Source organism: Macaca thibetana, chromosome 4 (genome assembly GCF_024542745.1).
Source record: "Macaca thibetana thibetana isolate TM-01 chromosome 4, ASM2454274v1, whole genome shotgun sequence".
Classification (NCBI taxonomy): Eukaryota; Metazoa; Chordata; class Mammalia; order Primates; family Cercopithecidae; genus Macaca; species Macaca thibetana.
In genome coordinates, this window is record NC_065581.1 from 165,950,535 (window position 1) to 166,238,892 (window position 288,358).

Here is a 288,358-nt window from a genome sequence, read left to right on the forward strand (position 1 = left end):
CAGTGCCCAAGTCACAGTTTGAATGCTTTGCTGCTTAGAAATTTCTTCCACCTGATACCCTAAATCATCTCTCTCAAGTTCAAAGTTCCATAAATCTCTAGGGCAGAGGCAAAATGCTGCCAGTCTCTTTGCTAAAACATAACAAGAGTCACCTTGACTCCAGTCCCCAACAAGTTCCTCATCTCCATCTGAGACCACCTCAGCCTGGACCTTGTCCGTATTGCTATCAGGCTTTTGGTCAAAGCCATTCAACAAGTCTCTAGGAAGTTCCAAACTTTCCCACACTTTCCTTTCTTCCTCGGAGTGCTCCAAACTGTTCCAACATCTGCCTGTTACCCAGTTCCAAAATTACTTCCACATTTTGGTGTATCTTTTCAGCAGCACCCCACTCTACCAGTACCAATTTACTGCATTAGTCTGTATTCACACTGCTGATAAAGACATACCTGAGACTGGGAAGAAAAAGAGGTTTAACGGGACTTACAGTTCCACATGGCTGGGGAGGCCTCTGAATCATGGGGGGAGGCAAAAGGCACTTCTTACATGGCGGCAGCAAAAGAGAATGAGGAAGAAGCAAAAGCGGATAAAACTATCATATCTCGTGAGACTTATTCACTATCATGAGAATAGCATGGAAAAGACCAGCCCCATGATTCAGTGACATCCCCCTGGGTCCCTCCCACAACACATGGGAATTCTGGGAGATACAACTGAAGTTGAGATTTGAATGGAGACACCGCCAAGCCATATCAGTAGTGTCCCCTGTCTCTTAAAAAAAGAATTAATCAACCAAAGGAGAATCCTGAGTGGCTGTGGCTAGTGCTTTGGGCTGGGCATCAACAGTAGTCCCAAGGAAGCCTCCCTGTCACGAATTATGGTGGCCAATTAACCATGCCAGCCTCAGTTTCATCATAACCAGAGTTTCAAAGAGAGAATGAATCATAAAACTTTAAGGCTTAGAAAAGATCTCAGAAATTAAGACCTGTATCTTAGAGTGGAGTTTCTCAAATGTCATCATGCACACGATCTCCTGGGCATCTCTTTAGGGAGGGTTCTGAGCTGGGGGACAGGGGCAGGGCAGGGATCAGCATCTCTAACCAGCTCCTGGGGAGGCCGCTGCGGGGCCACGCTGGGATGGTGAGGCCTCAGCAGACCCAGGGCTTCCAGTGTAGACTCAGCTTCACACTGCAGAGTAAGAGGAAACATGTTAGAACTCATTTTTCTGTATTTTCAGATATAGAGACCCTTGGGGAGGGTCCAGCCCTGCTGCATTTAGCGTAGCTTGTCACGGAGAGGTTCTAATGTGGTTACACCTTTAAACCATCACAACGCCAGGCGTGAACTCCTCAAACTTATGTGTTCATAGCTCCAAATGTTGAAATTTTAAAAATGACTTTAGGGCTTTTTATTTATTTTTAACTTTTTCTACAACTTTAAAGCAAAACTCAAGTATAAGCTCAGAAGTATTTTTCTCTTTGAAAATGTTAAAAAAAAAAAAAAATGAGGACCCCAGTGCCTGTCCACTCTTCCTGCTTTGAGCCCTGTTGGGATGCTAAGGGGTATCATTAGACGGTCATCAGTCTTAGCACCGGCCACCTTCAGATGAGCCCTCAAGGTCCCCCACTGCCCAGCAGACAAGGGCTGTGTCAGCCTGGGGTGATAACACCCACATACCCTGGCTCAGCCTGCACATAGTAAGTTCCCCCAGTAAGAGCTTCTGAGTGCAAAAGAGATCCGTCAAGTTGATTGAACATGGATCAAGTCAAATGTCTCATTAATTATTCTTGTTAATTTTCATTAGCTGAACTTTTTTTAATTGATGAAATTCTTCATCTATTTAGCATTGTGTAACACGTGTGTCAATTAGAAACGTGCAATGCAGTAAATGTCATTGATTTTGTATTGGACAGCAGAATTTTCGATCCCCTGAGACAGGGATGGGACTTAACTAGTAAAGTGAGTCCCCCTCTCCCCTCCATCCACAGTTCCCCCAGGACCAGCAGAATGTGGGTCTGGAGGAGGCCTGAGGATGTCCATGGCCAGTCCAGAGACTGTGATTTGCTCCCAGAGATCCTCGGGCACCCCAGTTCATCCTAGAGAGAGTCCCAGTCCCTAACAAAGTTCCAGAACCACCTAATGAAGATGGAACCTTCTTAGGAGTCTCTAAACTACTCATTCATTCAACAAATACCTGTGGAGTCACTCACCCTGTGCAAAGTGCTGTAATGAGCATTATGAGAACCTTCCCTCCACGAAAGGCATAATTTAGGGGAGACAGGCAGGTTAATTACTGACTATCACGCCAAGCTGAATGCCATGGATGCTATAATAAGTGTACAAACTGTGTGGTGGGGACGCTGGGGCAGGGATTCAATCTGATGGGAAGCTTCAGGATGAGCTGGGCTTCAAAAGATGCGGCAGGCAGAGCAGAGAGAGGTAGAACCTGAGTCACGAACTGTTGTTACTTAATCTCTAACTTTCGGTTTAGCCCAATCATACTTTCCATGGCTCAAATATTTAAATGATATTTAAAGATGTGTTCAGCAGGTCTCACTCCCACTCCACCCCCATCCATGCAGGTCCCTCGTCACAACTTCTGCTGTGCCACGTGCAATGGGTCTGGCGTACCTGTCTATGTCTACGAAGATGCAAGCAGTGCTAATTTGTATTCTTATTCCCCTCCATGTGCACAGCACAGCATATGGCTTTTTTTGCTGAACGTCATATTCTGATGATCGTTCCTTATCCATACCCAGAGCTCTTTCTCATTCTTTTCCTAGAGCTGCATATAATTTAAGCAGCCCTGGGTGGATTGACGTCTGCTCCTCTCCCAGCCTTGTGCTGTTACATACACAGCACCATGAGTAGTGCACGGATGTCATTTTGCACGTGGGCTGATATGGACAATACCAGATTCCCTTCCCTAGCTGGAATGCCATTTTGCATATCTCCCGACAACACACGAGTGCCTGCTTTCCACAGCACCTCCAATAGAATGCATTCTCACCCCTTTCAGTTCTTCGCTTATCTCATCCCTGAGAAATAGAATACCAATTTAGTTTCAGTAGTGTTTCTCTTACTGGGAATGACAAAGAGCCCCTGAAATGTGTATTCTTAAGAGAAGGATCATCAGGTATTGCATCCAACACCCAACTAAACTTTCCACATCGATTTTAGAGAGCCAGTAGGGAAGCCAGACACCAGGCGGAATATGGCTCATTATCTGACTTCAGGTCATTCTCCTTCTGATAAAATTAAACCTGTAAGTATGGGAAGACCCACTGTGAGTGTGCAGGGCTTTGCCCGTCACATAGTGATGTTTAGCACGGTGGAGGAGGGAAGGCTTTGCTGGTGCTGGTCCTACAGTCAGGCTGTCTGGAAAAGAGCATCTTTTGGGAGACACAAGTCAAGCACCCAGAGGCAGCAGTGACGTGTGCGCAGGTGGCCCCAGCTCCTCCCTACAGGGCCTGGACGGTACCTGTCCCCTCTGCAGACGGGGCTCCTGTGGACGTCGAAGCCCCCAGGCAGTCCCAGTGCCCTGAGGAAGAGGCTCCAGGAGGTTCCTTTCCTCAGCATCTGTGGAGCCTAAAACTGGTTTTGCCATGGTTTCAGGTGGGCTGTGGATCTCCTGCTCACTGATCCCATGTCATCCTGCAGGGGCTGGGAAGGGGAACTGAGGCTGCAACTAACCGTGACAGTGGCAGAGAGTAGGAAGTAAATACACGTGCTTAGTGCGCTTGAAATAGTGCAAATGGGCTCAGCAGTGAAGATTTGGCTGTGGCACAGCAGGCCCAGAGGATGCCCTCTATGCCACACCAGCCAGCAGCTCCTTCAGACCCCCGGGTCAGCCTGTCACCATTTACCATGGTCTGAGGCAACCTGGCAGAGAGGAGGGCATAACTGACGTTGTGGGCTCCGTCCCGGGCAGCCGCAGGCTCCACTGGGCTCCATGTCCAGAGCCTGTCGCTGCAGACGGAGCCCTCCGAGTGCAGGCCTTCATTGTTGACCACCAGGAACACCTCAAGATGGCAGAGCCCACAGTGGGGCCCACTAAGGCCTACGAAATCCCTTTGTCACCCACCCAGCCCATTATCCGAGCCAGGAGAGGGCCCCAGAAGCCTGGCACCCCTTCTCAAGGCTTCACTGGGATGGCCTCTCCTAGCCTGGGACACCTGCTCAGAATCTCTCCAGGAGAACAAGGATAAACTGGGGGACTGGTGTCCAAACAGCTGCCCACTCCTCTCTCAACCATGCAGTCCTAGGAGGGGAGAGCCAGGCGTGCAGGCAGAGGATAGAGGGGTTCTGCCTCAAGTCCTCTGGGTGCCCCCACCCCACTTGCACAGAGCCTGCTTCTGTGGCCCCAGCTTGGAGCACTCCATCTTGACCTTGCCCTCCTCCCTCCACCCCTATCTGAGCTGGATGAGGAAAGCAGGTGGGAGCCGGAAGGGCACAATTCTGCCCCCTTCCAGGGCCCGCTGCCCTGACAGCCCCGGGGCACTGGAGGTCACCAGAACCCTCACCCGTGACAGGAAAATGTCTTAACAACTTTGTTAGGATTTGGCACAAAAGGTCTGCAAGAGATTCTGTCCTGGATATATTTGGAAGTTAGAGTCAACCTCATTCACTGCTGGGGTGGATGTGGTGGTTAAGAGAGGGAGTTCCCCAGGGTGGCACCTAGGGGAGGCCAGCACACCTGGAACATGGAGTTTACCAGGAAGGGAATGGAAAGCCAGGAGCAGGTTCTGTGGGAAGGGATTTCAACATGGGACATGCCATTGCTGAGATGTCCATTGGGGAGCTAAGTGGAGGCTCCCAGGAGCCCCTTGTGAGTCTGAAGTTCAGGAGAAGGGATGGAGCTGGAGTCCAGATGGAGACCCATCAGCTCAGACATGAGGCTTGAGGCCCAGAGTCTGGAGGTTGAGTGGAGAGAACAAGATCCTGGATGGACCTCTGGGTGCTCAGGTCTCAGGAGGTCAGGGAAGGACCCAGGAAAGGGGGCTGAGAAGCTGTAGCCTGACGAGGCGGGAGATGGCCAACGGAGGGGTGTCCCTGATGCTGGTGGAAGGGAGGCTCTGGGGAGGCCATGAAGGCTGGGCCGGATGACTGAGAGTTCAGGGAGAGGATGGAGAATTCCGAGCAGCTGTGGAGGAGGAGACCAGTCTCAAGGGAAGGTATAGCACAGGAAGATTCCTGGTCATCAGATTTAGGCGACCTGTCAAGAAGTCTGCTGCAAGAGGGTGTGGAAAAATGGAATGGAGCCGGAAGAGAAAAAATGAGCCAAAAGGAATGTTTGGGTTTCCTTTTCCCAAGATAGGAGAAACAGTAGCACGTCTGGGCACTGGTGAGAAAGATCCAGGATAGAAAGAGAATACGAAGATGTGGGCGGGAGAAGGAGGCGCCACAGGGCGTCCCAGGTGGGTGCATGGGGAGGGGTCTGGCCTTTGACAGGAGTGAGGCTGACTCGTCCCCTCTTGAAAGTGATTGGTGGCAATTCCCAAATGCAGAAGGAGTCAGCACTCTGGCAGGGTCGGCTGGGGTGGGCTGGATGACATGTTCAAAACCTGCAGGCAGACACGTGCATTTTAAAAAGCTGCCCAAGAGATGTTTCAAGGCCATCCCACCTCCCAGCCCTGCCTTGCCTCGGGTTTTAGGGATGCCAAGACGCAGGTAGAGCTGGGCTTCTGACAGAGGGGCCTGTTCGGTGTGGGGGACGGCAGCGACCTGGGGCTCGGGTGCCGTTTCAGGCGTCGGGGGCAAAGGTGATGAACAGTGCTTGGCATGGAGCCGGCGGCGAAGACGGTTGCCACCATTCACTCCAGGAAGGATTTCTTGACCTAGCTCTGCTCTGCTTCACTGATTGTGATATTATAGTCCGTTTTCTATTTCAATGTGCAGTTTCACTTTCATTATTTCCAAATCTGCAGAACTATTTCCCTGCAGACCCCACAGACACATGAGAGTGGGCTCCTCCCCATCCTCCACACTGCTCATCCGCTTTGGGAACAGAAATCACGTCAAGGCCCAGCCCAACAAAGACCCTGAAGTCAGGAAAGCCTTCCCTGCAGAGACTGCCTGTCTCTCTGCTTCAGATCAGCTTGCCCCAGGTCCAGACAGGGTCATTCTGGTACTAAGGGACACGGAACGACCCAGATGGTCCCACTCCATTCCTGGCACCCACCCACCCCACCCACACACAGATAAAGTTGTAGAACAACTGCACACCCTCATGATAGCCATTCTGCTCAGTTGAGGACTCAGTGGGATGTTCGAGTTTTCCTTCCAGAACCTTCTATTGTCCCATATCACTCCTTATACACTCCTCAGGAAAATTCACCCAGATCTGGAGTTAAGGAACCCTAGGTTAAGGGTGAGAAAATGAGGTTAGGTGTGAGGAGGGGAGAGAATCAAGAGCCATGTTGTAATCACTCGTTGTTACCTCCCACACGGTTCTGGAAGGTTCCAGGATCATGCCTGCCAAATCCAACCCTGATTCCCTGGCAAGCGTCAAGACCACACAGTGTAGAACAGAAAGATAAACATTTCATAGGAAAAGACCTGACTCAGAATGAAGGTAGAGGTGGCAGACTCTGAACCACACACATGCATACAGTAGGTGCTTAACAAATACTTGCGGAACAGATGGATGCACAGAGGGGGACTCATGAGAAGACCCTGGCACTGAAGGCCTTGAACCTTAGGATGTGTGCTGAGCCACGGTCGCCCTAGGGCAAGGCGGCTGGAGTGCTCCTTGAAGACTCCATTCACTCCCTGCCAAGAGCCCCGTCCACAGGGCTTCCTTGGAGTGCCGAGGTCAGAGGTGAGGAAGTGTTTTGAAACTATGAAAACTTTGAGCTGACTCTCTGGTTCCCAGTGCTCTGTCCAGTGCCCATGTGATGTGTGCTCTGAATGGGAGTCTGCACGATCGTTCTCCAGCCCAGCTCTGCTGCAGCTCAAGCAGCCAGGAGGCCAGCCACTGAGTGAGGAGTGATTGGGGAGATAGTCATGGTTGCACCGCAGACGCTGAGCCAGGCTCTGCTCCTGGATTAACTCACTCAATCCTCACCATGGCCCGTTATTATTGACATTTTACAGTTGGAAAGACTGAGGCGGGGGGCCATATGGGGAGGATGCTGGGCATGGGGATTTAAACCCAGGCTGTATGCAGCCCCGCAGGGCTGGCTCTTAGTCACCATGCCATCCAGCCTCTCTCAACCCAGAACACTGGGTTACGGCTCTCCACTCTACACCCATCCATGCCTCCCTCCCTTTTTCCCTCTCTCCATCCCCCCATCCACTCATCTATCTATTACTAACAAGCCCACTGGGGTCCTGGTTTGGCAGCAGACCGAGCTAGGTGGTAGCAAAGAGGAGAAGAGATGTGGACACGTACCGTGCACCTGCTACCACATGCATTACGCTGTGTACACAGAGAGGGCTGGCACAGAAGGCCGATGCCAGATGGGCATCTTTCTGCTGACCAAGAGAAAACATCCCTAGGTGCCTCGCTGTTCACCCCCACTTCTGGGCCCCATTCTTGTACTCCTTCTACCTTTCATCTCTACCCCTCACCCCCCAGGGAAGTTTTCCTTCCCATTGTTTGTCCTTCCTAAATGTCACCTTAGTTCTGAACAATGCTGCATTTTACAATACTGAAGCATAAACTTCACTCATAGAAGGAAAGTAATTGGAATGTCCGTGATAAATTACCCGGACCAGAGTGGCATAAGGGGTTGGTTGTATTGATTAGTGAAATTATCACCAGATAGATCCAGTTTTCCATAAGCCCGGCAACAGACTCTATGACAGGTGAAACTCACAATCCTGGGACAGGCTCCATTGCAAATGGCATGAAAAACTATGAGCTGTTTCTCAATCATGTTATCAGTGGCACAGAATCTGGTGTCAGCACACAGCCACTGCCAGGAGACAGTGTGAGCACCAACACACAATGGATTCTTTGTGTTTCCATCTGGTGCGAAAGAAAGGAAAACAGCTTTGGTCAATAAATAACACGCATGGCTGTTGGGGTTTCTCAGTACAGCCAATAAGCACAATCTTAAAATTGAGTTATATAATGCTACATTCATCCTTCATTTCTTTTTATTGGACTTGATCTACCTAGAGCTTCTGTAAAGTGGCTACCCACAAGAACATAGTTGAAGGCCAAAAAAATAGAGTGAAATAAATCAAAATTAATCTCGACTTTCCTTCAGATTTTAAAACAAAGACCCTGTGTATAGCATCCGTGTTATATGACACACCCAATGATCCTCTGTCCCCTTCTGAGTAAATGTTTAGTCACGGCTAATAGTCTTTTTCTTTTTCTTTTTTTTTTTTTTTTTTTTGAGACGGAGTTTTGCTCTTGTTGCAATGGCAACAATGGCGCCATCTTGGCTCACTGCAACCTCCACCTCCTGGGTTCAAGTAATTCTCCTGCCTCAGCCTCCCGAGTAGCTGGAATTACAGGCATGTGCCACCACGCCCAGCTAATTTTGTATTTTTAGTAGAGATGGGGTTTCTCCAGGCTAATAGTTATTAAGTGCTGCATTAGTAAGCAGTGCTGCTCACCAATATCCAATCTCTTCTCTCCAGCGCCTGGAGGATTGGCCTTCCTGTAGCCCCACAGTGGGCATGGCCTCGTGGTGTGGCCTGGACAGTGGGTGTGTGTGCGACATCTGCACAGAGCCTCCACAGCCTTCTCCTTCCCTCTCCTCTGGTCGTTGGCTGATATGGTTTGGCTGTGTCCCCACCCAAATCTCATCTTGAATTGCAGTTCCCATAATCCCCAGGTGTCGTGGGAGGGACCTGGTGGGAGGTAATTGAATCATGGGGCAGTCACCTCCAGGCTCTTCTCATGATAACGAGTGAGTTTTCATGAGATCTGATGGTTCTATAAGGGGCTTCCCCCCCTTCACTCTGCATTTCTCTTTGCCGCTGCCATGTGAAAAAGGACATGTTTGCTTATCCTTCCACCATGATTGTAAGTTTCCTGAAGCCTCCCCAGCCATGCATAACTGTGAGTCAATGAAACCTCTTTCCTTATAAATTACCCAGTCTCGGGGATGTCTTTATTAGCAGTGTGAGGATGGACTCAAACACTGGCTTTGCCAGGCCTGGTCCCAGATGAGGACAGTGCAGCCCCAGAGGACTCACAGGGGCTGGAGCATCCACCCGGACAGTGAGGCCTGTCCTATAAACTGGTGAGCACAGACTCTCCTATGGTCTGTTCTGCAAACGTGCACACTGTGTGCCGGATGCTGTTCTGCAACCTGCAGCTGTGGTCACTGCTGCTGTCCTCAGAACAACCGCAGAGGCTCACCCCACTTCCCCCCATTTGACAAATGCAGAGACTGAGGCCAGAATGGAAAGTAACAAGAAATGAAACTGAAGTTGATGCTACTTTATTAAGGCATTTTTAAAAGCCAGATTCTATTTGTATGGCCTTAAACATTCTATTTTGTGTACACAATTGTGGCTGACAACAGCAAGATTGTTTTCCCTACTTCTTGCTAGAGGAGGAACAGAAAGATTGGAAAAAGACAGCAGAGCAACCCCATACCATCAAGAGGGACTGCGTACATTACACTCATACCAGAATCATTATACAACAGTATTGGAATCCTGAGGAGTTACTATGTCATGGACATCGGTTGCCAGGACCTTGCTGGGCCAGGTGCGCCATCAGTGGCCAAGCACAGAGACAGTGCACTTCCCTGCCACCCTGCAGCTCTCCACTCGGTGCAGTGAGGTACGTGTGACTCCAGTTGTCTCCGGAAACCCAAGGAGGAAAAGTGAGGGCAGCCCAGACCTGGCCGGCACACCCAGCCCCAATTCCTAGACATGCAGACTGGATTTCCATTTTCAATCTCATTTGACAAAACAGTTCCCCGACTTTAATAAATGTTGAAACCGGTTGGTGTTGTAAAATAAACCTGAGCTGGGGAACCAGAGTGGGCTTGGATTCCAGCCTCCCGTTCCAGGTCACACAACCTTGGGCGAGTAGTTTAACCTCCCTATTACTTTCGTGTCCTCATTTTAGAAATGAAAGATATTAGGATGATTATGCCTACTTGATACTGTTGGGAACAACTCCAGCCCTCCGTGAACTGCCAGGGGTGGGAGAGATGTCACAGGCCTCCTTGAGACAGGACTGGGGACAGCAGCCGTCCTGGAAGAGGTGACATCTGGTCTAAGGGAGCAAATGGAAGTCAAAGTCTATTCCCCTTCCCGAGTTGAAAAGATCCTGCCTGCTCAAATGCTTGTGTTTTTCGTACTCCGCTTCAGAGAGTAGAGAGGAGTGTGTCACTGGAAAACCAGAGTTCTAATCAAAGGTGCTTTGAATTCTGGCTGAACCCCTGGTTGGTTTTTTGCTCGGTCCCAGTGGACTTCGACTCCTATATTAGTTACTGCGAATGTCATCTTCAAAGAAATTCGCTGGCCCAGGATACTTAAATTAATCATAAAATCAGTCTCTTAGAGAAAAATCTCACACTCCGGGCTGTCCCCTCCAGACTTTAAAGCACTGCAACAGCCCTCAGGACCGAAAAGCAAGATTTTAAAATATACCTTGGCCTCAATTAAGAAGAATAATTTGCACATGAAAACAGAGCCAAGCTGAATCAGAATTTTCTATCAATCTTTTCATTAGGGTTTGATCTTTGCCATTAGGAATGTGGAATCTTTGGGGATGAATCTAAATTCCAAGAGTTAAAGCAATCCCTGAGTTGGGTACAGAGGATCTTTATTTCTGGACTTCAACCCTGGTTTTCTTCCCTCTGACATGGGCGGACTGGCGTGAGTTCATTCGCAGCTCCACACATCACAGGTGAGCCACAGTGTGACATAAATCATCAAACTCCTGAGGATTGCTCTGCTTTGCTTGTCATCCTGTGTTTTCTTCACAACAGGAGCTACAGGACTGTGTGCCTGTGGTCTCTGACTGAGAGTCTCTGGGCTCAAAGATGGATTCAGGCAGACGTGGGGCAGGGCACTAGGCATAGAGGAGGCCCCCTATCTGCAGGATCTGGAGATCCCTCCCAGATCTGACTCTTAACCAGTAATAAATACTTCACCTTCATGCACTGTATTAGTCCGTTTGCATTGCTATAAAGGAATCCCCGAGGCTGGGTGATTTATAAAGAAAAGAGGTTTGTTTGGCTCACAGCTCTGCAGGCTGTGCAAGAAGCATGGAACCAGCATCTGCATCTGGTGAGGCCTCAGGAAGCTTCCACTCATAGCAGAAGGTGAAGGAGAGCCGGCATCACGTGGTGTGAGAGGGAATAAGAGAGATAGGAGAGGAAGTGCCACTCTATAGTTAAAAACCAGGTCTCATGTGAACTGATAGAGAGGTCACTCATTACTGCAAGGACAACACCCACCCATGCATGAGAGATCCACCCCCATGACCCAACCCCTCCCACGAGGTCCCACCCCCAACACTGGGGAGCAAATCTCAACATGAGACTTGGAGGAGACAAGCATCTGAACTACCTCAGGCACTAAGTGAACGATTCGTCCTCCAGTTTTTCTCCCCAAGGGCCCTGAGTGGGCTCACTTGGCGACGTGTGGGTATGGGCTGGCCTGGGGTCAACTGATCTGAGACTACGTTTTACAGATTGAACTTAATCATTTTGGTAATTTGATCTATTTTCCCAATAGAGGATCAACCTCACATGCCACAAACCATGATTTGTAGGTCTTTTTAAGTAAGCTCGTTGCACTTACCCTGCTGTGCACTTACCCTGGCTTTTGTTCAGCAGCTATGAACTGTATATTTGGACCCACATCGGCTCCTGGAGTGCTTTCCCGTGGAGGCTGATAGTGTTCTTCCGTCATACGCTTGCCCATGCCCTAACTAGAAACGAGCAGAAACAACATCTTTCAGTGTGTTGGTGCAGGTTCTCTGAAGTCAGACCAATCTGCCTGTACAAGATGCTTAAAGCCCCAGGACCTCAAGTCTTCCCCTATAAACTGGAAGCAGGAGCTCCTGCCCCATAGTGCTGCTATGAGGTTTGGAGGTCAAGTGGCGCGTGGCATCCAGTGGGCATTGTATTTATGATGACAATCTGCTGACTCGCCGGCCGACATGCTTTTCCACTTGCATTTTTGATAACCCTGTACTAGTGGACTCTTAAAATTGCAAGGATGTGACATTCCTAGATTTCTGGGTTTCTTTAAAATGAAACATCTGTTTAACGAACCAGAAAAGCAAGGGGAGTCGCTTTCATTGTTAAAGGTGAGATTTAGCAAAGGAAGGATGTGAAGCCTTTTCTTACAGTTTGCAAAACGCCGCTCAGAGTGAGGGGGCCACCTTCAGTAGCTGAGGAAATGTCTTTTTCATGAGATGGCCACAGTTCCTTGAACTGGCTCAGAAAGGCCACACACTGTCCTGGGACAGTTCCTCTAAGGGAGCGCAAGAAAGACCCAGTCTTCTATTTCTTCACGCGTAGCCTAGTCCAGGGGCCTCTCCAGTAGAGGCACCAACAGATGACAGGAATGCTCCAGCTGCAATCGGTCCCCAGCTTCATCTGTCCTTTAAAGCAGCAGGCACTATTTCTTTGGCATGAGTTCATGCAGGCGAGCCTGGCTCTGGACTCAATCACTGAGGTGGCAGGAGATCCCACCCCAACCACACCGAGGTTCTGCTCCAGCAGCTGGTCCAAAGGCACCAATTTCGGCAGCCCGCAGAGCGCCAGAAAATCCTTGTTGCCACAGGTGAGGAAGCGCATCTCTCCCAGGCTCTTCCGAAATGCGGGTGTTTTCCGCTAACCGCTGCGCACGCTCTTTACCCGGGCTGCGCCATCCCGCTCCATGACACACTCCACCGAGGGATCGCAGCACTGCAGGTGGTGACGGCGGGGTGGCGTGCGTGGCACTGACAGGAGTCCACGGAGAGCCCGTCCGCTCCTCCTTGCCTTCAATGCATCCTCCTGAAGCACCAGAGCTCTTCGCGGATGCTCCCATCGTAACATCCGCAGCCTCGGGATCCAGGCTGAGCTATTCCACAGCAGCTCGGCTGCAGGGCCCGGGCCCCCATGCCGTGAGCCTCGGCCAGATGCAAGGATGCCTCGTGTTTCTTCTTGAGGGCAACCACTTCAGGAAGGTCAACAATAGACTCCTCATGCCGCGTTTTCCTTCCACAAGGATTAGAGTCTTCTTCTGGGGCCTTTGCATCCGAGACTGACCGTAAACAACGACAACTTTCAACAGCTCGCCCAGGTCCTGCCTGCCGTTCACTGAGTTTGCTGCAGATCCCATGCCATGTGCCACAGAGCCCAGAACTGCGCTGCAAGCCTCTCTAGTTCTTGGTGTTGCCCAGGCCTCCAAAGTTCTGCCGAGGGCTGCACACTCCAACTCCGTCCTCCCTGGAGCTTTGCCGGCTGCTTGTTGCATGATCCAGTGTTCCGTGCAGGTCCAAGATCGCTGTAGGGACCCACATCTCTGGCACCTTTAATCCTGTTCCCTGTGTGCCCGGAGGACACAGAGGACAGTTATAGACGGGAGACCGTCCCCGCAGCATGTCCACCCTGGCTCACTCCAGACTGGTCCATTGTAGTTGTCTCTGAGCCTCACATAGAGGTTCTGTGTATACAAGTTTTCAGATCCTGATACAATGGCACAAAGCCCTTTTGTTCTTCTCTTTCCGTTGCACGGTGACGTCTTTCAATTCTCCAATGCCTCAAGAAATCAAAGATTTTCAAAGAGAGCAAGTACACCAGACCCCTTGCATGTATGTGAGCACGGCACCCAGCACGGGTGTTTCTCCTACAGCTTCATGAAATGCTCTTTTATACCATTTACTCGTTCTGTATAACATGACATATGCTCTGCTTGAGTCTCCAGGCACTCTCAGCCAGGTTCCCTATCCCTCCTTGAGATGCAGAGACGGCTCCTCAGGGGTGCTAAGGGAAGCCCTGGCCCAGAGCTGGGAGTAGTGGCAGCTGGACTGGTAGCCCCTCTGCACCTGCCCCTGTGGCCACCCCAGGTTTCTTTTGATCCTGGGAGGTTTTCATCAGGGGAGGTGGGAACCAGAGGTGGCTCAGGAACTCCCCTCCCTGTCGGGCCTCCCTTCCAAGATAGGGGTGCACCACGGGCCCCATGGAGAGAGGAGCACCTCGGGGGTCAGCCGAAGAAAGAAGGGTCACCCTCTCTAGAGAACAGCCATCCCCTGCCCTGGGAAAAAACTGCCTGGGGTGGTTTGTTGCCAGGCACCTGAGTTTCACAGCAGTCCCCCCAGGAAAATGCCCTCACCCACCAACAGGCCACACTTCTGACCTGGACACTCACCCCTGCACCATGTGTCAGAGTGCAGAGAAGTCCGAGCAGAGCCCCTTTCTTAGCCCCTCACTGCTCCCCAGACTTCCCTCCAAAGAGTGACTGAGGGCCCCGTTTGAAAGGCCCTGGAAATATTCACTAAGCCACGCAGGGCTGGGAGGGCTGATTGGAGTCATCTGTGGGGAGAACTTATCCTTGCCCCATGCATGATGCATTCGCAAAATCGACATTCGCTTCTCGGGATGCTCCTGGACTCAGAGCCCAGCCTCCCGGCCTCCCTCTCTGTTTTATCAAAATGATCTAAAAACGCACATATTATTTTTCAAGTTTCCTTTCCTTTTTCCTCAGGTTAAATTTTGACTGTAATTACTGTGTGGCTGTTTTTGAAGAGAGATGTTGCTGCTACCAATGTTGTTACCATTTCTGTAAAATGGTCTTATTTTTCAAGAGATAGTGTCTCTCAGTCCTCGGTCCTCCTCTGTGATAGGCAGCACACTATGCCAAGATTTTATTTAGCTTTGTTCAGGGACCAAGTTTTAGCTGAATAAATAGAAGGAATGACCAAAGGTGGACTACAGAAATGTGAACTGGGCTCATTTTTACCACGCGGGGGGTGGTGTAAGAACCCTGCCTGCTCCTAAGCGGGCTTGAGGCTGAAGTCCCTCCATTGCAGTGGAACATTTTACCCTGGAACAGTCTCAGATTTTTCACCTGATACATGTACCAGAGATCCCTGCACACCTAGAGGGTTTGCTGTCGCCCTTCACCACGAGGCTGTGAAATGCTGGGGCAACAAAGGCGGACAGAGAGGAAGAGAAGAGAGGTGAGGCTTCTTCACAAACACAGTCAGTGAGGCAGGCCTGAAGTATCATTACCCTGTTAGTGGACAGGACTTCCAGCCCACCTGCTGAAAGCCGCCCAGAGCTCAGTGTTCCCGTAGGGAGTGCGTTGCACAGGCAGGATTGTCCAAAGGAGGCCCCTGGTGTGAATGAGGCCACCAAGCTTCCATCCCACTGGCTAGGAACCCTGACTCCGGGCGCCTTCCCCCAAAGATGGAGACTGTCACAGCAAGCGAGACAGTGGAGGGAGAGGGTGGGCAGCTCCCGCTCCTCATGCCTGGACTCCCATCCTGGAGGTGAGACGTGAGCTTCATGGTGGGATTGCCGCAAAGGTCTGTCACCTAAGGGTCCATCACCTGCTGTCACTCCCCCACCTGCAGGGCCCTGACCAATGGATGGATGGCCTTTCTCACCCTATGTGTCCCCTTCACGATTGGCCAGACCTTGGCCAGCAGTTTTATGTTCCCTGATGGCAAAAGTGTGACTTCTAATAGAATCTCCCTCTGTTTCGTTTTCCAAACTTCAGCTCTCTCCTCCAGGCTGACTCCGTCCACACCCGTCTCTGTATTTCCCAGTGGCCGGGGACCCAGCCCAGCTCCTCTGTCCTCACCCAGGTGCCTGCATGGGTGCTGTGGCTCCTTCCCCCCTCCTTTCTCCTTGGCCTTTTGGTGTCTATTCCTTGCAGCACCGTGGGCGCCTCCTCACACTGCCCCATTCCTGCACCTTTGGGGAGCCTCAGGATTCACTGCCTCTCTCCTGTGCCCACGGCACCTCCCGTTCCTGCCCAGCTCGACACACCTAGGCCTGATGATTCCCAGCAGGAATTCCCAAGCCTCCCACCCCACCACCCAAAGTCCCGAGCTGGTGCTCAAAGCTTTCCAAGCATTAGCTCTTTTTGGCCTCTCCAACCTCATGATTTGAGTTGCAGCTTCAGAGCAGCCACCCCCTAGCCTGGGAGTGCTTCCTCCCCCGGCTCCAGCATTGCTCAGGCTTAGGGTTAGGGTTAGGGTTAGGGTTAGAGTTAGGTCATCATCCGGGCCCCACTTCCCTCCAACCGCACAGGCCCGGCTCCTCCCTCTAATTCCCAAGTCCGGAGACCTTGCTGGCGCTCGTGTATCACCTGCGTGTCTGGGCCTTGAACATCCCAGACCAGGATGGAGTCTCCCTCCACACAACTCGGGTGCCATGTGGGGCTTCGTCATTAATGCTGCACACCTCTCTGGCTGGACTTAGTCCGTGAAGATGCGAACACTTTGGGAATGGTAAAGGCCTGCTCTCCACATCTTTATAAACAGGATAGCCTGGTCCCCGCCAATGTCAGCACTCAGTGCCATGAGCAAGAGTCAAAATAGTTAACAACAGCACAGTAAAACAAATATACCAATCAATCCATCCTTAAAAAATTGTAAAATATATCCCCTTTTTTAAAACTCTATTATTATTACATAAACATGCATGCCTAGATAGCCATTTACCAGGGTATAGGAATTGCAGCACAAATTTTTTATCAGATCATTCTAAGAACTTCCAAATCATCAATAAACACCCCAAAATTATTGGCATATGATTTGTTTGGCATGGCTCTTCCTGAAGATGGCTCCGAGTTAGCCATGATTAGACATGGAGAGTCCTCGAAAATTCTCTCAAAAACTTCCTTATCCATTACATGGTCCTTAGGTGACTGTGATGTATTCTAACACTTTAGAATAGTGTCTATTAAAGCAAATCTCCAAATGTTTAACCACTCCCATGACACAATTTTAAAGTCTCTATAAAGCCACCTAACCTAAGTCTCCATAAAGAACTTCTTTTAACATTATTGCCATTACTCATGGTGCAAAGACCTGTGTCAGCCTTGGCTGCACTAACAGGAATGACATGTAAGTATCCAGCCTCCTAACACTGTCTGACATTTACCTATATGCAATTTATCTACTACTAGACTGTTATGAAAATTGGTTATTAGCTCACTATATTTCATTAGTTGGCTGAATTTTCTTTATCCACAGAGATTCACGAACGTCCTCTGACCTAGTTTCAGCATGCAAACTACTTAAAAATCTTAACATTTCATTGTTTAACTTTTCTTATCAAACCACAAGTGCATTTTCCAATAACTTATTACACTAACTGATAGTTTTTTCTCTTAGAATAGCTACTTTATGTTTTTGTTTCAACTTTTATTTCTTTACTTGAATACTTTCTACTTTTCCTTCACTACTTTATTTATTTTATATATTCATTCATTCAAGAAACGTTTCTATATTGACCATCTACCAGGTAGAAGGCACCAGGCTAGGCACATCAGTGACCAAAATCAACAACAACAACAAAAATCTCTGCCCTTCATGGGCTTACAGTGTAGAGAAAAGGAAACAAATAATAAACATAACCAAACAATTACAACGTATGATTTAAAGCTGATAAATGCTTTTGCAAAAGAACTAGACCAGGGAAGGGAATCCGGAGTTCTGTGGGACAGTGAGAGTTTCGTTCCTTGGAATCTTTAATAGTCAGGGTAGGACTCACCTAGAGGAATATGTATGTGAAAACCTTTTTCATCTTTGCTTTAATAACTGAAATATGTTTTTCTTGTCATGCTAACAAAGCATTAATGGTATTTATTAAAGCCAGTCTTCAAATGTTTAACCACTTCCATGACGCAGTTTTCATCAGAGGGACTATACGAATCTTGATATACTTTTTAAAACACTCTAGGCCGGGCGCAGTGGCTCATGCCCGTAATCCCAACACTTTGGGAGGTCGAGATGGGTGGATCACGAGGTCAGGAGATCGAGACCATCCTGGCTAACACAGTGAAACCCCATCTCTACCAAAAATACAAAAAATTAGCCAGGCATGGTGGCGGCCGCCTGTAGTCCCAGCTACTCAGGAGGCTGAGGCAGGAGAATGGTGTGAACCCGGGAGGTGGAGCTTGTAGTGAGCCGAGATCGCGCCACTGTACTCCAGCCTGGGCGACAGAGCTAGACTCCGTCTCAAAAAAAAAAAAAATACTTTAACAAGCTCTAGCCTGCACAGGGTACCCATTACAATCTCAGCTATCTTCCAGTTTTCATTTCTATTCTATCTCTTCAGACATAGTATTTAATTCTCTCTACTGTTTACTTGATGTATAATACAAATATAAAGCATATTGGGAAAAAATACAGTGATTGATTTACATATTTTATTGTGTCATTCAGATATAATTGAATTCAGTTATTTCAGACTATAAATTATTCTAAATTGACTAGACAATCAAAGTTAGACAACTTAAAACATGCTGAAACTTTATAAAAATTTGGCAGAAATGAGCTATTTTCTTCACACAATTACACTGACACTGTTTATACATACCTAATGTGTTTTACGTAAGAAGTTTCTCATGGAAATTGTTTTTCTCCGACACTAAAAAGAATGATTGACATTTAATTTTATGACATTCACAAAATCAACAAAACCATTAAACTATTTTCAAAGTTCTGATTTTGTATTTCAGATAAATTATTACAATAGTCTTATGTGAAAGAGATGAAGTTTGACTGATAATGATTGAAATGTACTGCCCTGACTTGTAAGTTTCTTTTAAAATCGTTTTCATATTTCAATGGATGTATGTTTTCAAGTGGAAGAGTCAAAATTCTAGATTATGGCCAGGTGCAGTGGCTCATGCCTGTAATCCCAGCTCTTTGGGAGGCTCAAACAGTAGGATCACTTGAGGATAGGAGTTCAAGATCGGCCTGGGCAACATGGGGAGACCTCATCTCTACAAAAAAAGGCATAGTGGTGCACGCCTGTAGTTCTAGCTATTCAAGAGGCTGAGGCAGGAGGAACACTTGAGCTCAGGAGTTTGAAGATACAGTGAGCTATAATTGTGCCACTGCACTCCAGCCTGGGCAACAGAGCAAGGACCCCAACTATAAATAAATAAATACATCTAGATTACAATAATCCATCTATATTAACGTTATTCTGTTTTTGAAGCTCTACTGACTATTTCTGGGCTGGGTGTGGTGGCTCACACCTGTAATCCCAGCACTTTGGGAGGCTGAGGCAGGCAGATCACCTAAGGTGAGGAGTTCGAGACCAGCCTGGCCAACATGGTGAAACACCATCTCTAGTAAAAAAAAAAAAAAATACAGAATTATCCGGGTGTGGTGGCACATGCCTGTAGTCCCAGCTACTCAGGAGGCTGAGGCAGGAGAATCGCTTCACACTGGGAGGCAGAGGTTGCACTGAGCTGAGATCACGCCATTGCACTTCAGCCTGGGTGACAAGAGTGAAACTCTGTCTCAAAAACAAAAAACAAACAGAAAAAAAACCATTTGTGTCTGAAATGCCTGATTATTTTTAGCCACAGAGCAGGTGGTATAAAATATTATAAAAGCAACACTTCTAAGCATCTTTTCAGTTTATTAATACTCTTTACTAAATTTTAAAATAATTTTTTATGATTTGAAATGTTTATATGTGAAATTGAATTAAGAATTAAGAAAATTATTCTTCTAATTTTTTCATTAATTTTACACATTTCCATATGGAAACCGTGCGTCTTTTGCACAACACGGCTATCCCTGCACTAAGTGTGGAGATGGTTGGCAACTTCAATTTTTGACATTACACAGTTGGCACCACTTGCATCTGGCATTTATGTCAGTATCAATCATAAGTCATTCATATTTTGTTGAAATAATCAAGTTGTTTTTAATTCCAGCAATGCAGCTTTTTCTAAAAAAAACAACTAATTCTTGCCAATCAAACCCTGTTCCAGGCCAGTTTGGTATTTCCAACACCAGAAGATGCTCCAGACATTAGATCTTGTCCACATTGTCTCAGAAGATGCATGTTTATGAAATTTAAAGCAAGCATTCCTACACGTATCCAGAGTGATTTTTTTTACAATATTTTATTTTAGATTCTATAGCTACTACTTACATAAAAAGTGCAGTGCACCATAACAATAAAACTAAAGGTTTCTCAGAAGACAGTACCACAGAAAGCCCATGTATCTATAGTAGTCGCAATGGTCAGTATCAATCAGTGTGACTCAGTGAGCTTACCCTAGAATTTATATTATAATAAAAGATTACCAGTTATCACAGCTACTATTATACTTTTACTATGTACCAAGCACTATGGAAATATTTCAGTGTTTTCACCAACAGTCCGGGCTTACGGCGTGTCAATGCAAGGCCATCGGTGGGAATGGTCGCCTGGCACGAGGATTCTGGATTGTGTTGGATGGAGTTCAATTATCATTCTTAAGGGCTATTCTTTTCAAAACACACATGACTTTTTTAACCAACTTTTTGTGATATAATTGACATATCCTAAATTTACCCATTTAAAGTGTATAATTCAGTGGTACTAGTACATTCGCAAGATTGTGCAACCATCACCTCTCCCTGACCCCAGAACATTTCCAGTCCCCCCGGAGAAACCACATTCTCCTTAGCAGTCCCTTTCCATCCTCCAGCCCCTGGCAGCCACTGCCTGACTTTCTCTCCCTCTGGATTTGCCTGTTCTGGACTTTCATGCGCGTGAAAGCAGACAGTGTGTGGCCTTTTGTGCCTGGTTCGTCCCCTAGGCACGTTTTCAAAGTCCATTGTGTTGGAGAATGTGTCTGTACTTCTTCTCTTTAATAGACTTTGTTTTTCAGAGTAGTTTCAGGTTCACAGCAAAACTGAGCAGAAGGTCCAGAGATTTCCCATCTACCCTCTGCCCCTCAACACACACACAGCTTCCCTCACAACCCACGTCCCCACCACAGTGTGCACGTGTTACAGTTGATGAACCCACAGTGACACATCATTGTCACCCAAAGTCGACAGTTTACAGGAGAGCCCCCCGCCTTAGTAGTGTGCATTCTATGGGTGTGGACAAATAATGATGACACGCATCCCCATTGTCATATCTGCCTACTGCAGGTGATGTCTTCACCTATCAGAAGGTCAAGGAGCTGCTTCCAGCCATTGTCCCTCCGCCACCATCTCCAAGCCTTAGCCGTGAGCCCTGCCTACACCAGGTGTTCTGAGGCATTGCTGTGTCCTGGTAGACTTTATCTCTGTGATGCCCGTTCCGGCCCAGTAACCAGACTGCATCGTTTATTCTATATATGAGGCTATGCTGAGGCTATGTCATAACTTTCCGCGTGTCTGGGGGCTTAGTCATTGTAGCATTAGATTAACATGTTTAGGGCCGGGCGCGGTGGCTCATGCCTGTAATCCCAGCATTTGGGAGGCCAAGGCGGGCAGGTCATCTGAGGTCAGGAGTTCGAGACCAGCATGACCAACATGGTGAAACCCCATCTCTACTAAAAATACAGAAATTAGCTGGGTGTAGTGGTGTGTGCCTGTCATTCCAGCTATTTGGGAGACTGAAGTGGGAGGATGGCTTGAGCTTGGGAGGTCAAAGCCGCAGTGAGCCATGATCAAGCCAATGCACTCCAGCCTGGACAACAGAGCGAGATCCTGTCTCAAACAAACACATTAATTAAATATTCTGATTCTCTTCTTTCTTATGATGTTTCCACATAGACAATTTTCCAGCATCCAAATAGAAGGCGGCTGGAAGGAGAATACATAGTAAAGCTGTTCTCATTAACTGTATCATTTGCTGACTAATATTGCCATAGGATTGATGAGCATGACAATTATTACAGAGAAGAGGGATTTCTTACCATCCCTCTCAACTGTCTAAATATTTAGACGTGTGTATCTGAGCCATACATATTTCTCTTCCTAGTTATTGAGTTCCCAGCTGGGCCCACAAACAGCATGAGGGTTTTGTTGACAGTGGAGAAGAAAGGCCTTTTTAGAGAGCTACAGAGAGTGGAGCTTCCTACACTGGCTGGGATTCTTTCTGCAGGTGGGAGAGCTGCTGGAAGTGGAGGGATTTCTGAAGTCGGGTGGGGAGCAGGGAGCTTTTATCAGCCCAAGTGGGTATTTCAAGGCTGAGACTGGTGCTCAGTCTCCACATCAGACCTGCACTCACTGCTCTGGGACTTCCAGAGCAATGTTGCCCCAACTGTCAGGACTCTGCAGACCATGAGGATGGCAGTCCTGACTCCTACAAGTGACCACATTTAGAGCAGACCCCTGAGCCCCACTTCTTCTCCAGCAAAAGCACCAGCTCTGAGGCTCCCCCAGCCCTGAGTTCCGAGGCCCCTTGCCCAAGGAGAACGAGGAGAAAAGAACAAATGAGCTGAGTATAGACGTGGCTGCTGTTCACCCCTAAGGCTGGAGAGCAAAGGGCAGTCTGGCGGCTCACCCCGGAGCACGGAAAGTGCAGGGAAAGGGCAACGGAAGCTTGGGGAAAATGCAGCTCAGACTCAAGGACTTAAAAGTGTCTACCCCAAAATCAATGCGACTTAACGATGCCACCAGCTATGACACTAACCGTCTCCTGCCTACCCGCTACAGTTGCCTACATTTTGATTTTGGTTTCATAGATCTGGAAGAAATCTGCTTGCAGTCAGAAATGTTAGTGAGATAATCCCAGAGAGATAAATATCTGCCGCAGTCGTTTAAACATCTGATGCCGCCTCCACCCATGACCCCATCCACAGCTCGCCTGGCCTCGCCTCATCTCTGCCAACCTAAATTCCTCCTGCTTCAAGTGAAGCTCTTTCCCTATAATTTTCCTTCATCTCCTGATCAATAAAACCTAGATTTACAGGCCAAGAGCAAGCAAACAAAAAGTACCCGTGAGCTTGTCTAAACTAGCTTTCATCGAGAAATGCGGCACAAATAAAATGAGTGATTTGTGAGGTGTAAGCTTTGTTTAACTGGGTTTATTTTGGTTGAGAAGCAAGCTCACATTAACTTGGCCATGCAGGAGTGATGTGACTGTCCCCCGTTCTGTCAAAAACAACAGCAGACTAACCTCCCTGGCCTCATAGCTGGCCACTTCTGAGGATGGGGCAGGGCTTACCATGCACTCAGGACTACGAGCCTTTTCCAAATGTTCTCTTGTCTACAACCCTCCGAGCATGGTGCAGATATTAATTAGTGTTTCTAACGCCTTGCACTGTCATTATCTGTTGATGAAGAGACAGACGTGTCTCCGACAACATCCAGGCCAGCCAAGGTGACATTGCTTTCCTTTGCTCCAAAGCTGTACTCTGTGCCCTAGTTGCAGTCATCCACACAGAGTCATTACCATCTTACTTTTGGAAACATTCCCACTCCACTCTGTTGCTGTCCCCAGCACTGTCACTGCAATAAGATAAGAGCCCCAGGCTGGGTCTAGTGGCTCACGCCTGTAATCCCAGGACTTTGGGAGACCAAGGCGAACCTGAGTCAGGAGTTCGAGACCACCCTCTCAGCACCATTACCCTGGCCAACATGGTAAAACCCGGCCTCTATTAGAAGAACAAAAATTAGCCGGGCATGGTGGCATGCCCCTGTAATCCCAGCTACTCGGGAGGCTGAGGCAGGAGAATCGATTGAACGCAGGAGGTGGAGGTTGCAGTGAGCTGAGATCGCACCACTGCACTCCAGCCTGGGTGACAGAGCGAGACTCCGTCTCAAAAAACAAACAAAAAGAGCCCCAGTGCACCTCCAGTGTCCTGGGATCCTGCAGCTCCCGCCCTCCTGGGTGCAGGTCCCTAACTTCCTCCACCTACCCACCCACCTTCACCCCCACCTGCCTGCTCCACCCTCTTCTGCTTCCCAAAGCCACGGCCAGACGCACCTCCCCCGACGCGGCCTGGCTGGCCCTCCTCTGCTCAGGAATGCACTCGGGCTGGTAATTACTGGCCACGTCAGGTCACCAGCTTGTTTGTCTTGTTCTGGAGACTTCCGTGTTTTCTTGGCTCCCGTGTGAGCTTGGTCACCTCTGAGCCTCTTGCATGCCTCTCTCCTTTCCCCCAGCCGTGGCTCCGGCCACCAAAGCCAAGCCATAGCAATGTCCACTGTGTGTGGTGAGAACACTGCACCCAGAGCTCTGCAGTGCCTCTTACCTCACCCAATCACCACACTCAGCCACACACAACAGGCAAGCTCAGTTCCCACTTCGCACACTGGAAAACAGCCTCAGAACAGTCCAGCAGTTTGCACAGGATTACATAGCTACAGCCTGGCCCACCCTTTGGTTCCTCACTGCCATGGTGTGCAACCTCCTCTGAAGCCCGGAGGCCTCACTCTCTTCTAGTTCCTGGAGCAGTGACTAAAAGACCCCGATGTGCAGGATGTAGACTAGATATGAGTTGGGGTCCCTGGCTTAAAAGAGCTTGTAATTAATTAAATCAGCAGAAAAGACAAAAGTAATAAAAAGAATTGTCATTAATATAAGGTAGCAAATGATTAATACCAAAGAAGTGGCAAAGACAGTCGTCGCTGTGGAAGACGGAAAATGTGTTTGAGGCTGGCGTGGTGCAGGGAGCACTTCTTGGAGAAGGGGGCCTCTGAGCGAGGCTGGCAAGGTGGGCATGCCTCCGTGTCTTCGCGACCCTGGGGGACAGGCCTCCGCTGGGAGGACCACAGCATCCTCTGGAGCCCTGGGCTCTGGCGCTGTGTTTCTCTGTGTTGCTGCTTAATGGTTTCCTAAGATTCAGTCTGTCTCCCTGACAACGCTGAAGGTGTTATCTTACAAATAGAAAAAGGCCCAAATTTTTAAAATATACACTTTGATTTCCTTCACAGCCAGGTTGCAGTGTGATTGTGAGGCCTGGCATGGGACTTGGCAGCTCCTGGTGCCCAGGGAACTTGGAACTGCGCTGGGGCCTGTAGCAAGGGGCCCACGGAGAACTGAGGGTTGACCTGGGCCTCCCTCCAAACTCTGGGTGAATGGAAATATTAATAGCTGTCTGGCAGATGCACTGATTTAACTCAGGGCAGTGATTAATAGGTCTTAGCCTGTTCGTGTGATTATAACAAAATACCCGAGGCTGGGTCATTTGTGAAGAACAGACGTTGAATCTCACACTCTGAGGCGGGGTCCGAGATCAAGGTACCAGCAGGTTCAGTGTCTGGTCAGGGCGGCTCCTCTCAGACAGCGCCTTCTCCATATCCTCACATGGCAAGCGGTGAGGAAGGGACAGACTCGCCCCTCGATCCCCTTTCTAATAAGGAGCTAATCCTCCTGCACACCCTCCTCTCAACACCATCACACTGGTGACCACATCTCCACATATGAATCTTGGTGGACACATTCAGGCCACAGCAGACGTGATGGAAAGGATAGTTCAAAACATAAAAATGGCCACAATTGTAGTAGCAAAAGGCCAGCCTCCTGTCTGGACTGACACTGGGCCTTCTGCTGTGGCTTTCCTGAGAGCCTCACGCCCCTCCTCATACGCAGGCCTCCTTCATTCTCTCTGGGGTCCTGGGCTAGGAACCTCCACGCCCACCACGCACTGTTCATCTTCTGCTGCCCCCACAGCTTAGACGGCCCGCTCACCCAGCATTTCCCATCTGCCTCCTACACCAGCTCTTCACATCTCAGCTTAGCCACGACTGTCTCTCGGAGCACTCCTGACCTTCAGACTGGTCTAGGGGCTTTCCTATGCACCTCCAAGGCAGCCTTGAAGCCCCAGTGGTCTTTCTCCCCACCAGGCTGTTTTCCTAAGGCAGGAAGTCTGTATTTGGTGCCATTACACACTGGGTGCTGACCAGGCTGACCAGGCCTACCCTCAGGGACTGTTTGTGAATAGCTGAGTAGCAGGGGCGGTGGGGAGACCTCAGCTCTGCGTTATCCATCCACTAGCAGCCATCCCCTTGTCTGCCATGGTAGAACGTGAATCTTAGCAGAAACGAACAAACCACCCCCATCATAAAACTGTATGCATTCCTACTCAACTCATTATCCATCAAGATGTGAATTTATAATCCTGGTAATTACTAATCAATAAAATTAGACCAGATAAGTCCCTGAATTGTCATATGTAAAAATGAGAATGTAAAAAGAGCTAGTTGAGAGGTCACAACACAGAGGAGGTACTGGCATGGTAGTCACACGTGGAACCCCAGCACTTCGGGGGGCTGAAGCCAGCCCGGAAGCTCTAGCCTGGGCTACACAGTGAGGCCCCATCTCTCAAAAAAAAATTAAAAATTAGCCGGGTGTGGTGGTGCATGCCTGTTGTCCCAGCTACTCGGGAGGCTGAGGTGGGAGGATCATGAGAGTCCAGGAGTTTCAGGCTGCAGTGAGCCATGATCGTGCCACTGCACTCCAGCCTGGGCTATAGAGCGAGACCCTGTCTCAAAAATAAATTAATAATTTTAAAAGCACACGTACAGAGGAAGAAGGCCTGAATGATTCTGAAAGCCCATCCTGCACCTGCTCTCCCCACAGAATGACTCCAGCTTTGCCTGGGCACTCACAAGGAGAGCCAGGCCCAGGCCGTTCCCACAGTGATGCGCCATCAGGTGAAAGAGCCACGTCCGCTCCCACACTCACCGTCGCTGCATCACACGTGGGCAAAGGAAGAATCGGAAACTAAAGGTTGCCAGTTACCTTTTCAGGGAACTACATGTCCCTATTTGTTTTCTAGATTGAAATGAATGGCTTCAAGGTGTTTAGAGGCTCCTGTCAACGCCCCCTCATGCTTGGAAATGAATGCAAGCTGCAGATTCAGGTTGCCTTCTCCACCTGCTGCAAATGCACCTTTAATGGCTGGCACACATCACGTTTTCCCGGGGAGCTGATGAGTCACCTGCCTTTCCACTCATAGGCTCCCGCCCACCTCAATCCATCCTTCTTTGTGTCTCTACAGGTAGAGAAAATTGCCTGCATTAGCTGCCCCGACAGCACCCACTACTCCCAAGGGTGAACATTCAGAAGCGAGAAGGCGCACCTCTCAGAGCTGGTCTGGACCGCTACAACAGGAAAGGTTAGAATAATTTCTAAAGCTAGACCTTCTACCAGGCACTGACTTAAGAACTTTTGAAGTTATTCTAATTGGCATTTTTAACGTTTCATCTTTGAATGTTTAAAAATATTCATTTAATGTAATTGTCAAGTAGGTAATGTGATCAGGCACCACCAGCTCATGTCCCAGCTTCTGGGCAGGTGCCTGTGGCTTCACAGCTTCCAGTCTCCAGCAGAGACTGCCACTCATCGTTCCCAGCAAAGCTCCGGAGTTCATCTGGAACCTGAAGGGCAAGCAATCCAAGTAAGTTAAGCTGAGAGAGAGAGAGAGAGAGAGAGAGAGAGAGATACAGAGAGAGACAGAACTGTCCTCCTTAATAACAAGAGATAATTTGTAGTGTCACCTTCAGCAGTAACTTTAACCATTTTGGAATATCATTGACATCTGTTCCAATGGAAGTCTCTGATAAAGAAGTCTTTATCAATATCTAAGTAAGTTTTGACCTTCTATTGCATGCCATTTTGTAAGAGCAGAGATATTTCATATTGCTTCTTACCTCCAAGAGTTTCAGTCAACAGCTAAAATGACTCTTCTTGAAATAATGTATGCTGCTTTGAATCTACTCCTCAAAATTTACACCCCACTTAAAATGCTTTCCCAATTTTCCCACTTATCTAAGGCCTTGCTCATAACCGAATCCTTTGAAAAATATTACCATTTTCAAAATGTTTCCATATGCTTAACTTTCAATATACCTGCACCAGGCACTCAGCATGAACGAAGTCAAAGCAAGTCCTGTGCTGCATTTCCCCAAAAAAGCCTATTCTGTCCAGTGTCACAACTTGAAGCACATCAATCTGAGAACATCCCAGAAAGAACATCATTTCATCAGTAACTATGAGGAGATGATATATGTTTAGCCTACAAGGAAGCAGATGCAAAACAATGTCAGTGAATGCTTACATGATCTTTTGATGAAGAAGGTCTTTTTTTTTTTTTTTTTTTTTTTTTTTTTACCAATAATACAAAAGCAAAGACAGAAACAATAAGGGAAACAGTCATTACTTTTATAGCTAAAAGTGTAAAATCTCTAGATGCCAAACTTCAATTAACAAAATTGCAAACAAATGAAAAATCCAAATGAAATACTTGCACTATGCATGAGAAACAAAACATTTATTTTCTAGCATATTTGATTATTTTAACAATCAGTAAGTAAAAAAGATAACTCCCATAGAAAAAAAGTGAAGCCAGGGCGTAATTGCCAACTCATTAAAAATATGTAAATGTATAACATTTATATTAAAATGAGAGATATAACAGCAAACATATTCATAATATTCAATCTTTCTAGAGTTCAAAGAGGCATGTATCAAAAAAATGAGAAACCAGTTTTGTCATTGGAAAAGTTGTATTTATTTTTTATTACGTTTTGATAAAAGCCTATTTTTGGTGACAGTCTGACAAATCAGATGCTCTGAAATATGGGTGGAGGAAATGTAAATGTAAATTCATGCAACTTTTCTAAATATTGACAAAACTCAGTATTTACCAGGATGCTTAAAGATTTCAAACACTTTGGCCGGGCATGGTGGCTCATGCCTGTAATCTCAGCATTTTGGGAGGCCGAGGCAGAAGGATCGCCTGAGGTCAGGAGTTTGAGACCCGCCTGACCAACATGGTGAAACCCTGTCTCTACTAAAAATACAAAAATTAGCAAGGTGTGGTGGTGCACACCTGTAACCCCAGCTATTCGGGAGGCTGAGGCAGGAGAATTGCTTGAACCAGGAAGCAGAGGTTGCAGAGAGTGAGCTGAGATCATGCCAGTGCACTCCAGCCTGGGCAACAGAGGGAGGCTACATCTCAAAAACAAAACAAACAAACAAAAAAAGATTTCAAACACTTTAACCAAATTGTTCCATACCTGGAAATCTAAGGAAATAATCAGGAATGAGCAAATTTTGGAATTCAAGAATATTTGTTGTAACATGATTAGTAACCACAAACCAATGATCTTAAATGTTCAAGAACAAAAGGGAGAAATCAACTGAGTTTATTCCACATTTGATAGAAAACTACAGAGCCACTAGTACAAATGGGATTTTCAAAAGCATTTATTAACCTGGAAAAATGTTTATGCCATTGTTAAGAGAAAAAGCAGAATAAACACATTGCAAATAATAATGATTTCATCAGGAATATGTGTTAAAATTACCTATGTATCTATATTTATTAAAAGTTCCGCTCACCGACATTTTAGATATACTGAGAACCACCAATATGCCGTGTGATCCCAATTCTACTGCATACAAAATATTGAAACAAAATCCACAAAACACTCATTGCGTTTTTGCCCTACTTTATACATTCATCATTTTAAAAAAGAGGACATTTTTTTTTTTTTTTTTTTTTGAAACAGAGTCTCCCTCTGTCGCCCAGGCTGGAGTGCGGTAGCGTGATCTCAGCTCACTGCAAGCTCTGCCTCCCGGGTTCACGCCATTCTCCTGCCTCAGCCTCCCGAGTAGCTGGGACCACAGGCGCCGCCACCACGCCCGGCTAATTTTTTGTATTTTTAGTAGAGATGGGGTTTCACTGTGTTAGCCAGGATGGTCTTGATCTCCTGACCTCGTAATCTGCCCGCCTCGGCCTCCCAAAGTGCTGGGATTACAAGCGTGAGCCACTGGGCCTGGCCAGCAATTTTTAAAAGTACAAAATGAGACCTTTAATCTGGCATAAGATATGCCACTAATATTGTTTTTCTTTATTTTAGATTCCATTTCTTTGTTTCCTTTTTATTTTTATAGAGATGAGGTCTTGCTATGTTGCCTAGGCCAGTCTCAAACTTATGGCTTAAAATAATCCTCCTACCTCAACCTCCCCAAATGCTGGAATTACAGGCCTGAACCATCGCTCCTGGCCTAGATTTCATTTCTTAAATCAAATTTTCCTTTGATAGCTTACCTCATACCCAAGCCGAGAGCCACTTTGGTAGCACATTGAGATACACAATTGCTTGCATCTTTTATTGATGCTTTTCATCACTTTTCAGATTGACAAAAATTTCCCAAGAGACAACCGAAAGTTAAACTCAATGTTCACATAATGTTCACTCAATGTTTAAGAAAATGTCATGTTTTCTTTCCTAATTTAAACATATCTGTCAGATAATAAACACTGACTTTTTTAACTTAAGGACTATGTTTTGCTGAAAAAGCTTTTTTTTGAACAGGAAAAGGCAGTTAATGAATTCAAACTTTCTCCTCTTCCTACTTCTAACTCATGAAGCTAAAAACAGTTCATTGTATCATAGATCACTTTCTACTCTGACAACATGGACAGAGCTCACTTCCTAGAGTGGCAGAAATCAAACACACTTGCTAACAACATAAGAGTCATATCTATTAAGAGCTCCTAATAGCTTATAATCAATCAAGTTAAAATCAGTTAAAAATAACATGTGTTCCCTTTCTGCTAGGATCCAACTCATCATTTAGGACGTGGTTGGAATAGGAATTGCTCAGTGGAGACTAACGCTAACTCTTTGTGCTCCTTCTTTCCCTCTTCGTATTTTCTGCTTTCTCTCTCCCATCTACATTGATACAGCATTGCCTGTTTTGCCTCTTAACTGAGCCCGAGATCTCAGGGTGCAAGGTCACAGATTTCTTGCAAAGCACAGTCCACAGCTGGTGCCAAGACATGTGATCGGGATGCCTAACCTTAACTGACACTATGAGCTACAAAACTGACAAACCCCAAAGTTACTGAGATTTTAAAGGTGCTCAGCTCTCATGGCATATGTTTAATGCACGAAAGAGCACGTTCTTGAGATTGTTCAAATTAACATCGGCCAGCCTGCTAAATACTTACCCGTGCACTTCTGGATCAAGCTCTGTGGGCATAGCGGGTCATCTGAACTCGGGTAGAAATGTGTTTTGTCATCGATAACTTTCCCGCTGTGGCTAACCAGTGCCTGCTGTCCCCATGAATCTCCTCCTCTGCGCAATGTGCATGAAGCCCGTGCTCTTCCTCATAGCCCTCTACCTGTAATCCCAGCACCGAGGCCAGCTTCGCGGGCAGGCGACCTCCTCCGCACACCGCTCCCTGTTCCCTGTTGGGTTTAATTAGGAATGCAGCCTTCCCAGTGTTAAAATAAACCTATGTCTGCAAAATAGGACGATTCAACTAGACAGTTGTCATGATTGCAAAAATGTCTTGATTTAGAGATACCTATTTTTCCCTTATTATCTACTTTCACACATGACTAAAGCAAATTATAACCAAACCTCATTAACTTAGAATTATACAAGTAAGCCTCATCTAATTCATTAAAATCTGAATTACAAAATATGTTAAGAGAAATACAACATTACTTTTTAAAAAAGAAAACAAAAACAAGACAGAATTCATTTGTAATTTGGTATTTGTCTGACTTTCCTATGAACTATTAGGATGTTTTTCTTATATTTCTCTGCAAACCTGTTCCGTTTTCCACCCATGATTACAAGCTGCATAGATGATCTACTTCCCTTTCTAGATTGTGACATCTTTGAATGTAGAATCTGTCCCCATTTATCTGGTAATCCCTGCTGGCGTACTTGCTGCACTGTGGCCATCAACGGGTGTTTCTTCAACATTTAATAATGGTGCGATTTAACAAAATTCTATTAAATTTGTTTCTCTCTACATGGAAATGTAATTTTATCTTATTAGAACTATTTCACTTTTAAACAGCCTAAAATAGCACTCTTGGAGTGAGGAAATGAACATAAACTAAGAAGACACCTGTGGGGACCTTTGTCCCAATCCCCATCGTTACTCTTACCAGCCACCTGGCGAGGATACAGGCTCAAAGGCAGGTGTTAGGCTGAGGTCACCCGGTCACCAGGTCCAGGGCTCTCAGATGCCCCGCTCTCACCACTGCCACATGCGAGAGCAGAGAGAGAGCTCCTTAATGCCCGTTTATTTAGCATTTTGATCTTTTTCTGATTTCTTATAATTTATAAATTTGAAGAATGCCTTCTTCCGAACTGGCGGGGGGTGTAACCAAAGCCTGGAGGCTACTGTTCCGACGTCTTTGCGGCCAGAGCTTCTTTTACTATCCTGAGTCAGAGCCTCCCGAAGCCGCAGAGGAACGCCCACAGGGGGTGGGGTGGGGACACCGCGCATTCAGGTCTCACCATCTGGGGACCCAGTGTGCTGTGGTGCCCTTGCTGAAGGAAGGCTAATTGTCCTAATGTGACCAAGAGAGCCTTCTCACGGCCACGCACAACGACAGAGACCATGTCAACGAGCATCCCAAGGTAGGACAGAGGCAGAGTGTTTCGTATTCTCTTTTACAATTTGGTGGCAACTGCTGGAGAGGCCGGTCTAATTTGTAAGAAGTTAAACAAAGAGCCTTAGGAAGACAAACAGGAGAAAGAACCTTGGATTTATTATAGAATCCGAGGCCTGGCTTTTTGAGCCAGGCTTAGTTTAATTAGCATACACCATAATGCTTGGCACCGAGGAGATGCTTAATAAATATTTATGCACAAATGAATGAATTTTGAGCACATCACTTAACCCTTTGTACACTCAGTCTCCACGTCTACAAAATAGGACGATTCAACTAGACAGTTGTCATGATTGTAAAAATGTCTTGATTTAGAGATACCTATTTTTCCCTTATTATCTACTTTCACACGTGACTAAAGCAAATTATAACCAAACCTCATTAATTTAGAATTATACGAGTAAGCTTCATCTAATTCATTAAAATCTGAATTACAAAATATATTAAGAGAAATACAACATTACTTTTTAAAAATTTAATAAATAGGATGAAGACATAAGTAAGATTAATTAGATAAAATGATTTGTACATTTATGTTCCAGATTGATAAATCCAAACTTTAAAATGTCCTAACAATAAAATATAGTTCTGAGTTTGGATGCTAAAGACTTTCAGGGTAGCTCCTTTGTGCTTCTTTCTTTCTCCTTCCTTCCTTCCTTCCTTCCTTCCTTCCTTCCTTCCTTCCTTCCTTCCTTCCTTCCTTCCTTCCTTCCTTCCTTTTCTTTCTTTTTATTTTTGATGTTTACTTTTGTTTTTCCAACTAGAAACTAAGCCTCTGAAGTCAGGGAGGATGCAGTATAGAGCTTGTGAGATTTTGAAAATGTGCAGAAGTATTGCAGAAGCTTCTACTCAACAGTTGCTATGGACTGAACTGTGCACTCCCACCCTGCAAATTCCCAGGGGAAGCGCCACCCCTCAGCATGACTACTTTGGAGCAAGGGCCTATACGGAGGTCTTTAAGGTTAGATGGGGTCATAAGGGTGGGACCCGGAGCCAACAGGATTGCTGCCCGCGTAAGAGGAGCTGCCAGAGAGCTCGCTGTCTCGGCGCACATGCGCAGAGGGACGGGGGCAGCTGGGCAAGTCCGGAAGCCTCAAAATGCAATCGGCCTGCTGCCCCCTGGATCTCGGACTTCTGGCCTCCAGAACTGTGAGGAATCAATGTAGGTGGTTTAAGCTGAAACTACCCAGTCCACGGACAGCAACCCAGGCAGAATAATACAATAGTAATTTCAACACCACACAAATATCTCCTGTCTCCTTGTAGACGAAGCAGCTCCGACCCACAGACTCTGGTCTCACTCAAGGCTCACTAGAGATCCAAGCCCCACCCTCCCCATCCGCCTCTGCATGCCACCGTCCACCCCTATGCTGCCATCCACCCCTGCACACTATCCACTATCCACCCCTGCACTAAACCAGTCACCCCTACACCCCCACTATCCACCCCTACCCCTATCATCCATCCCCACAACACACCATCCATTCCTGCCATTCACCCCTCATGCCACCATCACCACTGTACTCAATCATCCACACCTCACTCAACCATCCACCCTTACCCCTCATCATCCACCCCATACCCCATCGTCCCCCCTGCACTCAACCATCCACCTCTGCTCCCCACCATCCACCCCTACCCTTCACCATCCACACCTCACTCAACCATCCACCCTTACCCCTCATCATCCACCCCATACCCCATCGTCCCCCCTGCACTCAACCATCCACCTCTGCTCCCCACCATCCACCCCTACCCTTCACCATCCACCCCATCCTCAACCACCCAATACTACCCCTCACTATCCTCCCCAACCCCACCATCCAATCCTACCCCTATCATCCATCTCCCCACCATCCACCCCTACCCCTCACCATCCACCCCTACCCCCCACCACCCACCCTACCCTCTCTTACTCAGGACATGCACCCCACTTCAGGCACCTGCCCAAAGCCCATGCATCCACCAACCTGCCTGAGAGAGCAAAAGACCCTTCACCTAAATTCTTATCTACTCTTCAAGGGTTTCCATCCATTCCACTCACCCTCTGAGTTATTGCCATTGCAGTGGGGGAGACATTTCACTTGAGGGAATAAAGGGTTTTTTCGGTCCCCTCTCCCTTAAAAAAATTTGAAGGAGTTGAGCAATGAAAAGCTGCCCTTCCCTTAAGACACAAATACATTGACCCAGCATAGTGTACTAGGCAGTACCCTAGCATGCAGCAGGCAAATACAGAGCACCTGCGTCCACCTGAACTTCAATCAACCACAAAAAATTTCTTAACTTATACTAGATCTAGATGACACTATATACAACCCTACTCTACTACCATGTATTAGATTATGCCAAAAAATAATCCATGGTCCTTGTAAATGCACACTTACCTGGCACACTATATTTTGCTTGCTCTATCTGGCAACTCCTTCCATAAGGGAAGTCTGAAGTGAACAGTCGAGCTGGGAGAGCAGAGTCATGTGGGCTGGGGGAATGATGGGGTCTCACAGTCGTGCCCATCAGCCCATTGACCACACCTGCATGGCACAGGGAGAGAGAGGGGAGGGCAGGTGGGTCCCGGCACAGTCACCCCTTCATCAGCCCTTCAACCACAGCCTGCACGGCACTCATCCCATGAGCTGTCACCCAGCACCCACCAGGAACTAAGCAAGAAGGACATGGCTGTGTCCTCAGGGAACTTAGGGAGGACAGTATCTCCCCCACAACACAGTTCAATCGAACGTGCCAAGGGGCAGGTGTTAGTCTAATATTAACCAGTGCTGGGAACACTGCATGATCTTAGTTCCTTCTTGAAACGTTTGTTTTCAAAGGGCTGAAGGAAAATACATCACAGTGAAACAGAATTTGAACCAGCCTCTGGCCCTGAGCACCAGTGCACCAAGCAGATGCTGGAGCAGCCCCAGTTCAGGCAGCAGCACATGGGGTCTGGGGGCAGCCGGGGATCCAAGCTGAGCCTGGGACACATGTGAGGTGAGCGGCCAGCAGCACACCCCACTGTCACCTGGTGCCTTGGTAAACGAGGCTGCCAGAAAAAGCAGGGATTAAGCAAGCGTTTATTTTGCCTGGGGTCATCATTTTTGCAATATAAACTTGCGTCATTAATTTGCACAGGCATCTGACCACTTTGTGAAATGTGGAGTTTCTGAGGGTGGCAAGGCACTTAGAATCCAGCACCTTCCTGTGCTGCCCACTCTGGCAGAAGCCCCAGGCAGAGAAGGAGGCTGCAGAGAGGTAGACTAGATGATGAAATTTCTGATTTTGTAACTCGAGCCTTCTTTCTCATTAATTTTTTTCACTTTTCCCTTTTTATGGAAATAGAGCACACATACAGAAAGTACATTTTAAGTATCAGCTTGATGAATTTTCACAGCCCGTGCTCACCCTCGTCATCAGAGCCAGGTGAACAATCTGAACACACAGCAGCCCTGAAGCCACTCCCAGGCACCAAGCTCTGCCACGCCCACTTCTGAAGGCAGAGAGTCATGTGCCTGTGTTTTTGCACTTTATACAAATATATTTTGTCTTACATCTTAATTGCATGTGTTATTTATCCCCAAGTTCCCTGAGGACAGAGCCATGTCCTTGTTCCCATCTGATCAGTTCCTGGTGGGTGCTGGTGACAGCTCTTGGGATGAGTACACACTTGCTAATGAAGGGGTGGCCGTGCCCGGACCCACCCGCTCCCTCTCTCAACCTCCCTGTGGTTGACAGGTTGCTGGGCATGGCTGTGGGACACCATCAATGATTACTCTCCCTTTAACCCTTTCAGAATCAGCAACACAAGCAGTGCTTTCAACCCAAAAAGTACCTTAGCACCAGGCCATAGAGATTTTGCAAAAGCCATGGGAAACGGAGCTGGTGCAAGCGGAATCTCTGTATTCGAAATGCCTGGTACCAGAAGTGTTCTCAATGTTTTATTTTTTCATATTTTGGAATATTTGCGTATACATAATGAGACATCTCGGAGATGCTACCCGAGTGGAAACACCAGATAAATTCATTCTTTATATACACATAGCCTGAGGTAATTTTACACAATTTTTTAATAGTTTATAAATGTAACGAAATTTTGGTTACATTGTGACTGCAACCTGTCACATGAGGTGATATGGTCTGGCTGTGTCCCCACCCAAATCTCAACTTGAATTGTATCTCCCAGAATTCCCACGTGTTGTGGGAGGGACCGAGGGGGAGGTAATTGAATCATGGGGGCTGGTCCTTCCTGCGCTATTCTCCTAATAGTGAATAAGTCGCATGAGATCTGATGGTTTATCAGGGGTTTCTGCTTTTGCTTCTTCCTCATTTTCCTCTTGCTGCCGCCATGTAAGAAGTGCCTTTCGCCTCCCACTGTGATTCTGAGGCCTCCCCAGTCATGTGGAACTGTAAGTCCAATTAAACCTCTGTTTCTTCCCAGTTTCAGGTATTTTTTTAATCAGTGACATGAAAACGGACTAACACATGAGGTCAGGTGTGGAATTTTTCACTTGTGGCCTCAGGTTAGTGCTCTAAATGCTGTAGCTGTCAGGGCATTTGGGATTCCAGGTTTTTAAATTAGGGATGGTCAGCCTGTATGGCAAAAAGCTAGGTGCGGCATCCTCCAGTCCGCAGGCCTGAACATTGGGCTGCTAATGCAGGAGAAGGCAAGATTGATCTGATGTCAAATATTGAAACTGAAACGTGTCAGTGCCCGTGTGGATCAATGTTTCATGTGAGGACAATGCTGACATTTTTCTAACCAGCTGGACGATTTTAAAGCATTGTGCTGAAAGAAAGACAGAGAATTATTATTTTTTTAAAAATCTCCCTAGCTTATAAAGTTTAACACTGAAATACAGTCCTTAAGAATATCTTCTTCTAAGTGTGGTGTACAAATTCCATTTCTGCGGTGGTTTGAGGCTGATGTGCTTCTACAAGATGGTTTTGTGGTCTGGTCTAGCTAGGCAGACCCTTTTGTTTCTGTTTCCAGAAATATGTCAGGCATGTTGTCCTGTTGGCAACACTTTAATTCATCCTAAACTGTTGCCCTACAACACTTTAATTCATCCTTGGTCACAGTTTTCCGGGGCCTCTAGGCATAGGCGTTGATAATCTACACCTGGTAATACCAACGTCTGGCAGTCCAGCCTGACAATGATTCTACCACCTGTCAATGGAGCAGGTTTCAATGTAAACAAGTGTGTGAATAACTGCTGAAATATGGATGCTTTATTGCCTCAATGGAGGCCACAGCTTCCTTTCTTTCATGATAGTACCTGAAATAGTGTTTGATAAGAGCCTATCCAAAGTCCTCCTCACATTCAGCATCTTAGAGTCCAAAAGAAACGTGTTGTTGGGGTTTCTGTTCCAATTCCAGAAGATCCAAGCAGATCCTGGGAGTCATCATCATTTTCTCCTGCTCACATCACAGAGTGTGGTTCTGAGACCCTCTAGCTGTCCCAGTCCCCTATGCCCAAATTAATTCATTCACTTCAGTGCTTCAAAAACTGTCTTTAATTCTCACAAGCCCCAGGTTGATGCATTCTTCTGAAATCCTTGCTTGATGACACTAAGTAGCCATTCCCTGCCTTTCTCGGTCACCGCACACTTTCTATTTTCTCATTGCACATAGTAAAATATGTAATTTTATATTTGCTTTTCATTTTACTTTCCATCTCCTTCACCAATATGGAAGCTCCAGGAAGGGAGAGGCGATGGACTTTCTTCCCCTGTTGTTTTGCTACCGTCACGCACACAACGCCTGAATTACAGTCGCTGCTCAATAAACATCTGTTAATGATGGTAGTGGCGCAGGGGCTCGGTGCGGGTGAAAATTTCCCTGTATTCCTCTTTAGCTCAGCACTCAGGGCATATTCCTTCCTGTGCACAGTGGAAAGTGACTCTGCTGAGCCCTCAGTCACCGCAGCCTCTGCAGAGGTCCGGGCACACGGCCACCTCAGAGCCCTCCTGCAAGCAAGCAGCCTCGCACGCAACCTGGAGAATGTGCACATGCGTGGGACTGGCCCTGGTTCCCGCCACACTGGGAGGTGGCCTGTGCAGAGTTGTCATATAACAGCCCTGCCCAGGGGAGGGTGGGATGTCCCGGTTTCACATGGGTAAGATTCTTTAGGGCAGGCTCCCTACAACACTTAGCAAATAAATAGTGTTTATTCATGTGCTCATCCAAACATTTGTTGCCCAGTGCAAATTCACTAGAATCATAGTGTCAAACAGCTGGACGATCACTCATCATCACACATAGGCTTGAGGAGTCCCAGAGCTAATGTCAGCACGATGATGGATGGACGAGTGAGAGATAATTAGATAATAGATTAATAGAGACAGATAGATGGTAGATAATGATGATAATGAACTTAGGTATAGATAGACAGTAGATGTGGATAGGTAGGTAGGTAGGTAGATAACAGATTAATAGAGATAGATAATAGATAGAAAGATAATCAATTAATAGATAGATAGAGATAGATGAGAGAGATGACACTGGCTTTATCATTTATTATTATCATTTCGACAAGGCAGAGACCCCAGCCCATGGAGAAGCTGTTGGTGGTGCGGCTGGGGTGTGCAAATGTTTATACACATGTGTGTTTTTGAGGGGGAAGAGAGGAAGGAAATGGGGGAGAGGAAGGAAGAAAAACAATGGGTCAAAGCACCCAGGGCTGCCATTCACGGGTCCACGTGTTACATAGGTGGTTATTTGGATAGATGCTGCTGAAAGCTTCTGCTACCTTCCCCAGGTCAGGAATGAAACACACAGGCCCTGGTGGGGGCTCTGGTTTTTTCTGGAATTGTTCTGCTGGAACCTGCTCTCTGTGAATTGACGGCTAATGAGACAAGCAGCTGGAGTAAATGAAGGGCAGTGCTCTCCTCCCATGTCCATCCTGTGGGCTCCTCCTAGGCCGAGGAAGCTCGCTGCCCAGGCTGGGACAGACCCCCAAACAAGGGGAGCTGACAGCTCCACAACCCTCAGCCCGTGGGGACTGAAGCAGGTGAGTATCCACACAGCCTCTCTCCTTTGGACCAGCATGAACTCTGGAGGCGTCTGGGTGCAGCTGCCTCAGACCCTACTGTCTTCAACAGGGACTGAGGTTGCAGTTTAGCTGGCTTTCCTGTTCCTACTTCCTCGGGTCCCCCTCAAAGGAGCCCCCTGCACCCCTGTGCCACCTCACTCTGGCTTGGCCCTGCTCCTCCAAACCACCAGGCCTGCCCTCCCTTGTCCTCACAGATCTGACAATCTCCACAGTGCTGTGCAGACTTCAGCTCCAAGAAGCTGCAAATGATCGAGATAAAATCCTTTCCTGAGAGCGTCATGAACCGTGGCCTATTTGAGGGCAAAAGAGGAAATGAGAACCAAGACAAGCCAAGACTTCCAAGTGAGCCCTGAGACACCTCTCAGCTGGCTGGGTGGCCAGAGATCCACCCTGCAGGAGCCGCACCGAGGCAGGTGGGCCACATCTCCCAGCAAGTGGCACACAAGAAGGCTCCTCCCAAGAGGAGACATCTGTGGTCTTCCCAGAGCTAAGGCAGCAGGTCCAGGAGCCCAGCCAGTCACTGGCCACCTGCAGGCCTCTACACTGCAGACCTGGCCAAGCAGGCGGTGCCCATGGCCCCTTGCGAGTGGGCCCAATGTGGTGGAACAGGCGGAACCTGGGCAATTGTCCTGCACTCTTGGCCAGCCAGTCCGTGGATGCTCCTGCCAGGCAGGAGGACCGAGCCACTCCCAGTCTGGCCAGCGCCAGACTTTTCTCAGATCCAGCCACGCCCTCTCTGGACACGGTCTGGACACTGACAGACCGAGCAGGCAGTCGCCTCCCCTGGCTGGCTCTGACCTCCTGCAGCACAAGGAGAGGATGCATTGCACTTCCAGGCGTCCAGGCACTGAGGGTCACTGCTCCATTTCTTTCTGCTAACACTAATTCAAAACAGGGCAGGGAGCAGCTAGGCAGCAGCTGGGAGAGCTGCGGACCCCTTCACCCAGTTGCTGGTGGGCTCCATCCAGCCATACCGCCCACACATGCCCACCTCTAGCTGCCTCAGCCCAGCTGCACGGATGGACTCAACGGCAACTACTGCAGCAGCTCCCAGGGGACTCCTCACGGTCAGCTGAGCTTTGCTTTGAGTCAGCGTGCACGGTTCCCAAATGTCGGTGGTGATCTTTGTAAGTGAGGTGGGAGGTCACCACAGGAAGAGTGGGGAGGCATCCTCCCTTCCCGCTGTTTCCCGCCTCTTCCTCCTGGCCGTTGCCTTTCCGTGCTGTCCTCCCTGCTGCCTGCCCCAGCCCACACTGAGCAGGGTGTGGGCGGGGAGGGGAGCGGAATGGATGGAAGCGGAAAGGGTGGTGCCATCGTCTCTGGCCTAGCTTCTATTTGATCATTAGTTTCAATTCAAGAAAACATTCTTTAGAGGGAATTTTAAAAATAAATCACATGCACCTCTTGAGTTAAGAAAACCAAGTGTCACAATCGGTGTTAGAGGTAAGAGGAGGAGAGGGGACGGGAAAGTGAAGGGGCATGAGAAAGGTGGATGGGACCGAGCGTCTATATATAGCCGCACACATGCTGGCCCTCCCAGTCCACAGCACCAGCGGCATCTCCCCCACCCTACAACGTGGAGGTGGACATTGCCCCAAGGTGAGGAGCACATCAGGGTGGCTTCCAGGTTCAGCTTCTGGCTCAGGCCCCAGCCTTCATATGCGCATTCTGCTCTAGAACATTCCTGTTCATGCGTGGTCGTCATTCACTGGTGGCCGCTTAGGTGCACTTCTCAATGGCAGCGCTCAGCACGGAGTGATGCTTCTGAGTTGCAGTTTCTTCAGTGTGGTTCCCACAGCCCCTCCCAAGGCGGAGGATGCTGCCAAGGAAACCGAGTCACCACGTTTGCTGGTGAGCTATAGAGTTATCAGTGAGGTGTGGATTTCTGAGGCCTCCGGCGGGAGCCCGAGTCAAGGCCCTGAGTGTCTAGACCAGCCAGAGTGTCTGAGTGTAGGTCAGCAAACACGGGCAAACGTCTAGGAGGTGGTGTCCTACAGGGAGCCGAAGGCCCGTGGAACGTGACCAACTCAGCATTCCACTGGAGGCTATAAAATCAAACAGCAAACTGTTTATCATGAATGCAGGATGTGGGCAAACTCACACTGCCCTGCCACCAATAGGTGTGCTAACAGACATCACTCCCTAGCTCCGGGCTCCTTAAAGTTATCTGCTTAAACAATCTAGCCCCTATTGTCCAAAAAATGCAAGCCTACTGTGAAGCAAACGGCAGACTGACAATTACCCAGCAATCACCCCCTCTTTCTCACTATCTCTTTTGCCTAATAAATATGGAGGGTTGTGTAAAGCTCAGGGCCCTTGTCCACTAAAGGCAAGGTGCCCCCGACCCCTTCTTCTAAATATACTCTTTTGTCTCTTGTCTTTTATTCCTGCTTTCGCCCCCGTTTTCTCAGTCCAATAGGTCTGCAACAGTGTCCCGAGGATATGAATCCTGAAAGGCAACTCTCCACGAAGCAGGTATTTACCAAGTTAGTGCATGTTCCCTGGGTATTAAGGGAAAATTGTAAAATGTTCTTTACGGGGGTCCCTGTGCTGTGTTGCATGAGAAGAGAGGGTGTCTTTTTACTTTTTAAATGTGGCTCAATAAAATTTTAACTCACACATGTGACTCTCATTGTATTTCTATTACACAATGTGCTTTTTACCATGTCAAAATATCCGGTGGTTTCAGTCAAATTGGTTAGTTAGCACCATGTTCAAGAAAAACTCTACTTTTAGGAAGGTACTAAATGGTTGGTTGGTTCTTTTAATGGAATTATATAACTCGTTATCACTAATTTGGCTGCAGAATAGGAGTCTGGGGGTTGGCTATAATGGCCTCTGAGGTCTTCTAAGCCTTATAGCTCCGTGATATTAAACTTAGTAAAAAGATGCTAAGAGATTCCTAGATGACAAGCCAGAAAGTATTCGCAGCCTCATAAAGTAGAGACAACTCAGCCGCTGTGAAGTGATAAACGTCTCCTCCGCCAGGTTCGTAGTCTCCTCCGCGAAGCCTCAGTTTTGGGTCCAGGGGTCTGGCTCCAGTTCCCCACTCTGGGTGGGAGCTTTGCAGGCATGGGTTAGTTATTCAAGTTCCGGGTGCCTGGGTGACCCATTTGTAACATGGAAATAGCAAAAGTCCCTCACCAATGATATCAAAGGGTAGTGATACGAGACTAGAGAAATGTGAAGATGCTTTGTAAAATTCAGAGTCCTAGATATTGGGGCTTTCCCCCTCTAGGTAGAAAGTTATAAAAGAAGGTGGCATTGACTAAGAAACAAAATAATCATATTAATGAATAAGGCGGGAAAGATTTCTGAGATTAAATAAAATTTTCACAGATTGATTTTTTCAATTCCATATTTATCATCAGAGTCAAGCAGAACTCGGAACGGATCCTTATGGTTCCGAAAGTGGCCTTCCGTGGCCTGGAGTTGCTGAGTGGAGATCTAGTTCTGCGTGGGTATCCTGCTGGGTTACACCTGTTTAATCTTTGCCTTTCTTTTGCCCAAAGAGTCAGCGTGTGAATTTGTCTATGAGGAGAACGACTCAAATTAATAACGAGGTGTTTTTTTTGTTTGTTTGTTTGTTTAATCTTTGGAATGTGCCACATCAAGTTCTGCTCCATTTCCTGGTGATTCAGATTCTAATGATGACCTTCACTCTCCCAGAACGCCCGCCTGTGACTGGCAGCAGGCCCTCTTCGCCATCCACAGGAGCGGGCACTGCTCCAGGCACACAGCCAAGGGGGATCAGCCCTGGGGAGGGGGCCGCAGTGCACCGCCGCCTGGCATCTTTCTCCCCCTCCCCGTGGGTCCACACCCCCTGACACCATCTGGCTTCCCTCGCGACAGCCCAATGCAGCAGACAGATGGCAGCGTTTAGTTTCCACAGTGATGAGCAAGCCAGGGGCCTCCAGCCAGTGCAGGGTGACCCAGGCGAGCCCTCAGAGCCTGGCGTGGCCCGACTCTGGCTGCGCGGTTGCCCCTGGGTTGTCCTGACTGACATCGCTGGGTCCCTGCCTCTGCTTCATTTGGGAATCCTTTGTTGTTCAGTGACCAGTGAAATTGAGAAAATAAGCAGTGTGCTGATGTCATGGAAACAGTATATAGCAGCTAAAATACACCAGCTTTTCTGTTTTTCCGGGCCCATATTCTACCAGATCGAGGAATCCATGGCTTTGAGTATCAGCTGCCCACAGCTGGCTTAGCACCCTGCCAGAGGCCATGAGGAGGGAGGGAGGCAGGTGTGGTCACCATCCTTTAAAAATGTAGATGTGAGACCAGGAAACACACCTAGCAGAAACAACAGGAGTAAAACTGAAGAAAGGAAAACAATGCCAGGATGAAGTTTTTGAGAAAAGACTCCTTAGAGGAGAGAGGACTCCCATCTTACCCCCCTCACTGGGAGTGCCTAATGCCTAGTGTCAGGGCGGCGCTCTGAGCTGTAATTATCTTTCCTTACACCTACTAGTCCACAGAGGAAAATTAAAAGGTAAAACTGTTCAGATCAACCAGGCGCGGTGGCTCATGCCTGTAATCCCAGCACTTTGGGAGGCCGAGAAGGGTGGATCACTTGAGGTCAGGAGTTCAAGACCAACCTGGCCAACAGGGTAAAACCCATCTCTACTAAAAATACAAAAGTTAGCCGAGTGTGATGGTGCGTGCCTATAATCCCAGCTACTCAGGAGGCTGAGGCATGAGAATTGCTTGAGCCTGGGAGGTGGAGGTTGCAGTGAGCCAAGATCGTACCACTGCACTCCAGCCTGGGTGACAGAGAGAGACTCTGTCTCAAAAAACAAAAACAAAAACAAAAAACCCTGTTAATATTGGGTCCATTTGCCCCAAGAACAGTTAAATTATTTAGTAACAAACCAAACCAACTTTAAAGTTATTTCAGTTGGCAAGAATTCTAGCAACCTGGGTTGCCAGAATTTGTTCACCTGGGTTCACAGGTGAAAACTATGAGCCATTCTAGTTCATTTCCTTAAAAAAAAGAAAAACTTTAAAAAAGGGCACAGGATAGCTTAGGAAATCACAGGGTTCCAGCCGCGAAGCTGGACAGAAGCTCCTGGGCACCAAGGCTGCAGCCACACAGAACACGCCAGCTTGGCTCTGATGCCACCAGCTCCAGCCACACGCACACGGCCAGTTGCATCCTACAAGTGTGCACTGCCACACCTCCAGCAAATATTTCATTATCCTAACCATATCCTTATACTTTATTTGGTTGGCAATATTGGAGACTAAACTGCTTCATATAATTTATCTTTCTAAATAATGGAAATTGACTCCTTTAAAAATTTTAAACTATTTTAGATGGCCTGTAATATATGAAACTTTTTTTTACATTCTTCAACAAATAGCAGTTTAATGTGTGTGTGCGATTCAGTGTGAGTGTTAAGAAAGTAAATTTTAGAGCAATTATATCATTGGGTCCATTGAATTATAGAAGGATTTTTGAACCCATATTAAATGTTCCCAGGCTGTAATTACTTTAACTTCTATATTTCTTCTTACAGTTTTTCTTCTTCTTCTCCTCCTCCTTCTTCCTCTTCTTCTTCACACTTCTTGCTGTATTTTTCATCAAATCTTAGGATAAGAAATGGGTTGGCTAAGTAATTAAAAAAAGTAAAAAAAAAAAAACCTTTCAGAACAGAGAAAACAATAAAGATGTTAGAGAAAATATGAAAAGAGCAATGACTTGTTGCTGATGTTAAAGACCCTCCAAGGCTCGGGGTTTTTCTGACCCCCAAACGCTTGTCCTTATCCCTGTCCTGCCCTTTCCCTCTCCTCTGATCTTCCCCAGTACCATCAATACATATGTTTCTATCACCTGCAGTCTTCAGTCCCGTTGCCTTCCCTCTCCTTCCTCTACCAACACGCTTCCCAGTAAACACCTTACACTTTCCTTTTCTACTTCCTCACTTTTCACTCACACTTTAAAAAACTGAAATTTCACTCCCCAACCCCACCAGGAAAGAAATAAAATGTACCAAACACCCCTCCAGTGGAGAAACTGCCCTTGCTGAAGGTATTCACACAGCTTCCTAATTGATAAATCCGGTGCATACAATTCCCATCTCAAGGTCTTTGACCTTTCTTCCACATTTGGCACAAGTGACTACCCCCATCTTGAAACGGCTTTTCTCTCCATTCCACACAAATTCTCCCTTCTGGATTTCTTCCTGTATCTCTTCTGACGGATTCTTTGCCACGTTCTTTTATGGCTTTCTCTTCTTCTGCCTGCTCCTGAAGTGTTAGGATTTCTCCGAAGATTAATCTACAATCTTCTTCCCACCCCATACTGACTGAGAAGTGTTATTAATGCACAAGGGGCCCTATCGTGGTGCTGTGGTTTGGATGTGCCCACGGAAGTTACTGTTTTGACAACTTAATCCTCAATGCAACGATGCTAACAGGCGGGACCTTTGAGAGGTGATCAGGTCATGAGGGCTCTGCTTCATAAATGGATTACTGTCGTCATTACATCTGGGGAGTGGGCTCCTGATAAGTGAATGGGTTCAGCCCCCAACCCCCTCCCTTGCATTTCCACCTTCCACCACCCGCCATGGGATGTCAGAGCACGAGGGCCCTTGCCAGATGCTGGCAACTTAATATTGGACATCTCAGCCTCCTGAACTGTGAGAAATAAATTTGTGTTCATTGTAAATTACCCTGTCTTTGGAATTCTGTCATATTAGCATGAAATGGACTAAGACATCTGTTGAGAGGTTATGGTTTTGTCCATCTAATTTGTCATCTTTACCTGTCTCTTTGCAAATATGATTCTCCTTGTGGTCAGGCCAGAGCCAGGCCTCTGTTGTGAAGAATCAGTGGGGAGACAGGCCTGAAAAGGTGGAAGTACTGGGAAAGGGAAGGGCATTGGAAATGTTCCTGAAGACACCGCCGCTGGGCCTATGGAGGGTGGGGCAGGTGGTTGGGGATGCTCCCCTGGGGTGCTGACGTCTTCACATTGTTCAAGGGGCACAGAGGAGCAATCGGGTATTTGTAGAGTCTCTCTTGGTCCAGGGCTCGGCCTCTTTGGTGGTGGTAGCAAGAGCTTAATCGTTCTACCCGCATCCCTGAACTGTACTTTCATGTATCTACCTGCCTGGTAGACATTCTCCCCAAAACCCCTGCAAGCAAATTGAACCTGCTATATTTCAACAGCACCCATTGTCTCCTCACCTTCAAAATGCTCTAATTCTGTGTTTCTTATCTTTGGTAATGACATTACCCATGACCTAGCAGCCCAGGCTGGGACCCCATAAGGTCTCGTCTCTTCCTATTCTCTGTCCTCTTATTCTTCACATCCTATTGGCACACAAGTGAATCAGCCAGGGTCCTGGCAGGACAAGGGGGCCCACTTAGAGGGTTTAACTAAAAAGAGTTTTACGAAGGGACTGTTTACATGAGTGTGGGCAGGGCTGAGGGAACACAAAAGAGAAGGTAAAATGTTGAAATTTGTTCCTAAGACATGTCCGGATAAGCAATCCAGAGACCAAGAGCAGAGTGGTGACAGCCTGGGGTAGAGGGGTTGGGGGACATGGGGAGCGGTGACTAAGGGGATATGGGTTCATTCAGGGGTGACGCGGGAGAATGTTCTAGAATGGATGGTGGTGATGGCTGCACAACTCTGTGAATGTGCCAGACACCAACGAACGGCACGGTGTAAACCAGTGAACTGCGTGTACATGAATTACATCTCAAGAAAACTGTGAGAGTGGTTTACAGGGAAGAGGAGGAGGCATTGGCAGCATTCAGATTGAGCAGTAACAGGGACCGAGGAGCCAGCAGCCTGTGGGCCTGGAGGCACAGGGGAGGGGCCAGTGGTTCTGAGACCTGGAGCCACCTGCCTGAGGGTCGCCCAGGCCAGAGAACAAAGTCACAGCCAGACCCAGAAAGCCAGGGAGTAAGCAGGAAGAAGGACCCCACGCTCCCTCCCCCGTCCCCCAGGCTCCGGCCCAGACTGTACTTCCGAATCATAGGAAAGGTGGGCTCCTGGCCTTGGCAGAGACAGCAGAGGAGAACAGCCAGTCCCGAGCCCTGTTGGCTCAGAAGCTGCACATGGCCATCTCCCTGTCTCTGCTGTCACCACCTTCTCAAGACCCCCGTGAAATCCTGTCTCCAGTCTCTCAGCAATCCACATCTCCTCACACTGGGGAGACTGTGTTGCTGGAGTGGGGCGCACGTGTTCATCAACAGGCTGTTCCCAAGAGGAAACACTGACCCAGAGCGGCCAGGTTTCCCAGATTGTAGATACAATTAAAAATAATAATGAAAGACGTGGCTGGTCAATGCCAACCAGGAAGCTAAAGCATTTCTACAGCCTGAGGGCTGCCCATTGGCTACCTCTGCCCAGTGAGAGAGCCGGGGTGCAGGAATGCAGGGCTCCTGGACTCACTGCCACCTGCGTCATAACGGGGTCCTCTTGGGTAAGCATTGTGCTGAGGAAGAGAAGGAGCCCAAAAGGGGACATGGAGGACCCCAAACACAAAGCTCCTGCCTCCCGGGGGATAGAGCTTCTGACTGCTGACCTGTGTTCCTTTAGGCTGGTAGCAAGAATCTTCAGAGCTTTGTCCCAACCGTTTGCTTTCCTCTTTTTCTTTTTCTCGAACCCAGAACCAGTCGCCTCTTGTTGGGCTTTGTGGGGCGGCAGATGCACGCCCGGCTTGTCCTCAGCCCCTGACTCTTCTCTCAGGCTCTTGCCGTGCACAGTGTCCACGCAGCCCCTTCGCTGGCCGTGGTCACTGTCTCCATCACAAGCAGAATGAGGATGCTGGGCCTCGTGGGGCTGTGCCGAGGGCGGTGGCTTCTCCATGAAGGGCCCATCTGTGGGCCAACAGATCTCAGCGTGTGGCTTCCGTCCTCTCAGTCCTACACGTGGCAGTCCTGAGGTGTCCTTGCCCTGCCCTATGCAGGGCGGGCCCTGTACCCCACTCCTGGTGCATGCCATGGAGGTCAAACCTGACCTTTGCCCCAGAAGGAGACATTATCTCAGTCTCCCAAGATAGTGCCATGGGTTGATCTTCCCCGGGCCCACCTGCAGTCCAGCCTGGTGCCAAAAAGAAAAGCAGTCAAAGGAGGGTAGAGGAGAGACAGGGTCCTGGACACATCCTTGCGACCCACACCTCATTACCTGCTGCAGCACAGCCTCGCGTGAGGCGAGGAAGGCCACATGGGCAGGACGCGAGCAGACAAGCAGCCTCAGTGCCAGGCACACGGGGCCTCACACACACCACCAGGAGCCGTGTTGACATCTCAGTTCCACAGGTGAGGAAATGGCCACGAGGCTCGGAAAACAGCAAGGTCACCTGCCCCTGTCATACTTGAAGAAGGTGCTGTCGCAGGACTGCCTGTCCCCCAGAGCTCTCCACCCCAGAAGCCTGGAGTCTTAGGAAGTCAGTGACACTCGCACAGCAGTCAGGACAGGTGCCTGACTCAGTCACCTGCTGCCACCAGGCCCGGCTCAGGTACAGCGGCCAAGACAGCGCACCCAACCACCAGGCGCCTGGAACACATAAAACAGGCTGAAGTTTTGGGTTCCTAGTGTTTATTCCCCAGCAATAAAACACAGGCATCATCAATGTGGAAAGGTTAGAGACAAGCGGTTTAGATTGGGAAATTTGTCACAGACCAGAAGGAAACTTGAATCTTCTTTTTCTCCAACAAACTGAAGCTGACACACAAGGACATATCTTCCGGGAGTAGAGCTTGAAAATAAAAGCCTCCAGAAACACTTCATGAAGACATTTTTCAGAGAAAGTAAACATCAAGGAGAATGTGGTGGTTTGGATTCTTTCCTTAAACAGAAGTTAAAAGAAAATGTTTTGACAAAGAAGAAGTGCTATTTTGATCTCCCTGTGAAATTTTTACAAGAAGCTCTGGTAGGAGTTTTTAAACACAGTAAACTCTTGTTTGGTGGCAGTGTTACTGTGTGTGATTGATATTTCATATTGGCAGATGGCCAGCAGGTGAGGACGAGGAGGGAAAGGTTAGGAGGATTCTGCTGTTTCCTCCAATCGGAACTAGAAACAGAAGAAACTACTCCAGTACTACTGAATCTCCAAGCAGAATTTACTACTGACAAGGTACGCACCATCATTAATACAGTGTCAGAGTTCTACCACACGGCTAGCCCGAAGAGCCAATTTTTATCTCTCAGTGAGATTGATTTTCCATTTTTCTTGTCATTCTCTATTCAGAGTCTACTCTCCTATTTCCCATAAACTACAATAAGAAAACACAGTAAGTTAGAATCATTGAGCATTCTTTAGTCTTTTTTCTTATAAACAGACACCGTACCGCACAACATAGCAGAATGCTGATAACATTTTAACATGCGCTGATGCCAGCTATTCAGGCTGCCTACCCGAAAGTGAAAGTTTTAGTTGCTTGTTTGGAAGTATCTGAATAGCTGACTTGAACTAAGAGGAAAATGCTGGAAATCCATTGACCTTTCATCTGGTTGTTTGTTATGTAGATATAATCAGACTGGTATTCCTTTATAATTACAACTACCATCTGAAACCGAAAAAAAGTTAGTGATGTGTTGACAAATACTTACATCCCCTCCCCCAAATTCTTAGTGTCAAAAAGAAAAAAAAAAAAAAAAAAAGCATATTTTTGAGGGACTGCCATCTGCCGAGCTGCTTGGCAGACGATACAGCCTCCACCTATTCTCTCAGTAACTCTGAGAGGTGGGCGTCAGGACTCTGAAGGCTCCGGGGTTTTATCCTACTTGCAAGCCAACAGGTGGGCCTGCAGTGGTTCCGTGCATGCTGGCAGCAGACCTGAGCGCCCTGAGCTCAGGACAAGTAGCTTTATTACTCCCACACAGCAGGCTGTAGGAGTTGTACGTGTGCCTCAGTTCCCCTTGCTCTCCAAGTCCCATGGGGGGTGAGGTGGAAAGTCCCAGTTGGATCCTGCACATCTGGTGAGTGTGTGTCACAGCTGACAAAGTCCAAGCTTGGGAAACCCCATTTTTTTATGATGGGCTGCAAGCAAACCTGACCTTTGCCCCAGGGGGAGACATTATCTCTGTCTCCCAAGATAGTGTCACAAACGGCTGTCGATGACTCTGCACACATGATGAGTGGCAACTGGAGACGCATGGAGAATTAGCTCTCAATGGCGGGCAATGCTATTCCACTTACTACAGATTCATAAAGGAAGCACTTGAAAAGGTAACCAGCCTGCTCAAGTCACAAAGCTTATTCAATTGAAGAATCAGAATTCAAATCCCGGTGGGTTTGACTCCAGAACTCTCCCCTCTGTATCTTACAGCCAAATATAGTTCTCCACATTAGAGCATGATTAATCAATATATAAAAGGCATTATGGGCCAGGCGAGGTGGCTCACGCCTATAATCCCAGCAATTTGGGAGGCCGAGGTGGGAGGATCACTCGAGGTCAGGAGTTTGAGACCAGCCTGGCCAACATGGTGAAACCCCGTCTCTACTAAAAACACAAAAATTAGCTGGGTGTGGTGGTATGCACCTGTAACTCCAGTTACTTGGGAGGCTGAGGCATAAGAATTGCTTAAACTGGGAAAGCGGAGGTTGCAGTGAGCCGAGATCTCACCAATTCACTTCAGCTTGGGTGGATCACTTGAGGTCAGGAGTTTGAGACCAGCCTGGCCAACACAGTGAAACCCCATCTCAAAAAATAATAATAAATAAATAAGTAAATAAACAAAAGGCATTATGACCACAAACTCCTGAATTTACTACACTGGCACCTTGAATATTTAGAGTGTTTCAACAAAAAACCTATTATCACCAGCCCTTTAACCAGGCCTTGCAATCTGGCATTATGCATTTTAACCTCACCTCACATCTAGCAATCTGCATTTTTCATATGCAGAGCATGAGATATGGAAAGTCAAATCAGAGCCATTGCCCCTGGAGGGCATGGCCTGTGTGCTTGGCCCCACCTGGGAATACAGGGCAGAGCAGGGCTACCTCTGTCCCGACTCACCACCTGTTCAAACCAGGCCACCCTCAATGCCGTAGTGTGTGGTACCTGCATTTGGGCGCACTGTGAATTTTTTTTCTTATAAAGACAATAATATATTCATACATTTTGATAATATGGTAATTTAATTAAAAAAAATTGGGTTTCTGAAAAAATGTTATGTCATTATTATGTATGCATTTCTGCAGAAATTTACTAGAAAATGCTTTCTAAAATTGTATTTAAACTTAAAAGATTATAGTTTATTTCTAGACATAGAAAACAATTTTACACAATTGAAATGTATGATTTTTATTCTCAATGATTATCTATTTAGTGCTAAAATATTTATACCATATGTGTCCATTTAAAAAAAAAAAAATAGGAGGGGAGTGAAATGCCGAAATTAAATGTCTAAAAAAGGATCAGAAAGAATAAAGTAGCCACATTTTCGCTAAATCTAACCACCTCAAGAAGTGAAAACCACAACGGGAACCACTCTGCCCAGACGAGTGGCGTGGCTTCATATAGAACAGGATTTGATTTGCACATTGGGTAAAATCTTGTTCTCCAGCTTTACTGAGGTATAGTTAACATATCAGAAACTGCACAAATTTAAAGGGTATGATTTGTTGAGTTTCAACATATGCATGCACCCATGAAAACATGATAAACAAGATAATGCCTCATGATCCATTGTAATTCCTACTTCTCTCCCTTCCCTGGATATATGGTTTGCAAATATTTTCTTCAAGGCTGAAGTAGAATCCTGATAGCTCAAAAAAAACCTCAGCCACAAATATTTCCAAATTAAAGCTTCTAAGATGGCTGTGAAGTTTTATATTATTAATTGGTATAGAAAAGCAAGATACGCTATACTCCATTTTTAACTACAGCTGTTCAATTTGAGGTTTATCCCACAAAAATACTTTATATTATTTTTGAAACTATGTTGAATAATTTAACAATTTTCTATTGAATCAGAATATATTTCAGAAATATTAATTGTACAGCTAACAAAACACCGCAGCTTCATTTTTTCCCTTCAGCAAAACGAACCAAGATGAAAATATTTACATCTAGAAAATGTATTATAAATGTTAGCACCTTGTTAAGCATATTGAGTAGTGATAACAAAGTCTAACACTGTCCTGTCCTGTGCAATAGAATTGATATACTTCAATCACATTACAGAAATCATGTTAATTTTTTCACTTTAAAACAAAGTCGGACTGGGTGCAGCGGCTCATGCTTGTAATCCAAGCGCTTTGGGAGGCTGAGGAGGGAGGATCACTTGAGGTCAGGAGTTCGAGACCAGTGTAGCCAATATGGTGAAACCCCTTCTCTTACTAAAAACACAAAAATTAGCTGGGTGTGGTGGCATGAGCCTGTAATCCCAAGCTACTTGGGAGGCTGAGGCAGGAGAATAGCTTGAACCCAGGAGGCAGAGATTGCAGTGGGCCGGACTGCGCCACTGCACTCTAGCCTGGGCAACAAGAGCAAAACTCCATCTCAAAACCAAAAAAAACAAAACAAAATAACAACAACAACAGCAAAAGTTGTACTACAACATAGATGAGCCTTGAAAATATTATGCTAAGTGAAAGAAATCAATTACAAAAGACCATATATTTAAATTTGAAATGTTAGATGAACTGAACATAGTCTTAGAAAAGTGAAACTTACCAATATTGACACAAGAAGTAATCGATTTTAAAAATTCTATAAATATTCAGGAATTATCTGTACTTAAAGCTCTCCCAATCTGACCCCACCCATCCCCCACAAAACAAAAGTCCCAGTCCAACTAAATGTTTCAGAGAGTGTGGGGAAGTTAGAGAATAAAAAAGGGTGGGCACTTCTCAGCAATTTTCATAAAATCAGTATAATTTAAGCATCAAACCTAAGAAGGACATTATAAGAAAAAAATAATAGGTCAATCTTCCTTGTACATACGTATGTAAACTTTATAAATAAAATATTAGGAAATTAAATATAGCAATGAACAAAAAGGATAATGCATCACACAATTTGGGGCTTATTCTTAAAAGTAGTGTCAACATTATAAAAGAAAGGAAAAGTACGTAATCATACAATTGATAAAGAGAAAGCATTTTTAAAAAATTTAAATTCATTTATGTTAAAAAAAAAACTCTTAGCAAGCTAGGAATAGAATGGAACTTCATTATCATGATAGAGAGCACATGTTTAAATAGCTAGGAATAGAAGGCAACATCATTATTATAGTAAAGAGTATTTTTAAAAACACATTTAATAGTGAAATGTTGAAACCTTTCCATCTGAGATTAGGAAGTAAACAAGAATATTTTACATCACCACATTTATTCAGCATTAAAATAGTAATTCTTGCCAGTGCAGTAAAGATATACAGACTGGCTAAGAGATAATAAAACTACCACTATTTGTTGATAATATTTTGATGTAGAAAGCATAAATTATTAGAATTAAGAAGTTAGTTTAGCAGAGTTGTTAGACACAGGTGAATATTTTTAAAAATCAATTATATTCCTATGTATTAGCACAGTTGGAAAATGAAATACTAAAACAGATTCACTTACAAAAGCATAAAATATAAAATATTTAACACTAAAACTTCGTTAAAAGATGCACAAGGGCTATGCAGAGAAAACTCTACAATATTTTTGAGAAAAAATCAACGTAATCTAAGTTGGGGGGGGATATACCATGTTCATAGATTAGAAACGTTATTATTGTAAATATATTCATTTTCCCTGAATTGGTCTATAAATCTAATGCCACCTTGATAAAAGCCTCAGCAGGATTTTCTGTGGTAATTAACAAAATAATTCTAAAATTTATGTGGATGCACAAAGGGCCAAGAAGAGCTAAGAAATCTTGAATGAAAAGAACAAGGCAGGAGGACTTAGTCTACTCGATATCAGAATTTATTATAAAACTTCAGTAATTAAGGCAGTTTTTTGTGCAATGATAAACAAAGAGACTGAAAAAATAGAATAATTGGTGCATACAGACACACACATATAGATATTCCATTTCCGGTAAAGGTAATAGCACTGCAAAGTAGTGGAGATTTGTTTTTTTTCAGTAGATGGTACTTGAATAATTTGGACACCAACATGAAAAAAAATTAAATATAACCCTTCCCTGAAGAGTTATACACAAAAGTTAATTCCAGGTATACTGTTTATTTAAATGTGAAGGGTCAAATAACAAGACTTTGAGAAAATTATATAAGAGAAAAGCCTTTGTGATTTTGGGATAGAGAAAATGGAATAGGAATAATGCTCTTTTGAGCACTAACCATAAAGAGAAAGATTGATAGATTAGACTATATTAAAATTAAAAACTGTTTTTAAATTTAAGACTAAAAGATAACACTATGAGAGTGAAAAGGCAAGCCACTGAGTGGTGGAGTGGTTATATCAAAGACAAAAAGTCTATAGCCAGTACGTATCAATAGTTTCTACAAATCAATTAAGACAGACAACCCAACCAAAAAAACAAGCAAGAGATACCAAAACTTCACAAAAGAGGAGATCCAAATGATCAACAAATATGTGAGAAGATGGTCATTTTCATTAGAAATGGGGAAAATGTGAATTAAGGCAACAGAATATCACTACACATCCACCAAGATGGCTAAAGGCTGACAGTGCTGATGATGAAAATGTAGATTGGTTCAACCTCTTTGAGAATGTGACAATATTCACTGAGTGTGGGTGTGTGCATACCCAATGCCTCAGCAATTCCATTCATAGGCACATGCCCAACCAACATGGGAGCTCATGCTGCACATCAAGACACACACCTAACTTATTCACGGCAGCATTCTTATGGGCAGTCCAACATTGGAAGCAATCCAAATGTTCACTAACAGTGGACATCGCAGAAGCCAAACAATAGGACATTAAACAGCACTTTATATGAAAGAGCTGCTGCCTCACACAACCAAACAGATGAATCTTTCATACATACACAGTCACACTCAATTCTGAGGAGAAGCCAAACATACCCACAAAAATATATGCTGTATAATTCTGTTTTCACAAACTTCAAAAACGAGACAAATGAGCCTGTGATGTCAGGACCACGTTTCACTTGAGCAGGGAGTGAAGGAGTGTTCGGGAAGATACATGAGTGGGGTTCTGGGGTGTTGGACATATTCTACTGTTGTGTTTAAACCTGGGTGTGTGCACAAGTGTTCCTCAAGCTGTATAATGACGGGGCATGCACTTTCCTGTATGTGTTCAACATAGAAGAACAGGAATCAATTAGGTTATCATAATAACTTAATCGTTATGAAGAGGAAAATGGGTGAGGTAGAAAGTACTGCAGAGCTCAGAGGAGAACATACTATCAACTGCCATGGTTGGCCTTCTTTCTTGCGAAGGAAGGAACAGAGGAAACAGAAGAGAGAAAACAGGAGTTACGTTTATAGAAACCTCCCATGAGGAGGCTGAAGGGAGATCTCAGGATGACAACTCATACAAGATACTGAGTCCCAGTCCAGATGGGAGCAATGTGACTCGAGAGAGGGAATTTTTCACCAGGATTCCCAGTGCCATGGTACTGCCTTCTTCCCCGGAAGACAGCATGCCCAGGTGAGCCTGGGTTCTTGCTTTTGTGTGGACACATCCCTGCCCTGTTCTCAATGCTCTTCTGCCTGCATCAGTGGAGGGTGCCCATTAATCCATCTTTGTGATTTCCCCAAGGATATATAGAGGTGAATTCATAATTATCGTCTATTTCCATCTCAGAAAATACAACTGTAAACTAAAAAATAATGATTCAGCTTTTTCCCTAGAGCTGTTTCCTCAGGCAACCGAATTACGGATTAATCCTTTTACCCTAGTGCTCTCCCTAGGAAACCTCCAAATGACTTCAGGGAAATTTCATGTAGTTAATGGTTACTGGATCTTTCTGAGTGAGTTATCATTAAAAATACATACTGAGCTTGGTGGTGGATGCCTGTAATCCCAACTACTCGGGAGGTTGAGGCAGGAGAATCGCTTGAACCTGGGAGGCGGAGGTTGCAATGAGCTGAGATCGCACCATTGCACTCCAGCAAATACCTAACCCTAACCCATATCCTAACCCTCACCCTCACCCTCACCTGGTTTGCTAGTAGAAAACCTTGAGTATCATTTTAGACTGAAACCCTTTCTGGGTTAATTACCATTGTCCTCCAAGAAAAGCCATCAACTCCGACGTCTATTTTGGTTTCGGCCAAGCAAGTCTCATGTAAACAATTCTTCACTGATAAGAACTGGACGCTTCCCTCCTCTTTGGCGTCTGTAACTTTTTTTTTTTTTTCCAAGACGGAGTCTCACTGTCACCAGGCTGGAGTGCAGTGGTGTGATCTCGGCTCACTGCAACCTCTGTCTCCCAGGTTCAAGCAATTCTCCTGCCTCAGCCTCCCGAGTAGCTGAGATTACAGGCGCACACCACCACGCCCAGCTAATTTTTTCTTTTTAGTAGAGACGAGGTTTCACGGTGTTGGCCAGAATGGTCTCGATTTCCTGACCTTGTGTTCCCCATCTCGGACTCCCAAAGTGCTGGGATTACAGTGAGCCACTGCACCCGGCCTCGTCTGTAACTTAATATCTGTTTTTTTTTTTTAACTGATATCTTATATCTAGGCTTCAAAATTAATATTTTGCCATGTTCACCTCTCATTCTGACTTTTTTTTTTCCAACCATTTACAAATGTAAAGAACATGGTCAGCTCATGAGCCACACAGAAACAAGAGGCAAGAGAGATTTGCCTTGCAGGTTATATTTTGTCCACCCCTGGTCTAGAATAGTAAGGATTTTCTACATATTAATTCATAGTCTAAGGGACCCCAGAAATAGGAGCTGCTTGAGAAGATGTAGTTTGTGGTTTTGAAAGTGACATACATCTAAAAGTATTTAGAATGCTTTTAATGATGGAATTCACCCTGCTTTGTCATTCTTTCATACAGGTTGAGTACTCCCAATGCAAAAATACAAAATGCACTCAAATCTGAAGCTTTTTGAGTGCTGACACGACATGCAAAGGAACTGCTCATTGGAGCATTTGGGATTTCAGATTTTTGGATTAGGGATGCTGAACTGGTAAATATATAATGCAAATATTCCAAAATCTGAAATTTGAAACATTTTTCGTCCCAAGCATTTTGGATAATGAATACTCAACCTGCCTTACAATAAACAAACCAAACAATTAAACTAAAATAACTAATATTTTGACATTAATCTTTGAACAACCATCTCTTCATGAATATACTATGTTTAAACAAATAGTTTTTAGCTAAAACACTTCTCTTACTCATAGTTGAATATATATACTTTGGATATTTTGTCATCTATACCCTGGCTACAGCTCATTTTAAAATTATATTTTTTATTCTATTGCTACTTCACTATATTTACACATTGAAATTTAAACTGTAATATTACCTTTATTTAATGGGAAAAATGTATGTAGGGGAAATTAAAAGTTAAAAATGTGAAAAACTAATTGTATTATTGAGCCGAAAGGGTTCATTTATGGAGTCTCCATCCAAATCCAAGCCTAAAAATCATAGACAATTCCCTCATAATTATCTTCTGAAATTAATGGTTTAAAAGATGCTAATAATATATTAAATTGCTTATAGGAATTATAACCACAAATTATTGAAACTCCCTAGTACCTAACACTGTTGTTAATAAGGCATTTCTCAGCACATTGTAGGTTTACTTTAGCTTAATGAAAAAGCCACGATTCCAATATGTATTGATATATAATTATTTAAAGAATTTAGTATCTGGCCAACCCCGTAATCCCAGAACTCTGGAAGACCGAGGTGGGTGGATCACTGGAGGTTAGGAATTTGAGACCAGCCTGGACGACGTGGCAAAACCCCATCTCTACTAAAAAATACAAAAATTAACTGGGCATGGTGGCAGGTACCCGTAATCCCAGCTACTTGGGAGGCTGAGGCTGGAGAATTGCTTGAACCCAGGAGGCAGAGGTTGCAGTTAGCCAAGATAGAGCCACTGCACTCCAGCCTGGGTGACAGAGGGAGACTCCAGCTCAAAATAAATGAAAGAAAGAAAGAAAGAAAGAAAGAAAAGAAAGAAAGAAAGAGAGAGAGAGAGAGAGAGAGAAAGAGAAAAGGAAAGGAAAGGAAAGAATAGCTAAACAATAAATAGGTTTCTTCTAGTCTAAAATGTGAGTTAATAAATAATGAATGTATATTTATTAATTTCTTGATACTGAAGTAAATCTCTATTAAACAATACACATAAAAAGCCTTGAAACCAAAAATTGTCATTTATTTCAAAATAGTTAGATATGCAGGTCAAACGTTATTGGATATATATTTGAATAACTTTCAAATTTCTTATTCTAGCCAGGCGTGGTGGCTCACGCCTGCAATCCCAGCACTTTGGGAGGCCGAAGCGGGCAGATCACCTGAGGTGAGGAGTTCGAGACCAGCCTGACCAACATGGCGAAACCCCGTCTCTACTAAAAATACAAAAATTAGCTGAGCTTGGTGGTGAGTGCCTGTAATCCCAACTACTCGGGAGGTTGAGGCAGGAGAATCGCTTGAACCTGGGAGGAGGAGGTGCAATGAGCTGAGATTGCACCATTGCACTCCAGCCTGGGTGACAGAATGAGACTCTGTCTCAAAAAATAAATAAATAAATAAAATTCTTATCCTATAATTTCAACCTTTCTTATAATTGGTTGTTTTTAAATTGGTTTTTCTTATGAACACTCAATTTAAAATTTTATTTTTAAAAAGACAAGAGTGTTACTATGTAACAATTTAATCGAACTATGCACATAGCTATGTTTTGCCTCATTAACTATCTTAAAAATAAATATACATCTGTGTCTTACTTTAAAGACATTACACTTTGGTAAAAATATTAGGCAGAGAAATTTGTCTGCACAGTCCCGTAATTGCAGAAAGATAAAAAGAAAATGTTATTCTTTGAAATTGCTTTAAGTTTTGTTAAGTTTTCTACACTGAGAAAAATATATCAATATGAAAGGATTTAACACTTAGTGAGCACTACGGATGTATTACTGCAGTGTTCATTTTTCTTTGACAATTCTATGAGGCATCACATCAATCATTTAGATTAAAAAATTGAGTTTCGGAAAGATACTTGGCTATTACATGGCCGATGGCAGTTTGACATTCGAATTCAGGTCTGTGTGGCTTCACAGGGTGGAAGGTGAAATTCTGTGTGCTTAGGAGAGGAAAATTCAAACGAGTGTCCAACAGAGACGGTCAGGATCTCAGCCCAAGGCTATGAGAAGGGGTCCTCCGGGTGGAGGGAAGAGTCTAGCCTCGCAGGCAAGGCAGGGAAGCAGAGGCTTGCTTCTAAGATGTCAAGAGGAGCCATCTGCCTGGAACTCACGTGGGAGTGACAGGAAATAAAGCTAACAAAAGTAAGGGGCTGAGTTGGCTTTGGGATTTCTTTTAGGGTTAACAGTTTATGTTTGGGGAAAGACTGGAATGATTTGTAATGGGAGAGAACGCCACAGAGGACACACAGGAGAATACATTGTATGAGACAGAACTGCCAGGATCCGGAGACCACTGGGACATTGAAAATGAAGACAGAGGGAGAGTTAGGGACAGCACTGAGATCAAAGAGGTAAACCCTAAACCAGGCACTCCTCCAGCAACCGATAAGCAGAGGAGGCCTGGGTTGGGGCCTGCAGGAGACAGTGGTCTGGAGAGGGCAGGGGGAGGAACGGCAGCAAAGTGGCAGGTGAACTCGGAGAGGGAAAGCAGCTGGGAAGCAGGTCGTGGGGAGGGAGAGAGAGCACTTGTCTTTTCCTACCTATAGAATATGTAGGTGAAACATTCACAATATATAATCTACCAAATTCATCATGGATGACTCATTGCAATGAAAACAATTATACTACTACAGAGCGCCCCACTCCCCAAAAAAACACAGCAAGGTATTTATTATGACATTGTATGACTTTGAAAGCCTCCAAAGACTGTAGAAGTTTACTGCAATATTCTGAACAAATGGAAGCTTAATGTACTGCCCTTTAATAATTAAAAATATGCATCAAATGTTAAAATTGAATGATTTTTCTTTTTTTCCAGAAGGGCGAATGCTTCTGTATGGTTTCCCTGACACGCAGGTCTATTTAAAAAAAAAAAAACTTTTCTGGACTTCCTTTTTTCTCATGTCGATTTTTAACCCCTGCAGTGCCAATGTTCAAATGAAGAATGAAAACATTTCTACGTCAATGCATACTTGGAGAGCATGTTCCTATGTCATACTTTAATTTTATCCTTATAACAGCTCTGTAAGGTGGGCAGGAAAGGTCTGTTGCCATCATCATGTTTATTTTTCACATGAGGAAACCGAGTCTCAGACCTGTACAGACCCTTCACTGCCCTACAATTACTGTAAGAAATGGAGCTCAAGGTTGGGAACTGTGGCGCTTAACCCAAGGCTACTTTCCCTTGCAATGTCTCTGACCGCACAGAGTTGATCTCTGTGCTAGTTAGGAATTGGTGGAAACAGTTGCCCCTAGGAGAAAGGAGGTGTGTGACATTGGGAGAGTCTCAAGGTCAAACCTACAAGGTCATGTGAGCCAGTGATTCTCAAACTCAACTGAACATCAGAGCCACTCAGGGAGACTGAGAATAAAAGATTGTTGGACTCACCCTGAGATTCTGATTCTCTGCGTCTGCCACCGAGTTGAAGGGATGTGTATGCTTAAACAGTTTTTTGAAAGTTGAACAGTGTGTTGATATTTGATGACTTTAAGGAATTATTGTCATTTTTCAAAGTATGAAAATGATATTAAGAAAACATTTTTAAAGAGTGTCTTCTGAAGATACATCTGCAACATTTACTAATGAAATTATGTAAAGTCTGACTTGTGTTTAAAAATAATCCAGGAGCGGAGGGAGAGGGAAGGGGATAAATGAAACAGGCTGTGACAACTGAAGCCAGGTGGTGAGTGAGGAGTGGAGACGGGGACTTCCTCTGGCATTCTATTCGTATTCGATACTATTCATATCACTGTGAGAAAAGCTCCCCAGGAAATTCTGATGATCAGAATTTGATCATTGTTGGATCATTGATCTAATCCAACCACATAACTATAATTACAGAGTCTCCTTGTACATTGCCATGTCTGCGCTCACCTACATTCTAGCTGTATTGTTTGAGGTCACTCGCCTGTTTGTCCTTCTCTGCAGTGGTGCTAAAATCAGGAAATAGTTTCACCAAAACAGGGCATTGGAATATAGACAAGTGTGAGTCATGAGCAGGGGACACTTCTGGGCCTCAGATTTCTCATCTGTGGTTTGTCTCAAACTCAGAGACAGGTTTTCAGATGCCCTCTTGAGTCCACTGTCTTTCCTTCTTTTACAGGAACTTTCTTTCTCAGGCAATTTTCTCCTTTTCTTTCTCAGGTGACTTTCAGCATTTCAAGACAGCTTTACCTTAGAGTTGCGGCTATGGTTTATTCAGGTGCAAATTGACCTACATGTGTCCTGCTTGACACTTGAAAGCACTTTTAATTTGAAGAATCTTGTGCTTCTTACATTCTGGAAAATTCCCAGCGATGATCTCTTTAATTATGCCTCTCCGTCATTCTCTCTAATCCTCTGGAATTCTGACGAGATGAGATTAACTCCCTCCGCCTACAGCTCTTGCTCCTTAAGATCTCTCACTTTTGCCGGGCGCGGTGGCTCAAGCCTGTAATCCCAGCACTTTGGGAGGCCGAGACGGGTGGATCACGAGGTCAGGAGATCAAGACCATCCTGGCTAACACGGTGAAACCCCATCTCTACTAAAAAATACAAAAAACTAGCCGGGCGAGGTGGCGAGCACCTGTAGTCCCAGCTACTCAGGAGGCTGAGGCAGGAGAACGGCGTAAACCCAGGAGGTGGAGCTTGCAGTGAGCTGAGATCCGGCCACTGCACCCCAGCCTGGGCGACAGAGCAAGACTCCGTCTCCAAAAAAAAGATCTCTCACTTTTATAAATCTTTTTTTCTTTCCACTCATTTTACTTTCCAGATGCGTTTCTCAGCTTTCTTCTTTTCTGCTTTCAACTGGATTTTTTTATGTTCTTGTTTTATTATTTCTGCCAGTCCTTTTTTTTTAGAGATGGAGTGTCGCTCTGTTGCCCAGGCTGGAGTGCAGTGGCACCATATTGGCTCATCGCAACCTCCGCCTCCTCGGTTCAAGCGCTTCTTCTGCCTCTGCCTCCAGAGTAGCTGGGATTACAGGCCTACACACCACCAGGCCCAGCTAATTTTGTGGTATTTTTTTTTTTTAGACAGACTTTTGCTCTTGTTGCCCAGGCTCTAGTGCCATGGCGTGATCTCTGCTCACTGCAACCTCCACTTCCTGGGTTCAAGCGCTTCTGCTGCCTCAGTCTCCCGAGTAGCTGGGATTACACGTACACACCACCATGCCGGGTTAATTTTGTATTTTTGGTAGACGGGGTTTCTCCATGTTGGTCAAGCTGGTCTCGAACTCCCAACCTCAGGTGATCTGCCCACCTCAGCCTCCCAAAGTGCTGGGATTACAGGCATGAGCCACCGTGCCTGGCCAACTGTGTGTTTTTAGTAGAGATGGGGTTTTACACGGTTGGACAGCTTGGTCTCAAACTTCTGACCTCAAGTGATCCTCCTGCCTCGGCCTTCTAAAGTGCTAGGGTTACAGGCTTGAGCCACCGTGCCTGGCCCCCCTTTTATGTTTTAGAGTCAGGGGTATATATGCAGGTTTGCTACGTGGATTTATTGTGTGATGCTGAGGTTTGGGCCTTGATCAAACCCATCACCCAAAGAGTGAACACAGTTTCCAGTAGGCAGTTCTCTCCTTGCCCCTTTCTCCCTCCCGTGGGCCCCACTATCCACCGTTTCCATCCCTATGTCCCTGTGTCCATAGTGTGTAGCTCCCACTTAGGAGAATATGTAGTATTTGGTTTTCTGTTTCTGTGTTAATTCAGTTAGGATATTTCTGCCAGTTTTTTTTCATAACTTCTTACCCCTTTTGATGCATGTTATTCCTGCATACATTTCTTCAAGTTTCCCAAACATGTTTATTTTAAAGCTCTTTTCAGATTGGTTGCTGATTCAGGTGGTCCCTTAGCATTTGCTGTGTTCACGTGCATGGGAATTTTTTCTTCACCAGCTCATGGTAAGTGGGAGATTGTCTCTCTACTGTATCTTTCTCAGTGTATCTTTCTGCTCACACCTCGGCTTAACAAAGGCACCTCGTCCGTCCGTGTGGAGCCCTTGTCTAGGAACGAGCCGTGTTGCCATGGTGGAAGGCATCAGATGCAGTCACTCGCTGCGTGGCAGTTCCCGGCAGGAGGCCACACGCACGTTTTCTCTTCCCGGAGACACATGGCTTCACGTCAGTCATGCGGGCAGCTGCAGTTGGCAGCAGCTTCCTCTCCTCCCATGAGCACTTGTGGTCCCTACCATAGTCCCCACCGCCCAACAAGAGCCCGGCTCCTTGTAGGATCTGCCTTCTTTGGGTTCCAGACTCCAGCAGGGCTTTTCCTTCAGCTCCTTCTCACCATCATGCACCTCCATCCCAACGCTGATCCTCAGTCATGCCCATGCTGTTTCAAGTCTCCTACAATTCTATGTTTTCCCTCTTTATTTGTCATCTACCGTTGGCATATATTTAGAGAAGGTGTGTGTGTGTGGTAAGGGTGCTTCGGGGTACGTGCTTATAAAACTATCTTAGTGGAAGTACTAAGGCCAAGTTTCTCCCTTCTCATAGAACTACTGCAAATGTCGAAAGCACTTGAAATAATGTCTAAGCTGCACTTTATTTTCAAAAGCAAGCAAAACCCTGTAGTTTGGTAATTTTTATTTCCAGAGATACTAGTGGATAAAGAAAAGATTTTTCTTCGGAGAAGTCCCTGGATATTCCATTTATGGCTTTGCCATGAACAACACATTTCTCAACACTTTGTTTTGTTTCTATGATTTTTACTGCTGGTAAATAGCACGTTAATAGTACACTCCCCTTCATTTGGTATCTGTTTTTATTTGTTAAAATAAAATTTAATGGGAGTTTGCATTTCAAAACATTAGTTTCCTAGCAAAATTTATATATTCAGCTTATATTCTATATTATACATATAATTTTCTAGCAGAAAAGGGCATAAGATGTAAAAAATAAGTTGATATATTTGTACCCTTTGTTCTTCTTAGGTGTATAAAGCTCCTCCTCTTTTCCCTAGTACTTTCTATATTATAGAACCTGTGAAAATGGGGAGGGAATTAGGTTTATTATATTTAGTTCATTTTAGCACCTGGTTTCCATAATGCCTCCTAAATATTTCTGGCCTTTGTTCTGTTAATGACAGCGAGATCATAGAGTCCTATTAAAGTTGCTCAGTAGGTCAAGCCCTCTATTTTAGGAATGACACAAGCATACTTCTTTCTTCTTCTAGACCCATTGTTTAGAACTGTACCTTTTATTATCAAGAAAAAAGGTGAAAGGCTGGATGGAAAAGCTCCACGACCTCCAGACTGTGGACTCTCTACCCTTGTAAAGCCCACTCACCTGAGTAAAGTCTAGTCTCAGCTGCTGGGATTAGACTAGCTGTAGAAGCTGTGTGCTGGGCACCCCTACCCCGCCCCGCCAGTACACAGCCATCTTCAATCTAGCCAATGCGCGTTTATTAAATATCCGCTAGGTACACAGAACTGTGCTCTCTGCTAGAAGCAGGACACGGAATCAAACACCAGTAAGATGGGTCCCCAACGCCAAGGGGAACAGAACTCGTGAGGAAAAAGGCACATTCAGAATTTCAAGTCAAAACCAAATTCAAGGTAGCAGCTAAAATCAAAGTGCCAAGTGTAAGGGATCGGGAAAACACGGGGAGATGGCGACAAAAGAACTAGTGCTGTTTAGTTGATTGGTTTTCAAAGTGGGAAACCGAAACTGATGCAATGGGGCATTGGATGGAAAAATTCTGGAAGTGAGAGCACTTCCAGAGCACCATGGAGCGACCCCTTGCAGGCCTAGGGATGCACAGAATGTGGAAAGGACGACAAGGAGGCAGGCAGGGGAGACGCCCTTTCGCAAATCTATTCACAGCCTGATATTCTTTCATTATTCTCAGGATATATATGATCACATTTTAACTTAGTCTGCAACACGTACTGAATAAAAGGAAGATAATGCAAAGCAATTCTCCAACACAGTAAAAGGTAAGTGACCTATGTTTACGGTATAATCCCCTTCTAATACTTTCCATACACACACACACACACCCCCCATTTCGTTTCTTTGCATTCAGTGTGTATTAGTCCATTCCGTTTTTGCATTGCTATAAAGAAGAGACTAGGTCAATTTATAAAGAAAAGAGGTTTAATTGGCTCATGGTTCTGCAGGCTGTACAGGAAGCACGGCTGGGGAGGCCTCAGGAAACTTACAATCATGGCAGTAGGCAAAGGGGAAGCAGATATGTCTTACCTGGCTGTAACAGGAGGAAGTGGGGGAAGGGAGGTACCACACACTATTAAACAACAAGATTTAGTAAGAACTCCATCACCAGAACAGCACCAAAGGGGGAAATCCACCCCCATGATCCAATCCAATCACCTCCCCCCAGGCCCCACCTCCAACATTGGGCATTACAATCTGACGTGAGATTTGGCTTTGGGACGCAGATCTAAACCATATCACAGTGTAAATATGTTGTTTATGTATTTAAGATTTAGTTTTTTCCTTCCAGTATCATCTTAGTTTATAAAATGCCAGAGAATACATTTAACCACAAATGTCTTTCTGGGTTGGTAAGATTATATATATTTTTTAAATAAGTAAGATTAAATTCCTATTTTAAGGGCTGTTTATAGCACTAATTTCTGTGTAAAAACTGACTTCCTGAAAGTTCTAACCTAAAATGTGACTAAATATTGGGAACATGGGAAAGTAATGAAGGAAGCAGATATATATTTGAAAGAGATATTTCTTCATTTTCCAGTAAAGTAGCACATACTCTACTCATGAAAAACTAATCCTCTAGAATTTATCTTTTTTGCTTGTTTGTTTAAAAAACAAAATTAACAACACTGGCCTTTCTAGTGATGGGTTAAGCAAAGGAGAGTTTGGTTATTTAACTTTCTAGATCAACTAATTAGATTAACTTTCACGTGCATGGGCTACTGTAGAAGGCTGCCTGCCCTAGAATGTCTGCTATTAGGACCTTTATTAAATCCTTTTACTTTACTTTTTTGCTAAAGACCATCCTCTAAATTGATATATCTACTAAAAGGACTTGTAAGATGATTTATACAATAATAATGACATTTTTCTAAATTTGATTAAATATGGAATTTATTGGCAGCTAGAAAATTAAATGACCTGTAGGGTACTAAATATAGTGATATAGTTAAACATAGTTGATATATTTGTATCATTTTTTAAAAATGTATTAATCTTTTTCCTGGTACTTACTATTTTCTAGAGTCTGTGAAAATTGGGGCAGGAAAAGGTTTATTTCAAGTGGCTGGTCTCAGAACCTGGTTTTCATATTTCAAAAAAATTTTTAAAGTAAGTGCAAAGTTTAATCAGAAATTCAAAAATATTATTACTTTCTGTCCTCACATTTATTCCTATTATGTGATACTTCTTCTTCTTCTTTTTTTTTTTTTGAGACGGAGTCCCGCTCTGTCCCTCAGACTGGAGTGCAGTGGCCTGATCTCAGCTCACTACAAGCTCCGTCTCCCGGGTTTACGCCATTCTCCTGCCTCAGCCTCCCGAGTAGCTGGGACTATAGGTGCCCGCCACCTCGCCCGGCTAGTTTTTTGTATTTTTAGTAGAGATGGGGTTTCACCGTGTTAGCCAGGATGGTCTCGATCTCCTGACCTCGTGATCCGCCCGTCTCGGCCTCCCAAATTGCTGGGATTACAGGCTTGAGCCACCGCGCCCGGCCGTGATACTTCTTCTTTTAAGAGAGTCTTGCTCTGTTGTCCTCTATTACCTAGTGCTTTTAGGTTTTACGTAGCTTTTGGTTTCAGATGGGAGAAACTTAGAAATATTAGTATATCACTGCTGATTGAAACAGAAGCTGTAAAAACTTTTTGAATAGAGCAACTAAAAATAATATACATTTAAAAGGAAAACTAAAATTATAAAGTAAAAACTTAAATTTTTAAAAACTGACTTATAGATTAAAAAGGTCTTTTTCAACCTCGCCCAGTGCAGCTTCGTTTAGCTTCAGTCCGGTCCTTTCTCTTGCATTTCAGTCTCACCATGTATAAAATGGAATTAATAACAGAAAAGCCCATTATTTTATTTTTATACAGCATTTCTTGGATATCATTTAAGTATAATTTTTAGATGTACCAGAATCCAGTGGGGCAATGAGAATAGAGGATGGTAGCATGTCTGCCTTTTATTGTTCTAGGTGGTATTGAAATTGACACACAGCTCAGAATATCATCCTGGAGTGTTGAACAACGACAGTGAAATAATTTGTCAGCCTGGAAATTTTCATGTCCTAAACATATACCAGTTATGGGAGTGTTCATGATTTAAGAATCATAGGTATTCTATGAATTTCTGGTTGCTCTTAAACATTTGTCAATAAACTAATGTTGGTTGGGACCTACGGTGAACTGTAGTTTAGATATTGATATACCACTCATACATACTACAAATGGGGACTTTTAATGACAGTCAGAAAAACGAGAATAATTCACATTAATTTAGAGCCTTCTATGTGTCCTGCATCACTCAGTAGGTATTTCACATATGCTACATGTTTTTTATTACAAAAATAACACTGCAGAGAGCCCGTAACTGTTTTCCAGGAATCCTGAATTTTCTCTTTAGCGATGCTACACATACTTACTTTGGACATCAGCAATCTAACTGCCAGCTTTGCAAACTCATTCTTCAAGAGGCAAGTTACTCTTGGTAACAGCATCCTCGGGAATGAAGCTCCTGCAGTTGAGGTTCAGTTAACGCTGTGCCAGGGATCTGTGCAGCACATGTAGAACCCAGTGAGAGTCCTTCGCTGTGCCGGCACGGGGATGCTCACACAGTAAAAACTCGAGTCTATCAAGAAGCACAGGAACTGAAAGGCATAAAGAAACCGAGTGCTACAACATGAAGATGCCATTTAGACACAGATGCTTTTCTGCACGTCACCACACTTTAATTTTAAGAAAGGAGACTAGCGATCTATTGCATAATTCATTCCCCCATGGCACTGGTTCAACACCCCAGGCTCCTCTGCTGAGAAGCCTCCTTATGTAGCTGTACTGGACAAGTGCAGTAGAAAAGACAGAACCCAGTGAGGATGACAGAATTCTCTAATTGTCTGCAAAAGAGAAAATCCAGTTGGTGGAGAGAAAAATTATTTCCACACTGGAAGAAAAAGTAATGACAAAAATAAAAAGGCTTTGTCAAATATAGTTCACTCTTCTCATTACTTGCCTTAGTGTTTCAAAGATAAACGCTTTTTTGTTACACATCACAGATAACGTAAGAACGCAACTTCGCCTGACTGAATACTGCATGGGGAGACTGCTGGGATGTGTTCTACAGCCAAAACAAAGGGTGGGGGAGGGGAGGAGCAGTTACAAAAAAGACACCTAATAAAAAAAAGCCCTACAATTCACAAAGCTTGCTACTGAAATTAATTTCAGGTTTCCACGTCCACGTACAGGTACAGGATTTAAAATGACGCTCACGCGGCATCTCTCAGGGCCAACAGGGGCGCATCAAAGCTTCCCTTCGACGTTTATTAACTCTGCAGTCCGTTCTCTACATCTGCGAAGGACTTGCAGATAACAATGTGTCTGCGAGAAGAGGCGTTTTCTAAGGAGACACACAAAGGCAGTGGGAACCTCCAACCTCACTCAGCGAGAGGAACACCGCACAGCAGTGTGGGGGCTCGAACACCCCGGGAGCAGCGGGGCGCGGTCCGGAAAACATGACACTTGAAATGCACACAAAGCCTAATAAGGTATCCTCCTCGGAAGAAAACAGCTTGAAAAGGTCAGCTTCGAAGTGACCCCAGCAGAAAGGAATCACCCTGGAAGAAACACGCAGCAGCCCCGGGGCAATGCGCAGGTTGGAGGAGCAGCGAGCGCGGGGAGCGCAAGGCCCTTCGGAGGGCGCCGCACCCGCACTGCGCTCCGTACCTGTGCCGCCACGCCCACCTGTCCCCTGCTGTGCCCAGCACCGCCCATTTAGACCCTGCACCACCCGTCGGGACCTAACCTAGCACAGCCCGTCCGGAACCAGCACCGCCCACTTGGATACAGTACCGCACGTCCAGACCCAGACCCGGCCGTCCGGACCGAACCCAGTACCGCCCATCGGACCCAGCGCCGCCCATTTAGACCCTGCATTGCCAGTCCGAACCGAATCTAACACAGTCCATCGGACCCATCGCCCGTTCGGACCCAGCACTGCCCGTCCAGACCCAGACCCGCCAGTCCGGACCGAACCCAGCACCGCCCATCGGACCCGGCGCCGCCCATTTAGACCCAGCACCACCCATCCGAACCGAACCTAGCACCGCCCATCGGACCCAGCACCGCCCGTCCAGATCCATCACCACCCATTTGGACCCAGCACCGCCCGTCCCCGCCCATCCGGACCGAACTCAGCACCGCCCATCGGACCCAGCATCGCCCATCCGAACCCAATGTAGCACCGCCCATCGGACCCATCACCGCCAGTCCAGATCCAGCAACGCCCAGTTGGATCCAGCACCGCCCGTCCAGACACAGCACCGCGCGTCCGGACTGAACACAGCACCTTCCGTCGGACCCAGCACCGCCCATTTAGATTCAGCAGCGCGCATCCGAACCGAACCTAGCACCGTTGGTCGGGACAGAACCCGGCACCGCCGGTCCGGACCCACCACCGCCAGTCCAGACCCAACCCTAGCGCCGCGTGGGGCCCGCCCTCCGGCGTCTCCCTCCCTGGCGGCCGCGGCAGCAGCACCTAGCGGAGCGGCCCGGAGGTGCGGCGGCGGCGCGCGGGCGGCGGCGCGCACGGCGGGCGGGGACGCGCACGGCGGCGGGCGGGGCGCGGGAGGGTGCGGGCGCCGGGCGCACACCGGCCGGCGGGGCTGAGGCGGCGCGGCGCGGCGCGGACTGAGCCCCAGGCGGAGGCCGAGTCAGAGGACGCGGCGCGGGCGCGGAGGCGGCGGCGGCCGGCGGGGGGCGGCGAGGGGCGTCGGATCCCCGCAGACCTGTCGTCCTCGGCCCGTCCTCCGGCCCCGGCCCCGCGCGGCTGAGGAGGCGCGGCCGGGACCATGTCGGCGGGCGGCCGTGACGAGGAGCGGCGGAAGCTGGCCGACATCATCCACCACTGGAACGCCAACCGGCTGGACCTGTTCGAGATCAGCCAGCCCACCGAGGTGAGCGCCGCGGGGCGCGGGGCCTGCGCGACCCCCGCCCGCCGCGCCCCGCCCCGCCCCTCCCCCCCTGCCGCCGCCCGCCAGCCGCGGACCCGCCCTCCCTTCCCCCTCCCCCACTCCTCCCCCTCTCTCCCCTCCCCCTCCCCCAGGCCCACCGCGGGCCCCGGCGTCCCCCGCAGCCCCCGTCCCCCTGCCGCGGTGGATCCCGGGGTCGCGGGGGCTGGCGGGGCGCGGCAGTCACCTGTTCCCCTCTCCGGCCGCTCACCTGGTGTCTCACCTGGGTCGCCGCCCCCACCGCCGCGAGCGCGGCGCGGCCCCGGCCTGATCCCCAGCCGCGCGGGGGGCGCGGCGGCGCGCGGGGCAGGAGCTCTCCACCTGCAGCCCGGTTCTGGCTCGCGGCGCCCCTTCGCCGTGGCCGGGATGGAACCTGGGAGGCGGGCTGTGCTTCAGGTTCACAAACTTGCAGGCTGCCAGCTGGGAGGGGAAAGTCAGTATCACAAAGTTCGGGAGCTGCGGGTTCCCTGATGGCACAGGCCGGGAATCGGACTCCCCCGAGGAAAGGCGTGCCTTCTCCACCTCTGGGGCTGCGAGGAGGGGCCCTCTGCGGTGGCCTCTGCCCGGAGGGAGGCGCCGGCCCCGGGCTGGCTCCCCGAGAGGAGGAGGAAATCACGCTCTCTCCTGGCCTGGTAACAATGGGGGTTGTTTATAACAAAGCTGCTGAAAGCGTTCCGAGCAGCTTTTAAAAAAGTGTGTGAGTCCAAGTCCACCAGGAAGGGCTCTGTGGAGAGGGGAGGGGGGTGAAGGGTCAGGGAACAACCCTGTAAATCGCTCTGCAAGGGTCGGTTCCGCGCTCTGTTCATTCGGTGGCTGCACAGACTTTAATAGCATAAAAAACGTTTCCCTCAAGTTTTGTGCCTGTTTAGGAAATCATTTTAATAGCGTCTATTTTTGATTTGTTGTAATAGGTGATTTATAGTTAACACTTGCTATAAAATACTAGCTCCTAGGCAACAGAACGGGTTTGGCAAATTTGAACATTCTTATGAAATGTATTCCTTTTATCGTTAAATTCCACTGTATATTTTGGAGAAAATTTGACTATTGCTTCTCTGATTTCTTGATTTTTTTGCCAGTCATGGGAAGGACTCTATTTCTTCTGTCTTCGCCTGTACCTGTGACTGCACTTGACGTGGGTAGCTAGCCATTTGTCTTAATCCTTAGTTGAATCCTGACACACATCATTAGGCTCAGGTTGCCAATTTGAGCATAGATGTTATGTTAAGTTACTCCTGATTCATTCATCTTCTGTAATGATTTTACGAGTTAGGTTCTAGTAAGCGAGTTAGTATTATGTACTTAAGTGTTCGTTCATAGACTATTTAGTATATCTTTAGAAAGGGGGCATAATTTAGTTTCAGGATTATGCTTTCTTTCAGAATAATGAATTCATTTTTCTTTTTATCACAAGTTAAAAAAAAATGACCGTAAAACATTTTCTTGGTATGTAGTTTTTTTTGTTTGAATGGATTTTTTTTTTTTTTTTTTTGAGAGATTTCTCAAGTTTGGTTTAAGGAATCTTTTTTCAATTTAATAAAGAGAATTCAGCTTTTTGGGATTTTGAATTGAGTTAGCATTTAAAAAAAATCTCAAATCAGAAACATAGTTCATTGATTTAAATTCTATTTTAAGCACTCAGTTGAAACTTTTTATTTCTTAGTGATATGACTAGTTACTAAAATTGGCCTGTCATTTGGAAAGCTATTTTTTCAGTTATACTGTAGGTGAAAGTTTGCTGTGTACATACATTGAAGCAAAACAAGAATTGAAGGACTTGGAAAAAAAGATGATATATTGTTTCATTTACTATTTTTTCTCCCTGCTTATATCTGAACGTTTCTATTTTTAGAAATTATTTTTCAGAATTGTATTAGAAGCCTTTCATAATGAAATGAATTGGTTTTTAAGAATGTCCGTATGTTGGTTTTTTAGCTTTTTCACTATGTAGTGGCTGGCTCACACTTTCTGTTTTCTCCAGAACCTTCCTGTACTATTAAATTTATTCAGGTCCTAGTTAAGCTTTGCATTTAACATATTGTATCTTTTATTATGATGTAGGTAAACTTAATATGAGTAATTCAGCCAGTATTTCAAGGCCAACAGTTTCAATTTGCTTTGTCTAAGCTCGTGTGAATTTTTTTTTTTTTAACCATCTAATGATTATTTTTAGTCTATTTGGCCATCACAAGTTCAGTTTTTTAGTTTTCTGCAAGAACAGAAGCGTTGTGTACTGGTCCTTATCAGATGTTCAGTAGATGTTGAACAAATTCACTGCAGGAGTTGATTTGTAGAAATAAGATTTAAGTCCTGTATTTATTTACTTGGGTAATCTTTTTATGCGTATGAGAGTATAGTTGTGGGTTTTCTTTTGTTTGTTTTTTTTTTCTGGTACAGTGATCAGTATCTATTTTCAAATTTTATAACTTCATTAATCATCTGTGATTGGTGATTTCAGGCAGCTTTGATAACCACTGATAATTTTGTGGTTTCTGTGTTTAGGAAGATGATAAACTTGGTTCTTTGGATTACATTCTTTTTTTAAGAAAATTAGAGTATGTTTTAATATCATCATGGCTAAGTTTGCTTTTTCCTTTGTATTCACATTTGTGTGTAAAAGAAGGGCTTCCAAAGAATAAGCAGGCTATCACTGGAGTATTTTTCAGGCTCTTTGTCACTTGGATCCTAGATTCATTTGGAATTTGTAAAATGAGAGTTGATTTAAACCTAATGTTGTTATTTTATAACCAGGAGATTGATGCTAAGCTAACTTAATGTCTTGATTACTATGAAAAACTATAGCCCACAGAAACTCCTTAAAGTATGTATAGTCCTTCCTTTGCTTATTTTTAATGTTATGACTTGTTTTCTTTTAGGGATTCCTAGTTAATTATGACAGCAGAGTCCTTTTAATCTCTCCTGTCACCTCCTCAGAGGAGGGCTTCTCTGGTTATCTAAAGGTCTCCCTGTTGGTTTTAACGTACCATGACTTGTCATTGCCATTGGTATGTCTGTCTCCCTCTCTTACTACACGAAGGCAAGAGTGTAGAATTTTCCTGAATAATTGTTGTGTGTATTGCATGGTAGGGGCTCAATAAATACTGTGTGGAAAGAATGTCAAATATGGCCTTCATGGTATATACCTTTATTCATGACAAAATATGGGATATATACTTTCTAAAAATTTAGTGGAGAGTATTTATTAGACCAGTGAATATTTACGTTTTCATGTCTTATTCTTAGTTTTGCAGGAAGCTTACACTTAAATGCAGAAATTATGCTAGGTATTGACTGTTTAGCTTCATGAGATACTTCTTAAAGTCATTTATTTTTTACTGAATTTATTGCCGCCTTCTTGCCCTGATGGTGAAAATAACCCAGAATTTATGTGGATACCTACATATGCTTTATTACAGGTGAATACATTATATTTTAATGCTCCGATTAATCAAGAAGTAATGTGGTGATTCATGTTTTCCAGAGATGTGTGTAAGAAATAACTTTGTCAGCAGAGGTAGAGTAGGAAGTCTTCAGGTGAAGTGGTAATAATTGCATAACTTATAGCTGTTATCTATATTCCAGAGTAATACATAGCTTGTGACTATGCTTTATCATACAACTGAACTATATTTGAAACTTTTTTTGTTTTGTTTTGTTTTTGAGTTGGAGTCTCACTCTCTCGTCCAGGCTGGAATGCAGTGGCGCAATCTCAGCTCACTGCAACTCTGCCTTCCAGGTTCAAGTGATTCTTGTGTCTCAGCTACCTGAGTAGCTGGCATTACAAGTATGTGCCACATCTGGCTACCTTTTGTATTTTTAGTAGAGACAGGGTTTTGCCATGTTGGCCAGGCTGGTCTGGAGCTCCTAGCCTCAGGTGATCTGCCTGGTCTCCCAAAGTCCTGGGATTACAGGCATGAGCCACTGTGCCTGGCTGTCAATAGTTGTATTTTTAAACATTGGTACTGCTAAAGATCTCTTTCTGGTGACTGATGTTATAATGAGATGGATGATTGCCATTTAGTATTTATAGGCATCTCTATTTTTTATTTTTGATAAGTTGAATCTCATTGGTGGTTATAACCTTTTAAAAATCTTTATTTCCTTTAATAACTGGTTAAGTTTTATGTTTGATTCGGTGTGTTCTTGTGAGTCTGAGGGACAGCTCTTATCTAACAGTGTTGAGTCATCTTAGGCAAGTTTCAATTTGCTGTCCTCCTGCTAGTGAAAATTAATTTTATTTTTCATAATTTGTAGACCTCATGGAAAATAAGTATAACTATAGACTTTTATAACACTATGAAACTGTGATTGTGGTTAAATTAATAGTGGCAGAATCTCAGAAATGAGTCTTTCATATTCTTGAAAAATAGGGGTCGTAAGTGATCAAGATATGATACCAAATTGGTGGGAAGCTTAAGAAACGTTTATGATTGTCGTTAAGGATTTGATTGAGCAATTGCAGTATATAAAGCATTATTTCTAGGTGTTGGTTAATATGGTGGCATAGACTAATTTGTTTATAAACAGTTTTACCGTAAAGACTTGAATTTTGGTGTAATGTCAGTATGTACTAATAAGTAGTATAGCATTTATTTTGATATAAACATGTTTCTTTATTATAAATAAAATGTGTATGCAGATGGCAGTTATTGAACATATGAGACTGAACTTCTCAGTTGAAAATTATTTTCAGGTTAGATCGAGTCTTGATTTCTGCTGTTGTTCAAATGTTTGCTATTTCAGTTAGTTTTCTGGCTGATTGTATATAGGGTATACCCATTCACCTTGTAGATACTGAAGACGGGGATCAAATGTATCTGTGTGACCTACATTTACACTTGCAAGTTGGATACTAAGCAGTGTGCCAAATCCCACAGACCCTTTAACCAGTTCTGGGCCTGTCAGAGTTGGCTAACACTGATGTGCTGATAGGGCCTGAAAATCTACTGGTGGGCTTCCAGTTCGTGTCTCCGTATGTAGGAGTTCATAACAGGTGTGTGCATGTTCTCAAAATTGTACCATCTTTATTCATGATTAGAAGATTTTTCTTAACATTTCTCGTTGTGTGTAACTGGGCTAAAGCAGGCTGAGAGGTGGTAAGGGAGATCATTGCCTAGCTCAAGTCAGCTGGTTGAGATTTTATTCTAGCAACCATAAAAACATAAAATTCACTAATCATTTTGATGTATATGATTGACCAAAACCATATTAGAATTTAATTTAGAAAGTGAATGTGCTTAATAAAGTGAGAAAAAGCATATAGAGAGGTGGTTCAAATATAAGCAGGAAGGTATTTTCCCAGTATGTTTCCAAAAGTAAAGAATAATTTGAATTTTTATACTTTACGAATTTATTCGTATATGTCATGAGTGAAACTTTTGAGGAACTGAAATAGAATAGTTTACTATGGCTGGAAAAGAGCCAAAATTTTTGTGCTTTTGCCCCAAGAAATTTAATGTTAAAATTGTGTGGCTTACAGAAAATAAGAAATGTCAGTCTTCGTTGCACATGTTTACATTTTGTTATGTTTTTAGGCTGAATATACACAACTCGCTTTATCTTGTAAGCGTCAGTCCTTTCTAGTTAGACTGGCCATATGGAACCCTGTGAGTGCAAGTGGGCACTATTAATCATTATACCAGGACAACAGGCATAAACTGGAGTTGTCTCCTTTAACTCGAGGTATGAGCAGGGTGGACTTGCTGGCACTGTGTTTTCAGTTTCTGCAGTTTCAAACTTCCTGAAGTTTATTAGTGCCCGATTGACCTAGGCTGACAGGACAAGACCATTTTCACAGAATATTCGGACCTTTCTTTGTGTGTTTTGAAAACCATCTTCCTCTTCGGTAGGGTAGAAGCAGGCTGAAAAGTACATACTGCAGTTGAGACTGGCTCTAGTCTAGCTCTGCCACCGGACTATAGTAACAGCAGCAGGCTAGGTTGTTTCTAAATGAGGAAGTCGTGCGTTTTGCCTCCTAAAACTCAACCTGAAAGTACTTTTGATTTTCAGAACAGAAGAAAGATTGACCCAACATTATGATCCGTGAAAAAAATGCTCATTTGTTACTGTTGTTTGGGGGGTGTTTTATTGGCTGAGTGGTGCAGTGGGCTGTTTTATTCAGAATCCTAGCAAGTTCTCTTGCTTGATTTCATACATGTTCTATTAAAGGAAAATCAGGCAGTTTCTGCTCTTCGCAAACTTAAAACTTTTGGTTCTTCCAAGAATTTACTTTCTCTTTATTCTTGTTTGCTCATAGTGGTACTTTCCATTGTGGCCTACTTATTATTCTAGTTCCTGATTTTTTATAGGAGAACCACCAAAAATTCTGTCATTTTTTTCACTGTTACCAGCTTTTGGTACTGAGATTTGAGATTGCCAGTTTCACCCGTCTTCTTTGGCTTTGGTTCTGTATGTTAAGTAGAGAAAATGAAATGGGAGTGACAATATGGTCACCCTCAGACACTATCCACTATTTTAAAAACATTGTATTTTTTAAGTTTCATAACCTCTTATAAACATGCTTAGTATAAAATTCATAGATTGGGAAGATATCTTTCAAATATGTTATTTTAAATATTGTTATTGTTATCCAAATAAACTTCTGAGTGCTGCAGACTCCTAGATGCTCGTGCAGTATACCATGATTTTACATAGGTTGCAAAGAACATTTGTTTTTCAATAATATGATTTTACGTGAACTTTTAAATGAGTTATTAGGTTACATTACATTACACTTTTTGCATTAATTTCATTGGCAGAAACTTGGAATTATTTTTTAAATTTTTTTATTTCTGTAGGTTTTTGGAGAACAGGTGGTATCTGGTTACATGAGTAAGTTCTTTAGTGGTGATTTGTGAGATTTTAGTGCACCCATCACCCATGCAGTATACACTGAACCCAGTTAGTAGTCTTTTATCTCTCAACCCTTTCCCACCCTTTCCCCCGACTCCCTGAAGTCCATCGTGTCATTCTTATACCTTTGTATTTTCATAAGTGCTCGCGCTTAGGAGTGAGAACATACAGTATTTGGTGTGCCATTCTTCAGTTACTTCACTTAGAATAATAGTCTCCAGTCCCATCCAGGTTGTTGTGAATGCCATTAATTTGAATGATTTTTTTTTTTTTTTTTTGGAAGGGTATAAAACCTGGTAGATGGAACAGTGGACATACATCTTGAATAACAAGTCACGGTGCATCGCGCCATGAAAACACCCCTCCTGCCACCCATGGAATGATTATTTTTTTTTTTTTTATTTTTTTTTATTTTTTGAGACGGAGTCTCGCTCTGTCGCCCAGGCTGGAGTGCAGTGGCCGGATCTCAGCTCACTGCAAGCTCCGCCTCCTGGGTTCACGCCATTCTCCTGCCTCAGCCTCCCAAGTAGCTGGGACTACAGGCGCCCGCCACCTCGCCCAGCTAATTTTTTTGTATTTTTAGTAGAGACGGGGTTTCACCGTGTTAGCCAGCATGGTCTCGATCTCCTGACCTCGTGATCCGCCCATCTCGGCCTCCCAAAGTGCTGGGATTACAGGCTTGAGCCACCGCGCCCGGCCGGAATGATTATTTTTAAGAGACATTGGGAGTAAAATCAGTTGTGTCAAGGATTCTAATTGGAGCTTACTTTATTTTCATTTCTGCTATCCTCCTTTGGGAGATTCTTTTAAATACTTTTCATACTCTACACAGTGGAGTGGATTACATCCCTGTAATCCCAGCACTTTGGGAGGCCAAGGCAGGAGAATTCCTTGAGCCCAAAAGTTTGTGGCCAGTCTGGGCAACACAGTGCGATCCCGTCTCTACCAAAATTTAAAAAAAAAAATTAACAAGCAGGGTGGCACATAACCTGTGTTCCCAGCTTTTTGGGAGGCTGAGACAGGACGATTGCTTGAGCCCAGGAGGTTAAGGCTGCAGTGAGCTGTGAAGGAGCCACTGCACTGCACTGAAGCCTGGGTGACAGAGTGAGACCCTGTCTCAAAAAAAAAATTTGTCTGCCTTGCACTTTGAATGGTTCTTTTACTCACGTGTGATTTTCTTCCCTCATGTTGATTATTAGGAAAAATCGATTCACTGAGTTATGCAAATCTACTAAATGTTGACAAATTTCTTTAAAGAATATCAAAATGTTAACTTTTGTTAATATCACCACTGATCTCATCAGAAAAATTATAAATATGGGGAAGCTCTCAAACTCTCAGTAGTGGATACAAGTTTTTTTAAAATTTTCATTTCAGAGCTCAAATTTTATTATTGACATCCCTGTCATAGGTAGCACTTGAAGAGATAAGCTTGCTTTATTCATTTTTGACAAAATGTCTGTCAAATATCCAAGCCTAAATAAGCACAGTTGTTCTTTCAAGTGAAAAAATGGTGTTCCATGAAAGAAGTGACTGATTCAATTGCTGAAATACTTTTTTTTGAGACAGCCGTCAAGCTGTGGTATGCAGAAGTAGAAGGGCTTTATGTACGCCCATTTTGGCACATAATTGAACAAACAAACATGTACTCAATTTTCAAGGAAATCAATCATTTTTTTTCTGTTGTATCAAAGACATTCTTAAGTGAAACTGGCTTTTTAAAGAAGTTCGCATAGCAGTAAAACATACGTTTTGTATATAGTGCATTTTGATGCTACTTCCTTGATGTGGTGCTAAGGTGCCATCAGCTATACTCATCATTGCTTTGACCATTCATGCAAATTCCAACAAAATGAGAAAGGCTAGTACTGTCCAAGTATTATTAAGAAAATAGTTTTGATCTCACGGATGACCTGAAAGGGTCTCAGGGAACCTTGGGGATTCATGGACTGCAGTTTATGAGCTGCTGCCCTAGAGTGTTTAGTGATGAGTTTTAGGGCTGATTTAAAAAATATGTGTGTTCTAAGGTAGATATTATGGTGTTTTCCAAGTAAGGCTATGATATAAATGTATAATATTTTAAAATGTGAACATAGAGCTCATTATTATGGAAGGATACATTTCAACATAGTTATTTTACGCATTATATATTTTCTGTATTTATAAATGCCTCCTTTTAATTTTTAGTTATCAGTGCTAAGATGTACACATTTACATTTTTGTTACTTGAGAATACTGGCCACAAGCTATTAGCTAGAGTGATGACCATCAACTTTTATTACTTGAGTTCACTTGGGATGTGACCTAAGCCACACCTAGTTATGGGACATTTTCAAGTTCTACTTATAGATCTTGTAGTGCAGGGAGCAGTGGCGTTTCATGTATTCAGCACAATGGGGAGTTATGCTGTTGTTTAATGTGGCTTAGACCTTCCTTCTGGCACTTGTCTGCCCTTTCAGTCTCCGTCCCCCAAATACAAACTCTTGAGTTATGCCAACCATCGGCTGTCTAAGGACGTCTTTTTTTCCTACTATGTTTAGTTGTATTTTCTCTTAGCTTATTTCGTGAGAAACAGACACACAGACACAGACAGTATTTTATGTTCTAAGACCCATCATGCACATATGGGTTTTTAATACTTCAAAATAATATGTGGGTATATTAAAAAAATGTGTGATAAAAACAGAATGAGTACTGCATTTATATTTAAGATTAGCATCACTTAAGATTAGTTTTATTTCTACTTAGTGGCACCTTGTTTTGCACAAAATATATTGTGTTGTTAATTTATGGATGAGTGCAAATGCATTTTGAGTTTTCGAGTCACCAATTTAATTATTATAGATAACATTACTAAACTATTATGATGGTACACAATTTTTAACCATTTGGTGAAACATGCTTATTATGATGGTACACAATTTTTAACCATTTAGTAAATCATGCTTATTAGCAAACTTTGTTTTAGTTTATCAGGACAATTAATACAGATGAAAAATCCTAGTCGGTGAATATATGAATTTGTAATGATTCTTTTGTAAATCAGCTAAGCTTTTGCTTATTCAGGAGAAGTCTGCCAGGAGTACCATGGACAGTGTTTTTACTGCATTTAATATTTAAGACCTCAAATATTTAAAAATGTGTTTTTAATTTAAGATTGGCAAAGGTGACTTCAGTGAGTTCATAGTACAATTAATGTGGCTTTTGTGCCAAACTTGCTGATATTAATTTATAAGAAATTTTATTACCTTCATGACATTGTTAGTTTTGAGAATATGAAGGACAGTGAAATTAAGACTAGTAAATCAGGAAAAACGTTAAAAAAATTTATGATATTTTATGGCTGATTTTTAAAGTGTATTCTTGAACATGTGAGCTAGTATGTTTGCTTCACTGTAGTAAGATACAGTTAAAAAATACTTGCTTCTTTCCATTATTCAAATATGCTTATTTTAGAGCATTTGGAAAAATACAAACAGAAATAAAGGTAACAAATTACCCAGTGTTCTACTATCTGAAGAAATGAGTTGCTTTTCAGGCCTTTTTTTTTTTTTTTTAAACATTTTATTTTATTTTGGAAAAAAGTTTGTATATATGTTGAGCTGTATCTGCTTATTAGTTGTTTGCATCTGTAGTACTGAATCGTGTTTCTTAACCAGCCATGCATCCGTCAGGAATCTAGTTTTTAAAATCACGTTATTCTGGTAGTAATTGTAATACATCACATGTAGTGAACACAGGTGATACATTCCTGACATTAGTGTAAATGCTTTGTGTATGTTATCTTTTTACGTTCTCCAAGCAGTCCTGTGAGGTATGTCCTTTTGCTGTTCCCATTTCTGGATGAAGAATCCAAGGCACAGGGAGATTAAATAACTTGCTTAAGGGTATGCAAAACTAGTAAGCCACAGAACAATGATTGGAACCCACATCCCCTGATTCTGGAACCTTCTCTTAACCACTATGTTTGTAAAATCCAAAAATTTAAGATCACTGCAATGAAACCAGTGTTTGGAAGTTTTATAGGAAGATAATATCTAAGTAGAAAATTTAGAACATAATTTTCAGGAAGAACCACAGGCGTAATGTGATAAAACATCTTTTCTGTTTTATTTGGATCTTGTACTTACGTGCATATACATGTATATCACACATAAATACATGATGTATTGATTTTCATCTAGACTTTTTAAAGCCCTATTATAATTTTATCATTGTAATAGTAGATTCTGTGTTTTGTAGCCTAGGTGACACATGCCGTATTTTGTTTTGTAACTATATACAAACCTTGTATCTTATATAGCAACCAGAAATTGGAATATGAGTGAGGAGTTCAGTGAAGAAGTCTTGATAGCTTCACTGATTACTTTCTTATGCCTTTAGGAAAGAAAGGAGGGCAAGACCTACCCAAGGTTCAGATGCCTTTTTGACAGCATTGGCTGTGATGCTGCGTTTGTGGAGATCCTCGTGCCTGCCCTCGCCATCTTGCCATCTGGCTTAGTCCCTGTCCTCTTACTGGGCTTCCTCTTGGTGCTGCCCTGCCAGACTTTGCTCTGGATGTTTCCCTAGCCCTTCCCTGGTCTGTGCTTACAATTAAACAATAAACAAAATGTGTTTATTCTGTGACTCTTGGAGACTCTGGTTCTCCTTACTGCCATCACTCAGTTAAATTTTGTCACAGACTTTTATTTACACATTAACTAGCAATTTTTCCCCAGATAACATTTGAATGTTAACAATCTTCAAGAGATTATTCTTTATTACTAACAGTTATTCAACATCTATTGAACAAATATTTGCATTTCAAGTGAAAAGGGGAGGATCTTAGATACAGTGGCCTGTTGTACCTTCTTACATCCTACAGCCTGTCTTCTCTGGTGATGAGCCTTTGTTTTTTCTTCTTGTAAGAAACAGTGAAGCTTGGCGTGTAGCCCTGGAAGAAGTTTCTAGGTAGGAAGTTAGGAATATTTTTCTTTCATGAATCATGGGCACTCTGAATATTTGATTTTAAGAACCACATGTTAGCCTGTCTGATTCTGTGATGAGAATAAACGAAGAACTACTCATTCTGCTAGTGTTGTAGGATGCTTAGATGCAGGTAACTTCAATTGTTCACCCACTATATTTTCCTTATGTGTATCGGTTTAATGTAGCATTTGCTTTTAGATTCTTGAGGCCAATATTCTTGCATAAAATATAATTTAACTTCAAAAACTTTTTTTTAACCAGGTGGCACCCAAGCACGAAGTGCTAGCCTGTTTATAATTTGTGTAGCTTCTGAACGGAAGCTTCTGATGAATCAGTAATGTTAACATTTTATTAGTGTAACGGCATTTTAGACGTTTTATTTTAGTATGTAATTACAAATGCATGTGATTGGTATCACCAGCTTGATATTTGAGAAACACTTCAGGTTTTACATTAAATGTAATGGAAATTATTGTTTTCATGAACTGATGCCTATGAACAGCTAACATTTCGGAAATAGTTATGTGCCTGTTTCATGGGCCGAGAAGCTTGGGAAATTCTGCTGCTTTTTTTTTTTTTTTTTTTTTCCAATAATGGCTTAGCCCTGTTAAAATTATGGACATTTAAACATTTTTCTTCAATTGTAGGGATTTATCTGAGGATAATGTACTTATTCAGACTGGTATTTGTCGAGAGCCTGTTAGGAGTCAGACTTTGTCAGAGATGAAGGAATGAAGTAATCTGTGATCTCAAGGGAGGAAGTGAACGGTTATCTAATGAGCTTGCTGTGCCTTAAGAAGAGGGAGCGGTAACTGGCACTGAGATCTGGGGCTTGAGGTTGACTCGTAGCCCTCCCCTCAGTACATGTGTTCCCTTCTGTCTCTGTTTCCACATTCGCTCACTGAGTGGTCACCCACTATATGTGAGTTTTGCTGAGCATGCGACACTTAATTGGCACATGGTCTTTTTCTCAAAAAGCTCCCATTTCAGTATGAGAGATAAATTGGGGAAAAATGGCAGTAGTATGGTAAATGCTCTGTTTGGGTGGTGGGAATCAGGCACATGTTTACAGACTGGAGTCTTTAGATGAGAAGGAATATTCTATGGGGAAGGGGACCAGCATTCCTGCAGCAGAGATGTATCCTCTTTGTACCTACTGTGTGTACACACTGTGCTAGCACGGTGGTGCCGTGCTGAGCAAGAGGAGCGCTGCAGCTGCGGCAGAATCTCATTGTGGTGGAAGACAGGCACAGCAGGCAAGCAGTGTGTTCAGTGCTGTGAGGAGGGGAGACCTGGTAGGTAGCTCATGGGCAGTGGACCTTTCCAGGACTTGTCTAGTCAGGGAAGCTTAACTGAGTTCATTTTAGGAAGTGATGTTCATTCTGAATCCTGAAAAATTTGTAGGAAATAGCTGGGCAAAGGGGTAAGGCTTGAGACCTTATTTAAAAATAATTCAAATTGGTTGAATCTGTGCACAGACGTGTGTGAATACGCAGGCCCATTTTGTGGCTTGCAGATTGTACTATTCCTAGTTATTCACTGTCCTCCTTGTAAGAGGATTGTATGGCCTTTGCCCTTTTGACATCAAGTTTGACCATGTGACTTTCTTCGGCCAGTGACAGATACTGTTTCTGAGCAGAAGATTGGAGTCCGTTTCATGCTTCTGTGTGCCTTTTTGTGTCATCTGTGAATCAGTGTGTCCCATGCTGGGGCTCATTCTTGAACCGTAGTGCCAGAATGAAGATGACTAGATCAGAGCTCCAGCTACTCACAGAATGATGTTACCATGAGAAAGAAATACAGCTTTGCTGTTGTAAGCTGCTAAGATCTTGGGGCCATATGTTTTCATGGCATCATGTTGTGACTGAGAAGAATACTATATGTGTGTCTGTGTGTACAAGCGGGTGTACATACTAGTTGGTTTGGGGCTGAGGAGCCAGTTGCCAGTTATGAAACCAAAGGTGTAAACCATGGTCAGTTCTTATGGGCCTTGTAAGCCAAGTTAAGAACATTCACGATGAAAGAACATGAGGAGGTTGACAGTTCAAATGGACCTCCCTGGCAGCTGAGTCTGTGGAGTAAAGGGGGGGAAGTTAAGAACATTCAAGATGAAAGAACGTGAGGAGGTTTGCAGTTCAGATGGACCTCTGTGGCAGCTGAGTCTGTGGAGTGAAGGGAGGGCACACTTGAAGGCGGGACCTTCAGGCCTTCCTGCGCTTGTGTCCATGAGGTAAAGGCCTGAACTAAGGTAACAGGGAAGGAGAAAATGAAACTGAAGGAGGTAAATTGGAATTTGGAGACCGACGAGGAGATTGCCTGAGAGAAAGGAAAGCAGTCCAGGGAAACCCCAGTTTTTTGCTTGGCTGCTTTGGGTAGGTGATGGTGTCATTAACCGGAATAAAAAATGTCAGTGATAGATTAGATTTGAGTGAGGAAATAAAAAGTTCTCTTTGAGATATACCAAATTTGAGGTGCTTGTGGATTTCCCAGAGGCATCATCCTACATAGGCAGTTAAGAGGAAGAGAGCCAGGGGATTCAGGGTGATTGTGGTAGGTAGCAGGTAGCCAAGGCATAGAGGAGACTACGAGGAAAAAGTTGTGTGAAGAGAGACAAGAACCTAGGACAGAAAGCCTTAGAACAAAATATCCTGTGGGCTGGGGAAGGGGAACTGGCTAACTATACTGGAAGGGAATGGGCATAGAAGTCTAATACAGGAAAAAAATATATATACCGTACAATGATGTCAGAGAGAGGAAAGTTTAGAAAGTGTCACCTACTAAACTTTGTCCTCCATGATCTTGCTTTAAAGTTTGTTAAATTGCATTTAATTTAATTTCTACTCCCTGATTTTGCTTTAATGTTTTTTCGGTATCCTCTTAAATGCCCCCCTTCCTAGCATTCTGTAAAGATTCCTATTCTTTGATCATCTGTGATGTCTGTAATATATCAGAGTGTTTCAATTTATGTTGCTAATTTTTTTTCTACTACTGGAAACATTTTTATAATTGTTATCTATTTTATTACTTCAAGAGCCCTCTGAATTCTCACCAATGCCTTTCTTTTGAGATCCCATTCCTCTGGGACTTTGCAGCTGCCCTTTCATTCCTTCTTTCTTACTTCTCTTCCTCTGTCCTTTCTTGCTACCTTCCATTCACTCATCTTTGGTCATTTCTGTTCTGTTAAAAGGCACTCAGGTTTTATTTTTTAATTAAAAAAAAACTTTGCTAAAGTTTTGTAACTCTTCATGTTTTATCTCAACATTCATTCAACAAACATTTCTACTCCCACTTCCTGCAAGAATTGTCCCTTTCCCCTATCTGCTCCTGACTCATCTAACCCTTGCCTTTCTTGCTTCTATCCCCAAAACACTCCTAGAACTGCTTTTCTTGATAGCCTTGAGTTCCTGATTACCAAAACCAGTTGCCCACTGTGGGACCATAAAAGGCTTTATTTACCACCCCGTTTTTTTTCTTGGTAATGATACTAGCCTTTTTCTGGAGCTATTCTTTCCTTATCTCCTTTAGTTGATTCCATTTTGCTCATCTCTCAGGACAGTGTGTATTGTAATGCTGGATTATCGATGTTCTTCTACTCATTCTCTCAATGAAAAAATGCCCCATAATTAACTATGGGGCCATAGGGCTGAGGTCAGGGAGGCACACTGATAATGACTCTAGCTGACATAGTATACTTAGCATTTATTGACTTCAAACTGTGTATGCTTATTTAGATATTTAAAAATTTGGCTGGCATTCCTGGGTCACAGGATCCTCTGCAAGATGGGTTGATGGAGGGCCTGATTTCATGGTAACTGCTATTTACTGTGCTGTCTTCCTTCCTCTACTAGGATGTATTGTTTCACATACTTGGTTTCATCTCACTATGTTGACATATTGCTTTCATCACAGAATCTGGACTACATATTTCTAGGTGAAGTAATCTAGGTTATGGTTTGCCTATACTAAAATCCAGTATTGATTTCCAATTTTAGATTGGCAGTCAATTGAGAATATTGCTCAGGAAATACTGGCTTTTGCTGTTTTTCAAGTCCTCTGCCTTGGTGGTTGTCTTTAGCATCTCCAGTGAAGTTTTATAAAAATACATGAACTTTTAGTCATTTGCTACTATCTGTAAAAAAAGGTATAGAAAACAAAACTAAAACTGTGTTTGATTTTGGTGGCCAGTCTTGGAAGAGAGGAACTGAGGAAATACAATAATAGCTAATGAGTAATGGCATAGGATAGGGGAGGAAAATAAATTGAATCCTGGAGATTCAGTAGGAATCAAGTGCACTTGGGGAGCTGACTTATTGGTAGCTGACAAAGTTGGAATTTGACTTATTTCTCCAGTATTCTCTCTCAGATTAGCCTATGTGAAAATATTACCCCCCCCCCATTGTAAACGTGATTGGTCTCTTTGCTTCTAGTCCATTCTCTACTCAAATGTTACATTAATTTCCCCAAGATTTCATCACCTAGAGGACTCCAGATTGCTAAAATGCCCCTTTAACAATTCCTGACCTCTTCACCCTACAATATGAGAAGAAAAAGTTGCTCTGGGGAAATCTACTTACAGTCAAGGGTGTGACAATATTCCTCACTGAATTAAGCACTAAGTATAAGAGAGTTGTTTTATTCCTAAGATTGACGAATGGGCATTAGTACTTGTACTTAAAAGGGTATTGCACTAAACTTGAGCTCTTTGAGGGCAGAGACCAGGCTGTGTGGTCTTCCAGAGGAGGACACGATGTGCCAGTGGATAATTGAAGAATGCATGCATTAAGAAATTAATGAAAGTTGATCAGTAAGGGCATAACTGTCATACATAAACTCAGCACGGTAAATTTGAAACCTTTTATTTAAAGCTTTGAAAGTGTGGCCCCTTGCTGGGCTTGTGTGAATTTCTTTAGAAATTGGATAACTTACAGCAAAAATTTATTAAATATAAGTAGCTCATTGCAGATATTCATGATTTGGTAGTACATTGTAAGAAATAATAGATTTATTCTGAGAATATGCTGCTACTTTTCACCTGGTACTATAATCTGCTCATATAATTAGAACCTTTTGTGTTACCATTTCAATATCTGACTAAAGGAGAAACACCTTCTTGGGATAGTTACTGTTGAAGACTAATGTAAGCTTTTTCAGGTGGGCAGTAACTGACCTGTTTTACTCAAAGGGAAACTTAAGTTTTATAGCAGGAGATATGGAGAGCTTGTATTTATTAAGATTTATGTGGGTAAAATTTAGTTCATGTTTTTTGAATGGAGTCTGTAGGGTAAATTTGAAGGTCTCCCTTTTGCCTCTGAATTCTGGCTATCCAGACATAGCCACTGTAAGGAGTTTTTAAGTGTGTCTTTCCCAATTTTGCTCTGTGGACTCAAAAATGAAGTGTGTGTGTGTGTGTGTGTGTGTGTGTGTGTGTGTGTTTTGAGATGGGATCTTGCTGTGTTGCTCAGGCTGGTCTCTTAAATCCTGGACTCAGGCAATCCTCCTGCCTCCCAAATAGCTGGGATTACAGAAATGCACCATTTAGCACAGCTGTATTTGAATTTTATTTTACAAAAATTGGATCATAGAATATATACTTTTCTGCAACATGCTTTATTAAAGAAATTCTCCCATATTTATATAAAAGTATGTATAAATATAATTCTTTTTAGTAGCTGTATAATCCATGTACTAGTCATTTTCTTAACGATTAATGAACACTATTTCTACAGTACACTGTTTCAGTAATGCTGCTATGAACATTTTTGTGCACATATGTTCCTATACTTGCGTATTTCCATAAAATAGATTCCTATGAGTGGAATTTGAGTCAAAGGCTGTACTTGTTGAAAATGTTTATAAACTACCAAGTTATTCAAAAGGTAGGGGGCCCTCCAGTTTATGCTACCACTGTTGTGACTATGACCCTTTACCTAACACTGCATATTATGAATTAAACTTTTCAGTCTGACAGGTAAAAAGTAATGTGTCATTGGTTTTAAAATTCATAATTCCTTGTTCATTGTTGAGATTGAGCATTCTTTTCTTTTCTTTTGAGACAGGGTCTCACTCTGTCACTCAGACTGGACTGCGGTGGCGTGATCATAGCTCACTGTAGCCTCCACCTCCCAGGCTCAAATGATTCTCACGTCTCAGCCTCCTGAGTCACTGGGGCTATGGGCATGTGCCACCATGCCCGGCTAATTTTTAAGAAATTTGTATAAAGGTGTGGTCTCACTGTGTTGCCTACACTGGTCTTGAACTCTTGGGCTCAGTCTGCCTGCCTTGGCCTCCCAAAATGCTGGGATTACAGGCATGAGCCACTGCACTTAGCAGGTCATCTTTCACGAATGTTTCTTGCCATCTTTATTTTCTTTCTATGCGAAGTGCCTATTTTCCTGTCAAGAAATTTGTTTTATTCTCATCAGTTTTTGTGGAAAATCCTTTCTAAATAACATTTTGACGTTTTACTGTGTTTATAAATAGTTTTTCCTACTCAGTCATTTTGGTCTTCTAATTTTATGGTGTTTTTGCTATTAAATGAATATTTCTTTTCTTGTCTTTTCTTTCTTTCTTTCTTTCTTTTGAGACAGAGTTTTGCTCTTGTTGCGCAGGCTGGAATGCAATGGCGCGATCTCGGCTTACTGGCACCTCCGCCTCCGAGGTTCAAGCGATTCTCCTGCTTCAGTCTCCCTAGTAGCTGGGGTTACAGGCAGATGGTATTTTTAGTAGTGACAGGGTTTCACCATGTTGGTCAGGCTGGTTTCGAACTCCTGACCTCAAGTGATCTGTCTGCCTCGGTCTCCCAAAGTGCTGGGATTACAGGCGTGAGCCACCACGCCTGGCCTAAATGAGTATTTCTTACGGCTTTGTTTTCTTATTTTTAAGGGACTTGAAATTTAACTAAAAAGACTGAGTGAGCACTTATTTTTTAAAACCCGAAATATCTTAGTGTCTTAGTCTGTTTTTACACTGGTATAAAGAACTACCCAAGACTGGGTAATTTTTATAAAGGAAAGAAGTTTAGTTGACTCACAGTTCCACATGGCTGGGAGACCTCAGGAAACTTAACAATCATGACAGAAGGCAAAGGAGAAGCAGGCATCTTCTTCACAAGGTGGCAGGAGAGAAGTGAGTGCAAGCAGGGGAAATGCCAGATGCTTATAAAACCATCAGATCTCCACTCACCGTCACAAGAACAGCGTGGGGGAAACTGCTTCCATGATCCAGTCACTTCCCTCCCTTGACATATGGGGATTGCAATTGGAGATGAGATTTGGGTGGGGATACACAGCCAAACCATGTCACTTGAGTTACAGCTGATAGCTAGGACCCCATTTCTTTTACATTTAGTAGGTACCAGTTTATCAGAGCTTGGGCGGTCTTTTTTTCCTTAAATGAGGTTCAAATCTGCTATCACTGGGCTGCGTGGTATTGGAAGAAGCCTTGGATGTAGGTTTGTTAATGAGGTCTTTAAATGTTGACTAGTTTAGATGTTTTAAGTCCCTAATTTTTAATATGACTACAAAAATACTAAAATAATTTTACTTCAGTGACATTGAGAAGTTTCTCAAAATGAACTATGGGATGTTTTTTCTTTTTTTGGGATAAATGAACATAAACCAAACTCCCTGAAAACCAGTGCATGAACTTTTAAAAGTTCAAAAATAAGCCATGAGCTTTGTAGAAATCAACCGTACTGATAGTTGTAAATAGTTAAGGTTGTCTGATTACTTATTATTGACTTTTTATTTGTTGTGATGTATGTTTATGATATGGCTTTTTTTCAGTTTATTTCCACAAACATCACAGTAAATAATTGAAGATTGAACAAAGAAATATTAAAAAAACAACAACAAGTGTTTTGTTTTCTGGTGTATCTTAGAGAACCTTGCCGGGCGCGGTGGCTCACGCCTGTAATCCCAGCACTTTGGGAGGCCGAGGCGGGCGGATCACAAGGTCAGGAGATCGAGACCACGGTGAAACCCCGTCTCTACTAAAAATACAAAAAATTAGCAGGGCGCGGTTGTGGGCGCCTGTAGTCCCAGCTACTCGGGAGGCTGAGGCAGGAGAATGGCGTGAACCCGGGAGGCGGAGCTTGCAGTGAGCCGAGATCGCGCCACTGCACTCCAGCCTGGGCGACAGAGCGAGACTCCGTCTCAAAAAAAAAAAAAAAAAGAGAACCTTGTATGTGATTTGGGGGAGGAGTATAGGATGTCTAGGAAATGGCATTTTCAGGGGAGTTAATCTATTAGAAAAGTCATAATTAAAACTCTGAGTTAGTAGAAATCAAATATTGTTTAATTCATCAACTGAATCTATATTAAGACATTCAATAATTGTATTATTGTTTTGCCAGTTTAGTTATTTGATTGATGCAAACCTGTCGTCCCTACAATAAAAAAATAGTGAGGTATGTCTGTACTCTATCAGTTTAAGTTGTTTAATTTTAAAGATGAAAGTTAAATTTTAGAACCCTCTTCATTTGCTTTTTTACCTTAAGTGGGGGTACACTCTTAACTTCACGAAAACCACTCTCCTCAAAGTCATCAAAGACTTGCATGTTGCCAAATCCAGTCACTTCATCTTCTGACGCAGCAGCAGTTGATCCCATCTTCCATCAAATTCTTCCTTCACTTGGTCTTCCGGACTGGCCTGTTGCCCTGACCTCAGGGTCTGATCCCTGCACATCCTCTTTTCTCCACTTATTCCCTAGGTGAAATACTTCTTTTTTGTGGTTTTAAGTGCTAATGTATTCCAAATTTACATCTCTAAGTGTGGCCCTTGTTCTGAACTTCAGCCCTATATAACCAGTCCCTCACTGGACAGCTCTACTTAGGTGCACTCTAGGCATCTCAGAGTAAGCCTGTCCAAAACTGAACTCTGATTTCCCACCACCATACTCTTACCTGCTTCTGCTTCAGCCGTCTCCTAAGTCTTAGTGAACAGCAGCTCACTTTACCAGTTGCTCATGTCCACAGCCTGGCATTCTTCTGGATTCCTTTCTTCTCTCAGACCATGATCATATCTAATCTTAACAGCAGATTCTGTCAGCTCTACTTTCAAAATATTTTTATAATTTAACCACTTCTCACCATCTTTGCTTCTTACTACTGAATTAATCCAGGCTAACTTCATCTACCACCTGGGCTGTTCCAGTAACCTCTTAGTCTTAATTTAATTTATTTCCGTTGTCTGCCTTTGCCCCCTTACTGTTTCCTACACAGACATATACTTCTAAACCTTAAGTTAAATAATGTTTCTATTCAGACTCCCCAATTTTTTTTAATCACTCAAAGTGTACCTTGACCTACAAATCTTACTCCTAATACCGTTTTTTCGCTTCTAGCCACAAGGAATCTCCTTGCTATTTGTCAGTTATGCCAACCAGGATTCTGCCTGGGGTTTTAGTACCTGTTCCCTGGGCTTGGAGTGTTCTTTCCCTACAATTAGGCTTTGCTCAAGGATCCCAAAAGTCTTTCTTGATTTACCCGATGTGAAATTGTGAGAGCAGCACTTTGGTGAAACAAGAGCTCCTCCCTAAATGGCAAGCTTTTTGAACACCTTGGCTTGAGTTTGTTCGTAACTGTTGTGGTCACATTTGTTTGACAACATGTTCCATGCCTAGCAGCGATTCAGACATTACAACCAGTCTCTTATTTCATTTGATCCCCACATCAGCAAAGGATATATTACTATTATTTACATTTCTTTTAGTTAAATAGCATCCAGAAAACTGAAGGAATTAAGAGTTATAGACATAGCGAAAGGGTTTTCTCTCTCCCTTTCTGCCTCCCGCAAGAAAACGACTGATGTGAAGCTTCATATGAGTAGATACAGTTTTTTTAACAGCTTTGCGGTGTTCTGTTGTCTAAATAAATCGTATTCTATCTCTGTCCCTATCCAGAGATTGATAAATTGTATATACCTTTCCACTGTTACAAATATGGATTTAATGAACACTCTTGTCCATGTTTTCTTCTGTACTGATGTAAAATTTTTAGGATGAATACCTAGAAGTAGAGTATTTAGATTCAGATTTTTTGGGTCCTGTGAAATTGATCATTGAAATGGTTATACCAATTTATATTCCAAACTTTAGTTTTCACCCTCCTCAATATATTCAGATTTGTTGATATACTCTAAAGTATTTGAAATAATAATTTCAATTTGTTACCCTGATTTCAGTAAGTGAGCATGTTTTTCATACGTTTATCTAGCCTTTACTTCCCTTTAATTGGATTTCTCTTTTTTACAGACTCAGCTGTGTATTAAACAGAATGTTTATTTTGTATTCTTTATCGTATAGTACAATGATTACTGATTGTTTAGTCTGCCATGTTGCTGGAACTGGGTGTGTTCCACCCTTATTTTTATACAGCAGGATGAGACGCAGTGCTGCATAGTGGCCGAAAGTGTGACTTGTTTCACAATTGCCAGAGTATGAATTCTCGCCCATTGGTATTAGCTCTGTGAACATGGTCAATTTACTTGATCTTTCTTAGACCCCATTTCTTTATCTGTAAGACAGGAACAGTAATAACACCTACCTTATGCGGTTGTTGTGAAAATTGGAGTAGATAATGCATAAAAAGTACTTAGCACAATGTTTAGCATAAGGCAGGCATTTATACTCTTGTTATTTGTAGTGCATTGTCATCATTACTATTTGTTCTTTTTCCTTTCCCTTGATTTTATATGTTTATCTTTATATCATGTAATATAATATGTGGGGGAGAAGAGATTTCTAGCAACATGTTTAGGTTTAGTATTATATGTTCTAGGTTGATTCTGCATTCTTGTTTGTTGCTGTTTCTTATTTTGTGTTCAATTATAGCTAGAAATGATAATATCTTCTTCAAGAGTATCCTTATATGAGATATCTCAAACAGTGTGACGTTATAAAAACAGAATCAGTGATTTTGAGGTTTTTGTTTCATGGAACTTTATACATCTTACCATATTCTTGCCATATTCTGTATCCCTGTCTTTGAGTTCATGACTATTGTGTATTCCATTGCTTACCTAGGGAATTTGTTCCAGAATGTACTTTTTAGAAGTCTGTATGTGTATGTGTTAGCCTAGGATATTTATTTAACAGTATAGAAGATTCTCAAAAACAAGAGTTGAGAATATTATTCTAGTGAACAGAGTGTTTCCATAACATTAAATGAGAATCTGCTTCACTGATTGATTCTTTTCACCATAATACTCTTTTGCAAAGAGAATTAATTAAGAAAACTTACTTGAACAGTGAGCTAGTTTCATCAGTGTCACTTTTCCTATCAAGATTCTATGTTCCTTTTGTAAGTTACTACTGATAAGAATCCTCCTACACAGCTTGACCTCCTTTCAGAAGTCCCTGTGCTGATTTACACAGCTTACCTTTTTGTTTTTCTCATGCCTAGTCCTAAGTGACATTCCAATCTGCTGTAGTCATTTGGTAATGCAAAGAGTGAAACTGGAAGGGTAGGCAGGAGGTACCGGTTGGCACCAAATACGCAGTTCAAGATCACTCATGATACCAGGGAGAGAATGTCAGATACTTGAACCAGAACAGCATACTGTTTTGGTTTGTAAAATTCTGGTTATGAGGCAGTACTAGTCATATTACTCTATCTCAGAATTATTTTGTTTCTCATTTGTTCTTTTCACCTCTGCCCCAACCTTCTCTTTCATGGATGTGTTTTGTGTGAAATGTGAAAGGTCTTAAGATAGTGGAGGCTTGAAAAAACTGCCTGTGTTTTAAAATGTGCTTGTGTTTGTTTCCTAACGTGGTACTTTGAAGATATTTTGGGTTTAGGTAAGTTGCTTTAAGTTTTGTTTTTCTTAATTGGAGTAGGTTGAGTGCTGTGAATTCAATTTTTAGTGTACTATAAAAAGATAGGTGGAAGCACTTTGATTGTAGGAAGTTTCTTTGAATCACTTGCTATAGTTTGAGTGTTTTCTTTGATGTGAAACTCACTGTAAATCCAAGTAAATGATGTTCGTACACCAATGTTGGTGTATATAATTTGTATGGTACATTATCTTCATCATTCAAATTTAGAACTTAATTATTTCACATACTTAAAGAAGAATCTTAGTTGCAGATTCAAGACGAAGATTATAAAACATTTTCTTGGGTTTTCTTTCAGTATTATAATTTTAAGGCTGAATTTAGGAACTTGGTTATTTTCTCTAAACACCAAAGCGTTTTATAATTTTATGTATAGGTTGATTTGGGTAGATCAGTTTTATCATTGGAAATGATTTCAACTCTCAGAAATTGTATTTCAACAATATAATTTTTTTTTTTTTGATGACAAAGTCTTGCTCTGTCGCCCACAGCTGGAGCTGATCTCAGCTCATTGCAACCTCTGCCTCCTGCGTTCAAGCGATTCTTCTGCCTCCTGTGTTCAAGAGATTCTCCTGCCCCAGCCTCCTACTGGGGTTACATAAAGGCACCCGCCACCATGTCCAGCTAATTTCAACAATAGAATTTTAAATGTATATAGTGCCATTCTATTTTTTCTACAAAGTTTGATGGTTTTCATTTTTCATATCATACATACAGATCTTTAATATATACTGTTATTTTTTGCTTTTGTACTTAGTTTTGCTAGAGATAGGTTTTTTATACACTCACACATATACACAAACACCTTTCTTTTTTTAACTTTTAGGTTCAGGGGTACATCTGCAGGGTGTGCAGGTTTGTCACATAAGTAAATGTATGTCATAGGAATTTGTTGTACTGATTATTTTATCAGCCAGGCATTAAGCCTAGTATCCATTAGGTTTTTTTTTCTCATCTTCTTTCTCCTTCCACTCTCCACCCTCCAATAGGTCCCAGTGTGTGGTGTTCGCCTCTGTGCACACCCACCTTTTAAATTAGTTCTTGTGTAAGTGTAGGCACTTGAGAATTTGCAGACAGGAAGTAATATTCATCAAGTGCCTTATTTGTGGTAGGTTCCTTTATATAGCGTGAATCACTTGGTAACCACCAAACCCCGTGAAATAGTAGCCCCTCCACTGTGCAGACAGGGAACTTGAGAGAGCTCAAGTGTTTTGCAGAGTCGTGTGGGTATTCAGTGAAAGTAAAATTAACTGGGATTTTACCCAATGTCTGGCTGTTTCCAAGGTTCTGCCTCACTTTCTTTTTGTGTGACACTCTTGCTGTTTGTTCAGTGTAAGAAGCTATGTTTGGCTTCTGATGTTAAATAATTCATTATCCATTTACAGAATCAAAGTTCTTGAGTTTTTGTAGAGCACTTTTTAAAAAATAGCTTTACTCTATTTTGCACTTAATGGTTTGTAATTATAACTGAATTATTTTCATATTACACATTTTTTAGCATGAAAATTTTCAAACACAAATGAAACTCATTCCCTAGACTTCACAATTTTCAGTTTGTCTTTCTTAATTTTGTTGTTTTTAGGTGCACTATTTTATAAAGCAGATCCTAAAACCCATCATATTATTTCTTCCCTACTTCAGTGTGCATCTAAAAAAATTTAACCATCATACAATAATCTCATTAATAAAATTAACCATAATTATTTGTTGTTATCTGTTATTTGGTCCATACTGAGATTTCCCTGTATCTCTCAAGAATGTGGTTTTGCAGTTAATTTATTTGAATTGGGATCCAAACAAGGGCCGCACATTATATTTACTTCTACGTCTCTTTTAATCTAGAGCATTTATTTCATGCCATACACTTTGAAAATATTGGGCTACTTCTTCTGTAGAACATCTCTATTCTAGACTTGCCTTTATCTTTTTCAGGGTAGTGGTGGTTTGACATGTTTCTCTAGCTTTAAAGGCTTGAATGGATTCAGGTCCAACTGTTGAACAAGGCTTTATAAGCAATGCTGTGTATTTCATATTGAATCACATTAGAAGGTCAAATTGTGACAGCCCCTCTACCGTCAAGTTCCTTATCACTGTTTCATGCAAAGATCTGTGTCTAAATCAGTTAGTGGCTACAAAATGGTGTTTTTCTAATTCCATTTTTTCTGTTTACATTTATTGGCTGGAATTCTTTAAAAGATATGTGTAGACATAGATTCTGAGCTCCTGTATTGCTTATTTTCTAGAGTAAGGAGTTCGTTGCTCTAGGTACCTTCAGTGCTAACATTGATTTTGTTTTGTTGGAGTTCTCATTTTTCTTTGGTATAATGAACTGGTGGATTTTTATGTATTCCATGTTTCAGTCACTTGCAGTCATTTCTGCTGGTATTCAGATGGTCCCAAATTTGTCCAGCTGCAGTTTTTGGTTGGCTAGAGGGTTCTTTTGACATGAGTGAGTCTTTGAGAGCTTCCTTGTTTTCCAGCATAAGAAGATGTCCCAAACTCATCTTGTACATTTTCTGACCTAGACCTGGATTAAGCCATTTCTCCAAGTAGCTGTAGTTTCTTTTAGTGGTATTTAAGAGACTACAGTCTAGGTGCTAGAGATGTTCGTTTTTACAGATTATTGTTTGCTTCTGGGCCTTTTCAGTGGGAAAAACTAGAAGATATTTATATTTTGTGGGGAGAAAAATCTGTATATTTCTATTGATGTTTCCAGTTCAGAATGGCCTTGTATGGCTTTTACTTTATTTAATTTTATATCTCTTTTTTCTTACATTGAAAACCTTGTCACTGTATAAACACAACTACTTGTTGGCTTTATTGTGTCATATAGTTATTATTACTACATATTGCCAATATTATTACTAACAATAGGATTTCTGAATGGGGATTTTAAAAATTCTGCAAAATTCTTTGCAGATATTTGTCAGTAGAATACTCTGCTGGCAATTTAAAGTCAAAAGCTATTGTCCAAAATAGCTCAGAAAAAAAGCATTTTTCTGTTTGCTAGTGTGACCAACTTGATAGAGAGTTAAGACTCATTCATTCCAGTTTCTTTTATGTTTTCAGTGATTGTCTTTTTTTGTTAGTTATCTGGTTCCAGAGCTGAAACTGTGTAATAGAGTACATTTAGAAAAGCTTTGCTTCCATCTTGATTATATTTTGGTTTGTCCATGCATGGAAGGCTTCTTTTTGAAGATACAACCAAGTACAGGTTGTGTGTTTGTTTCCTGTCTTTTCATATAATAGATGCTTATGACACATGCTGTTGTGCTTTTTTCACTTAACTATGTACCTTATGCATCATGCCATATCACAGTACAAAAGTTTTGCAGTAACTCTTAGTGGCACCGTTTTATTCCACTCAGTGAATATATGAGAATTTTTTCAACCAATTCCCCACTGCTGAATCATTTTTAAACATTTGCTTTTGTAAACATTGCCACAGTGAATAGCCTTTTGCATTTTTTTTTTAAGTGTATCTTTGGTATATATCCACAAAAGAATTGCTGTTTCAAAATGTACATGAGTATCTAATTTTACCAGATGTTGCCGAATTCTGCACCTTGGGTATATACTTCTTTTTTCCCCTTCAGCCCCACAAAAAGACTATTTTCAAACCTTCAGATTTTTGCCAATTTGGGTGTTGAAAAATGGCATTTTACTATTAGTATTGTCTATTTTATAGCTGTTTTATTGTGGGTGAGGTTGTTCATCTTTTTGTATATTTAAGGGCAGATTCACTACTTTGTATACCGCCTGAAGGGTTTTTTGGGTGCCAGTTTTTCTATTGGGTTGTTGGTTCTTTCTTCACAAATTTTAGAAACTCTTTATCTATTAAAGAAATTATATTTCTTTCTGTGAAACAAGTTGAAATTTTTTTCCCCCCAGTGTGTTACTTGTCTTGGCACTTTACCTATTGTGTGCTTTTTGAATTTTTTGTGATATCAAAGTTTTATATTGTCAAACTTATTAACATTATTTTGGATTTCAAGTCATGATTAGGAAGCTTTTCCTTATTTCTAAGTTTTCATGGAATTTATCCATTTTGTCTTGTACTTGTGTTGTTTCTTTTTTGTATTCCTTTACCATCTTAAATTTATCTTAATGTACAGTGTGATGTATGGATCCAGTTTTCTCTTTGCCATGTTTGTTTGTCCCAACATGTTTATGAAGAAGTTCGTCTTTTCCACATTGATTTGAGACCCACCTAGAAGTCTAGAGTTTTTCTTTCCTTTATGTCCAGGTGGTGTCTTAAGAGATTTTTATAGTTTTTTTAAATATCTGGTAGGTTGACCCTTCATATTTATAATTCTTCTTTTCTTGGATTGCCCTGGATTTCCTGCTTATTTTCCTCATAGGAAATAAAATCTTTTAAATTAGATTGTTTAGTTCCAGGAAAAAAAGAAAAACACAACAAAACCACTGTGTTTTAAGTTACTATTTTCTTAAATTTATAAATTAAGTGTGTAACTTGAATTTTTTCAGAAGAAAATAAGCAAAAGGTTTTGTTAATATTACAAGATAAATTCTGTTCTGAAAAACAAACTTCATTGATATTAAGTGTAATTTGACTTTAGATTTGTCTTCATGTCCTTGATAACTATAATTTTATGTTGAAATTAAGTTTAGTTGACACAATTTTCAAGGTATTCTAGTTTACTTAAGTATTTGAAGTGACATGGAAGTCATAAATTAATCTTTTTTAAAACTGTCATTAAAATAAATACAGTTGTGATAAATTGTTTTTCATGTCCTTGACAATACTGATTTAGTTAATTGGACAGTTGAACTACTTGTTGAAATGAGCCAGGTTGTCTCTTGCCTCCAGGAGTACCTTGGCAAATGTCTTCATTCTTAAAATATTTTTAAAAATTATATATCAGAAGATAAGTTTGGTCTTACAAAATGAAGTAATAAGTCTGACCACGTTACTTAGTGAAAAAAGTAGGTGAGTTCAGAACCCACTCTGCATTACTGACCAAAAGTTAAATCTTTGTGAATTGAACTTATTCTTGCAGTTCAATCAGGTCCAGTCACCTTTCTTATTTAATTTAAAATGAGGATTCTTACCTTAGGTAGCATTAATTGACTTTGAGAGTACTAGAACAGCCTGGTTTATTGTAGACAGTAGGAAGATAGCTTATAGCTTTAACATCCGTGGTTGATTTTTCCCAGAGCTGGAATAGCATCAGAAATTTTAGACTCCATTTGTCACTTAGCTACACCAAATAGTGACCTGAATGTTTAGATAAGGGCCTGTATTATTTAAACCTCAAGATTGTAGTGGATAATGCAACACTCTTAGGGTAAAATTCTGCTTTAAACAAATTGTGTTCACTTGTGGTGCATTGTTACTTTTCTGAGAAATAAGTCATAGTACAGTAGTCCCACCTATCCACTGGTTCACTTTCTGAGGTTACAGTTAGCCAGGATCAACTGTAGTCAGAACATACGAAATGGAAAATCCAAAAATAAACAACTAATATGTTTTGAATTGCATGACAGTTTAAATAGTGTGATGAAATCTCTGGCTGTCCATCTATGTTCCACCTGGGATGTGAATCACCCCTTGGTCTATCATCTCCACGCTGTATATGCTGCCTGCCTGTTAGTCACTTGTAGCTGCCTCATTTATCAGATAGACTGTCGCGCTGTCACAGAACTTGTGTTCAAGTAACGCTTATTTTACTTAACGGCCACAAAATGCAAGAGGGGTGATGCTCACATATTGTTATAACTGTTCTTATTTATTATTGTTAATCTCTTACTGTACTTAGTTTATAAACTTAATTATAGCTTTGTATGTATAGGGGGAAAAATCTCATAGTATATATAGAACTTTGTGCCATAGCAGACATCCAGTGGGGTGGGGGATGGGTCTTGGAACATATTCCCTACAGGTAAGGGGGAACTACTATACACATCATGGTTGGAAGGCTTTTAACTAGAAAAGTGAAGTATAATTCTTTATGTGCACATACTCTTAGGTACTATTAAATTGGTAATTAAATCTTGACCTACTCTAATTACTATAGTATTTGGCTAGAAATTGGATAATTCACTCTTTTATAGAAAGAACTATAGGTCAGTGGATAGCCATGTATTTGAAAAAAGTAACATACTGATGAAAAATGTAGTACCTGCTGTACTATGCTAGGTCCTTTTGTGCGTAGTGTCTCATTTCATTCTCTGCTGTAACATGGAGAAGTTGGTACTATTATCTCCATTTTTATAGAAGAGGTAACTGAGGCCGAATACCAAACAAGGCTAAAACAAACTTTTAGTTTGTGAAAAAGGAGTGTTTTAATGTCATACATATCAAGTAGTAGTTTAACCAAATATATTTATTAAGCCTGTTTTATGTTTGAGGGAAATTGGGTGCATACAAAGGACTATTGTGAGCTTTTGTACGTATTTATAAAATTGTGTATAGTTTTGTTGTCACATTATGGCATATATTTATGTATTTTAATGTATAATTTTTGAAGCATGACTTTGTAAGAAAGATGTTTACTACACAGTAAAAAGTTTAAAAGCAATGTTAACCTAGTTATTTATACTCACTGTACAAAACTGAACTATTCATGGAAATGTTTGCTATGATTATGGTAAGATGGAAGAGGAAACTATCTTGAGGCTTAAAAGCTATGTAATTCCATTCATAGGAACCAGCGTGACTTACTAAAGACAGCGTTGTCATTTCCTGTGAGAGAGAGAGAGCGAGAGATAGGATGGGGGTGGGGATAATTGATATTAGAGAGTGAGAGAGGGTTACCATGTTTGTAGTTCAGGGAAGTGCCTTAGTGATAATGTATCTGGACTACATCAGGGACTTCAATAATGTTTTTCACCATGTTATTGTGTTTAAGGACTGGATCTAAAATAATTAGATGAATTAGAAACCAGTTGATTAGTTGTACTCAAAGACTGTTGTTTAACAGATTTTTGCCAAGCTGGAGAAATGTTGTTTGGTAAACTAATATGAAAATGACTTGGGAATTTTAATTTTACTGGAAACTCTTGTGAATCAACAATATTATGTGGTCACTAAAAAACTAGTTTAATCTTAAGTTGCATTAATTACAGGTATAGTATGTAGAATTAGTGTACTTACCACTGGTCAGACCACATCTGGAGTTCTGTGATCAAGTCTGAGAACTCTTTTAGGCTAGGAGGATGGAACATGAGGGGGTTCAGAGGAGAACTGATCAATATAGGGCGTGGATTTGAAATTATGTCACAGGAAGGAGAAAAGTTGAAGAAACTAGAATTAGAACGTCATTCTGCAAGAGGTTCTAGACTTGTTCTGAATTCATGGTTTTCAACTGGAACAATTTTGTTCCCCCAGGAGCCATATAAAAGTGTCTGGAGGCGTTTTTGGTTATTACACCTGAGGGTGTGATGCTACTGGTACCTTCTGCATAGAGGCCAGGATGCTTGCAACGGCTCACAATGTGCAGGAGAGCCCCCATAAGAAAGAATGATCCAGCCCCGAATGTCAGTAGTGCTGAGGTTGAGAAACCCCTTTCTTAATCTAAACTGGTTTAGCTGTGACCCCTAGTAAGAAAAAAATTTTATTTTGCCTTGCAGCCCAGGAATAACTGAATTTAAAATTTTGTGAGACAGTATTTGCCCTGTTTTCTTACCCCAGAGTGCATTGTACCTGGTAGAAATCATCTGCCCTGATCCGTTTCATGTATAAATAGAAAAAAAATGATGATCGAGAAGCCATGGTTTGAATATAGGTCTAAATGATACCAGTGGGTGAAACTAAGCCCAGTTTATCAAGCTGTGTGAGAAAGGTTTTGCTTTAAATAAAAGGCAGGACTTTCTAGCTAACTAGCTATACCGAGAAAGAATATATTGCTTGGCTAGATAGTTCCCTGTCACTAGATTTTTTTCAGGGGGTTCTTAAGTTGAAGTCTATGAGTATGATTCATGGGGACTTTGAACTTGGATGAGAGGAGGATTGCATTTGTATTTCCAATAAATACGGCTTTATTAACCTCTGCTGATAATGTAGCATTTTCTTCACTCATTTTATTATACTCATTACTTCAAAATCCGAGCTGTATGAACCTGAACCAACTGTAGATCTTATGTAATATGTTAATAAAGAAGCACTTATATTACTGCATTGTAGGTTTTACAGATATTTTAGTTACGTTTTAATGTAGTTCTTTGAGAACCAACTCATAGCCTTCACTAGATGTCCAAACAGTGCATGGCAAAATCAGTTATACCCCTAGACTAGATAGTTGGCTTTGGGGTTCTGTTAAGTACATGTGTACAAACGTAGTATTTAAAGATTTCGATTGAGTTATAAACGTAATCTTTAATTACAGATGTGATAATTGCTTTTTTTGTCATGTGGGTTTAAAATGTTTTTGATTGATTATCTTTCAAATTCTCAGTGTATGTCTGTGCGGGTAGTTATTTAAAAATAAACAGTTAAAATTTTTTAAGGGAAAACTTTTGACTTTTTGATCCCGCTTCCATAATGCTGACTAAGAGTTTGAGTAGATTTCTAATTCCAGTGAAGTCTAGCAGCAGAGCACTGATTTCACTTGCTTTGAAAGTTGGCAGGGTTATGGCTTACAAATGTGTAGCTGCTGTGAGCAGATGATTGTTAAGTAGATAATGTTGGCAGTTGTAACTGGGGCAATTTTAAAAGTATGTTGGCTTGTTGGTTTTCACAGCAGGCTGTGTTTTCTGGCAGAGAATTTTGTTTTATTTATAACATTTAGGTGTTTGGGTACTGGATGGATTTTTGTTAGAGTTCATGAAAAGGGAGATCTGTGCAATTGTGTGTTTTCTCTTTGTTTTGTTAGTTTTTTTAAGTCCAGAAATATTTTGTTCTTTGCTTGGAAGATGACCTTTTCCCACTTTCAGTGAACTTGGTCTTTCTCAGATTTGATGAATAAGCATTAAGATGTACTTCTAGTACAGTGGTTGGTTCACATTACACAGTTGTGCATTGCTATGTGTTAAGCTTATGCCTTTATTTTCAGACAAAAATATAATGAAGTCATTTGATTTTAAAGACCAAGTGCACATATGAAGGTATAAATTCTTTTTCTAGAATTGGATTGTGTTTGCTAAGTTGTTCTCAGTTGCTTGCATGCCAGTTTACATTGCCAGCAACAGAATAATAGTGCCCTGTGGAAGTCCATACTTTACTGTTCTCATTTTATAGATGAGCAAACCAAGGTTAAAGACAAAGCAAATTGATTGAATTTTTAGAGAAAATTATTTTGTGGTTGGGAAGGTCAGAAAATTCTAAGGTAATGTAATTAGTGCTAATAGAAAACTGGGTTTCTAGGAGCTTTATAGGAATGAGGAGTGGGAGGAAAGGGCTAGGAAGGAGGTTTCTTGGGAATGAATACAGTGGAAAGAATGTTAGATTAGCCTGGTGAAGAAATTTTATGGCCGTTCTTGTTTTTTTTTTTTTTTTTTTTTTTTTCTTTTTCAAATGCTTCCAGGTGTATTATTTGTCTTGTAAAAATTTTAGGTAATGAAATGCATTTCATTTCAGTGTTCTTGAGGTATTAGTATTTAAAAATAGTGTTCATAGAAAATATTTCAAAAGCCCATATTCAAGTATTTCTTTTATCCTCTACCTAAAGCTGTTAACACCTTTATGTTAAGTAGGTCAAATGGCTGTTGCCATCAGGTTGTTTTGTGTACTAGCAACTGGTGTGTGTTGAAGGCACAGCTGTATTTTTTTTTAACCTTTGCACATATTTTGTAGACACCAGCATAACAAATAAATTTGTTGTGTGCGTGTGTAATAAAGTGGACAGTCCGTCAGTTTCCTCCATGGGGAGTAGAAATTGGTGATCTGTATGAAGTTAGCATTGTTTTGCTACAGGCTAGGATATGGGTTTCATGTAAGTGCTAAACATAGAAGAAAAGTAAATTGTGCATGGTTGACCTATTTAAGTTTTAGAATGAATGATTCTGATTAGCTTTATCAAAAGGAGGTGTAGGGTTGTCCTGGTGAATTTCTACTGGCTTGGAGAATACAGCCAGTTGATTGTCAATTTTATTAACGAAATACTGATATTTAAAATAAAATTTCCATCTTTATTTCTTGTATTGACTCTAGTAATTTCACTATGCAGCTTGGTTTTTTTTTTTTTTTGTTAAGTTTTGGATCATTGTATTCTTTTGATAAGCATGAAAATAATTTTGTTTTGGAGTTGACCTAAAGCAGTTTTTCTGTTTCAGTAATCATTGGTGATAATATTTCTCAGGGAAAAGTTTATATCAAGGTAAATACCAAAGAAACTTGCTTTCCTGGCAGGAGAAATAACCATTAAGGAAAGGAAACATGATTATTATATTTTTTCCTTCCCTTTGAATTAAATTATTGAAACATATTGAGATGAGCATTGTATACTGACTGTAATGATAAAATGATCATAGGCAGTTATTATCTTACCTATTCTAGATAGAAACTTCTTTCTGAAAACATGCTGCTTTTGAAGTAAGCTCTTCATTTAGGTATTGAGTACCTATAGCAGTGCTTTTTTTTTTTTTTTTTTTTTTTTAAGAAAACTTTGTAAGATTATAACTAGGATGGCTGCAACATATTAGATTGTTAATTCTGCCCTTAAGACTTTATGGCTGTTTATTATAAATTTAAGTTTCACATTCCAGAGTTCTTATCAATTGAGAACAGACAACCACAGCTGGCAGAATTAAATCTTGTTATTGGGCATCTTGGCTCACATTTGTTTTTATGGTTATATGCAGAGCATTGTATTGGATCCTGAGGGAGGACCTTGAATAATGAATAAAAGAGGTTTCCTTGTCCCAGAAAAGCGATATTCTAGTGGGAGAGACTGTAAAGAAGAAAACTTCTGATTGTTGAGCACTTACCTGTGTGTCAGGTAGCATGAGTTGCTTTATATATTTTGTTTAATCCTCAAAACAAGCTTGTTGTTTTCATTTTATAAGTGTAGAGATTTGAGTTCACATAGGCTTTAACTCACTCAAGGATATGGCTGTCATGTTGAAATGTGAACCTGTTAATGTCCTGTTGCAGCCCCCCAGATTTTTCCGCTGCACTGTAGGACAGACAGATGTCTAGATGTGGTAGATGAGGTTGATTAGGCACTGTGTGGGGCGAGAGCCGCCTCGGAGTCCCTGGTGAGCAGTACGCATACTTGTATTTGAATGCCAGGCCTAGTAGGTGATGGTCTCAAGACACCAACAATTTCTTTCTCTCATTTAACCGTTGATTCGTTTCTTCTGGAACTTTTCTTGTACCTGTTGTAAGATCAAAGAAAAATAATTGGTGTCAAACTCCCAGCAGAGCATGGTGATGTAGGCAGGTCTGGGGCCAGTTAATGCTGGCTGTACCTCAGCCTTGCTGCTGGGCAAGCTAGGTGATGGTGGCCAGTGTACTTCTTTGGACCTCCCCTCCTCTCCTCAGCCCTCTCCACCTTTTTCCACCCCTCCTCTCCCCTTCCTTCATATCCAGTTTTCAGGTTTAGGAACTTGATTTTATCCATTTGACTAGTTTTGATAAGATTCTGTGGAATTACTCACACCTGCCAAACATGATTGGCAAAATAATTGAGCAGAATGTTAATCTGTTTATTAAGGGAATATTCTGGGAACAGATATTAATACATTCTTGTGTGATGTCAAACTAAATTAATAGTTATTTATTAACATGTAGTGCAAATGAAATATAATAAAACGTCGTTTTCATAGGCTTTATTTAGGCTTGGTAGAACCTGGGACATTGTTTCCAGGAATACTTTTACTTTTCTATACACAGGAATGCTACTGCCTGATGAGGGTACCAGTATCTCCTTACTCCTTTGGGTTTCTTTTTTTCCCTTTGATCTCTTTAACATTTTATGTAAGGTAAGTAGCTGGGCCACATTGGTCATAAAGATTTTATGTTTGCAGTTTCCTTTTTTACAATGAAGGGCAGTAATTTATATGTAAGGAATTGTCATGAGGTTGACTAAGTGGATTCTCCTCTTTTCCCTGTTTGTCTTTATCAATTCATTCTAGATTCTTTCCTTTGTGTTGCTGATGTTAATGGGCATTCCCTCTCACCCTTGCCAGCCTCAGATGATGCTTCTGTTTTTCTTTTGGTTCTTTAATATCTGGTAATTTGGAATTATTTGTTGATAATTCTCAGGGAAACTGGTGCTTTTATATTTCTTGTCATCCTTTGGTACATCTAGCCTGTTTTATTCTGATCACAACTGATGTAAAACTATTTTGTTAGCAAAATGCTCGAGTACTACGGAGATTAATTGCTATTTTGCTTTAACTTCTTGTATAAGGGTGAGCCTTTGGAGAAGCCTGGGGGTAGTTTTGCCAATGAATATTTTAGAGACTATTAGATTTAATATAAAGATGGTTTCAGGGTGGCAGTATGCAAGTATCGGAATCCTGGGTTAAAAATACGGCTCCCATGATAAAATCTTAAATTTATACGGCTAAATTTGTATAGGAATTTTTGTTTTCTAAAGTGCTGTTTTAGGAGTCTGTGGAAGGGGGTAGCGGAAGATGCTTGAATGATTCCAAGAGTTATAGCCAGCAGATGTGGGGAGAACGAAGGTGAAGGGAAGCTGGGGAGGCAGTGCATAGGACGTGGTCAGCATAGTACCTGGCACAGAGCAGTGAGTGTGGGCTGTCATTAATATTACCTAAGACTGACAGATGTATAGTTTAGGAGCATGTTTCGCATGCATTTTTAGTTATAAAGTTTTTTTTCTCTTTCTTTTTTTTAGATGAAGTCTTGCTCTGTCACCCAGGCTGGAGTGCAGTAGTGTGATCCTGGCTCACTGCAACCTCCACCTCCTGGGTTCAAGCAGTTCTCCTGTCTCAGCCTCCTGAGTAGCTGCGATTACAGGGGCCTGCTACCACGCCCAGCTAATTTTTGTGTTTTTCATAGAGACAGGGTTTCACCATCTCGGTCAGGCTGGTCTCGAACTCCTGACCTCAGGTGATCCGCCCACCTTGGCCTCCCAGAGTGCTAGGATTACAGGCATGAGCCACCGTACCCGGCAGTTATAAAGGTTTTAGGGTTGCCAGACTAAAATAGAGATGGAGACATTTAAAAGGATGTCAGCTTTGCTTTGTTACTTGACCCAGACCAGACTAAGAGGCTGTTGATATAATTTCTGAGAGATGAGCACGACTCTACTCATGAAGCTCCCATTTTGCCAACTCTTTAAGCTTTCTCAGGTCTCACACCCAAAACTGTGGCCCTCCTTTACTCCAGAATCTATGGGTAAGTGTCATTTTTGAACATACATGCTCATTTATTTAGTATTTTCTCCTGGTGTAGTGGGGAGCAAGACAGTCTGAGCAAGCACAGTAAAGTTTCAGGGCTAGAAATGTGCCTTACTGTCTCATTTTTTGTTTTGATTTTCATAAATTTATATAGTTGTTAACCCTATTCTAATACAGGTTAAGTGTCTCTAACTTGAAAACCTGAAGTATGACATGCTCCAAGATCTGAAGCGTTTTAAGCGTCCACATGACACTCAAAGGAGAAATGCCCATTGCAGGCATTTCAGATCTCGGATTCTCAGATCAGACTTGCTGAATTGTATGATGCAAATATTGCAAAATCTGCAAATACTCAAAATCCAAAATAGTTCTGGTGCCAAGCATTTTGAATAAGGTGTTCTCAACCTGTATCCCATTTCTCCTATTTTTCTTCAAATAAATACTTCTTAGTTCATACTTACTAGTCAGAAAGAGGCTAGTGGGTTGGGGAAAAGTAAAGAAAGGCTTCATTCAGTGTGATGGGCTTTGAGGACTGCAGTAATGGTTTGACTTCTGAGAAAATGAAAGCCATTGCAAAATGTAAAACCAAGGAATGATGTGTTCTGACTTAGTTTGAACAGGACTTTGGTTGGATTCTGGGTGTATTTTGGTGAATCAGATGTGGAGGGTGAGAGAAAGAAGAACCAAGGATGACTTCATTTGAACAACTGAATCTTTAGTCTTAAGACAGTAAAAGTGACCTAGTAGTTAGAAATATTCTTTGGAATTTTTGTTGGGAGTTGTGCTTTTTCTGTGTGCAAGGAAATAATGGGAAAGGGCATCCCACAGTTGTGAGCGTCAGCCCGCATTGCAGTAGATGATACCTATGGAGGGGATACCTTTGGCTGAAATTCCAGTGTGGTTTTTCTCTAGAAATAAGGTTTTGAGACAAATCTAAAATGCATTCATTGATTATAGGCAAGTAGTTCATTTAGAAAATTAGTTACAATTATTAGGTTGGTGCAAAAGTAATTGTGCTTTTTGCCATTGAAAATAATGGCAAAATCCACAATTTTGCATCAACATAATATATTCTTAAAAAATTAAGAGTTTTCATTTATTCACATTAATGGTTGGGACCAACATTTCCCTCTTTTTAAAAGGAACTTTTTCATGTAGGCTTTTGACCCTTGGAGCTGGAAAGGGACCTCACGGGCAGTACAGGCATGGACTTTGGAGTCTGGTGGATCCGGGTCTTAACTCTGGATCTGCCACATACCAGCTCGAGCACTGAACTCAACTCTATGAGTTTGCACGACTAGATCTTGAAATAGGGTTAAATAATAGTATTTGTTGAGCTGCATTCTTATAAATATTATGTGTCATGGTGTGCCTACCACTTGCCGAGGACTCAATAGATGTTAGCTGTTGATAACATCATCTATTTGACAGCCATTATTTCATACATGAGACAGGTGAGGCAAAGAGAAATTGTAAGTAACTTGTCCAAAGTCAGAAATGAAACTTGAAGACGAAAAACGCCTCTCTCTCAGTTAGTCTCAGATGTTTATGATAAAGAAGCATTTTTTTAAAAAGCAATGAACAGACTTTCTCATTTATTATTACAAAAAGTAAATCCTTTTCAGAGTGTTGTTTTCCAAAAATGTACCATTTTGTTTTCTTTTAGGATTTGGAGTTCCATGGAGTCATGAGATTTTATTTTCAAGATAAAGCTGCTGGAAACTTTGCAACAAAATGTATTCGGGTCTCTAGTACTGCCACCACTCAAGATGTAATCGAAACGCTCGCAGAGAAATTTCGACCTGATATGCGAATGCTGTCCTCTCCCAAGTATTCACTCTATGAAGTGCATGTCAGCGGAGGTCAGTGTATACAGGAAGGGTTTGCTGGAGGCGTGACCTGACCTGTGAAGAGACAGCTTGTCCAGGGCATTGTGGTCATGTCACAGGTTTACTGCTCATCTCCATCTTTCTTCTCTTTTGCTGGGTAGGAGAGTAGTTGGCAGGCTGAGAAAACTGTTTTATATCTGGGAATTGTTCTTATAAATCCCTGGCACATATATCTGTTGGAAGTTAGAATGAGTATATTAATTTTGCATATGCTTATTTCTCCAAAGATAAGTAGCGTTACATTTATCCAGCATATCTGGGTGTCACATACAGTGTGTAGTATGCTACCTGCTTTTTGAGAATGTTTTATATGGCTCTTATGTAGATATTATATTATTATAATTGTAACAGTTAAATATATGGGTATGAGTCATCAATCTTGCTGTACTATTTTTGCCTTCTGAAGCAATATATTTTCATTATTCTTTGGGTATAATTTAGGGTATATATCTTAAAGAAACCTCCTTATGTATTTAGTAATTTCTACTTGTGTTAACATTAGAAATTTCTGAAAATATCTTATATAGCGATATCAAATGACAACTAAAATTAGACTGATTAAGAAATGTGGAAATTTGGGTGAGTGCCATGGGTTGTGCCTGTAATCCTGGCACTTGGGGAGGCTGAGATGGGAAGATTGCTTGAGGCAACATAGTGAGACCCGTCTCCACAAAAAAATTAAAAAATAAGTCAGCTGGGCATCATGGCACATGCCTATAGTCCCAGCTACATGGGAGGCTGAGGTAGGAGGATCACTTGAGCCTAGGAGTTTGAAACTTCAGTGAACTAGGATCGTGCCACTGAACTCCACCCTGGGTGACAGAGGGACACCTTGTCTCTAAAACAATTAATAAAATGAAAAGTAGAAATTTTTAAATTTTCTCATTGGTGTTTTGGAAATGTTGAGTAACCTGTTTTAGTGAAATACAAATTATAGTTGGTGCAGCAAATAAATGATTTATGTATACCACAAACCTAATTTGAATACCTCTTTTAAGTTCCATCCACAGATCTTTTTGGAACAGTTTTTTTACTTAAAAAATACTGCTTTATTTGTACATATGAAATTAGACTAAAGTGTTTGTAATTTGTGGGATTTTCAGGTGTGACTAAATCCTTTCTCCCTCAGTAGTATGTAACTCAGGCCATTTTTTCGTTATTGTTGTTTGTTCAGTTTGTTTCTTAAGGTTATGAGAATATTACCTTCATCATTAATGCCAAAACTAAATTTGACAGTAGAGGATGTTCTCAATTTTGGATGATTTTTCTGAAGCTGAGTTTTTCCTTTACCTTAGAATCTTTGTAAATAGGTTACAAAGAATAAAATCTCTGTCGCTTCCACCTTTTTTTCTTTTTAGTCTGTGCTGTTCAGTTAGTTGAATACTGTCAAGTGTGAAGTCTTTGAATAATATGTAAGATTGGAGTTTGAGATCTAAAAATTGGATGATTTTGATTTTTTAAAGAAAAGGGTGAAAACACAAAGATGGTTAAAGAAGAAGGAAAATGGTGTCTTCCCCCCTCCCTCAGGTACCCTTCCACACCTTTGTTTTCACCAGCGCCTCAGGTATGAGAAAAGCCCTAGCATGCAGGTTCTCAGTCTTCTCTGGGCTACAGAACCCTTAGCGTCTCAGTAGTTTTTTAATAATGGCACCACTAGGCCAAAGGAAGTACCTGATAGTCCATTTCATTAAGTAGTTAGATTCAGATAGGTTAGTAAGTGTTTAACAGTGGACAATTAGGTAGATTTTGAAAAATAGTACACATAAAATGATGGAAAACTAAAGCTTTCATTTTCTTCTTAATCACAGCTGCCGTCTGCTGGGACAGTTGTGCCTCTTGGGCCTTTCCGAGCTCCTCAGACCCCGGGAGCCCTCACTTCTTGTCCATGTTGATTTTCAGACAGTGCTGCTTGTTTATTACAGTGTTATGGAAAACCCAGCTTTGTGTGTATGTGATGCCGACAGAAGAGATGCTGTGCAGTTTACTGTGGTCCCGGAGCCACGTGAACCAGTTCTTTTTTTTTTTTTTTTCAGATGGAGTCTCGCTCTGTCGCCCAGGCTGGAGTGCAGTGGCACGATCTTGGCTCACTGCAAGCTCCGTCTCCTGGGTTCAGGCTGTTCTCCTGCCTCAGCCTCCCGAGGAGCTGGGACTACAGGCGCCCACCATCACGCCCGGCTAATTTTTTGTACTTTTAGTAGAGACAGGGTTTCACCATGTTAGCCAGGATGGTTTCGATCTCCTGACCTCGTGAGCCACCGTGCCCGACCTACCCGAACCAGTTATTTTGGTGTCTGGCACGTGCACCTTGTTTCTCTTGAATATTTAAATGCTCCTCAGTTCCCCGGGGATCGCCTCAGCACGTTTGCCTACCACAGCCCTAGTGAGCTAAAGCCCCAGCCCCAGCCCCAAGCCTTCAGCCACAGGGAAGCTCTGCATCTATTCTTTTTATATAGTACAAGTCTTTGTGTGAATTCAATAGGAAACATAAAAAAGGATCATGCTACTTTAAAAACGTGTATGAAACCACTAAGGCAGAAGAGATCTTAAATGGATAAAGATATGGTAGGACCCAGTTCCCTCTTTACCTTCACTGCTTACCCACATGCGCTTTAGAATATCTCAGCCCTCTTCTTGCTTTACTTTTATGATTTATAAATTGTTAATGTTAGTTCTCTAAAAGTTACGCTCTGAAGGATTTTCATCTAGTAAAAATTGTGCAACAAGAACAATTTGTTAATTTTGGTTTATGAAAGGAATTCAGACTTACTCTTCTATCCCTAATTTGTTACTCTGGTTTTCATTTCCAGTTGATAATTACCAGCCTCCTTTTAGCATATCCTGTATATAATTACCTGGATAATCTTTGTCAACACTATTAGCGGTAGAACTATCAGTATCATCATTGTTGTCATCATTATGGTGTCATTTTTTATGGGGAGGGTGGTGTTAGTAAACTTGCTCATTTAAAATTTAAATTTTTGGCATAGCATTGAAAGTACTTTTTCAAATTAATAGTTATCTTCGCCTGTGTGAGGCTGTAGTAAGACCCTTGTGCCCTCACCATGTCGTTCTGCCTATCTTTCTGACAGTTTTCTGGAACAACTTATCCTTTCCTTCAAGGGCTGACCTGGTCACATAGTCTCTGGGCATCATTTCGTTGAATAACCTAACAAAATGATCCTTTGTACTGCCTCACCTAGTGTTTTTATTGTAATATAAAATATAAAATATTACTAATACAGGAGAGTACTGTTTTCTAGAGATACTTAGTAAAAGGTCCCTTAAAAAAACACATTTAAAACTAGGATCAAAGCTGGATGTGGTAGCATGTACCTATAGTCACAGCTACTCAAGAGGCTGAGGTGGGAGGGCTACTTAAAATCGAGAGTTTGAGTTCTGCCTGGGCTACATAGTGAGACCCTCGTCTAGAATCAAATTTTATAGTAAACGATGACAACGTTTGGAGACCTTAGTTACAAAAACAAAGTCTGTCTCATGTTTATCACTTACTGCTTCAAATATGGACTAACTGAAAAAACAAAGACTTTGTCTTGGGCTGTCTTTCTTGACTTTCTGTGTGACTGTTGGGATGTGATTATGAAGAGCACTCTGAGTTTAGGACTTGAACCAGTATTTCTCAGAACGTCTTCCAGTCCTTGGAAAATCACATCTTTCTCTTGCAAGGAGTCTGTGTTATCTTCATCCTTATCAGTTGTCTCTTTAGCTAATAATTGGTCTGTCTGATCCTCATTTATCACTGGCCGAGTTTGTGCTTGATGGAGTTTTTACTATCACTTTAATCAGCATTGTGCAATCTTTTTTTTTTGAGACAGGGTCTCACTTTGTCACCCAGGGTGGAGTGCAGTGGTGCCATCACAGTTCACTGTGGCCTCAGCCTCTTGGACTCAAGCAATTCTCCCACCTCAGCCCTCCGAGTAGCTGGGACTACAAGCACACAGCACCACACCCGGCTAATTTCTTCTTTTCTTTTCTTTTCTTTTCTTTTCTTTTCTTTTCTTTTCTTTTCTTTTCTTTTCTTTTCTTTTCTTTTCTTTTCTTTTCTTTTTCTTTTCTTTTTCTTTTTCTTTTTCTTTTTGGTGGAGATGGGGTCTCGCCATGTTGCCCAGGCTGGTCTCATACTCTTGAGCTCAATCGATCTATCCACCTTGGCCTCCCAAAGTGCTGGTATTCTAGGTGTGAGCCCAGCCAGCATCGTGCAGCCCTGTCCTTTTCTGCAAAGTGTAGCAGTTTGCAGTTTGTGTGACAGGGCGTTGTCACATGCATTCTGACCTTGAGGTGATGTGACTGATAGGTGCTGGGGAGTGGGCAGGGCTGGACAGCAGGGAGTGATGTTTGGATAGGGAGTCAGTGATTTTATTTTATGGTGAATTTTACTTTTCTTACTCAACCCGGAAAGTGCCGGCTCTTGTGTTATTGACGTTTAGGTTACAGAGCATTCCTGTGACATGTTTCTGAAAGAGGCATTTCTAAAAAATCTCAAATTCTGCCAAATTGTATATTAAAAGATAAGGACTTTAAGATAAAGATTTGGGTAGGTCACTCAATACCTGTTTAAATTTGTAGCAGTGGCTCAAAGAACAGTTGAAGGTTTGAGCAGAGTGAATGGATTTCTCCAAGCGGCAAGGAGAATTCCTGGGGAGTGAGTGTAGCCTGACTTGTGTGTGGGCCTTGCAGCCTCAGATCTGTTGCCAGCTCCTGCTTCCTTAGTCTTCTCCACCCTGGGATGGGTATCTTGGCCAGTAGGAGCAGGTCCATCCTTCAGTGCTGCCTTTCTTCCACAGCTTCCAGCGACTGTAGGCCTCTGTGAGGTGGTCAGGTTGTGTGAGGCTCTCACGGAGACCCTCTGGAGTACCATGTTCCTGATAAGTGTGCCTGGGAGGCTTGCTAATGAAAGAAATAATATACCAAATATAGTCCTTTATATAAGAAAAGTGATGGTAACTCTATGGTGGAAGGAGAGGTGAGTGTTGAAGTGGGCAAATTTTGGAAAGAAGGGTCAGATGCACAGAGATAGGAAGAATAGTGCAGTCATCACTTCCAAGACCAGTGGGGGCTGCTGCCATTGCTTCATGTAGGGTACAGCATTAATGTGATGAGAACAATCTCATAGAATCAGTGGAACTTCTGTGTGGTATTAACATTCTATCCTTATTTTCCAGTTGCATATGAGATCATTTGATTTACAGAAATAAGCTTTTAGCAAAAACCATGTATACATTTTTCTTATTTCATGTATATTTCTCTTATTTTCCCAGTTAGATCTAAATGAGGGAATTGCCTCTGTTCAGTGTCTGGCACTGGATATGTGATAAACATACAGTAGCAACAAAATATCGAATTAATTAAAACTAATGATTTTACATTTTGAACAATACATTTCAATCTGCAAGTAGGTACTTTGTCTGTAAAATTAAATGTACATCAGAATGCTTGTATTAGCTAGTTCCATGAAATAACCATTGCTTATTCTTTTTTTCATTTCATGTTTTGAAGAAGAAAGAAGATTGGACATAGATGAGAAACCTCTAGTTGTACAATTGAATTGGAACAAAGATGACCGGGAAGGCAGATTTGTTCTTAAGAATGAGAATGACGCCATTCCTCCTAAGGTAGGAACCCTCAGTATTTTATGGTCTTGGTCCAGGGTCAGGTCTGACAGATAAACAGGAGACTGATGTTTTGTTACAGGAGTTCCTTCTCTTTTTTGCTTCTCTTTATAAAGCCTTTTACCCTCCTCGCAGAAAATAATTTAAAAGAAGCCTTTTTCTCCCTACTTTATCCTTTATCTCAACTAGTAATTCCAGATACTGTTTCTCACCTTTTTGAAGAATATTGATGTAAACTTGTTACCGCGAGATTTGATGATCAGGCGATCAGCTCCAGTTGATTTTTTTTTTTTTTCAATAATATAAAATCAGAATTGTTCTAATAAGGATCAAAAGGGAAAATAATGCTTTTATATCTATTTGTGAACTTTTTGATGCAACTTTGGCTCATTTAAAGCCCTTTCATTTTGTGCAGGGTTAGGAATTAGTAAACTTTCTTGAATGATGGAATAGAATGATTCTAAAACTTTCTAGGGGATAGGATATCTGGAATTCTGTGCTGCTGTGTTTATTTTGTGCTAAATCAAGTGGCATCTTATACAAGAATTCATTATGGACAAATGATAGCAAATGCAAAGGTTAAGAATATTTTTACAAAAAATCTTCCATTTAATTCCCCCCCCCTCCCCCCAGCCCCACCCTGCCCCCCAACAGATTGGGAAAAGACTGTCCTTAATCACTTTTAGCAGCATAAATTTTTCATTTTGTGTGATGTCACTGTTCCGTGTTGAAGAGTCATGGAGATGTACAAAATGTATTCTTGACCTTATTTGTTACTGTGTTTAGTGACGTGTTATATTTTCAGCAAATTCAAAAAAAGTTAAGAATGCGTGTCCATTGTTAATGCTATATGTGATTTATTTCATTTCTGCTCCACAATTTCAGCAGATGCTATTTCATTCTGTAGATTTTGCTATGGACCACAAACCCTCGTTGACATGTATTGGAACTCCTAAGACCAGACCAGTGCAGTGCTCCAAGTATCTATGAATCAAATGGCAATGTTCACATGATTTTCTTCCCTAACTTATAGAGCAGAAGGCAGTTTTCTTTCCCATCACAATAGCCATTCTTTTCCTTGTTTTTCATAGTTATTTTCTTAAGTTATCCATAAAAATAATGCATCTCTGTCATCTGCTAGCAGGCCATTGTTCAAGGTTAAAATACAAGTTAAGAAGAAGCAAGCAAATAAATCAGATCTGGAAACGCAGTTAGAGATTTTTGCACAAACGTAATACTTGCAACTGTTTCATAAAAGCCAATTCATTATGGTTACTCTTAACATTTCCTTTAAAGTTAAAAACTGTTATAGACGATTTGTCTATTCATTCTTTGTTTTTATAATTTTGTTAGGTTTCTTTTATTCAGGTTACTTTATGTAAATTACTTGGAGTTTTACTGAAAATCAGATTTCATCATTTCTACCCCAGTTTTCTGACTGGCTTTGATTTTTGTTTCTTAGCTTGCTTGCTCATTAGTTTTAAAATGAGGTAAAATATAGATTCGGTGAAATGCACAGTTCTTGAATGTGCAGTTCAATTGATTTTAATAAATACACCCATGTAACTGTCAGCTGAATCAAGATAAAGACCATTCTCATTACTCCAGACCTTCCTCTGTTTCAGTAGCTTTGCTCACATGTTCGGCAGCATGTGAGATGAAGTTAGCTAAGCCATGGGCAGTTTTATGTGATTCTGTGTAGTAGTCAATATGGTGATAATGTTACTTTCATCAGAAGGCTCAAAGTAATGGACCTGAAAAGCAGGAAAAAGAAGGCGTTATCCAGAACTTCAAGAGAACTCTGTCAAAGAAAGAAAAGAAGGAAAAAAAGAAGAGAGAAAAAGAGGCATTGCGACAGGCGTCTGATAAAGATGATAGACCTTTCCAAGGGGAGGACGTGTAAGTCAGTTTTGGAAATATTTCCCTGTCTTTGTGCTCCAAATCAGATGTTTTTATTGCACCAAAATTGTTAAATTTTCAGATAAATTATGAAAAGGATGAGTATCAGTCAGGAAATGTATTTGGGTATATACTCCCAGTTCTTCTGTGTGGAGGGAGGATAGAGGGGCTTACCTAAGCAGGGTTCATTGCTGGCAGTGCCTGTCTTGCTATGCTTGGGGAGAATCTCTGCACTCACAATCTTGCTAATCTTAAGTACACTCTTGTTAACTTCATTATTTTTCTTTTTCATCTTCAGCTGGGTTTTTTCCTCATTTCTGTGGTTTTGGCCATGAGGCAGCAGTTGTCTCTTATGTACCTCAGATACACTTAATGCCTAGTCAGAGGCTGACAAGGTGAAAAGCAGATTTTCCCTTTTAAGCTTCAGATCACCAGCTAGTTCCCTCCACTCCCACCTCCCATTTCTTATTTTGTCACACCAGTTCCGTTGTAGATGGTTACCTATTTAAGTGTTCGAGGATCTGACACAGAGCTGAGGGAATAAGTTAAATCATTGCATTTTCACTATAACAAAAAGAGACATTAGGAGAAACTAGACTTTCCCCTTAATGTGGAGTTTCTAGTTCCTGTTTTCACCTTCAGCAGTTTTTGGCTTTTTAGTTAGTGCATTTGGTTATCATATGCCTATTCTTAGACAGCTTGCTGTTGCCTTGGTCTTGATGGCATGGTATTCTATACATTACTTTTCTGTAAATCAAATAATGTATGTTCTTTTTAGAAAGTCAGAATATATAGATTTGCCAAAAAGGGTAAAGAACTTAAAGAATTCACCTGTCATCACATGAACCCAAAGAGAATCATCATCTAGTTTGTTTGTTCTCTATAAATGTTTCTGTTTCATAGGCTTGTCTGGAGAGGCTTTAAACAGAAATGTAACCACAGTTTCTTCAACTGGATTTTCACTTGATATTTTTCCCACTAAGATGTTTATATTTCACAAAAACATTTTTAAATGATTATGCAGTATTATATAGTTCTTCCATAATTTATGTAACTAGTCCATTTTTGGTGTACTTATAGATTGTTTAATAGTGGTTCTTTGTTTTGTTTTTAAATAAATGTTCCAGTGAATATCCTTGTTCTACGACTTAGGGAATTCATCTGATTACTTTCTCAGGGTGCATTCTAGAAGAATGATTGGGTAACAGGGTTTGGGTACGCTCATGTGTTCTGAGCCCATCGGCAGACTGCCCCGTACTGTCATGGAGCCCAGAGACTTCTCTTTTCTTTACATCTGCAACTCTTGGGTGTCACAGAACAGTCTATTATCTCTACAGTATATAATACCTTCCGTAAATTCAATTTGTTATCATTAATAAGGCAACAGCTTTCCACGTAGTTATTAACCGTTTATATTCTTTTGTTGGAGTGGCCTGTCCAAGCCTTTTTCCCATTTTAAAATTGATTCTAAGTGTTCTCTACGTATTGAGGTTATTAACCATTTGTCAGTGAATAAGGTATACTTTATAGTGGAATTTGAGCCTATTTTGTGTTGTATCAAAGGGGGTTTAGATGTGAATCTACTAGGCGGTGGTGCCTATGTAAACACTTGAGTCTAGTATCACATAATAAGGCTCTATTAAATGCAGTTATGCAAGAGAAAAAAATGTACAAAGATACGCTGCTCATACATGAAAAATATCAAAGGAGAATTTAAAACTTAGGCTAGGTTCATGCCTGTAGCCTCAGCTACTCAGGAGGCTAAGGTGGGAGGATTGCTTGAGCCTGGGAGATTGAGGTTGCAGTGAGCAATGACTGTGCCACTGCATTCCCGCCTGGGCTACAGAGCAAGACCCTATCTCAAAATAAACCAAAACGTACCAAATGCTTCTACTTTATGACTTGCTCTATTTATCATCCTATTTATGGGGTGATACATTATTTGACTTAAAATAAGTTGTTCAACTTGATTAAAAGCTTAACTATTTTTAATTAAATTATTTTTATGATTAAAAATTGTATCTTTGAAGTATATTTACCAAAATGTAGTTAAGTATGTCAATTACCTAGTGTTGTTTTCAGCTTATTCTATACATTTGACTCCTTCACAGAAACTGTTGGAGCAATTTCCTTTTTGAAAATTTAACTTCAAGGAAGTTAATGTTTTTTAAATCCTTTAGGTGTTAAAAAAATCATTCCATTCAGTTAATTTGGGCTTTTCAAAATTTGCTGTAATTTGCTGTAATTTTTTGTTGTTGTTGTTGTTGAGATAGAGTTTTGCTCTTGTTGCCCAGGCTGGAATGCGATGGCGCGATCTTGGCTCACTGCAACCTCCACCTCTCGGGTTCAAGTGATTCTCCTGCCTCAGCCTCCCAAGTAACTGGGATTACAGGCATTTGCCACCACGCTTGGCTAATTTTGTTTTTTAGGTAGAGACGGGGTTTCTCCATGTTGGTCACGCTGGTCTCAAACTCGACCTCGGGTGATCCACCCACATCAGCCTCCCGAAGTGTTGGGATTACAGGAGTGAGCCATCACGCCCAGCCTAAATTTGCTATAATGTTAAGACAGATTTTTGCAAAATTAAAGTATATTCAGTCCTATATTTCTTTCTTGTGGTTGGAAGGTCATGGTATAATATTGATCTGTTTTAGGGTAACACTGGTGGAAGTTACTGAAATGTATAATTAATATATTTTTCTTTTAGCATTATTCATGAATAAACTCACTATTAATGTAAACTTTTAATGATAGATTTCTGTGTAGTTCAGTATATTCGTTTGTATTGAGAGAAACTATTCTTTATCATTAGTAATTAACATGTGGTAAATAGTACATAACAGATCTATTAGGGTACAGATGTAGCCGAATAGCATCTGCCATTTTGATTTTTGTATGACTGCAATGTGTCTATTTCCAACAAGAAAACAGTGTTTAAAACATTGTTGGCATTTTTTTTCTTACAGTGAAAATTCTCGACTGGCTGCTGAGGTTTACAAAGACATGCCTGAAACCAGCTTTACTCGAACCATTTCTAATCCTGAGGTGGTTATGAAACGACGGAGGCAACAAAAATTGGAAAAGAGAATGCAGGAATTTCGGAGCTCAGATGGGCGGCCTGATTCAGGTACAAACTTGGTATTTTTCTCTGTTCTACCTGTTACAAAGAGCATTGTTTAATTACACTCTTTATACGTGCATGAGACCTGCTTTAATTAAAGCAATGGGTGAAGTAACCTTTTCCTAACAAATGTGTACCATATACTTCTGGTACAAAATCAGCCTACCCTATGTACAAGAGTTCTGTTCACATAGGGATATGTTTAGTTTCATACTTTCCCCCAATACAGCTCTTAAAAAAAAAAAAAAGCTAGAAAATTTCAAGTATGTACAAAAAAAGAGAGAAAGATACAATAAACTTCCATGTACGGATCACCGAGGTTTCTTCTGTACTCCAAAATACATTGCCTCCATTTTCAAACTATTATTGGGAAGCAAATCCCTAACTTATCATTCTTTCAACTATAAATATTTTGGTATATTTTCCTGAAGGATAAAGATTCCTTAAAAAGCAAAACAAAATATAACCATAGTATCATTATCAATATAAAATAATTGGTAATAATTCCTTAATGGTATCAAATAACTAGTCATTGTTTAAATTTTCCTGATTGCCTCAGATAATGCTTTTATTTGGGATGGGATCTAAATGAGACGTAACACATTGAATGCACGGTCACTTGCTTCTGCGTCCATCGCAGACACTGCTCAGGACTCTATTTCTCCTGAGCATATTTCAGCCTAGTGTCCAGAGAGCCACCATCTGCGGGGAGCGTTGGCCAACCCTAGCGTTCGTTCTTATTTTGACCCTTAGCACCCTATAACTGAGTCCTAATTACGTATTTCACAGGACTTGTTGTGCCAGTGATTCAAAAAAGATCTCAGAGAGTACGGGACTTCTTGGTTCCATAAATCTTTTAATAGATTATATTTGAGATGTGAATGATTCTTCGTTTATATGTATTTTGTCTTGTTCTGTCAAGAATTTGAAATAATTTCTAAATATATGCACCGAAAAAAACACAAGAAAATAAGGAGTCTGAAAGAAAATATAAAGAAGAAGAGTAGTAAAAAGTTTTTAAAAGACAAGAGGAATGCTTAGCAATGGCTACATGTGCTAACTACATGTCAGACCTGAAGGCACTTTGTATACTGTAAGAATGAGTTTGATATTATTACTGAAATGAATTTCTGAATTTATTCTATGGTTCCCTTAAAGAATATTCCAGTATGGGCTAGAGGTAGTGAGTCATGGTAAACATAGCTAGCTTGGAGTGTCAATTTTTGTATCTAACTTTAAAAAATATTTGTTATAATGAAATATGCTTTGATGTGGTTAGAATGTAACATTTATATATATATATATATATATATATATATATATTTTTTTTTTTTTTTTACGATGAAATAGGAAGTTTTTGTATGTCACTTAGCTTATGTCCCCAGATTCCCCCATGTAGTTTGCACTGCCATTGGGGGTATTTTGATGGAAAAATTTGATATGCTTTGTTAATAAGCTATTGATGAGTTTTAAGCTAGGGGTTTAGAAAGCTTTCATTGTAGCCTGAGCTTTATATCTGGAGAGATTACTGTGGAAGCAGAGTGGAAGATGGATTTGAGAGAATTCTGATTAGAAGCAGGCATGCCCATTAAAATTATTGCTTTGCCCATATAAGGAATAAGGGGCCTCTGAGCTGTGTCATTGACAGCAGGACTATAAAGGGAGAAAGGTCTGAAGAAATATTTAAGAGGTAGAATTATCAGGAACTGGCAATAGACTGGATTTTACTGAGGAGGGGAGGCATTCAGGACGGCCCCTCTGCTTTTTATTGGAAAGATGTTGATTGACTGTAGAATGAAGAACGTTTGGGGGTGGAAGATAGGTTTTGTTTATGTGTGTCACATGAAGTGCTGGTGGGATATGGGATATATTTTAGGCTAGTGTTTCAGTAGCACATGGTGATTAGGGTTTGGGAGTGATCAGTGTCGTTAGACAGTGTATAGGTGATTCAGAAACTTAAGGGAAAGCCATTGATAAGAGGAATCAGCAAAGAAAACAGGAAAAACTGCAAAGAATTAGGAGGAGAAATAGCAGAACATCTAAGTACAGCTTGTCTATTAAAGGGGTGATTGGGGTAGAAGGAGCATTTTTCTATATGTAGACTCTGAGGAAACTCTTAACTAAATATTGGTAACAAAAAATGACCCTTTATGGTTAATACTAAGGAAGCCAAAAGTATTAATGAAGTCTAAGGTTTTTATTTGTTAGTTTTAACAAATAACTTGCTCTGAAAACGTACATCCTTATAGCCTACTGCAGCTATCAGCTTAGCTCTCAGGTTGATTCTTTAGTGTGGGCTGCAGACAAGGGCACCTGTGAATACCACTTCTCTAAGAGTGACAACTGTGGCTGTTATTTTTCTCTCTTTTACTCCAAGGATTAGTTTCTCAAGTTCTGATGACAGAACCTACATGTCCCCCTTAATTTGGTTCTGTTAAACTCACCTCACAGGTGATCAGGCATCATAATTCATAACAAGCTTTGCCCCTGAACTTTGTATTTTTTAACACTTAGTTATATTTGCTTCATGATGGCTTCAAAATGTAGTTGACCCCAAAATGCCCTACATATCTCAATTAATTCATTTGTGTCACAAATATTCTACTACCATTTATTGTTATGGTTTTTTTTCATTGATAAATTAACAAAATTGTAAGATAAGTTTTAGTTGATTCTTCCTCCTCTTGGGCTTTTTAGTGCGCAGTCTTAGGAGTGGCAGGGCACTGTGAAGTGCAGAAGCACATGGAGCTGGGGTCAGGGTACAGTTGGAACCACTGTGCACAAACCAAGAGCTACAGTTTCTTCATCTTCAAAACGGGACACTAACCAAAATCATATAGATGTTAACTGCAGTCTACCTACTTGTTTACTCATCCTATTGTACATATGTTTTTTTTGTGACTTTTTTGAGGCCTGTATTTGGATGTGGAGTGTAATTAAATAAGGAGTGTGCATTCTGGTGTCATGGAAAACACACAGTTTAAATGGACTCCTCTCCTGTTGCTGATCTCCCTATCTTCACCCAAAAGGCAGGATCCTCTTTGGAAAGCACAAATGACATTTTGCCCACCTCCTTAGACACATGCACGCAGACACACAGTCATACATGTGCACTCTCTCTTGCGCACGTGCACACACACACACACACACACACACACACACACACAGAACTTAAACCCTTCCAATGGCTCTCACTTTAACTGGAATAATTCAAACTCATGATGTGATCATGGTCTGAGAAGTCCTGTAGGATCTGGTCTCAGCTGGTTTCTGACCTCATCTGCCCCTTTTCCCCTTGCTCTGTCCGTACTGGCCAGTGAACCCAACCAGACATACCCCAACCCTGGGCCTTAGCAGCTGCTGGTCCTCTGCTGAGACAAAGCCCTTCCTTTAGATTTTCACATGATTACTTCTGTCTTGTTGTTCAGGTCTGAGTTCAAATGTTTATTCTTCAGAGAATTCTTGGCCAGTTATCCAAGCTTAGGATGCTCTCGGTCATGTTCTTTCTCACAACCTTTTATATTTTCACAATGTATGTCACTATTTTAAAGGTATTTATTTGTTTTCTTGTTAGTCTTCTTCCTCTGCATCCTGCGTCCCAACCACAGAATGTAAGCTGTTGAGGCAGGAACATCATCTGACCTGCTTATTGCTGTTCCTCTGCATTGGAACAGGGGAGCCCCGGGGCAGTGTGAGCGTGCACATGGTAAAGATGTGCTGCAACCTGTGATTCCCCTGGCCCGGCTTAGCAGGTCCATATTCTAATACTACTGTGGACTAGTTGGTTTCTTAAAAGACCAACATGATTTTACTGTGAGCTAAGTTATCAAAATGCAATTCGTGCCAGACTTGTTGAAAAAGAGAGTATGAGAAATATTCAGTAGTTGAAAAAGAGAGTATGAGAAATATTCAGTAGCTGAAATAACTGCATTAGAATTAAAAAGTAATGGAATCATGGAAATTAAGAATTTGCTTCAAGAAACCCACAGATTTTCTAATCTAGCTCTCTTAAATTACAGGTGAGAAAATTGAGAGTTAAAGAAGCTAGAGTGCATACCTAGGGGCACACTGTCTTAATGGGACTGTGGAGCCTATCTTAATTTCTTCCCTCAGTATCCTTTCATCTAGACTTCAGATTTCAAGGCATATTAATCTTGGACCATAGGTAGAAAGCAGATTATGACACCAAAAGTGACAATATTATGACATATACATGTAGATTTCCATTAAAAAGAAACACAAAAGAAAATGTCAGGATATCCAAATTGCTCTGCTGTAGTTGGTTTTCTTTTTTTCCCCTAAATAAGTTCACAGCTATAAAGGACATTGTAGTTTGTAGTGCCTGGAAGTAAAAATAGAACTTTGCTCTGTTGGCAAATCTCTCATGAAAAATATTTGGCCTCGAGCACCTGAGATCTCCTGGTTCCTACTTCACTTTTTAAAAATGAATTTATTTAGTGGGTTAATATTTGACTTTATCTGGGTTTTTAGTTTGTTTCAGATTGATGATCAGGAAGTAGGAAAATGGGAGAAATAGGTATATGATAATATGTAGGTAAGGAAATGGGAAAGCAATTGAATAAAGAGCAGCACCATAGAGAAATTCTGGAGCTCCTTCCTTTTCTTTCCTCACTATAGTGGAAATCAGTTCATTGTTATAAAAACTCCTTTGGCTTGAAGAGAGAAGATGAAAATGATCTTTGTCATACTGGATTGTTCATGGTTTCTAAATGTCACTAGATCAACTAGTTACTGCTATTATATGTTATCTAACAGGAAATGAAAAAAATCGTTATTAGGCAGATTGTCTTTGTACTCGTTATAGCTAGAATGCAGGCACCTTTTTCTCGAGTGACTGTAAATGTTAGCTACCTCTGTTATTGGCATAAAGTAAGTTGTACTCAAAGATGTCAAAATGTTTTTTCAGGTGGAACATTGAGAATTTATGCAGATAGTTTAAAACCAAATATTCCCTACAAGACAATCCTGCTGTCTACTACAGATCCTGCAGACTTTGCTGTGGCTGAAGCTTTAGAGAAGTATGGTCTGGAAAAAGAAAACCCTAAGGATTACTGCATCGCCCGGGTAAGGAACTTGATCAAATCAGTAGCTCTTTCTTTTTTTTTTTTTGAGACGGAGTCTCGCGCTGTCACCCAGGCTGGGGTGCAGTGGCTGGATCTCAGCTCACTGCAAGCTCCGCCTCCCGGGTTCACGCCATTCTCCTGCCTCAGCCTCCCGAGTAGCTGGGACTACAGGCGTCCGCCACCTCGCCCGGCTAGTTTTTTTGTATTTTTTTTTTTAGTAGAGACGGGGTTTCACCATGTTAACCAGGATGGTCTCGATCTCCTGACCTCGTGATCCGCCCGACTCGGCCTCCCAAAGTGCTGGGATTACAGGCTTGAGCCACCGCGCCCGGCCTATCAGTAGCTCTTTCTACTTTGCATTTAAATGGAAGATTTTCTTTAAATCAAATTAAACCTAGATTTTCACCCCACCATGTCGTTTAGAATCTGATAAATTACAAATCATGTGCTAAATGTATATTTTTAAAAAGCAGTCTCCCTTCCATTACAAAAGTAATATATGTTTCTATTATAAAATAAGAAAAATATTAAAAGGCAAATTAAAGAAAATAAAAATTACCCCAAAAGCAACTGACCACATATATGTGTGGTTCTAATTCTTGTCTCTTTTCTGTTCCATTGATACATATGTCTATCTTTTTACCAATACCAAGCTGCCTTAATTACTGTAGATTTATAATAAGTCTTAAAATTATATAAAGTATGTGCCAGTTTTGTTCATTATTTTAAAAAATTGCTTTGTTTATTCTCGGTTGTTTGTGTTTCTTTATAAATTTTAGAATCAGCTCGTCAGTGTCTACCCAGAACCTTCTGGGATTGTGATTGGGTTTGCATTACAGATGAACTTTGATAGACTTCTCATCCTATTAATACTTAGTCTTCCAATTTGTGAGCAGAGTGTATCTCTTTAGTTACTTAGTGGTTTAAATTCTCTCAGCAGTGTTTCATGGTATTCAGTGTGGAGGTCTTGTGCCTCTCTTGTTAGCTACAGGTAGAATTAAATAAAACGGCTTGTTGTTTGAGTTTTATAACTTTTATCTTCTTGCTGAGAAGCTAAGAAGTTACATTGAGTTGGAAAAGCTAGTGATTTGTAACTTAGGAATATAGCCCAACTTTTAGCAGACAGTAGATGGGAAATCATGTTTTTCTCACATTAAAGTGACAATAAAGGAATACAAATTTGTTCAAATGCACAGGAACAAAGAGAATGAGAGAAGAAATGACGAGATTAGAGTAGTCTGTGGAATTTTGCAGATGTAAATGAGAGGTCTCTAACTTGCCAGAGAAATCTTGCTGGGAGGACATCAAGACAAAAGCAGGCAAGTGTGTCCCAGCCCCAGGAAGACTCAGGAATTAGAGGCTTTGAAACTTTCTAAGGGCTGAAAAGAAGAAATTGGGCTGAAAGTTTCTATAAGAAGTGGCAGACTCCACCAGATTCACTTCCCTACCCTAAGTGCTGAAGGCTAGGGTAAAACTAATGGGAGATGAGTGGGTGTTGAATGGAGTCCTTGGATTTGGAGGTAACAGGACTAGCACAAGGTGACAAGGGTCTTCACTGAAAACAGGAGGATGAAGTGAAAGACTGTACCCAGAATACTGATGTCTAGAAGATTTATGGATCCCTCTCAGAAGGCACTTGTCGAAAGAAAGATTTGTATGTAAATGGACCTTTGGAAATTCTGGTCTAATAACATCACTCTGAGACTTAGCAACAGTAACCCTTGCCCACATATATAGACTTTACATTCAGCTTTCATGGGACTTGCTGTCAAATGTCGATAGCCAAGGTTCAACAGACATTTGAAAAAAGTACCTTTAAAATGGGGACAAATCAACACAAACATTAAGAAAACTGGAGCTAAAAGGGAGAAACTGGAGAGAGCAGATGGAAGTTTGACAACACTGAGACTCACAGAGATAAAGAAAATAGTGCATCCATGAAATATGACTAGAATGCCAGAAAAAGAAACAGAGGAAGAGCTCTTAGAAATTTTGTTAAGTAAATAAGGGATCGAGGGGGAAAATGTTAATAAGATAGGTGGAAAATGAGGAAATCTACCTAAATACAGATCAAAGAGAAAAAGAAGTAAAACAGACAAGATACTTAGATTATTAGTGTAGAATATCTAACATATACTAAAGGGGGATCAATCAGAGAAAACCAAAGGAAGCCTGGCATGGTGGCTCACTCCTGTAATCCCAGCACTTTGAGGTCAGGGGTTTGAGACAAGGCTGGTCAACACTGCGAAACCCTGTCTCTACTAAAAATACAAAAAAAAAAAAATGAGCTGGGCATGGTGGCGCGCACTTGTAATCCCAGCTACTTGGGAGGTTGAGGCAGGGCAATTACTTGAACTCAGGAGGTTGCAGTGAGCCGAGATCTTGCCATTGCATTCCAGCCTGGGCAACGGAGCGAGACTGTCTCAAAAAAAAAAAAAAAGGAAAACCAAAGGAAATGGAGAGACGGAATTTATCAAGGAAATACTGCTAGAATCTCTCAGAACTGAAGGAGTTTAGTTTCTAGGTTGAAAAGGCCCACTGAATAATGGTACAATTGCTTTGACAAAGACCCAAACCAAAGCTTATTATTTTGAAATTGCGGAAAACTAGTTTTAAAAAGAATGATTCAAAAGATTCAAGTTACATGTAAAGGTTTTAGGAGTAAGACTGGTGCTAGACTTCTCAACAGTAACTATGGAATCTGGCATGCCATGTACTTTCAAATGCAGAGTGAAATGATTTCCAATCCAGACTGTCAACCAAGTGTTAGGTGGATGGAATAAAGACATTTCAGAACATGCAAGACAAAAATTTACCTCACACGTGCCCTATCTCAAAAAAGTGCTGGAGGACATTGTCCAGCAGAATGATGGAGTAGGCCAAGAAAGAGAGAGAGGGAGAATTCAAGAATAGAATCTATCAGGAGAAGGGAATTCCTAAAGATGGTGGGGAAGGAAAGTCCGGAAGATTCCTCTGCAGTAGTCCTGAACGGCACACACTCGAGATTGGAGATAATGTCCAAAACTGAACGTAAATAGCAGTAAAGACACATTGTTTAGAAATATGGTGGTAAATATTAGTTGTGACATCTAAAATAAACGAATATCCAGTACATTCCCAAGGATATTTCTATGAGCATTTATTTTTGCAGTATTTTGTGCATAGCAATAAAAGAGCAGACAACAAGCCCAGCACTAAGGAGTGCTTCTGCTACTCAGTGACATGTTGCTTTGCAACGTCAATTAGATCTCTACTGGTTGACCTGGAGATATATACAGGCACACCTCGGTGATGTTGCAGGTTTGGTGCCAGACCGCCACAGTAAATCTGGCATCACAATAAAGTGAGTCACACGAGTTTTTTGGTTTCCCTATACATATAAAAGTTATGCTTTTAGTATACTGTAGTCTATTAAGTGTGCAGTAGCATTATGTTTAAGAAAAAATGTACCTACGTTAATTTAAAAATACTTTAGTGCTTAAACAATGCTAACGATCATCTGAGCCTTCAGCAACTTGTAATCTTTTTGCTGGTGCAGGGGCTTGCCTGGATGTTGATGGCCGCTGAGTGACCAGGGTGGTGGTTGCTGAAGGTTAGGTTGGCTGTGGCAACTCCCTAAAATACAACAAATGAAGTTTGCTGCATTGATCGACTCTTCTTTTCACAAAATATTTCTCTGTAGCATACCGTACTGTTTGATAACATTTTATGTACGGTAAAATTTCTTTCAGAATTGAAGTCAGCCCTCCCAACCCCTGCCACTGCTTTATCAACTAAGTTTATATAATATTTGAAATCCTTTGTTTTCATTTCAACAGTGTTCACAGCATCTTCACCAGGAGTTGATTCCATAAGAAACTACTTTCTTTGCTTATTCCTAAGAGGCAACTCCTTGTTTGTTCAAGTTTTACCGTGAGATTGCAGCATTTCAGTCACATCTTCAGACCCCATTTATAATCTTAGTTCTCTTCCTGCTTTCACCTCATCTTCATTTACTTCCTTCACTGAGGTCTTGAACAGCTCCAAATCATCCATAGGATTTGAATCAATTTCTTCCAAACTCCTGTCAGTATTGATATTTTTCCTTATCCCATGAATCACGAATGTTCTAATGGCATCTAGAATGGTGAATACTTTCCAGGTTTGCACCCCAGATTTATCAGAGAATCACTATCTATGGCAGCTATAGCCTCATGAAATGTATTTCTTAAATAATAAGACTCGAAAGTCAAAATCACTCCTTGTTCCATGGGCTGCAGAGTGGGCGTTGCTTTCGTAAGCATGAAAGCAATGTTAATCTTGTACCTCTCCACAGAGCCTGGGTGAGTAGGTGCCTTGTCAGTGAGCAGTAGTAGTTTCAAAGTGTTCTTTTTTTCTTTTTTTTTTCTTCTTTCCTCTGAGCAGTAGGTCCCAGCAGTGGGCTCAAAATAGTAAACCATGCTGTAAATAGATGTGTTGACATCTAGGATTTGTTGTTCATTTATAGAGCACAGGCAGAGTTGATTTGTATAATTCTTAAAAGCTCCAGAATTTTTAGAAAGGTAAGTGAGCATTGGCCTCAACTTAAAGTCACCAGCTGCATTTGCCCCTAACAAAAGAATCAGCCTGTTCTTTGAAGCTTCGAAGCCAGGGATTGCCTTCTCATCTCTAGCTAGAGAGTCCTAGATGGCTGCTTTTTCCAATAGAAGGCTGTTTCAGCTTCAATGAAAATCTGTTTAGTGTAGTGACCTTCATTAATGATCTTAGCTAGATCTTCTGGAGAACTTGCTGCAGCTTCTCCATCAGCTGCTTCACCTTGCACTTTTGTTTTATGGAGATGGCTTCATTTCTTAAACCTCACAAATCAACCTGTGCGAGCTTCAGACTTTTCTCACCTTTCTCAGCCTTCATAGAATTAAAGAGTTAGGGCCTTGCTCTAAAGTCGAATTGGCTGTAATGTTGTGGCTGATTTGGTCATTTATCCAGACCATTCAGACTTTCTCCATATGAGCAATAAGGCTGTTTCTCTTTCTCATCATTCATGTGTTCATCGGAGTAGCACTTTTAATTTCCTTTAAGAAGTTTTCCTTTGCATTCATAACTTGACTGGCACCAAGAAACCTAGCTTTCTGCCTGTCTTTGCTTTCAACATGTCTTCCTCACTATGTTTAATAAATTTTTAGCTTTTGATTTAAAGTGAGAGACGTGCAGCTCTTCCTTTCACGTAGAGGCCATTTTAGGGTATTAATTGGCCTAATTTCAATATTACTATGTCTCATAGAATAGGGAGGGCCAAGGAGAGGCAAAGATGGGGAGTGGAACATTCAGAACACACACATTTGTCAGTTAAGCTTGCCATCTTACATGGGTGCAGTTCATGGCACCCGAAAACACTAGTAACATCAAAGATCACAGATCACCATGACAGATTTAATAATAATAATGAAAAAGTTTGAAGTAATGTGAGAATTAACACATACACACAGACACAAAGTGAGCACATGGTGTTGGAAAAATGGCACCAGTAGGCGTGCTCAACGCGGGCTTGCCACACACCTTCATCTTGTATTTGTTTTTCTTAAAAGAGCAATATCCTTGAGGCATAATAAAGCAGCAAGGTATGCCTGTACATTTACGAATACCCAGTCATCATAAACAAAACCAGATAACACAATGCTGTGTATATGTTTACATGAGCAAAGAGAAAGGTAAATGCATAGAAAAGATACTATCTTTCAAACTGAGTGAGGGAAAGAGGGAGGCAAAGACTTTTAAAATGTGTTAAATGATTAAGATCTGAATCACATAAAATAAATGCATAAAGATAATTATTGAAAGTATGGTCACAAAAATATAGTTATCTCACAGTAGTTTTTTTTTTTCTTGTGCTTTTTCTGTATTTGTATTTTTTTTACAGTGAACTTGTGTTATTCAGAATCAGAAAGAAATATAGCAAAGCCCATTTCGTTGTGGGGAAGGGAGAAGATAGATGAACCATAGGTATTTGGTAATTTGATGCACCTTTTTATTTCTTTGGCCTTTATTTAGTAGGAAGTAGTAAGAAATAATATTGATAAAATTGAAGGAAAATGGTTGTCTCAGAAGTGAAATTTTAAAATTTATACTTCTAAATGAGAATCCATAGATAAAGAAACACTGTCATGAACTAGAGTTCTGCCATACTCTGTGGGGCGTTGATGGGGTAAGGTTGTATAGTCAAGGTAATTGTGCATTCTCTCTGAAGGAGAAATTCTGCCATATTTTGTAGGCTGTTGATGGGGTAAGGTTGTAAGGTTCTATAGTCAAGGTAATTGTACATTGTCTCTGAAGGAAAAATACCTGAGCTAGAGGACATTGTGTTGTGTTGCCCTGACAGTTACTTGAAGTACAGGAGAGCTCTGTTATAATCCTGGGCCTCATACAATAATCACTTATCTGTTCATAAGAACTATGTAGCAAGCATGACTGTGTATATAGGAGACATAATTTACATATAGAATAATTAAGTCCATGGATATGATGGTTTTTTAAGTGTTCCTTATACTTACAATTGATTAGTAACTGCTGTACGACGTTTCCTAAGTCAGAATACTATTAGTAAAACAGCAGTGTACATAGCGTCTGTACTACTGAACAGAGGCCTGATGCTTTCTGATCTGTGTCCCTCATCTGTTGCGTGAACATTGAGGGCAGAAACTTGAAACCCCGTCTCTACTAAAAATACAAAAATTAACTGGGCATGGTGGCGGGCACCTGTAATCTCAGCTACGTGGGAGGCTGAGGCAGGAGAATCACTTGAACCCCTGGGAGGCAGAGGTTGCAGTGAGCCGAGATCGCGCCACTGCACTCCAGCCTGGGTGACAGAGCAAGGCTCTATTTAAAAAAAAAAGTCTAGTGTTGCATCTGATACATGGTGTTGCTCCAGTATTTGCCAAGGGAATATTTATGTTGATAAGTGTATATAAGTCTATTTAATAATAAACTGTTCTATAAAATTGCATCTGATAAACTTTGTAACATCTGTTTCCTTTCAGTAATTTTTGGTTCATTTTTACTGATGAAAATGAGAAAGTGAAGGAGCACCTTAATCGGGGTTTTAAAGTTATAAAAGCCTATCTTGGGATTTTATTGACAGTCCCTTGTGAAATCATTTGATAATTTCCTTTGAGTGTTTCTTCTGGTTTTGGTTTTCTGTTCTATTATTTCCTAACCAGTTTTCTTTTACAAGATTAGGCAATACAAATCAGGAGGTAATTATTGTTTTGCCTTGAAATTCTTTATCTTCTCAGCTTGCCTTTTTATTTTTTTATTTTTATGTTTTTCTTTTTGGAGATGGAATCTCGCTCTGTCACCCAGGCTGGAGTGCAATGGCATGATCTCAGCTCACTGCAACTTCCGCCTCTTGGGTTCAAGCCATTCTCCTGCCTCAGCCTCCCGAATAGCTGAGGGACTACAAGTGCACGCTGCCATCCCCGGCTAATTTTTTGTATTTTTTAGTAGAGACGAGGTTTCACTGTGTTGCCCAGGCTCGTCTCGAACCCCTGAGCTCGGGCAGTCCACCCGCCTCGGCCTCCCAAAGTGCTAGGATTACAGGCATGAGACGCTGCGCCTGGCCCAGCTCGCCATTTTATAAATTATAGCTGTTTTCATATTCTTTATTCATTATTTTATCTATTTAATTATTCAATAAATTTTCTCCTTGTTAGATATTATCCTGGGATAAGAAGAAGCTGCCCTTAGAGCTTATAATAAAGGGAGACAGAAAGACGAAGAAATAGAAAAACAGGGAGCTTTTCTATTAGAATGAAAATCATTGAATGCTTTCTAGAGAAGTTGTACTTAAGCTGAAGGATGAATGGATGTTATTAGACATGAAAGTTGGGGCAGGAGGGGTCATGGAAGCATGATATATGTCACCAAGTGTGAGAATTCTGGTTCCATGTGACTTGGCTCTAAATGTTTGATAACAATGGAGACTAAAGAGATGAGTGAAGGTCAGATCCTGAAGTAGTATATCTTCTGAGCCAAGATACTGAATTTAATATGAAACACTATGAAGAAAGATTGATTAATTTATGATAAGGTATGTTATAGTCTATTTGTCTTTTTAAGGTAATTGAAGCAGTGTAGAGAGAAATTACAAGGTTCTGTAGAAGAGTCTAACCCATTTGGTATGTGAGCATGAGGATACATTTGGGTGGTGAGGTCTATTAAGATAACATCATTACATTAATTACAGGTTGCAAGTAATGTTCACATGCCAGTGACTTGGCCTTCTTTTCTTATTCTCTCTAATCCTGTTTTGGTTCATGTTAGCAGTGCGTGAAGAGGGAAGATGAAGCACCAGCACAAAGTCTAGAAGAATATTGGACAACCATCATCTCCCACTCTCCTCCATATTACAGTGTTTTGGGGGCTTTCTTAGATGATTAAAAAAATTGTTTGGCTCTAGTAAAAACATAATAAAAAAGTAATACAGCATTATGAATTTTTAAGAGTTCAGTGAATACAGTATATTGAAGCAGGTGGTTAAAAGCATTTGTTGAATGAATGACTACTTGCCCTGTAACATATCTAAATGGTCTGATTAAAATTTAATCATAAAGAGATTATTTACAAGCAAACGAAAACTATTCTGGCTTGTTGTGTGGTGGTTATCCTAAGAGATCACATACTGTATGAACCCACTTTATAAAAACAATTCTTTGAATGTGAAAAGGTGGTTTAAGGACTAGAGAGATTGAAATTTGCAATAGTGAAGAAATTACGTGGAAGTTAACCATTACATACTGCCTTTCCATATAAAAGGTTGTAAAAAAAAAAATATTCAGTCTAGCTCTTTTTAGGAACCAGGTGATTAAAAGCAGCCAAATCAGCTGGCTTAGCTTTTTATTGTAGACTATTACCTTTCACTTTTATTGATGATTATTTTGATGATGAGTGAGAATTGTTTCTAGTGCTTGATTAATATAATTCTACAGTGACATTTTATTCATTCAAAAGCAATAAATGTATTCTTTTAAGTACTTGCTAACCTAGTTACTTTGGCACATTCACAGTTAATTATTTTTGTTTTTTTAGGTTATGCTTCCTCCTGGAGCCCAGCATTCTGATGAAAAGGGTGCTAAAGAAATCATTCTTGATGATGATGAGTGTCCTTTACAAATCTTCAGGGAATGGCCAAGTGACAAAGGTAGTAACCTTATTAAAGGATTACTTACACCAGATTCCTACATGATATACCAGGTGTTCACCTTACCACATGATGTAGGAGATGTGTACGTAAATATTTTTGGATGGCCTTGTTGTTGTTGTTGTTGAGACAGAGTCTTACTCTTGTTACCAAGGCTGGAGTGCAATGGCGAGATCTCGGCTCACTGCAACCTCCACCTCCCGGGTTCAAGCAATTCCCCTGCCTCAGCCTCCCAAGTAGCTGGGATTACAGGCGCCCGCCCCCATGCCCCGCTAATTTTGTATTTTTAGTAGAGACAGGGTTTCTCCATGTGGATGGCTTTTTGCTTTAGAGCTTTCTGCCTCCTTCATTTACTTGCTTGATGATTCCTGAGTGATGCTATTGTCCCTAAGACCATACTCAGCTTATCTGAGTCTCATGTGTTAGACACTGAACAAATGGTGATACTGCAGGTAAATCACACATCTCATGAAGAAACTAGAATATTAGCACTACAGCAAGAAGCAGAAGATTATTGATATCTACCAGTAGTAGATAACACATTTCATGCTGACCAGATTAACTGTGCGATGTTTGGACAAATTTGTTGTGATAGAGAAAATGATTTCTGTAACCCTATAGATTGTCCAGTGATTTAGTCATTTCAGATAATGAATTCACACTTAGCATTACTGAAACAATTTTCCCTAATTATTTCAAAGCAGTCAAAGTTTAAAGCTGTGTTTTTAAGAAAATGTGGTTTTCTTTCAAATTCACGTCATAAGTTAACTGTTAACTCTCTAGAGGGCCTTGCATTAATAACGACATAAAAATATATTGCCGTTTAATCGTGTCAATATGGAATGTAGATTGGTAGTTTTAAAACACCAAAAAAATCTTTCTCAGCAAGCAAATTTCTATCCTCCTTAAAACACTTGTTTAGTACTTTTTAAAAACAGTATGAAGTTAAAATTTTATTAAAGGCAAATTGCTTTAATTCTTTAAGTTGAACTTAATAAAAATCAGGTCAACTAAAAATATACATATTTATTTTGTTAGTAATAGAATTCTTGTTTTATTTCAATAGGCTTTTGTGGGAACAGGTGGTATTTGGTTACATGAATACGTTTTTTTCGTGGTGATTTCTGAGATTTTGGTGTACTTATCACCCTAAAAGTACATTTTCATATGTGTATTTGTGTGTGAATGTGGTTTTTTTATATATGAATGTATTTACTGATCATAGAGTTGTTTACTAATGTATAAGCATTTATTCTTAAATTGATGTGTTGTTTTTCAAGCTTATGATGTCTTTAGGTAGCTGTTAATTTAGAATACTCTTTGGAAACTGCTTGCTAGAGCTTTTCAAACACACCAAGAGGCTACTAATATTTCCTCTGTTGAGTAAAAGTATAAATTGGGTAAGCTTTACTCAGTGATTCCTTGGCAGATGTTCCTAAATTACATGCATCTTCTTGAGAAAGCTTTGCACAGTTGACTGCCAGTCGGCTGGCCATCCTGACCAAGCTGAGTCTGCCTGATGATTTTCCATGCTGCTGTTCTAGGGATTTTAGTCTTTCAGTTGAAGAGGAGGCCACCAGACCACATCCCAAAGAAAACCAAGAAACACTTGGAAGGCAAGACACCCAAGGGAAAGGAGAGAGCTGATGGGTCTGGCTATGGCTCCGCCCTTCCTCCGGAGAAGCTGCCCTATTTAGTAGAGTTAAGCCCAGGTGAGAAAGATGGTCACACCAGCACATATTATTAATGTGCATTTTTAGCTGTAAATCTTTGTACTTTCTAATGCATCTTCAGGTAGTCTTCTGTTGGCCGACTTAACATTTTTAGCCTTTTTTTTTTTTTAAAAAAGGTAACTCATTAAGGTAACATTTATTTCTTTAAAAACTTAAGGTTATAAAATATGTATGTATTTATGTAAAAATGGTTCACATGGACAAAAATGAGTATTAAGAAACAAAATTTAACCAGTGTATAGACAGTTTTAAATTATTTTAATCGCTTAATTTTTTTTCCCAAGATAACTTTAGTAAAATAGTTAATCTACTAAAGTTGACAAATTGATATTTACCCCTTTTACGGGCAGATTTCATAAAGGTGTGTGTGTCTGTGTGTCGAACTGTTGTTTCTGATGCATGGACAATATCTAAAAAGAATATCTTTAAATTGTATATCTAAGAAACCCATCTTAGTAAGAGGAAGGCTATTTGATTTTAAAATAACAGACTATGTTTATTTTCCCAAGTCCTCTAAGTGTTTTGTTTGTAGAACTCTAATACGCCAAAGCTGTTGTTTCAAGTTAGCCATTGAGTAGAGAAATACGTGGGCGTTCTTAAAGAAGTGTTTTACACACACATTCCTAGGTGGAGTGTATGTTTGCACATATGTATGCTGTACATGACATTTATCGTTCAGTTAACATTACTTCATTCCTTATTTCATTATTAAATGCTGTTATGTGACCTGCATTATACAATACTGTGAAGATCAGAGTGTTGCACCCGCATCCCAAGCTGCATTGAAAGAAAGCCCGATTTAGTAATCACAAATTAGCAGAAAATTGAACCAGTTATGTGTATGATATATGGCTCCATGAACGTGAATTACATTTTTTATTCTTTGATTTTTGAGAGTTTATTTTTATTTACAAGGTTTCTTTAGTTTCTTACAGTTAGGTTATTGTAGTTAACTAATGATTAGATACGATATTTGTTGTCCAGCAGTCTCATGGTAGAGTAGGTTATATAAATACAGGAAGCGATGGTATCATTTTCATGCCACAGTTAGTGGCAGTGTGGCTTTAGGTAGTAGCTTTTATACTTACTTATACTTCAGGACTTTAAAAAAAAATTAATTGATTAGCTATTTGTGAGGAATATATTGGTGTTGCTAACCTCAGTTCTCTGGGTGGAAAGTTTATTTAAAGTTATATTATCTCACTGTAGTTTGGAAACACATCCCAGTATTGTTGTGTGTCTATAATGTGTGTGAGAGCATTGGTGTTTGGTTATCTGAGATAATGAATGGCAACTGTGAAGCAGTCATTAGTTTTTGAACTTAAAAATTTTTAGGCTCTTTTTCGGGTATTGGGTCTGCCCTTTAAAATTTTATATTAAATTCTAGAAACTAATGATTGTTCTCCAAATCCAAATTTTTGAGGATTTAAGAGTGTTAAGTCCTTGGAGAAATTGATAAATAGCAGCTGACAGAATAATTTTCAAATGAGTAATGGACAGTTGATTTGGTAGATAGCAGAGACAGGATGAGAATTCACTCATTGGCTTGTGCATTTGATGAATAGTTACTGACACGTGTTGTGTGTCAGATCTGGGCCTTGGAGGCAGAGCACCAAAACACATCAAAGCCCTTCACCTTGGGAAGTTCTCTTCTAGTGAGAATTGTTATTTTGACTGCTTCTTTCATACGTATAGTCTCTCAGGTAATCAAATATATAGAATATTTTTTTGTAGGTGTAGAGTAGATCACAGTTCTGTACTACTTTTCACCAAATACTGGCAACAGCATTTGTTACATGGTTATTAATACACTGCATTCCTCATGGCTCTCTGCTGCCTTCAGTCAGCATTCATTGACCCTTCTACTTTAGGCAAAGCAATGGATACAAAAGGATTAAGTTCGTTCCTGCCTTCAGGTAATTCACACAGCGGGAGGGAATCACACACAGTGCCATGTGATAAGTGACTCTGCCTCTAGTCCTGACTTCTCGTGAGCTCTGTGCTTATGGGATAGCTTAACTTGTTCCACACGTCTGAAGTTCAGGTCTGGTACCACTATTTTAGGAGTGACCTAGGGGTTAGTGGCAAGCCTGAATGCAAGGCCAGGGTCTTCCCTGCACCAAAGCCATGTTCTTTCACTAAGTCATGATGTCATTTAGTCAGCATGCTGAATGAAATTGATCTCTTTGCCATTTATGAGAAAATAATATCCATCCATAATGATTTTTTATGAATGGATAAGTACTGTATTTCCCCTGGGCACATTGTCAGCCAAGCATTATATCCTCAATGCTGAAGTTCTGCTGGGTGTGGTTAGGAGTTTTTGAGATGTGGTCATGAGCTCAACATTGTCTTTTGGAGGAATGTGGAGCAAATATGTTATTTCGTTCTTTGCTTTGGATTTGAATGTGTTCTTTAAACAGAAGAAATCAGCCCAGTGGGGTGGTAGCCCTTCATATGATTAACTCACTGTTGCTGTCCTGCTGCTTGGTGACTCACCTGTTGTCCTGTGGTTTCCCTTAACAGTCTGCACTGGTTTCTAAAACACTGACTGGGGCACTAGTATAGTCTTGTCCTCACAAAAGCTGATGGGTGAAGTGTACCTTTTCTTCCTTTGAAATGTGTCTCACTGAAGTTCACCCTCTGCGTCTCTTCTCCTCCTCCCCTATTCCGCGTGTTCTGCATGGTCTCTGTCCTGCTGATGCTGCCTTCACCTGGGTCCTGGCATGTGTCTTAATCCCAGGGAGAAGGAATCACTTTGCCTACTACAACTATCACACTTATGAAGGTAATGCTATGCTTACTACTACTTTTGTAACTAAAGCACTAACAGAACCTCATGGGCAAAATAGTGTTGAATGACCAAATATCTTATGTATCAGTTTTTTAGTTGATATAAATAAACTATTTTAAGAAATTTGATGTACTGTCATTTTATTTGTACCTAGTAAGTGTTCCATATCTAGAACTCATTTCATTTACTGGAAGCTTATTTTGTGTCTTTATTTTACCAGGTTCACCCTGGGAAGGAACTGAAAGCAAAAGCAGCACTGGTTGTGGAGGGATGCTGGGGAGTAAAGACAGAGTGCCGTTTCAAAGCACTCCTTGGGTGGTGCTCAGCCAGTCTGCCTCCCTTCATCTGTAGACCAGGAAAACTTTCTGGTAGCAGTGCTGTTACTGTCTGTTGTGGGGTTACTTAGATTTGTCCCTGCTCTTCAGGGTGCTCCAGATTTATGATCATTATCTATGGAGAAGAAAGAGACTCAGGCACTTCGGGCAGAAATGGACTATTTGTAGAATACTCTTTGAGGAAGGGGAGAAAATTTGGGATTTTTGTTTTTGGCAACAGTTTTGTATGTTACTCCCTGTGAGATAACTGTCCTTCTAATGAGGAGAGGGAATGGGCTGTTACACTCTCCCTTTCCTCCCCAGCTCAAACCAAACATCCCTTTATCCGCTAAATCCTGTGGCCACCATTTAGGTTCTTCAAAATCTGTAACAGCTTTAACTATGGTTTCCTGTTATTACTGTGAAGTAATAAGAAAAGAGAGCCTAGGAAGGATGTTTATTTCTAATCTGTCTGTTGACAGATCACTATTACCATAGTGAAGTGAGGAAAAGGGAGAGACTGAGAAAGCAGCTTCTCTTTCTCCCTTTCTCTATTTTGAAATCTGTTGATGTAGAAAGGTGTGTGATGCCTCTTTATTGTCTCACAGGAGACCTGTCAGAAGCATTCAGAATTTGGAAGACTGTGGATGGGAATTTTTCTTTCATCTCTAAACACATTTTTAATGTTCTGTTTTTAACTTTGCATTGAAATGTTCTTGTTTCACACATGATTACTTATTTACTGCTTTTGCTTTCTTCGTGTCATTTCTCTGTGACTGTATTGCATTCAGTTTTCTTTATTTTTATATAAATATTCACTGCTGACACATCAAGTCTTCATTGATTGCTAACTATGGACCATATGTGGAGTGATCAGTGCCAGGGTAAAAAAGATTTTTTTTATAAAACCTAGCCACCAGGGAGCTCAGAGATAAGGGAGATAAGTAGATGGAAATCATCATACAATACAGTTAGTGGTACAATTAATATAACAGAAATGGGGTGCTCCGGGAGTAGATAAGAGGGACACATTTCTTTACCAAGGGGGTTCGTTAGAACTGCCTTTGGTGGTTAAAACACACAAAATCGTAAACTGGAGGATTTGGACTCAGCAGGTTGGGAAGGGAACTAACTATGTCCAGGAAAAGCCCCAGATGATTTTAATGTCTTGTTCAGATCAGGACTTTATTGGAACAGTTAGAGTTGAAAATAAATGTTTCAACATGATGTGAAGCAGCACAGATGATGAATCAATTTTGTAATGGGTTTTAGGCATCAGTGTCTCTCAGGTACTTCAGTCTCATCTTACCTTCACTCGATGTCACAGATTATGGAGTATTTCAGAAATAGAAAATTTTGTCATTAGAATGTAACTTTGTATACCCTAAAATTAACATCAGTTCTAACAGAACTTGCATTTTTGTGGTGTCTTTTGTCTGTGAGAGTTTAGCGGCACCACTGCTGAGAGATTTTAGCAGTCTGAAACTCTGTGCACGCTCATACTCTCCAAATTGTTTAACCTGTGAAGCTCTCAAAGCTTACATTCCTAATCACAGTGACTAGAGATTTTTACAGGTGATGGAATCAGTGGGTTGGAAAGTTATAAGGCACTCATAAAGCAGATCAGGGAGACTCTTACTGGTTTGGCCTTTTCCTAAGCTTTGGTGAGTGATATGCTTGCCACACTAGACTGACTGCCATGGCTGTGGTGCAGGCGCTAAGCTCTGCAGTTGCATCATCATTCATGGGCTCTGGAAGGCACATTTTCTCATATGTCAACTCTGAAATCAGGATACCTCGTTTTTGGTTAAGATAATGAAGTGACATTGTCCTCATCTGGGATACAGTAGGTGAAGAATGAGAAAACATGTCTAGATGTACTGGGACTAGAGGGCTTTGGCAGAGCAGCTTCCTCCTCCTCCTCACCCCTTCCCTGTCGTGGAAACACATGCTCATATAAATTAAACATTCCAACAGTTCACAAAGGTATAAAATGACCAAAAAAAAAAAAAAAAAAAGCCACAAAACCCAGTCTTCCTTTTACGCCAGCTCTGCTCCAGGGAGCTAACCGCTTTTACCTGTAATTCTTAATCAGAAATGGACGGAGTTATTTGGGGAGCTTTTTCAGAGGACACATGCTTAGGCCTCCTCCCCAGGGCTTTTGATCCAGGAGGTCTAGGGAGAGCCATGAGAATTGTACATTTAAAAACCTCCATCAGTGATTTAGCTGTGCCCCCAGCCTGTACTGTGTTGTGTGCCGTGAGGGCAGCAAGAATACTGCAGGAAAAGATCTGGTCCAAAGGGAAGGCCCGTGTGTCTTTGATGAGCTTCATTTTGCTAATACAGTTGCTCCTCAGAATCATTAACAAAAATCCAGGGCAGTGGTAGAGAAGACTTTATTTAATGTAATAAGAATGTGGTGGAATTAATGCCAGAAACTGATACATTTATTTCTTATTTTGAATTTTCTGTATCCAATTTGTTAAATTGTGTTACATAAGTTTGGAGAATTCTTTGAAAAGAAATCCTGAGAAGTGAGAGCTGTAATGCCTGAGATAACTTTTTGTTTGTTTGAAATAACATGACAATAATATTAGATTTTGCAGATACAGTTGTCTTCCTTCTCTTCTTGCAGATGGTTCTGACTCTAGAGATAAGCCAAAGCTTTACCGCCTTCAGTTAAGTGTTACTGAAGTTGGTACAGAAAAATTGGATGACAGCTCTATCCAGGTACGTAGTCTGAGCTTCCTGCTGCAACTCTGACATTCCAGGAGGCATAATGTATTGTACAGAGCCTGCCACATAGTAGTGAAAGAAGGAATTAGAATTACAGACTACATTGTACTTAAATATAAATAATTTATCTATTCTGGGTCACTTTTCTCTGCTTCAGTGTGAAAACAGCAGAATGTGAGTTTATGTTCAAGCTCCACCTCTAGAAATTTGGGCTGGTGATGACAGTGCTCTGAAACTGCTTCCTTTTCTCTCAAAGATGGTGATGATAATTTTATAGGTCTATTTCAGGATTACAGGATGTAACTATGCAAAAGTGCTTATCACTGGGTCTGACACACATAGCGGTAAGCATTCGGTAAATTCTAATTAAATTTAGCTTAATACGGTTCTCAAGTACTTAAAACAGAGCTTAACACATCTTTGAATAAATGAAGTCAGGATTTGTCACTTCTTTGAAGTTGAATTCAGGCAAATCACCCTTGCTTTGTACTTACGTTCTCAGTTTGTAAGATGATAGGTTCAGATTGTTGATGTAATTTTCAGTTCTATCATTTCTTCTTTCTTAGCACAGCACTAAAAATGATAAAATAGATAGGAATCTTTAATCATAATCTGTATAGATTTGTCCATTAACCATCCAACAAATATTGGTTGAGATGACTGTACGTTTTTTTTTTGGAGACAGTCTCGCTCTGTCACCCGGCTGGAGTGCTGTGGCACGATCTCGACTCACTGTAACCTCTGACTTCCTGGTTTAAGCGATTCTCCTGCCTCAGCCTCCTGAGTAGCTGGGGTTACAGGCATGCACCACCACGCCTGTCTAATTTTTGTATTTTTAGTAGACGGGGTTTCACCATGTTGGCCAGGATAGTCTTGATCTCCTGACCTCATGATCCGTCCATCCCGGCCTCCCAAAGTGCTGGGATTACAGGCGTGAGCCACCGTGCCCGGCCGACTGTATGTCTTTTAATGCAAAGTTACAGTATGCCTTAAGTCACTGGATAATAAAAATAAAAGGTCTGATTGTTTTGACTTTTTTTTTTTTTGACAGTTTATTTTTATGCTATTGAGGGAAATCCACTTTAAAAGGCACTAAAAATCCAGATCTTATTAGGTTATATTTATCATAAAAGGGGTACTCACAGTTTTAAAACTCTGTTTAAATGCTGTGAGCTTCGTGATGGGAGTTTCTTTGGTTTCCTTCTGTTTCCAGTTGTTTGGCCCAGGAATTCAGCCCCATCACTGTGACCTCACCAACATGGATGGAGTGGTCACTGTGACGCCCAGAAGTATGGACGCAGAAACCTATGTGGAAGGCCAGCGTATCTCGGAAACCACCATGCTGCAGAGTGGCATGAAAGTGCAGTTTGGGGCATCCCATGTATTTAAGTTTGTGGACCCCACTCAGGATCATGCTCTTGCAAAAAGATCTGTGGATGGAGGCCTGATGGTTAAGGGCCCGAGACATAAACCTGGGTAACTAGATTAACCTTAAGATTTAAAATATTTTAATTATACTTAAAGTAATTCAGATTATTCATAGATAACTTGGCTTTTTATTTTTTGTTTCAATTTTTTAAAAAATATCAAAGAAGTTTGTGATTTCGGTTCGTTGTTAACTTGGGTTGGTTTTAGAGGAAAGAAGAAAGGTCTTGACTTTGTCTTAATTGGAAGTTCTCACTGGTTTTAAATTGTTTATATTTAAACTTTGGTTTTTTAGCCAACATACTAAAACAGTACCTTTTGTTTTGTGAAAAAAACATATTGTTCTTTGTAATTATTCAGTGTAACTAAGATTATAAAATTTTTTGAAATATTCTTTTCTGTGACTGATAATGAAACACATTAAGATCTCTTGAGGAATTCAGAATATTTTAGCTCCACCTAGTGCTTTTCTGAAGACTTGCATTATGGGCTTAGGGAAAACAGACAGCCTTTCTTAATGACTATCTAGTAAAATTTTTTTGTAGGTAGGGAATATGACTTCTCCTTTGGTTTTACTTTTTAAAACATACTGTTAAGCCACTTCATTATCTATTTTTCAGTCATGCTGCTTAAAACAACTGAAAACTCCCCTAGAGTGTAGGCTTTCTTCCTGAAGCACAAACATGAACCCACGTGGTCTTCCCTGCTTGGCCTTTCCCATTGTTTTGTTCCACGTGTGCCTTTGATTAGCCACCCAGACCTTACACGCTGGGCCACATATGACTATTTAGAATTAATGTCTTTCTCCAAGATGAATACTTGGTGGGTTATCACATATATTTATTTGTAAAGTTCACAGCTGAAGTGGGCGGATCACCTGAGGTTAGGAGTTTGAGACCAGCCTGGCCAACATGGTGAAACCCCATCTCTACAAAAAATACAAAAATTAGCCAGGCGTGGCGGCGCTTGTCTGTAATACCAGTTACTCGGGAGGCTCAGTGAGACAGGAGAGTCACTTGAACTCAGGAGGCGGAGGTTGCAGTGAGCCAGAATCGCGCTACTGCACTCCAGCCTGGGCAACAGAGTGAGACTTCATCTCTCAAAAAAAAAAAAAAAAAAAAAAAAAGATCCTGGGAATATTGAGTATATACCAGCAAAGAAAGTTCATAAGGTGTTTTTTTAATTCTGTAAGTTCATGTGCTGAAAATAGAGCAATTTCTTAAAAATCTTTGAACATTTGGCCTCTTAGTTCTTCCTTATGTATTAAAAAGAGACTCTGCCTGTCATTGGAATGTTATTAAGTCAGTGTGTTTCTTATTTTATCCCATCAGAATTGTTCAGGAGACAACTTTTGATTTGGGAGGAGATATTCATAGTGGGACAGCATTACCGACAAGCAAGGTAGGTAATTACGGATTACCTGATAGAAGTGTGCTTGCTATAGGACACCATGGATGAATACAGTAGTTTCCCCTTATTTGTGGGGGATGCATTCCAAGACCACCAGTCGATGCCTGGAACCATGAATAGTACAGAGCCCTATGGATACTATATTGTTTTCCTGTATGTGTGTACCTGTGATAAAGTTTAATTTGTGAAATAAGCACACTAAGACATTAACAACAACAACTAAAGATAAAATGAAACAATATCTATTATAACAATTTACTCAAATAAGACATATGTTAATTTGGTCTCTATCTTCTCTCTCAAAATATCTTATTGTATTGTACTCACCTGTTTTCGGACTGCAGCTTACCTCAGGTAACTGAACTGTAGAAAGTGAAACTGCAGATAAGGGGGACTCCTGTAAACTGGTAATATGTGCGCTTATAAAACACCTTTGTGAAAACAGACTTCACAGTGGCCCCAAATGTGGGTTGTCCTAATCTGCTGTGTTGTTTGTTAGTGATACATGAAAGAAAGAAAGCAGACCATTCTTTTCTCTAAAGCCAGGATGAAGCAGAGCCTCTGTGTGTGCTAGGCTTTCTCCTGCGTTGTTAGCCTGACTTAGTCAGAGCACCCTTAACACACTCCTGGTTTTATGAGACTCAATTCAGGTGCTAAATCCTGTTCATCAGTTAACCTCAGACACTTTGCTTCCATAATGACCCCTTGTCTCTGGAATAATCATTTCATTTCCTTTCTCATTTTCATTCTCTGTTGCTGGATAACAAACCACTCTAAAACATAGTGGCTAAACAGCAGCCATTTTATTTGTTTACCATTGTGCAATCTGGTTTGAGCTCACCTGGGCAGTTTGTTTACTGGTCTTGCTGGTGGTGACTGGTGTGACCACCTTTACCTAGGAGATCAGTTGATGGCCAGTGGCTGGAGTGCAGGGCCCACTGACCCTCTCTGTGCCATCTCACGTCCTCTCCATGGGACCGTTGGTCGCATTGGGGCAGCCAGAAGTCATAGTGTTGTGGTACCTCACAAGAACCACGGAGCTGCCAGGCCTTCTTGAATGTTAGGCCCAGAACTGACTCAACCCCGTTGCCTCCACCTTTCATTGGTTAAAGCAAATAGGGGCCCAGTCCAGATTCAGGAGGAAGGCACTACTCAAGGTGTGATTCACTGAATGCCATGTGCCACAAACTCCTGTGATCCTAGAGTGTTCTCATCAGAATCAAAACATGTTACAGTGTCTTCTCTTTCAGAAAACTCTTTATACCCCTTCAGTTTTTACCCCATTTTTCTACTCCTGTTTGCTACACAGCTTCTTGAAAAAAAAATTCATCTATGCTTGCTCCCTCTACTTCCAAACTCTTATGTTCTTTCCTCTGCTCCTGTTCATTCTTGCCCCTCCCTCCATAGGGACTGTCTGTCAGGGAGACTGATGACCTCCCAAGTCCCAAATCTGGCACATATTTTGCCCTGTCATACTTGTTGCAGGAGTTTTTAGCTAGGCCACTACCACGTACTTGATGCACTTTCTTCTTTTGGCTTCTAGGGTATCACCCTCCTGTAAACTACCTAGTAGTGGTTTCTCCTTGGTTTGATTTGTTGGTACCTCTTCCTCTAATGCTTCACTCCTAAAGTTTGGAGGGCCAAGGTTTCAGAGGTATGACACCAATCTGTTCTCTTTATGCATCTTTGTTAGGTGAGCTTACCCTGATGCCTGAGTTTAAATACCATCTAGTGTTGATTATCCACTGATGTGTACATTTGGTTCTAACCTCTCCAGACTCATCTCTCTCTCTCTCTTTTTTTTTCTTTCTGAGACGGAGTCCACTCTGTCTCCCAGGTTGGAGTGCAGTGGCGCGATCTCAGCTCACTGCAGCCTCTGCCTCCCAGGTTCAAGCGATTCTCCTGCCTCAGCCTCCTGTGTAGCAGGGATTACAGGCGCCGCCACCACGCCTGGCTAATTCTTGTATTTTTAGTAGAGACGGGGTTTCACCATATTGTCCAGGCTGGTCTGGAACTCCTGAGCTCAGGTAGTCTGCCTGCCTAGGCCTCCCAAAATGCTAGGATTACAGGCATGAGCCACCACACCCAGCCCTGACTCATATCTCTAAAGATTTACTTAACATATCCACTTACATATCCTGTACATATTAAACCTAGCTAAAAGAAAACTAGATTTTCTTTCTTAACAAACTTTCCCTGATCCTTCCCCACCTTACAAGACGATACTATCATCCGCAGCGCAACAGAAACCTCTTCCCCTGTTCCCAATTGGTCCTTTCCTTCTCTCAACCTCTGCGTGCAGGGGTTCGTTCCTCTGCCTCCTTGGCTTAGGCTGCAGCCATCATGTAGCAGGAGGTCCACACGGCCCCAAGAGCAGCCTCTTCCTTTCTACCCAGCGCACATTTAAAAAATGTAAATTAGATTTCTAGTTACTGTTCTGCTTTCGAAGCCCCTGGTGGCTTCTCACCCCATATATCAGTCTTCCCCTGGCTTGCTCAGCCCCTTATGCCCTGAGCCTGCCTCCCTCTCAGTGTGTCTCTGCTGCTCACTCAGGCCGCACAGGGCTTCCATTCTGTGCCCCTGCCTGCCTCTTTCCTCCTACTGGAAGGCCTTTCTTGTGCTAGTGGTTGTGCTTTTGTCCTTGCTTTTCACACTGTGGCCCCTTCTTGTCTCAGACCTCAGCTTAAAGCCACATTCCTGAACAGAGGTTGTCCCTGAGCATCCTGTCACTGTCACAACGCCTGATGTAAGTTATTTATGTAGCCTTTATTACCATCCAGTGCTTGCTCTGTTTGCTGACTGACTGTAGAATGTGAACTCTGCAAGGGGTGCTCCTGTTTCATACGTCATTGCTGTATTTCTGTTGCACTTTTCTTAAAAAATGCCTGCTGTGTAGAAGACTCTTGGGAACCGTCTCATGAATAATTGAATGAGCCAAAGAGAACTGTCTTTATAAAAATTTTCGTTTCTTAAAAAAATGTGTAGTCCACAAAGAAGACTTGGTAAATAGAGGAAAAAAGTAGAAATGAAAATCCTTCATCCACAATTTATAGTTGACCTTTGGTAGTAACGTCGTGAGGGGTCCTTTTCTGAACTCCGGTATGTGTCTGCATGTTCATGTATGCATTTTAACACGATTGGGTATGTTTGTCTCCACACACATCTTTCTTCAGCTGTTACTCCGCGAGCATTTTTCAGTACTTAAAAGTCATTTAAAAAACACATGAAAACCATTCTGTAGTATGTAAGCACATAAACATGCTGTAACTTCTTTATCCATTGCCCTATTACTAGTCATTTATAATAGTTTAATAGTATAAATAGTATTGCCATCCATCGACCAGCAATTGTGTTTCTATAAATCTGTCTTATGGGCTGGATGTGGTGGCAGATTACAAGGTCAGGAGATCAAGACCATCCTGGCTAACACGGTGAAACCCCGTCTCTACTAAAAATACAAAGAACTAGCCAGGCATGATGGCGGGCCCCTGTAGTCCCAGCTACTCAGGAGGCTGAGGCAGGAGAATGGTGTGAACCTGAGAGGCGGAGCTTGCAGTGAGCCGAGATCGTGCCACTGCACTCCAGCCTGGGCGACAGAGCTAGACTCCATCTCAAAGGGGGAAAAAGAAAATCTCTCTTACGGAAGGATTCATTGTGTGTGAATATATGCGTATTTACAAGCACAATTGTCTTGTCGCTGTGTATGATGAACATTTTAATTGATGTAATAAAGCATTGATTTAATGAAGTATGAGGAATAGACAACAAAATGTTATACAGCCATTACAAGTCTGTAATATAAAAATAAGTGATATTGTAAGATGTTTATAAAGTCTGAAAAAGTGTTTTATCAAGAAGATTGTAAATGGGGATTACCCATTTATGGAAAATATGAAAAGCTAGAAAGATATGTACAGTACAGTAATAATCGCTAGGTGGTAAGAGAAGCATAATTTTTTATGTACTACTTGTACTCAGTTTCTACACTAAGCAGATGTAATAAGAAATTTTACATGAAATTTTTTTCTACAGTGAATTTCATTATATAAAATTTTTTGTTTCCTGGTGATTTTCTTAATGTAGGTAACTCATCCTTTTGTCTGCCTACAAATTCCATACAAATGGCTAGAATTGTATACTTTTTAGAAGTATTTAAATGTACTGGATTGGGTTACCATATAATATGTGTTTTCCCCGGTGTTCAGGGCAAGAAACAAGCCAGTTTCTGTACTGAATTCATTAGGTATTGAGCTGTAAGGAGTAGGATTTCTAAATCTGTTCTGAAAAATAATAAACTTTAAAAAGACCCTGCCTCTTCATATTATACATATTTTCTTATCTCTTATCCTGATTTTAAAATAACTTGTTGGAATCGAATTACTATTAATGTACTTTTGGAAAAATCATTGTGTGTTTATACCAGCTTTACGTGCCTGTGTTTTAAAGGCAACTCCTAGTGGGTACTCCCTGTGGACATAGTGTCCCCAGCATTGCTCTGTTATTTCCTGGTCTGTGTTCTTGCCTGCCCTGCTTGGCAGCCCCGTATCAGATCTCTGCTTGCGACACTGAGTGTCAGGCTTGGTTGGTCTGCGTGGGCTTCTAAACGCACTGTGCTTTCTCTCCATGTAGAGCACCACTAGGCTGGACAGCGACAGAGTATCATCTGCCTCTAGCACAGCTGAGCGGGGAATGGTGAAGCCGATGATCAGAGTAGAGCAGCAGCCAGATTATCGCAGGCAAGAAAGCAGGTAGGAAGTACATCATTTTTAAATGGTAAAAGTATTCCTAAAGAAGGGTTGGGATAAAGATTGTTGAATTTATAAAGGTTCAGCTGACATTTTTAGAATGTTAGCAATAATATTTTAAGGACATTTCCTTTCTTTGTTATTGAATTGAAAGAAATGCTTTACCAATAATTATATCCCTCACTTACATGCCACAGTGCTATCAAATTGAAATAAGAGGCACACTGAATTAAAATGTTGCCATTTAAAATTTACTACTTTAAAAACATAGAGAAAGGGAGTTTTTATAGGATTTTAATATTTGATGATTTTTATATCTAGAAAAATCTGGTCATTTCACCCATTTCTAGAAGAAATCTTCATCTGTTTAAAAATACGTAAGGCCAAAAATGATTATGAAACAGATTTTAAGAATTTAGATGCCATGTTATATCTTGTGCTCTGATGTGATGTGTCTCCCTGTGGAGATAGATTGAGGATGAATTATTATTTTTTTTTTCTGACATTGTTCTTGCCTGATTTTTCTGGGCAGAGAGCTGTCTTTTGTTATTTCCTTGTCTTATGATTTTTAACGTGTCACCTTAATCAGAATCCTATTTCCTTGTGACCTCTAGAATTATTTAAATGTTGCAGAGTAGTATCTTTGCGTTAAACATGGCAGATAAATAACAGATACTGACTAGTGGAACTAGCAGCATGATTTGGTGCTGATCACCTCTACCCCAGAGCTCTGTGGGAACTCAGACAGACATAGGGAAAGACTGCATGACTTTTGTGGCATCCTCATTATCAGCAGTGAAACTGGCAGCATTCCCCCTTTGGGGCTTTTCAGATAGTTTTTTAAAGAGGCCATTCTGTTTGCTTCAAAGATCCAGTCAGGGAGGCAGTTAGATGAGGCAGGCGACTTGCCCAGGGTCACCTATCAGTTCAGTTGCAGGTGATGAAGACAGTTCTTCAGTTTCACAACTTCCAGCAGAGGGCACTGGATATTGCAGGATTTTAATATCATTCACCACCGGTTATTACATATGCAGACTCATAAGAGAATCCCAGGTTTTAACTTTATTTTTATTGTGGATTTTTAGTTCTGATGCAAGATTTTTATTGACTATGTGAATTTTATTACATGTGATAATAAATAGTTTACTTTCTGTGTTTGTACTTGTTTTTGGTGGTGTATTATGGAGTAGGATGTTCAGAATGGTAAATTGGTATTGTTAAGGAATACCTCTATGTATTTATAAGGTGTGACTGAGAAGCATGAATCATAGTTCTTAGCTCATAAATATTTGAATGAGTAAATGAATTCACACGAGGGAGTGGATTGATTAGGATAATGCTTTTAGCATATGCAAAATTAGTGATTAGTAAATAATAGTGTCAAAATAGTCATATAATGGTTAATTGTATGTCAGAAATTATTTTTTACCATAAACACATAATTTAATTATTTTATAAGGTAAGATTAGTTTGCAGAGTTATTAAAGGCTTTATTTTAATTACAAAATATGTTGCTTTGTTGCTATTATAACAATGATGAAAACAGATGAGGCTTTTTGCCCCATTCTTTGTTTTTTGCATAGGCAGTGTTGTAATAAGCACTACTTAATTTAACTGATGTAGCCATGAAAAATTTAAATGTGTTTAAAATGCTAATATTAGTGAAGGAAAAAAACCCTTTTGAATGGAGGGGATGACTTTTAATTGTCACTAAATTTTTTTTTCTTTTATCAATGACAATTTAAACACTTTTTAAACCAGATTTGTTAGAATATAATTGGTAAAGTTTATTCAGGGTCACTTTATGAGATATGTAACAGCCTAGCTGCAATTTTAGATGTCTGTAAATACGGGAGTGTAAGGGAGATGTGTTAAAATAATTGATCATTTAAATTACATTGTTTATAGAAGCATTTTTCTTTTCCTTAATTGTTGAGTTAAATCATTAGATCATAAACTAAATAATCAACTCTGAAGCATACAATTTGATAAAAAGATTTGGAATTATATTTATTAGTAGTAAAATATTTGGTTATATTTTTATTATTTTATATAAATATATTCATTTTCTCTTTATTCATTTTTTTGGTGCATGGAGGTGAGGATGGAGGGAAGAGAATGGTTTGCTGTTGAAAAAAAATTAGCTAGTCTGTAAACTACTACAAATCTGTAATCATCATAAGTTCTTCTTTTTTGCTTTTGAAGGAAAGTTTTTTATTGTCCATATTAACTTATTTAATGAGTGGACCAGCAATTCCAAATACTTAATTGTGGCTGTTTATTACCAGTTGTCTAAGATGCACAGACACATTACTGCTGAAATGACTGTTAAGTCACTAATGAGTATTTCTCATTCAAATATCAAGATAACTCTTGACTTTCCATTTCACCAAATAAGATTTATTTGAGTAAGTACTGATCTCAGTTTAAGTCAATATTTAACTCAGTAGAGATGTTCGCCACAGTTTAAGTCATTGATATCCCCACAATTTAATTTTTAGTTAAGTTTGCAGAAAGGCAAAACACATGTTCCCTGACTCTTACTGTCAATTTAAATTTTCTTTTTCAGAGACATTTTTGAGAATTCTTCCTGATTATCTCTGATAAAGTTGAACTAAAATGATAAAGACATTGAAATGTTAAGGAAGCTAATCCCTTGACTATGTGTTTCGTTGGTTTTTGGTAAACATTGTATATAAAATACAGCGGGTCACAAACTTAGAGTAATAAGTAAATGACTTGAAGTTCTAATCCCATGGCTAAGTGAAAGAATAAGCTGAGCATTATTCATTGAGAAAAGAATAAATCTACAAAGATAAGGAAATCTAAACTGGATTTGTAATTTATTATCTTACACATTTTAAAGAGTCTGTGCCTAGCAATGTCTTTCAAAATTCTTTTGAACAGTGGTCACAACACAAGATTATATCTTACATTGTGCTCTGGTGAACACACACACAAATGTATATTTAACTGAAAAAGTAGTTTCACAAAACAGCCTTCTGCCCTGCCAATGAGTGATGACACACTGTTTAGAGACTATTTTTATAGAGACAGAAATGAACCTAACTTTTGAATTAATGTGATCTGAATACCTGGAAATAGATAAACATTAGTACAATGCTGGTTTTTATAAATGTTCCAAATTATAGTTTTTTGTATTTATAATTTTTGACAGTTCCTTATTTGTGTAGTGTCAGGCTAAATGGTGGAAGGGACCTGGAATTTATGTGACCATAAGAAGAAATGTGAGTGAGTAGAACATCTCTTTTTAAGGCATGCATCACTGTAAGCATTGGAAAATGATGATAGTAATGGCTGAAGGAGACTTGCCATGGTCAACTTGTCTAATCCTGTGTCAGCAGAGAAAGACAAAGTCCAGGTCTTAGGAAGCTTTTCCCTTTCAGTATAAGAACTCCGTTTCAAGCTTGGCATGGTTAATATTTCTTTGTGTCACTTACTACTTTCTTTTCAGTGTTACCTGAGCCATAGCTGTAGCAGATGCAAGACAGACCGATCCCTGTACTAGACATGAAGTGTTCATTAATAATCCAGAATCACGTCAGATCTGCTGTCATGGCGGTGGCACATACTTCAAGGAACTAACCTTCTTAGAGGAGTCGTGATAAGATCACTCCCAATACATTATTTGATTAGGCTGCATCTGAAAGCAAGGGATATTTTATTATTTTACATTGGAAAGATTAGTATTTAGATTTAAAAAGTAGTTGCAGAAATCTACACAGGTTGTCAGTAATATTGTTAGCCATGTGACCTCATTTTAAGTGATGTCAGCTTTCTTCTTTTAGAACACAGGATGCTTCTGGGCCTGAACTGATACTGCCTGCAAGCATTGAATTCAGGGAAAGTTGTGAGTAATTTCAGATTTCATTGTCAATGAATTATTTCTTGATCCATTTTGCTCCATCTGATTTTCACATTCATTTTTGTTCTTTTTTCCTTTTTTGTTTTTGAAATCTTTACACAGCTGAAGATTCATTTTTATCTGCCATCATAAATTATACTAATAGCTCTACAGTCCACTTTAAGTTGTCCCCTACATATGTATTATATATGGCATGCCGGTATGTATTGTCCAACCAGTGCAGACCTGACATCAGCCCTACAGAGCGCACGCATAAAGTCATTGCAGTCGTCAACAAGATGGTGAGCATGATGGAGGGCGTCATCCAGGTACGTTCCAGCCGGCCAGCCATGCTCCTCTGGGGATTGTGGTTGTAATTGCTAAACCAGTGAACTCAGCTTCTTTAAGGGCTTCTGATTTGGTTACATGTTTGACTCTAAAGATTTTTTTCTAAAATAGAAGTTATATAAATATTATAGGAAAATATATAACTTTAAAGAGTTGAAAGGAAATGTAAGCTTTTTTCTGTTTTGTTTTCGCTGTAAACTTCAGCATAAGTGAAGGTAACTGTGTGTGCTAACACAATAATCATGAGAAAGGCCCTTCAGCTTGCAGTAATAGTTGTGAGAAAGTGCTGAGACTGTTGTGGGCTTTGTAGACTTTTTTCTGTAAATAATTTGTTGAGATGAAATTCATGTAATATTAACCACTTTGAAGTGAGCAGTTCAGTCGTGTTTAGTGCATTCACAGTGTTGTGCAACCACCGCCTCTGTCGGTTCCAAAACATCTCCATCACCTCAGAGTGATACCCCTTAAGTAGTTGCTGGTGTTTTTCTTTTTCCCCGTTCCCTGGTAACACCTTCTTAGACTTTTTAAAAATGGTTATCAAAAGTCACTTGCTCCTGTGTAATGAGCCTAGACGTTTGTAGTAATTGGGCTTTTTGATAGCACATGTATAGGTGTAATGGACATTGTAACATACTTCTCGCCTAAAATGAAATTCCATCATAAACCGGTTTTCAAAATTTCAGAAGATAAAGGTGTTTTGTTGATAGAATGGTTTGGCTCTTTTACGTACTTTCTGTCCCGATCTACAGCTGATAAAATTTTCATAGCAGTTTTTCATCTACAGATAATTTGAAGATTTAATCTTTAAAGTTCTTAAAAGTAAATGTACAGATTTTTTCAGTTTTTCTAAATCACTTGTCAATGTTGTTATTCAACTTAGTAAACTCTAATTATATAATGTTAATAACATAGATAGATTGGTTGCTTTTCTCCCGGCAGGATCATTTGAGGGAAACTAAGATCCTTTAGTTCCTTCAGAATTGTTTTCAAAGGCCAGAATTTTTCAAGAAATGTTTCTTTTATGTTTGAGTGATTAGCATGAGTTTGATGGGGTTATGCTTCTTTTACCCAAGTTAGGAAATAGGTAAAAAACAAAGTCATTTTATTTGGATACCATTTTGTTACTCTCATATCATTATTTTATAAACAAACATGGATTTCCTTTTCAGTTGTCATTCAAAGCCATTGTCTGTCTTCTATCATGTTTGGACTTACTAAACCTGTTTCAAATTGTGAGACACCTATCATAAAATTACCCTTGATAGCCTTTTCCCTTGATAGCCTTTTCCCTATTGATGTGAACTAGTCAGTGAAATCGCCATTATCAAACAAGTCTTTTAAACTTCAGGTTTAGGTTTAGTATCCAATGGGAGGAATCTTAAAAGTAGTGGAAAAGAACTATGGTAGTGAATAATTTAAATTCTGTTTTCTAAAAAACAAAGAATTTACTCCCATTAATATAGGTATAAGTTATTTATACACTTTTAAATTCTCAATCTTCTCAGCTTTTATTTTTATTGTTTCTTGGTCTTTCCGGTCTCTTCCATTCCTGCTAATTAATCTAGGGGAATGGACTTTCACCTTGTTAGATACCTTTAAGTAAGTAGTAAGCACACCATATCATTGAAAGATGTTCACAAGTCCTTCCATTGTAAATCTTTTAAAGAGATCAATGTGTTCATGTGTTTTTATTGTAACATCACATTTATTGATAAACTCTAAAAATTCAGTTAGTTATTGTGCCAGTGGTAAGAACATAAAACTAATCCTTTAGGTCGTATACTTCTAAAGGTACTTCAGAACCAAAAATGAAAATGTTACTTTGGGAATAACATAACTAAATGTCGTACCTTCATGTCGTACCTTCATATGAGTGTTTTGATTTTTTTAACTATCATGATTGTTTACAAGTTTCTTTCTCTCGTTCTGCTTGATTTCCCCTCGTCTGTTTTTCTCCAGGAAGTAGACCAGGTTGACCAGGTAGGACATCTGCTGGGAGCTGATCCTAGCTGTGTTGCTTAGCCAAGTTTCTCATGCTGCTCCCATGTCAAATACAGTAATACAACAGCTGGACTGAACAGCTCGTAACACTCATTCAGCAACTGAGACATGCAGTACTAAAACCCTTTTTGACTGTGCAACCTTTATTGGCATTTCATAATTTCTGCTTAATGCACTTCAGTGTGGATATGAAATGACAAAAGTTCTGTTTCTTCTCTTTATTATTTATCCTTGGTTCCTATTCTTTGGATCTCATCTGAGGTTGCCTGGCCTGCACATGTGGTCGGGAGAGGACGTGATAGATCAGTACTTGATACTGAGTTGCATGGTGTCCAAGCCAGTGACTACAAGTATCAGGGTGGCTGTGGGTAACCATGGATACATGTATGTATACTGCACAGATTACCAGATAATGCAGTCTACAATTTGGTGTTACATTATTTGATATCTCTATTTCTCCACTGATTCCATCTATAAATTGTAGCTAACCGAATTCATATGTCTATGTACATGAATCCTAATAAATAGTTGCAGTGGTTATTTACTTCCCATTGCTATGTATGCACCCAAATTATTTTGCAAATATCTGGTATCTGTGGTAAATACCTTGGTGAAATGGGAAGGGTACTGGTCTATCTTCAGCAGCTTTTCAAGAGCCTTCCTTTATATTTTTATTACTTTTGTTTATTCCCTGTTGCTTATGGAAATGTGTTCTGTCTACAGAAACAGAAGAATATTGCAGGGGCACTTGCCTTCTGGATGGCAAATGCATCTGAACTTCTCAACTTCATTAAGCAAGACCGAGACCTTAGTCGGATCACACTGGATGCTCAAGATGTTTTAGCACATTTGGTTCAAATGGCATTTAAGTAAGGAACACATTTTTGAAGATGGCACTACTCTGTAAATAATTAAGTCATTTATTTTCTTACTCAGTTTTCCAAACTAATTTTAAGATTTATGTTTACCTTGATTGAAGATGAATATCAAGAAGCATACATTTTTGCAAAATGTATTAACTACATATAGTTATATACTTAATATAGTTATACTGAATTCAGTGAGCTATGTTTCAAGATTCCTAAGAGTAAAACTCATTTCTTTTAATGGAAAATATTTTAAAGAGTACAGATTGTTTCCCATGTGATAACATGTCTGACAGTAGCCGTCTGTCATGCTGAGATTACTGAAATTGTTTATGTCTTTTCAGGTACTTGGTTCACTGCCTTCAGTCAGAACTTAATAATTACATGCCAGCCTTTCTAGATGACCCTGAAGAGAACAGTCTGCAAAGACCAAAAATAGGTTAGGATGTTTTTTGACTCTCTCCCTCTGTCCCTCTCTTCCTTCACAAAATTTAGCATCATTTTAATGCTTAACATATGTAAGGGGAGGTATTTTTAAAATAAATGGGATGTCCTTTTGGGTTTGGCAATCTTTAATAAATTTTAACTACTATTTGTTTTGTTTACAGATAGTTCTCATTTTGGTGTGTTACACTGGCCGTATTCTTTAAAAAGTCTCTTAAGGCAAAATTATGATGTTAAGTGTAATTAGTTAATAACTATATGTAGTTTAAGATCATGTCACTGTTTCCTCTTGGAATGAAGTTGATATTTTTAAAGTGATTAAACAGCACTTACTACCATAGGTACCATTATCTGAATTTACTGCATATTCAAAGGGTTCTTCCTGGATGACATTTTGGTCCTCTTGTCCTCTCATCCTGTCTGGGCAGATGATGTGCTGCACACGCTCACAGGAGCCATGTCCTTGCTACGACGCTGCAGAGTCAATGCTGCCCTGACCATCCAGCTCTTCTCGCAGCTTTTCCACTTTATCAATATGTGGCTGTTCAATAGATTAGTGACTGACCCAGATTCAGGGCTGTGCTCCCATTACTGGGGCGCAATTATCCGTCAGCAGCTGGGCCATATTGAAGCCTGGGCTGAGAAGCAGGGGCTGGAGCTGGCTGCAGACTGTCATCTGAGCAGGATCGTGCAGGTGAGTGCTGGTGCCACTCCCCAGCTCATGTGCTTTATGGTAAAGGCATCTGATCTTTATAATGAGCAAGAGCTTCAATGCAGCAAAACCTCAGTACCCTCTTTTTGGGGTTTTTCATATGTACAAATAATGAAGTAGTGCTGTGTTAGTACCTGGGCTGCCATAACAAAGTACAGATACTTTTTCACTGTATTAATTGTATGCCATAATTGTTACTGTTAAGTACTTATGCCTGAATAAATTTAAGAAAATGATTGCTTATAGGTACATAAAAATTCAGAGTTAAAAATGGTGACACCAAGCAACCACAGATTGCTTACATGGTTTGTTTTCTGATAATTTAATGTACATAAACTTTGTTTCATGCACAAAGTTATTTAAATATTGTATGAAATTATCTTCAGGCTGTGTGTATAAGGTGTATATGAAACAAATTTCATATTTAGACTTGGGTCCCATTCCCAAAGATATCTCATATATGTCAATCTTCTAAAATTGGAAAAACTCTAAAATCTGAAACACTTCTGGTCCCAAGCATTTCAGGTAAGGGATACTGAACCTGTGTCAAAAACTGAGTGACTTAACAGTTGCTCCACAGCCCTGGAGGCCAGAAGTTGAAATCAGGATGTCAGCAGGGTTGGTTCTTTCTGGGGGCTCTGAGGAAAGGTTCTGTTTCAGGCCTCCCCCCAGCTTCTGGTGGTTCGCACGCAGTTGGCGTTCTTTGGCTTGTAGATGCATCATCCCAGTCCCTGCCGTTGTCTTTGTATGGCATTCTCCTTGTTTGCCTGTCTGTGTCCAAAAGACTGCTTTCTATAAGGACAGCCGACATTGGACCAGCTGATCTTGTTTTAACTTGATGATCCCCTGGAAAGATGCTGCCTTCAAAAAAGATAACACTCTGAGGTACTGAGGGTTAGCCCTGCAAATTTTTAGGAGACACAGTTCGACTCATAAGTGGTAACCAGCAGACTATAAATATCCTTAAAGGGTTCTTTATATTGAGATCAGTAAGGTGTATTTCAGAGCACTTTATAGTGAAAGATGAGTACCAATTCTAAAATGGATGAGAATTAACCCTCAAGAATACAAAGCCAAATCATATCCCAGTGGCTTAACCAGCTCTGAGGAAAGTTTTTAGATACGAAAAACTAGGAGGTGATGTTTTGCAGTTAACGAATTGAGTCATCTATAGCTTAAAAACCTGGGACTTTTTTTAGTATTATGTATAATTTTTTTTCTCCATTTTTTAACCTTTTTTTTAAAAAGAGATTTAGTATAGAGGCTAGACAGCTCGTTATGAAAAGTCAGGACAATGAAACTATTCAAACACCGGTAATCGGTCATCTGAATGGTCAAGTAAATGTTTTGCTTTTGAAGAGAGTTTTTAAAATGCTTTACGAACATAATTAAATCTAATTATACATGCATGTCATAAAATTAAGAGGGCATCTAAAAAGATGCCCTTTAAAAGATAATGCTTTTAGTTCTATTTAATGTATATAGTTACTGTAAATGGAAGTCTGTTTCTTGAAGTCATTCTGCATTTCAAAGTTAAATTAGCAAGTTATATTTTTATAAATATTACATAAAGGATAATATTTATGGAATAACTTTACAAGTATGATATTTTGTGTCCTTTATTCTTTTACATAGGCAACAACTTTGCTTACCATGGATAAGTATGCACCTGATGACATTCCAAATATAAACAGCACCTGCTTTAAGTTAAATTCACTACAACTTCAAGCCTTATTACAGAACTATCACTGTGCACCTGATGAGCCTTTTATCCCAACGGTGAGTGGATGTTGCGTCATCGTCACACAGTGCGGGACATGTTTGCACAGGGAAATTTGGATGAAAAAACAAAAGGAAATCTTATTTAATAAGTTGACTTATTTATTCTCATTTTACGAGATCATTTTCATGTTGTTGTCTGAGTTGAGTTCAATGAAAAAACAGAAACTACACTAAGTAGAAAGGGATTTTATTCAGGAAAGTAGGTTCTTGGGAAGTTATCAGAAGGACTAGAAGGGAGGAGGTTAGGAGGCTGCCCAGGACTGTTGAGTTCCAGTGTGCGTAGCCGCAACTGAGTGCTAGAGGGCGGGTTCCTCTGCCACAGGTCACCCCCTTACAGCCTGGCTGAAGTGAGAGGCTTGTCGCATCTCATCTGGAATGGAGCCGGGAGTTTTGGCATGCCTGCCTCTCAGTAGGAGGAACAGAGGGTGAGAAATAGTATCTACCACTGTTAGCTATTTTTAAAGAGAAATGCGTAGACTTAAATATGAGTCATGAGAATTATATATGTGGATGGATGGATTGACCAACATTGAGTTTATGCCAACAAGACATGAACAAAACAGCCCCAAACTAGAAATCACCAAATCAAAAGTATAGCATATACATAAATCATGTCATAGTCACATAAAGAAATATGTGAGAAAGAATGAATTACAGTTACAACAGCTGGGATGAACATTATGACATAATGTGAAAAAAAAGCAGCCCTGTGCAAAGTGCATAGAATACGCTTCCATCTTTGTACACTTTAGGAACAATCAAAATCACGCTCTGGTGATAGAAGCCTGAAAACCATTTCATTCTTTTTGATGGAGAAGGAGGGGACAGTGAGAGGGAATGGCGTGGCTACTCAGGTGACGATGTTCCCTTTCTTGAACAGAAGTGAACCTGGTGGTTGAGCTGGTGTGTTCATTTTATTGATCTGTGCAGTTAGGATTTGTGAACTTTCCTTTATGTGGGTAATATATCAGTGAAACATTTTTAAATAAAAATCACCCATAAACCCACAATTCAGAAATAACCTCTGTATATTGATTTATTTCCAAACTGGCAAAAATACTGTATAGATATTTTATTCTGGTTTTTTGTATTTTACATTGTGTGGGCTTTTCCTTATATCATTAAACATTCTATACAAATATAGTTATTAACAACTGAAAATTAAACAATTGTACGAGGAAAAAAATGATTAGAAAAGAAAAACTTGTGATAGAACAGTTTCTTTTTATTTAAAGCTACAGGTTACTTAAAATTAATAATAAAAATCTTGGTTCATCTATAGAATGTGTGCAGCCCAGGGTGGTTGGCTTTAGAAAATGGATGATGGCTGTTCTGCTGGGATCTGTGCTCCCTCCTTAAGCCTGTGTCTGTCTGTGTCTGTTGTCTGTGAGATAAGCGGTGCTGCAGTGATCAGACAGATCAGACAGGCTTGGAATAGTTGTTGGTCATGTGCATCAGACAGTGAGCATCTCTTTTTAATTTTGCATTTGTTTTCCAAACAGGATCTTATAGAAAATGTAGTGGCTGTGGCTGAAAACACTGCGGATGAGCTGGCCCGCAGCGATGGAAGGGAAGTGCAGTTGGAGGAGGATCCTGACCTACAGCTGCCGTTTCTTTTGCCAGAAGATGGTTATTCTTGTGATGTTGTCAGAAACATTCCAAATGGTTTACAAGAATTTTTAGACCCTCTGTGCCAGAGAGGTAAATTAGTCTCCATGCCTGAGTCTGAGCTACTCCCCAGGTTAAAGCGAGCATTTTATTCACCGTCCACCTCATAGGGTAGTCCACTTATGTGGGAGTGCACCCTCATGCTGTCTGGAGAAGTCCATGTTCCGCTGACTTGGAGAAATATTTCATGGTGATGTAAGGTCAGAAGTGTCGAGACAGCGCTAGGGGATGTTTTGTGACCCCGTAGTGAGCATCTGCTCTGCCCACTTGTTGTCATGGTTACATTTTCTGCCTGGGCTGATAACAAGGGACCTTTTTTTGTTCTCCCTTCTTGGTATTTTATAAGCATAGTAGGTTGATTCATTCTTTTAGCACTAAATTGTAAACTTTGTTGGTACCAGCATAGCAATTAAGAGCAACACAATCTTTGGAAGCAGACTGCCTGCATTCTAAACCTAACTGTGTCACCTATAGGCTGCGCTGCCATTGGCAGGTGACTTTGGCACCTCAGTTTCTTTTCAGTGAGATGGGCATGTTGATAGTACCCAGCTAAGAGATTGTTGGGAGGACTGAATGGGTTCCTGTGGAGCGTGCAGAACTCTAGCACAGAGCGAGGGGGTGTGAGTGCTGCTGTTGCTGCTGCCGCTGTGGCCACCAGTGCCAGGCTGGCCTGCACCTGTGTGCTGGCAAGACCCAAACTCCAGCATGTCGTGTGCTTTCCTGTGTGAAGAGCTTATAGCCCTGAAAGGTTTGAGTACAGCTGATTTCCTGGATTTTATTATGTCACTTTTACTACATTTTCTTGTGATCTGTACTGATCGAAAACACCACAATTATTTCTGATGTATGAGGTTTTGTATTAGACCAAATTTTAATCCAAGTTTGCGACTTTTTCATAAAGTGGAAAACAGCTCAGATGAGTAGAAAGTTAGACCCAAAGTGTAGGGGTTTGTTTCAACAAATAAAAGTAATAATGATAGAGGTTTTGTGCCCATAGGTATATAAATCTGGTGAGTGTGATTTTTAACTTCAGTGAAACATTCACTCCCCACAATAAATACATTTTTATACCTTTCAAGATACCCTCAAAGTTTCTGATAGTTAAAAAAAAAATCATTTTACAAAGGCTGCATCTTTAATGAAATGTGTTTGCAAAACAGTTACCTCTGGAGCCTTTCCAAAAGGTGCTCAGGGCTTAGTGCCGTCCTCAGAGAAGCAGAGAGAGGCCAAGGTGAGATGAGGCCGGGGTGAGGTCTTTTAGGAAAGTGTGTGTGAAGGAAGAGGGGTAGGAGCAGAAGGCAGGGAGAGCCTTCAGTCTTGGTACAGGTGCACCTGTGACGAGGTTGGGGAAGGAGGAGGGCTGGGTTTCAGTGCAGGTCTGAGAAATGGAGTGGGCCTGAACTAGCCCCGGAGCATTAGTTCCGTGCTCTGCCATTCCCTGGAAAAAGCCTCATGCCACACACTGGTGGACCCAGAGACAGCAGCACAGCTTCCAAGCAGCAAGCACTCGGCCACCACAGGACTGCTTAGAAGTATCCTTCCAAGTGTGCTGCATCTCAGCAAATCAGAAACCACAGCCAGTTTTCCTTCCCAAAAACTTCCCCCACACACGTGTTACTTACGGCACTCGTCCTCGGACAGTCTTCTCACTCCACTTTTTCATTTTGTTCTATTGTTCATATTGCCATGGTATCTGAAAACCATGGTTTGTGGATGGTTCTGTCCTGCCAGGAACTCTTCCTCTATCATATGTGGGATTAATTTAAACTGTTGAGCATGACATCATCTTCCAGCCTTACTGCTTCACCTTGAAATACACTATATATATTGTTAATATTGAACTGTATATTATTAATATCTGTGCTATTACCGTTGTCGCTGCTCTACTCCTGCTGTTGAACTTACACACTTATTTATTTTCTTAATTCTAATCAGGCATCCTTTCATCTGGAAAACCTCAGTGTCTTCCTAACACTTAACATGCCTCTCCCAGGAGTGATTCTTAGTTCCTTGCTTCTATTTTTGCACTGGTCATATTGTGTTTGAAACGTGTGCTGCTATCTGTCCTCCACGTTTAGTGAGGGTGGTTTCTGAGAGCCTGGGCTTGGCCAGCTGCACTTTCTCTGATCCTCAGCACCTCGCATGGGCCTGCTGTATGTTCAGTGCTCAGTAACTAGTTGTTTTTATAATTAATACCTTGCAAATAAGCATGCAAGGTGACTACTAGCATTTTGCAAATCTGTATAGTTTATAGTTTACAAGCAACTGCCAGTTTTGTCACATGTACCATAGGGCAGATCCTCACCAAGTTGGAAATAGTGCGCTCTTGACTTGATGATGGAGTATTTTTTGTGACTTCCCCGTAAGCTCTCTTAAATCATTAATTTTAGGACATATGTGATGTTTCTGTGGTCTCGGCATCACTACATTACTTCATATGTGTTAGATGATCATTGTACATGTAGCTTAGTACACAGATGCCTTTAGAAGACTTACAAAGAATCAAGTGTTTTCTTTCATGACATCAGTGTTTTCAATGCTTCACACTCAATTCTTTACAAGCTGATTAAAGAATTACTTTGTGCCCTCAGTGTATATTCCTTTGTTCCCTTCATACAATAGAGTTCTGTGAGAGAAGACTGTACAACCAGCCTGGACTCATACCTGGTCTGAGATACATTCCTTAAGCTAATAAAGCCAACTCTCTATTTGTAGTATGGTCCAGAGCTTGTTATGGAAATGCGGCCCTTGAAAAAAATAAGAAAATAATTTATAATTGTTCAGATTTCAAAATCATGTTAAATTAGTGATTCCCTGAAACATGAGAAAGAGAAGCAAGTTGTAGGTTATATTTTCATGGATCTGAATTGAAATAGTGATTTAAAAAATAAAACTAAGTAAAATTACTTTGTATACTTATTTTAACTGAATATGTTTTTTACATCTCCTTTTTTGCCTACCATAAATAAACTGATTGTCCACAAATAGCAGTCAGAATTTTCTCCTTGTTGAAGCACTGGAGTGGATGAGACTGTCAGCTCCTGCCAGGGAAAACTCACCAGTCCAAGCCATTAGACCACTTGAGACTGTGGTGAGAAGCTGCGCAGAGTCTGTCACACAGGACACTCTTCATGAATGGTAGCTGCTGATAGTGGGAAGAAGATGGCAGTAGAGAAAATGTACCAAGGATTGTTCAGGGCCCGTGTGATAGATAGGAGTTGGTCAAAAACATTGCTGAGAAACAAAATAGGATTCGACTAAATGAAGAATGACCTAGTTTGAATTGAAAGGCTTACTTTTACAAAGCATGTCATTTGTCCTTGATGAAAATAACAGATATTCTTGAAAACATTATAAAATGATTCTGAAATTTATTTGTAAGAAATTTAAATTAGTATGAACTTAAAAGGAGATTTGGACAAAGAGTAATGAGGAGGAGTCCTAGAATTGTTGTACAAGTTACCCAATAATTTGAATGTACGTAGTTGAACAGGGAGTCTGACGTGCTGGTAGACACCCCATGCTCGTGTTGTTTTCTTACTCCTTCCCTCTTTTCTTTCCCTTTGCTAAGTAGATATTCTGAATGTTATTAAGGACCTCTTAGTGTAGTGGAGTAAACGGTTCTGCAAGGAAGTAATGACGAGGCGATCTGATAATTTGTTATAGGAGTAAGAAAAAAGTTATTTTGGAACACAGAGGAGGGGGAGGCCAATTGTACTTTACTGCTTGGTGCTGAAATACTCTTGGACCAAAACAAAAGGATAATTTTAAATGTCTGGTAATTCAGTTTGCAGAGGGGAGTAAAGGTGTAGAGTAAGAAAAATCAATACTATGTATTGGATATTAAGCAATTGGTAATTAATCTTGCTTCCCTTATCTTGACAAGATGTGCTTTTTCACTTACAATTTGCTTGTTTCCTCCTTAGGATTTTGCAGGTTAATTCCTCACACACGTTCACCAGGTACTTGGACAATATATTTTGAAGGTGCAGATTATGAAAGTCACCTTCTGCGTGAGAACACAGAGCTGGCAAGTATTTTGAGGGTACCATGAAGTGAAATAGATCCTTAGGACTTGAAGATGTGATGCAGATTTGTTTCTTTCTTAACTGGAGATTGATGTGATAGCAGAGTTTTAAAATCACCATTAAATATTGATATTCAAAAATTTTTAAACCGTGATTTACACATATATTTTTTCCTTCCAAGCCATGTCTCTTACAGTTTTGTCTGTAAGCAGTGGTGCTTTTTGAAATAAAGAACACTTAATACCCATGGTTATACCAGTCTTAATACATATTTTTAAATATATTAATATGATAATCTTAAAATATTTTCTTAAAATTCTTTGGCAGAAATGTTTCTTTTATAGTCAGTTCTGCCTTGTCTTAAATATATATCAAGCCATTTAGTAATATTTTATATCTTTTTGAAAGAGTGGTAAATCTCAAAATTTCCCAGCTTCATACATGTTAAGAACAATTCTACTTTGCTTCATATAGACAGTTTTAAACACAAACAGGAATTTTTTGTGTACTCAAAGTAATTAATTTGAATTCCTCGCATACTTTAGGTTTGAGCATTATATCATGGCCATCTCCAGAAATTGAATTAATTGTTGATCATTCTTTTATACCAAATAGATGATCACATTGAACTACTGACAAATTGAACATACCCCTAATACTTTTTTTTTTTTGGAGACAGAGTCTCGCTCAGTTGCCCAGGATGAAATGGATGAAATGCAGTGGTGCGATTTGGCTCATTGCAACCTCTGCCTCCTGGGTTCAAGTGATTCTCCTGCCTCAGCCTCTCAGTAGCTGGGATTACAGGTGCTGCCACCACACTTGGCTAATTTTTTTGAATTTTTAGTAGGGACGGGGATTCACCATGTTGGCCAGCCTGGTCTCGAACCCCTGACCTCAAATGATTCACCTGCCTCAGCCTCCCAAAGTGCTGGGATTATAGGCGTGAGCCACCTCACCCGGCCCCTGATACTTTTTACTGACTTTACTAACTGCTGTTTTTTTAAGTCCCAAATAACAGCAGCAACTTCTGGTTACCCAATTTTATGGAAAAACAAATACCTTCTAGGTAGACTCACTCATTCCTCATCTTTCTAGTTTATTCTAAGATTCCTCGGGAGATTTCAGGTTTTGATTTTGAAAAAAATAGTAATTCTAATGTCAACTAATTTTATTTTCCTTAAAATAATCTCTCATAAGCTTTAGTTATTTTCCTTCTAAATTAAAAAGCCATATGTATAATTACCACCTCTTGGCAAGGTACCTTCCTGCTTATATATTTAATTATTTAAGTTCCTCCTTCGTGTGTATGGACTGTTAATTTTCTTCTTGAATTTTGTTTACTCTCTGGCGTATAGGAATGACATGTAAAGAACATGTAACTTCAATGAGTAATTTCACTTTCTCATTCTTTGAGTCTGTCGGGAGCTGTCTTGCCTTATGGGCTGTCGGTTTAGGCTCCTTACCTGGCCAGGTGGGCTTCACTCAATAGCAGCACTCTCTGGGTGCTGCTACATGAGTCTTGCAGCAGCCTTGGTGTTGCTATTTAAAATAAAATCACTGCTGAGTTTTCACAAGTGACAAAGATGTTAGGTCATCTCTGTTATAACCATTTTTTGCAGTCCTCCCCATAGATAATGTAAAATAATTTTAAATTTCTTCTTTGAAAACACAAAAAGACTGGTAATTTATTTTGAAAGGTAATAAAGTAAAAATTGAATTTTGTCCTTATGATCAGGCTTTCTACCTGATAGTAATGGGGGTTTAATTTTGTTTTATAAACTAAGTTCTTCAAATCACATTTAAATAGCATTTATGACTAAATTCATCTTTAAGATTTCAGTCAAGAATATTGATTTAGTTTACCAGATTAATACCTGAAGAGTATCTATATTAATTGAAATTTTTTTTTTACTGTTTATCTTCTCACCCTTTTTGTTTCCCCATTTGCTCCAGTGAACATGATTGACTAGCTCATGAGTTGTCTAACCATACAGAAGCACTTCCGTTTCAGTCATAAAATAAACCTTTGTTTTCATCCTTTAGGCTCAGCCTCTGAGGAAAGAACCTGAAATAATCACTGTGACCCTAAAAAAGCAGAATGGAATGGGCCTTAGCATTGTTGCAGCAAAGGTAGGCCAATTAGTCATGTGAGAGTTGTTCCCTCCAGTCTTTCAGCGTTGAATCAGTAGTTGTCAGAGTGGATTGTGTGGGAGTACTTCACCACCTGTGTATAATGTGCCTGTTCAGTTCTGTTTCTGTGTAGGAGAGGAATGGTGTTACATGAATGAAGCCAGTGTGCTCACTGGGCCCAATTAGTTGAGGGATGATCTCCTACTCTGAGAATGTAGCTAGAGTGATACTTTGAGATTGAGCAGATGGTGCTCAGAAGGGAATAATTTAAAGGCATAGTCAAAACTTGATTTGCACAGTGAGGAGAGAAAGCATTGGTACAGTAGAAAACTGCATCGTGGAAGTGGGGCACAGGTGCATCACCTCATCATAGTGGGCCACTAGACACCTTTCTCAGACTCCAGTGCACGTAAGAACCCCTAGGGACCTTGCTACACAAGGGGATTTCTGGTTCTCAGTTCCAGGTGTCCCTTCCAGTGAGTCTGGTGTGGAGCTTAGGAAATGGCATTCTTAACCTAGACCTTACATAGTTCTGATAGGTGTTGACTGCTGAACCACCCTCCTCGAACTCTTGGGGTTTGAATCCCTTCACCCGCTAGTTCTGGCAGGATATTTAAAGCTACACAGATCTTTTCTTTGAGTTAAAGAAATGAGTATTGTGACTTGGCGTTACTCACTCATGAGCCTCTTCCAATATGGAATCTCAATTACGTTTGCTTAGAATTAATTTTAGCTTTGAATCATATTCAGATATTTTCCATGAAACAAACGTGTTTTTTGCTAATATTCAATAACTGATGTTTCAGTCAACTTTGCTGATATTTTGCTTAAAAATAACACTTTGGCCACTACAATGTTTATTTTTGTTTCTATCTCTAGGGAATATATGAAAAGCTTGAAAACGTTACATAGCAATGTGATAGAAGTGCCTTCTGAATTACAGTTAATGTGCCTTGAGAAATATTTTAATTGCTAATAGTCAAAAATTTTAATTTATTTTTCTTTATACCAGAATTATATCATCCTGAATATTAATTTGGAAATAAACGGACTATAATTTGAAACCCTGCCATTCCCATTGTCTAGAGAGACCTGTGATTTTTTAAAAGCTTTCACTGAAGTGTTTTCTTCCTCAGCTCCTCTAATTTGTGAAGGGTCCGTTTGAAATGAGGGTATGGGCAGGCCATGACTTCAGCTTTGCACTGAACAAATGCAGAAGCATGAGAAAAGATGTTGAGGTCCCGGCTTTGAACCGAAGGCTAGATGGTGAGCTGATAGGTGGTCCAACAAGTACACAGGCTCTGCCTGACTGGGCATATTTGCCTCTACTGTCCCATCTTGCAGCGAGGCCTTTTTTATTTTTATGTTTTAAAAGAGGCTGGGTCTTGCTCTGTCACCCAGGCTGGAGTGCAGTGGCACAATCATGCTTTGAACTCCTGGGCTCAAGTGATCCTCCGGCCTCAGCCTCCCAAGTAGCTAGGACTATAGGAGCATACCACCATGCCTGGCTAATTTAAAAATTTCTTTTAGAGACAGGGTCTCGCTGTGCTGCCCAGGCTGATCTCGATCAAATTCCTGGCCTCAACCAGTCCTCCCATTTCGGCCTCCCAAAGTGCTGACAAAGCTTTTGTGTCCTACTTTGCTAGGACTTCCTGGCAGCTCACTCTGCTCATCTTTGTCCCCTAAATCAGGGCAGTTTTAGAACTGGAATTAGATCATGAGGAGTTTGGTATCTTTCTCCCCATCAAACTGACTCTGTAGCATCTTCACTGTAGTTATCCCCACTCCCAGACACAGTCTCCAGCATATAACAGGCAAAAAATATTTGTTGAAAGATAGCAAATAAGAGCAATTTTTTTTAACCGAGTGAATATTTGATTTGCTATTATATAGGTTTAATCCTGAAATAACAAATTACCAGCTATATTAGCACAACTCTCACTGAATTAGCCATGAGGAAAATTTGTTATCCATAATCTTAGTCATAACACAAATGCCTACGAAGCAATATGTGATTAAGATCTAGTGCAAGTACCATAAAACTTTACCTTTGTGTATTTTGGAGAAAGTAAGAAGATGAATGGGTGTTGTAGCGGTTGTGGAGGACATCTTGGGAGAAGTGGAGTTTCAGCTAATCCTTGGAACAAACATAATTGGAATAAAGGAATAAGGGAGATACATCGTGGGTTGGAGTGAGAGCACAAGCAAGGATAGAAGAAACAAGTCTTGTGTGTGCCATTTTTGGATAAGGTGAGACCTGTGAAATTACTGAGGAAAGCGGAATAAGGAATGCAGTGCTTAATTAGTTTTAAAACTCTTGATTGACAGGATAAGGAGTCTGTGCCTTATCTTGTAGGCACCACAAAGAAATGCAGGATTTAGAACAAAAGAGGAACATGATGAAACTGACATTTTAGGAGGCTTTATCTGGGTCTGGTGTGCAGGATGGATTAGAAGAACCTGGGACGAAAGGTGAGCGTCTGTTCAGTAGTTCATCAGAGGAACCTGAACCCTTTTAGCATATGGGTTGAAGGTGCTGCATGGGGCGTAGTAGGCTGCCTCTCAGAGACCGAGGCATGTGGGGTTCACCTGTGCAGGCAGAGCGTAGTCCAGGGCCCTTCCCACCTCACCATCCAGAATTTCTGCTTACTCCTGGTAAGGGTCCTGCTCACAGGCCATATTTCCAGGCTGTTGCAGTTTAAGGGACCAGGACTTATTTGGAGATGTAAAAGTGGAAGTATCAGCCATAGAGCTGTGTTTTCTCTTTGCCTACCAGCTGAGTCAATGCCCATTTTCCAGAAAAAATCAGAATCAGAAATTACCCCACCATACTCACATCTGTGGGCAGAGTTTCTGTTATGTTCATCCTGTAACCTTACTTTAAATGCTCTTCTTACCTGGGGTTTTAGGAGTGTGGAGGTGGAAGTAGGGGGCTTCCACGATCAGTGTCCACCTCTTGCAGTTAAAAAAAGTATCTTGCAGTACAAAACTATTTGTTCCTATAGATTCAAGTCTAATTTACTTCAGCATTCAGTCTTTCAGAGTTTTTGGTATTCTTTCTCATGATTTCCTCATGTATAAAGGAACCAGCATTACCTTACAGCAGGGAAGAAGGAGCGGAGCTCTGGGTTCACTTGGCACTTTCTCACCCTCTTCTGGGTGGCCTCTGGCCTCTGGTTGTTTGTCTCTGAATTTTGGCCTCTGTCTTGCCAGGGTGACAGGGGGCAATTAGGACAACAAGCCAGATTGAAAGTCATACCTGAGCCTCTGTTCAGTTACTGTGGCAATGCAGGCAAGAGGCTAAGGGACAGGGTGCCAGCCCGTGTCAGGTGACAGTCAGATGATGCCCAGATGAAGAGAATCCTCTCACTTCAAGGAGGAGCTCCAGAAGGAAGGTTCTGCCAGTTATGAACCTGGGAGGGAGAGGGGAAGGAGTGCAAAAGGTGTCAGGGAAAGTGCCTCAGCCCAGACACCCAGGCACGGGTGCAGAGCCCTAGGTGTGCTCAACTGTGCCGGAGTCCAGGGAGCCCATGCTGCTTGAATGGGCTCCACCTGGCCTCTGCCCATTTGTACGTCCATGCTGCCGCCCACACCTGTCTTTGCTTCTTGTTTTTAGATCCTTGCACTTGGTCACCTCTTCCACCACCAGCCTCTCTTAATCCCTAATCCCCTCTTCTGTGGGGTTTGAAGTCCCTTGAGCTGCTGTGTGTCTTCTTTGTATTTGCTCTTACGCAAGGAAGCCTCAGAAGAAACACAACCTTCTCTCTATATCTTCAGTGGAAAGTAGTTTCATCATAAAAATCACTGACTCTGGAATCTTTGCTATTACAAAAATATTTGTCATTTGTGATGAAAAGTTACATTAGGTATCCGTGTAGCACAATTACTGGCTTCTGTGAGTCTAATGTGATTTAGGAGTCTGCAGGGGCTAGCTTCAGGGTATATTGTAATTTCAAGGCTAGGTCTGTACTTTTACTAGTATTAGAATAAACTTAATATGAAAGTAGTGGCTAATTGTTAAAATAATATTCATTTCAGAAGAGAATATTAGTGCCTATTGTGTGAAAAGTAGAGTGTACATTTTCACTTTTAAACTTTAAATCTCCAGCGTTTTTAAAAAAAAAAAAAAAACTTAACAAAAGATACTTAAAAAGATTTGTAGAAAAGACCAGGAAATAACAATGTTAATAGTACTTCTAACTGGGTTGTAGGTTATATTAATAGAATTGGGGCTTAATGGGGCATAGTAACAGCATAGAAGGTTAGGTACATGCAGTCAAAAAGATAGACCTTCCACCAGCTGAAGCTGGGTTGGGGATGTGTCCGATGTGCATGTCTACACTGCACCTGCAGATTTGTGACTCCTGAATTAAGCATGCCTCCCTCCCCCTCCTCAGGTCACTCACACAGCAAGTCTTCCCTGGTAAGAGGAAGGTGAAGGTAGCTGTCCCCTTATAGCAGGACACTCCAAAAGACAGCCTGAAGAGGTTTTGAGCATTCGCTCTGTTTGACATCCCTGTCTCACTCTCCCACGCATGGCTTTGCTGCCTCCGTGAGAAGTCAGGCAGGAAGAGGTAGAGAGTGGCTGGAAAGGCCTTGCTGTTCCCTTTGCTGGGGACATAGACCTGTGTGTCCCTTTTCTAAAGCGGGGCGTGATCTTCCCTAACGTGTAGATGATGTTCACTTTGTTCTTGTTTTTGGTCTTTTCCAATACCTTCCACAGTGAATAATGTGTATAAACTGAAAACTGGAAGAAAAAGAAGGGAGTTCAGATTTAGTTCTAAAATGGTGAACTTGGCCAGGCACCATGGCTCATGCCTATAATCCCAGCAGTTGGGTTTAGTCTGAGGCAAGAGGATCACTTGAGCCCAGGAGTTCGAGACAGTCCAGGCAGCAAGGTGAGACCCCATTTCTACAAAAAAATGAAAAAGGATGCTGAGTGTGGTGGTGTGCGCCCGTGGTCCAGTTACGCTGGAGGCTGAGGCAGGAGGATGGTTTGAGCTCAGGAGGCTGAGGCTGTGGTGAGCTGTTTTCTCATCATTGCATCCCGGCCCAGGTAACAGAGCAAGACCCTGTCTCATAATAATAGTGATAAAATGGTTAATTCATCAGCTTATAAAATAGATTTAGTGAAACTAAGTGTGGATTTGACGTTCATGGAAGTTATTTTTTACCTAGTGATGAAAGTTTTCTTCTCTTGCCAAGATGTCTGTGATCTTAGTCACTGAACTAGCACATGCCCCTTGACCACTTGAAGAATGAGACAGACAAATACGAGTGAGGAATTGTATGATCGATGGTCATTATCCATGGCTGTTTGCAGAATGTCTAAACTGCGCTCCAGAGTGGAAGTCAGTGCTGAACTTGAAGGATGAGTCAGTGTTAGCGAGGTCAAGGATGGCAGTGGACCCTGCCCAGTTTGGGCTGTCAGGGGAAGACATGTGGGGTGTGTGGAGAAGCAGATAGGACCAGATCATAGAGTACAGTGTCAGCAAGCTTTTTCTGTAAGGGGCCAGACTGTGGAGATTTTCTACTTTGCAGGCCATGTGGAATCTGTTGCCCTGAGTAGTTCTGCTATCATGGCAGCCACAGGGCAGTTTGTGGCATAGCGTGGCTGTGTTCCAATAAAACTTTATAAAGAAAGGCCTTGTGATGGTGGGTCTGGACAGAGCTGAGGATTTTATTATAGGTGAGATAAGGACTCTTGAGGTTTAAATGAGGCATGATATGATTAGAGTGCAGTTTTTAAAGTTTATTTTTACAGTTCTGGAACATGGATTAGAGCCGCTCAGAAGTATAACTAGAAACAAGTAAGTTGTACTAGCTTTCCAGTACAACTGGAGGTTGTACAGGCTTACATTAGGGACGTGGCAGTAGAGATGACGGGATGGTTTGCTGTGTGTGCAGAGGACGAAGGTGTTCTGGAACAGACACCCCGTGAAGGCAAGCATCTTCTCTTGTCCACTATTGAAGGGTTGTCAGTTTCTGGTTATGGTAGCTACTGATACATATTTGTTGAATGGCAGTTTTTGGATTGGCTTGTGAGTTGCATTAGTGGATGAAAGACGGAAGTATCCAGATGAATCTTGATTCTGTGTTGAGCAACTGGACACGTGGAGGTGTGAGTTATGAAGGCAGGAAACTGAAGGGGGCAGGCACGGTGGCGTCAGGAGCTCAGCTTTGAACGTGTCACACTGGAGATGTGGAATGCCTGTTCAGGTGAGTGACTAGATTATCTAGTAGATGGTTGGATAGTGAAGCTCAGAAGGTTAGAACCAGAGATAAAATTTGAATGTCAACGTATAGATGATCTGAAGGAAATAAAGAAAATGGCCTATTAATTGGACAGTGTACCATTTTCAGAAATGAAGCATCTGTTAATGCCTTTTCTTGAAATGAGAGAAATGAATCTAGCAGTTCCCTGGCATACTGGATTACTAAATACAGTTCATTCTTTTCCAGTTTGCTTGTAATTTCTGGTACTGGGAAAGTCATCTAATACATACACACTGCTGAGATGACACTGTATAGTTGATAGGTGTGTGGGTCTGCATAAATTATTATAATAGAGTGGACTTATTTTTGAGATTTCAGGGGAGTGTTCTGAGTGCAGGGTAGGGCAGTATACAGGGAACTTTCGCCATTAGCTCTGCCCTGCGTCTTACTGAGCCTGTTGGTGTGGCGTCGTCACGTGGGATTCTGTTCATGTCTGGGCTCTGCAGTCACGCTGCTGCTGTGCATATTCTGCTCCTGCCACTGGCAGCCTTGGAGCACGGAGCACATGGCACTGCCTCTCAAAGTCTTAGTTTCCTTGCCTTTAACGTAGCAGTAATAGTTATAGTTACCTCAGCTCTTCAGAGAGAGAAGCTGTGTCAGGCATGTTGAGCCTGGTATTGGATAATCACCTGCTGTTTGTATTCTTGTTAGTCTCATGAGTGTGTGGTATATGTATTTTTTCTGCAGAGGGGCCTATAGACTTGTGTGGTTAAATTTTACACCTAGTCATTTGTGTGCTTTTGTTGTTTTCTATAAGCTGTGTGGTTTTTGTATTTGGCCTGTTCTTTTTTCCTTTTCTAAATTGGTCTATGGCTTAGCTGCTGTAACCCTGAACCATGTTTTGATGTTGAGTTCGCTGACTCGCCTTCCACATGGTGGTTAAGTTTTATGAAATCCAGATGATTTGGAAGCACTGTGGGTATGCAGTTTACTTTTTAAAACATTGCTTTTGGGGACGATCAGCAGGCTACTTCTTGTTCATCTGTGGGACAACATGATGCTTCCTGTTTAATGTGGATTTTAAAATTACAAACAATTCGCTCCTTTTTATTTTTCTAACTCTTTTTAAAGTTTAAAAGTACAAAGTAAACAGCAGTCAGCGTGGACTGGTTACATAAGAGTCTGAATATTGCGTTGGTTCTAGGTCGTGTTGATAAATGCCATACAGGGTCATAGCATCCAGCGCAGAATGTGGCGATCCCGGTCTTGAAAAACCAGCTGTCTCGGTTGCTGTTGAAAACTGAGAGAATAGACGGTTGATTTTCAGTTCACGAAGTTGTTGTGGTCCCGGAAATGAAAATGTGGTTCTCTGTTGTTGGAAGAATACAGTCAGTGGTGAGTTTCTTCAGGGGGCAGTTGTTGGTGTTCTTGTGCACACTGTGGTCTTGAAAGAATGCTTTTTCTTTCAGTATAACTTGTTTAAACCTGTCAATAATTAACTTGCTCATGAAGCAACAACCATTTAATGTAGCTTGTAATTACACACTCAGATTTTTTTTGCTATTTTTGTGCTGCAAATTCTTAAGCTTCATAAAAACGTAAGCCTTCTATATGCTTCTTATTTAAGAAAACAGCCATGATATTTCATCCTGCTGGGTATAATATGGTGAAGGTTGCTTTAAATATGATAACTGCCACTATGTAACTTGCTGAAGACATGGACAAGAATATCCATGATGTAACCTATTTTTGGCCCCATTAGGTGGTTTTAACTACAGCCTTTCTCTAAAACCTGTGTTTTTTAAAAGTGAACATAAAAATGACACTTTTAAAAGTACTTAGGATATTTTGCTATTTTATTTAAAAATCAATGGTTAATTAATGCGTTAAGTATGTTCGAGTTTTGCTTTTAGACAATGTACTGATTTAAAATTTTAAAATCTTAAAATCTTAGCTTAAAACACAAGATTCCTATGCCCTAAAAATGAGAGGGTAAGGACTGTTTATTAACATGCCTTCTCACTGTTTAGAGTCAGCTTCTCACATAAACTGTAATTTAGTCCTTTGAAGACTGAGACCTTCTCTTGTGTTCTTCAATGGTCTAATTATGACCACGTGGGAAACACCTAGTCAAACAAGTGAAGTCAGGAAATTCCAGGTTCCTTTTTAAAGTCAGTCCCAGAGTTCCTATTGTGCTTACAGTTTCTTCCATGGAGATGCCAGAAACATCTTTCCACTAAGTTGTATGAAGTGACGCAGTGCTCCTCATGGCTTCTTATTAATTTGGAAACAATATATTTTTGTGCCAAAAGCAAAATAGTAAATGATATAAAAGAATATTATTTTTACCTAGTTTATAATTTTGGCCTAAGTGCTGATTTCTTGGATTGACTGAAATACTGAATTTAAGTACAACATTAAAATAACAGAATAGGAACATAAAATGTTAATCCTCTAGAGAGCCATCATAGAAAATGATGATAATTTGTAGAGTTTACCTGGATGTAGGATATTGGCTGTGGGGTAACCCAGAGGTTCAAACTGCCCTGGGGTTGCCCCATCTCTCTCAGTGGAATCTAAAGTGATCCAGACCCATCCCCTGCACAGGCCAGGATTCTGGGGAGCTTTGTCAGGAGTGTCAGGGTCGCCTCCAGTGGTCTCTCGTGCCTGAAAATCTGATGAGTTGCACACCACTTTGCGAGGCTAAGAAGAGTGTCTCCGCCCTGGTGAAATTCACACACCCTGCATATGTCGCGTGCGGTCTTTCTGGGTTTATGGGCCTCCTGCATCCCATCTGTGGGGCCACCTTCGTTCCCTTCATTTTATGGAGAGGGAAGAGATGGATGTGGTGTGTTGGGTTTGTATTTTGTACAAAGCATAACCGAAATCCAGAGCTGGAACTACAGCCTTGCTCATAGACACCAAGCTTAGTTACCTTGCTCACAGCGCCAGACCTGCTGGGGGTAACTTACCATGGACTTCCAAGGTTGCTGAATGTAGAATTCATATACAAAGTGAATTTTAGAACTGATTATTTCAAAATTAAGGTAATTCCTACCCAATAAGAGAGATCTTTAGAATGTTTTTAAAACCCAATCCTGGATTTACTTATCCGACTAGAAATAAAGCAATTGAAAAACCCCGAGGAAAGTAGCAAGTGAGCAGAGTGTCGACTGAAGCATGCCTGATGACTGAAATATTTCTGGGCTCTGAGGTCATTCCAGCCACTTATTGTTCTAAAATCACCAGCCAGAGAACCCAGGCTGGGTTTTCTTACCTGAGAACAATAGGGTTGGATTGATGATTTGGCCAGCATATCTTTCTTCCTCCTGCTTTTTTTTTTTTTTTTTGGATTAGGTTTTAATGATGTCTTTATGCTGTTTATCACGTTGTACTCCCACACGCACTCAGGGTTTGCTACTGGAATGTTTGAAGCCTAGGCTCCGCCTGACCGAGCCTCCCTGTGCGTGTGGGGAGACGACCTACACTTCTATAAAACCTCTTCTGAAAAGGTGCAGTAAAAGAATTAGAGAAGACATTTGGGGAGCAGTCTTTTCCTTGTTGCCATTTCTCATCGGATGCACAAAGCAACTTGTAGGTGCGTGCTCTTTCTCAGTTCTAGGGAAAGTTGAATGTATAGCAACTGAGTTATTTCTGTTTTTTACTATAATTTTTTATAACTTTTTGTTCATTTACTGCCATTCTGTCTTGTAACTCATCCTACAGGTAAATTTCAGATACAGCTTCGGTTCATCCTTTTTTGTCCTCCTTGTCTCTCCTCTCCCTCGTTAGTCCCATCCCCCTCTCAAACCCTCTTCTTTCCTTTTTAATGGAAAGAAAGGCAGTTTCAAGAGGCATTTTAAGATTAAAATGTTAAGATCAAACAGGCAGTGATCTTTGTGTTTCCTTTTTGCCTTTTTTTTTAAAAAGGATACAAGATCTAAATCTTCTGCCAGTGTGTGCTCCACACTGGGTGTTCTCTAATATGCTGAAATTATGTTGAAGGGCACAAATGCTGAACGTAGCAGTTTGGATGCTGTACTGCAAATGTTCTCCGGGGCCTCCAGACGGGGGAAAGTACATTTAAAAATTTACCTCTGGTGTTTAAGTTTGGTTAATTAAGTTCCAAAATTATACTGAATGAAATTTGTAATTCCTGATGCCTTTTGAATCTCTGCTTTTCAGAAGACCTCTGCCCCAATTTTTCTTTAAAGGAACTGATTTGTTAAATGAGGAATGAGTAATCCTGAATAATTATGATTATTCTTTTAGTTTTGCAAAGAATAAATGGACTAAAATGCAATAATATCTTTTCAAATACCGTATTTAGGTACCTTTAAGCAAGTAATCCTTAAAACTATTTAGCCTTTCTGGATTTATCTATAATACTGTGTTCTCAATTTTAATGGCTCTTTTGCTTTTCTAATCAGGATGTGTAATGTTAGCATATATACTGTAGTATGGTGTATATACTGTAGTATGGTAAAATCTTGTTTTTGCCATATTATCTGTGTAATTGTAAATGTGTTGGTAGTACCTGTCATTACTCATAACAAACATACAATGCACATCTACATTATTAGTGCAGCGCTGTCCGATAGAAATATATGAGTCACATGGGGAATTTTCAGTTTTCTACTAGCTGTGTTTTTTTAAAAAGTGAAGTTAATTTTAATACCATATTTTATATTATCTAATACATCAGAAATGTTATGTCAACATGTAGTCAGTATAAAAATCATCAATGAGATAGTTCACATTCTTTTTTCCATACTCAGTCTCTGCACTTCCATGTTTCAGTTTGCATGAGCCACATTTTCAGTGCTCTGTCACCACCTGTGGCCTGCCGACTGCCATACTGAACAGTACAAGTGTTTAATACTATTTCACTAGTGTTCTTGGAACTGTTTCTACATTTCTGTGATTGTTTTTGGTTGGTAATTACATAGCTTATACTTGAATGTTCTACATGCTGATACACAACAGCAAAGAACATAGAGCTTCTAGACCTGGCTGTTCTTTCTTGGTTGGAAAAGAAATAGAATTACCATAAAATGAATTTTAATTGTGTGTGCACCATTGTGGAAAACAGTGTGGCAATTCCTCAGGGATCTAGAACTAGAAGTACCATATGACCCAGCCATCCCATTACTGGGCATATGCCCAAAGGATTATAAATCATGCTGCTATAAAGACACATGCACAGGTATGTTTATTGCAGTACTATTCACAATAGCAAATCAAAAGAAAATTTGACTTGGAATCAACCCAAATGTCCATCAGTGACAGACTGGATTAAGAAAATGTGGCACATATACACCATGGATATATGTACTATGCAACCATAAAAAAGGATGAGTTCGTGTCCTTTGTAGGGACATGGATGCAGCTGGAACCCATCGTTCTCAGCAAACTATCGCAAGAACAGAAAACCAAACACCGCATGTTCTCACTCATAGGTGGGAATTGAACAATGAGATCATTTGGACACAGGAAGGGGAACATCATACACTGGGGCCTGTTGTGGGGAGGGGGGAGGGATAGCATTAGGAGATATACCTAATGTAAATGACGTGTTAATGGGTGCAGCACACCAACATGGCACATGTATACATATGTAACAAACCTGCACGTTGTGCACATGTACCCTAGAACTTAAAGTATAATAATAATAAATAAATAAATAAAGACACTAATTATTAAATTTTGAGTTTAGCCTTAATAGACTACATAGATTGTGCGTTATTGTTTAGAAATAAAACCTAAATTAAGTGGTTTAATATTTCTGAAATTAATAAATTGTTTCATACAGTTCTTTTTAACCATAGGCAGTACAGTTCTCATTTATTCAAATAAAGTGGGGTAGGTAGTGAGAGCTCCATAATGTTAAAGGATTGTTATGGCTCAACAGATGACAGTTTGCTGAGGCATCTGACCAGCAGCTGAGGCAGGGATGCAGCAGAGCTTCTTTACTCTGCTCTTCCCCCAGTCAGGATGCACATTCCAGGCCTGCACTGCCATGGCCAGATTGAGAAACCTTGGACAAGTGGACACCTTGTAGTTGGACAGAGATTGTGGTGGTTCGGCTTGAAGGTAATTGCCCATATTGATGTGATACAAATAGTCAGACATTTCCTAGAGTTCTTTCATCTCTGGGTAGTCATCTCTAATTTTGTTTTGCTAAGATAATTACCAGTAGAACTGTAATTTCTCCATACAGCAGTTGTAGTTAGAATTTTTATGACCAGTTTATGACTGTGAGCTGCACCTGAAGTAGAAGTAGGATCCAAATAACCAGAGGTGATAGGAGGGAAGGGCATGTGGACAGGGCCAGTGGGTCTGCGGGAAAGGAGTGTGTGCAGAAGGTGCAGAGTCAGTGGACGGGGAATGTGTCTGCGGGAACATTTGTGACGCAGAGCAGTCCGTGAAGTGGAGGCCCAAATGCCAACCGAAATGTGGGTATCTCTTACATTATCCAGATCCATATTCTTTACTTGCACATCGTTTTGTCTTCCTGTGTCTTAAGAGTGTTTTCAAAATATATTTCATGATGCATTGTCTTGACTTTTAATCAAATTCCATTTTTATGACCAACCTTGAATAGACCTTTTAGATTTTCATGAGTGTTTTGAATTGAGGTCTCTAATAATCATGAATGCTTTTTAAAAATTTTTTGTAGAGACAGGATCTCACCATGTTGCCCAGGCTGGTCGTGAACTCCTGGCTTCAAGCAGTCCTCCCACCACAGCCTCCCAAAGTGTTGGGATGACTGCCACCATGCCTGGCTCTATCATGAATGCTTATTTCCTTAAATGAAAACCTCTTTTTGTGACAAACAGATATATTTATAAATTCAGTTTACTTGGAATTAAAAGAAGTGGTTATTACTTAGAATTCAGATACATTCTGAATATATAAGAAAATAGAATGTATCTTACTTGTGTCTTTCCTGACAGTCATGAATTTGAGTTCCCTTCCTAAAAGGGCACATTGGGTGCCACAGCCTGAAGTACTTTTGTATCTATCTTTCTAAACTAGTAATTTTACAAAGTTTTATTGCTAACCCATATATAATGGGCATATCAGTTGCTTCTTAACTTAGTGTTCATTCTGTAAAATTACAGACCTCCTCATCTTAGGTTTTTAAAATAGGAAATTGACCAAATTTCTTATTGATCAATGTTAGTAAACTGTAAGTCAATCTAATTGAGAAGCTCTTCTGGAAGGGATAGAGCTCCTTATATTCAAGAAGCTTCTAATGGAGTTGGAGGAAGGAGCCATTTGCAGAGGTAGCTGTAATGCAGGACACAATGACTCACTGCTCAAAGAGAACAAAGAAAGTCCAATGTGATGAGAACATAAGTGAAGAAGAGATGGTATCTTCCCTGACACTGGGAAGGTGAGTGGGCTGGCAGATGAGTCTCGGAGGTGAATGATGGAGAGCATTTGGGCATATACCTTGCATCAGAAAGACAGTTGGTGTAGAGAGAACATCAACCAAGTCATGAACATGAGTCAGATAGAATGGAAGGAGGTGAGGGGTGATTTGGGTGGAGAATGACAAGAGAGGTTCATGGACCCGTGAATACCTCATGCAGGAAGCTACTGTGAATTTTTACAGTAGCTGGCAGTTACAAGAGTCTGGTCAGGATAGTGTGAGCTGAGCTGTGCTTCAGGAAACATGATTGGACGTAGGGAGACCAGAAGATCAGTCATGAGGAGAGCTTCCTCATTTTGCCAGAATTGGCCTGAAATTTATGATGTAAACTTTAGCCTATTTAAATATAGGTAGTGCAGTCAAATATCAGTAGTACATGATCAGTTTTGCTTCGGGATTTAAATTTAGGCATTAAATTTCACATTGCATATAGTATCCTAAATTACCTGCCTTAAAATGGTAGAGGATTTCGGGTTCTTGAAATGCCATGTGCCGTTCATATGGAGTCCACATGTTCAGCTTGCACGTTGGCTGTCTGCTTGTGGAGGGTGGCTAGGATGGAAAAGAGCCTAATGGTTGCCCTCAGGTATGTGATTACTGCTCTGAATGAAGGGGTTGAAACATGGAGTAGCGGGTGCCACGAAACTGAAATTTATTGTGAAATTGAAACAAAGACATCTGCCAAAAATGAAAATTAGGAGTGGCAGAATTGCTGACTGGCAGGCAGCTCCAACTGTATATGCAGGGTCTTGGGTTGTAGGAAGAAATGAAATAGTCCTGTTCTCATTTTCTGATATTATTCTATTTTATGATTTTAAGAACAGTTTTGTTATTACAGTTTGTCTAAGTAATTGCCATTTTTTTGGTCTGTATTGTGATCATGTAAAGCATATCAGAAATGGAGGAAGGAGGCTTGATATATTGTTTTAAAATATATATTTGATATTTCCTTGTTTATAATAGTGTTACTAAAAATGCTGTATTACTAGTATTATTGCTAAACATTTTTCTTGTCAGAGATGATAATAATTGGTTATCTTAGTAAAAGGATGATTTTTACTCTTTACAAGGTCAGTATTACATTAACCAGAAGATAATGCCATGTGAAAATGTGAGGTGCCCATTCTCACTGACAGTTGGCATTCCGACGTTCAGTAATCATTGCTTTTCTGTAGTCAGGTAGAAAGCAGAGGAAAAAATAAGTAGTGCTTGTAGAACTTTTTAAAAACCTGACCCCCAGGGTACCAGCTGGAAGGGAATAGGCATGCATCATTTTCAGGAAAAGAAAAAGAAGGACTTCCAGCGCTCCAACTAGAATTGTTAGTGAATGACCACAGATAAACTCTGCTGAGGAATAGAAGAAGCTCCCAAATGGCAAGGGTGTTTGTCTGTTTTGTTCATTGATATGTGCATGGAGCTTAGGACCATACAGGCGCTCGGTGGATATTTGTTCAGTGAATGAAATTGTCATTTAAACAGCCGAGCTATAGAATTAAGGTTATTCATGAATCATATAAAATTATTAAATGTGTAAAAAAATTCGGTTAATTAGATTATGAGGGATTACCTGATTTCACAAATAGGGATGGTCAGGGGGGTGCCATGTCTTAGAAGTATTTTTCCGTAGTGTGTCTTAGGTCCCTAGATTCAAGGAAACCCAGCATTGTCACAGATATAGTGAGGCAAAAAGCATATTTATTATTCTTTTGCTAAGTGATATGCTAAAATTCAGAAAGTTGCCCTTTATTGAGTGCCTGCTGTATATTTTATCTTTTATTTTTGAAATTGTAAATTTACAAAAAGCTCAGTCTTTGCCAACTATCCCAATCATGCTTTTTATGGCAAAAGGATCCGTTCAAGGACCACAAGTTATATTTGGCTGTTGTGGTTTGTAGACTGTGCTGAATGATTTCTAGAGGGAGGTAGCAAGTGGGCCGTGAGGCATCTGGGACTGGGCTGGAGACTTGCATTGAGGTGAGAGTGGAAACCATCCACAGGAGAGATGTGTGAATAGACACAGAGGGATATCGAGGTGAACAGATGGAAAATTCAGATCAAAAGCTGCAAAGGAGAATATTTGATTTTGCTTTCTGTAGAACTTTTATAAAGTTAGTTCCCAGATAATGTAACCACATGAAATTTGAAGTGTACTGCTTTCCAAAATGGAATTGCTTTGTTAAATTAAGAAATATACTGTTTTTAAAATGAGATAGGTATGGATGGTTTTATGCTTACAAAATTTGACCTGCTACAGGCGTTTTGTTTTGTTTTGTTTTGTTTTGTTTTGTTTTTCCCTAAGGGGATAAAGGGAGTCAGGATCAACAGTACTGGCCAGTCAGGCTGTCTTCTGTAAACTTAACTTGTTAACTAAAGGAGACAAATGTAAGTGGTTTCCAAGTGAAAATTACATAGTTCCAGGATGTTACAGAAAATCTGTTTTAATTAAATCATTTGTGTATTTTTACTCTTACCATACAGTGCCTCACAGTGATTGAAATGGATTTGTATTTGCCTTCAATCGATGTGACCTACGGAATTATTCTCAGTTGTATAATATTGTCCATAATATCTAAGTAAGATTTCATGCATAGGACTGCTTTCTTTGATAGTTGCAATAAATTACCCAAAATTTTTATTGTTATAGGGTTAAGTTTAGTATAGTCATGATATCCAAGTAGAATATTGGTGATTCTGAAAGTAATTGTATATAATACTTAAGTCTATCTAACAGAATTTTATTCTTTCATAATATATCAATTCTATGTGAATTGGGTCTTGTTGCTTTGATATTTATTTACGGTTACAGTACATGAGTTATAATACTGATTATTTTCTGTATGATTTTCTCTTACTAAGTTCCTCTTACTGTTAGCCACAGAAGTTTTTTTATCGTTTAAAATCCTAAACTATATGTATGAAAAGAACAAGGGTATAAGGGAGGATATAGGTAAATGGTGAAATGTAAAAATACTGTACCAAGTTGCTTTTTGTATTAAAATGATTAATAGTATATATCATGCAAGTAGTTCTTAGTTCACTTACACTTGTGGCTGTTCAGAACTATTCTTAAATTAACTTCAGGATTCCAAGTCTCTATTTTAGTCTCATCATTAGCTGATGCATGAATAACTGATTTTTCATAATTCTGATTTTCATGTAAAAATGAGAACCAGGACTTTGTTGCAGTTACCTGTGTACATGTTGGGTGGTTTTATTTTTGTTTTGCTTTCCTGCATAGTGCATTTCTTACAGTATATTTTCAGTGCAGTGTTTTTGCCTTGTTTTTGCAATAGGGTGCTGGTCAAGATAAACTAGGAATCTATGTGAAGTCGGTTGTGAAAGGAGGTGCTGCAGATGTGGTCAGTATCATTTTGAAAGAAGTAAATTTTCAGTGTGTCATATGTTCAGCAAATGATGTGAGAGATTCTGCTGATACTTTTAGTTATGTAACACTACACAGTGTTTGTTGGAAGAAGAAACAGGGTATCTACTCATTATTACCTTTTCTTCCTCCATCTCTCTGCTCTCCACCCCTAATCCATGCACACACCTGTGGATTTGCCTAGGATGGACGTCTAGCTGCAGGTGATCAACTCCTCAGCGTGGATGGACGAAGTCTGGTTGGACTCTCTCAGGAAAGGTATCATTGGTTTATTTGCTTGAAGCTTAGTATTAGCATTTTTAGGTGATTTTTACATTAAATATTGAAATTGGAAGATGAAAACTATGCTAAAACATGCTCATACTACCCTTTACCTTTTTTAGTGTACATGACATTTCACTTATCAAATTATAGATATTTTAATCTAGTACAGTTTCTTTGAAACTTGAAAGAAACATACTCTTAACACTTCAAATTTCTGAATATTATCTTACTATTCTTAATATAACAGGAGATGTGTTTGCCTATTTTCATAGTCAGTTTTAAAAGGAGAAAATGGGTAGTGAGTAAGCTGTCTGCAAGTCAGAACCATAAAAAATAAAAAAAAATTAAAATTAAAAATAAAGAAAAAGTCAGAACCATACTCAAAATAATAGATGAGGCTGTGGAACATGATTTTCAGTTGCTGTGATCACAGCTATTCATGACAGAGCAGGCACTGCGTTTTCGTTTTTCTTACATGTGTAATCTTCTTCTCCTAGGGCAGCAGAACTCATGACAAGAACAAGCTCTGTGGTGACACTGGAAGTAGCAAAGCAGGGTGCCATCTACCACGGTCTAGCCACCCTTCTCAATCAGCCATCCCCCATGATGCAGAGAAGTAAGGACCAGCAGGGAGACAGTGGCCAACTGTCAAACAGTGTTCTACAGTCATGGCCTCTTTGAATAGTCACAAAACCCCATGGAGGAGGTAGTGGTGTTACTATTGCCCTGGTTTTAAAAATAAAGAAATTGAGAATGCGAGCGCTTCAGCACAGTGCCTGGGATTCCCATGTGAGCCTTGTGACCTTGGAACCCACACTGTGAGTCACCAGGTCCCCTCCCTGTCACCAGGATTCCCCACAGGGCTTCACCCCCACAGGGCTGGTTGACTGCTGGTGAGCTTCTGTAGGCCCAGCACATGGTAGGTGCTCAGTAGAGAATGAATGTGACATGTTAAGGATGAACTGGGAAAAAAACTAGAGAATGAATGAACGGATTTTCAGTTTTGATAGGCAGACTCAGGATTTAAAGTGTTTCAGTTCTTCACTGAAGAAATAGGCATTTATTTGTATATGTGTAGTTACCTTAGTCCTGCATTTGCTGAGATACGGCATGATGATCTCATTCTGTATACAGTCATGCATCACCTGGCAAGAGGGATCCATTCTGAAAAATTCATCCTTAGTTTATCTCATCATTGTGCACACATCACAGTGTACTACACAGACCTAGATGGTGTAGCCTGTTGCTCCTAGGCTGTAGACCTGCACAGCATGTCACCCAACTGAATACTGCAGGCCATTGTAATTCAGTGAGAACACAGCTCAACATAGAAAAACTACAGTTAAAAAAAAGGTGTAAAAGAGTAACGATGCTAGACCCATCAAAGGCCACTTCTCCTGAGTGGGGCTTGTAGGATGGAAGTTGCTCTGGGTGCGTCTGCGAGTGAGTGGTGAGTGAATGTGAAGGCCCAGGACATGGCCATAACTACTGTAGACTTTATAAACACTGTACACTTAAGCTACACTAAATTTACAAAAATACATAGTTATTTCTTTAATAATACATTAACCTTCTCTTGCTCTTAACTTTTTTACTATATAAAATTTTAAATTTAAAAAAAACTTTTGACTCTTTTGTGATAACACCTAGCTTAAAACATAAACATGTTGTACAGCTGTACAAAGTATTTTCTTTCTATACTTACTCTGTAAGTGATTTTTAAATGTTTTTTAAAATTTATCTTTTCATCTTTTTGGTTAAAATCTCGTACATAAGCACACACATTAGCTTCAGCCTGCACAGGGTCAGGATCATCAGTGTCACTGTCTTCTACCTCCACATCTGGTTCCACGGGAAGGTCTTCAGGGGCAGTGACATGCCATGGAGCCATCACCTCCAGTGGTGACGATGCCGTTTTCTGGAAGGCTTCCTGATGGACCTGCCTGGGGCTACTTGACCATTAACTCTTTTTATAAGTAAAGGGAGCACACTCTAAAATAACAGTGAAAAGTATAGTATAGTAAAATATATAAACCAGCAACCCAGTTGCATATTACATTATCAAGTATTATATACCATGTATAATTGTATGAGCTATACTCATATACAGCTAGCAGTACAGTCTGGCATGACCATAAACACGAGGAATCATTGTACTACAACTACACTGGCTAAGATCATTAGAAGATAGGGATTTTTCAGCTCCGTTATAATCTTAGGAGACCACTATCATGGATGGGGTTCATCATTGACCAAAATGGGCTTATTTGGTGCATGACTGTAATTCACTTAAAAATCTTTTATTTAAATAATTTATTTTTTGGAACTGTGGTTTTATAGCTACATCAAAAAGAATCTCAGGATAAAATCAATACAAATTTAGGGCTTTTAATTAGTTCAGACACAATAGGAGAAAACCATTTTGATTCATAGCACACCTTGTTAAATGTATACATAGACTTCTAAATATGGCCTTTATGGCTTTCTCCTCCGTAAGGCAGGATTCTAGAAACCTCACAACCCAGAACCTCAAGTTGGTACCTAATAGTAACAAATCACAGCCACAGCCAAGGCATCAGAGAACCTGACCTGCTGCTTATTGAAGCAAACACACACCACCCAAGGGGCATCTCAGCAAAACCTAGTGTGGTATTGTCTGCCTTGCTCAGCATGTTTTTTACTTTTTGTGTAACATAGAGCCTAACATCTTGGTTGTCTAATTTCTTAGTTTGTGGTCATTTAAAAGAAGCAAACTAGAATGTGAGTTAGAAGCCACACAGAGGGAAGCTGTGAACAGGAGATGATAAACCAGGGTGAGCAAGCACAAAGGAGGAGAACTGACAGAAGCGGCGGCCGTCAGGAGCAGAAGGCTCGTGTCACATGATGGCTGCTCAGAACGGTGACACTGGGCGATTAAAAGTTCAGATCTTTTTCTGTGAAGTCAGGAAAGCATATTTATCTTTATTTAGTTTTTTTTTAAAAAAGATACTTTAAAAATGGTTAGATTTGTTGCTTAAAACAGTGAAGTTTCAGTTAACGAGAAAATAAACTTTGAAAGTGTTCATCTTCCCATCATTACCAATTAAGTAAAAATATTTTCTTTATTCTTAGTATATTTACTTAAAAGCTGTTTTATGATTCTGTAGGAAGAATTGACCTTTATAGGGAAAATCACCTTATTTCTTATGCTAAGAACAATTCTTACGGAATTTTTATGATAATCAGGGTGTTGAAAATAAAATCTTAAGAGATACTGAATATGCTTTGATTCCAGTTTCAGATCGTCGTGGCTCAGGCAAACCCCGACCAAAGAGTGAAGGCTTTGAACTCTATAATAATTCCGCTCAAAATGGGTCTCCTGAGAGTCCTCAGCTGCCTTGGGCAGAATATAGTGAACCAAAGAAATTGCCCGGTGATGACAGACTGACGAAAAATAGAGCTGATCACCGTTCCAGCCCCAACGTAGCAAGTAAGAGTGACACTTTTTTGCTTCCTAAGTACACTCATGGTCACAGTCTGAAGTGAGAGGAGGCACTTTGTGGTTTGTTAATTATTAAAATTATTCTTTGCAAACATTGGCTAACTATGATACAGTTTTCATAAGGGATATCATTAAGTAACATTTCTCTAACAAAAACTAAGATTGAAAAACTTTAGATTCAGTTGATCCCATAAGCAAACGCATTAATAACATCTCTATTTGGGGTTGGTAAATTACCAAGAGAAACTAAAATATTTTTTACATTTTTAAAGGGTTGTTAACAGAAGAAGAAATAATAGAAAGATACTCAGCAGGAGACAAAGGCTCACGAAGCCTAAAGTATTTACTTTCTGGCCTGTTACCAAAAATGTTTACCAGTCCCTGGCCTGATACACAGAGCTACAAAGTTTTTTTTGTAGCTCTGGGCTGTGATGATTTGAAAGATGGACATGGATATGACAAGACCTGATTTCTCATCTGCCTTGGTTTTTTTTTTTCGTCTCTATGCTACATAACTCACTGGCAGAATGAAGATGAATGAGGTCTTTAAGGAAATTTTATGTTATATATAGGTTGTTTATTTAATATTAAACTTTTTTTCCCCCCTGACTTGAACAGATCAGCCTCCTAGTCCTGGAGGGAAAAGTGCATATGCCTCTGGAACAGCAGCGAAGATAACATCTGTCTCTACTGGAAACCTCTGCACTGAGGTCTGATTGATAAGCAAAAGGCTTCTACTGCACTTCCACACTTAGGGTTCCCTTGGGACATCTCAGTTACCCAGTACAATTTTTACTCTGAATTAGCATTGATTATAATTTCTAAATTTGCAGTGTTTTATCTTTTGATTTTTAATATACTAGTCAGGTAAATCAGTTTTAAATTAGTAAGTCTGGGCAAAATGAAATGTTATTTATTCTCAATATGGATAAAACATTTTTTAATGCAGTATTTAACATATATACTATTTTTAAAATTTTAAAACAGATCAATGAAAATCAAGTTAGTCTGTATGGTTGTAAAAAGCTCACTTTTCTTTGTTCTTCACATTTTACAGGAGCAGACGCCTCCGCCTAGACCTGAAGCCTACCCCATCCCCACTCAGACGTACACCAGAGAGTATTTTACCTTCCCAGCTTCCAAATCCCAGGATCGGATGGCTCCTCCTCAGAACCAGTGGCCAAATTATGAGGAAAAGCCACATATGCACACAGATAGTAATCACTCCAGTATTGCAATTCAGGTTAGAAATCAAAGATTCCACACACTTCTCACCTCTCAAGGAGTAAACACTGAGTTCTGAGACACGATTAATATTTTCTATAGAACAGCATTGTTGGCCTTTTGTTTTTTCCTTAACGGTTTTGTAGTTAAGTTTGAGGAAAAAAGGAGATAGGATAGAATACTTAATAAGAACAAGGATTATTCTCTGATGTTTGATTAACAAAATGTTAGGAATATAAGGCCTTATAATTTTTAAGACAAAGTTCACTGATTCTAGAAGTGAGAAATTAGAACTCACGTGGTATATTTTGCACTCTATCAGTCCCTGCCCTGCCTGTGGGAGCTCATGGTGTGGCAGGGAAATGAGACAGACACATCAGACCCAGCATGGTCAGTGCTGTGGGAGAAGAGGCCCCAGCAGGGGATGGAGCTTCTCAGTCTCAAACGAGAACCTGGGCACAGCCATATGCACGGAAGGGCCTTCCAGGAGGAGGGAAAGTCACAGAGATGTGTAGTAGTTCAGCAGGAACCCTGAGTGGAGGTGAAGGAGGTGGCGAGATCTAAGGCAGTGAAGATAGGTGGGGCCAGACAGAAGGGCTTGACATGACAGCTAAGGAATTTGGATTTTTGTCCACATTAGTAGATGGGAGATGCCAATCTGAGTAGTTAAGCTCGGAACGTTATCAAATGTGGTTTTCTTTTTAGAAAGATAACTGTATGGTGAAAGATTGGGAGAAAAAATTAAAGATATACTTAAAAAGAGGTGCAGTCTAGATCTTTGTAACAAATACATGCTCTGGATCGCAAATGCTCTGGGAATTCTGAAGATCAGCCGCCTTAGAGTGGTTGGAAAAGACATTCAGAGTTGAGATGGGATTTGAGCTGAGCCTTGAAGAATGAGAACAGTAGGCAGAGGAGAGAGGATTGCACTGAGATAGACGCTGTGATACACATGAGGACGAGCCTGTTTTCTGAGGAAAGAAAATGCTTCTCAGGCCACAGATATTGGCCGTCAGGAGATTTCATCTTGGCCTTTTGTCTGGTGTGCTGGTCCATCCTGCTGTTCTCCTAGGTGGGCCTGATCACCTGCAACGGCCCAGTCTTGGGAGTTTCGGACACACTCTGTCACCAAAAGCTGGAGTTCTCTGGGAGGAGGTGTCTTTCTCCAAATTTCTCTTTAAAAATTGAGTAATTTTGTGCCCTAGTTCTTCTAGTATTTTTTGTTAGGACTCAGTAGAATCTGCTTCCCATATGTCAAGACAATCCAATTTGTAGTGCATACATTGAATCCCATTTTTATGCACAGTATTTCCTGTTCTGTGGGACTGGCATTACGTCTTCACATTTATAGTATACAGCTGCTACTTGTTTCTACCTCACAACATGGGTAAACAATACCTAGAGGAGAGAATTGAGGAACTGTGCGGCAGGCCAGAGTGTGGAATGAAAAGTTATGATGGGGTTTAAGCGGGGAGGTGGAGAGTGCAAGCCAGCAGCCAGGGCCAGTGCAAAGTCTTAAGGGAGCAGAGAAGTGACTCAGGTCAGCCCTTCCAGCAGCAGGGAGTGGCGGTAGGTGCACAGTCTCTGTTTTTATGTAGTCCATAGATTTCGTACCCAGTAATGAGACTCTCTATGTACTAAGTAAAGCTCTAGCAAAATGTTGGGAGTAAATGTTCGGTTTTTCTGTGAGACTACTGGTTTTTGAAGTGATACTTCATCTTTTTTGTTGGTTTGCTTTTTAAGAAAAAGGAAATAATTTGTTTTTCCGATTTACATCTTTAATTTGTGTTCATTAACAGGGCAGGAAAAAGATGTTTGATTCAGACCTCATAGTGATCATGTTTATCTGAGTAGACTCCTTTCAGATGTGCCATTTCTCAGATTTTAGACTAGCCCTTTGCAAAAAGTGTACTCACTTCTTTTTCTCTGTGTGTTTGTGTGTCTCACTTCTCTGTCTCTCTCACACACACATACTCACACCCCTACCTTTGTGTTCAACAAATTTATACCAGTACACTTTAGACCTTTCTGATATTGGAGCGGATGTATCTCAGATGTGTAGGACATGTCCTTGCATTACTATGCACAGCTCTGCCACAGAGCCCAGAAAGCCATTCCTTAGCTTGTAAAATGCAGAAAGTCACGGATGGTTAAATGTTTAACATATAATGATTACTCGTAATAGTAATTAGAGAAATACCTGTTGTTGATTTTTACATATTATGAATAAACACACTCATTGCTTTGAAGTCCAAGTCGCATGTCTGGTCCCTGCGCTGGAGATGGTGCAGGGCACTGCAGGAGGGTGAGGAGGATGAGGATGGGCACTGGCACCAAAGGGCCTCAATGCAGAGAGAAAGCGCAGCTTTTCCTTTTTAATTTTAGTCGAGACAGAGACTGTGTTATCCAGGCTGGTCTCAAACTCCTGGGCTCAAGCAATCCACCCACCTCAGCCTCCCAAAGTGCTGGGATTGTAGGCCTGAGCCACCACGCTTGGCTGCTTTTCTCTTTACACAGATAAATTCACTGTTATTCCACGTTAGCCAATGAGCCTTGCAGGGCAGTCTCAGTCTCTTTCTGTACACTCATTTAACAGTTTTTCTTCTGTCTGAAGATAAAATGTCTGTGGATATTTGGTAATTTCTAGTAAATGGCTGAAATGTAATAGTTCTTTTTCTTTTTCCAGCGTGTTACACGTTCCCAAGAAGAACTTCGAGAAGATAAAGCTTACCAACTTGAGCGGCATCGAATAGAGGCAGCTATGGACAGAAAGTCTGATAGTGATATGTGGATAAATCAGAGCTCCTCATTGGACTCCAGTACATCTAGCCAAGAGCACCTGAACCATTCCTCTAAGTCGGTCACCCCTGCTTCCACACTGACCAAAAGTGGCCCTGGCCGTTGGAAAACACCAGCAGCAATACCGGCCACCCCTGTGGCCGTCTCCCAGCCAATCCGAACAGACCTGCCTCCGCCACCCCCGCCACCTCCCGTCCACTACGCCGGTGATTTCGATGGAATGTCCATGGATTTGCCTCTCCCACCACCCCCTTCCACCAACCAGATAGGACTACCCTCTGCGCAGGTGGCTGCTGCCGAGCGGAAAAAGAGAGAGGAACATCAGCGTTGGTATGAGAAGGAGAAGGCCCGCCTGGAGGAGGAGCGGGAGAGGAAGCGGAGAGAGCAGGAGAGGAAGTTGGGCCAGATGCGCGCTCAGTCCCTAAACCCTGCTCCGTTTTCTCCCCTGACCACACAGCAGATGAAGCCCGAAAAGCCTTCCACACTCCAGCGGCCCCAGGAAACAGTCATTCGGGAGCTACAGCCTCAGCAGCAGCCCCGCACGATCGAGCGCAGGGACTTGCAATACATCACAGTCAGCAAAGAGGAGCTTTCCTCGGGGGACAGTCTGTCTCCTGACCCATGGAAGCGGGATGCCAAGGAGAAGCTGGAGAAGCAGCAGCAGATGCACATCGTGGACATGCTGAGCAAGGAGATCCAGGAGCTCCAGAGCAAACCGGACCGCAGCGCCGAGGAGAGCGACCGGCTGCGCAAGCTCATGCTGGAGTGGCAGTTCCAGAAGAGACTACAGGAGTCGAAGCAGAAGGACGAAGATGACGAGGAGGAGGAGGACGACGATGTGGACACCATGCTCATCATGCAGCGCCTGGAGGCTGAACGAAGAGCGAGGGTAAAGGGGAGAGGGCTTTGGCTGTGCCCATCTGTGGTCCCTATTTCACCTTCTACGTGTTTCCCATGGGGATAGCTAGACACCCCCCCCCCCATGATGATAAGGATTAAAAGGGCCCCTAGGCTTATACTATTTTATTCTATGTGTTACTCTTGGCTGATGTTGTAGAGAAATGAGTCAGGGCTATAAGGCTAAATTTTTTGAGACGTGCTTTGACAAGTATTAAATACAATTCAAATGCAACTTGATTGTTTTCATTAGCAAACTCATAATTATCCTTTTCCTTAACACTTCCAGTTGAGAAAACAAGTATTTGTTAATGACCAGTAATAATCTTGATTGGGGGTAGGCAAAATTTTTCTTCCAGGGCCAGATTGATAACTTTAGGCTTTGCAGGCCATGTGGACTCCAGCAACCCCCAGCTCTGCTGTTGTAGCAGGAAGGCAGCCACAGACACAAGTAAACACATGGGTGTGTCTCTGTGCCAATAAAACTTTATTTACAGAAACATAGGGCCGATCACTGGCCCCTGGTCTTGTCAGCATTTTGTGGTGGTTAACAAATGAAAGTGTTCAGATCATTACATTTATAGTCATTACCAAAAAGAATCTTCACAGTAGTTGTACTGTTGATGAAGCAAGCATTTGTTAAGGTAATAAACAATTATATTCCAATTGTAGCATAAAGCTATTGAGAACTGATTTTATTCTTATTTCTCTATAGTATGAAAATGATTTTTGTTTTAAATAAATTCACAAAAGTAAAATTTAAATTCATTTAACACAACAAATTGTTATGCAAAAATTTTAGATAAAAGCAATACCTTGTTACTCTATAAAGAGAACTGGTAAGAGGCATTTACTGCTATCAATTTGGGCATTTATTAATATTAATTTATAGAGAATGCTATTGACCATTTTGTGTTCATGAGTTTTAGTGACTTTTTTCTTTTTTAAACAGTGTGTGTGCAATATTCTGAGAAAAGATATCCAGAGCCATGTTCTTTTTATCTTCTGGATTCTGTTTCTAATTTCAACTGTTTTTTATGCAGTTTATGGTAAAGCTCTACCAGGGGCTATTAGGTCAGACATTTTAATCTTTCTATCTCACAATGAAATTTAACCTTAGATAATAATTTGTGAGTCCTTAGATCCTTAGAGCCCAGTAGTGTGATTCTTTTTCGATTTGCTCTGTGAATTTTTCCTGAAAAGTCTCTCTCATACATACTTCTTAATATATACATATCTCAGCCAAAATGTGTATATATATAAAACTTTGCCCAATTCAGCTTGAATCCCCTTAGACACTTAAGTTTCTTAAATGAGGCCAAAGTGTGAATTATTACATTGTTTTACTACTATTTTTATTAGTATTTCTCAAGTCATCAGTAGTAAACTTCCTGATGAGTAGCTGTGTTTACTGTAAGCACTGTTTTATTTGAAAAACCAACACCTAAATTAATAGCTATTTTACTTTAAAAGTAGCTTTAAAAATACGGTACTTTAAAAGTACTATGCATTTCCTGTTCAGGATTCTTGGAGTGATTGCCCCTCCCCGTCGAAGCTCTCTGGAAGGTCCTGGGCCTGCTGGTGTCAGGTGCATGCTCCTCTGCTCTGGCCAGTGTCACTTGTGGGTGCACTCAGATGGATTCATTAGTAACCTAAGGATGTGCACGGCCTTGTGTCGCCCACACCCCAAAAGATGAAAGGATGTCTTTTCCTTCACTGCATTTTCAACTCTGAATATACAACTGTTGTGTATGGCAAAATGAGTCAACAGTGTTAGCATTTCTTATTGTTATAACTGTGTCCTGACAGTAATGAACAGTTAGCCTTGTAGTATTTCTGGAAGTGTCCTTTTCTGTGAGGACTCAACTTTTATTGAAAGGTCTCAGAGCTTTTCCAAATGGGTTAAAACACTGAATATTTCAAAGCCTTTTAGTATGAATTGTGATATTTGGAAAGTTTCTCATGAAAATTTAGTAAAAAATATTTGTTTTTTGCTTAGTAGTTCTGTTACAATTAGTATCTTAGTCTCCAAATAAGAAAGTTAAGGGAAATTTTGCTGTTTTTTATTTTCTATGTATCTTAATGATGAAACTCATTTAATACCATGTGGGCATTTTTCTGTTTCTGAATACAGAAGTTAGCGTGCAGTTCTTTACCTTTCTCATCAAGTTGTTGAAACACAGATGACGCATGATAGTGAGAAAATATGCCGATGGCAGATTACAGGTCTAAACCTAACTTTTTTTTCCACACTTCATCTTTCTTTTTTTTTTCTTTCTCTGTTACCTGCAGCAGACTGCTATGCCAGCAATCTCTGTTCTAGATTTGGTATGTTCTTGTTTCTTTCCCTTTGGTGCTTTTTTCCTGTCTTGATTTTCTTTTCTTTCAGTGGTGGCTGTTTTATGTTTTCAGTAGATCCAGTTCTCCTTAGGGGTGTCCTCCATCAGGAGATGGAGTCCCTGACACTTTAGAAGCATGCCTTTGAATGTTCCTAGATTTAGTTATTCTTTGCTTTTCTCCGTTAATTTTAAGTGTTACTGTTTGTTTATGGTTTTGACCTTTTCTCAGTTTCAGTCATAAATTGATTCCGTGTATTCTTATGTAGTCATAAATACATGAGCAAATGAAATAAATTTTGCAATGAGTAATCTATTTCATTTTTTTTACATTAGACATAGATTTTAAACCTTCAATTGTTATAAACTCAGTTGAAAGGGTATTGACATTATTAGCCAGTTAAGATATAACTGTCTATTGGTAGAGTAAGAGATTTCCAGTGAACATGTATGTATTCTGTGTTTTCTTTAATAATATAACGTGGATTTTAATTCAGTTTATCAGCCATGCCAGTTTATCAGTCTGCTGAGAAATATTTGAGGTCATGGTCTGTTGTAAATTCAAAGTGTTTACTGTCGTGTTGGGGAAGTTTGGCACATCATTTAGGGCCCATTATGCTTGTGTGTGGTGTTTTTATCACCTGCTAGACAATTAGACTCTGATATATTTATATAAACTTGAAGACAAATTCTAGTCAACTTCTAAAGACAAAAGCCAATATCAGACAGTACATTTAAAACCCATGAATCAAGGTTTGACTTTAATGGCCTTTTCGCCAAATACTAGTCCCCTTTTCCTTTTCCCCTCTCAGTTTAGCACAGTGGCAGTAATGCCTTAGAGAGGAACCTTTCTTAAAAACGCCTCCCCTCCTTGGTGATTGGAAGGCATATTTTCTGAGCTTTGCATTTTTTTTTTTTCTTACATGAAACAAAGATTTTAAAAGTATATGTTTTTCTCCCTACTTCTTTGTGTGTTTTGGTGTACATAGGTGTAGCTGGAAGATACTAATCAGAGTCACCTTAGTGTGAGATATTCATTCAGCAAATACTTGCTCAGCATTGAGCAAGTGCTTACCTGAGGCATTGAAGATACCAGCCAGCTCTACAGGCCCAAAGAGAATTTCTTATACTATGAAGAATCCTATGACACATGAACAGTAAAATAATGCTTGCAATAAGGTTTTTGTTCCATAGAAATAATTCAGAGGGTTTCTTTCTTTAAAAGATAATTATTTTGAGTATTAATATTGATCTTAACCACATGTTTCTGAGCATTTCTTAGCCCAGTTCCCCAGTAAATATTATTAATAGCACCTCATTATTTATAAAATTATTGGCTGGGCACGGTGGTTCATGCCTGTAATCCCAGCACTTTGGGAGGCGAGGCAGGTCAATCACCTGAGGTCAGGAGTTCAAGACCTGACCAACATGGCGAAACCTCGTCTCTACTCAAAATACAAAAATTAGCTGGGCACAGTGGCAGGCACCTGTAATCCCAGCTACTCAGGAGGCTGAGGCGTGAGACTTGCTTGAACCCAGGAGGTGGAGGTTGCAGTGACCAGAGATTGCACCACTGCACTCCAGCCTGGCGGACAGAGCGAGACTCTGGCTCAAAAAAAAAAAAAAAACTATAGAATTCTTGCTATGTAAGAATTGGCAGGTTACCCTAGGAGACCCTCTTCTGTGAAGATATTAGCCCTCTCCTTAATAAGGATAAGGGCAAATATGTGACTATATAGGGAGTGACGCTACCCAGTGTGGTTCTTAAGATATTTTCTTAAGACACATCACAGGATTTTCAGGTAGGTAGTCAGATAAATGAGGCAGGTCCTTTCCTGTTTGGAAGCAGCTGAGTTTCATGAATTTGGGAGGCTGCCTGCACTGGTTTCTGCTCGTCTCTCGGTGACCCGTCACCCCTGGCGGTCCAGGGCGTGCCTTCTCCATCCTCTGTGCTCACTTCTGACCTGAGACAGTAGCACCATTTTGATGCCAGCAATGTCCCCATTTGATTTCTAGTCCAAACTTCTCGCACACTAAAGACTCAGATATCCACCTGCCCATGTAACATTTCCACATGGAGTCAAGTAAGACTTTTGGAGTGCAGCATGCTCAAAGTGAAATCTTTGTCTGCTTCACTCGCCTTGCACTGCTCATCATCCTGCCTTCAGCCTTCCCCATTTCAGCTGATGCTTCGAGTTGCTCAGGCAGGAAACCACAGTCATGCATGACCCCCTTTTTTCTCTGTTCAGAAACTCTACTGGCTTGACCTCCTCACAACCTGACCAACCTCTGTGCCCCCATGACCAGAGCATCTCTCCATTCCTGCCTGGGTCACTGCAAGAGACTGGCAGGACCCCTTGGTACTGCCCCCCCAGTCCCTTCACAGGACAGCCTTGACATAGCATACAGCAGTCCCACGAGAACATCCTCACAGCCCTCCTAAGTCTCTCCCTTCACTTAGACAGGTGGTCCAAGTTTGTCTGGGTCTCATCTCCTCTTCACACCCTTGCCCACTGCCCTCCAGCCTGCCTGCCTGCCTTCTAGTGACCCTGCACACGCTGGGCCGTCGGGAGGGTCCCTGCCTGTCTCCATGGCTGACTCTCTTGGCACATGCAGGTGTCTCTCAGATGCCATCTTTCCACGAGGGGCCCACCTCCCCCACTGCTTCATATTGGAGGGGCCCACCTGCCCATGCTGCTTTGTGTCAGCGGCCCACCAGCCTACCGTGTCCTGCGTGTTTCTCTGTGGACGAGCTATGCACATTACTCACCATTAGGCATGTTTGTGTCTTCTGGGTAGCGCCACCTCCATGGGAACAGTGACCTTTGTCCAAGTTTCTAGAAGAGTTCTGGAGCGTGCTAGGCAGTCGAGTGAGTGGGATCGGATTCCAGGCCAAGGTCCCAAGCTCTCGAAGGTGTGTGACCTTCCTGACTGTTGGCAGCTCAAGAGTAGAGCTGTTGCTAGGTTGTGTCCTATTTTAACGACTGAGATGGTGTGTAAGTCACGTTCATACCAAAGTCTGACTTGCTGGAGGGATCTCCTTCAGCACTAGATTATGATGAAGTCCATTGTGTCTTTAGTGCTTTTCCTTTATATACCATGGGCAAATCCGGGACACCTGGAATTATCAGGACGTCTGTTTTCTCCCGGCAGAGTACTCTGTCCTGTCATTGGACCTGTCTCTAACTTGAGTAGCCGGTCAGTTAGGACCATGGAGGTGGCGGTGACTGTGGCTGCAGCTTTGCCTGGCTACAGCCTCGAGAAGTAGCTAGTCTTTCCACCTGATAACAAGGTGTGTGACTCGTGCCTTCATCACTCCAGGTTGCCACATAACTGCATATATTCCTCTCACTTCCTCATGACAAACCTGTTCTATGGCAGAGCACAAGGGCCTAAGCCAGCATGGGAGAGATTGACCCAGTATCACACAGAGCAGGTGAGAGCCAGGGTCTCCAAACCCACTATGGGGGAGCCTTGGCCAGTACATGTTGAATATTCCTAATCTGAAAATCCAGAATCCAAAATCCAAAACTCTGAGCACCGACATTATGCCACAAGTAGAAAATTCCACACCTGACCTCAATGACAGGTTGCAGTCAAAGCTTTGTTTTATGTCCAAAATTATTTCAAATATTGTATAAAATTACCTTTAGGCTATATATATACAAAGTGTATATGAAACAGAAATCAATTCATATTTAGACTTGGGTCCTGTTCCCAGGATATCTCATTATGTATATGCAAATAGTCCGAAACTAAAAAAATTCAAAATTTGAAACACTTCTGGTCCAAGCATTTTGGATAAGGGATACTCTGCTTGTATCACATGGATCAAGTGAGAGTGAAGGTTTTAACAGGAATTTTCTGAATTCATATTAAGTGCTCTTTCTAGGACACAAAAATGCCTCTTTTTGTAACACTGTAGTGGCAGGAATCATTTTCTTGAAATTTACTTGGTTGACAAATCTCTCAGTGGCTAAGCTCAGGTTTGTCTTGTTAACACATTTTAATAGGTCATCTGCTGACTCAGAAAACATGAGAACTCACAGGAGAAATTCCTCCCCCTTGGGGTAATACCAGTGAAAAGATGTTTTCAAAGATTTCAGTGGTTCTGCTGCTTTCCTTACTTGAAAACCCAAGCTAGGTCTTCCCGCCTATTCCGCTTTCCTGTTTTTGTTTGTTTGTTTTGCGTGGAACTGTAGAAATTGGGCATACCCTCTTGAGCATCCCAGGTATTGAAGGGGTTGGATTGAAAGCCTTATAAAAATTTCAAGCAGGAATTAGTAGGAAGCCTCATTTCAGAAGTATTTCTTCAGAGAAATCTATCTGTGGGAAGTCAGACTGTATTTTGTCTATTCAAATTGGAATGCCTCTGGAATGAAAATGGGCCCTGCCCAGAATATCAAAGCTGTAGTTTAGTCGCAGTGCATCTTCAGGAAGTCTCAGTTTTACTCGAGGAATTAGGAGAAGAAATATGTTCGTATTAAAACCAACACATGCATATTACAGAATGGAATACAAAGTTTGTATGATTGCGTAAAACAGTTGCCCTAAAAGAACTTCAGGTTTCTGTTGTAGGCCACATAGAGCCACACTGTCTTACTTGGGGATTATGCTGTTTAGTCTCTGCCACAAGAGCCTTTCACCAGCTAAGCTCTAGATCTTACAACTTCTAATAAAGTGGTCATTTTACTTAAATCTGAAAAACGTGTGTGGGCTGTGCTACAGGAAGGGAGCTAGCACTTACTGAGTACCAGGTGCTGCAGTAGATGGTTTTTCCTGTGTCATTTAACACACTCTACCTCTGTGAGAGAGGATTTCGTTTTCCTGATGAGGAAGTCGGTCCCTGAGACATAGAGAAGACTTTTGCTCCGTCTGAAATCCAGGTGTTATATATTACTTACCAAAGGCATTCCAATTCAGTCATTCATTTGTCATAAATGATCTAATCAGGAGTTTTCTTCATGTTTTTGTCCTTAAAATTTTTTTAGCATGGACATTTTTAACGGGAGGGAGCATGCGCAGAAAAAGTCTGTAGAGAAAAAGGCTTTTTAAGGGCTTTAACAGAGTCGTGTTTTTAGTAATTTGTCAAAAAGTAAAGGATGTTATGGCCCCATTTTATGTTCACATACCAGTTTCATTTTCATGATACAAAATTATAAACACACAGATCTCAACAGATAGATAGATAGATAGATAGATAGATAGATAGATAGATAGATAGATAGATAGATAGATAGATAGATCCTGAAAATACCTGTTTTGGGGAATGTGGACTACCTCAAGCTTGCCACATACTGGCTTTCAAATCCCAGCATAGTTCTCGATTTAGAATAACTTTCAGTCTGCATGGTCTTGATTCATCGGGTAATAGTTATTTTTTAATCTATTCTGCTCTCCCCTCAGATATCACTTCCTGCAAGGCTATTTTGGTAGCACGTAACTTTTCATTCTTTTAATCAAAGTGCTAATGTAATAGGCAGTTTGCCACTGGATTGCAGGGTGATTAAATTTGTAATTTAAGTTAAAATATCCTTTAACTGTTACTGAATATAAGTAACCCATACAATTCAATGTACTGTTTTAAGCTCTTATTTTGAGTAAATTAAGAGAGTCTCATTTTTCTCATTAATGCTTTGTGAATGGTGGGAGTAAAGCAACATAGCTTTGAAGAGCAAAACAATTTATGTTTTGGAAATGGAAATATGTGAATTAGCCAAAGAGTGGAAAGAGACTGCCTTGATTACACTGGTGCTGGTTATTACTATTCCTTTACGAATAGTAACGAATGAGCTGAGCACAGGGAGCGGCTCCTTGCTTAGTGCGTTCCAGATTTAGAAATAGAGAGGCTTTTAAGCAGAAAATGCCTGTTTATAGATCTATAAAAAATGATGAAAATGATAATTGTTCTGATTTCTTAAAATATACTTCTCTTTAAAAGAACTAATGGACTCTACCATTGTGTAACACTCTCTTGCTCCGCACTTATTTTTAATTGGGGCTAGAAAATATTAACATAACTTAGTTTGTGCTTTGTGGGATAAGGATAACACCCATATTGCATTAATGCAATTTTACATTCTACCCTAAATTACTTTTCTGTAGAATATTTAATATTCTCACTTGCTTTATTTTGCTATTTTTGTTTGGGCGCTGTTTCTCCTAGTTCTCCTAGTTTTTCTTGACCCCTGAAATCCTTGTTGAACGTTTCCATCCTTTCCTCTGGCCCCTCATGCAGGAAGCCCACGGGGAGCTGTGGCTGGTTCTGTCAACTCAGGGGCAAGGCATCACCGATGGCTTCCTTCTGGGTTCTTAGTGGCATCTCCTCCTGCTATAACCCCCCTAAAAGCCAGTCATCCTAACATCCCTCAGGGGTATGGATAGGTTGTCTTTAGAGACAGTTCAATTATTTGTCTCTTTGAGAAGGCAATTATAATTTTTTTCTAAGATGTTTTATTATTGTTTATTGACATGAAAAAGCCTAATAACACAGGTTAATTTATTCTTTCTCACCAGATACAGTGTTTTCTTCACAGAAGTCAAGGGAGAGTGAAGTTATTAGATTTTTATTTGAAAAAAAAAATACAAACACAGTTCAAATCCCAGCAGCTAACATTCTTATATTTCTGCTACAAAAAATGTATAGACAAACTGCTAATTCTGTAGAAATTGAAACACATAGGAATTTTCTGTAAGGGATTCCTGAAGTGGTTAGAGATTGAACTAGATGGCTTTAAGTTTCATTTTAATCCTATAAACATTGATTACTTCTTCATGATGTATGATAATAGAGCTGTGGGTGTTCCTGTAGCACAGGTCTATACAGATAAGTAAATGGAGAACACAATTTTCAAAGTTGCCATTATTTTAGACTAGAATAACAGAAAAGCTATGTATCTGAGACAAAAAGGGTGAGTCTTTCTGTTCTTCACTGGTTGTTAATCCAGGGTTCCTCTTTAGGAAAGGTATTTTCAACCTATGGTACATAGAGATGTAAGCAGAAGGATAAAGGAGCTAAAAATTGAAAAGAAGAGACTTAGGTATTTGAAGGACATCCTTAAGTATTTGAATGATACGAAGGAAAGGTATCTTTTTGTGTTGTTTCAAAAAGGCAGAACTTGAATGACCAAAAAGACAAAAACAGTCAGGTAATGAATTGTTAACATAAGGACTTCTTGACTTGTGGTTACCTGAAAACAGAATGGATTGTATTGACTGAGAGTTCAACATTAGGTCCAGACAGAAGAGCGTGAGATAGGAGGGTGAGATAGGGCTCCTTCCCATCTCCGTTTCAGGGTCCATGGTGCAGACTGTAGGGTGCTCCCATCTCAGTTTCAGGGTCCATGGTGCAGACCGTAGAGTGCTTCCATCTCAGTTTCAGGGTCCATGGTGCAGAGTGTAGGGTGCTTCTGAGTCAGGAGGAAATTCTTGAATCCAGGGTGGGATCTGGAGGGACCTGATGGCAAAGGGCAGAGGAAAGAGAGTGGCAGGCCTTGGTCCCCAGGCAAGACCGATGACTGCCCGGCCCACTGGAGTCACATATGTTGCTTCTGTCTCACCTATGCAGAGGCAAGTGGGGGCCTCCCTCTTCTACAAGACATTCATAGTGGAAATTGAAAAGGGAGAGGGAAGGAGGTGTTTAAGCGTGTTCTGCAGGCCCATCAAGTGGGGCCTATCTGTTTGAGCCTGTTAAGTTACGTGAACGGGTTAACTAATATTGTTCCAGTAAAAGAATTGTGCTTGTTGAATGTGTGAATGTAGATGATGAATTCCATCTTATAGCCATGATTAATGGAGGAATAACTCTGGGATTTGTGACAACAGTTTTTAGGTAATTTATTTTAAAATTGTAGAGCTAAAAAAATGTAAAAAGTTTTATCTTCCAACAGTGATTTTAACCTGGTATTTTGTATTTAACTTTCTGTGTGTGTGTATGTGTATATGTGTGTCTACTTGTCTTAATGTGTGCATTTTATGTCTTGTGCTGGTGGAGTTTGTGGAGGGAGATTAATGTCAGCCTGTTGTTAGTTGCAGGACGAGGAGCGGAGGCGGCAGCAGCAGTTAGAAGAGATGCGCAAGCGGGAAGCAGAAGACCGAGCGAGGCAAGAGGAAGAGCGCCGGCGGCAGGAGGAGGAGCGAACAAAACGAGACGCTGAAGAAAAGGTTATGGTCCTCTAAGGGCAGCTAGAATTTTACCAAGTTAGCCTGAACGTAATCGATTGGCTGGGGCAGAGCGGGCTGGAAGTTCTGTGTGTCTTAAGAAGCACAAGGCAGAGCAGGGCCTGGCTCCCCCAGCTTTGTGATTGGACCAGCAACTTTACCCCGTCTGGCCCACCTACCTCTCTTCTGGACTGTCTCCAGATCCCCTTATCTGCCAAGTTTTGTCTCCCTCAAACTTCTGAACTCTTGGGTGTGTGTAGCAGTGAGCCTCTTTGCAAAGGGTTCGTTTCCTCGGGCACTCATCTTTACTGGACATGGCCCAGCTTGTCATTGTGAAGGTGACATTTGTTCAGTGATTGCTTAAATGGCATGTGGACCGTGGGAAGCAGTAGAAGCATAGTAAGACAGTTGGCTGCCATTCAACATTTCAAATAGATGGTTTACTCAAATCACTCACTTCTGGTTGATGGTAAAGAGAGCAGATGGCTTAGAAAACATGATACAGGAAAATTTAGTATGTAATCCAGTAAATATTCTGAGTTACTTATTTTCATTTGTGTGTGTGTGTTTTTAAGTCAAGTAACCCTTTTAATTGAATTTTAAAATGACAGCGAATTTTGACATTCTGAGAAATGGGGATTTTGAGATGTTTCTCTCCATATCTCCCTTCGTCCTGTGTGTGGCCAATGCCCTCTGGATGAAGAGGCTGTAGCCATTGAGCTCCCTGTGGGGGCCTGTTTCATCCCGAGGGGACTGCGTGTTGCTCTGTGTGGTTTGAGAGAAGCTGCTCTTCTCTGTTACTTCCCTTCTGTGAAGGTAGAAGCTTTCAGTGTTACAACTTCTGATGGCGGAAAATTTAGTTTTTATTAATAATTCCTTCTTCGATAGTCTAGTGAACTATATTAATAGAACAGTGTACTGTTCACAGAAAAGAACTTGTAGGGAGTTTTTTGTAGTGATATGATCTATTAGGATATAGAGCAATCTAAGAGTAAGCTTGATAGACATGATGTGACTTCACTTAAATGGAGTAGAGTGAATAAGGACACTCACCTGTGTTGAAATTGGTGATTTCTGCATTTCGTAGACCTTTGCCCTCTAAGTTTATTATCATATTATCTGTTGACTCTGAATAGCGTTTGAAGTCCTTTCAAAGAGTTTGAGCTTTCAGGATTAGGTTCCCCTATGAGTCTTTCACTTGTGTAATGGTAAGTCAACATTGATGATCTTTCTAAGGAAATCAGATTTCCAAAATGCTGAGCCGCTTGATGTCTGAGTGTTGGCGGTGTTTGCTGCTGCTTTGCTGTTCCGTGAAAGCAGCCCTGGCTGCTTGGAGGGCTGTATTTTTCCAGGTCAGTGCCAGCGTGGCTGTCCCAGGCCCTGCACAGTGCCCATTGTTACAGCTGGGCCCAGTCCTGGCCACGCTGGAGCCTCGACGGGGGCAGCTGGGTTGTCACGGCAGCACAGAGCACATGCAGAGAGGACCAGGCCATGTTTTTCCTATGTTGAGAAACTCTTGGGTTATTTAATTTTTCCAATGTGTTTTCATAACTCATGATTATGTCAAATACACTTGTGTTAGTAACTGCTTCTATAATTAAGTGGTCACTGTAAAAAGAAGGCGAATAACCTATTTTTATATCAGAATGTCCAAAACTCATGGGTTTGCTTTGTTATAGAAAAATGTGCCATTCATTTGTTGGGTAGAATAAAGTCGTCTTGTAATTGTATCTGTTCTTGGTATAACTAAAAGAGGATGTTTTGATTTCTCCCTAAAATGTTATCAAGCAACTGTTCTTCATGTTAATACCAAGATTCTTGATAGTTCCATTTAAAAGCCACAGGAAGTCATTCTGGTTTATTCCTCACTCCAAGGGAACACTTACTCTGTGTAGACAAGAAAATGAGAGTCTTCCTTCAGGATTTCTAAACATAGAGCAAGAAGATTCAATGAGAAATTGGGCTCAGGGCAGTAATTGGGCTGGCATTTATTCTTAAGAGTTTTCTCCCTCAAAAGGTGGAGTGATACTGCATATTCACTCGTGTGTGTGTGTGTGTGTGTATGTGTGTGTGTGTGTGTGGCTCTAGAGGGAGTAGGGAGAAAATACAGCATGAAATTGAAAATAGGACTAACAACTTTTCACTGAATGCCAGCAAGGTCTCTCAAATTAGTTTTCTTTGGTTGAACGAATTTAAAATTCATTGTACTTCATTTCACAGCATTAAACATTTACTCGAGGCAGTTTATTCTGTTTGCTCTTTCATCCCCCTTCTTATTTACTTTTTTCTTGTGCTCTAAAACTTTTGTCAATCTTTAACAAAACTGTGCTGTTACCTTTTTTTAATGTTAAAATAATTTTAACACTGTCAACTGTAGTTTGTGCAGATGTATGAGAGAAAAACATGTACAGTATGTGTCAAAATATATTTGAATCTCTTGTTGCTGTTAATTCCTGGCTCTCTAATTTTCTGTCTGTCAGGGAGTTCATTAAGATTTGAAATATAAGTTGAGAACTATGGAAAGCATATTTGTTAGATCGTTACTTTGGGAGAATGAGTGTTTTTTGGGTTTTTTTTTTTTTTTTTCATTTCTGGTTTCCTGTTGATCTCCTTCCTAGTAACCGGAAGTAGACAGGGTGGTTCAGTCACGTCCTCCTTGTCCAGGAAGGACTGCTCCTCTGCATTCATGGGGGCTCAGTGAAAAAGAACGCAAGTTTGCCTTTCGGAAAGTGCTGGCTATAGAAAGCCAGTCACAGCCTATTTTTAGTTTTGCGTTATCTTTAAACACTGCAGTAACAGGTAAGTTCATATCCTGCCAAAATCAGAAGAGGAGAGAGAGAAGGAAGTAACAGGAGCATGGAGGAGGGAAAGAAGGAAAGCAGAGGAGAATTCAGTCCACTGGGATAATGGAGAGGCATAAGTGACTGGGAAGCAGGAGGCTGAGAATTAATCCATTCCGTGCTTTTGAGCAGTTTTCTGTCAAATAATCCAGAATAGTGTTAATTACTTGTAAGCCTAGGGAGAAGACTCCGGATGGACCTGCTGCTTCTGTTATATAGTAATTGTAACTATTCAACTTTGACGTCAGTGTGATGATGAGGATTGTTCCCTTTGAAGGCCCAGTGGGTCGGCTGTTCCCTTCTGACCTCTGACCTTTGCACTCTTGTCTATTCCCGCCTGCAGAGGCGACAGGAAGAAGGGTATTACAGCCGCCTGGAAGCTGAGAGGCGCAGACAGCACGACGAGGCGGCGCGCAGGTTGCTGGAGCCCGAGGCACCTGGTCTGTGCCGCCCTCCGCTTCCGCGGGACTACGAGCCCCCGTCCCCGTCCCCCGCGCCCGGCGCCCCTCCTCCCCCGCCTCAGCGAAACGCCTCCTACCTCAAAACCCAGGTCCTCTCCCCCGACTCGCTGTTCACTGCCAAGTTTGTTGCATACAATGAGGAGGAGGAGGAGGAGGACTGCAGCCTAGCAGGTCAGGATAAGTACTCCAGCACGAGAATGTCTCATGGGGACCTTCTTCCTGCCCCTCTTAAACCACGGCCACCCCCCTGCCAGCCACGCCCGGCCTCCGATGGCATCTTTCTCTCGAACTCATTCCAGCCATCCCCAGCCAAAGCCAACAGTACTGCTCACAAAAAAGGCCAGCCCCCGCCCCCTCCAAAAAAATCCAGCTCCTACCATCCCAGCCACTGCAAAGGTAGAGGTAAAAGAGTGACAAATCAGCGCTCGTTGTCTTAATGATTGGAACCTCAGCATCTCTCTGCACACTTGCCCTGTAGTATGGTCCATGGCGATCGTACTTGCTTTGGAATTTGGATGTCACATGATCACTGGTCTCAGCATGGTGATCCTCCTCTGCCTCTGATTGTAATGTTCTTTGCTAATACTCTTTGGTAGATATCTTAGTACTCCGATTTCTTTTGCACTTTAAAAAGTTCCATTTCTTTGATCAGCTGACAATCAGTCCTTCTGTGTTGTTCCCAAATCACTTGAAGTACTGTTGGTCTTGGCTTTCATTTTCTATCTCTACAAATGACCTTATATTTGTTTGAACAAGTGCCTTTTCACACATTGTAGTGTCTCTAAAGACAAAGTGTTATAATTACATTTTAAGTTTCCATTATTTAATATTGGTAGAACTTTCTGTTCTGGATTAAGTAGCCTGTGGAATAAATCATGCATTCTCATGGTGGTTTGGTTGGTGTGGCCGGAGCATCTGCTAAGCTGGTTAACTGTTGGCTTCATAATCTCCGTGCAGGCTGCCTCACGCCAGAGTCCAGAGACCCCAGTTACAGTGAAATTCCTCTCATCCCCTTTTCCTCTAACTGGCTTCACTGCTTCCTGTTACTTGCACTCTTAGCACCTAGTAACACCAGCAGCCAGACCTTAGCAGGCGTGCAGCTGACCTTAGGGAAACCCCCTACGCTGACTGTAGAGCAGGACAGTTCTGCAGGGGGCAGGGCCTAGAGGCTGTCACAAGCATGGGTTCAGTAGTCAGTGTTTTCGAGACACCATGTTTAAAATATAGCTGAATTCATAAGGATTCAGATTTCACACTAATCTTACCTTAAATGGGACTGGAATTCTGGCACTAGATATCTTCAAATACAGGAGTATTACTTTTAATGAGTGTTTGAGAGTCTTCTGAATCCTGTATCATTCTGCATAAACAGTGTATGGGACTCGACAGTTCTGAAAGAAGAATAAGACTCAGTGTAACTGTCAGTCTTACTCAAATAACAGATGAATTTTGCCAGAATTCTGTCTTTTTCCCCCCCGGCTCAGAGCTTTGATCTACTTTGAAGGTTTAATATATAATAATATTAGGTTGAGTCACCTTGGAAGCCAGGATTAAATCACTTTATGAAATATCTGTTGTAAATATCTATAACTTAGTACCTTTCAGAGAAATTTATGGAATAATGGTACATTTTGAAGCAGGATGCCATCAGTCTCCTTGTATGGAGTTTTTATAAGCTGAACTTAAGATGACAGAAATGTGAGGTTTGGTAGCCAAGTATTATAGTGAGGTGTCACTGCTCACCATCTTGGCTCTCAGTCCTACCACTAACCCTTATTTTACTGCACACGTGAAGTACCACACAGGACCAGGTCATAGCCGACATCTGATTGCTCCGCCTCTTCGAAGACTTCTTCGTAATGTACAGAGCCGTCTGCACCGTGTGCAGAGCGCATTCTGACCTTGTCCTCCTCATTTCACTAGCATGGTCTCATTCCTTGCTCAGCTCTGTTTGTGTCGCGAGCGCTCTGGTAAAGCATGCTTCTGCAGATGGACTCGGCTTCTTCCCCTGGACAGTGAGAGGAGCAGCATTAAGATGTGAATTGGAATGAGTAATACCAGATTTGAACATAGCGCTATATGAAAGATTCATCACTAAAGCTTTTTGAAAATGATCTGTGACTTGGAGTATTCATAGAGAGTCAGCTAAAGATATTTGATACTCTTAAGTCTAAAAGTTCTGAAAATTTTGAAGAATTAATTTTACCAGTGGAAAAAGCCAGTATCATTCTTAAAACAAAGCTCAAAAGATACAACGCAATGTTTTTAAAAATAAACAAGATAAAAAATTTGGAATTAAAGTGGGAAAAAAATGTCTCCATGCAGTAATTTATCTAAAGGCCCGCTATAGATTGTCATAAGGTAGAGATGTGTTTCTGTTGAATCTTTTGAGTCTTAGCTGAGGATGGCGTCCTCCACAGTGGTGGTGGGAAACCTGAGTAAAGGTGCAGTGCAAAGAGGCGCCCTTCAAAAGGCAGCTGTGTCCCGTCTGCAGTACGCCAGATAAGTTCTGCACAGCAGGCCCTTTTGTAGAAGAAGAGAAACAAAAATGTATTTTTGTGCAAGTTGTTTGAAAAAGAATTTTAATGTGAAAATATTGTACTACTTTTGTGGCCTGTTTAATCCAATATTCATTGCTGTCAGTGTTTGCTAAATAGTTTGAGCATTTGTTACTCCAGCCTGTATTACACTGTCAGCAGATTTTTCAAGTGTGAATTTTTCTAATGCTGCAATTAATAGAAATAAATTAACACTGATTTGCTGTATTATGATTTTAACAATATGACATTGATTGTTACTTGGATACACTTAGCGACATTATTACTTGGATACATTTAAAACTTTGTATCTGCATCACATCTTTTGATCCTTAGTAATTCCCTGAAGCCAGTAGGAACAGGGCAAATGTTGCCGATGGATTGATGTTACACTCACCCAGAATGGGTTGATGTTTTTACACTCACCCAGAGTTGCTGTGCTGTCCGAGGCAGAGCGGGGCCATGGGCAGTATTCCTCTCTAATAATGAAGGGTGTCAGGTCAGTTTTTTAGCACCTTTTGAGAGTAGTAATTGGATTACTCAGGCCACCAACAGAGATGAATTTCAAATTGATGAAATTTTGATACAATATGAAGGGTCTTTTACCTTCCTGCTTAATCAGTAAAGGTATTTTTTTATTCTCTGAGCACTGCATCTTTATCATGAGTAAAGCTTAGAAATAATGAAGTACTTTAACTTGTACTGTTTCTTTCATGGAAAAGGACCAAACTCTTACCCAGGATCTGCCGGAGCAGCTGTTGGAGCCCATGACGCTTACCGGGATGCGAAAGAGAAGCGTTCTAAAAGGTATGGACAGTTGCGCTAGACAAAGAACTTCATCTGTACCTGATGACCCCTTTCACTCTTCATGGCACTTTTAAATTATATAAACAGACTTCATGGCTTCACTCTGTGCCCTCACCTCGATTTTAGTTAGAAATGCTATTGCCCCAAGTGTTCTTAAAACAGTGAATGTGAACTCACCAGAAAAGTCATCAGTACCGTTCTGTAGCTTCTTACTACTCTGGCGTATTTACAGACGCCTCTCAGGCACGTGTAAGATTCCTTAAAGTGTGTGTGTTAAACCTGTGCCCCTCAGGTTACACTTGTCTCACTGGTAAGAATTGCCTGCCTGCTAAAATCTAACTTACAAGGTTTTTGAGAGTGGACTATGACTGGGGAAAGTTAATGTTTTAGCCAAGAAAACATGGTGCCCTTGTTTTCTAGATGGGTTTAAACACAGCCGTGATTTAAATTGTAGGAGAAGTTACAGCACAATTCAACAAAGAATGAGTCTGATAATTTTAATTGCCGTCATGCAAACGTATGTAATTGTTGACAGGTGGTTTCTAGTTTGTCCAGTAATCTTTCGTATTGCCCTCTTCTGCAGCCAAGATGCAGATTTACCTGGAAGTTCTGGGGCCCCTGAAAACTTGACATTCAAGGAACGCCAGCGTCTTTTTTCACAAGGTCAAGATGTATCCAATAAAGTGAAAGCCTCTCGTAAATTAACAGAACTGGAGAATGAACTGAACACAAAATGAAAAAGAAATGAGGAGGACACTTTGTATTTACCCCAAAATCTTCTCGGTTGTGGGTTTGTAGGTGCGAGTTTGAAGAGGAAGGAGGAAGGGGGTCATATTTCTAAGTGATTTACAATTTCTGTTTCTAAAATTGTTGGGATTTAGAAATGTTTCAATTCCAAGAAATTTTACTTTACCATGAGCTTGCCATTTACGTAACTTAAACACTGTCTAGTTTCTTAATTATCTAACTCACATGAGGATAAGTTTTTTGTTGGTTTCTTTTTTGGAGTCCTGAGTTCAAAGGGGACAGAACTAAGGGCAGGAGGAGAGAATGGATGTGTCTTCTTTCCCATCTTCCCCCCATCATCGACCGAGGAGCACAAAGAAGTTCTGTTTCTGTTTTTTGTTTTTTTCAGAAACTTGATTTTAGCCGTCAAGCAGAGAATAGCTTGAACTATTCAGACTGTTGTTGGCACTGTTTAGTAGTGACCACACACTCTTCTACCCAGGAAGGAACATGTGACGACATGCTCCTCCCATGTCCCCTGATTGTGTCTGTTCCCACAATATCCTTCTAGTCTGTATCGTGAAACGGCTTAGGCCAAAGCTTCCTGTGCGATGACGCACATCCGAGACTGTTCCACTCATTCCTCACAAATCTGAGCTCTTCTGATCAATTCTAAATATTTGATTAATTTTAATTCTGAAAGAAAATTCTGAGGATTTAAGCTTAGGGGATTTTATTTTTATAAATACCAGATTATTGTTAGACTTAATAAATCACTGGTAAATTTAAAGATGACAGTTACATTACAAAGTTAACTAAACTTCAGCTGTTCCCAGGCATCTGTAAAAGAAGATATCTTGATTGGAGCAATGTTCGTGTGACTGGGAACGACAGAAGAATGGGAGATGAGTAGGAACCCCTCAAGCACAGCTGTCACTCAGACATTTTTAATTTGAAAAAGAAAGAGATTTTCATGTGTATGCCATCAAGAAAAGGAAGGAATTCAATTACAGGGCATCTGTAACTTAAATATTGTAAGAATAACTCATATGGAAGTTCAAGCTATTTTTATACTGTAATAGAGTTATTTAATTTTAATTTGTTGAATTATTAGTTACCACTGTTATTTCTTCAGCTGTGGATATGTGGCTGATGTTGGGGAGACGGACCTCAGTGTGTTTTATATTGTCTGGTGTTAAGATGATAAATTACTTTGTGATTACAAGCAAATTTTCTATTTGACAAAGCCCTTGGTGGAGTCCAAATGATTTTTCTGTACCATATTGTTCTCTTACACATACGTAGGTTAGGAAAATAGGCACACTTTCAAAGAGAAGCATAGGGGCTTTTACTGCCTTCGAAATCACTTTTAATAAGAGTTGTATGATAAATCATTAAAAATGCGAGTGTAAATATTTTTTTATGTCTATCAGGGTTTTTATTTGAAAGTGTGCTCTTACCATTTCCTTGTTTGAGTAAGAGAGTGAAATGGTTCTGAGTGTTTAGGAAGGATTTGCTTGCTTGCGGCAGAGGTTCTAGGAAAAGCAAGCGCCTCCCAAATATCTTGAGAACACTGGCAGCCTTATGGCCACTAAATCCACACTTTCTTTAAAGAGATGCAGATGAATTACTTTTCTGTTAATATATAGAAAAATACACATGAGAACATGCAGATACATGTAAATATCTACATACAGGGATATTCGTATGCGTGGTTGTGAAACCCATATACAAGTGGATTTGGCCATCTTTGGGCAGTGAGGTCAAATGTGAATATGTGTAAAAGTGCTTTTCAAAAGTGTGCATTACTATGAGAAAACATCAAAACTGCTGTAGTTTTCCATTTCTACTGTATTTCAGTTGCAACCTATTTTTAATAAACTTTGTATGTATTTAAGTGTATTTGCTATTGTTTTGAAAGTGCTGACAAAGTTTATATTTGTAACATCAGCCTTCCTCGCCCGTCTCTTTCCATCTTTCTATTCTTCATTAAACACTGAGTATGATTTCTGTGTCAGGCAGTGGTTTTCATTTGTGGGGATGTGTCATGTGCCTCGTCACACAGGTGTCTGTGAGTCTCATAAGCCGTTCCACTGCCCGGGCCTTCCTGATTCTTCCTTGATCCAGGCAAGCTCAGGTGGGCATTCAAGCCATTTCTCAGTGACACTGTCTCTTGGTGGCCTCTTTGAAATTCCTAAAATATCCCTAGTAATAAGTAAATGGTGTACATAAGGCATCCTGGTGATATGTGTCTTAGTGCAGGAACCCACTCAGGACAGCCTTGTGTAAAAGGGTATGTTTGATTGTAAAACTGCACAAGCCACATTATGAGGACCTGGGAGCTGCGGGAGGCATGTGCGGGCGGGACCTTGCATGTGGACGGGGCTCAGCGCTGCCTCTGCGCCATTGTTCCTCCTGCCTCTGCCTATTTCCAGTGTACCTTTTAATGGCCTATGAGCAGGAGGACGGGACAGGGCAGGGATGGAGAATTTTTAGGGCTTTCATGGGGGGAGAAAGGGATGGGGAGTTGTTGGTTGAAGGATACAAAGTTTCAGATAGGAGGAACAGGTTTTGAGATCGGTTTGCTGCACAGCAGGGTGACTGTAGTCCATATATTGTGAAAATGAGGTTCATGAAGGAAGGCGTGTCTTAGGGTTGTAGAAAGTTGTGGAGACCTTTTTGATAGAACGAGATGTTTATGTATTGAAACTACAGTATTCACTTTTACTATATTTTAATGCCTAAAAAGATACTTCAATGTTTGAGAATACAAAAACTTAGGAAGTCTGAGTGTTAATACAGATTCCGTTTTCTTCCCAAGGCCTGTGTTTCTGTTGCTGTCAGTGGAAGTGATGGTACTGCCCTGCAGTGATCTTCTGTCACACGGACCAGCAAGCACTTGATAATTTTCTGGTGTGCGCCATTGGACACAATTTCCTTTACCCTTTATTGAATGGAAAACTGATTTCAAAGATTTAGTTATATTTAGTAAACATTAAGCAAAATTTAATTTGAATGACTTGCAGGAGGGAAAGGATGTACAAAAAGTGATAGTTTTATTATTTCCAGTATTTCATCCAGTTTATTCCAAAAATCACATAACCTCAAAAGAGACATGACTAGACTTGAGACTGGGAATTGAAGCCAGTTTCTTGTGTAATTCAGCAAGTGTCTATGGGAGCCTACGGGTGCCTCCTCTGCCTCGGTGACTGGTCTCATAGCGCTTACCTGCCCTCCTGAAACAGTGCGGCTCTGCCCCCAGGGAGCATCACTCCAAGAGGCAGAAGCACATGTTTCATTTACATGTGCTGATCCATAGTAACTTAACTGTAAAGAAGTGCAGGGGACACCCGGAGGCCTAATAAAGTTCCTGTGGAGACAGTAGGCTGTTTTGAGAAAATGATGCTCTTAAGAAGCCTTGCAGATGGAAGAAGTCTGAGGCAGGCAAGCTAGAGCCTCTGGAAGATCAGGAGAGCCCAGAGCCAGAGCCCCAGGACAGGAGGGTGCAGGCAGGGGCTGGAGAGAGCCAGGGGCCACCTGGTGCTATCCAGTGGTAAAAGAGCATTTTCTAAGACCATGGCAAGAAGTGTGACTTGTCTTCTTCGCACAGTGCAAAGCCTCTGCAGGGTTTCAAGGAGGGGCTGGGGCCACCCAGGTGACGTCAGTCGCTCTGGTTGCTGGCATGCGGGGCGAAGGAATGGAAGCCCGGAGCAGGCTTCTGCAGGAGTTGGAGGCTTTGAGGAACTAGATGGTGGTGTGGCCACCCAGATAGGAGAGCGTGGAGGCGTGGGCTGGGGTGGGCCCAGGTAAGCTCTAGAGTTGTTTGCATAGTTAGAGAGATGCCAAAGAACAGACTAGGAAAGAGCACAAAACTCAACTTGGCTGTCAAACAGAAATTGGTCACCATGGCTTTCAGATTGAAAACTACCTTCACATGTCTTCAGTGGGTTAGATCTTATTTTTCTCTGTTCTTCTAAATCTTATGTTTTATTCTTTTATAGAGACTACAGACTTAAATGAATGTTAAATTGGAGACAGTGGTTCCAACTTTAACTTGGAACTTTTTAAAATGATTATAAAATATTAATCTAACTCTAAAGAGAGACCTGGGAAACTGTAGGTGAATTGTATGGCTTTAAAAATGTTCACCTTCCTCCTGTCAGTCTTTTTTGTATGAGAATAGATCCCAAAATATAAAAACGGCCTAGCTCAGTTGAGCAAAATACGTACCATGTTCTGAACAGGCGAAGCACAACTAGGGAGTCTCGGGACCTCGGGTTTGTCTGATTTCCATGACTGCCATTACCTAAATATTGGAAAATCACTGACATCGATTCAGAGACTGTCCAGAGCCCTCTTAAGTCTTTGTGGACACAGAGTGGCTTATTTAAATGAAGCAGCCTCTCCTTCCAATGACGTGAGGTGTTTATTTCTCTTTCTTTCTAGTCGTTTTATTATATGTCACCCATTGCAGACTAGGCACCCATAAATATTTGTTGGGTAAATTACACAAGAAATCGGCTTCTATTCTCAATCGGAAGTCTAGTATGTATCTTTTGCGGTTATGTGACTTTTTGGAATAAACTGGATAAAATCATGGAATTAAAAATTCACTTTTTGCATATACTTTCCCTCCTGCAAGTCATCCAGTGTATGTCTTGCTTAGTGTTACTAAATATAACTTTCTGAAAGTAGCTTTCCATGCAAGAAAGCATGGAGGAGTGCTATCTTCAGTAGAAGGATTGTTCAAAGACAGCTGGTTGCTGCAGTCTACAAATGATTTGATCAGATCTCTCTCAAGAAGAATTCTTGTTGCAAGACAAGGAATTGATGGAATACAAACAAAAATAGGAAATGAAGGAAGAGGAGAGTGCAAAGGCCGACTGGATTGCGAGGGCGTGCACGGGGAGTCTTGGTACCGCAACTGGTTCCATGTATTCAGAAGAGCAAGTGCCTTCCAGGGGGAAGTTGGCTCAGCCTCACATTCTAAGAGGTATTTCTCAGGCAGCACTGGACATGGGCCGCCCTGAATATTCTTTGCTCCTGAGGACACCATTTGCGGGGCTGACTTGTGTACATACACGGGGCCTCTGGCTGTCTCTGGTAGAAGCAAATTTGTCACACCTCTTGGCAGGATTTCCAATGACTTGGGCAGAGCCAGTCATTAAAGTGGTAAAGCAGGTTGTATTCCAGAACTTTGTAATGGGGGAACAAAACACCTCAGTGTAGAGCTGGACTCAACTCTGCATACAGCAAGGCAAGTGGAATCGGCAGCCAAGGAGCAGGTTAGAGGTTGGTGCAAAGAGGGTCACTGAGAGGCCACAGCAGGGCTGGAGGGCACTCGGGCTAAACTGACCCATGGGGAGTCTTGCTAAAGTCGGGGCTGGGGAACCCAGCATCACCTGGGGGATGGCAGGGGACACGGAACTGATCAGATGTTGGACGCAGTCGTGGGGGAGTCTCATGTCGATGCAGACTTGAGGCTGAGCTGAAAAAGGGCGTGGAGAAGCCCAGGGTCTGGTCAGGGAGGGCGTCCTTGCCACTGGTGCCAGGAGAAGCGGGTGTCCATGTTCCTAACCAACATGCCGCATGGTTGCCGCGATCACGTCGCGTACCGTGTCCTGTCACCTCTGCCGGGCTGTGAGCTGGGAAGCTGCGCAAGCCTTTTCGCCACTGTTGTCCTGGCCTGTGTGCATGCCTAGCCAACCGCTGCTGTGTAAATAAGTTTGGAAACCAAGTCAGTGATACGGACGTGATGTATCACAAACACGCTGCAACAAGAGACAAAGCCTCCATCCAGCACTGCCACCGACTCTCCGGGAGCCTTTGGCCACATTCTGTGACACAGGAGGGGCCCAGAGCACCTCAGTCCCCTCGAGACCTGACACCAGCCCCTCCAGAGACCGTCCGTTTTCTAGGAGTCACGTGAAAAAAGTAGAAGGAAGCATAATAAATTGTGATATATTTTATTTTGCCTAATATATCCCAACAGCATCATTTCAACATGCAATCTACACATAAAATGCATTCAGATTCTCTACATTCTTTTTCATGTACAGCCTTCAAAATACAGGGTGTATCACACCCACGGGACTTCCCCGACTGCTGTGTGCTAGTGCTGGATTGTGAGTGACCAGAGAAGCCACCACATTAAAATACGGAGGTCATTCCCCCTGCAGTGTGCGGGGAGGAGGAGGCAGTGGGGGCCATTCCCCCCGCAGTGTGCGGGAGGAGGAGGCAGTGGGGCCCGTTCCCTCTGCAGTGTGCGGGAGGAGGAGGCAGTGGGGGCCGTTCCCTCTGCAGTGTGCGGGAGGAGGAGGCAGTGGGGGCCGTTCCCTCTGCAGTGTGCGGGAGGAGGAGGCAGTGGGGGCCGTTCCCTCTGCAGTGTGCGGGAGGAGGAGGCAGTGGGGCCCGTTCCCTCTGCAGTGTGCGGGGAGGAGGAGGCAGTGGGGCCCGTTCCCTCTGCAGTGTGCGGGGAGGAGGAAGCAGGAAGCTGCTTGCCCCTCCTCTTCCAGGTTCAGGTCCTGCTTCCGGGACTCAGCGCCGCGCCTCTGGGAAGCGCCGGTCCAGGAGCTCCGCAAGTTACAGGAGAACCAGGCGGGGCCGTGGTCCAGCGAGGCCTGGGATTCAGAAGGCATGAAACTTTCCTCAACGCTTGGACACCGGCCCCCTCCCCCGGGTCTTCCTGCTTCTTCCCCCTGCCCCTGGCTCCCGCCTCGAGCCACCCTCTCTCGCTCCCCAACGCCTGCACCTGCGCCGGTTACTGGGGCGGTGAGAGGCCAGAAGCAGAGGCGATGCCGGCCGGGGGCGGGCGGTGGGGGAGCTTCTGGGAGCAGCGGACCCGGCAGCTGCAAAGCCAAGTGCGGGTGAGTCGGGGTGGGGGGTGGGGGGAGGGACCTCCCCCCTCAGAGGCTCCACGCTGAGGCCTGGGAGAATCGGGGAGCTTGAGGTTTTCACTGGATGGTGGCCAGCTTTGGACACAGAGGCCCCACGTGATCTGTCCCCTCCCGTCTAGGCTTCCACGACCTAGGGGTGGTGGACCTGCTCTGTCCTCCCACCACTGACCTCCACCTGAGGCCCTGGACTTCCCTGTGGGACCTCCTCTCCCCTCCCACCTGGGGACCTCGTCCCCTGAGGGACCTCCCCCCTCCCCCTCCCACCTGGGCCTCCTCTCCCCTCGGGCCTCCTCTCCCCTCCGGCCTCCTCTCCCCTCCCACCTCCTCTCCCCTCCCACCTGGGGCCTCCGCGACTTTTAAAACCGTCAGCTGTGTGCTGTGCACGTGCCGGGAGCACAGTAGTTAAGCCAGGACAGGTAAAGCTCTTCTAGTCACTGCCCTCTTGGAGTATACAGTTGAATCCGGGGAGTAGATCAATGAAATAAACACAGAATGTAAAATACAGAACGCTGGGAAGTGGAGGTGCATGGTCTCACACGTGTTTATAATTCAGCCATCGCCTAATCTGAGAAATCAAGGATTTCTGCATCGTGCCCGTGCCCGCCGAGCTGAGCTCTGCTGAGATGGGGAGTCCTTCTCTGGCTGGAGGCTGAGGGCAGGAGCTCTGGGTGAGAGGCTGCGGCCGGCAGTGCTGTGAGTTGGGCAGGGGTCAGCGCCGGCTGGGGCAGCGCAGGAAGCAGCTGCTGCTTGAGACTGAGAGCACAGCAAGGGGCCGAGCTCCGCCTGGTCAGTCGGGACTGGTAAGGGATCTTCTTTCTTGAGGGCACGGAGACACCGTTGGAGGGATTGTGAGGAGGGTGGGAAGATGAGATTAAATTCCTATTCTGAAAATGTCACATTGTGGAGGGCACTGGTTCAAACGGAGTAATGGCCATGGAGGGAGAACACTGCCCGGGGACACCCCGGGGTGGCAGGGAGAGGAGCCCCGGAAACCTGAGCAAAACGTGCAAAATGGGGAAAACAACCCACTTTTTTAATGGAAGTTGTGCTAACAGCTGTCAACGAAAAGAGTCAAACTCTGTAAAATATTTGAAGAGATTTATTTGGAGCCAAATATGAGTGACCATGGCCCGTGACACGGCCCTCAGGACAGCCTGAGAACTTGTGTACGAGGTAGCCGGGGCCAGCTTGGTTTTACACAATTTAGAGAGGCAGGAGACATCAATCAAATACGTTTAAGAAATACATTGGTTCGGCCCAGAAAGGCGGGACAACTCAAAGGGTAGGGGGAGGGCTTCCAGGCTCTAGGTTCATGTAAACATTCTCTGGTTGACAATTGGTTGAGTTTGTCTGAAGACCTGGGATCAATAGAAAGGAGATGTTCAGGTTAAGATAAAAGATAGTGAAGGTTCTTTTGAAGTCTCATTATGGCTGCCCTTAGAGTCAATAGGTGACAGATGTTTCCTATTTAGATTTTTAAAAGGTTCTAGACTCTAGTTCATCTCTTCAGGATTGGGAGGGCCTGGAAGAAAAAGATCTAACCGTGTTAACAGAGATTCTTTACAGATGTACACGTCCCCCAACAAAGGACAGCTTTGCAGGACCATTTCAAAATATGGCAAAGCAGCATGCTTTTGGGGTAAAATATTTTGACTTTCTTCTTTGTCTCGTAATATTATGTCCGAGTCAGATTTGGAAAGTAAGTCACAATGTATAGGGCTAAATAAAATCCATCTGATGAGAATTTATGATTTGTAGGGCATGGCTCCCTGGGCCCCTTAGATAGGAATTTGAAGCCCAAGAGTTAAAAAAAAAAATCAGAGCTTAGTCCTCACAGCATACATCAGATGACAAATATTTATTCAAGAAAGTCTGCTAAAACTCCATAAGAACAATGATCATCTGTGGATCCCTCCTTCCCCCACTCCAGCTTATCTTGACAGAGCCCCCCTCTTGGTGGTTGTGTCCGAGGAGACAGGGCTTGCTCTCCCCTCAGCTCCCATCCGAGGGTCCCCTTATCTCACCAGGAGGGACAGATGCCAGCATTTCTCACCGCAGCACCCAGTTGAAGAGGCTAAATTCCTGGTGACCATGGACAGCCCCCTTCTTCCAGCCAGTCTCTACTCATTGGATGGGGTTCTAGCCAAGAACAGCGGGCTAAGAAGGCTGGGATCCCATTGCTCTCCCCAGCTCCACTGTAGGACACAGCTCTGTAAAAAGAAGCAAACTGAAAAGACCAGAGAGCAGGACAGTCCCCAGGGAAGAAAAGGTTGCTCTGAAGCTCTTCCCAAAGGAACTGGCTTTATTGGAAACAGCGAGTTCAAGCCTGAAGGCATGCTCTGAAAGGATTGTTCTCTTAATTAGGAGCAATGAATTGGCCTGTGAGAGCTGCCAGAACAAAGCACCACAGACTGGGGGCTTAAACAACAGAAATTTCTCCCTCACAGTTCTGAGGCCTGACGTCTGAGCTCAAGGCATTGGCAGCTTTGGTTGCCTGGGAGGCCTCTCTCCTTGGCTTGTGGATGGCCACCTTCTCACCGCGTCCTCACGTGGTCTTTCTTCATCGTGTCTCTGTACATGTCCAAATTTCCTCCTCTTGTAAGGACACCAGCCACATTGGAACACAGCCCACGCCCTCCTCTGGTAAGGACACCAGTCACGTTGGAACAGGGCCCACCCCCACCCCCATGGCCTCATTTTCACTTAATCACCTCTTTAAAGATCCTATCTTCAAATAGAATCATATTCTAATATACTGGGGGTTGGGACTTCAACATTTGAATTTGGGGATAGAGACAAAATTCAGCATATGATCAACAAGCTAATTCATAGCCCTACTAGGTTGCTAGAGAGAACCAAAGTGGTGACTAAGAAGAGCCCTCGGCTGGGCATGGTGGCCCACGTCTGTAATCCCAGCACTTTGGGAGGCCAAGGTGGGCGGATCACGAGGTCAAGAGATTGAGGCCATCCTGGCCAACATGGTGAAACCCCATCCTACTAAAAATACAAAAATTAGTTGGGTGTGGTGGCGTGCACCTGTAGTCCCAGCTACTCGGGAGGCCGAGGCAGGAGAATCACTTGAACCCGGGAGGCAGAGGTTGCAGTGAGCTGAGATCGCGCCATTGCACTCCAGCCTGGTGACAGAGCAAGACGCCGTCTCAAAAAAAAAAAAAAAAAAAAGGAAGAAGAAGAGCCCACCTGGAGCTAACACAAACCTCAAAGACAGGCCTCAAAACATGACCCCTGCTCCAGTATAATTGGACCAGACACTGAAGAAATGTATGCCCAGGTCATTACTGAAAATCATAGAGCAATCAGTTGGTAATTAATGGAGCTTAACAGGTAGATGTGATGCCGCATAAGGTAGATGGCTTAACAGAGGGATCAGGGAAAGAGACAGCCAATGTCCCCACCAAAACCACCACAACCCAGGGTGGCTGCGAGGATGCCCAAGGCTGAGTCCTCCAAGGAGCTACCCCAGAGGCCTCACACTGCATGGGAAATAAGCTTCATTGAAATAGTCTAACCAAGTGACTCAACAGATAAGCAAAGAACAACAAAACCAAGCTGCAGGCAGGGAGGAGAGGAATCAGCATGTACAGTTTTCATACTATTACCTCAAACATCCAATTTTTCAATAAAAATAGACATGCAAAGACATTCAAAGAAACAGGAAAATGAGACATGAGGAAAACACAGGAAACAAAAGCTGCCTTGTGAGGGCCTAGATTTTCTTTTTTTTTCAATTTGACTCTGATTAGCAAGAGGGCCTAGATTTTGAGGAGACAAAGACTTCAAAGCAGCCATTATAGACATGTTCAAAAAACTAAACAACGCTGTGCTCATAGAAGTGAGGGAAACCATGGCAATGTCTCATCAAATAAAAAACAATGAAGAGATAGAAATTATTTTTTAATGATAATCCTGGAGCTGAAAATAACTGAAATGGAAAAAAAAAAATTCTGTCAGGGCTCAGGAGTAGATTTGAACTGAAAAGTCAGCAAACTTTAAGATAGATTGGTAGAAATCATGTTATCTTAAAAACAGAGATAATAGATTTAAAAAATGAACAGAACCTCAGAGAAAGATGTGAAACCTTTAAGCACCCCAGTATATGCATAATGAAAGCAAAAGAAGGAGAGAAGAGAGATAAAGGAGCAGGAAAATATTCAAAGAAATAATTGCTGTAAACTTCCCAAATTTGCTTAAAAATGTGAATCTCTCAAGTTCAATGGATCCCAAAAGTAGGATAAATACAAAGAGATCCACACTCGCACACGTCATAGTACAAATGTTTGAAGCAAGATGCAAATCTTGAAAGCAGATTTGTTGTCGTGTACGTGAGAACCCAAAAGGACTAATGGCTGACTTCTCCTCAGCAATGATGGAAGTCAGAGGGTGGTTGATACAGTTTGGCTGCTTCCCCACTCAGATCTCATCTTGGATTCCTATGTGTTGTGGGAGGGACCCGGTGGGAGGTAATTGAATCATGGGAGCAGATATCTTCCCCATGGTGTTCTCGTGATAGTGAATGAGTCTTACGAGATCTGATGGTTTTAAGAGGAGGAGTTTCCCTGCACAAGCTCCTTCTCTCTCTCTGTCACCATATGAGGTGTGACTTTCCGCTTCTGCCATGGTTGTGAGGCCTCCCCAGCCACGTGGAAATGCTAAGTCCAGTAAACCTCTTTTCTTTGGTAATTTGCCCAGTCTTAAGTTTGTCTATATTAGCAGCATGAAAACAGACTCATAAGGCAGTGGAGTGACATGTTCAAAGTGCTGAAAGGAAAGAAAACCTGTCAATCAAGAGTCTTATATCTGGCAAAACTGTCTTTCAAACATTAAAGCAAAATAAAAGCACTATTAGAAAAACAAATCTGAGAGAATGTACTGTGAGAAGGAAATCCCTCAGGCTGAAAGCCCGTGAAACCACAAGGAAGCTCGGATCCACAAAGAGTGTTAGTAAAGTAATTACGTAATTATAAAAGATAGTAGACATGTATATTTCTTCATTTTCCTTCTCTTAACTGATTTAAAGAGCAGTTGTATAAGACAGAATGTGTATAATTGTACTGTTGGCTGGCCCTGTAACATGTAGAAATGTAATGTATTTGACAAAAATAGCACAAAGGATGTGATGAAAGCAAAGTTTTATTGGAGTCAGGAAATGACACCAGTGACTTGAATCCACAGGACCAAATGAAGAGAAACAAACATGGTAAATAAAAAGAGAAATAGAACTTGCATAGAAATATACATGTATTCTCCTTCCTTTCCTCACCTTCTTTAATGAACATGAAATTATGTAAAGTCATAATTATAACAATGTATTGTTGTATTTGTAACATATATACATATAATGTGTATAACTATAATAATATAAAAGAGAGGAGGGGGCCGGGTGCGGTGGCTCAAGCCTGTAATCCCAGCACTTTGGGAGGCCGAGACGGGCAGATCACGAGGTCAGGAGATCGAGACCATCCTGGCTAACCCGGTGAAACCCCGTCTCTACTAAAAAATACAAAAAACTAGCCGGGCGAGGTGGCGGGCGCCTATAGTCCCAGCTACTTGGGAGGCTGAGGCAGGAGAATGGCGGAAACCCAGGAGGCGGAGCTTGTAGTGAGCTGAGATCCGGCCACTGCACTCCAGCCTGGGCGACAGAGCGAGACTCCGTCTCAAAAAAATAAAAATAAAATAAAATAAAAATAAAAGAGAGGAGGGAAGAATACACCTAACAACAGGGCTTCTGAACGAGTGAGACAAAAACCGACAGAATGGAAGAGAAATAGGCAATTCAAAAACAGTGATTGCAGACTTCAATACTCTCTCTACCTTCAATTATGGATAGACCAACTAGATAGAAAATCAACGAGTAAACAGAAGACTCAAAGAACATGATAAACCAAACAGACCTAACAGACATCTGTGGAACACGCTATCTAACAACAGAACTGAGAATTCTTCTCAAGTGCACATTGAACACGCTCCAGGATAAACATGCTAGGTCATAGAACAAGCCTGAATCATATATGATTTCTATCCTTTAAATAGAACAAGCCTGAATCATACACGATTTCTATCCTTTAAGTAGAACAAGCCTGAATCATATACGATTTCTATGCTTTAATGTATTCAGGCTTGTTCTGTGACCCAGCATGTTTATCCTGGAGCATGTTCAGAATAGAGTTAAATTTGAAATTGATGGCAAAAATAAATTTGAGAAACTCACAAATATGCAGAAATTAAACAAGACACTCTTAAATAACCAATGTGTCAAAGAAGAAACCACAAGGAAATAAGGAAGTACTTTGAGATAAATGAAAATGAAGATACCACAGTACAGAAACTTATAGGATGAAGCTAAAGCAAGGCTTCGATGGAAATGTATAGATGTAAAAGCCTGTATTTTAAAAAGCCTATATTTTAAAAGGAGACAGATCTCATGTCAACAACCTGCTCTTCTACCTTAAGACACTGGACAAAACAGAGCAAACTAGGCTCAAACAAGTTGAAGGAAGCAAACAAAAGATATTAGAGCAGAAGCGAATGAAATAGAGAATAGAAAAACTACAGAGAAAATCAATACAAATAATTGGCTCTTTGAAAATATCAATAAAATTGATGAACCTTTAGCTTGACTGACTAAACAGGGTCTCAAATTGCTAAAATCAAGGATAAAAAAGGGGAGGCCAAGGTGGGAGATTAGGAACCAGCCTGGGTGACATGGTGAGACCCCCTCTCTATATAAAGAAAAAGAATAAAAAAGGGAATGTTATCTTACAGAAATATAAAGGATTATAAGAAAATACTATGAACATTGCCAACAAATTAGATGAAATGGTCAAATTTCTATAAAAACACAAACTAACAAAACCGATTAAAGAAGAAATAGAAAATCTGAATTGAACTATAATGAGTAGAGAGATCGAATTAGTAACCAAAAACCTTCACAAAGAAAAGTTCAGGTCCAGATGGCGTCATTGAATTCTACCCAACACTTCAAAGAAGAATTAGCACCAGTCCTTCACAAACTTTCAAAATCTAGAAGAGGAGAGAACATTTCCCATTCCATGAGGCCATATTACCCTGATGCCAGAGCCACAGAAAGATACCATGAGCAAAGAAAACTACAGAGCAGTATCTCTTATAAATAGAGGTGCAGAAACCCTCAACAATAGATGAGTAAGCAGAATCCAGCCATATATAAAGAGAATTATACATCAAGACCAAGCGGGACTCACTCCAGGAATGCAAGGCAGGTTCAGCATTCAAAAATCAGTTAAGGTAATAGACCATATCAAGAAAATAAAGGACAGAACTGCTATGATTATCTTAATAGACCCAGAAGAAACATTTGACACAATTTAACACCTCTTCATAATAAAAACACTCAATCAAATAAGAATGGAAGGGAAATTCCCCAACTTGATAAAAGGCATCTGTGAGAGAACTATAGCTAATGTTGCTGAAAGACCGAACGCCTCTCCCCAGAGACCAGGAGCAAGATAGACACATCCACTTTCAACACTTTTGGTCCACATTGTCCTGGAAGCATGAGTCAAGCAGTTGGGCAGGGAAATCAAAAGGAAATGGCATCTACATCAGAAAGGAAGAGGGAAGATGATCTCCAATTTGCAGAAGACATGATCTCGTACACAGAAAATTCTAGGAAATCCACTGAAAAGGGGCCAGGCACAGTGGCTCATGCCTGTAATCCCAGCATTTTAAGAGGCAGAGGTGGGTGGATCACTTGAGGTCAGGAGTTCCAGACCAACCTGGCCAACATGGTGAAACCCCGTCTCTACAAAAATACAAAAATTAGCTGGGCATGATGGCAGGTGCCTGTAACCCCAGCTACTCAGGAGGCTGAGGCGGGAGAATCACCTGAACCCAGGAGGCGGAGGTTGCAATGAGCCAAGATCTCGCCATTACACTCCAGCCTGGGTGACAGAGTGAGACTCTGTCTCAAAAAAAAAAAAAAAAAAAATCCACTAAAAGAAAACTCATTCACAGTAAATAAATTCAGCAAGGTTGAAGAATATAAGGTCAATATACAAAAAGCAAATGTATGCTGTAGGAATGAACAACTGAAAATGAAATTAAGAAAACAATTCCATCCAGACATGGTGGCTCATGCCTGTAATCCTAGCATTCTGGAAGGCTGAGACAGGAGGATTGCCTGAGGCCAAGAGTTCAAGACCAGTCTGGCCAGCATATCAAGACCCTGTCTCTATTAAAAAAAAAAAAAAAAGGCTGGGCATGGTGACTCACACCTGTAATCCCAGCACTTTGGGAGGCTGAGGCTGGTGCATCACCTGAGGTCAGGAGTTCGAGATCAACCTGGCGAAACCCCATTTCTACTAAAAATACAAAAAATTAGCTGGGCATGGTGGCAGATGCCTGTAGTCCCAGCTACTTGAGAGGCTGAGGCAGGAGAATCGCTTGAACCTGGGAGGTGGAGCTTGCAGTGAGCCGAGATCATGCCATTGCACTCCAGCCTGGGCAACAGAGTGAGACTCCGTCAAAAAAAAAAAAAAGAGAAAGAGAGAGAAAGGAAAGAAGGAAGGGAGGGAGGGAGGGAGGGAGGGAAGGAAGGAAGGAAGGAAGGGAGGGAGGGAGGGAGGGAGGGAGGGAGGGAGGGAGGGAGGGAGGGAGGGACAATTTTACTTACAATAGCATAAAAAATATCAAAACATTTCAGAATGCCTTTAACCAAAGAAGTACAAGGTGTAAGACTTAACAAGACTTTTACACTGAAAATGATGTTCACCATTATTAGCCACCAGGGAAAAACAAAACCACAGCCTGGCACCACTGCTTGCCCACAAAGAGGACTATAATAAAAGAGAGATAATCACAGGTGTTGGAGAGGAGGTGGAGAAACCAGGATCCTCATGCAGTTGTGGGAATGTAAATATAATGCTGCTCTTACCAGATGGAACGTCTTGACTGTGAGTTGTCCAGGTTCTTGGTGTGTTGAACAAAGAATTGAACAAAATGCACAAACAAAGCAACAAAAGAAGCAACAAAAGAAAAAAGCAACAAAAGCACAGATGTATTGAAAGTGCAGATTGATTGAAGTGACAGTGCACTCCACAGAGTAGGAGCGGGCTCAAGCAAGCGGCTCAGGAACCCCAGTAGCAATGTTCTGTAGGGCTTTTCTGAGGCGAAAAGAATTTGGTAACACCTCTGGGTGCCCTTTAGAGGCCTGTGACCAATCAGAGGCTGAAGCGGATATGTGGCCCGTGGTCAATCCGAGGCTGACATGCAAACTTGTCTGTCTTGTTATCACCGGAGGGAGACAGTGGCCTGTGTGCTGCCCAGTCCTGCCTGGAACTAGCTTCACCTGCTGTTCTTTTGCTTATACCTTCACCCTTGGTTACTCTAATTCCCTATTCTCCTGCCTCACAGCTGCTTTGGAAGACAGTCTGGCAGTTCCTCAAAATGCTAGGTATATGCACCCAAGAGATGTAAAAACATTTCCCCACAAAGCTTATACGGGAATGTCCTGGCAGCACTACCCTTAATAACCAAAAGGAAGAGAAAACCTCAACGTCCATCAACTGATGAATGAATAACAAAATGTTACACATCCATACGATGGAATATTCTATTTGGTAATAAAAAGGAATGAAATTCTAATATTGCTACACATGACTGAGCCCTGAAAACCTTAGGCTGAGTGGAAGCCAGATACAAAGGACCACATGTTGTGTGATTCCATTTGTATGAAATGTCCAGAATCGGCAAATACAGAGACAGAAAATAGATCAGTGGTTTCCTGGCACTGGGGGTAGGAAGTAGTTAGGAGTAATGTCTAAGGGTTTCTTTTGAGGAAGATGAAAATATTCTGAAACTAATTCTGGTGAGTGTTGTACTCAACGCACCCTAAGGTTCACTGAATTGTGCATGTGAGTAAATTCTCTGGTGTGTGATTTGTACCTCGGTCAGTCTATGGAAACGTTTTCAATTAATGTCAGAAAGAAGCAGCTGGCAGAGAGTGGTGGTGTCTGCTCCTGCAGTTGTCCGTGAAGGGAGGGTGCCCTCTTGGAATTAAGTGGACTGGAGAGGAAATATTCCAGAGATTTCTTTTTAAGATGTTAAATGGACTGCATATAGCAATGAATAGCATAGATCAAGGGTCCCCAGCCTCCGTGCCATGGACCGATACTGGTCCGTGTCCTGTTAGGAACCGGGTGCACAGCAGGAGGTGAGCAGGGGTCCATGAGCATTCCTGCTTGATCTCCGCCTCCTGCCAAATGAGCCGCGACATGAGAGTCCCAGAGGAGCGCGGACCCTCTTGTAAACTGCACCTGTGTGCTCCTTGTGAGAATCTAATGCCTGATGACCTGAGGTGGAATAGTTTCATCCCAAAACCATCCTACCCCCAGCCTGTGGACAAACTGTCCTCCATGAAACCAGTCCCTGGTGGCAAAAAGGTTAGGGACTGCTGGTATAGATGACTCCCAAGGCCTCAGATCATATCACCAGTCCCAAAGAGTTTGGAGTTACAAGCAAGATTGTCCTAAAATCATCACAGCTGGTTGTGGGCGTGTCAGCAGGCGTGGGGGAGGAGGAGTCCCCAGCAGAGGACTGAACCCCCAGTAGGAGGGCCTGCACCACAACCTGCTTCCTAAGAAACTGGTGGTTGTCTTTGCAGGAAATTCTCCAGTTGCTGGCTCTCTCTGTGTTCACTATTGATAGGTGATACTTCACAGCCCTATGTCAGACCCTCCAGTGCTCTCCCATCTATGTGGGATCAAACCCAGTCTTCCACCTGGCTTGCACACACCCTGGCCATGCCCCGGCCTCCTTCCCTCCTCAGCCTCCCTCACCCACTCACTGGCCTCGCAGGCCTCTGCCCCGCCCTCAACATGCCACGCTCGTTCCCACCTCAAGGCCTTCACACTGGCTGCTTCTGTGCCCCAGTGTTTCTGTGACAGTCCTCAGCCCTCCCAGCTAGCCTCTCTGAGCCCGCTTCTGACAAGGGGTGGGAGGGTTCAAGCCCCCAGGTTCAGCTGCCACTGCTGGTCAGGGGCCACACTGGAGGCTGGAGAGGTGGTGGATGTGAGCGTGGACGGTGGGAGGGAAGCACAGCCTGTCGGGGTGGAGATGGTCTTTCCTGCCTGTCCTGGGGCCGCGGCGTCATCCGAGCCCAGCATCGGTCAGTTCCCATACAGTCAGGCATCGCTTAATGGCGGGGTTGTGTTCTGAGAAATGTGTCCTTGGACAGCTTTGTCATCGTGGGACATCGTGGGGTGCTTTTCCACGAACTGGGAAGGTGCCGCCTGCTGCTATCGGGTGTGGCCATTGCAGCCAGGCCACAGATCTGTGCAGCGCGGGACTCTGCTGAACACCGCAGGTGGCTGTAACACAACAGTGAGGATGTGTGTATCGCAACACAGAAAAGCTACAGTAAAAATAAGGCACTGCCCTCTCAAGCGGCCACTGTGAGGGACGAGGACTGTCATTGACCAAAGCACGGCCGTGCAGCCCAGGATGGCAGTTCCTCACCAAGGGCCCGTGTGTTTGCGTCCAGTGTACGCTGTGTTCTGAGGGTGAGCATGATGGCTGATTAATAGAAGTCTCATGACTTCAGTACAACCAGGTAAGTGCTGCGTTGGTCATTATCTTTTTTGGATCCTTGGTTGTAGGCCAAAGAAGACAAGATAGCCGAACTGGAAACGGAAAACGCTGTCCTTCTTCTGAAATTGGCAGAGGTAATATTTTTAAATGTCCCGCAGGCTGAGTGGAATTGTATCCAGTGCGGAGTGATTTCGTGTTGAAGTCAGCTTTTAGCCCTTGTAGAAGAAATCCATTGTGGGTGACTGCCTGGGACCTTTTCTTTTTGCCATCGAGTGAGCCGACAGGGACTCCTTGGTTGCTGTGTGAAGTGTCTTCTTACACTGGATCAAGGTTGAGCTTCAAATTCCTATGTGTCTCTGTGCTCACAGGTATTTAATGAGTAACAGTTCATCAGGAACTCACGCTTTTTCAAAACAGCTCTCTTGAGGTTTAGTGTACCAAGTGGGTGTACCATAAATTTACCCATGTTAAGTGTACAATTCAACATTTAGGAAATGTGTAGTTGTGTAACTGACTTAGTCATTTGTGCTGCTGTAAAAAATATCTGAGACTGAGACATTTATTAAGAACAGGAATTTATCACTCAGTTCCAGAGGCTGGAAAATCCAAGGCCAGATGCCACGGGGCCATTGGTGAGGGCCCTTCTTCCTCAACGATGGTGCCATCTCTGGCGCTGTCCTCGCCTGGCAGGACAGTGGGGAGCACAGAAGGCTGTGCCGGTTCCCTTCTGTCCATCCACGAGACACGGATCCGTCCCCAAAGGCTGCGCCGGTTCCCTCCTGTCAGTCCAGGAGGCATGGGTCCATCCCCAAAGGCTGCTCTGGTTCCCTCCAGTCCCTCCACAAAGCACAGGTCCGTACCCAAAGGCACTGCTTCTCAACACCACCACATCGGGGGTTAAGTTTCCATGTGAATTTTGGATGTGGCACATTCAAACCGCAGCAGCCACCATCACCACAAGCCAGGTGCCCGGGGTCTCCATCGCCCCGAAGGCCCCCGCCGGCATGCTTCCGCCCTTCCCGCACCCCGTTGTTCCAGGAAGCCGCTCGTCTGGTAACTGGAGCGATCTGCCATCCCAGGATCAGCCCCAGAACACCTGAACGATGCCACCCATATCATCCATCTGCCTCACCAAAGAAAAACGTCTGTGGAAGATGACTCCGCTCAGTTTTTCTTGCAGGTTTGTTCTCAGAATTGAAAAGGAAGGGAGCACACAGGGAGAATGCCCTTGGCACACGCGGACTCAGGTTGTTCTTCTCTACCGTTTGCTGTTGCTACTTGGGGTAGGCTGAGAAGCGGCCGCGGAAAGAAAGCAGGCCTGAGTCCCTGGAAGCTTCTCATCAGGACGTGAACCGACTGGGAAAAGGACGTTTGCAGATGTGACCAAATTAAGACTTTTGGGATGGGAGAGTGTCCTGGATTATCCTGGTGGGCTCTAAATGCCACCGTGAGTGAGTGTCCGTAGAGGAGGGAGGCAGAGGAGTTTCCACACAGGTCACGTGGGGATGGAGGAAGGGAGCTTTCCAGATGTGACCATGTGTACATGGGCAATACAACCGCAGGCCAAGGGTTGCAAGCAGAGCCAGAGCCGGGAGGAGGCAGGAGGGGCCCTCCCCAGAAGCCTTCAGAGGGAGGCCCGACCACACCTTGTGTCTGGACTTCTGGCCTCCGGAACCACGAGATGAGAAGTTTCTGTTGGAAGCCCCCAGTTTCCCGTAATTTGTAACAGTGGAAATAGGAAACCGTTGTGTTCTCATCTTTAAATTATTACCCCTTTCGAATTCTTCGAATCTCAGCAGAATCAGGGCCAAGTGGGGCTTCTACTCTTCTTGACTATCCTTGAATAACCCTGTTGAGTTTCATTGGAAAAAAAAAATGCAGTTGTACAAAATCTGCAAATTAATTAAGGGATATTCATACTACTTCTTAAATGAAGTGAATAGTTTCTGCATTCGTTTTTAAGCTCGTTCTTTCCTGGGGTGTTGAGGCCTGGGTGTGCGTGCATTATCATGCCCTTCCTAGGCACTGAAGACCAAGGCACACAGGCGGTAACACCAAGGTCCGGAGAGGTGAGAAACGTTCCCACGTTCACAATGACAAAAAGCCACGGGACTGAGCATCAAATCTCATCACCCAGTTCCAGGCCACATTGTTCTCTGGAAGTGCACAGTGTAATTCTACAGTAATGAAAACAGTTGGAAATAGTAACCCCGTCCAGCCTAAGAGCCTAACAGCATTTCGTGGCTTTATTGGAAGGGTCAAGACTCTTGGTCAACAAGATCTCAAGGAACCCCAGGCATCCGTTGCTCCACAGTCACACTCCAGTCTCCATCTTTGGCCAGGGAAACGGGTCCTTCCATGGAGGAGGGACCCCAGACCCCTGCCGGTGAGTGCCTGAGTGTGCCTGAGATGGCAGAGGTAAACCCCTCGGCATCACATTCCAGCAAAGCCTTCTCCAGCGGAACATGGATGGCCCTGCTCAGGGTCCCTCAGCATGAGTGGCTCTCCAGGACGTCACAGCCTCTGCGGTGCCAGCAGCCTGTCAAGGAGTGGCTGTCCGTGTGGCCGCGGACCCCTGAAGTGCAGGCCCAGCCTTCCCATTTGGGTCTGGTCCAGAGCCTGGTGCTGTTCACCACACGCTGTTGGTGGGGGCACTGCCCAAGCCCAGCGACTTTTCTAGTGTCATTTAGATGAGCTTTTTAAAGGATCTTTTTTAACATGTGAGATCATTAGGCACACAGTGTGACGTGAAGCCGTGGAGCCCTGGCGTCTGCACTGTGAGCCCCTCCTGGTGGTTCCGGTCACTGGAAGGCCGATCTCCACATGGTGGCCCTGCCTGCTGCCTCCCCCAGGCCAGCATGTCCCACTGCCACCAGAGCGTGGCCTTGGTGTGTGGCGTGCTTGGCGTCACGGGCCCTGCAATGAAATGGCTTTTCCACTGGGATTCCTGGACCAGGAGGCAGGTGGAGCATTGTCCACCCCATGCACCTTGCAGATCTGGCGGCTGCACTGGCCTCCTGGTCCTCCTGGCCCTCCCAGCCTCTCACCCTCCCGGAGGCGGAGCTCCCTGCCTGCGACTCGTGCTCCTGCTTCCCATGTCGCCCTCACCTAAGATAAGTCCCATGTCCCTTGCCCAACAGGTGGTGACTTTATTTCCATCCAACTCCATTCCTCAGCAACCCCCAGCGCAAGCCGGCGTCCCTGTGCCCACGCAGGCTCGTTCCCCCGTCTTTCTGTTGCCCACCAAATCCCCCAAAGCTCAGGGCAGCCCCACGTTGAGCGCAGGCCATGCTGGGGCCATGGATTTTCCCGTAATTGCCGTTCCACACCTGGTGAGTCCCAGAGACTTTGGAACCGCGGACTTTCCCATAATTGCTTTTCCACACCTGGTGAGTCCCAGAGGCTCTGGAACCGTGAATTTTCCCAGAATTGCCGTTCCACACCCGGTGAGTCCCGGAGGCTTTGGAACACGGTTTCTAACACGCGCAGGCTGATTTCTAACGCTCTCGCGCGTGGTATTGCTTTCTCCCCAGAGAGGATCTGAGCCTTTGGGGGCCGGGGACTCAATTTTGGGGCAGCTTCTTCTTTAGTCGGATGAGGGTGGGAGAACCTTCCCGGGCCCATCCTCAAGCCCCACGGATCCGGCCCGGTGCTCTCGACGGCCTCTTCACCCCGGGGCTCTCGGAGCCGCCCTCCTCTGCAGTTGTCTGTTAACACGTTTCCACTTCGGAGGAGCTTCGCAAGGAGAACACAGCGATTTTCTGACCTAATCACACCCCGCTGTGCGGCCGCCTTCGCTCCACAGTTACTTTCGGTGACTTTGCAGCCTCCTGCCCCGCTGGGCCCAGCTCTCTGCTCCTGAGTCCCGGTCCCTCCGCTCCTGAGGCCGTGAGCTTGGCCGTCTCTGTGCCAGGACTGGGGCCTGGGCTCAGCTCCCCGGCGGCACCGCAGGCAGCGCGGGACCCCCAGCTCACACGCGGGCATCGCCGGCCTCACACGCAGCCCGTCTTCCAGACGTTCTGCCTCCCCGCACCTGGCCGGGACCCTCAGGCTCAGCCCTGGGGGTGCCTCCCCGACGGCTCCTGTGGCTCCTGGTTCACCTGGAGTTGTCCCCGCCGTGTTCCCCGCTACCGTGAGTCCCATGCAGGGGCGATGTCTTTCCTCAGGCGGGCAGGTGCACCCGGGACAATCAGCAACCATTCTCTCCTCAGAGGAAAGAGGAGGGGTCCAGCCGTCCTCTGCTTCAGCTTCAAGGTTTTAAGACTTTAAATTGTCTTTGTTTATTTTCTATGCAATAGTACAAGGGAAAGATTGAAAAGAGTCGCAGTGAGGCCACGCGGATTTCCACCCTGTACAACAAACAGCAGCGTCTGCAGAGAAACACACGCTCGGCCTTGAGCCAGTTGGATCGTGTCATTCAGGTAAAAACAGCTTCACCAGAAGCCAGAGTTTCCATTTATGCAGTGAATGTTTATGTTTGTTTCTGGTGAAACGGTTTACATTATGCTTGTCAAAAGACATGTCATCTTATGGAAGTAAAAGAGGCCCTCACTGAAAACAGGAAAGCCCCTCGTGTGTTAGATTCAAGTTTCCATTACAGGCCCATTCTGGTCTTCTTTAAAAGGGTGTACCATCGTTACTATTTTCTTTCTTTCTTTTAATTAATTAATTAATTAATTAATTTAGAGATGGAGTCTCACTCTGTCACCCAGGCTGGAGTGCAATGATGCGATCTTGGCTCACTGCAACCTCCACCTCCCGGGTTCAAGCGATTCTCCTGCCTCAGCCTCCTGAGTAGCTAGAACTACAGGTGCCCACCACCATGCCTGGCTAATTTTTATATTTTTTGTAGAGACGGGGTTTCACCGTGCTAGCCAGGATGGTCTCCATCTCCTGACCCTGTGATCCGCCTGCCTCTGCCTCCCAAAGTGCTGGGATTACAGGCGTGAGCCACCGCGCCCGGCCAAAATTGTTACTATTTTCATAATCAACTGCAGATGGTATTCACTCTGGGAGTTCCGCTTTCTACTACATACTAAACAGAAGACTAAACCTAAAAACAAAACAAAACATAGGATTGGGATTCTGAGCAAATATCAGAAGGAAAAATACATTTTGGCCATGAAATGAATTATTTCAAATAGCTGTGGTAGTAGTTCAATTTTATGAGTCAAAATTCTCATTTTAATGAATCAAATTAAATCATTAAACTGAAATCTTACTTTAGTTAATCAAAGTTCTCAATTTAATTTTAACGTTAAATGGTAGAAAACATATTTATACATGTTAGATTAAATAGATCTGGTACAGCATGTCATCAGTGTGAACAGCTCCTGTTAAACTACTAATAATTTTTAGAAATGAAAGTTAAAAAAATACTTATTCTGTATAGTATATTTGGCAGTTCTCCAGGGTGAAATTGTAGGAGGATATTTTTATACCTTTGGTTGAGAACATTGTTTTACCTTTTGTTTTAAACAATGTGACCAGCATAATGACTACAACAGTAAAACATCTGTAAACAGGATTAATCTGTTCTCTTTGTTACTCAGAATTAGAGATATCCCACCCCCTCGTAAGCTACATTAGTGTATTTAGAATAAATGTATATGAAATTAATTTTCATTCTTTTCGAACTGAATAAAATTAATTGAATAGGTTGTCTAACTTTTTCTGTACTCCATATAATAAAAACACTTGTTTTGATATTAAAATGTTATTATTACAATGTTTCCCAAACATATGAAAGTCATCTCCATTTTATAGAAAAAGAGAGACTTGACTAAAACAATTAAAACAATGAAGAATACTTATTTAAGTTTAGTTATGCTCTCGTGATTTAAGAGTGTCTGATATTAAATATTAAGCAGTAGTGTCCTGGTTCTGTCAAATCTTCCCATGGAAGATCCTTGAGATAATTTCAGGGGGAAAAGAGGACTTTCCGCACAGGACATGAGTTGCTTTGCTCCCAAAGTTCTCTAAAAGCATTCATATGTATTGTGTCTGGAATTTTATTATGTACATTTACATGTTAAGTTGTTTTCACCGGCCCACATGTTTTCCACCACGTGCTCGTGATAACTGAGCTTCCAGAAGGCAGGTCTGGATAGTAGATTAGGAGGGCGGCCCCCGTTTCTCAGGCGGTGATGAGAGGCTCCGAGCCCGAGCCATCATCATGAGGAAGTCAACAACAGACGGAAACACGGCTCGCGCCCAGCATCACCCCACCGTGCAGTGAGCAGCCCTTCCTACGGAAATTGGTGAAATACTTGACTTTCTGTTTCTTAAATACTTTAAGGGCATAAAAGCCACATGTACTGCTTTGAAAGTACAAATCCCAGATGTACCGAGTCAGAACTTCTGTAAGTGAGCCGAGGCGCAGGCGGCATGAAAACAGTCCCAGCAGGTGTCGACACGCCTGTGCTGAACCACCTCTGCTTTAAACCCTTCCAGTTAACAACATGTCCAGCCCCGTTACATTAATTGTGTGGGTATGTTATTATTCTATAGAAACATATGGGACTACAGGCACCCACCACCACCTCGCCCGGCTATTTTTTTGTATTTTTTACTAGAGACGGGGTTTCACCGGGTTAGCCAGGATGGTCTAATCCGCCCGTCTCGGCCTCCCAAAGTGCTAGGATTACTAGGCTTGAGCCACCGCGCCCGGCCGGGTATGTTATTATTCTATAGAAACCTATGTAACTAATTATTATGTAATTATACTGTGATCATTAATAATATAATTTTACGAATCGTGTATGTTCTTATTTTATAGAAACTTAACCAGGATATACAGGCGTTTCATTCTTCTTCTCGGGCACTCTTAAGAGATTATCAGGATGAGTATCAGGACCGTGTTTCTGCGATAGTGACCGCGGTGCAAAGAACACGGCAGAGCGCCGAGACCCTGCTAGGTAGGAGGGGCGTCAGTCCACACTCAAGAGAAATGTTTGCAGTTTTAAGACAATGACTGGCTAGAATTTAAGTTTCCATTTCTTTTTCCTTTTAGCTGACACCTAATCCCACAGGCGAGGGTAGGCACCGTGTGATTCGGCCACGTTGGCGTGTGCACTGCTCCCTCCCAGCTCCCACTGCAGCCCCACTTGCCAGGGGAGCTCCTTGTTCTCTTGGTCACCACAGGGCACTTCCCTGGCCTTGACAGTCACTACTGAACTGGCACCTGTGTCTACATTGGGCATTCTGTGTCAGAGTTTCCTAAAATATGACGTGAGGTTTTTTGTTTTGTTTTTTTTTTGTCTTATCAGTTCAGTTCTTTCTTCATTTCTAAGAATGCCACAGCATTTGGCTACTCTTTTGTTATAATGGATTTATTATCTTCAGCTACGGTGCTTGAAGCCTGTGGAAGAGGTTACTTTGCTTCTGCAGCTTTAAACTCATCGTCCACATTGCACTATCCTGCCAGGCCCAGTGGCTCACGCCTATAATCCCAGCACTTTGGAAGGCCGAGGCGGGCAGATCACATGAGGCCAGGAGTTTGAGAGCAGCCTGGGCAACATGGCGAAAACCTGTCTGTACTAAAAATACACAAATTAGCCGGGCGTGGTGGCGCATGCCTTTGATCTCAGCTACTTGGGAGGCTGAGGCAGGAGAATCGCTTGAACCCGAGAGGCGGAAGTTGCAGTGAGCTGAGATCGCGCCACTGCACTCCAGCCTGGGCGACAGAGCGAGACCCTGTCTCAAAAAAACAAAAGAACCAAAGAGCACCGTCCCCACCTTCATCTCGTGTTCACAGCTTCTGTCCAGTGTTCAGTGTGTCCACAGGCCAAACAGATGATTGTCAAGTTAGGAACTCGGTCAAGTGTTGTTCTGCTGTTATTGCAAAATAGGTGTGTGGAGACTTTGGAAGCTGTACTGTTTTTCTGCGAGGCTACGTGATGCTTTCTTGAAATCGCTGCAGTAGCCTAGTTGTCTTCAGTGCACTCTGCTAATAACTCCCCGGAGGCCGTGTTTGTAGAAGTGATGTGTGCACACGCCTGTGTTCTTTTCTGTGGTGGGGGTGGGGGGACAGAGTCTTGCTCTGTCGCCCAGGCTGGAGTGCAGTGGCGCCATCTCAGCTCACTGCAACTCTGCCTCCCGGGTTCAAGCGATTCTCCCGCCTCAGTCTCCCGAGTAACTGGGATCATAGGCGCCCGCCATCATGCCTGGCTAATTTTGTATTTTTAGTAGAGATGGGATTTTACCATGTTGGCCAGGCTGGTCTCGAACTCCTGACCTCAGATGGTCTGCCGACCTCGGCCTCCCAAAGTGCTGGGATTACAGGCGCGAGCCACCACACCCGGCAATGCTTGTGTTCTTGTAAGCCATGTGCTGCAGGGAAAGGGACAATCATTTTTGTGAAATGATTTTCACAGTAATTTTGTGAAAAGCAGTGTACCTAAGCTTTGAAAAGATGAAACTCAAAGGGAGAAGCAGGGAACAGCCAAGGCTGTCCTGCAGAGGGAATGCTGACACGGGAGGAGGCAGAGCCTGCTGAGACCCTGCCTGTGGGAGCCACGGTGCAGTCCCACCACACAGAGGGGTCCCCAGGAGGCTTATTCCTGCCCAGGCATCAGGCTCAGGGGCTCGGGGCCTCCTTACCTGGCTTCCCGGGGGGCACGACTTCTCCCCTCGAGTTCCACGCTCCTCAAAGATGAGCCTCAGGTGCCCAGGCAACTCCTTTCAGCTGCCCTGACGAGAGGGATAGTGGGGACAGGCTAGTGGCTGGGGCCAGACACAGTCAAGGCTCAGAAGACCAAGTGACTGGGAGGGTCCCTTTCTCACTGTGGGGGACCCTTCCCACTTTCTTACACCCACATTCAGTCTGGACCTGGTAACGGGTATTTCTTTCCAAAAGGGAGCGTGCGTGGTTCTGCAAGTCCAGCTTGATTTCAGGCCTCATGAGAGCTGCATCTGTGCCGAGGGGGCCTTGTCTCTGCAGGTCCTCGGGCCTGGGGGAGAAAGGCCTGGCTGGGCTGCATCCTTTGGCTAAGTGACATCTGAAGGGGCCCCTGGCTATCGTGACTCATACAGTCACGAGGTGTCCCCTGCAGCACGACACCACGCTCCGTGTCACCCTCACACTGCCTCCACCACAATGGCCAGTCTGGGGATTGGGCGTCCAAGCTTGGCTAAGGCGCCCACGCAGTGCCCACTCATCGCCACATCACCGTGGCGCCATCCTGGTGGGACAGAGGCAGGAGTGGAGGCCCAGACCAGCGTTACAATCCACAGCAGCAGAGCCCGGCCCCAGCATCTGCCTCCCTGCCCCACTCCCCCGCACCAAGGGCTCCCAGTGCGTTAGGAGCAGAGGCCTCCTTGGCCGCCGTGCAGACGATTGGGCAGCATTCAGGCTGATGACGGACGGGGTAACTGTGGGGAGAGGTCCCCCCGGTAAGCTCTGTGAGTCCCTGGTCACGGTGGGGACAGGGCAGCCTGGGTCCAAAGCGGTCAGGAGTACACGCCACAGCATGCAGCTGGCCCTGGCAGACTCCATTGTTTTTAAAAATGTCTCCCATACTTAGAGAAAGGAATTTGACCTGCGGGGCCCCATGGATGTCCTCTCCGGTATAATGCCTCTGTCCCTGTGTCCTTTCAGCGTGCCAGGCGAAGGTGGTGCACCTGGAGCAGGCCTTGCAGGCCGTCAGTGCGCGTCATCAGCTGGAGAGGCAGAGAAGGAAGGCCCTGCACAACAGCCTGGTGGTGAGCGTGGGCGTTGGGGAAAACTCGGGCCGCCCCGGGGAGAGGCCCACACGGAACACGCAGGAGCCCCTCGCGGGAGGGTGCTAGGCGGGAGGGACAGCGGGGAGGGGGACAGTGGGGCGGCCTGGCCGGAGGGCAGAGGGGCAGAGCTGCGGGGGCTATGACCTGCGTACTCTTCACCCAGGAGGTGATGGCAGCTGGAGGAGGGGTGAGGGCGCCGCAGGCTGATTTAGGCTTTCGGGGTCACTCTGGCTGCTCAGTCAGGAGGCCACAATGGGGAGCAGGGGGGATGACTGCAGTGTCACGGGGGCTGGCAGCCTGGGCCACGTTGGTGGCGATGCAGGAAGTGGGACCGGCTGCTGTGAGGCACGAGGAAGGAGCTGTCACGGGAAGTCGGGAGCGCGGGAATCTGCGGAGATGGGGACTGGCACGGGAAAAGCAGGGATTCTGTTGTAACTGGAGATGCCGGTGGAGACTGCCCTGCCCCTTCTGTCACCAGCACCTTCCAGCCATGTCTCTCCGTGCCCATTAACAAGACCGGGAGGCTCTCGTGCTTACTTGGTCGAAGGTATGAGACCTGAGATCCCATGAAACTTAACGTAAAGTCTCAGGGTTTGATTTTACAACACGAGGATGCCAAGGTGGATGACTGAGTTGGTGACCCTCGCTTCTGTGAGATTTGATTTTGATGGCTGCGCTTTGGCCAGTCTTTCCGAATTCCACCTGCCCGAGGCCCACAAAGCCGGTGTCCCTGCAAAGTTTCTCTCCCCTGGCCATGCTGAGAGGTTCCCCAGCTGTTAGATGTGTCAAAGAATAATTCTCATTTTAAGCATCTACTTATGTAGTTCAGTGCTGCGAACATTGATATAAGAGGGCGTTTATTGAGTGTTTCCTGTGTACCAAGTACTTTTGAAAGCATTTTAGTGTATTTCTTACTTAATCTTCACTATAGCACCACCTCTCTGGGTTGTGATAAAGACAAAGGAAGATACCAGGGAAGCACCTAGCACTTCAGAAAGTCTCACTACACTGCAGCTTTTTTTTTAATCTGGAGTGTGAAAAGGACAAAATGAACCTTCCTAAGACGGAGGCAAGTCCCACAGGGAAGAATCGGTTGTGGAAGGTTCTGAGTGTTCCACCTCAAGCCTGGGTCTCCTGGTCTAGACGACGAGCGTGCAGTGTGTGGCCTGTGGAGAACATGCAAGCAGAGGCTGATCTCAGCTTCTGTGGGTTCATAGAGACCAGACAGAGGCTGTAAATCATTGGCCTATGACACTCACTCCATTTTCAAACTGTAGAAGGAGCTGCTCATCACAACAGGCTGAATAAGCTCGCTGTGAATCCAAGACAGGATTTCAGAACGGATTCGGCAAGTGTCTGGGCACATACAGTAAAGATGTGTTGCTCACTGGAAACCAGTGGAGTTCATGAGAATAAAGAGTTTCTAATTTCCTTCCAGTCATTAAATCAAGGAAATACGACAGATACTGAATTTCCAGAATCCCCCCTAAAATACCTAAAAGGTTGAGCCCAGAATACCATTCAAAGGGATTTTCTTTGGTACCTATTAGCAAGTGATACCCCTTTGCCAAGTGTACACATTTGTGAAGTATGAATCCAGTTTAAAATAACTGTTCATGGCCGGGCATAGTGGCTCATGCCTATAATCCCAGAACTTTGGGAGGCCGGGGCGGGCGGATCACCTGAGGTCAGGAGTTCGAGACCAGCTTGGCCAACGTAGTGAAAGCGCCTCTGAACTAAAAGTACAAAAATTAGCTGGGTGTGGTGGTGGGCGCCTGTAATCCCAGCTACTCTTGAGGCTGAGGCAGGAGAATCACTTGAACCTGGGAGGCGGAGGTTGCAGTGAGCTGAGATTGCACCACTGCACTCCAGCCTGGGCGGCAGAGCAAGACTCCATCTCAAAAACTAAATAAGTAAATGAAATAACTGTTCACTGCCCTGCAGAGGCCTTTTGAAGTGGAGATGGGGCTGCGGATGTCACGGCCGCGTCTCAGGAGCTGGTGCTCGGTGCATGTTCAGTGGGGGACGCTCCTCAGTGCAGTCTTGCGCCCGGGTTGACATGCAGACCTCTTTATCATTGTAGGAGCTGAGAGGAAATATCAGAGTTCACTGTCGGATTCGTCCTTTGTTGCCTTTTGATAGTGAATCCGATGATCCAGTTTTGCAGAGCAGGTAACGTGTGTTTGCACGGTGTGTGTGTGTCTGTGTGTGTGCTCACGGAGAAGACAGAGGGGTGGCACAATTTTAAACGCCATCTATTGTCCTGCCGCCAGTCCCAAAGCAGCATATTCTCGAGTTGTGGGTGGGGGCTCTTTTTAAGAATGGAGCTGTCTTGCTGACAGCAGACAGCAGCCCTCTGGAATACGGCCTGGAAACAGCCAAACCGCCTGAGCAGGCCCGCCGTGCGTGGTGGCAGTTTGTACCTGAGAGGGCGCCTGTCTTTTCATGGTTTGCCTCTGCGGGGTCTGAACAAACAGGGACAGGCTTTGAATGGACCTTTCCCTTTATGTCACTACATCAAAAAGGGAGCACCCACTCTTCTTTATGAACCTGAGACCACCCACGCCCCTGTGCAGGCAGTCAATGAGGATTGACTCAACTGACACTTTTGACTTAGAGAAAGTTTTGATGGTGTCCATGGATAAAGCAAAACTGTCTGAAGTTCATTTACTCAAATGTTTACTTGAAAACCATACTCAATATGACTCTTACTTGCTCCCCATGAAACAACACCCCTGGCCTTCCCCCTCCCATCCTGACCACACCTGCCCCTCCCCCTCCCATCCTGACCACACCTGCCCCTCCCACTCCCATCCTGACCACACCTGCCCCTCCCACTCCCATCCTGACCACACCTGCCCCTCCCACTCCCATCCTGACCACACCTGCCCCTCCCACTCCCATCCTGACCACACCTGCCCCTCCCCCTCCCATCCTGACCACACCTGCCCCTCCCACTCCCATCCTGACCACACCTGCCCCTCCCCCTCCCATCCTGACCACACCTGCCCCTCCCACTTCCCATCCTGACCACACCTGCCCCTCCCCACTCCCATCCTGACCACACCTGCCCCTCCCCCACTCCCATCCTGACCACACCTGCCCCTCCCCACTCCCATCCTGACCACACCTGCCCCTCCCCCTTCCCATCCTGACCACACCTTCCCCTCCCACTCCCATCCTGACAACACCTTCCCCTCCCACTCCCATCCTGACAACACCTGCCCCTCCCCCTTCCCATCCTGACCACACCTGCCCCTTCCCATCCTGACCACTTCCCCTGCCCCTCCCATCCTGACCCCTGCCCCTCCCCCTTCCCATCCTGACCACACCACACCTGCCCCCTCCCCCTCCCATCCTGACCACACCTGGCCCCTCCCACTCCCATCCTGACCACACCTGCCCTCCCCCTTCCCATCCTGACCACACCCCCCTTCCCCCTGACCACACCCCTTCCCATCCTGACCACACCTGCCCCTCCCCCTTCCCATCCTGACCACACCTGCCCCTCCCACTCCCATCCTGACCACACCTTCCCCTCCCCCTTCCCATCCTGACCACACCTGCCCCTCCCACTCCCATCCTGACCACACCTGCCCCTGCCCCTGCCCCCATCCTGACCACACCTGCCCCTCCCCTCATCCTGACCACACCTTCCCCTCCCATTCCCATCCTAACCACACCTGATCCTCCCACTCCCATGCTGGCCACACCTGGCCCTCCCCACTCCCATTGTTGACCATACCTGACCCTCCTGCCACTCCCATTGCTGGCCACACTTGCCCTCCCTCCATCTCTGACCCTCTTGCCCTCCCTCCATAAACCTGCCCCTCACCACGCCCATCGCTGACCACACCTGGCCCTCCCCATGCCCATCGCTGACCACACCTGGCCCTCACCACGCCCATCGCTGACCACACCTGGCCCTCCCCATGCCCATCGCTGACCACACCTGACCCTCCCCATGCCCATCGCTGACCACACCTGGCCCTCCCCATGCCCACTGCTGACCACACCTGACCCTCCCCATGCCCATCGGTGACCACACCTGACCGTCCCCACGCCCATTGCTGACCCTCCCACCACTCCAGGGGGTTCCACTTCCCTGCTTTCCTGACACCATATGGGGTTGGCTGTATCCACAGTGGTGGGGGTCACTAGGGCCTGCTCCTGACTCTGTAGCTTTGCTCAGGCTGTTTTTCTTGTCTTGGGTTCCTCTGCTTAATCTGTCCAAATGAGCTTTCCTTGGAGGGCCTAGCTGGGGTCTCACCGTGTTTGCGTCCTGCAGTTTGGCACTTGACTTGAGAATGTTTCAGAAAGCACTTGGCGGGTCCTACAGTGTGAAACAAGAAATTCGGATCTTTTGACAATCATTGAAACTTTTTCTCCTCAAAGTTTTTAGACTTGATTGTGGCAGCTCTAGTACCTTCTGCACTTTCTTGAGTGGTGGCCACTTGTCACTTGTCAAAGGACTGGAAATTGGGCCTGTCGGGTACGTCGGTGTGGCACGGGACAGGCCTAGTGGCCCTCATTCAAAACGTGTGGGACCCGAAGAAGTGTTTCCAGTTTTGAATTTTTTCGTATTTTCAAATGCTCATGTTTTGCATGTACCGGATCAGCAAGATAATGCAGTGAGCATTTTCTTTGAGCATCCTCTCAGTGCTCAAAACGTTTTGGATTTTGGAGCGTTTGGGATTTCAGATTTTTAGATGAGGGATGCTCAGCCTGTAGTTAGCGGTCCCCAGCGGTGACCAGCTTTCCTGAACTTGCCTTTTACATGGCACTTCCAGACGGCTTTTGTTACACACCAGCCTCCCTGCGAGCCTCCCACCACGAGAGGGAAATACATGCAAATGAATGCAAATGAAATCCCATCAGAAAAGGGGCTCCTCAGCTGCAGTAGCCTCATCAGAGGCGTGGCCTCGGGCAGGTGAGAAAACATCTGAGGCGTGGCCTCGGGCAGGTGAGAAAGACAAGCACGTTTCCATAGTCACAGAGGCTTGTTTCTATTGGATGGCGCCGCTCTGGGCTGTTCAGTTTCTCAGAGCTTCTTAAGAGGCTCCATAAACGTGTGTGTGAACTCTCACATTGTTTGTGTTCATTGGCTTTTGGTTTTGAAACATGTTGCATTTTTTCGGATTCATGATGGTTTGCAGATGCTTGATTTCCTGAAGGGGAGAACCTGACAAGCCCGTCTTCTAGATCAGTGGTCCCCAGCCTTTCTAGACAAGGTTTCCGCGGACTGGCAGGCCGGGACGGGGATGATTTCAGGATGATTCAACTGCATTTCATTTATTGTGCACTTTATTTCAATTATTGTAATTATTTCAATTACTGTAATACACAACAAATTAATCATACAACTCACCACAATGTCAAATTGGTGGGAGCCTGAGCTTCCCTGAGCTTGTTTTCCTGCAACTAGAGGGTCCCCTCTGGGGGTGAAGGAGACAGTGACAGGTCCTCAGGCATTAGAGTCTCATAAGGAGTGTGCAACCTAGATCCCTCACATGCACAGTTCACAGTAGGGTTTGTGCTCCTAAGAGAATCTAATGCTGCTGCTGATCTGACAGGAGGCTGAGCGCAGGCGGTGATGCCAGTGATAGGGAACGACAGTAAGTACAGAGAAGCTTTGCTCACTCGATCACCGCTCACCTCCTGCTGTGCTGCCTGGTTTCTAACAGGCCTCCGTGGCCGGGGGTTTGGATCCCTTGTTCTGTATCACCACTGCTCTAAACTGCACGTGAAGGAGATATTTAAGCGTGGATTACTGTAGTATGGATGACTCCCATGCAGTGCAGACAGGGAAGACGAAAACAAGAAATAAAGAACAGGGGTATTGGAGTAAGAAAATCAAGAGAAGACAGAAGGTGGGGGAAAGAGACGAAAATAATAAATAAAAAGTAAAGAATAAAAAAAAAAAAAGGATAAGGTCAAAAAGGACAACGAGTGGAGTTTTAGAAAGGGATGGAAGGGTGGACCCACGCACACAGGAAGAGAGAGAAGAGCCAAGCCAGGGTCCTGGGAGATCAGGACAGAGACAGAGATGATGGCAGAGAAGCACAGGGGTGTTTTAGAGTGACCAAGACAGACGCAGAGAGGATGGCGAAGAAACACAAGGGTGTGTTAGAGGCTGAATGTTAGGAATTCAGAAAGCAATTTCCTCATGACGTGTATTTTCAATGTTGTTTTATTCCTGCAGCTCCATCTCTAGAGAAGTGGCCCATGCTGTTGATGACGTGAGTATATAATTTTCCTTGCAAACTCTATTCAGAGCGGCTTCCTGCTTGGTGGGTCTCCATAGTCCCCACAGATCCCTACAATGGAGAGCAACTCAGAGGCTGAATGAATAGAAAGTAACTTATTTTAGGCTTTCTTAGTTAAGAAGAATTTTTTTTTTGTTCCTTGATTTCTATTGGCACATGAAATTAAGCATTTGACACGTTTTCCTTGTGGGAAACCAGCTCCTGACCCGTAGTGCTATGTGAGGAAGTTACTTCACTTCCATTTATTTTCCAGCCCAAATGATCAATGAGTGCAAATATGAGCAGGTTCTAAAATGTAGAGCACCAGGAAAAGAGACATAAATAGAAAATCAATGATATCAAGTGTGAACTTTGTGATTCTAAACTGGAATCAAGCGTAATTGTGTTTCTCCTGAAAAGCCTCCGTGCTTTTTAGTTTTAGCCATGAAAAGGCCGAGAAGTCAGAAGGAGCAGCCCAACACCCCAGCTGGGGTCTCTGAGGACCAAGCCCACTGCAGGAGAGATGCTCATTAGACAACTCGAGTCTGGGCTGGGAAAGGAAGTGGGCGGGAGGAGCCTGGGGCGCTTCCGGGCTGAACAGCAAGGGCGGCCTCAGAACGGGGGCGGGGGGAGGGGGGGGGCTGTGTCCCAGCACATGGAGCCCACCTCAGGCACTCCCTCAACGCGGGATAGAAGCGTGGGGATTAAGGAGGGACTAGAGCAGATTGAAATACATCATTATATTTACAATCTTGAGTTCATAATAATGATTTTTTAAAATGACCTCACATTACTTTTTTGGGTGCTAGAACATCGACTCATTATTCTAAAAAGTGATGGAAAGAGGAAAGCGCTGTAAGGTCCTTCCTGTAGGAAACATACTCAGGGCAGATGCATGGTTTTTGAGGGAACAGAAGATTCTAGGTAATAAACTCAACAAATGATAAAACTGGAAAACCATCATCTGAAACCCCCAGTGAAATAGTGACTCTAGGCTCCTCAGAGGACGCTGGTCAGAGTTGATGGGATCTTCACGACAAGGGCTCAGGGTTGCCTCAAACCCTCTAAGCATTCGCAGCTCCCCTGAAGTTGGGATGCAGAGACAGGATGTCCTGAGAAGGTGCAGCAGGTGGGACACAGCGGGACTGATGAAGCACTTTTGCTTCAAAATCAAACCAGCATCTACTCAAGTCTCAAGGACTGTCATTTTAAAGGAGAGGAAACCATCTGCCAAGTCCAGAGTGTGGACATTTCACAGAACAGACTGCCTGCCTTCTCTAATAATAAGTTTTGTTTTTAAAGGCAGGAGAACACAGTAGAATGAGATGAGTCAGCCTCAGTGCGACCTGGTTTGGAGCCTGGCGTGCACAAGCCGATTGTCACAGGCATTGTTGGAACAGTGGGGGAAGTCCGAGTGTGTCCTGGGTGTGTAGGGAGCAAACCTTCTCCTGTACCCTCCTAGGGTCCCTGGCAGGGCCTGAGAATGGAATTGGCCTAAGGCAGGTTGACGGGGTAGAACATCGGATTTGTTGAATGTGGGGTCTACCTGACACGGAGCCCCACGGGAAAGGAAGACTGATGAGTGGCACAGCCTGCACGCTGCCCTGTGGTGTTGGGCAGAGGCCACGGTGGACAAGCCACCAAACAAGATGGGAGATGGAAGGAAGGCGAGGGCTGTGCTAACAGGTCTATCTGTGCAGAGCCACTCAGCTTCGACCCTGTATTCGTCAGGGATCTCTAGAGGGACAGAACGAATGAAATAGATGTATATGTAAAGGAACAGTTTATTAGGTATGAACTCACACAATCACAAGGTCCCTCCACAGCCATCTGCAGGCTGAGGAGCAAGCAGAGCCAGTCCAAGTTCGAAAACTGAAGAACTTGGAGTCCAATGTTCGAGGGCAGGAAGCGTCCAGCACGGGAGAAGGATGTAGGCTGGGAGGCTAGGCCAGTCTCTCTTCACAGTTTTCTGCCTGCTTTATATTCAGCTGGCACCTGATTAGATGGTGCCCACCCAGATTGAGGGTGGGTCTGCCTTTCCTAGCCCACTGACTCAAATGTTAATTTCCTTTGGCAACAGCCTCACAGCCACACTCAAGATCAATACTTTGTATCCTTTAATCTGCTGATCAAGTGGACACTCAGTATTAACCATCACAGACCCCAGCTACCAACGAGAACATGCTTTGCTCCTGGCCCAGCAAGGGCGGCTCTTCATGGGAGGGTCAGGTCCTGCCTTCAGTGCAGGAGGAAGAGGGGAAGCTGGAGTGCTCTGCGTGAGCCTCCGGCTTCTCAGGAGCCTTTAAGTAAAGGTAATCCTGATGCCAAAGTGGCATATTTTGGGGTGACATGTTCTGCCACTCTCCATGTGACCCTAATTTTATAAAGTGTGATGAATGGCATGGTGATTGTATTGGATAATTTCTTGGTTTTTTAGAGATGGGAGGTCTCACTATGTTGCAGGCTAGTCTTGAACTCCTGGCTCATGTGATCCTCCTGCCTTGGCCTCCCAAAGTGCTAAGATTGTAGACCTGAGCCACCACACCGGGCAAATTGTGCTTTAAAAGTGTTCTTATCATTTAAAAATGCAGCCTGTAATACTTAGCGATAAAACAATCCGTTGTCTGGTTTTGAATGTAAAGTATGCCGAGGAAAGGGAGGTGGATTGTGCAGGAATATCTGTAAAATAAGATTGGCCGGATGTTCAGCACTTGTGGTGCCGGGTGATTGCACCTGAGGACGTGTCGTGCTGTTTCCCCCATTTCTGCGTATGTTAAAAAGTCCCCAGTGAGAACAGTTAAAAAAAAAATGCTGGGGCCTCTCCTTCATTCTGCTTATTATGGTGATCACAAGATGAATTTAGAAAGCACATGAAATGCTAACCATTTCACTAACATTGATAATTTTGAATTTAACATGAAAGTCTCAGGTCACGTAGGACACGATGGTCATTTTGAAGATGATTTTGTGTCACGTTGATTACCATACGTCTCGTTTGCGGTTCTACAAGGCGTGTCACCTGAATCAGTCTGATGATGGTTACATATTGCAAACTTTAGAAACCCTTTTTTAAAAGGTAGTTTTAGTTAATGGATTATATTTTTTTAAAGAGGCCAAGAAAATTGATGTAACCGTACTTTAAAATTGCTCTTACTATGTCCCTGGAAAGAAAAACTTTTACAATTCTTTATTTTAAAGTATTATTGATGGATTGATTGATTGATTCATTGATTGATTCAGCTTTATTTAGGTAAAATCAACAAAAATTGTATATATTCAACATCTACAAGATAATTTTATATACAGATGTATATGATTACCATCCATCCTTGGATGACACGTGGTAATCAATTTTACAATGAAGGCCGGGCACAGTGGCTCACACCTATAATTCTAGCACTGTGGGAGGCCGAGGCAGATGGATCACCTGAGGCCAGGAGTTTGACACCAGCCTGGCCAACATGGTGAAACCCCGTCTCTACTAAAAATACAAAAAATTAGCTGGGTGTGGTGGTGGGCGCCTGTAGTCCCAGCTACTTGGGAGGCTGAGGTAGGAGATCACTTGAATCTGGGAGGCAGAGGCTGCAGTGAGCTGAGATTGCATCATTGCACTCCAACCTGGGCAACAAGAATGAGACTCCATCTCAAAACAAAAACAGAAGCAAAAACAAAACATACAATGAGTAAAATGATTACCACAGTCAATGGTAATGACTCCCAGGATGGCTAAAGAGTAAAAGGGGGATTTTATCGGTGATATCAGTTTGCAAACTGAGAAGAGACAGTCTCCAGCTCTCTCTGTTAAAAGGTGAACTGTAGGACACAGAGTTTGTGCACAGTCTGTATAAGCTGGTCGAAAATAGCTGGAGGTCTGCAGCTGCTTCTCAGGAAAGAATTGTGCAAGGCTGATCCTCTGCCTAATCAGGGTTGCAGTGGTCTGGGTTGTAAATCAGAGTTAGGGATTTTCCTGATGGCTCCTGTTGTTAGGGAGTTTAGCAAGAGTGTGGTTTTTCTTGTAGCCATAGGAATTTAGGACGCTGTCAGGCATCCAAGCCCTAAACCCCTGACTCATAGGTACCTTTTATTTCCTTAACCTTAGGGTCCATCTTAGTTGATGAAGAAGCATCTATTGGTCTCTCAGATCACGTCTCCCACTTGTGGTCAGTCATAGCTTGGATTTCTGTGGGCTCATAGGTCTCTTATCTTAAATGGCCTGAGAGGGAACTTCATGGATTTGTTGTTCTTTCCTTTAACAGAACATTCTCTTTAGTTTACTGTATGGATTTGGCCTACCTTATGAAGGAATACTGTATGGATTTGGCCTACCTTATGAAGGAATTTCTTCCTTGAAGCCAAAAAAGATTCCCATGAAACTTTTCCTGAAGCATTTCTTCTATGTTTTCTTCCAGTAGTTTAATCACTTTGGGCCTCACATTTAGGTCTTTGATCCATTTTGAGTTGACCTCTGTATAGTGTAAGAGGTGGGAGTCTAGTTTCATTCTTCTGTATATGGATTTCCAGTTTTCTTAGTACCATTTATTGAAGAGACCATCCTTTCCTCAATGAGTGTTGCTGACATCTTTGTTAAAAAATCTGTTGGCTATAGATATGTTGGTTAATTTCTGGGTTCTCTATTCTGTTCCACTGGTCTATGTGTTTGTTTTTATGCCAGTACCATGCTATTTTGGTTACTATAGCTTTGTAGTATATTTTGAGAGCAGGTAGTGTTATTTCTCCAGCTTTGTTCTTTTTTTCTCAGCATTTCTTTGGCCATTTGGAATCTTTTGTGGTTCCATACAAATTTTACAATTTTTTCGATTTCTGTGAAAAATGTCATTGGTACTTTGATAAGGATTGCATTGAATCTCTAGATTGCTTTGGGTTATATTGCCATTTTAACAATTTTAATTCTTCCAATTCTTGAGCATGGGATATCTTTCCATTTGTTTGCATCCTCTTCAATTTCTTTCATTAGTGTTTTGTAATTACCCTTTTAGAGGTTTTTTACCTCCTTGATTAAATTTATTCCTAGGTATTTTAAATTTTTGGCAGCTGTTGTATATAAATGGGAGTGCCTTTTAAATTTATTTTTCATTTAGTTCATTGTTCATATGTAGCAACAATACTGATTTTTTCATATTAATTTTGTATCTTGCAACTTGACTGAATTTGTTGATCAGTTCTAAGAGATTTTTGGTAGAGTCTTTAGGATTTTCTGTATATCAGATCATGTTATCTTCAAGGAGGAACAATTTGACTTCCTTTTTTATGATTTGGATGCTGTTTATTTCTTTCTCTTGTCTAATTGCTAAGACTAGGACTTCCAATACTATTTGACTTCCTTTTTTATGATTTGGATGCTGTTTATTTCTTTCTCTTGTCTAATTGCTAAGACTAGGACTTCCAATACTATTTGATAAGAGTAGTGAGACTCGGCATCCTTGTCTTATTCCAGTCCTTAAAGAAAAAGCTGAAAGATGTTAGGATATTAGCTGTGGGCTTGTTACTTGTGGTCTTAATTATGATCCTTTGTATTTTTGTGGTAGACGTTGTGACATCTCTTTTTTTGTTTCTGATTTTATTTGGGTCTTCTTTTTTCTGTTAGTCTAGCTAATGGTTTGTTGATTTGTTTACCTATTTTAAAAATTAACTTTTTTTCATTGATCTTCTGTATTTTTTGTATCAATTTCTTTTATCATGGTTCTAATCTTTATTTTCTTCTATTAATTTTGGGTTTGATTTGTTCTTGCTTTTATAGTTCCTTGAGGTGCATCATAATGTCATTTATTTGAAATCTTTCTAGTTTTTTAATGTAGGCATTTATTGCTACAGACTTGCTTCTTAATACTACTTTTGCTGTGTCCCATAGGTTTTGGTATGATATATTTCTATTTTAATTTGTTTCAGAGAATTTAAAATTTTCATTCTTAATTTCCCCCTTCATCCATTGGTCATTAAGGAGCATGTTGCTTGATTTCTATGTATTTGTATGTTTTCAAATGTTCCTCTTGTTATTGATATGTACTTTTATTCTGTTATGGTTGAATAAGATACTAGATGTGATTTTGATTGAAAAAAATTGTTGAGACTTGTTTTGTGTCCTAGCATGTGGTCAATCCTGAAGAATGTTCCATTGCTGATGAAAAAATGTATTCTGTAGCTGTTAAGTGAAATGTTCTGTAAGTGTCTGCTAGGTTCATTTGGTTTATGGTGCAGTTGAAATCCAATGTTTCTTTGTTGATTTTATGTGTAGATGATCTATCCAATGCTGATCTATCCAATGCTGAGAGTGGGGTGTTGAAGTCCTCAGTGATTATTGTATTGGGGCCTATCTTACCCTTTAGATCTAATAATATTTGCTTTATATATATATATGGATGAAAATATATTTACAATTGTCATATTCGCTTGCTGAATTGATCCCTTACTGTGTAATGTTCCTCCTGTCCTCTTTTCACGGTTTTTAACTTGAAGTCTGTTTTACCTTACATAAGTAAGGCTACTCCTAATTGCTTTTGGTTTCTCTTTGCTTGGAATATTTTTTTCTATCCCTTCACTTTCAGTCTATATGTCTCTTTACAAGTGAGGTGAGGTGAGTTTCTTGTAGACAGCATATAGTTGGGTCGTGTTCTTTAATCTGTTCAGGCAGTCTACATCTTTTAAGTGGGAATTTAATTTGTTTACATTCAAGGTTATTATTAATAGGAGGACTTACTCTTATCATTTTATTGACTACTTTTTGATTGTTTTGTATATCCTTTGTTTCTTACTTCCTCTCCTTGTTTATTTTTTGCATTTAGGTGGTTTTCTGTAGTGAGTCTGATTCCTTTTGGTTTCTTCTTTTTGCATTGGCTGTACAAGTGAGTTTTATAGTTTTGTATTTTTTACAATGGTGGTTATTGTCTTTTCACTTCTAGATGTAAAACACCCTTGAGTATTTCTTGTAAGTCCTGTCTTGTGGTAATGAATTCTTTTTGTTTTTACTTGTCTGTGAAAGATTTTATTTTTCCTTCATTTCTGAAGGATACTTTGCTGGGTATAATATTATTGGCTGAATTATTTTTTTCTTTCAGTCAGTACTTTGACTATATTATCCTATTCTCTCCTGGACTGCAAAGTCTTTGCTGAGAAATCCACTGTTGGTTTAATGGACTTATATGTGACTTAATGCTTTTTTCTTGCTGCTTATAAAATTATTTTTTATCTTTGACTTTTGACAATTTTACTACAATGTGCCTTGGGGAGGACCTGCCTGGGGGGTCTTTGAGATTCCTGGACCTAGATGTCCATTTCTCTCACAAGACTTGGGAAATTTTCTGCTATATTTTTATTAAATATGTTTTCTTCAACTTTTCTCTTCTCTTTCTGGAATGCCCATAATACAAATATTGATTCACTTAAAGCTGTCCATAAATCCTATGAGCTTTCTTCATTGTTTTATTCTCTCTCTTTCCCTCTGTCTGCCTGTGTTATTTCAAAAGACCTGTCTTCAAGTTTAGAATTTTTTCCCTCCTATTTGGTCTAGTCTGTTGTGGAAGCTCTCTATTGTATTTTTTTATTTCAATGAAATAAAATTTTTTATTTTTCTATTATATCATATATTTCATTGAATTCTTCAGCTCTAAGATTTGATTCTTTTTTATAATTCTGTCTCTTTATGGTATTTTTCATTCAAATTATGAATTGTTTTCCTATGTTCATTGAATTGTCTATATTTTCTTGTATCTCACTGAGTTTCTTTAAGATTGTTATTTTGAATTCTTTTTCTGGTATTTCATATATTTCCTTATAATTGGGCTCTGTTACTAGAGGATTACTTCCCTTTGGAGGTTACATATTTCCCTGCTTTTTCATGGTTGCTGTGTCCCTAACATTGACTCCTATACATCTGGTGAAAAAATTATCTCTTCCAATTTTATAGAGTAGGTTTCATGAGGAAAGACTTAGGGTGCGTGGTTCTAGGGGGACACAGTAATGTAGTCTCCATGTAGTTCCTGCAACTTTCGGACACACTAGTGGTGTTTATGAGTTTCTCAGTGGCCTACAGTGAGGGAGTCTGTGTTAACAGTGATGCGGCTTTTCCAAGGGTAGGCTCTCAGGCTATATCTCAGGTTGGGGATACACACATGCACACAGTACGTCATCCACCATGGGGTTTGGCTCATTGGAGTTGGAGCCACATGGCTGTTCCTCTGGCCAGAAACATGGGCATACTGTTGCTTAGCTGGCCTGGGAGTGTGCCTGCCAGGAGTGATCTGTAGGGTGGTTTCTCTGATTCAGGACACAGATACAAGGCTGCTCAGCTGGGGTGTATCTGCTGGGACCAATTCAAGGGGCTGTTTCCTATGTCTGGGCCACAGCTGCATGGTTGCTTGACTGGCCTGAGGGTGTGTTTGCCAGGGGCTGCCCACAGGGCTGCTTCTCAGGCCTGGGACAAGGGCACATGGCTGCTCAGCTGGCCTGAGGTATATTTGCCAGGGGTGACCTGTGTGGCTATTTCTTGGGTCTGGGGTACAGGTGCAAGGCTGCATGGCTGGCTTGAGGATATGCCTACTGAAGGTGGCCCACGGGGCTGTTTCTCAGGCTCTTATTGGGCAGGTCAAGGGCAAGTCTGTAGGGTGTTGGGGTACTGTGGGGCTATTTCTCATGTCCTGAGCACAGGTGCACAGCCCCTCCTCTGGCCTGGAGGTGTATTAGCCACTAGGAGGCTCAGGGGCCTCTCCTGCTTAGGGAAGTGGTGAACAGCAGCTTAGCTAACTCAAGGGTAGGGTTGCTGTGGGTGGGACTGCTAGACTATTCCTCCAGCTGGTAGGGCAGTGATGGGGGTTGATTTCCCTGCTGTGCAAGGCCAGAGTACAGCCAATCCTGAGCCCAGGCTCCATGCAGCTGGGGTTGTGATGTTCAGCCACACGTGTGGGCTTGGCGTCATGAAGATGGAGCTCCAAGGCTGGAGAATGGCCATGGTTTCTGTTCCCCAGAGCAGGGTATGCTCCAGAGGTGGCTCTGGTCTCAAGATGGGGCTGTGCTGCAGCAGCTTGGCTCACAGGGATGGCTGGGGAGTGAGCAGTGCACACCTTGTGCTCCTAATCTGGGGCTATGGAGCTGTGCCATGAATTTCCTGCAGCTCCCAGAAGGCTCAGGGCTTGCGAGGACTGCAGGATTCCCCTGGTGTAAGGACTGTAGATGTTTTCTGTGGTGACGGGGGCTGGTGGGGATCTGCTGCTTCCCTTTTCCCTGCAACGGGAAGTCCCTTCTGACTCCAGGCAGATCTGACCCAGGCAGGGGAGATGGGGCTGCAGAAGCCTGGTGCCTCCACTCTGCCCTCCTGGACTTCCAGTCAACACAGGTGTCTCTCCACTCCCATGCTGCACTGTGCACTCTGCCAGATCTCAGCTCTCTTCCTTCCACACAGTCAGAGCTTAGCTGTGTAGTCATTGCCTTGGTCCTTTCTTGGGCGGAGGGAGCTGAGCACCAGCTCTCTCTGGTCAGTGTCTTCCTGACTTTGCTCCTACCATGCAAATATATATATATTTTATCTCACTTGATGCCTTAAGCACCAGTATGCTTGAGTCAAACAAAAGGAGACAGATTAAATCCTCATCATCAGGACTTTGAGTTAACAGGAGCCCTGGGACTTTATCAATCCCCTCCCCTTATCAATCTCCTTCTTTTATAAGTGAACACACCCGAGTATTTGTGGTTTAGTAATTGCCTTTCTACACTTCCCTCAGTCTGTGTGCATCCTGGTTAACCTGAAGGAGTTTTTCAGTGAGCAAATGCATCCTGAGGCTGAGGCCTGGCCCCAGCCCCTGGGGAAGGCTTATTATGATTATTAACATCACTGTCGTTTGTTGTTACTGTTCCTTGTTACTTTATTCATTCTCTTGGCAGTCCTCTCCCGTTCCTGCCAAAGTTCCACTGAATCTTCAGATTCAGATATTTGAAGTTTTCCATCTTACCCGTCAAAATAAAATAACATTTTATTGGGGCATTTTGGATTATGTTTTTGTTTTTGTTTTAAATCAGAATCCAAGATGTTGCTTTTTAATTTGATAGGCCTGCTCACTAGAGGGCTTCATGCCATCAAATCTGCTGAGAAAGCAAATGATCTGTTTTGTGACCCTGTATCTCCTGGCTCCCACATTATGTTTTTATTTCCAAAAGTTTAAACAGAGTTTGAGTTTGTACTGGACGTGTAACACGGCACTTCATGTCCATTTGCAATCTAATTCAACGTTTCATCGTTTGGATTCAATCTGTTAATAAAGTCGATCTCAGATGGAGAATCTGGCTACTGCCCTAGTTCCTGGCGGCTGTCTTAAAGGCTGTTTATTTTCATTTTTGATTTAATTTATATCCACTCAGTTGATAATCAGACATGGGAGAACAGATTTCTGGCTTTGTATCAAGTTCTTGCTGAACTGTCTTTGTTCATCCGTGATTATCCCTTATTGTTAAGTTTGCCAGTTACTGACTTGAATGTCTGAATACAGTCAACAGAGCCTGTGTATCAAACGACACTTATTTAGTTACATGCAGCCAATGTAAAGCATGTTTTTGTGGTGGTGCTTGGCAGGATTGATAGACGTGATACACCTGAGACAAAATTTTTAATGGTCAGAGGCTGTATGGTCTTTAATACATCACTTGTTCTTTTTGAACTCGGGTTCACCGGGCCTTGAACTGCCATCCACAGGACTGTTGATACCCGCAGCAGGCAGCCTTGGCTCGCACGGAGCACGTTGATGTGCAGTCCCTCCCTCCTGGCTGTTTTGTGTCTGCCTCTGGGAGAGTCCCTGACTCTGTCTGCATGTCGTTCACCCGTCTCCTCTTCCTCTCAGGTTTCCTTCTTTAAAATGAAGAGGGTGAATTAAACGTACTTTTAGCTCTAACGTTTGATGACAAAGAATTTTATGCCCTAAGTGCCTTTAAAGTTATCCTAGGAAATGGGATATAAATCAAAAACTGGATGCTACAGTAGGTAAATGTAAGGAAAAACAGCTTTTAGAGATCATTGCCTCTGAGCCAGGTGCTTTCACGGGTTATTTCATGGGAACCTTGTGATTCCTGAGGCAGGGGCCATGCGTCCCCACTGCGGGAGTGTGCAGGCCTCTTCAGGGAAGTGGCTCCAGATGGGCAATCCCATCTTGAAAAAGAAGGATGCTATCAAGAGCTTGAAAATTTGGATAAAAGAAAGTTGTTTAAAAAGCCAAGAGAAATGAATCCTTCTTGTGATATTAAGGGTATTTAGTATCAGGAGTGGGGAGGGTTTTTGGACAGGCAGGAAAGCATTGAAGCTGTTTGGAAAAATTAAACTTCGCTGTGGAATAATTTTGGATGTTTAAGATCGAATGATCACACTGTGGAATGGAGTTCTAAGTCACGTGGGGGACTTTTTGGACTCAGGCTTGTTTTTATGGCTTTGCATGTTTCTTGTATGGTGTCCCTTGAGCTTTCGGGTCAGACATTGTAGACCTTTGCATTTTTCATTTGCTTTTCTTTATGGTTAAAACTTGGACATTTGAAGACAGCAGTAAAACACTTTGGGGTGTGTGTTCCTGTGCAGTTCATACTGGAGCACTAGGATTACATTCTGGCATAGTACCAAAGGAACAGTATACCCTAAGTGGACAGCAGAAAAATGAAAATACGCCAGGAGAAAGGAGCAAGGGGCCTAGGCTGGTGGTTGGATTAGGGACTGGGAGGTCTGTTCTTACAGCGAGGCCAGGGGCTTGGTCCTGGTGGGTGTCGGAGTTTTGCTTTGGTATTTTGAGCGTGAAAGGAACTGAAGAGCTGCTTCTGACATAGGGGATGTGACATTATCATGTAAGAACATGCAGGTTCTGAAACAGTTTCTGGTACACAATAACTGCCCAGTAAATACTCAGTAGAGACGTAAGCTTCTTCTGTGAAAGCCGTGCCGGCAAGCTCTGCATCCCGGTGGTCGCTTCTGTGATGCATTAGAGACCACGGACTGACCCCAGCCACCGGCTGCTCCTCCCGGCATTGCCAGAGTCACCGCGGTCGAGCTTGTATCCCCACCCGCTCTCCCAAAAGTCATCCCAGGAAACTGGATACACATCATGGTAGCAAGTGACCTCCCAGTCTACCCAGTCCAATCAAGAGTTTGAAATAAGGACTCAAGCCACCTCTCGGCAATAGGTGGCATTCTGCGTCACCCATTCCCTCCCTCTTTCTTTCATCTGCTTTCTTCTTTTCTAATTTGCATTTGAGAAAGATTTCTACAGCAACAACATAAAGGACAGATGGGAGGGGTGCTGGACTGGAGGCAGAGGCCAGTTAGGGGGATAGCCAGGGCGCTGTTTCATTACACAGGACAATAGCAGCGGGCTTGGGGCAGTGAGCAACCCAAGGCTGCCTCCGAGGCACAGCCGAGGCTCTGTCCCCAGGCAGCATGGGGCTGAGGCTGGTGTTCAGTCATTGCTTCCTGAGCTGCCTCACCCAGATGCATGCCAGGGATTCCTGCAACCTTTCACCTCTGGCAAGACAGGAAAGGTTCACTATTTGATTATATCAGCATTTCACATCGGAGATCTCACAGAATCCAGACGCAACAGGACTCCGGCAGCTGCCCACCACCGCCCATCCAGCAGCAAGCGAATAACAAACAGCAACAACAACCACAAACAGCTGTTGAATCTCACAGCTTTTGTCTTTACAAAATAGGCCACTTCTTTGACATGTTATTGCAGATACACATGCACACACACAGACACACACACTACTAAGAAGACGGTGTGGAGGTATCATCCTAGCATCCGCTAAACACTGTTAGAAAAAATCCAGTGCCTCCGGGTTATTCGCCACTGCAGTTGTGGTTTTCATTCTTCCTGTTACCCCTGCTTTTTCATGAATACATATTTTGTTTTAGAAGTGGAACCAATCCAGGCTGGGCGCGGTGGCTCAAGCCTGTAATCCCAGCACTTTGGGAGGCCGAAACGGGCGGATCATGAGGTCAGGAGATCGAGACCATCCTGGCTAACACGGTGAAACCCCGTCTCTACTAAAAAATACAAAAAAACTAGCTGGGCGAGGTGGCGGGCACCTGTAGTCCCAACTACTCGGGAGGCTGAGGCAGGAGAATGGCGTAAACCCGGGAGGCGGAGCTTGCAGTGAGCTGAGATCCGGCCACTGCACTGCAGCCTGGGCGACAGAGCGAGACTCCGTCTCAAAAAAAAAAAAAAGAAGTGGAACCAATCCAGGTTCATCTTTTCTTTGCTTAAGTGAAACTAATTTCAGATTTCTTGCTGAAAAATGCCTTTGCTTCCCTTACACAGGATATAATTTAAGAATACAGTCCAGCAAGCTCGAAATTTGTTTTTGAAACAGACATGTTAGTTCCATGGGTTACAATGGAATATAATGATGTCTGAGATGTGATTTCTTTAGCCATTTGGAAACCTTCTCTCTCCTGCGAACTATCAAAGGCCCTTAGAGTCAGTAATTCGGGTGTTTTACCCTCAGCCTAGGGCAGATTGAGGAGCTCTGTTGTGCATTCCTCAATAGATGCGACTTTCTTTTCTCTTTATGGGGTTGGCAAACCTTTTCAGGAAAGTGTCAGGGAGTTAATATTTTCATCTTTGAAGGCCATGTGGTCTCCAACTCAATCATCCAACTTTGCCCTGGAGGAAGAAGCAGCCCTACACAGCATGTAAACAAAGGGTGGGGCTGTGCTCCAGGCAAACTTCCTTGTTTACAAAAACAGGCGGCAGGCTGGGGTCGGTGGGGCTTGTGTTTAATTAACGCAGCCCACAAAGTCTTACGACATTGTTTTACTCTTTTCTCTCAGGAAACAGTTCTGGTGAAATGTGATCGTCCTGGCCACCCTCTGATTAATAAGACATATCATTTTGAAAGGTAAGTGCTTTTCAAGGTGCTATATAAAGCAAACTTCCACATTAAAAGTACAAGTTTTGCATTGGGGTTTGAGTAATGAAATGTGCGATTTATCCTATCATTTTGACTAATTGTGATTGTAAATACAGACAGTCCCTGATGTCGATTTTTCAACTTTAGGAAAGTGTGAAAGAGACACACGTTCAGTAGACACTGTGCCTCAAGGACCCATTACAGCCCTTCTGGTTTTTGCTTTTAGTACAGTAGTCAATAAACTACATAAAACAGTAAACACTTAAGCGTACAAGAAGCTTTCCATTGGGTGACTTTGCCCACCTGTAGGCTAATGTGTGTGTTCTGGGCACATTTAAGGCAGGCTAGGCTGAGCTACAATGCTTGGTAAATTAGGTGTATCAAATGCATTTTCAACTTGCAATATTTTCAACCTACAATGGGTTTCTCAGGTTGCAACCCCATCATAAGTCAAGGGACATCTGTCATCCGTATGTTCATCGTTTTAAGTAAATCGACATTTTTTATGCATCCAGTTTGTTGACAGTGATTTCACTGTGATGATAGCAACTAACTGTAACCTTTCTGTCAGATGCCTTCCTCGGCACCAGGTCATGGTGTACTCCCAGGGTGGTGGGAGAGCCCTGGAAGGCTCAGAAGCAATGTGTGTGGCCTTTGCAAATCCCTGCTCATCCTCCTTCAGCTACCAAGGGCTGGCTGAGTGGTCCTGCTCCCAGGCTCTGCCCTCCTGCTCCTCGGAAGGACGTCAGTGCGTGGGGCCTCTTCCGCTCCCCAGCAGCAGCCTGTGTTGCTTGATAGGGTCACATCTGGAGAAGGGCAGAGGGTTCCCCTCAAGCCTCAGCTGAGCACTGACCAGCACAGGAGCGGGAAGAAGGACGAGGCCGGGAAAGAACCACTGGGGAGAAGCCTGGGAGACAGTCCGCAGAGCTCACACAGGCCTGGGAATTGTGACTGCTCCCGCCAGGGCAGAAATACCTCGTGATACACGAGGCCTTGGGTCAAGCGAGAAGTTAGCCCTGGAATGAAGGCTGCTGGTGCCACATGGCAGAACTTAAATGCAAGCCTTGAGGGATCAAGTTGTTTCCAAGTAACTGCTGGCATCCCATAATAAAGCTGAAGAAAAATTACTGGGATTGGAGGGTCAAAACATGGTGCACCCAATTGCGAGTAATTAGTAAAGTCTGACATCAGAAATTACCAGACATCATTCAAGGAAGTAGGCAAATATGATCTCTAATGAGAAAACTCAGACAACGGAAATAGAGCGAGAAATAATACAAATGATAGAATTAGTAAAGAAGGTGAAAACAGTTATTATAAATCTGTGTGTTCAAGGAAGTAGAGGAAAATGTAAACATGTTGAGAAGAGATATGAAAAATTATTAAAAGACCCAAATAAAACTTCTAGAGATGAAAGAAATACCATCGAGGAGACACGAACGTACTGGTTGGGATGCAGGAGAAAGACGGGTGAACTTGACACCGCAGCAACAGAAAGGACCAACGTGAAACTCCAGGAGACCCCATAGCGAGTGGACAGAGTGGGCTCCGGGGATGGCTGAGGCTGACGCAAGCCCCACAGTGTGAATGAGCTTGAGGCCCCTGCACGGCACACTTGAAATGGTGAAAATGGGACTAGGCCTATGTTTGAGTGCCCTGGACTTGCACAGCCATGGCACCTCCATGTCCTGCCTCCTGTCTCCAGAGGGCAAAAACCCTGCTTGTAAGCCCTGTTGCTTCTGTCTGGATTGGTTTCTCAGCCTGGGTGCTTACAGTACCAATTCAAGCCTTCTACTCAGCCTTTTTCCACTCTTCATTTCTTGCACCTAGAAAGTTTCCTTCTTCTTTTTTTTTTTGAGAAAGAGTCTTGCTCTGTTGCCCAGGCTGGAGTACAGTGGTGCAATCTCAGCTCACTGCAATCTCCGCCTTCTGGGTTTGAGAGATTCTCCTGCCTCAGCCTCCCGAGTAGCTGGGACCTCAGGCATGCACCACCACACCTGGCTAATTTTTGTATTTTCAGTAGAGACAGGGTTTCACCATGTTGGCCAGGCTGGTCTTGAACTGCTGACCTCAAGTGATCTGCCCACCTTGGCCTCCCAAAGTGCTGAGATTACAGATGTGAGCCACCATGCCCAGTTATATTTGTATTTTTAGTAGAGACCAGGTTTCACTATGTTGGCCAGGCTGGTCTTGAACTCCTGACGTCAAGTAATCCATCCGCCTCAGCCGCCCAAGGGCTAGGATTATAGGCGTGAGCCACCGCGCCCAGCCAGTTTCCTTTCTTTTTTCCCTTCAATGTCAGCAGCATATTTAAAAGCATATTTTGTTTCTATTTTATGTTGCATTAGTTACCTGTTGGTTAGGGGAGAAAAAGGGAGTTGTAGTATCTTAGCCGCCATGTGTCGAGATCTAGAGCTTCAGAGACAGTGCATTTTGTAGAATGCGTGTTATTACTCAAGGATTGCAATAATATTAGAATCTGTATAGTCTCATGCATTTGTATTATTTATTTACTGAAAAACATTTTACTTTGTATATCTAAAACCAAATAACTTGATTTTTCCCCTAAAATAATCATATTTAAAATCTCACTACGAATACTCAAGAAAATTTTCATCAGTTTCACATGTAATAAAGTAGCTTCCTGAAGAAGCTTTCACACATGGTGCTGGTGGTTCAAGGGATTTGTAAGAGCAAAGCCAGTCTTCACGTGTAAGAGCTTTTTCTCATGTCTGTGCACTAAAAACAGTATAGACAAAAATGATACTTTTTATCAGTGTAGAAAAGAAGCCAATTTATGAGCATTTTGTAATGACCCCATGGCTTAGCTTCATCATGTTTGTTTATGCAAACATTTGTGGAACTTCGCTTCCTTGTGACACATGGTTTTTTTTAGCAGTCCTTCAGTGGGCTGACCTTTCTTCCACTATTGATTTTGTCCTTTCTTGATAACTCAGTTATGCAGGGGAATAATCTAAGTAAAAACCTCTCTCTTTTTTTTTTTTTTTTTTACTGTGCTTCAGAGTAATCTGGTGTTGGGCTAGGTAAGGAGGGGAATGGGGTTGGCCTGACTCCTTCCAGGAGGTTATATCATAGTTGAGACCTAGGCTTGGGATGGGGGGCTTGGGAGATCTTTACAATGATAGGTAATATCAACATTGGCAGAATAAGGTGAAGCAATCAAAATAGGTGACATAATTGGCCAAGGATGGAGAAGAAAGGAATGTTCGGGGCTGGGTGCAGTGGCTCACACCTGTAATCTCAGCACCTTGGGAGGCCAAAGTGGGTGGATCGTCTGAGGTCAAGAGTTCAAGACCAGCCTGGCTGGCTGGGTGCGGTGGCTCACGCCTATAATCCCAGCACTTTGGGAAGCCTAGGCGGGTGGATCACCTGAGGTCAGGAGTTCGAAACCAGTCTGGCAAACATGGTGAAACTTCATCTCTACAAAAATACAAAAATTAGCTGGGCATGGTGGCGCACGCCTGTAGTCCCAGCTACTTGGGAGACTGAGGCAGGAGAATCGCATGAACCCAGGAGGCAGAAGTCACAGTGAGCTGAGAATGTGCCGCTGCACTCCAGCTTGGATGACAGCGCGAGATTCTGTCTCAAAAAAAAAAAGAAAGAAAGAAAGGAATGTTTGGAATGGAACAGTTAATGAGGGAAGCACCTCTGGGGAAGAGGCCTTGAGCCTGGACTCGGCTCTGGAGGTTTAGGTGGGACAAGCATCCCAACAAAGGCCGGAAACTCATCTGAGACGTGGGGACGCTCACTGATGAAGGACCTGAGGATGTGGCTTGGGAATGTCTCCTTTGTGAGGAATTCTCAGTTTCCCTGTGTCCCTCGGTCGGAGGCAGCTGCTCCAACTTCTCATTTCCTGCCCCTGCTTCATGTGTTGGAATAGCATTTGGCACACTGTAGTATCTGCTTCTACTGTCATCTTCCCAACTGGAACAGGAGCTCCGCGGGACTGGGGACAAGGTCTTACCTTGAATCCCAAGAAATAAGCATTTCATTTAGATTGTGTTTGAATCGTGGGCTTGCTGGATGATGGCTGGACCATGTCAGCTGGTGTCAGTGGTAGATACATTGTGGTAAAAGCTTTTTCCTTCCTCCCAACCCCACCTCCAATCCTTGTCCTTTGCTAGACTTGACTTGGGAAGTAAACAGCACCAGTTTAAGGAAGCATGTGGCCTACTGATAAAGGATTGGGTTGAATGTTTAGAGCCAAATGCACCCTTTGGTTAAAGTGCTGAAGGATTTAATGAGCACCTTCAGGCGCTTAGCACAGAGCTGCAGAGAAGGAATAAAGTAGGGTTGGATTAGGAATAAAAAGTTTAAAGTATGATCGTTTCCCCACGCGGCTTACACACAGGCTGCGGGTGTCGGTCATCACTGCAAAGCAGCCAGAGTCCCACAGTGTGTGTGGCCGAGTGCTGAGTGACAGAGAAATGCCTGTGGGCAGGAGAGTCACAGAGTGGCTAAAGCTTGAGCTGGGTGGAGTTTAGTTACATACGTCACCTTCACGTAGCCCTTGAGAGTCTCCAACTCCTTTCAGGCCTTTGATCATCCCAGGAGGACCTGAGGAGGAAGCTGCGGGGGGCACCACTGCCCAGTCTAGTGAAAGGATGGCTTTTAGTAAGCGGTGGATTTGGGCAGAAGGTCTCAGTCTTTGGATGACACCAGGCTGCTGCTTAGGTCAGTGCAGAAGCACAGGCAAGGGCGCTGTGGTGAGGAAACCATCCTCGGGACTCACGTGACCTTGTTTGGGGAAGAAGGAAGTGGAGCAGCACCGGCCATGCCGACGTGCGTCTTCTCAGAGGGCTCCGTCTCAGTACGAGTACACTGAGGGTCCAAGGGAAAGGTCAAAATTGTGCTGCTTGAAGTGAACAGAAAATAGAAGAATTTGTGCAACTTGCTGTCTGTCTATAGAGGAAAGGGAGACTTTAAATGTAAATCTCTGCAATAATTTATTCTGGGGTATTACCATTTAGTATTCGGGATCATCTTATTTTTAGAAACAGTGGAGCATATGGTTCTTATGAAATCAGAACATTGTTGGTTTTTATAACAGCTTTTTATGGAACTAATAAACGTCAAAATATTTTATTTCCATTCGGAAAAAAAAAAAATTCCAACACCTTCAGCCCTTTACTTATTGTAAAAATAAATTTGTATGAGGGGAAAAGTTCAATTCTTACTATTCAGAAAAAATATTAATAGGCCCAGGGTCGGAAGAAGGTATATTTTCTATGTGAAATAAAAATATTATTTTAAAAAAACAAACAAACAAAAGTAATGCCATTGATCCAAAGTGCAAGGAGAAAAAGAATAAGTCATGTTCATTGTTTTGAGAATAATTCATTTATCAGAAGGCTGAAGGACACTCCTGGCTGTGTTCTTGTAGAACAGGAATTTACAATACGATATTCCTAACCGACACATTTGTGTTAAATTTCTATAGTCATTCAAGTGCAAGCATTTTCTGAGCACCTGTTATGTGCCAGGCACCCTGTTAGACACAAGGGATGTAGGTGAGAGGAAGGCAGCATTTTTGCCACCAAGACCTAGAGCTGTAGGGACGGTGCCCAGGAGGCTGCGCTGAGCACAGAAGCCACCAACACAACAGCGCGGTGGGAGGCAGAGATGGGGGAGGCCCTCAACCTGGGGCTCAACAGCTCAGCTAACCAGGAGTTAATCAGGCCGAGAAAAAGGGAAAGGAGGCTGGGGGTGGTGGCTCACGCCTGTAATCCTAGCACTTTGGGAGGCAGAGGCGGGCAGATTGCCTGAGGTCATTTGAGACCACCCTGGGCAACATGGTGAAATCCAGTCTCCACTAAAATACAAAAAATTAGCTGGACATGGTGGCACACACCTGTAGTCCCAGCTACTTGAGAGACTGAGGCAGAGAGAATCGATGGAACCAAGGAGGCAGAGGTTGCAGTGAGCTGACATCGGGCCATTGCATTCCAGCCTGGGCGACAGAGCAAGACTCTGTCTCAAAAAAAAAAAAAAAAAGGAGAGAAAAAGAAAAAGGGAAAGGAGATTCCAGGTTGGGGGAAAAATGGTCAAAGTTATGGAGAAAAAGAATGAGACTGACAGGCTCTGAGCACAGGAGCCTTCGCTGTGGCTGGGCATGACTGTGGGAGGTGGGAGGTGGGTGCTGGGAGTGCCAGGTCCTAGGGCCAGTCTCCCACTAGCACCGGGGCCGCCCCTCCTCCCCCAGACAGCCACGTGAGCAAGGCCAGCTTCCCTCCACATCCCCACGGAGCACAAGGTCAGATGCATGGGTTGTTCCGGTCTGTGGGTGAGAAACAGGTTGTCTGTGTAGCATCTCTTCAGAGCGAGGTTGAGTCTTTTCGTGTGGTTCCGTCATTTGCATCTTTTTTTTTTTTTTTCTGTGCATTCTTCACTTCTCTAGCTATTTTCTCTACAAGGACTGACCTTTCCTTTCTGTATTTCTAGGAGCACTTGATATAGCAGAGATATTTAAGCTGCAACTACTTTCTCAGTCTGTTGTCTGCTTCTGATGTCTTTGAGCCACACGTACGTTTTTACATGATCATAGGTGAAAAGGCTGCCAGGTTCTAGAAGAACCCACCCGTGGACTCTGCTGGGACACGCATGGCCGGATGGTTTTCATTAAACTTGTGGTCTGTTAGGAATGTGTCCTAGTCCATTTTATAAAGAATTGATCCAATTTTATCTTTTTAAATCTCTTCATTTACTGCAACACCACTTATATTTTAAAATATTAATTTAAAATAATATTTTAAAATTTATTTATTAAAAAAAAGGATATTGAGATGGAGTTTTGCCCATTGCCCAGGCTGGTCTCAAACTCCTGGGCTCAAACGATCCGTCCACCTTGGCCTCCCAAAGTGCTAGGATTGCAGACGTGAGCCATCGTGCCCAGCCTGCATCACCACTTATTAAAACACCTCTGTCCCCACCGATCTGAGATGTCCCTTTATCTGACCCATTGCCACATGGAGTTGTGTCTGTCTGGCATTTCCCCCTCTTCCTTCGGCCTACTTACTAATTCACGCAGCAAGACCAAGCTGTTGTAGATAGAGTCTCAGAGAAGGTTCCAGTGTCTGAGCTCGCCCCATCCCAGTTCCTCTATTTTCCAGGGCTTCTTTCTATTCTCACTATTTTATTTTGCCAGGAAAAAAAAAAATTATAATAACTGTGGAGCTCCAGGAAAAACCTGACAGCATATACAGTATTTTGGGGGGATTGAGGTAAGTTTATAAACTAACTTTGGAAAAATGGGCCTCTTCATGAGTTGACTCTTCCATTCAGGAACATGCTGTGACTTTTCACTTATTTGAGTTTAATCATGTATTTTCAGGAGCCTTTTATCATTTTCTTTATGAAGGATTAGAACATTTCTTATTAAGTTTATTCCCAGGCATATTTTTGTTGCTATCACTAATAGAGTCTCATCTCCCAGCATGGCTTCTAACTCTATTTGTAAGAGGGCCATTAATGTTTTCACATTAATTTTATGACCTGCTGTTTTGTTAAATTATTGTATTGATTTAGTAATTTTCTTTGCCATTTGAATTTGGATTTCTCAGATGTATGGCCGTGTTAGCTCCAAGGGGAAATTGTTTTATCTTTTCTGATTCTTATGTCACTAATTGATTTCTTTTGTCCAACTGCATAAGCCAATCATAGCTCGATGCAATATTAAATAGTATTGCAGGTAAAGAGTACTGCAGGTAAATAGTATTGCAAGAAAAGAGTATTGCAGGTAAAGAGTACTGCAGGTAAACAGTATTGCAGGTAAAGAGTACTGCAGGTAAATAGTATTGCAAGAAAAGAGTATTGCAGGTAAATAATATTGCAAGAAAAGAGTATTGCAAGAAAAGAGTATTGCAGGTAAAGAGTACTGCAGGTAAACAGTATTGCAGGTAAAGAGTACTGCAGGTAAATAGTATTGCAAGAAAAGAGTATTGCAGGTAAAGAGTACTGTAGGTAAATAGTATTGCAGGTAAATAGAATTGCAGGAAAAGAGTACTGCAGGTAAATAGTATTGCAAGAAAAGAGTATTGCAGGTAAAGAGTACTGCAGGTAAATAGTATTGCAGGTAAATAGAATTGCAGGAAAAGAGTATTGCAGGTAGAGTACTGCAGGTAAATAGTATTGCAAGAAAAGAGTATTGTAGGTAAAGAGTACTGCAGGTAAATAGTATTGCAGGTAAAGAGTACTGCAGGTAAATAGTATTGCAAGAAAAGAGTATTGCAGGTAAAGAGTACCGCAGGTAAATAGTATTGCAGGTAAATAGTATTGCAGGAAAAGAGTATTGCAGGAAAAGAGTATTGCAGGTAAAGAGTATTGCAGGTAGTCGGCATCTTGGACTTTTCCCTCCCATTACTGGGAAAAACTCCAATGTTCTTTAAAGGTAAGATGTTCACAAAGCCTAAAATATTTACTATCTAGTTTTTTTTGAGAAAAAGTTTGCCATCCCTTGCCATAGATTAGGAGACTTAGAAGGCAGCAATCCTGTGCAGTGTAGATGCCATGATGAATTATCATTTTTTTTTTTTTTTTTTTTTTTTTTTTTTTTTTTGAGACGGAGTCTCGCTCTGTCACCCAGGCTGGAGTGCGGTGGCCGGATCTCAGCTCACTGCAAGCTCCGCCTCCCGGGTTCACGCCATTCTCCTGCCTCAGCCTCCCGAGTAGCTGGGACTACAGGCGCCCGCCACCCTCGCCCGGCTAGTTTTTTGTATTTTTTAGTAGAGACGGGGTTTCACCGTGTTAGCCAGGATGGTCTCGATCTCCTGACCTCGTGATCCGCCCCGTCTCGGCCTCCCAAAGTGCTGGGATTACAGGCGTGAGCCACCGCGCCCGGCCGATGAATTATCATTTCTAAAACACTGACTGGAAAAAGAAACTTACTAGACAACTGAGGAAATGCAAACACTGACTTTTGGATGGTGCTAAGGAATAACTAACACTCATTTTTAAGGCATGGTCATGGGAAGACTGTTATATTTTAAAGTCATCATCCTTTACAGATGTATTGGCCTTTCCAGATGAAATGAACCTCAGGTCAGCTTCCGCATGAGAAGCAGGACAGGCCTGGGTCTGAAGCCGTCCTGGCCTTCCCAGATGAAACGGACCTCAGGTCAGCTTCAGCGTGAGAAGCAGGCCAGGCCTGGGTCTGGAGCCAGGCAATGTGCACATGGGGCTGACTTTTCTATTCTTTCTACTTTTGTATCTTGGTGTATTTTCTGAGTGAAAAGTTAAAAAGGATCTCAGCCCTGAGCATCTTCCCACACAGTCCTCACTGTACCCTCTAAATCATGCATATGGCAACACCTCATAAGGGTCCCCACTCTGTGTAAAATTAATCCCGTGGCTGGAGATGACATGGATCAACTGAGCGACAGGACACCCTTGAAAATGAAGGAAGGAAAAAACGTGGTTCCAGCTAAGTCAAAACCTGTAGTTCAGGAAACTGAGTTTCACATCAAAGCAGACCTGACCAAGCGCAACCACCCGCCACTGCTGGGCAGCTGCCAGGGAGCCTGCTCTCTCACTGTGCTCCAGGCTGCTTTCAAATTGTGCAGGAAACGGCAGTTTTTGGACATTGCTTCCTATTTTGTTTTATTTGTACCTGTTTATAGACCCAGAACCACATGAAGTTTCCTTTGCAGAGCAGACATCCAATCCCATGATATCGATTCAAGTTCTGCTGAACTGACCTGGGGCCTAGGAAAACAAGATTTTTAAAAGCTTGAACACAAAAAGCGAATGTTATATATCAAATATCGCTCAGAGTGTGAGTTTGACATTGTTACTGTTGGGCCCTCCACAGTAGAGCCGATTTAGTTATGGAATAATTATATCCTCCCTCTGTCCCTCCCTCTCTCCCTCCCTCCCCTCCTCTCCTCCCCTCCCCCTCCCCTCCCCTCCCCCTCCCCCCCCCCTCCCCCCTCCCCTCCCCCCCCCCCCCCTCCCCTCCCCTCCCCCCCCCCTCCCCCCTCCCCTCCCCCTCCCCTCCCCTCCCCTCCCCTCCCCCTCCCCCCTCCCCTCCCCCCCTCCCCCTCCCCTCCCCCTCCCCCCCCCCCCCCCCCCCCCCCCCCTCCCCTCCCCTCCCCCCCTCCCCTCCCCTCCCCCCCCCCTCCCCCCCCCTCCCCTCCCCCTCCCCTCCCCTCCCCTCCCCTCCCCTCCCCCCCCCCTCCCCCCTCCCCTCCCCCCTCCCCTCCCCTCCCCTCCCCCCCTCTCCCCCCCCCCCCCCCCTCCCCTCCCCTCCCCCTCCTCCCCTCCCCCCTTCTCTCTCCTCCCCCTTCTCTCTCCTCCCCTCCCCTTCCCCTCTCCTCCTCTCCCTCCTCCTCTCTCTTCCTCTCCCTCCTCCTCTCTCCTCCCCCCTCCCCCTCCCCTCCCTCCCCTCCCCCTCCCCCTCCTCTCTCCTCCCCCCCCCCCCCTCCTCTCTGATTTCTCCTCCCCTCTCCTTTCTCCTCCCCCTCCCCTCCCTTTCCTTCCCTCCTATCTTGCAAGCATTTGTCACTTCATTTATGCTTATTACATTTTCATAGCAGAAAGTAGTATCTTTTTCTTAACCTCTGTTATCTTGAAAAATAACACAGATTAATCTTTTGTTGAAGAATTCCGACGGTGTTGCGGGGATGGGAAGTCCACGGGGGTATTGTGTTCCCAGGTTTCTGAGTCTGCATATGCTATAGTAGCTTTCTGCTTCTTCTATTAATGCAGTATTTTCCCTTTGTCTCTCAGGGTTTATGGTCCAGCAGAGTCTCAGAGTGCGGTCTTTGGAGATGTGTGTCCCCTACTCACGTCTCTCTTGGATGGGTGAGTGAAAATACTTTGAAGGCCAGTTATCATAGTTACATTTGAATATAAAGAAGCTTCATTGTGCTGTGGAGTGAGAATGTCGCATTAGAGTCTGAGCCTTTTACAGCACTGCAGAGCATGTCCATGGGTCACCCAGCGTGGACTCCGCTTGCATCCATGGAGACTATCTCCACACCCTGGGAAAAGCAGTAAGAATGATTTGGAGAATGCTTGTTAAATGAGTATATCCACCTGGGATTCCAAACTCCATTTTAGTTACATTGTATGTGGGCTTAAGCCTGTGAATGCAGCTGCCATTCTCTCTGGGATTCTTTTATATTTCAGAATTAAAAAAAAAAAAAATCTGTAAGGAATGTGAACGTCAGATTTAGGGACTTTTCCCTCTGGGAATCAGCCTTCTATTCTTGCAATATACAACCACTGATGTCAAAGGCAGCGGGTCGTAATTTAGGAATGAAGAATATTTTTTTACTTAATGGAGACACCTTAAGCCCATAGTTTCCACTCCGGGCATTTTGAAGAATCTCAGTTTTCTGGCAGAAATCCACGTCAAGTTCCTGACGAAGACTTACTTGCATTTGTCCAGCAAAGGCTTCTGCACAGCCAACCGCAAGGAACCTCAAGGACCCAGAAACTGCAATTACACAGTGTGCTGCGCGCCCCAAAGGCGCATGATCCGACCAGCAGGTCAACTCAGGAAGCTCCTGCGTCTGACCGCGCACGCACGCGGGGCCGCTCTGCCAATCATGATGCAGTTGCTGCTTCAACTCTTCCTCCAGAAGGCTGGAATTTTTATACCCATCTGAAGAAATGGTTTTGAAAATGATAGGGGAGTCTCCTTTCAAATAGGCATCTTTTAAGTAAGCAGATTCCAGAAATAAGAAAGACATCGTGGTCACAGTGATCACTGCCAGAACTGCCTTTCCAGGATAACGCAAAACAGATGGAGTTAGTTTAAGTTCTGAGTCTTGTCAGCAAAAAGAGTCAAGTCTGTAAAATATTGGGAGAGATTTATCCTGAGCCAAATATGAGTGACCGTGGCCCAGGTCACAGCCCAGGAGGTCCTGAGAACATGTGCCGAAGGTGGTTGGGCACAGTTTGGTTTTATACATTTCAGGGAGACATGAGACTTCAATCCAGTTCATTTAAGAAATACATTGGCTCCGGAATGTCTGGATTAAGGTAAAGGATTATGGAGACTAAAGTTCTTATTTGCAGAGGAAGCCTTTATGTGGCAGCTTCAGAGAACAGATCATAGATGTTTCTTGTCAGATGTAAGGTCTGTGTCAATGTTAACGCTGGAGGATATCATGAAGCTTGTCTGGCCCCCACTTCCTGTCGTGGCCTGAACCAGACTCTGAGATAAAATTTTAGAGTGCCCTGGCCAAGGAGGAAGTCCATTCAGATGGCTGGGGGCCCTTAGAATTGTATTTCTGGTTTACAGCCTCCTTCTTCAGGAAGTTTCCTTTTACTCTACATTCTTAAATGGTTGAAAGACCCCTGTAAGAACCCATTTATCTGTTGTGGTCAAAGATATTCTCCACACAAAGAAATGCATGTAAATGAATTCGGGGAAGCCGGAAGAGACGTAGCCTGTAGTGGGGTTTTGTTATGCATGCCTTGAGACTTTTTAATCCTGGAAGGAAAACTCACAGGATGGTAACGGAGAGGCCTCATCAGTTTGGCGGGAGCATGTGGTTTCCAGGCTCTTGCGGCTGGAATGTAACAGTCAACCCTAGTGACTCGAACGGTCAGCCCCAGGACTGGGCTCTGCTGCTTTTCCTATCCTGTTCTAGGGGCGATTTAGATGGCAGTCAATGAGAACACTGTCTCACAATCATTTTGTCAAAACAACAACCTTTATTTGTTTGACTTGTGGTGGATACACCACGTTAAACCGGTATTGATAAATCGGAGTCACAGTTGACCAGTTAAGTCAGAATTTCTGAGTGCAGGACTTGCTGAATGTCCCCAGGTGACTTGGATGAGGGGTCAGGGCTGGAGATCCTGCTCTGAGGCATGAACCCACTTAGCATCAGGCCAGGTGGACCCACACCTTTACAACCACGAACATCTTCAACATCATGACTGAGATGATTTTCTATCATACTTATTTTAAATAGTCTTCCAAATATTTCCGATCCTCCCATTCATACTTTGGGCTAAACAGCACAACTGGAAGGAAATGTGGGGATGTGTTGGTAGCTCTTATCTTCTCTGAAATAAGCTGCAGTCAGCTAATCGAGGGTCTTGGGGCCAAGAGGCGGCAGGTGCTACTGTCACAGAGAGCACCTCAGCACATGTGGATTGACTGTGGACATGAGCACCTCAAAGTCCCTTCCAATTACAAAGTACAAAAATAGTTTTTGTATGAAAACGTATACAAAAATGACTCATGCTTGTAATCCCAGCACTTTAGGAGGCTAAAACAGGAAGATTCTTTGAGTCCAGGAGTTTGAGACCAGCCTGGCCAACATGGCGAAACTCTGTCTCTACTAAAAATACAAAAATTAGCTGGGCTGATCTCAGCTACTCAGGAGGCTAAGGCAGGAGAATCGCTTGAATCTGTGAGGCAGAGGTTGCAGTGAGCCAAAATTGAGCCATTGCACTCTAGCCTGGGTGACAGAGCAAGAATCCGTCTCGAGAAAAAAAAAAAGATAGTTACAGTGAAGGTATGCGGATTTAGGAAGGCCTTGCTAAGGCCAGAATCCCTGTATGAATGCTGAGCTGGAGAACGGGGAGATGGAAATGCCCAGGAGAAACAGGGAAGGGTGAACCCACGCTGTGTGTGTGTGTCAGTGCAAATACCGTTTAATCCAATATCATACAACAAGATAGCAACCAGGATGGATTATGCAAAAAAAATAGTTGTGGTTAAATGAAAACGTAATTTATAAGAAATGGAGTAACAGGGGAATAGGGAATGAAATTTATTGAAGTTTCTCAGACAAGTGAAAATTTTTCCTGGAATCTTCTTGGCACTAGCCCTCTGTGTGTTTTGCTGGACTGAATCTGCTCTGAATTTTAGGTACAATGTTTGTGTTATGGCGTATGGACAGACGGGCAGCGGGAAGAGCTATACCATGTTGGGACCCCATTCGGACGACGGCCCTGTGTTGCCGCTTGACCCACAGAGTGACTTAGGAATTATCCCTAGAGCAGCTGAGGAGCTCTTCAGGTACCGCTGATGGTGATGAGTGGGGCAGAGAAATATGGCAGGGAAGCCAGGCAGTCAGCACCTTGGTTATCACACGGCAAAAATTATTACCACTTTTTTTTGAAGAAGGTGGTCAAACCCCATAACCTCATCAGATACATTCAACATTACCAAGCGCTTCCATACTTCTGGGCATTATTGCTACCAGTTCCTGTGATGAAATTATGTTCAAATTCTATCATTAAGACAAAACTTTTTTGAATCTTTAATTTTTTTAGAGAGAAGGTCTTGCTTTGTCACCCAGGCTGGAGTGCAATGGTGCGATCTCGGCTCACTACAACCTCTGCCTCCTGGGTTCAAGCGATTCTCCCTCCTCAGCCTCCCCAATAGCTGGGATCACAGGTCTGCCCCACCGCGCCCAGCTAATTTTTGTATTTTTAGTAGAGATGGGGTTTCGCCATGTTGGCCATGCTGGTCTCAAACTCCTGACCTTAGGTGATCCACTCGCCTCGGCCTCCAAAAGGGCTGGGATTATAGGCATGAGGCACCGTGCCTGGCTAAGACAAAACTTCTTGAAAGAGATCCCGAGTTAGAGGGTTTCCTAGGTAGGGGTGGAGGTGGGGGATGGTGGGGGATGGAAGTTTTCTGTCCTGGAATGGGAAACACAGAGGGAAAACTCCCATTCTTCCATCGCCCTTCCTCCTGCCGCCATCAGGAGTGTATGCATCCACTTATCTTTAGGGGTCCAGCCAACATGGCCTGCGAAGATGCTCCCGACCCTTTAGCACATTCTCGAAAGAGACCCACTGCCTGTGTCATGATTTCACCAACAAAATTAGTCCTAGAAAAAAAAATAGTAACAAGTCATTTCAGTAGCTGGGTGCGGTGGCTCACACCTGTAATTCCAGTGTGTCCAGAATTGGTGGGTTCTTGGTCTCGCTGACTTCAAGAACAAAGCGTGGACCCTCATGGTGTTACAGTTCTTAAAGATGGTGTGTCCGGAGTTTGTTCCTTCAGATGTGTCCATAGTTTCTTCCTTCTGGTGGGTTCGTGGTCTCGCTGACTTCAGGAGTGAAGCTGCAGACCTTTGCGGTGGGTGTTACAGCTCTTAAAGGCAGTGTGTCTGGAGTTGTGTGCTCTTACCGGTGGGTTTGTGGTATCGCTGGCTTCAGGAGTGAAGTTGAAGACCTTCGCGGTGAGTGTTACAGCTCATAAAGGCACCATGGACCCAAAGAGTGAGCAGCAGCAAGATTTATTATAAAGAGCGAAAGAACAAAGCTTGCACAGTGTGGAAGGGGACGCGAGCGGGTTGCCACTGTTGGCTGGGGCAGCCTGCTTTTATTCCCTTATCTGACCCCACCACATCCTGCTGATTGGTCCATTTTACAGAGAGCTGATCCATCTATTTTGCAGAGAACTGATTGGTCCATTTTACAGAGAGCTGATTGGTCCATTTTGACAGAGTGCTGATTGGTGCGTTTACAATCCCTGAGCTAGACACAGAGTGCTGATTGGTGCATTTACAATCCTGTAGCTAGACACAGAGTGCTAGACAAAAAAGTTCTCAAAGTTCCCACTAGGTTAGCTAGATACAGAGTACTGATTCGTGTATTTACAAACCTTGAGCTAGACACAGAGTACTGATTGGTGTATTTACAAGCCCTAAGCTAGACACAGAGTGCTGATTGGTGCATTTACAATCCTTTAGCTAGACACAGAATGCTAGACAGAAAAGTTCTCCAAGTCCCCACTAGGTTAGCTAGATACAGAGTACTGCCAAGCGGTGAGACTCGCCTATCGCCAAGTGGCAACCCGCTCAGGTCCCTTTCCACACTGTGGAAGCTTTATTCTTTTGTTCTTTACAATATATCTTGCTGCTGCTCACTCTTTGTGTCCACACTGTCTTTTTGAGCTGTAACACTCACTGCAAAGGTCTGCAGCTTCACTGCTGAAGCCAGTGAGACCACGCACCCACCAGAAGGAAGAAACTGCAAATACGTCCGAACGTCAGAAGGAACAAACTCCAGACACACCATCTTTAAGAACTGTAACACTCACCGCTAGGGTCCGCAGCTTCATTCTTGAAGTCAGACCAAGAACCTACCAGTTCCGGACACATCAGCACTTTGGGAGGCCGAGGCAGGAGGATCACGAGGTCAGGAGTTTGAGCTTGCATGAGTTGTGCATGTCATTAAATATTCGACCAGTCATTTTTCCTTCTGCTAAGCAAACTCTTTAAGTTCCAGAAACTTTAAGGCTCAGGCAAGAGCACTGGGGAACTGAGGTAGAAAGTGGGAGAGAATGGTGGGAGTTTCCAGACTCCCTCCCCACCCCGCGCCGCGTTTCTTCTCATCTGTGAGAGCGGGGACACCGTGGTGGAACGAGGCAATGTGGCCAGGCAGCACGTCCCAGAGGTGGACTTCCTAGTGTTCCCAGCCTGAGCTGCATGCTTGCTTCCAAGGCCATTTCCACCCTCAGCTGGGCTTAGAGAGGCAGGATGCACAGCCAGTGAGAGCAGGCCTCATACTTTGACCTATGGAAGCATACCCAGGATGGCAGAGGGCTGCGAGGGGGTGGGAGCGGCGCTGCGAGGGGGTGGGAGCGGCGCTGCGGGGCAGGAACTGCGCTGAGGGAGCGCTGGGAAGGGCTGTTAGCTGCCTAAAAATGTTGGGGAAGATCCATCAGGACCATGGCCAGTCGGCTGGGCCTCTCCGGAAACCGGATAATCAGCGTTGCCAATGGGCCCATCGCATAACTGGCAAGCGTTTCAGTCGCCTCCTTTCTAAAATGGTTTTTCCGTTTTGCTGTTCTGAGCCTCGGGTGCTGTGCGTCTCCCTCCAGGGCACAGTGATTTGTGGCACTGGAATCCCTCAGTCTGAGTCTCAGATCTCTGCTCTTCCAAGTGAATGGCCCCGGGCAAGGCCCTACTCTCCCTGTACCTCTCTTTCCTCATTTGCAGAAACGAGAATCCGAGCAGACACGGACCGTGTCCTCCCTCGTCACATCCACACCTGGAGAGGGGTGCGCTGGGCCAGGGCTGGGGGTGAGCTTGGGTGTTCGTGACTCAAGTTGCAAACGGCCCTCTGCCCAAAATGATACACAACCACAGTGACGTCAGTGCTGATGTCAGAGATAGTTTACAGGAACCCTTGACCCTGAAAACCGCTACTCTTAGATTGCTGAAGGCACCAGAGAAGCCATTTCCTGTTGTTTTAAAGTAAATAAAATGCTACTGCCTGGATTCCTTGGCTCTGCACGTCCCTCTCCTTCCTTCTAAACCTGGTTGTTGACACCGCCTCCTTCCCGACTGGTCTCCGCTGTCATCCTTATCAACAGGAGTGTGTGGTGTTTCTCTACCTGCTACGCACCGTCAGAGGCACAAGGGATCCAAAAGTGCATGTGATCAATTTTCTGCTTTTAAAAAGTCTAGAGTGGTAATGGGTAATTATGACCCAGTAGGAAATGGGCAGGAAAAGATGGCAGAGACAAAGCATGGCCCTGCCCCTCCCCACCCCAGAGAGTCGGGGAAGCTGCCGGTGCATTTGAATCACACCCATTCATCGCAGGACCCAGAGTCCTTTACCTGTGTGTCTCCTTCTCAACACTTTGCTGCTTAAAGGCTAAGACTGAAGCTTGTGGTTTTCACCGTTGTCCCTAGAATCTAGTCAACAGCCCAATAATGACTTGTGGGAAATCTCTCAAATTAACTCCTCGGTATTATGTAATTGAGAAATTTCTAAGTTAGGTTTTGCGACACTCAAAGAACAAACTGTCACATAAAGGATGGGCCCAAGTGTGGAGGTTAAGTTTCTGGCTATGTGGTGCATTTTTACCTAACGTGTGGAGAGGAGGAGAATGTAAAAACTCTAGGCTGGGCACAGTGGCTCACACCTGTAATTCCATAACGTTGGGAGGCTTAGGCGGGTGGATCACCTGAGGCCAGGAGTTCGAGACCAGCCCGGCCAACATGGCGAAACCCCATCTCTACTAAAAATACAAAAACTAGCCGGGCATGGTGGCGGGCACCTGTCATCTCAGCTACTCAGGAGGTTGAGGCAGGAGAATCAACTGAACCTGGGTGGCAGAGGTTGCAGTGAGCCGAGAATGTGACTGCATTTCAGCCTAGGTGACAGAGCGAGACTCTGTCTCAAAAAAATAAATAAATATAAAGTAAAATAAAATCTGTAGCTAACTTCATTTTTCACTGTTGCACACACTCTTCTCAGAGTGTTCTCACCTAACCCCAGTGCTGAACCTACCTAATCCAAATCTTGATGCTTTGCCAATAATGATTTTTACCTTAAGAGTTTTACTTACTTTCTCTTTCATTTTAGTCTTCATCATTTTCTTTACTGTTTATCATTAGAAGACAAAACTCCTCTAGATCTGGATGAAAAAACAGCCTGGCAGCGCCTGGGTGGGAAACATCCCAACTGGATTTTCCCTCGAGTACAGATAGCACCCTGTCACTCGGGACTTCTCGCCCAGTTCTCAGAATAGCCTTAGGAACAAGAAAAGCACAATGCTCACCGTGGGATTGACATCACCTTGCATGTGGTAGGGAGGCAGCCACCTCCAGCAGACAGAAAGAGGCCTTTGTTATTTGGTGACAAGGTTGGAAGGGGAGTTTTGTCAGAGACAAACCAGAAAGCCGGAGGGAGGAGAGAGGAAGGGAGGGAATCCAGGGTTAGCGCTCACCTTTTTCTTGCTGTGGGATTACAGTTTTCTTTCTCTCTCTCTCTCTCTCTCTCTCTCTCTCTGTAGTATCTTTATTCAAAAACATTCCTACAGTCAGCACATAGTTCTTTAAAACGTGGAGCAAAATAAGATGTGCAGCTGCTTTTGTTTTTTTTTTTTTTGAGACGGAGTTTCGCTCTGTTGCCCAGGCTGGAGTGCAGTGGCCGGATCTCAGCTCACTGCAACCTGCACCTCCCAGGTTCAAGCGATTCTCCTGCCTCCGCCTCCCAAGTAGTTGGGACTACAGGCACACACCAGCTAAGTTTTGTATTTTTAGCAGAGATGGGGTTTCACCAGGTTGGCCATGATGATCTCGATCTCTTGACTTGTGATCCACCCGCCTCGGCCTCCTGAAGTGTTGGGATTACAGGCGTGAGCCACCGCGCCCAGCTGTGCAGCTGTTTTTTAAGGAGCCGGAGTTGGTTTGATGGGTCTTGCTTGCAGGAAAGTTGCAGTTGGAAGGCATAAGTGGAATTGGAATAAAGAAGCTTCCCTGAAGTGGAAAAGTTTTAAAATGAGCAAACCCCATCACTGGAGAAGTGCTAGAGGCCCGAACATCCTTGCGCCTTGCCTTGGGTGTCTGCAGTGATCGATCAGTGGGGCATGGTAATTTCTAGACCACAGCCATGTGATATTCAGGCTTCTTTGCCCTGTGTATTTAGAATCCTCAGTGTTCTGGTTACAAAGCTGTTGGTTTAAATATAACTCTGATAAAATAACTGCTCCCAAGACACCTATTCACCCTACAACCTAAATGGCACACCCCCTTTCCCCGAGTGATCTTGGGGTGAGTAACGTGCAGCCCTCTGCTCGGACCCCAGCAGTCTTACTGAGCATCCTCTAGGACGTCTGGAGCTGTGATTGGCTTACACTGAAAATCACTCTGTGAGACTTTCTGTAAGTTTCTCTTCCGTGTTTTCCCGCAGGCTGATTTCGGAAAATCCCTCAAGAAGCCCAAAGGTTGAAGTCTCCATAGTGGAAGTTTACAATAATGACATTTTTGACCTTCTGGCCAAAGACACTGTTGCAGCAGTGTCAGGGGTCAAGCGTGAGGTGATGACAGCCAAGGACGGACGAACAGAGGTTGCGCTGCTGGCCTCTGAGTGAGTACTGCGCTTGCCCTGTGCTGCTGGCCTCTGAGTGAGAATGGCACCTGCCCCGTGGTCAGGAGGCTGGACATCTCTAAACGAGCTCCCCACGCCCAAGGATCCCAAGGAGAATAGGCCGTGGTGGCCCAGTCAGTGCTCCTTGTCACTGAATGGTTCCTTGTGTGTTTTCATGCTTTGTATGTGTTGCACAATTGTCAATTTGCTGTAAGAATGATCTTTCTTTAAAGTTGGCTATGTCGAGATGATATATTTGTTAATTAGCTGGAATAGGTGATCATTTCACAGTGTATTCACATATCAAAATATCAAGGTGTATACTTTAAACATATACCATTTTCATACGTTATTAATATCTTAAAGCTGTTAGAGATAAAAGTAAAAAAAAACAAAATATTTTTACAATCAAAATTAAAATAAACAAACGTAGCTTTGAAAAAATCTTCGTAAGAGCACCTTGGATGGGCATCATCCCATCTCACAGATGAGGAAGCAGGCCTGCAGAGGTGAAAGAACTTGCCCACCCCACTCAGGCTAGGAGAGATGAACTTATCCACACTTGTAAATATCAGTATTTCATAGAATATGTAATGAATCCTCTTATAAAAGTGAGGATCCCCCATATTAAGTATTTTCCTCAAAGTTCTCTATTTTCAAATCCACATGCATGTGCTGGATTTGCCCCAGTGGGGGTGCAGCTGGGAGCTGACAAAAGGAACCCTCCCCACGAGTAAGGGCCCAGAGAGGCTGCCCATCCTGGGCCCCAGAGGCAGCAAGGGAAGGGCCGCCAGCCATGCCGAATATTTCACAGAGCTGAAGGAAATCATCCGTGCAACCCTGATACGGTCACACAAAGTCACCTGAAATTTGAGCCTTTGACTGACAGCTGTGATGGAAATGTTATCTCCTGCTGATTAAGAGCTCTGATTAGCAGTCATATCTCATCCACTAACATGGGGAAATGGGTTAAACCTTTATTTCATAAATCAGATTTGATGCACAAAATACTTTTAAAACATGGTCACTGGAGGCTCTAATAAATAAAGGAATAGTTGATGTTGAAAAGGTTAGCAACCTCTGATTTTGTTCGGAAGCAGTCCATTATTTCAGGGTTAGCGATTAGAGATGCTATAGGTTGGTTAGGCCTCGAAAGGAAAAAGTTTGCTTTACCATGTTTTGTTGTGCCCAGGACTGGCTTTAGTCCCCCATTGGCATGCGTGGCTCATGTGAGAGGAGCCGAGGAGGCTTGGAAGTCGCCTTGGGTAAGGGGGGCCGCCCGTGCTGTGTTCTCCACTGCTTGCCTTGTCTGTAGGGCTGTTGGCAGCGCCTCAAAACTGATGGAGCTCGTTCGTGGAGGTCTGCAGCTCAGAGCAAAGCACCCCACCCTGGTGCATGCGGATTCCTCCAGGTCTCACCTGATAATTACAGTGACTCTAACAACAGCCGCCTGTTCTGATAGCACTGGTAAGTCACCATTTGTGCTTGGTCAGTGGCAAGTAATAGAAAAACCCACTTAAGGAGAAAAAAAAAAATCAGGCCAGGCTCAGTGGCTCACGCCTGTAATTCCAGCACTTTGGGAGACTGAGGTGGGTGGATCACCTGAGGTCAAGAGTTTGAGACCAGCCTGGCCAACATGGTGAAACCCTGTCTCTACTAAAAATACAAATATTAGCTGAGCATGGTGGTACACACCTGTAATCCCAGTGACTCAGGAGGCTGAGGCAGGAGAATCGCTTGAACCCAGGAGGCAGAGGTTGCGGTGAGCCAAGATTGTGCCACTGCACTCCAGCCTGGGCAACAGAGCAAAAACTCTGTCAAAAAAAGAAGGAAGGAAGGAAGGAAGCAAGGAAGGAAGGAAGGAGGGAGGGAAGGAGGGAGGGAGGAGGAGGAGGAGGAGGAGGAGGAGGAAGAGGAGGAGGAGGAGAAGGAAAAAAGAAGGAAGAAGGGAGAAGAAGAAAAATCAGTGTGCCTGCAGCATCCAAGGCCTTTCACAGGACCCAGCATGGGAATACCAGCCACACTTTTTCACTATCTGCATCCCAAACCGAAAAGGCCACTGGGATCACAGGCTGAGAAGAAAAAGTGAGAATGGGAAGGAGGAAAACACTCTGCTAAATAAAATATAACACAGAGAGAAAAGCAGGGCATAATACACTTTGGAGTACATGCATTTGTCATGGAAGAAACAATGAGTGTAGTTTCAGTTTAAAACCCAAATTACAAACTATGCAGTAGATGAAATGATTCCAGTTACATAATGTATCAGAAAGAACACAAAGGCCTGTGAAGCCTGGGCTGCAGCTCTCCAACTTGAGCTGCGTCCAATCCCCTGCAGCAGGTGGTGGGAACAAATAGCAGACACCAGCCATGCTCAGGTTCAGCAGGGCTGGGACTGGACCCCAAACGTGTGTTTCTGCAAGAGCACGGCTCCGGGGACCACACCTGGAGAACCACGGGTCTGGGGCCGGAACATGAGACTGTAGTCCCATTGAAACCTGGTCTCAGTGGGTTGACACAGGAAAGACCATTTCTCACTCGTATCGAGGGCCAGTGTGGCTGAACATTCCCCATCTGTCTTCCCACCGTGGCACTTGAAACATGTGACCTCCAAGGTTGCTCGGGCAACGGAAGGTGAGGTGACGGGGACGTGCTGACAGTAGCCCCTGGCAGCCCAGAGCAGGCCACAGCTGGGCACAGGGCCTTGTACCCGCAGGGGGCTGGCAAGGCACAGGCGCCTGATGTTTAGGGAGCACCAACAATCTCTACCAAAAACACTCCCGATACAGGGGAGGCGTGGCTGCCCTTGGTGGTGGGAATAAGACTGGATTTCATGTCCTTAAAAAAAATTTGTATGTACTTTCTATGTTTTACACACTGAGTAAATGTTATCTTGCTTTTTAAAAAACCCTAAGAAGTTTGTGTAGGAATAACACACTACAAAGACATTTGCATTAAAATGAAGAGCCCTTTTGTTAGGATTTGTGTGGAAGATTATCAAGCAGATTGTAGAATTTATTTCTAAAAGGGCTCATAGATTTTCTGAGTGGGATTTTAATTAACATCGTTATCAAGTCTTTCTAAGAAGCAGTATTTGATTTCCTTTGGGCCAATGAGGCATTAGTTCAACCTTCCACAGTGAAGAAAGCTGCTTTCTAGCTTGCTGTGTTTTCCCCCCGAGAAGCCACTGTCCCCTGGACCTCTTCTGAAATCCCACTTCTTACTGGGTGGGAGGTGTGGGCGGGAGGGTGCAGTTCAGAAGCTTCTCAGCCTTGACCAAGGCAAAGCACAGCCTCATGGGTTCATGCAACTGTTTTCCTCCTCGTTGCTCCCCTTGCAGCAGACCAAGCCTGCAGTGCTACCCTCCCCAGGGAGCAAACAGAGGCAGGAAGGGCAGGAAGGAGCCGCAGAACTTCTCAAGGGGCCTCAGCTCCACAGCCGGTTCCCGGGGACCCCGCAGGGCGTGCGGAGCAGGTGCAGGCCCGGCTGCAGCTCGTGGACTTGGCGGGCAGCGAGTGCATTGGTGAGCAGGAACAGGCATTTCCCTGGGGGGTGGACGCTGCAGAAGCCTATGATCTGATGGAGCTGGGTGTACAGCCAGGCAGCCTGGGAAGCTCTGGGCGGGCCAGGCGTTTCCCCCTCCACAGATGAGTTCCAAATCCCCATTACATTCTCAGGGGTTGGTTCTCTTACCCCGGCAACCCGAGAGTCGTGTTCCTCACACTGGCCCTCTGGGAAGGGAAAACCTGAGTTCCCAGCAGGAGCTCGCTTTGAGCTGTGAGCAGAGCCATGAAAGACCCTCGCTCTAATGCCTGTCCCGTCCGTGGCCTCCCCTCTACCTGCCTGAAAGCCGCTCCTCCCAAGGAGCTGGTTTTGCTTTTCCTGCCTTCTTTCTTGGTGCAAATGGTGATGGTGCGTGGCGGTCCCTGTCCTGTCCCAGGTGTGTCCGGGGTGACCGGGTCGGCCCTGAGGGAGACAGCGTGCATCAACCGCAGCCTTGCAGCCCTGGCAGACGTCCTGGGGGCTTTGTCGGAGCACCGCAGCCACATCCCGTACCGGAACAGCAGGCTCACCCACCTCCTTCAGGACTGCCTCGGTAACCGTTTTCCCCCAAATCCCCCAAGATGGGACACCACGTGCCCCAGGACACGTGCACACACGTCCAGCCTGCACATCCTCGAGGGCCACCCATGTACCCCCTGCACCTCCTGTGCCCTCGCTGTGGCTAGCTGGCACTCCTGTGGCACGGTGGTCATTCTCCTGCACTGTCTCACTTCGGCCTGGTTGCTTGCTTGTTCGGTCTGTGTGTGACTTGCCTACTGGTCGGACTCAGTTTCTCAAGGCTGGCAGCCCTGACCGCTCTCTTCACCAGGGAGTCCACCAGGGCAGCTGAGGGCTCTCTAGGCTGCTGCTGTGTGTGTGGCGTGGGTCCCTCCAGCTGTATGGACCTGCTTAGGCTGCAAGTTCCTTGGGTCTTGGGGGCAGGTGCCAGAAGCCTGGATGCAGCAGATGAAGCATCAGTGCCAGGTGGGGCACAGGCAGCCTCCGTGCAGAGTCATCCAGCTGTGGCTGGATCTGGGCTTTGCAGTTTGCGGGGGAGCTCAGTTAGTGCCCCCTCCCCCCACTCAGACTCCAGACCAGTTGAAAGGGAGGACCCGAGGAAGCATTGCTGCTGCAGGGTGGCCTCTGCCAGGGCTGGGCTTCCTGGCTGAGGGTCCAGGTGGAGTCCCCCAGAGGTGGCCCTGGGCCCTGTAGGCCCTGTCCTGAGAAACGGCCACCGCAGGACGGCAGGGGCACGTGGCCACCACAGTGGAGGCTCCTCCTTCCTGGGAGGACCACCCTGGGAGGTGGTGGAAGGGCCGCTGGTGGTGCTCGGGACTCGGGGAGGCCAGAATGTTCCAGACACTATCCCTATCTCTCATTGTGGGGTATTTCCCCCTCTCATGGCAAACTGGCTTCCTCCGCACAGTGAATAACGGGGCTGTTCACAGAATCATATTTTTGGATTCTACCTCTAAGACAGAGACCACCTGGTACTCTTGGATTCCAAAGCTTGTAGCCCCAACTGAGAGACGGGGCAACCTAGGCTGGGTGCACAGCCCACCGTGATCTCAGGGGCGGCACCACAGGGCACACAGTGCCCGAGAGCCAGCAGTTCCCTCAGGGAGCCCCGGCCTTGGCCTCTGGGGTCTGCACTTTTCCTCCCCTTAGCTCTCCCTGCCTTCTCCGTTGGTTTTGGTTTCCATCTGTCCCGCTTAACCCTTGCTACGGGTCCTGAAGAAAAGGAAGAGACAGAATTCCCCCAGGAGGAGAAGTCCTGGGCACACAGCCTCTGCCCCAGTGGAGCCTGAGGGAGCCACAGGGCCGTGAGCAGCAGGTGTGGGCATGAGGGAGCTCTGGAAAACGCAGTCCCAGGGGGCTGAGCGCACCGCAGGATCACGTGCAGACTCACCCCGTAGGGCTGACTTCATGCCTCCCTCCCAATTCCCGGGACACAGGAGTGTGAGAAGGCCTGCAGCTTCCCCGGGCGAGGGGTGCTAGTGACCGGCTGCTGGCCCTCCCGGACCCGGGCGAGGGGTGCTAGTGACTGGCTGCTGACCCTCCCGGACCCGGGCGAGGGGTGTTAGTGACCAGCTGCTGACCCTCCCGGACCTGGGTGATGGGTGCTAGTGACCGGCTGCTGGCCCTCCCAGACCCGGGCGAGGGGTGCTAGTGACCGGCTGCTGACCCTCCTGGACCCAGGCGAGGGGTGCTAGTGACTGGCTGCTGACCCTCCTGGACCCGGGTGAGGGGTGCTAGTGACTGGCTCCTCACCCTCCCGGACCGGGCTGTGCTAGTGACCGGCTGCTGACCCTCCTAGACCCAGGCGAGGGGTGCTAGTGACTGGCTGCTGACCCTCCTGGACCCGGGTGAGGGGTGCTAGTGACTGGCTCCTCACCCTCCCGGACCCGGGTGATGGGTGCTAGTGACCGGCTGCTGGCCCTCCCGGACCCGGGCGAAGGGTGCTAGTGACCGGCTGCTCACCCCCCCAGACCCCACATCCCAGGAGCCTACCAGACGTGGCCAGTTTCCCGCTGGGGCGCCGGGCAGCCCTCTCTGCAGCTGCCCCTCTCGGGCCCTGGTTGCCAGCACGTTGGCACTTCCAGATGCCACTCTTCTTTCCGGCTTGCATGTTGTTTTTCTTTTTTAAAGGAGGTGACGCAAAGTTACTGGTGATTCTGTGCATTTCTCCCAGCCAGAGGCACCTGGCACAGACGTTGCAGGGCCTGGGTTTCGGGATCCGAGCTCGGCAAGTCCAGCGAGGCCCTGCCCGAAAGAGGCCGCCCAGCTCCCAGATGGAGGGGAAGAGGAGGCCGGATTGAACGCATTAATGAGTTTTTCTCCTAAAACTGTGTGTTTTGTCATTGCTTATAATGCATACGTGCTTAGAAATAAACAGGTTTCATGTGGACTCGATAAACCTGGCTTTATTCCAAAGCACCCTCATGAACGTGGATGGGACCTCCAACTGCTGCCAGACGATCACACAGAACAGGCTTCACAGAGGAGCTCCTTGCAGAGCGGCGGCCACCAGGTGTCACAGCAGGCACTCGCTGTCCTCATCAGACTCTCCCCAGAGGCCACCCTGGGCCCCAAAGGCCCTGCCCCGGGAAACTCGGGAGCCGGCAGGAACGGCCGTGGGCAGGAGGGCAGGGGCGTGAGCGCCCCACAGTGGGAGCTCCTCCTTCCTGGTGGAGCTGGTCAGCCTGGGCCCACTGCAGACCCCACCTGTGAGTCTGGGGAGGCGCTGCTGAGCATGTACGGCCCCAGAGCCCCCAGGCCTCACACACAGCTGCCACCTCTGCCTCCTCGAGTTTGTGCTTTTCCTTTCACCCCGGGCTCCCTCTTTCTTCACCACTGTTTTTGATTGTCCACCACACTCCGCGTGAGGAGCTGTGTCAGGGAGGGAGGGGGCGTCTGGGGCCAGCCTCACCTGTCATCTGATTTGACACAAACGCGGCCCCCGGGATTCCCCACTGCAGACTCCAGGACCAGGTGGACTCTGGTTTCCATGGTGGCTCTGCCACCTCCCAGCTCTGCATCCCTGGGTGGTTTGCTTGGCCTCTAAAGCCCGGCTTCCTCCTCTGCAAAGCCAGGTGAGACCAGAGGGTTGCGAGCCTTAAAGGAGACAAGGAACAGCTCTGGAGACTGGCCTGTGACTTCCCATGCCATGGGGCTGGACTGGCACGTTTAAGCCCCACTCCACCGCAGGGCTCCTCTCTGCCTCACAAGGGGATGATGGTGAAGACAGCTGCCCACCACATCCTCTGCTGGAAGGATGGCCGCTGGGGCGTCCCCCATTTCCACTGGCCCCACAGTGATTGATGTGCCCTCTCGGACCCAGCAGGTACAAGAGCAGGGTCCCAGGAGGAACACATGTTCGGAGGAATGGGGTGCGGGTCACAAGCACAGACCAAGAATAACACTCCATTTCCTATCAGCAATCATTTTGGCTCTGAGAATAGGCTGCGAAGCAGGTTTTGGAGAGGAGTCACAGCTGGTAGCTTTCAGATGGTTTCAACGCCAGGAAAATGCTTTTTTACTTCATCCTGTTTATGTGAGAGAGAGGTAAAATGTCTTTTCTAGTAGTTAGCACAAACCAAGCAAACCTGTGCCCGTGTGCGGCTCAGGTGAGGAGCGTGAGCTGCGGTGGCCCTGACTCATGGCGGGCAGAAGGGTAGGAACCCCCTCCCTTCCAGGGAGCCCAGAGCAAGGGGTGGGGACAGGCAGGGGGCATTCAGGGTCCAGTGTGCTAATGGCCTTTTCCTGTACTCCTTTTCCCAGGGCAGAGCATTCTGCCTCACTGGGGATGGGGACCCGGCCTAGGCTGCTGGGTCCAGTTTTTGGTCAGGGTGGCCAGGAGGGCAGGTGCACAGGGCATCATGCACTGAAGACAGAGATGCTGGGCCTCTCCCTGCCAGGAAAGGATTCAGCCCAATAGTGGGGCAGAAAGCAGAGGCATCTGCTTCAACTCATGGTTTTTAATATAATCAGGGAGAGATGATAGACAATAGGTAGTAGAGAGATGGTAGATGATCAGTGAACAGATGACAGCTCTGTAGATCCATGGATGATAAACTAATCCGCAGACCAGATTTAATCTCGTGTATCAAAAATATGATCATCCCAACGTGTAGTCAATATGATATCAATATAAAGACATTAATGAGATATTGTAGATTTTTTTGTCCACACTAAGTCTTCAGAATCTGTGTGTGTTTCCCACTGACTGACAGCGCCCCTCAGCACAGGCTGGCTGCGAGCTCGGGGGCCACAGGTGGGTAGCCCGCCTAGCCCTGCACTGAACCCCACAGACATGCCTCCATTTCGTACCACCACCTATTTTTAAGGATCCTTTGATTATCCTGAAGTGAAATTATACATGGATTGTATAATCTAGCAGGGCACACCTTTTTTTAAAAAAAGAATCCATATAATGATGTAACTATAATATAATGGAGAAATAGGCCAGATGCGGTGGCTCACACCTATAATCCCAGCACTTTGGGAGGCCGAGGCAGGTGGATCACTTGAGGTTAGGAGTTTGAGACCAGCCTGGCCCACATGGTGAAACACTGTCTCTACTAAAAATACAAAAATTAGCCAGGCACGGTGACACCTGTAATCCCGGCTTCTCAGGAGGCTGAGGCACGAGAATCGCCTGAACCCGGGAGGCAGAGGTTGCAGTGAGCGGAGATCACACCGCTGCACTCCGGCCTGGGCAACAGAGCAAGACTGTCTCAAATAAATAAATAAATAAATAATAAAAATAAAAATATACTGGGGAAATAAAAGGAATTTTTTTCTGTGTATGTATACGTATGTATATTTCAATTTGTAAAACTTTCAAGACAACTACACCTGAACACACTGTGAAGTAAATGAGTTAGGGTAAAAGAAGGAAGACAATATTCAATGTATATTCCACAATTTAAAAATAAGGGCCAAGTGACTGTATCTGTGTGTGTGCACGCATGGGCATGTAAAATCTCCACAAATGTGGCCGCTACAGAAAGCAGACGGACACGGAAGGGTCACACTCGTGACTCACGTATCATGAGCAGTGTAGCAACTTGGTATCATTTTGTAAATGGTGAAAATCTCTCGGTAATGTTACAATTTCAGCTTCTCTTGGTTTATGTGACTGTTGCGTTCCTGACACATAATGTACATCAAAACTGCAGAAATAA

At 42.9% G+C, this 288,358-nt stretch overlaps 2 protein-coding genes and 1 pseudogene across 21 annotated transcripts; 2 read left to right on the forward strand and 1 right to left on the reverse strand.

Moving 5' to 3' along the window:
• Positions 1-23,784: 23,784 nt before the first annotated feature.
• On the reverse strand, positions 23,785-70,216 carry LOC126952452 (putative uncharacterized protein AFDN-DT; annotated as a pseudogene). The gene is made up of 4 exons (XR_007724884.1): positions 68,111-70,216; positions 34,639-34,785; positions 27,678-27,843; positions 23,785-27,205 (listed from the first exon to the last, which is right to left on the reverse strand). The product of XR_007724884.1 is annotated as a putative uncharacterized protein AFDN-DT (transcript).
• A 122-nt stretch (positions 70,217-70,338) lies between these two features.
• AFDN (afadin, adherens junction formation factor) lies at positions 70,339-212,979 on the forward strand. 19 transcript variants are annotated; one of them, XM_050787062.1, is made up of 35 exons: positions 70,339-70,636; positions 109,279-109,474; positions 115,016-115,131; positions 116,864-117,027; positions 119,994-120,154; positions 125,076-125,233; positions 134,293-134,404; positions 135,949-136,116; positions 138,881-138,925; positions 141,881-141,975; positions 143,195-143,457; positions 144,738-144,807; positions 149,446-149,564; positions 153,371-153,432; positions 153,550-153,755; positions 155,734-155,754; positions 156,499-156,644; positions 156,986-157,080; positions 157,514-157,779; positions 159,433-159,576; positions 161,082-161,280; positions 165,174-165,277; positions 167,319-167,405; positions 184,353-184,418; positions 184,626-184,699; positions 185,203-185,321; positions 187,980-188,174; positions 188,805-188,896; positions 189,244-189,429; positions 192,097-193,098; positions 195,399-195,434; positions 203,471-203,605; positions 206,786-207,299; positions 210,163-210,247; positions 210,831-212,979. In XM_050787062.1, the coding sequence occupies exons 1-35, from the start codon at positions 70,532-70,534 to the stop codon at positions 210,982-210,984; spliced, it is 5,760 nt and encodes a 1,919-aa protein (XP_050643019.1). In that variant the 5' UTR covers positions 70,339-70,531; the 3' UTR covers positions 210,985-212,979. The 19 variants fall into 19 exon arrangements, with proteins under 19 accessions (XP_050643019.1, XP_050643030.1, XP_050643021.1 ...); XM_050787073.1 differs by having other exon boundaries at positions 70,349-70,636; positions 206,786-207,074; XM_050787064.1 differs by having other exon boundaries at positions 70,349-70,636; positions 116,867-117,027.
• A 4,484-nt stretch (positions 212,980-217,463) lies between these two features.
• On the forward strand, positions 217,464-285,574 carry KIF25 (kinesin family member 25). The gene is made up of 15 exons (XM_050787084.1): positions 217,464-217,839; positions 229,521-229,586; positions 233,751-233,873; positions 236,231-236,369; positions 239,051-239,154; positions 241,259-241,347; positions 245,378-245,414; positions 259,231-259,298; positions 270,054-270,128; positions 273,160-273,309; positions 278,952-279,128; positions 280,444-280,595; positions 282,469-282,651; positions 283,069-283,224; positions 285,321-285,574. The coding sequence occupies exons 1-15, from the start codon at positions 217,768-217,770 to the stop codon at positions 285,488-285,490; spliced, it is 1,761 nt and encodes a 586-aa protein (XP_050643041.1). The 5' UTR covers positions 217,464-217,767; the 3' UTR covers positions 285,491-285,574.
• Positions 285,575-288,358: the final 2,784 nt, after the last annotated feature.

Coding starts and splice junctions, on each gene's coding strand:
- AFDN (XM_050787062.1), top strand. CDS start 70,532: ATGTCGGCGGGCGGCCGTGACGAGGAGCGGCGGAAGCTGGCCGACATC. Junction 125,234..134,292: donor AGGATTACTGCATCGCCCGG/GTAAGGAACTTG, acceptor TTGTTTTTTTAG/GTTATGCTTCCTCCTGGAGC. Junction 210,248..210,830: donor AAAGAGAAGCGTTCTAAAAG/GTATGGACAGTT, acceptor CCTCTTCTGCAG/CCAAGATGCAGATTTACCTG.
- KIF25 (XM_050787084.1), top strand. CDS start 217,768: ATGCCGGCCGGGGGCGGGCGGTGGGGGAGCTTCTGGGAGCAGCGGACC. Junction 229,587..233,750: donor TTCTTCTGAAATTGGCAGAG/GTAATATTTTTA, acceptor TCTATGCAATAG/TACAAGGGAAAGATTGAAAA. Junction 280,596..282,468: donor CGCCTGTTCTGATAGCACTG/GTAAGTCACCAT, acceptor CTCCCCTTGCAG/CAGACCAAGCCTGCAGTGCT.